The sequence below is a fragment of the Anabrus simplex genome, chromosome 7, assembly GCF_040414725.1.
Source record: "Anabrus simplex isolate iqAnaSimp1 chromosome 7, ASM4041472v1, whole genome shotgun sequence".
Taxonomy (NCBI): Eukaryota; Metazoa; Arthropoda; class Insecta; order Orthoptera; family Tettigoniidae; genus Anabrus; species Anabrus simplex.
The window spans coordinates 337,496,161-337,767,979 of NC_090271.1; the positions used below are offsets into that span (position 1 = coordinate 337,496,161).

At 39.4% G+C, this 271,819-nt stretch overlaps 1 protein-coding gene and 1 non-coding gene across 2 annotated transcripts; both read left to right on the forward strand.

Annotated features, from left to right (window-relative positions):
• The first annotated feature begins 45,276 nt into the window (after positions 1 to 45,276).
• eys (eyes shut) lies at positions 45,277 to 226,909 on the forward strand. Its single transcript, XM_068228757.1, has 23 exons — positions 45,277 to 45,407; positions 58,267 to 58,415; positions 67,533 to 67,646; positions 68,799 to 68,915; positions 82,288 to 82,401; positions 89,461 to 89,629; positions 93,015 to 94,317; positions 95,560 to 95,873; positions 103,853 to 104,069; positions 109,372 to 109,523; positions 120,816 to 120,952; positions 125,401 to 125,646; positions 127,127 to 127,303; positions 137,821 to 138,049; positions 150,838 to 151,001; positions 163,182 to 163,391; positions 169,306 to 169,310; positions 175,265 to 175,448; positions 178,115 to 178,356; positions 185,870 to 186,011; positions 203,694 to 203,866; positions 216,835 to 217,084; positions 226,743 to 226,909. Exons 1-23 carry the CDS (start codon positions 45,277 to 45,279, stop codon positions 226,907 to 226,909), a joined length of 5,106 nt encoding a protein of 1,701 aa, XP_068084858.1.
• On the forward strand, positions 102,157 to 102,229 carry TRNAL-CAA (transfer RNA leucine (anticodon CAA)). The gene has a single exon. It is a non-coding gene; the product is annotated as a tRNA-Leu (tRNA).
• Positions 226,910 to 271,819: the final 44,910 nt, after the last annotated feature.

Genomic DNA, 271,819 nt, shown 5'->3' on the forward strand with positions numbered 1-271,819 from the left:
TTAATTAATCAATCAATTAATTTCAATTAATTTCAACGAGCCTGTGGGCACTAAATAATTTAATAATTATAATAATGATGATGGCGTGTGTCCTGGTGCAGGTTTTTCAAGTTGACGCCTTATAGGCGGCTTGTATAGGAGTATTAATGCGTGGTTGAGCACATAAACACATAGGCCTACTACCTGTTAAGTTTTAAAAACATTCACGCTCTTTAGGCCTTTTCAATGGTGAAATTACCAGCGTTTCGCCCCAGTGTAGCAGTGGGCTCATCAGCTCTACAGGACAAATTGGGAGCAAATATTCGTTTATAGGAAGGGCAGTGAGGGATTGGAATAACTCACCAAGGGAGCTGTTCAATGATTTCCCAATTTCTTTGAAATCATTTAAGAAAATGCTAGGAAACAACAGATAGGGAATATGCCAACTGGGCGACTGCCCTATATGCAGATCAGTAGTGATTGATTGATTGATTGATTGATTGATTGATTGATTGATTGATTGATTGATTGATTGATTGATTGATTGATTGATTGATTGATTGATTGATTGATTGATTGATTGATTGATTGATTGAAGGCAGAACTGTGCTTGGGTGAGACAACGGCCCTGAGAGTGGTAAACACAGCGTGGCCGTAAGTGGTGCACTGTTCTGGCACTTCAAAAATACTTCATTAATTACGTTACAACAAAAGATCAACACTAATTAGAGTTTAGTATGTGTATTCGTAGCACTTCAGCATATCTTTCCGTCGACCCACTTAATTTTTATTCATCTTTCCAGTGGATGACAAAGACAGAAATAGGAGAAGAGCAACTCCGGACGAATACACTGCCTGACGTGAAAGCACCCAGAATAAATGGTTGGATGTCAATGTAACTTCGTACACGTACGCACCATCGGCACCATGACACCAGAGTGCATTAGTATTGTTTAGTGCTGGTAGGGTATAGCGTCAGATGTTGAGTATTAACTCGTGTGAGACAGTGTTATCAGCACCTGACGAAGTTTGAAAGGAGCTTCATTGCGGGTCTCCGTTTGGCCAGCTGCTGGAATCGTGCAATGTCCAGATTTGCGGGGCATTCGGGTGTGACAGTGGCCCGATGTTGGACTGCATGGGAACGGGAGGGCAGGCATACTCGTCGTCAAGGCTCCGGTTGACCACGTCTGACCTCCCAAGGGATGATCGCCGTATTCTGCACCAAGTACAACACATAGGCTCCTGCCATCGAGAACAAGTAACGGACTCCCTGCAACATTCTGTGTCATCCCGCACTGGCAGCAGCCGGACTTTGGGAATTACCGTCCCATGCGTAGCCTGCCGTTGCTTGCTTGCTCAAATGTGGGCGGGCCACCTAGAGGGTTACGCCCTCTCTCTGGCCAAGAGATGCGAGCGGGTCGGGTAGAGGTGATGGAAGAAGGAGGTGGGTAATTCGAAGTAAGGAATTATGAGGTGTGTGCGTGGATATTATTATTGAAGGGGATGTGTTCAAGACTTGAAAATTCAGAGGAGAGAACGAGAGGGTGGGTGGGTATTGAAAAGGTGAAGTGCAAAGTTGTGATGGGAGGACGAGAAGTTTAGAAGGGATGTGAGCAGCAGGCGAAGAATGTCTGATGAGGGCGTAAGTGGAGAAAAGGAATACATACATACATACATACATACATACATACATACATACATACATACATACATACATACATACATACATCATCATTATAGACTGTTATGCCTTTCAGCGTTCAGTCTGGAAGCCTCTGTGAATTTGCTAAACGTCACCACAATCCTCGATTTTCAACTAGTGTTATGGCCTCATTTAGTTCTATACCTCTTATCTTTAAATCGTTAGAAACCGAGTCTAACCATCGTCGGCTTTGTCTACCTCTGCTTCTCTTACCCTCCATAGCAGAGTCCATTATTCTCCTAGGTAACCTATCCTCCTCCATTCGCCTCACATGACCCCACCACCGAAGCCGGTTTATGCGTACAGCTTCATCCATCGAGTTCATTCCTAAATTAGCCTTTATCTCCTCATTCCGAGTACCATCCTGCCATTGTTCCCACCTGTTTGTACCAGCAATCATTCTCGCTACTTTCATGTCTGTTACTTCTAACTTATGAATAAGATATCCTGAGTCCACCCAGGTTTCGTTCCCGTAAAGCAAAGTTGGTCTGAAAACAGACCGATGTAAAGATAGTTTCGTCTGGGAGCTGACTTCCTTCTTACAGAATACTGTTGATCCTAACTGCGAGCTCACTGCATTAGCTTTACGACACCTTGATTCAATCTCACTTACTATATTACCATCCTGGGAGAACACACAACCTAAATACTTGAAATTATCGACCTGTTCTAGCTTTGTATCACCAATCTGACATTCAATTCTGTTGAATTTCTTACCTATGGACATCAATTTAGTCTTCGAGAGGCTAATTTTCATACCATACTCATTGCACCTATTTTCAAGCTCCAAGATATTACACTGCAGCCTTTCGGCACAATCTGCCATTAAGACCAAGTCGTCAGCATAGGCCAGGCTGCTTATTACATTTCCACCTAACTGAATCCCTCCCTGCCATTTTATACCTTTCAGCATATGATCCATGTAAACTACGAACAGCAAAGGTGAAAGATTACAGCCTTGTCTAACCCCTGTAAGTACCCTGAACCAAGAACTCATTCTACCATCAATTCTCACTGAAGCCCAATTGTCAACATAAATACCTTAGATTGATTTTAATAATCTACGTTTAATTCCATAGTCCCCCAGTATAGCGAACATCTTCTCTCTCGATAGCCTGTCGTATGCTTTCTCTAGATCTACGAAACATAAACACAACTGCCTATTCCTCTCATAACATTTTTCAATTACCTGGCGCATACTGAAAATCTGATCCTGACAGCCTCTCTGTGGTCTGAAACCACACTGAGTTTCATCCGACTTCCTCTCAACGACTGATCGCACCCTCCGTTCCAAGATGCCAGTGAATACTTTGCCTGGTATACTAATCAATGAGATACCTCGATAGTTGTTGCAATCCTTCCTGTTCCCGTGCTTATAGATAGGTGCAATTACTGCTTTTGTCCAATCTGAAGGTACCTTACCAACACTCCATGCTAATTTTACTACTCTATGAAGCCATTTCATCCCTGCTTTCTCACTATACTTCACCATTTCAGGTCTAATTTCATATATTCGTGCTTCTTTATGACAGTGGAGTTTATTGACCATCATTTCACCAACATCATTTTCCTCCTCCTCATGAGCTTGGATGTTCGCAACACCACAAGGATGATTTCCTTCTACATTGAGAAGATGTTCAAAATATTCCCTCCACCTCTCCAGAGATTCCCTGGGATCTATTATGAGTTCACCTGAATTACTCAAAACATTGTTCATTTCCGTTTTCCCTCCCTTCCTAAGATTCTTTATTACTGTCCAGAAAGGTTTCCCTGCTGCTTGACCTAGCCTTTCCAGGTTGTTACCAAAATCTTTCCATGGCTTCTTTTTGGATGCAACAACTATTTGTTTCGCTTTGTTTCTTTCATCTACGTTCAAATCCCTGTCTGCTTCGGCCCTTGTTTGGAGCCACTTCTGATAAGCCTTCTTTTTACGTTTACAAGCTGCTCTCACTTCATCATTCCACCAAGATGTTCGCCTTTTCCCATGTTTACACACAGTTGTTCCTAGGCATTCCCTTGCTGTTTCTACTACAGCATCCATTCACTTTCTATATCCTGAACCTCCTTACTGTCTACTGTTTGAAACTTCTCACTAATCATATCCATGTACTTCTGTCTAATTTCCTCGTCCTGGAGATTTTCTACCCTTATTCGTTTGCAGACAGATTTCACTTTCTCTACCCTAGGCCTAGAGATACATAGTTCACTACAGATCAGGTAGTGGTCTGTATCATCGAAAAATCCCCGGAAAACTCGTACATTCCTAACAGATTTCCTGAATTCGAAGTCTGTTAAGATATAGTCTATTATGGATCTGGTACCCCTAGCCTCCCATCTGTAGCGGTGAATAGCCTTATGCTTGAAGAATGTATTCGTAACAGCTAAACCCATACTAGCACAGAAGTCCAGCAAACGCTTCCCATTCCCATTAGCTTCCTTATCTTCCCCACATTTACCAATCACCCTTTCGTATTCTTCAGTTCTATTCCCAACTCTCGCATTGAAATCGCCCATTAGCACTATTCTATCCTTGCTGTTGACCCTGACCACAATGTCACTCAATGCTTCATAAAACTTGTCCACTTCATCCTCATCTGCACCCTCACATGGTGAATACACGGACACAATTCTAGTCCTAATTCCTGCAACTGACAAATCTACCCACATCATTCGCTCATTTACGTGCCTAACAGAAACTATGTTGCGTGCAATGGTATTCCTAATAAGGAGCCCTACCCCAGTACCCCAGACTCTGCCCTTCCCTTTCTAACACCCGTCAAGTACACTTTATAATCTTCTATCTCTTCCTTGTTATCTCCCCTTACCTGAATATCACTTACTCCTAGCACATCCAAATGCATCCTCTTTGCTGACTCAGCCGCTTCATGAATTTACCGAGCTCAGAACACTTTAAGCAAGCCTCGGACCTATGGGAGTATCGGAGTCCCACTCCCATTTGACAGGCGAGGGACTCCTTGGAAACAACTTGGGCTCAAAAGCGTCGTCAAAATATGATGGGCCACGTTCCACACGATGGGTAGAGAGGTCGAGGTACACACCGTCTTGGAGCAGTTGTTGTACGGCGTCTTCTGTTGGAACTTGAACGAGGATCCGACGAGTGGGAAGACAATTGTCCTGTACTCGAGATACGTTGGTGGTCGGGTAGCAGTTCTTGCGGAAGTAGTGGAGAAGTTCTTCATCCGAGTAGGTGAGCTCGACATCGTGAAGGATGCAGTTGGGCATGGTGGTGATGGAAAGGCCGACTTCCTACTTGGCGTCAGCCGATATGCTTTTTTGTCGCGGCTGGCTGCGTAAGTAAAGATGCACCGTCACCCGGCCGAAAAAAAAAGAAGTGGTGTTGGGTACGGAGTAATCCACCTTAGCGACGTGTGGTGCGATCAACGATCGTTGCGAGAAGTTTGATGTGGTCTGCCGTTAAACGGCTGCGTTTGGAGTGGTGCCGTGACGGGGAAGCACGGACTGCTGATGAATGATCGCCAATCTACTCCAGTGATGGCAGCACGAGCATTTGGCATTTGTTGGTTGTTGAAGTCTTTCGTGCGGCTGGTATACGGAATGAACAGCCACATCCATCAAGAAGGCGGTACAATGTGGAAAACTGTAAGTTGTCGTGTGTGATCGGGATTTGTTTGCTATTTCGTGAAATACTGAAGTTCTTGTGTGCAAGTGGTTCTTTTCTTATGCTATAAATGATGATACATGACAAATGTTTGTTGTAGTAATATAAATGTTTCACTTTCGTGTGCTGGTAGTGTAAATATCAAACAAAGACAATGCGGGAATGATTCGATGTTTAAATGACATCACACCTATCTGAGAGTAATTCAGCAGGCATAGATGTAAGAGCGCCAATGTTACGCGCTTCTACCGCGCAACCCGAATTGAATTCTAATTCTATCCATTGTGTAATCGAACGATTATTAAGAGAACCATTTAGTACACACACTTTCTTTTACGGAGAAGAGCTGAATTATAAAATTAGGACAACCGCGTCCAACTGTGAAAGTAACTACACTACTTAAGTCGTGTGTTCGTCATTTCACAGAAATATTTATGATAATAATGTTATTTGCTTTACGTCCCTCTAACTACTTTTACTGTTTCCGGAGACGCTGAAGTGCCGGAATTTAGTCCCGCAGGAGTTCTTTTACGTACCATTAAATCTACTGACACGAGACTGACGTATTTGAGCACTTTAAAATACCACCTATATGAGCCAGGGTCGAACCTGGCAAGTTGGGTTCAGAAGGCCAGCGTCTCAACCGTCTGAGCCACTCAGCCCGGCAAGAAATATTAATGAAACATACCATTGGATTAGTGGATGTGAGATCTTAAATGAACTTTCAATGGTATATCACAGTGTGATAGACCTCTACCAATATATTACCCTACGTCATTGAAGTTGTTGTTTTTGATTTTCTCACAGACAGCAACATTGATCTAGTTAGTTTCAACTCTTCCTGCCACAAGTGCCTCTGCAGAAAAATAATTTTCATGCATGAAGAGAATAAAAAAATATTCGTAACTAACAAGGTCAGGATAGACCTTCTGCTCTTGCGTTGATGAACACTGAGAATGGTCTCCTAGAAAGAATGCGATCAAGCCACACACTCTCTCAGGAGCAGGTGATAGAACTGTTTGTCAGGATAACTAAAATAATTGATCTGCAATTCAATAAATAATTTATTTTAAGAAAGAAAGAAAGAAAGAAAGAAAGAAAGAAAGAAAGAAAGATAATATAAGCTTTTGAACGCTGTTACAGAAGAATGCTGCAGGTGAGATGGATAGATCGAATCACGAATGAAGAGGTACTGATTCGAATTGGTGAGAGGGGATCGATTTGGCTAAATTTGATGAAAAGAAGAGACAGAATCATAGAACACGTCTTAAGACACCCAGAACTTATTCAATTGGTTTTTGAAGGAAGTGTAGGTGGTAATAATGGTAGGGGTAGACCAAAGTATGAATATGACACGCAGATTAGAGCAGATGTAGGGTGCAATAGTTACGTAGAAATGAAAAGGTCAGCACAGGATAGGGTGGCATGGAGGGCTGAATCAAACCAGTCTATGGACGGTGGTGGTGGTGGTGATTATTGTTTTAAGAGGAAGTACAACTAGGCAACCATCCTCTATATAACACTAATCAGAGGGAAAATTGGAAGGGGTCCAACACTTCGAAAAATGAAGATATCGGCCAAAGTAAGACAAGGGCCACGAAGGGCGTGAAAATGAAAGACTCCCTAGCCCTCGCAAACCTAATAGCGTCGGGGTCGGAAAAGAACAAGAGTTGATCAAGAAAGGTCGGATAGGATAGATGAAAGTGAGGAGCCTGGCACAAGTAAGTGGAAGCAATGCCAAAACTCAGCTGAGGGCCCCGTGGTCGCCAACCCACGCTCCAAAGTTCAGAGCCCCTGAGGCCCCTTTTAGTCGCCTCGTACGACAGGCAGGGGATACCGTGGGTGTTATTCTACCGCCCCCACCCACAGGGGGAGTCTATGGACGGATGACTCAAACAACAACAATAAAACTGAATATGATTTTGTAAATATAAGTTCATTTTCAATATTTGAATTCATAACTGTCTACATTATAAATCGTTATAAGGTGTTTAGTTCTATAATCGGTCTGTTTGCGTTGATGTTTCCAATTTTTTTTTCGGTTACATCCCCTAAAGCAGAAGTCAGGAGTCGCCACTGGTTTCTGCACTATCCCGGATGACCATGGCGGCGATTTGGGGAGAGCTCCCATTCTTCCAATGTTTTGCAGAGGCACAGCGGTGTTACTCCTGGCGTCATGGTGTAGGGAGCCATCGAGTATGACTTCAGGGCATGACTGGTAGTGGTTGAGGGAACTCTGACGGCAGAACGGTACGTCACACATATCCTGCGTTCTCATGCGACAGTATTTTTCAACAGGACAATGCTCGTCCACACACTGTATGCGAGATAATGAGGTACTCCCGTGGCCAGCAAGATCCCCGGTGGAACACGTGTAGGACCAACTCGGACGTCAACTCCGGTCCCAGAGACAGTATCCAGGATATCAAAGACAATTTACAACACTTGTGGGCCAGCTTACCTCAGGAGAGGATACAAGAGCCTTCCCAACCGAATCAGTGCATTCATCTAGGCCAGAGCCGTGCATAAACCAGAAGGGCCATGGCCTACCAAGTGACAGCTGCTCAGCCCAAAGGCCTGCAGATTACGAGGTGTCGTGTGGTCAGCACGAAGAATCCTCTCGGTCGTTATTCTTGGCTTTCTAAACCGGGGCCGCTATCTCACCGTCAGATAGCTCCTCAATTGTAATCACGTAAGCTGAGTGGACCTCGAACCAGCCCTCAGATGCAGGTAAAAGTTCCTGAGCTGGCCGGGAAGCGAACCAACGGCCTCCGGGCAAGAGGCAGGCACGCTACACCTACACCGTAAATAACGTACTTCTGTTCCACATCTACCACTCATTATAATATAATCTACAGTAGCCACGTAGCTTCTTTTAACAGTGAGTGTGTAGTGAAGTACACAACACACTGAACGTGCTTTAACTACACTTTATTTTACACCACAATTATCACTACACAAATGTACAAAAACAGCTCACTCCATCTTTACTTTTTTCTGCCGATTTTCTCTCGGCAAAGACGAGTTATCTACGGTTTTTAGTTCACTCAAAGTCCACTAGGGGCGGCCTACACCGCTCCCCCTCCAGTAACCAAGTTACGATACAAAGACAATATAAACATAAACAAAATATACCATAATCACAAGAATATTAAATATATACAACATCATCTAAATAGCGAGTGGGGAACCTGACAGTCCTTCCACTACGTGATTTTGTTACCACTTTCTCCTTGCTGGGTTTGTCCGGGGAATCCGCGGTTGATCCATCAGGGGGGCAGAGTCCTTGCAAGACACCTGGTCGTTCTTCATGACGAGCTGTAGAAGTTTCATCATTTGCTGCTATGAAGTAGGCTGGTTTCAGGCGATCAATGGAGACATTCACAGATTTATTTTTTATGGTAACCGTGAAATATTTATCAGTTTTGGCAGTTACCAGGAAAGGACCTTCATATGGGAGTTGCAAAGGTTTTTTCACTCTATCGATTCTCAGAAATACATGAGTACATTTACTCAAGTCTTTATGGATGAACACAGTTCGGGAAGTTTTGTGCTTAACTTCCACAGGCCTGAGTTGTTGCATGTGCTGCTGAAGTTTGGAGACAAAAGTTTCTGGTTCGGTATGAGATGGAGGGTTATCAAAGAATTCACCTGGGAGCCTAATATGCGTACCATACACCATTTATGCAACTGAACTGTTCGAGTCCTCCCGGAGTGATGCGCGTAGACCTAGCAACACAGTCGGAAGGGTGTCTGTCCACTTTATAGAGTTGTGGGCTTTGATAGCAGTTTTTATTGTTCGATGCAGACGTTCAACTTTACCATTGCTCTGCGGATGATAGGGTGTCGTACGTTTAAGCTTCACACCACACAATTCGGAAAGATTCTTAAAGAGCTGACTTTCAAACTGTCGGCCTTGGTCAGTAACTAGATTTGCTGGGACTCCAAACCGCGTCACCCAATGATCATAAAATGATTTTGCTACCGTCTCTGCTGTTATATTTTGCAATGGTATTGCTTCCATCCAGTTGGTGAAGCGATCTATACATGTGAGGCAGTAGATATAGCCATCAGAAGGTGAAAGGAGGCCAACAATGTCTATGTGAACAGTGCTGAACCTCTCATCAGGTTCTTGAAAATGGCTGACTGGCGATTTGGTATGTCTTGTTATTTTGCTTTTTTGACATCCCATGCAAGCTTGCGTCCATTTTCTGACATCATTCTTGATACCAGGCCAGATAAACTTGGAAGTCATCAGCCTAACAGTAGTCTTTTCCCCGGATGCGCCATGTTGTGTATCTGAAGAAAGAATTGTTTGCGAAATTCTTTTGGAATGTATGGCCTTATGTTGTTTGTGGAGGTATCACACCACAGTAACTTTCCAGAAGGCAGTGGGTAGCTCTTGAACACGAGTGACTGACTTTCCTCTTGAAGTCGTTTAAGTTCACTGTCTTGACGTTGGCTTTCAGCGACTGTGTCGTAATCGATGACAGTCATAGATTCAATCCGTGACAGGTTATCTGCAACGATATTGTCCTTGCCACTAATGTGTTGGATGTTTGTTGTAAACTGGGAGATATACTGAAGATGTCGCAGCTGCCGTGGAGATGCCTTTTCATTTTTCTGATTAAATGCAAAAGTGAGTGGTTTGTGGTCCGTATATATTATGAAGTCTCTTCCTTCAAGAAAATGTTTGAACTGCTTGACAGAGAGGTAGATTCCTAACAGTTCACGGTCATAGGTGCTATACGCTCTCTGTGTATCGCTTAACTTCTTCGAAAAGAATCCGATAGGTTTCCATCCTTTCTCTTCATACTGTTGCAGGACACTTCCTACTGCAAAGTCACTTGCATCTACTGCCAGGGCCAGCTGGTATGTTGGGTCTGGAAATGTAAGCAGTGCTGCATTTGCCAAGTCCTGCTTACATTTTTCAAATTTTGTGATAGCTTCTGGTGTCCAGTTAATTTGTCGCTTATCTTTCTTTTTAGCACCTTTGAGATAAGCATGCAAAAGAGACTGCGTTTATGCTGCATCCTTGAGGTAACGTATGTAGAAATTAACGGTACCTAAGAATACACGAAGGTCATGAACTGTCTGTGGTAGTTTGTAGTCAACAATCGCTTTCACTTTATCTGGTAAGGGTCTGGAGCCTTCCGTGGTGATTAAGTGTCCCGAGAATTCCACTTGCTCTACACCAAGTACAGACTTTGAGACATTGATTCGGAGGCCAAATGCATGTAGCTTCTCAAACACAATCTTAAGATGCTCACGATGTTCCTCTACTGATTCTGAAGCAATTGGGCAGTCATCAAGATATGGAAAAATAAAGTCTAGGCCTCTAAATACCTCATTAATGAAACGTTGGAAGGTGCTTGGTGCATTACGGAGTCCAAACGGCATCACATTAAATTCATATAAGCCAAATGGAGTGATAATAGCGGTTTTAGGTTTGTCTTCCTCTGCTACAGGGATTTGGAAATATGCCTTGAAGAGGTCGAGCTTGCTAAATATTTTCTTACGCCTCAAAATATGTTGAAAATCTTCAGTCCGAGGAATTGGATATCGGTCTGGGATAGTTTGTGCGTTCAGTCGTCTGTAATCATCGCATGGTCGAAAAGTTCCATCCTTTTTGAGGACCAGTTGGAGAGGACTAGCCCATTGCGACTTTGATGGTCGAATAATTCCACTGTTTTGCATATACTGGAATTCCTGTTTAGCAATGTGTAGCTTCCGAGGATCCAGCTGTCTGGGCTTGCAATAAACTGGTTGGCCTTCAGTTGGGATGAAGTGTTGAATGTCGTGTTTAATTTGAGTAGGTAGTAAATTAGGTTTCGTTAAATCTGGGTAACTGGATAAGAGATCGGCAAACTTTTGTGCATTTGACATTGTGCTAACAACATTATCAGCTGTGATGGCTGTTACTTCACCCATGACAGAGAGTTTAGTCTCGCCATCAATTAACTGCTTTTTATTTAGGTCAATTAGTAAGTTGAACTTCTTCAGAAAATCAGCACCTAATATGCCCTTGCCAATTTTAGCTACTATGAAAGGCCATTGGAATTGTCGACGGAGTCCCAAATCAATATTCAGTGTTCTAAGTCTATAAGTTGGGATTTCTGTGCCATTAGCTGCAAACAATTTAAAATCTGGGTCACAGTTTCTGTTACTGGAAGTGACAGGGATTATTGAAACATCGGCTCCACTATCCACTAGGAAGTGCAAACCCGTGTTTTTGTCACGTACAAATAAACGGGGTTTACAGCAATCCTTAATACTTTCAGTAGTGGAGCTTGCTGCCAACTCTACTACTATTTTGTGTTTTCCGAATTTTTCCACGAGCATGGAGGCTTGCATTTGTCAGGGAAGCACTTATTACCAAATCTGAAGTGGTAGTAACAGTACTTTCCGTTTGGATCGTACTTCTTTTTGCTTCGGTTTCGGCTCGAACTTCGACTGCGGGGCCTAAAAGTGCGCATTGAAGCTATCTGTTTCTCTAGGGCGGCTATCTGTGCAGAGAGTTTTGTGATAGCGTCGTTACTTACGGACGCATCAGTACCGCTATTTTCCACACTGTAAAGTTTACTGCAGGGATTCATTTCAATGATTTTGTCGGCCATAATTGCGATTTTTTCCAAATTTTCGTCCGATACGATTAGAACATGTTTGATAGAGTCCGGTAATTTCTCAAGCCACAAGGTACGAAGTACTTTTTCGGAAACATTCACGCCTGCTAAGGACTGGATTTTCCTTAAAAGCTGACTAGGTTTCAGATCGCCTAATTCTAGACCTGTTACCAACCGTTTTATTTGTTTATCTTCGCTTTCCTTGAAGATATTTAGAAGGCGTTCTTTAGCCGCGGAATATTTATTCAGTTCCGAACTTTTGATAATGTCCCAAATGTTTTCGAGATATTTAGGTTCGAGCTGAGACACGAGGTAGTTAAATTTAGTGTCCTCTTGGGTAATTCTTGAGATAGAAAACTGAGCTTCCACTTGAAAGAACCATATTTCAGGTTTTTCTATCCAGAAAGGAGGGATCTTGATGCTTACCTTGTTAGCTTCACCCACCATGTGTCCTGAATGAGATTCGTTTGCCGTTGGCGTACCCGTAGTGTTGTTTTCATCCATTGTTCTTCACGCTTACACTACCCTTATGCACTTCGCGATGTTTATTGCGCACTTCCGTCACTGAATCACGTTGGGGTCACCAATTATGTAGTGAAGTACACAACACACTGAACGTGCTTTAACTACACTTTATTTTACACCACAATTATCACTACACAAATGTACAAAAACAGCTCACTCCATCTTTACTTTTTTCTCTCGGCAAAGACGAGTTATCTACGGTTTTTAGTTCACTCAAAGTCCATTAGGGGCGGCCTACAAGTGTATTTCCACTGTTGCGTCAACAGACAGAACCTCATTGGGATATATTTTTCAATCAATCAATCAATCAATCAATCAATCAATCAATCAATCAATCAATTTTGGTCTCCATTTAGGGCAGTCGCCCAAGTGGCAGATTCCCTATCTATTGTTTTCCTAGCCTTTTCTTGAATGATTTCAAAGAAATTGGAAATTTATCGAACATTTCCCTTGGTAAATTATTCCAGTCCCTAACTCCCCTTCCTTTAAACGAATATTTGCCCCAATTTGTCCCTCTGAATTCCAGCTTAATCTTCATATTGTGATCTTTCCTACTTTTAAAGACACCGCTCCTACGTATTCGTCTACTAACGTCATTCCACGCAATCTCTCCGCTGACAGCTCGGAACATACCACTCAGTCGAGCAGCTCGTCTTCTTTCTCCGAAGTCTTCCCAGCCCAAACTTTGCAACATTTTTGTAACGATACTGTTTATTCGGAAATCACCCAGAACAAATCGAGCTGCTTTTCATTGTTTTTTTTTCTCAGTTCTTGAATCAGATAATCCTGGTGAAGGTCCCATACACTGGAACCATACTCTATTTTAGGTCTTACCAGAGACTCGTATGCTCTCTCCTTTACTTTCTTACTACAACCCCGAAACACCCTCATAACCATATGCACATATCTGTACCCTTTATTTACAATCCCATGTATGTGATTACCCCAGTAAAGATTTTTCCTTATATTAACACCTGGGTACTTATAGTGAACCCCATAAGTAGAGGCATGATTTTTTCGCACTAATTTTTGACCGATTTCGCGAGAAGGATACTAATTTTCGCGTTATTTCGCGAAATAGATATTGCCGTATCGCCTTCATTTCGCTTTAATGAAATTCAAAAATTAATCATTAAAGGTTTCATTGATATCACTGATCGTTGATTGTGGAGGTTTATTTGATAGACTGTACATACATGGTACATACTTTTGAAGCCATTTCCGGACGGCAAGGTCGTCTAACTTCTCCAGCGGGATGTTGGCTTTGAGTAGCATCGCTGTTGTTTCGTGAATAAATTCTATTTTTCCACTCTCAGCTTTCTCTTGCATATCTAATGAGAGTTCTATTGTTGCCTGCCGTTTCACTGTTGGAGTGCAAAATTTACGTTTTGAATGTTCCTTATTTTTAAAACAGTGTTTTGAAACACTACGGTATCTTTTTTTTCTCCCACTCGACACGAACATTACAAAATATTGCTTTCCGAAACGTATAAACCTTCACTCGCAAACTGTTTAGTTCTGCTGTGCACCGTAACACTTGTCGAGCGACCCATCTTCGCTATTGTCTGTGATCACTTTTTTAATTTTACCTGACCACGAAGCCGAAATACACCAGTCAATTGTGCTGCTTGTAGACGCCATTAGGGATTCCAGGATTGCACAATGCCGTGAGGAGACAGGCTGGGGTGGGATTACCAGCCCCCACAAGAACAACATTTCAAACATTTCGTTTGGCAAGAAGCCTGGAACAACCCCTTTTCTTAGAGAGATTTTCCAGAACATTAATGATAACATATTTCTTTCCTGTTGATGAATCTTTGTTGGCTCTTCCTTTTCTTTTCATACATAATCTTGGAACAAAATGTCAAGTTCGTTATTCACTACAGATTTCGCTGTAATATCGCGCTTATCGCGAAATAATTGAATTTTGCTTTAAAATGGCCTCATCGCTTTAATTTATTCGCGAACATAATATCCATATTTTCTTAACTAGAAACATATGATTCGTAAAGATATCGCAAAATCGCTTCAATCGCTTCGCGTTTATCGCTGATGCGAAAAAATCATGCCTCTACCCATAGTGAACTTTCCCCCCATCAACGCAGTAATTAAAGCTGAGAGGCCTTTTCCTATTTGTGAAACTCACAACCTGAGTTTTAACCCTGTTTATGTCCGACTCGTTGGCTGAATAGTCAGCGTACTGGCCTTCGGTTCAGAGGGTCCCGGGTTCGATTCCCGTCCGGGTCGGGGATTTTAACTTAATTGGTTAATTCCAATGGCTCGGGGGCGGTGTGTGTGTGGCGTATCCAACATTAGAAATCATCCTAGGTACGGCCCTCATCTTCACAGACATGCAGGTCGCCTAATAGGCCATCTACTAGAAAAAGACCTGCTCCAGGCCTCTCCGGAGGCCATACGCTATTATTATTACCCTGTTTATCACCATACCATTGCCTGCTGTCCATCTCACATTCCATTTTTATTTGCTACGAGTAGGTACTCGGTAAATGTTTATTATCTTTGCCAGCTGACTTCGTTAATCGACTTCATCAATACTTATCTGAAACGGCGTAGTGTGGATGTGCCTTTAGAAATATTCTTGCGTGAAACGGATTGACACTGTTAAAGTGCTTGCTTGAAGAGGAGATGGTACACATTCTATGACAAATTCTGAAATTTCTAGCATTATGACCTTGGTTTGTTAAGTAAGAGAAAAAGAGAATGTTCCTGATCCTCCATTTTCCGTCATATCAAAACTAGCTATATAAACCCGATGAAGACTGCAGCCTTAAAATAGTCTATTGAAAGGGGAACTCGTGGCATATGACTGTTTCTGTTAAATTGTAGGCCTGTCTAGTTCTTTATCGACCTACCTTACGAGTATTGATTGGGACTGGGTGGGCTACTAGGGGAAGGGTGGACCTTTAACATGCATCTTAGACCATAAAGTAAGTACACAAGTGGAAGGTAGTTGCGAACCTACTGTACACGAGTAAAGTAAAATATGATCATGGCATCAGCAAAATTGTCCGCCTCTGTGGTGTAGAGGCCAGGGTTCGATTCCCGGCTCTGCCACGGAATTTGAAAAGTTTTACGAGGTATGGAACGGGGTCCACTCAGCTTCAGGAGGTCAACTGAGTAGAGGGGGGCTTGATTCCCACCTCAGCCATTTTAGAAGTGTTTTTTCCGTGGTTTCCCACTTCTCCAGGCAAATGCCGGGATGGCACCTAACTTAACGCCACGACCGCTTCCTTCCCTGTTCCTTGTATATTGTTCCAATCTTCCCATCCCCTCACAAGGCCCCTGTTCAATATAGCAGGTGAGGGCTCCTGGGCGAGGTGCTGGTCCTCCTGTCCAGTTGTATCCCCCGACCTAAAGTCTCGCGCTCCAGGACACTGCTCTTAAGGCGGTAGAGTTGGGATCCCTCGCTAAGTCCGAGGGAAAAAGCAACCCTGGAAAGTAAACGGATTAAGAAAGAAAGAAAGAAAGAAAGAAAGAAAGAAAGAAAGAAAGAAAGAAAGAAAGGTTCTTCAGTCTCCCGAATCTAAAAGAATTCAGGTGGCTAAAATAGAATAAAAATGTATTTTTTTTCTCATCCAAACCCGAATCGCCAACACTGTCATAGAGATAATGAAGATGGCCATCGAAATGAGAATGAGCACGTGAAGAATAATATGTGATATTATTATTATTATTATTATTATTATTAATTTTTTGGTTAGTTGCTTTAAAACGCACAGACAGAGATAGTTCTTATATCGACGATGGGAAAGGAAAGGCCTAGGAATGGGAAGGAAGCGGCCATGGCGTTAATTAAGGTAGAGCCCCAGCTTTTGCATGGTGGAAAGTGGGAAACCACGGAAAACCATCTTCAGGACTACCGACAGTGGGGTTCGAACCCACTACCTCCCGGATGAGAGCTCACAGCTGTGCGCTCCTAACCGCACGGCCAACTCGTCTGGTGTATAATAAGTGAAAATGGAATCATGAAAAGAGAGGGCAATGTTAAAGACTGCACTAACGTCGGATGCTCTGACATAATGCTCTACTTCAACCCACCACACTGAAACGCAGAGCAGGCAGTTGGTGAGTTGAAACAAGGCAGCACTCTATAAGTTCCAAATTTCAAATTCATGCGTGTTTGGGCAGAAATAAACTTAAATATTTGCAATTTTGAATGTGACTTGGTAAAATCTAATGAAGTTCTTTTAAGAAGAAAACATGTCATTCGTTGTTTATTAGTGTGTATTTTTATGCCTTGTTTAATAATGTGTTTTTTTACAGGTATGTTGTAGTATAATATTTATATTTAACCCTTGTGTTCGACAGAGTGAAGGGCTATTATGTTACATTTAACTCAGTCGATAGTGGAAAGTGTGACTTCCTTCTTAACAAACGTGTGTGTGTGTGTGTGTTGAAAGACTAGTCCTTGAATGCCACATCAACACCATCAAAAGCAAAATGCTTTTTAGTGGCTTTTAGAGCCTGATGCAGCCCGCAGAGCCTCCAAAGAAGATGGGCGGCATCTTCCTTTCAGTATGGTGGGCCGTGAGTTACAGAATTGTTTTGGACAGTCCACGGGCCAAGATAATTAATCACTTAAGATTAAAATCTCTCAGTCCGGCCGAGAATCGAACCCGCGGCCCCGAGCACTGAAGGCCAAGGCGCTGACCACTCAGCCATGGAGACGGACGACAAAATGTGATGGCCTACAATGTACAAAGAACATTGCACTTATTGTTGTTAGTTGAGGATTGAATCCTCCGTCTCTTCTGGTACCGTACTTATCTCCTAAAAAGAAGCTATCTCTTCAACGTCGGGTGCGGAACAGCTAGTTTTTCAAATTTTTCTACTTCAGAACACACAATAAACACAGGTATTACCATTTAATGCCGGGCAATTAAAACGAAATGTGAATTGTCCTTCAAATGCCGCATCGATAGTAACTCTAGTCCTCATCTCTCTCTCTCTCTCTCTCTCTCTCTTGATTGGCTTTCTGTTTCTTTCATGATACATAGGTGTTAAGCACTATGCTATTAATGAGAAGAAAATGACGATAAACGAACAGGCACTTGAGTGTTAGATAGAGTGTGGCAGTTTAATTAACAAAGTTACAAATACCTGGTTTAATCTCTTCCTTCCATCTCCCATTCGGATCACAGCAGTACCAGGAAGTGAACTTCACTGTCAAAACTTTAGTTTCTGTAATTAAAATGATATAAGCGTTGATGAATCATTCAACAGAGCCGACCACTGTTTACTCCAACGTGTCCGCGAGTGAAGGAACTCTCTTCATTCAAAGCTATTGCGTGAAAGTTTCCCCTCACTGGGAGAGTTACTCCCTCGTCAGTGAGAACAATCATTTAGTATGAATAGGAAGGAAACTTTCCAACAACACCATTGTGTGGAATAATCAGTCCGTTATTGAGTACCACCTTCTCGTCTGCCCGTACGTCCGACAGGAATGTCAGTTTCTTTATAATTGTCTTAATTATCCGGCATTAAATGCAAGGCCGTACCCACGAATTCTCCGGGGGGGGGGGAGGGGCTTACAAAACAAAAGGTATAGGAGTAAATAAAAAAACCTATGAATAGGGGTGGTAGAATTCACGCGTGGTGCGCCCTATCTTCTGCCTGTCGTAAGAGACGACTATAAGGGGCACATGGAGCTCTCAGTGTAGGAGCGTGAGTTGGCAACCACGGTTCCTATAGCTGAGTATGGCATTCCACATACTTGTGTCAGTCTTCTCACTTTCATCTTTCCCATCCGATCACGCTTGGTCAACCCTTGTTCTCTTCCGACCCCAGCGTTATTAGATTGTGAGTCCTAGAGAATCATTCATTTTCACCCTTTCGTGGCCCTCCTTTGCGTGATGCATTCATTCTTCGAAGATCGGACATCGTCCGCATTCGGTTTGATTAGTACTAATATAGGGTGGTTTTCTAATAATAATAATAATAATAATAATAATAATAATAATAATAATAATAATAATAATAATAATAATCCCCGCCTCGTGGTGCAGTAGTTAGTATGATTAGCTGCCATACCCGAAGGCCCGGGTTCGATTCCCAGCTCTGCCACGAAATTTGAAAAGTTGTACAAGGGCTGTAACGGAGTCCACTTAGCTTCGGGAGGTCAACTGAGTAGAGGGGGGGGGGGTTTCGATTCTCACCTCAGTCATCCTCGAAGTGGTGTTCCGTGTCTTCCCACTTGTCCTCCAGGCAAATGCCGGGATGGTACGTAAAATTGAGGCCGCGGCCGCTTCCTTCCCTCTTCCTTTTTTTTTTGCTAGGGGCTTTACTTCCCATCTCCGTACAAGGCACCTGTTCAGCATAGCAGGGGAGGCCGCCTGGACGAGGTACTGGTCCTCCTCCCCAGTTGATCCCCGGACCCAAAGTCTAACGCTCCAAAACTCGGTCCTTTAGGCAGTAGAGGTGGGATCCCTGGCTGAGTCCCAGGAAAAAACCAACCTGGATTAAGGAATAATAATAATAATAAATAATAATCGTATGGCCTCAGTTACCGTGTGCAAGCATTTTAATTTGACGCCTCTGGCTGCTTGCTCGTCAATTTCGACGTTCCGTTTTACTCCAGGCCGACTGGATGGCATAGTATCTTCCTTGGGCGTCTGTAGCTGTGGCTCCGGGCAGCTGCAAATGAGCGAGATATTGAACAGCTCGTGGGAAAGGCTATCTCGATTAACAGTCTCATGATAAACATGCTTTTGAACATCAAGTGAACTTGATTGACATTTAAAAAGTAAACAAAAATTAAATATTTTGAACGTTTAAAGAAGGGTGATTCATTGTTCGTAAAAGAAAAACAAATTTCTTTGTCTCCCGAAACAAACACGAAATTTCGACAATTCCGATTTGAACACATTTATAATCAAAGGTAATTATTCTATCAATAAAGGTAAATTATATTTAAACCCACTGAATCAAAAGTAACATTTCAATATCTTCGAATTTAACATAATTTTAAATGAAAGATTATTTTAAAGTATAAAAGTTGATTATTCTTATCTCACAAAATAATTAAAAACCTCTTTTAGAATATTTAACAAGAGAAATTAAAGATATATATACATAAACGGAAATTTTACAAATTCAAAAGAAATTCGATGTTTGAAGTTTAACACAAACAAGTGTTTGGATTAGTTTCTCCGTCTCATAAAATCCAACCAAAATTTGAGTCCTTTTGAATTTAACACACTTTTCGTCATCTCATTGAAGTAGAAACTTAGCATCTGCTGGATGCTACCAGTTATGTTGGGATAAATGTTTTGCGCTGATTGGATGCCTGACAAAAACCTTGAAGCACCCATGAGGGGAGGAGACGAAATGAGAGGGTACCGGTATGTGATATTATTTGAGCGATTACAAAATGGAGTCAGATTTACAACTAACTTTACAGTACAAGCCCTTGTATCAGTATGACATTGTCCGACTCGTCAACTGCACCCTGCTAGAAATAGCCACACGTATGACATTGCACGCTCCTCTGGCCTGGATGGAAGGGTGTTATAAAGCCTGATGCAAGTGTTGTAACTGATACTGGCATTGAGACGGAGTGAACGTTCTAGCAGGTACTTGCTGGCCACGGGAGTACCTCAACATCACGCAGACACGTGCAGTGTGTAAACAAGCATTCTCCTGTTGGAAAATGGCACCACGATAATGTCGCATAAGAAGTAACACGTGAGGACGCAGGATGTTCGTGAAGTACCGTTGTGCCGTCAGAGTTCCTCACACAGGTCGTCGCAATACTCGCAGACGATGGTCATCCAGGATGGTGCAGAAACGCGATTCGTCGCTGAACAAGATGCGACGTCATTCATCAGCAATCCGTGCTTCCCCGTCACTGCACCACTCCAAACGCAGCCGTTTAACGGGAGGCTACGCATGGCTGCTGCTAGTGCGAGATGAGACAGAGTCCATTACTTGTTCTCAGATGGCAGGCGCAAATGTGATGTGCTTGGCGCAGAATACAGCGATCATCCCTTGCGAGGTCAGACGTGGTCGACCGGAACCTTAACGGCAAGTGTGCCTGCCCTCATGTTCCCATGCAGTCCAGCATCTGCTCACTGACATATCCGAATGCCCCACAAATCTGGATATTGCACGATTCGAGCAGCTGGCCAAATGGAGACCCACAATGAGGCCCCTTCCAATCTCTGTCAGGTGCTGATAACACTGTCTCACACGATTGATTACTCAACATCCAATAGCGACGATTAGGTGGGGGGGGGGGGGGGCAGTTGCCCCCCACTTTGTGGAGAAAAATACCGTATACATTTTCATTCCATTTTAGCCGCCTGAAACTAAGAATTATATTTTAAAAATATACACTGTTGCAGCCTCCGTGGCTCAGGCGGCAGCGTTCCGGCCTCTCACCGCTGGGTTCCGTGGTTCAAATCCCGGTCACTCCATGTGAGATTTGTGCTGGACAAAGCGGAGGCGGGACAGGTTTCTCTCCGGTTACTCTGGTTTTCCCTGTCATCTTTCATTCCAGCAACACTCTCCAATATCATTTCATTTCATCTGTCGCTCATTAATCATTGCCACAGAGGAGTGCGACAAGCTTCGGCAGCCGGCACATTTCCCATCCTCGCCGCTAGATGGGGCTTCACCCATTCCATTCGTGACGGGGTCGAATGACTGGAAACAGGCTGTGGATTTTCACAAACCCTGTTGTCTTTTCAGCTAATTCTTTAATTTCTTTAATTATTAAGACAAATTCGAAGCGGAAATACGCACAAAATGTCGTTCGTCGCGCCAGAGCGGCACGGCAATTAGTCGAGACCCACGGAGCAATGTGTACAATTTGTCGAGATTTTCTTCTGATGACGCAGAGCACAGTTCTCTGCGAAACGTAAAGAATTCCACCGTATTTTCTTGACACGGCATAAGCCCAAAAGCCTATACAGTGGGTGATATGAATAAAAATGAGATGTAACTCGGAGACAAGTCTCGACGGAGGATTGAGACGGAAGTCACTTGCGAGACAGAACTCGTCATGTATATGAATAAAGTTTGTTTCTCGCTAACGAGACTTGTCTCCTTCCGCTTGAGACGAGTCTTGTACACTGGCTCTGGTATCTGTCAGCTGACGAGTGAATTACTACAAAAATTGGTTTTGTTGGAACAGATGGAAGTGTTAGATTTACAAGCGAAAAAGATTGAAAAGCGACAGTGTGTTCTCGAAAAAACAGAAGAACTCATATCAGTGCAAAAACAGATTTTGCAACTGCAAATGGAAAATCTTTTACGTGAAAGGGAGAAACGAGCAGAACAAACAAGTACAACCGAAGTGGAACACCCACCGATATTTTTTTCATTTAGAATAGTTCTTGACAGACTTTTCTTCTTCTTCAGTTGTGTTTCACTTGGGAGCCTATTCTGCAAACTATAGGCTACCTTTCGTATTAATCAATATTCAATAATCACTAGTTCTTATTTCAATTCTTTCCAGGCTTACATAAACGTAGTGGCTCGTACACTTGGTATACTTGAACCCCAGCTTGTTAGCGACTGATTTAAGGTTTCTTTTCTTGTAAGTTTCCTTCAAGATATTGTGTAAGAAGTTATATTGTATTTATCATCACATTCAAGATCCACATACAAATGCATAATTTTCTGCGGTCATTGAAAATTACTCAAACACTTTTTAGCACACGCTTCGTACTTCATTCTTCACGAATATGAAGAGTTTATTGACCATACCTGTGCATAGCTAGGGGTGTTTCTGCATATAATGTACTTTTTCTACAATTTGTTTTACGTCGCACCGACACAGATAGGTCATATGGCGACGATGGGATAGGCTTAGGAGTGGGATGGAAGCGGCCGTGGTCTTAAGGTACAGTCCCAGCATTTGCCTGGTGTGAAAATGGGAACCACGGAAAACGATATTCAGGGCTGTCGACAGTGGGGCTTCAACCCACTACCTCCCGGATGCAAGCTCAGCCTCACGTCCCTAACCGCACGGCCAACTCACCCGGTATATAATATACTACCAATACCTATATACTGTTGCATAAACTGTCTAAATTGCAAACTTAGAAACAATACAAAATGCTATCCATATTGATAAACGAACGGAGTTGTTTGATTTGGACCGGACAAATTGCAATGAAACTTAGTAACATGATGAGCTAAGACATCCGGAACTCAATGGTGAGAACCGTTCTGCCGTGAAATAATATTTTCGTACCGGTATTTATTGGCAGTAAATTTTTGCTCCAGTTTTAAATGGAACGTGATGTGTAGATGGCAGCGATTTCAATGAAACATGGTAGGATGGTCAATTAAGACATCAGAACATCGCTGCATAACGTTGTTATATAGGTTACCCGCAGTGTGACAAAATTAATCACTTTCAACAAGAATCCGAAAGTTTAAGGCTATTTGTAGCATGCAAGTTTATATACAAACAGTGGCGGCCGGTCAGTACGTGCTACCGGGCTCCAGCACGTAGCTTGGAACTGTAAGGAATATTATTTATGTACAGTACAATTATCCTGGTGCCTTTCGTTGTTTTGAGTACGATATGAATTTGTGTTTTGTGCAAATCAGGACGAGATCTGTCGAACACCTAGCGCCGTTCTCCCGGGGAACAAGGCTCGTGCTCATGTGAAGTGAGCCCTTGCCTGTAGCCTGAAGGAAGCAATACGCAGGCGCAGCCAAGCTTGCAACACTCCCCCTAGCCGGCGGAGTATACCGTAAACCGGGATCAACTTTCACTGATCCCGTTTATATTTACTTCCTCTCCCGCAAGGGGGTGGAATTACTCGATGTCTCCTGCTACCCGGAGCGCAGCGAGGGATCCAGTCGGCCGTGCTTATGTTGAACGTGGTAAGCGAATCTGCCACTAGAGAGTAGCATCGTCTGGGTTCGAAAGTAAAGAGTAAGTGGAGGCAATCTATCTCACGCATGCTTATTAAAATATCCATCTTCCTTTTGTGTCAAAAATAAGGAATCCGTAGGTGAGTCAAAGAATCTTTGACTGACCCTAAATGTTATCCCGCATTACAATGTAATTTACTCTGGTGAAATGAAATAGCGTATGGCTTTTAGTGCCGGAAGTATCCGAGGACATGTTCGACGCGCTAGATGCAGATCTTTTGATTTGACGCCCATAGGCGACCTGCGAGTCGTGATGAGGATGAAATGATGATGACGACAACACGTACACCCAATGATGGTTAAAATTCCAGACCCTGCCGGGAATCGAACCCGGGATCCCTGTGACCAAAGGCCACCGCGCTAACCATTTAGCCATGGAGCCGGACATTTACTCTGATAATAGGGGAGGTCTCAATGAATCAGTTGGCAGCTCTTTCAGTTGCTTTGTGCGGTTTTTAATCTCGCGGTTATATTACTGGTGCGTGTTTTTTCTGTCATTGTGTTAGTGCTAAAGTTTATACGAAGATTTATCAAATTATTTATCCACTGCAGTGTATATAAAGTGAAATTAAATTAGTGTTCTTGGTGGGGATCTATATTCCCACGATTCTATTTGCACTGATGTAAGTTGTGCCATTAGGTTAGTAAAAACAATGTTTCTCCAATGAATTATTTATCTCGTAGACAGTTGTCGAAGAATTCATCTGCTTCCAAATTAATGTTGTTTTTGTTTGTTCTGAGTTATAAATTGTGAGAAAAGTTGTATTATTATTATTATTATTATTATTATTATTATTATTATTATTATTATTATTATTATTATTATTAGTAGTAGTAGTAGTAGTAGTAGTAGTAGTAGTAGTAGTAGTAGTAGTAGTAGTAGTAGTAGTAGTATTGCCAAGTTTGAAGTATGCGTTGTTCATCATGGCAATATGCAGATTTAAAACAGCGTATTTAGCTTGTTTTTTGTAGCACGTAGGACGATTTTTTCACGAGCCGCCACTGTATACAAATGACGATGATTTCATATTACATATTTTAGCCTCAATTGTAAACGACAAAGAAGTATTAAAAGCCTAATATTTTGAAATATTCATATACTGTGCATGTTAGTAAAATGGATTTGACGAGCAAAATCTAATTTTCACTCTATAGCGCACTGTTTAATGTAACTTTAAAATAGAACTATCAGTGTATTTCTACAGTGCATACACGGGGTCAATACAGCTGCAAACCACCCAGCTGTTCTTTAGCAATTAATTATAACAATGTCGTTGATTTTATGACGAAGTGAATATCAGCAATAAATTTAAGACAGGTAGATTGACAATTCATGGAAGTTTCATCGAAATCTGTCTGATCCAAACCAAATGCTTCCCTCGTAGTATTCGGCGCAAGTGAGATTTTGGTACGATGGTTGAGAAAGAGCAGCACTCATAGAGGCAGCAAATCATTGGCTGAATAACGTCATTATGCGAATTTGTTAAATGTTGTGAAGCCAGTTACAGCATATTTTTCTCAAGGGCACGAGCCGCCGGTTGAAACTTTTAAATAAACTTAGAAACAGTGCAATCGAAAATGGCATGGGCAGGGAATTTTACGGCACTTAAACATAAATGGGATAGCTTACACCAGGACCAAGGATACTCGCACATTCGTTCAATACCATTTGGCCAACATGTGATAGAGAGCGATAATTTTCAGACTTGAAAAAATATCCTTCCAGATATCAAAATGTGAATAATAATAATAATAATAATAATAATAATAATAATAATAATAATAATAATAATAGGTAATAATAATAATAATAATAGGTAATAATAATAATAATAATAATAATAATAGGTAATAATTTCGTGTGGCTATTTCTAGCCCGGTACAGCCCTTGTAAGGCAGACCCTCCGACGAGGATGGGTGTCATCTGCCGTGTTATTCTAGTGGAGGATAGTGTTGTGTGCGAGTTGCAGGAATGTTGAGGATTTAACGTTAAAATCTCTGACGCGACAGCGAATCGAATCCGGAGGCCTCCTGAACCGAAAAGTACCACGCTGACCATTCAGCTAAGGAGCAGGACAAAGTGAATAATGAAAACCTTGAATAATTGTAAGTCATATCTTAAACATAGCTATGTTTCGTTTCGGCCTTTTCCGACATTGTGAATTAATTTTATTTATAAAATGTTAGTCGTGTTGTGAATAGAAAAAATGTCAACGTACATAAAAAATCACAAATGTAGAATAGATTAAGAATAATTAAAGTAATGTAATAATTACTAAGAAAATTATTAGAAGTGTATGTTGTACGGTTTTGCATATTTCTGGTTTGATTTTGAACATTTTAGACTTTATGATGCATGTAAATCCTATCGCAAATGGCTATCATCGTCATCATCTTTATCATTATTATTATATGAATGTCTCGTGTATTCGCTCCAGAAAATGTGCTAAGCATTCCACATTTTCTTTCCGGTAACGGTAGAGATCTTTATAATCATGTTCGAGAGAATTTCTTCGTGGTTTATAAATTTTTCTTCTCCGTTGAAAAACCATCATAAACTCCGCCATCACGTTTTCAGCCTGATTCTATCGGCTTGAGTCACCTTCTGGGCTGTCTCAAGAAATTCTGAGACCAGTCTCCATTCAGAGAGACTAAACTCCAGTTTATTCATATATATTTGGAGTTGTGTCTCCGAGAGAATCCGCTAACGAGCTGTGTCTCAAGGAGCAAAGGTCACTGCTGAGACATCGCTTTTTTATTCATATACATTTGAGACATGTCTTAATATTTATGAGACAAGAGACACGTCTCCGGTTTATTCATATCACCCACAGTATCATGTCTATACGTACGGGCCGTGAAGTCATCAATGGCAGCAAAATGTGTAGAATGTTCTGCGACGAAGGGCAGCAGAGTATATTTTTGTCAAGGTCACTCGCTTGCCGCGCGCATTCGTCAGTCTGGCAGTCTCACTCAGGTCAATGTCTCTTTAGTTATATCTGGTGTCAGTTATTTTGCAGTGGCGGCTGGTGATATCTGAAGCTGGGTGTTGCATCAAAATTTTCAATGTTACATTTTTCAATGAGAAGCTTACAGAAATCCTTCAGTAATGAACTGCATTCCTATTAAGAAGTATATCCAGCGATTAAAACACAGGGTATAAGAGCCTAATCATACAATATAACTACAGCTATTGTTACCTCACTTGAATTGAAAATTTGCCCTCCTGTTTTTCATTGATGCAAACTTGTCAGTCACCCCTTGATCGAAGTCTACGATTTTCATCATGAGACCTCTTTCTATAGACAGCGTTGCCAAGGTCGACAATCTTTCCTGGGTCATAGAGTTCCTTAAGAAAGTTTTTATTCTCTTCAAAGTAGAAAAAAACATCTTTCTGCTTCGACAAACGTCATAGGGATTGTAATATTTAATTTCAGCAGTTTGAAGCACTTAGTGAACGTCCTCTCTAGGTTGTTGGTTATTATAAACTCTGCTAGACTAACAGCACCCGTCAATGATCTGAATCTGGAAGATAGTTCATGGCGTAGTTTCAGTTTGTCCAAAAACGTATACACTGAAAACACTGTCTGTAAGGTACCTTCAGGGAACTTAGAACAGTACAAGGGGAACTTCTGTGGATGAAACAATGATGAAGCTACAAGATGACCTGAGAAGCTAAAACGAAATTACAACATCGCACACTTTCTTTGCTTCTCTTTTCCATTCAATTTTTCTTCAATGAGCAATCGGTAGGTTAATTACTGCTCGTGAGGACAATTTCTTCTCGGATCTTGGAGATGTTTATTTCAAGTGCTGAAACGGCCTTATGTGCAGAACCCGAATCAGTGTCTCCGTGTTGTAGCTGACCGAAGAAAACTTCGACTAGTGGCATAACTTTACGGAAGAATTCCAGCCAATAATTGAAACTACACCTGGCAAGACATTTTTTATGACCAAGAGCTTGATAAATTGTAGTTTCACTCATTACAGAGTCACCTTCCAACATCTGGTTCATACACTCAATAATGTCTTTCTTGCACTCATAAACTGTGTTTACGCATCGTGATTGAAAATTCCAAGCCCGTGACAAACGTTTCCTCACTACCTCTTCAAGTATCGCGGTCCGCTGTGAGCTGTTGGAAAAGAATGTACAAATTCCTTGCAGACTGGAAAAAATATTTTCACATTGCGGTTGATTGAGGCCGCCTTGCTCATTACAAGATTAACGTGATGGACATAGCAATGCACATATTCTGCGTTCAGATAAGATTTTTTTACAATAGCTTGTACCCCACCAGAGGAACCCTCAATAACGGATGCCCCGTCATATCTCTGTGCGATTAACTGTTGGGAGTCCGGCTCCATGGCTAAATGGTTAGCGTGCTGGCGTTTGGTCACAGGGGTCCCGGGTTCGATTGCCGGCAGGGTCGGAAATTTTAACCTTAATTGATTAATTTCGCTGGCACGGGGGCTGGATGTATGTGTCGTCTTCGTCTTCATTTCATCCTCATCACGACGCGCAGGTCGCCTACGAGAGTCAATTCAAAAGACCTGCATCTGGCGAGCCGAACTTGTCCTCGGACATTCCCGGCACTAAAAGCCATACGCCATTTCATTTCACTGTTGGGGAGTTTCATTTACTTTGTGCTTCTTTAATTCTTCCCATAAATACGCACCTAACGTCATGTTTTGTAAGAGACAGGAAACTCCAGAAACTTCCTCTTGGTTTGCCTCTTTCTACGTAACGATACACAACAGCCGCCTGGAATATATTCGAAATGTCACTGGTTTCATCTGCTGAAATACCTAAAAATTCTGATACCCTTATTTGTTTTGATATTTCCATACCTCTAACATAATTCACACTCACTATATTCCAAAATATAGTTATTACACTCAAAAAAATTACTCCCGCTACAAGTAAAAACACGCGCACCCGGTATAAACAATGCCATCTGTTCACCCAAAACGATCGTTGCGCTGCAGTGGCAAATCTCCGCAGTGTAGCCACTAGTTTCTCCATCGCTGTAACGGAAAGCGAGTCCAAGTGCTCTCACTTCCTCTTTCTTTTCGCTATGCATTAGCTTTGCTTTACCTTGATTCATTCTCACTTACTATAGGCCTACTACCATACTGGGGTCCGACTCGTTGGCTGAACGGTCAGCGTACTGGCCTTCGGTTCAGAGGGTCCCGGGTTCGAGTCCCGGCCGTGTCGGGGATTTTAACCTTAATTGGTTAATTCCAATGGCACGGGGCTGGGTGTATGTGTTGTCTTCATCATCATTTCATCCTCATCACGACGCGCAGGTCGCCTATGGGCGCCAAATAGAAAGACCTGCGCCAGGCGAGCCGAATTTCTTCCCATTTCACCATACTGGGAAAATACACATCCTAAATACATGGAATGTGCCGGTCCCGTGGTGTAGGGGTAGCGTGCCTGCCTCTTACCAGGAGGCCCCGGGTTCGATTCCCGGTCAGGTCAGGGATTTTTACCTGGACCTGAGGGCTGGTTCGAGGTTCACTCAGCCTACGTGATTAGAATTGAGGAGCTATGTGACGGTGAGATAGCGGCCCCGGTCTAGAAAGCCAAGAATAACGGCCGAGAGGATTCGTCGTGCTGACCACACGGCACCTCGTAATCTGCAGGCGTTTGGGCTGAGCAGCGGTCGCTTGGTAGGCCAAGGCCCTTCAAGGGCTGTAGTGCCATGGGGTTTGGTTTGGTTTTGGTAAATACATGAAATGACATTCTCTTGGGTTTCTTACCGCCTGACATCACTTTAGTCTTGGTAAAGTTAATTTTCGTATCATACTCATTGCGCCTATTTTCAAGTTCCAAGTTCAAGTCGTCGGCATAGGCCAGACTGCTTAGGCCTACTACATATCCACGTAACTGAATCCCCCTCCCCCCCGCCACATTTATACCTTTCAGTAGATGATCCATGTAAACTATGAACAAGATTACAGCCTTGTCTCACTCCTGTAAGTACCCTGAACCAAGAGCTTATTCTACCATCAATTCTCGCTGCAGCCCAAATGTCAATATAAATTCCTTTCATTGATTTTAATAATCTGCCCTTAATTCCATAATCCCCCAGTATGGCGAACATCTTTTCCCTTGGCACTCTGCCATATGCTTTATGTAGGTCTATGAAACATTAAACGTAACTGACTATTCTTCTCGTAGCACTTTTCAGTTACCTGGCGCATACTGAAAATCTAATGCTGACAGCCCCTCTGTAGCCTGAGGCTACATTGGTTTTCATCCAACCTACTCTCAACTACTGATCGCACCCTCCGTTCCAAAATGCCCGTGAACGCCTTGCCTGGTGTACTGATCAATGAAATACCTCGATAGTTATTGCAGTCCTTCCTGTTCCCTTACTTATAGATAGATGCAATTACTACTTTCGTCCGGGAGATAGTAGGCTCGACCCCCCACTGTCGGCAGTCCTGAATATGGTTTACCGTGGTTCCCCATTTTCACACCAGGCAAATGCTGGGGCTGTACTTTAATCAAGGCCACGACCGCTTCCTTCCAACTCCTAGGCCTTTCCTGTCTTATCGTCATCGTAAGACCTGTGTCGGTGCGACGTAAAGCAAATTGTAAAAACAAAAAACAACCTAATTTCGTCCAATCAGAAGGTACCTTACTAACATACCATGTTAATCTTATTACTCTGTCAAGACCTTGCATCCGGGAGATAGTGGGTTCGAATCTCACTGTCGACAGCCCTGAAGATGGTTTTCCGTGGTTTCCCATTTTCACACCAGGCAAATGATGGGGCTTACCTTAATTAAGGCAACGGCCGCTTCCTTCCAACTCCCAGGCCTTTCCTGCCGTAAGAGCTATTTGTGTCGGTGCGACGTAAAGGCACTAGGAAAAAAGAAAATACCTTTCATCCCTGCCTACCCACTATATTTCACCATTTCAGATCTAATTTCGTCTATTTCTGCTGCTTTATGACAATGGAGTGTATTTACCCGTGTAAATACGGGATGGGCTGAAAAAATCTGCTTACCTTGTCATCATCATCATCATCATCATCATCGGTTTTTCCCTCGGACTTAGCGAGGGATCCCACCTCTACCGCCTCAAGGGCAGTGTCCTGGCTTCAGACTCTTGGTCGGGGGATACAACTGGGGAGTATGACCAGTACCTCGCCCAGGCGGCCTCACCTGCTATGCTGAACAGGGGCCTTGTAGAGGGATGGGAAGATTGGAAGGGATAAGCAAGGAAGAGGGAAGGAAGCGGCCGTGGCCTTAAGTTAAGTACCATCCCGGCATTCGCCTGGAGGAGAAGTGGGAAACCACGGAAAACCACTTCCAGGATGGCTGAGGTGGGAATCGAACCCACCTCTACCCAGTTGACCTCCCCAGGCTGAGTGGACCCCGTTCCAGCCCTCGTGGCAGAGCCGGGAATCGAACCCGGACCTCCGGGGGTGGCGGCTAATCACGCTAACCACTGCACCACAGACGCGGACTGCTTACCTTGTAATTTGTTTATATATCAAGAGCGTGCTCACAGGTAAGCTACGTGCATTACTCTCAACTACAGTGTCTGTTCCCAGCTGGTCTGCTTAACCGTGATAGTGCTGCAGCATTAGAGATAAATAGTGAACGTGCTCAGCTCGATATTATATTGCAAACGATAAACAAATCAAAATATTTTATAAACTGATACTGCAGATACTCATGGAATCCAAAAGTATTTACCGTATAGCGTGTCTTGTCCCGGCGCGTTCGACCCGTCAGTTTTTCAGTTTTTCAGGAAAACTTACAGACCCATGCAAAAATGTTTCTGACAAAAAAATTAATTCTGGCAGACCTAACATAAACATTATAGTACATTACTGCAGTTTTGACTCACAGACTCGTTGGCTGAATGGCCAGCGTACTGTCCTTCTGTTCAGAGGCTCCCGGGTTCGATTCCCGGCTGGGTCGGGGATTTTAATCGCTTCTGATTAATTCTTCTGGCTCGGGAACCGGCTGTTTGTGTGTGTGCCAACACTTCCCTCTTCATATTCAGACAACACACCACACTACCAACCAGCGCAGTAATGCGCGATAGTGGTCACATCCTGCCATATAGGGTTGGCGTCAGGAAGGGCATCCGGCCGTAAAACAGAGCCGAATCCACATGTGCTTGCTTCTCCGCACGTGTGGAAGTTCATTTTGTGGTCACTTGTTATACAGATGAACACTGAACACACAGTACCGGTAATAGTAGACTAATAATAATAATATTGTAATTATAAGGAAAATGTAAATAAGTATAATGTAATTAGTCCACCTCTATGGTGTAGTGGTTAGTGTGATTAGCTGCCACCCGCGGAGGCCCGGGTTCGATTCCCACCTCAGCCATCCTGGAAGTGGTTTTCCGTGGTTTCCCACTTCTCCTCCAGGCAAATGCCGGGATGGTACCTATCTTAAGGCCACGGCCGCTTCCTTCCCTCTTCCTTGCTTATCCCTTCCAATCTTCCCATCTTCCCATTCCCCACACAGTCCCTGTTCAGCATAGCAGGTACTGGTCATTCTCCCCAGTTGTATCCCCCGACCCAATGTCTCAAGCTCCAGGACACTGCCCTTGAGGCGGTAGAAGCGGGGTCCCTCGCTGAGGGTAAGCAAATTAAGAAATAACGAATTATAAGGAAAATATAAGTAAGTATAATGTAATTAGGTAATTACGTTTTGGAGTGCACGCCAGTGTCCTTGGGAAAGTAGATGACTTGATGACTCAGTGCTGGAGAAGCCAGTGTTACTTTCATTTCCGTAGGTATGTTGTGGTTGGTGGCGCCAATGGTGATACAGATGACATTCTGAGATGATATGCTTGACAGTGAGAGAACAGTTACATTTACTGCATGTGGGAGGTTGTTTCTTTTCTAGGAGATAGTTGTGGGTGACCTTGGTGTGTCCTATCTTTTTTTTTTTAATGCTATTTGTTCGTGGCGTCGACCTCTAAGATCTTTTGCTACAACTTGTACCATATGTTATGAACCTGCGTGTAATTGTAATTGCGGAAGTGTAAAGTGTTGAACGACACAAACACCCAGTCCCCAGGCCATACTAATTTAATTATTTACAATAAAAAAACCCTGACCCGGCCGCGAATCAAACTCGGGGCCGCCGAGTGTCCTATCCTTTAAGTCGGGAGATGAAGACCTGCTCATGTCTGCCTATGTGGATCAGTGGTAGAGTGTCGGCCTCCGGATACCACGATAGCGGGTTCAAACCCGGCAGAGGTAGTGGGATTTTTTAAGGGCGGACAAAAGTCCATTCGATCCTCCATGTCGTGCGACGTAAAAGATCTCTGGTAACACATTGACTATCTGATCGCAACCGTAAGCTGCAATGCGGTGTACAGTATTTTTAATTCTGTATGATATTCTTTTAGCTGTATTTCACTTCCAGCTTCGCTCCTCGCTGAATAACCTCACCTTAAACGAAGATTTTCTTTATTTCGTACCTTTACCAATTCCTTGAGATTGTTGTATAAACCTTCAACAAACACCTCAGGCACAATGACTGGAATTGTTCGCTTTGATACTGGAGACAATTACATACTCAGTGAAATGTCCCAAGTCACCACTTGCTAGGAATCTTACTATATATATAATAGCCTGTCTTTAGTGGAGCCGGCTATCCGATAATCTGTATCATTTCTTACAATTTCAGGCCCAAGTACTCCCAACAAAAACTGAAAGTCATGCTGGGGTATTCTCAAGAAAATTTTGAAAGCCTGCTGCATTATAAAAGTTCTGACATAAAGTGTTCTCTCCAAACTTAATTCTAAAAGCCTTTCCAATATTTTTCTTTGCCATACTTCTGGGTAGGGGTGGTAGGATAACACCCACGGTATCCCCTGCTTGTCGTAAGAGGCGACTAAAAGAGGCCCCATGGGCTCTGGACTTTGGAGCGTGGGTTGGCGACCTGATTCCTGGGATTGCTTCCACTTGTGCCAGGCTCCTCACTTTCATCTATCCTATCTGATCCTCCTTGGCCAACTCTTGTTCTTTTCCGACCCCGACGCTGTTCAGTTTCCGAGGGCTAGGGAGTCTTTAATTTTTACGCACTTCGTGTCCCTTGTCTTCCTTTAGCTGATATCATTTTTCGAAGTGTCGGATCCCTTCCATTCTTTCTCTCTGATTAGTGTTATATAGAGGACGGTTGCCTAGTTGTACTTCCTCTTAAAACAATAATCACCACCACCACCTAGTCAAGTGATATTAGCCTAATGGTGAATGTTGTAGGTCTACTTAGGAGTTCGTTGGTGAAAGGAAAGAGTCAGCATTTTCATATTACAGAATATGGTAACCCTATTCTTATACGAATACCAATTTGTTCAAATATTATTGTGTGTGACCTTTAAGGCCGTCACTGACTGCACGTGAAGGTTTAGTTTAAATACGATATCGTCCACTTGGTCTCCCTCTGTTTTTCGTATCCCATGGGGCCATGTGTACAATTTGTGGGTTCGATCCTGACTCAGTTCGATAGTATTTGAAGGTGCTCAAATATGCCAGTCTCGTGTCAGTCTCAGAACACCTTACTATAGTGTCGATAGATTTACGGACATAAAAAAGAACTCCTGTGGGATAATATAACAGCACCTCGCGGTCTCCGAAAACCGCAAAAGTAGTTCGTGGGACGAATAGACTAGCTTTATAATTTTTATCGTTGCCGGTACTGACATTCCGAAAGATTTAGTAGGATGCCGTTGCGATAAACGCTAATCCATAAACCGTGAAAGCTGACGTGCGAGATTTATTTCCTTAAGATATTACGAGGGGGGAAACAGAAGAAGATAAAAAATCACCATGTGGCTGCATGTGCTTGTCTGCGATATCTCGCGACCTCTGCGGTTACACACTCGCCCAGGTGCATGGAAGCAGCGACTGTGTTGGAAAATATTATCGATAACTCGCGGTTGTAGAAGCCATCATTGGCGTACACTTTTTATAATTCTCCGTCGCTTGCACGGGATATTTTAAAGCTATATCGGTAGCCCATATTATAATCTGACCATCCGTGGCATATTGACGAACTCGCGGCGTAAAACTTAATAGGTACCGATACGCATACGAATAATTAAAAATATTATCGTATCACATATCTCTTCTCTACAACAACAACAACATCAACAACAACAACAACAACAACAACAACAACAACAACAACAACAAAGCCGTAATAATAATAATAATAATAATAATAATAATAATAATAATAATAATAATAATAATAATAATAATAATAATAATAATAATAATCTGTTTCTTCCTCTTAGAGGAAGGTGCAGGCTCCCCACAATCCGAAGGCCTGCATACCCGGCCAATGGCCGATGTAGATTGGTTGCTTTTCTCCTTAAAGAGAGGGAAACTAAAACATAGAAGTGGACAGGAAAGGAAAGCAACCCACAGTGCAAAGATGAAGAAAACTCACCAGAGTTAGAATCACGTGGTCCGAGGGGCCTCGACGAAACAAGAATAATAATCTTTCTTTCTTAGTCTGCTTACCCTCCACGGTTGGTTTTCCCTCGGACTAAGCAAGGGATCCCACCTCTACAGCCTTAAGGGCAGCGTCCTGGGAGCGTGAGACTTTGGGTCGGAGGGATACAACTGGGGAAAGGACCAGTACCTCGCCAAGGCTGCCTCACCTGCTATGTTGAACAGGAGCCTTGTTGAGGGATAGGAAGACTGGAAGGGAAAGACAAGGAAGAGGGAAGGAAGCGACTGTGCCCTTAAGTGAGGAGAAGTGGGAAACCACAGAAAACCACTTTGAGGATGGCTGAGGTGGAAATCGAACTCCCCTCTACTCAGTTGATCTCCAAAGGCTGCGTGGACCCCATTCCAGCCCTCGTGGCAGAGCCAGGAACCATACCTAGGCCTCCAGGGGTGGCAGCTAATCACACTAACCACAGGCAGGCAATAATAATAATAATAATAATAATAATAATAATAATAATAATAATAATAATAATAATAATAATAATAATAATAATAATAATAATAATAATAATAATAATATGACCTCAGCTACTGTGGTGCAAACCTTCTGAAGTTGTGTCATCTAGCTGGCCTGCCTACCATTTTCGACATTCCGACTGTGATGCTGTCTATAAACTAGAACAGATTTCTGGAATGTATACTATAGCTGAGTAACTTTCATTTTGTTGAGTGACACTGACTGTAGGTTTAATGTCTATTATACAACTTGTGGTGTTGAAAATGTGTGAATGTTCCCTTGTTGCCCATGTTGTCCTACTGCTGGTAGTGCTGTTGTATAATAGACATCAAACATCGCAAGCTTACTGGTTCTCTGTGCATAACGTTACAATAACAAGCAGTAATCACCTCAAAGGATGTTCCCTTCCAAAACACCAATATATTGCTAATATTAGACAGAACTTCATAAACAAGGCCCAGAACCCTCGACAGTTTGCTATTACATGATATTTTATTATAACATTTTATCTGTATGTATGTATTTGTATAATGGTTCTTGATTTTAATATTTGAGCTGAAGATGACTTCATGATGAATTGAAACTGGTCCTTTAGTGTAAGAAAACTAGTTCAGTACATAACAAATTGTTGAGTTGGTGGAACATCTTTTTAAGGTAGTTTTGAAGTAAGATAACATCAACATGGTGAAGTGAACACATTTTCTTTTCTATACGCTATGCTAAGAGTTTTATTTCTGTCTTAAATACATATGCGACCATAGTTTGCTAGGGATGAGCATACTATTGGACTTGTCCTAGCAGTGGCCAGTGGACTGGCAACACAGCTCATGCCGTTTACCTCAGCGACCGTACCAGTACAGTGCTTTATTTACAGTTGGCTTTATGTTGCACCGACACAGATCGGTTTTATGGCAACAACAGAATAGGAAAGGGCTAGGAGTGGGAAGGAAGCAGCCATGGCCTTACTTAAGGTACAGCCCCAGCATTTGCCTGGTGTGAAAATGAGAAACTACGGAAAACCATCTTCAGGGCTGCCGACAATGGGGTTCGAACCCACTATCTCCTGTATGCTGTGTGACGAGGAGCTTGCGGATTGCACTGCATTAACACTTCCCAAGTAGAACTTGGAATATTAGCTGAAAGTTTACAACTTTCTATGTGATGAGTAACAAACGTAATTTCCTAGTGTTTCAATTTTATCCCCCTTTTTTTTTTAGAGAAAGCCAAAAAATGAAGTAGAAGATAAAACACATGAAAATTCTGCAGATAAGGCTTTTTCTAGTGGCATTGGCATCCTTTCTACTGAAAACGAGAAAGGATCTGCAAATGACGAAATAAGGACAAGTCCTCCTAGTATTTCATCTCACATGATGTTGAGATTATCTCAGGAAAACTGGTAAGCAAAATTACACAGAGACTATGTTTATGACATTATTATTATTATTATTATTATTATTATTATTATTATTATTATTATTATTATTACTATAGTGGAGGTTATGTTACGAAACCAAGAATCTTGGGATCAGGTAGCAGTATATGTAGAAAGCATCCTGGGTCAGTAAAAGATGGATTTGAAAGTCCATGAACGGCAGTAAAGGAGAAATAAAGGAAGAAGAAACCTGAGAAATTACAAGCACGACACCGCCCTGAAGTTACGCAAGAGTTGTTCCAGGGCGGAGGTATTCATCGTGGGAAAAGGGTGTGGGTTTTAGTGAGTAGGAATCTCACATGCTTGTGGACTGCGGACCCTCACAAGTGTCTTATGAAAGATTTCCCCCACTCTGACGTTAAGAGATATTATTATTATTTCTCGAAGGGAGGATGACAGATGGACTAAGCTAGTGTTAGAATGGAGTCCAAGAGATCATCATAGGTCTAGAGGAAGACTGCCAGACAGTTGGGACAAAGACGTCAAGAGAATAGCTGATATAGATGTTGATTCCCATAGGGAACCTGAAATATTTGTCCCGAATGAGTACATTTATAATACCAATATAAATGGCCCATTATTGGACATCAGAAATTTTCCAGCTAACTCATTCCTGGATGCCAGCGTTTCGTCCCTGTGTGCTAAGTTGGGCTCATCAGTTGGTACATATATTGGTAAGAGAATAGCTGGTGCTACCTTGCAGAGAACTGCTCAAGACCATTCCACCTGGAGAGTTCTGCTAAAGACTTACCTGAGTTCATGACTTAAAGAGGCCACATCATGTAATGATAGAATTGATTGATGATGATGATGATTATTTATGTATGAAAATGTTTAATATTCAATGCTTAGTGGATTGTTAATAGTCATATAACTAGAGACGGGAATTATAGGCACGAATAGGTTAGGATGAAAACGTATTTAACCAAGGTGCAGGTGCATGTTACCCGCATGACGGTTCTGCGGTGAGATTTGCATATATATTATCGGTCTGGACAAACAGAAACCCAAAAATTTATGGAATTCCCCGACATAACTGTAGAGCGGCTGGATTACACTTGCGCCTTCTTCAAATACGTTTGCATTCTAACCTGTTCATGCCTATAATTCCCGTCTCTACATATAACAATGAGAACTCTAAACACTTTAATATTCATGAAAAGATATGGAACTATAAAAGTTTAGTTACCGAGCTCGATAGCTGCAGTCGCTTAAGTGCGGCCAGTATCTAGTAATCGGCAGATAGTGGGTTCGAGCCCCACTGTCGGCAGCCCTGAAGATGGTTTTCCGTGGTTTCCCATTTTCACACCGGGCAAATGCCGGGGCTGTACCTTAAGTAAGGCCACGGCCGCTTCCTTCCACTTTCTAGGCCTTTCCTATCCCATCATCGCCATAAGACCTATCTGTGTCGGTGCGACGTAAAGCAAATAGCAAAAAAAAAGTTTAGTTTGGTTTGTTGAAGGGGATTATGTAGTCTCTTAGTACAGTTCTTACTTCTCACTTTCCTACAAAATTAAAACTTGTTTTTTATTTTTGAATTATGGTATGGTACGTTTCAAAAATATAAGTTAATCCTCCCTTCAGGGAATCATGGGTCCACCTCTGATTTACAGACATGCTAAGGTGATGGAATTTTGTCCCATACAAGTTCTTTTACATAACAGTAAATCTTCCAACACAAGCCTGGCATGTTTGAGCAAGGGATTTGAGCTCAGAAGACCAGCGCTCTATTGCCTGAGCTACTCAGCCCAGGACTTGTGTAATGAATATGGTCATCAAGCAGAAAGTTATCAGAAAAATTATTTGAAGTTCATGACAACCAAAACCATTAATATATTAACTCACTTGAAAGCATCTTGTATTTAACTACTATCTTGATATTACCTACTTGGGGTGATGACCTATATGTTAGGCCCCTTTAAACAACAGACACAGGATATTACTGAATATTTCATTCCAGCATGATTTGACTCCTATATAAGCTACCACTGATTACGTTTCATCAACTTGTTTTAAAAAAACTGTATTCTTATCGTTAGAATTCACGTACCATAACTTAGGTAGCCACTTGCCAAACAATTTAGAACCAGAGGTACATATTTATGTATCTAGGGTCTAAAGTCATATAATGATATTTAAAAAAAAAAGTCAGTGCACAGAGCATTGTAACTGAACAATATACATTATGTAGTGGAAGAAGACAAAAATACCTGGATGGTTAATGTAATTTCAGCTCTCAATGGTCCACAATTGCACTAACATGCAGTTGGATTTGCCACCATATTCATTTGCTAGCTCTCTCCAGCATTTTTGGGATGATCATTACCGATATGAGAAATCTCTTCTTTCATATCCTTAAAAGAGTTAATATGAATGTTGTTGAAGATATTGTCACAAAATTACAAGAAGCTTTGGATTCAGATCAATTAGCATCGGGCATATTTATAGATATCAAAAAAGCTTTTGATACAGTTGATTGTAGTATTTTAATCAATAAACTGGAAGCAGCTGGTATAAGGGGTGTTGTGCTAGACTGGTTTATAGACTATCTCACAGACAGGGAACAATTTGTGAATTGTATGAATACCAACAGTAATTACCTAACTATCTCAGTTGGTGTCCCAAAGGGCTCAGTGTTAGGGCCGTTACTTTTTCTTATTTTTATTAACAATATTGGTAACTTACATCTTAGGGCTAGGTTATCACTTTTTGCAGATGACACCAATAAATTCTATACTGGTGATAACATTAAAAAACTTGAACAAAATATGCAGCATGATGCAAATTTAATTCAAGTACGGTTCTGTAAAAATCGATTTACAATACATCTGACAAAAACCAATTATATTTCATCTCATAAATCTAAAAATAATTATTTTTTAGATTTACATTTGATGTTTTTTGGGCAATCAGTACCTAGAGTAAAGGCTGCTAAATTTCTTGGCCTGATTATTGACGAATCACTAACGTGGAATAACCATGTCGAATCTATTTGTGGCAAAGTGATCCCAGCTATCAGTATTCTAAATAGACTGAAATACAAAGTTTCCCATGATTTATTGAAAAGTGTTTTCCAAGCACTAATTGAGAGCCATATTACTTATATGATCCATATATGGGCATGTTCTACTAAAGAATTATTCACTAGAGTTGTTATACTGCATAAAAGAGCACTGAAAATACTTTTTAAATTGCCTCTGTTAACTCCTACTGAACAATTGTATGGACTATCTCTCACTTGATAGCCTACGACAGAAATCTTCATTGGTTATGATATATAAAATTATTTGTAATTTGTCACACTCAAATGCATCATGTAAAACATATTCAGTAATTCACAATTATAATACAAGAAATGCTAATAATATCCACTGCATTGTTATCCACTCAAATAAATATGGAAGTAATTCCATGTAGCATGATTCTGTTTGTCTCTACGATAAACTGCCGGAAGATATAAAGAACGCCTCTTCAATACAAACATTCAAAAAGAAGTTAAAGAATTATCTTAAGTAGAAAAAAATTGTAGAATTAATAAATTTTGAAACTGACTTAATGTAAAGAAATAAATGAATACTGGATTAAAGCCTATATATATATTTATTTAATGAAGCCGAACTTTCAGCCAAATTGCATTGGCTTTCAATCAATCAATCAATCAATCAATCAATCAATCAATCAATCAATCAATCAATCAATCAATCAATCAATCAATCAATCAATCAATCAATCAATCAATCAATCAATCAAATCAATCAAATCAATCAATCAATCAATCAATCAATCAATCAATCAATCAATCAATACTGATCTGCATTTAGGGCAGTCGCCCAGGTGGCAGATTCCCTATCTGTTGCTTTCCTAGCCTTTTCCGAAATGATTTCAAAGAAATTGGAAATTTATTGAACATCTCCCTTGGTAAGTTATTCCAATCCCTCACTCACCTTCCTATAAACGAATATTTGCCCCAGTTTGTCCTCTTGAATTCCAACTTTATCTTCATATTGTGATCTTTCCTACTTTTATAAACGCCATTCAAACTTATTCGGCTACTAATGTCATTCCACGCCATCTCTCCGCTGACAGCTCGGAACATACCACTTATGATGTAGATGTTGATTCCCATAGGGAACCTGAAATATTTGTCCCGAATGAGTAAATTTATAATACCAATATAATGGTCCGTTATTGGACATTATAAATTTTCCTGCTAACTCATTCTTGGTTGTCTGCATTTCGCCCTCGTGTGCTAAGTTAGGCTCGTCAGTTGGGACCTAGCACACCACCCAAGACGCAAGGCTAGTGCATACCGTGGAGGCCACTGCATAGGCTATTTGAAGCCACCAGCAGTGCCAATGCACTATGAGAGCTATGTCTCATTTCCAAAAACAGATGCCTGCCTGGCCATCAAATGATGTAGATGTTGATTCCCATAGGGAACCTGAAATATTTGTCCCAAATGAGTAAATTTATAATACCAATATAATGGTCCGTTATTGGACATTATAAATTTTCCTGCTAACTCATTCTTGGTTGTCTGCGTTTTTGGAAATGAGACATAGCTCTCATAGTGCATTGGCACTGCTGGTGGCTTCAAATAGCCTATGCAGTGGCCTCCATGGTATGCACTAGCCTTGCGTCTTGGGTGGTGTGCTAGGTCCCAACTGACGAGCCTAACTTAGCACACGAGGGCGAAACGCAGACAACCAAGAATGAGTTTAGCAGGAAAATTTATAATGTCCAATAACGGACCATTATATTGGTATTACATACCACTTAGTCGAGCAGCTCTTCTTCTTTCTCTCAATTCTTCCCAACCCAAACATTGCAACATTTTTGTAACGCTACTCTTTTGTCGGAAATCACTCAGAACAAATCGAGCTGCTTTTCTTTGCTTTTTTTCCATTCTTGAATCAGGTAATCCTGGTGAGGGTCCCATACACTGGAACCATACTCTAGTTGGGGTCTTACCAGAGACTTATATGCCCTCTCCTTTACATCCTTAATACAACCCCTAAACACCCTCATAACCATGTGCAGAGATCAGTACCCTTTATTTACAATCCCATTTATGTGAGTACCCCAATGAAGATCTTTCCTTATATTAACACCTAGATACTTACAATGATCCCCAAAAGGAACTTCCACCCCATCAACGCAGTAATTAAAACTGAGAGGACTTTTCCTATTTGTGAAACTCACAACCTGACTTTTAACCCCGTTTATCAACATACCATTGCCTGCTGTCCATCTCACAACATTTTCGAGGTCACGTTGCAGTTGCTCACAATCTTGTAACTTATTTATCACTCTATAGAGAATAACATCATCCGCAAAAAGCCTTACCTCCGATTCCACTCCTTTACTCATATCATTTATATGTGTAAGAAAACATAAAGGTCCAATAACACTGCCCTGAGGAACTCCCCTCTCAACTATTACAGGGTCAGACAAAACTTCACCTACTCTAACTCTCTGAGATCTATTTTCTAGAAATATAGCAACCCATTCAGTCACTCTTTTGTCTAGTCCAATTGCACTCATTTTTGCCAGTAGTCTCCCATGATCCACCCTATCAAATGCTTTAGACAGGTCAATCACGATACAGTCCATTTGACCTCCAGTATCCAAGATATCTGCTATATCTTGCTGGAATCCTACAAGTTGAGCTTCAGTGGAATAATCTTTCCTAAAACCGAATTGCCTTCTATCGAACCAGTTATTAATTTCACAAACATGTCTAATATAATCAGAAAGAATGCCTTCCCAAAGCTTACATACAATGCATGTCAAACTTACTGGCCTGTAATTTTCAGCTTTATGTCTATCACCCTTTCCTTTATACACAGGGGCTACTATAGCAACTCTCCATTCATCTGGTATAGCTCCTCCGACCAAACAATAATCAAATTAGTACTTCAGATATGGTACTATATCCCAACCCATTGTCTTTAGTATATCCCCAGAAATCTGATCAATTCCAGCCGCTTTTCTAGTTTTCAACTTTTGTATCTTATTGTAAATGTCATTGTTATCATATGTAAATTTTATTACTTCTTTGGCCTTAGTCTCCTCCTCTATCTCGACATTATCCTTGAAACCAACAATCTTTACATACTGCTGACTGAATACTTCTGCTTTTTGAAGATCTTCACATACAGACTCCCCTTGTTCATTAATTATTCCTGGAATGTCCTTCTTGGAACCTGTTTCTGTCTTAAAATACCTATACATACGCTTCCATTTTTCACTAAAATTTGTATGACTGCCAATTATGCTTTGCTTGCCATCATGTTATCCTTAGCTGCCTTCTTTGCTAGATTCAATTTTCTATTAAGTTCCTTCAATTTCTCCTTACTTCCACAGCCATTTCTAATTCTATTTCTTTCCAGTCTGCACCTCCTTCTTAGTCTCTTTATTTCTCTATTATAATAAGGTGGGTCTTTACCATTCCTTACCACCCTTAAAGGTACAAACCTCTTTTCGCATTCCTCAACAATTTCTTTAAACCCATCCCAGAGTCTGTTTACATTTTTATTTACCGTTTTCCACCGATCATGGTTACTTTTTAGAAACTGCCTCATGCCTGCTTTATCAGCCATATGGTACTGCCTAACAGTCCTACTTTTAAGACCTTCCTTTCTATCACATTTATTTTTAACTACCACAAAAACAGCTTCATGATCACTAATACCATCTATTACTTCAGTTTCCCTATAGAGCTCATCTGGTTTTATCAGCACCGCATCCAGGATATTTTTCCCTCTGGTTGGTTCCATCACTTTCTGAATCAGCTGTCCTTCCCATATTAACTTATTTGCCATTTGTTGGTCATGCTTCCTGTCGTTTGCATTTCCTTCCCAATTTACATCTGGCGAATTCAGATGTCCTGCTACAATCACACTTCTTTCCATGTCGTTTCCCACATAGCTGACTATCCTATCAAATAATTCCGAATCCACGTCAGTGCTACCCTTTCCCGATCTGTACACTCCAAATATATCAAGTTGCCTATTATCTTTAGAAATGAGCCTTACACCTAGAATTTCATGTGTCTCATCTTTAACTTTTTCGTAGAGAAAATTTCTGCATCCATTATATCATTTCTCAGCCATGATTCAACTTCTATTACAATACCTGGTAAATATATATCTATTAAATTACTTAATTTCATCAGGACATGTGAAGTTCTGCCTCCGACAATGAGCAAAGAAATTTGAAGGAATGTGGAAGTCATGACCGTATTATCCATGACCTACCCCATTAATTGGACTCCAGGATCGTCGCGCTGTGATTCACTGCCCTCTGTCAACAGTTTCTTGAGTGCGTCCCACTGTGCCATGGTGGTGTTATGCATGTATTTCTGCAGTATAGGTCTCCATGTATTTGATAACTTGAAGCCGTCTTCTCTGTTGATGTTATTTGGGTGCAGCTCTCTGTGGTTTCCCTTACCAGTCGAGCATAGAAGGGAAGACGGCTTCAAGTTATCAAATACATGGAGACCTGTACTGCAGAAATAAATGCATAACACCACCATGGCACAGCGGGACGCACTCAAGAAACTGTCGACAGAGGGCGGTGAATCAGTAACTTCCCTCCCAACCACCACAGCACAGCGCTATGATCCTTGAGTCCAATTAATGGGGTATGCCATGGATAGTACGGTCATGACTTCCACGTTCCTTCGAATTTCTTTGCTCACTATCGGAGGCAGCACTTCACATGCCCTGATGAAGGCCAGTGCAATTTGGCTGAAAGCTCAGCTTCATTAAATAAATATATATAGCGGCTTTAATCCAGTTATACATTTATTTCTTTATGTTAAGACAATGAGCCACAAAAACCTACGTTCATTACTTTGAAACTGACTGTTACATTTTCCTTCTTGTATATTTAGTAGTTTGTTTGTCTGCTTGTTTACTCTTACAGTGTATCTTTATGAAATAATTCAATTATATAAAACAAAACATATACATATGATTATATTTCTATGAAATGTTAATATTTTGTGATACTAACGTAACTTATGTGTGATATGTAGTACTTAGTTATTCGTGTAAGCAAAATTATTGTTAACTGATTAGATGTAACAAACTTATATTACTGGAGTGTATTAATTTACTTTATAAACACTTTGTAGCCATGATAATATTAGAATGTACTGCACCACAATGAGCTTTAGCTCAAGTGCCTCAGTAAAAAATAAATTTCGTTAATATTTCCCTTTACCAAAGAACTCATCAATACATCGCTCTCGACCTATGACAACATTTCAGGTCAATGTCACTTGGCAAAAATATATTATTTCATCAAAAAAGAAGTATATGATCGTGACTCTTGGTACACTTACTAAAAATAAAACCCTGGTGATACAACGCTGATGGGTCTTGATCCACCCGGCATGTTTATTTGTAACTGTGAAATAAATGTGAGAATATTAAAAATAAATTCTGAAGTGTCATATTTTTCAGAGGATTGTGCGAGGAAGTCAAGATGACCGATGTGGCCCTGTGCTAAACTGTTGCTGGTGGCCCTGTGTGCCACCTGGGTGTTCTTCAAGTGTGCCTTAGCTGGCTTTGCCTGTCTAAGCAATCCCTGTTTCTTTGGTATCTGCATGGATGACCTTAACAGGTAATTCATTCAATGATTTCAATAAATATGGGCAATAGCCATTTAATTTAGTTTTAAAATATAACTTTTATAACATACAGTAGCTGTGCAACTTAGCCGACTGTATTTCCATCCTCTAACTTCAGTTCTTCCTCAATTTTATCACATTTGCTGTATGTTGCCTCTCGCCATACATATATCTTATTCTGAAGCAGTTTTTCCTAGCCTCTAGATCAGTTAGCGTTGCAAGTACCTGGTTCATTCTGGTGTTTAAGCAGTTTTGTGGATTTGAGTTCTTGTTGGTTTTAGAACAAGTAATGATGTGCCAGCACTGCGATATTCATGTTTATAGTTTTGATAATTCTTGGAAGATCATTAATATACATAGTAATAATCATCATCATGATCTGAAGGTTACACCTTGTCAATACAACAATTCCTGTCTGTCATAAGCTATCTTCTTATTCTTCTTCTTTGTAAAGCAGTCAGGCAGGATTTCAGAGGCATGCTTTCCCTTCTTCCCCTAGCACCTTGTCCTCTGTGATATTCTAATCATGGTGTGGTCACATGATATAATCATGATGATGTCATCATCATCATCATCATCTGCAGTTTCCAGCTGTTGGCCAGCGGGATTCTGGTGAAGTCACGACAGGCCTAGCAAGTTGGTGATGGATATCAACTCGGTTTCAAAGATGAGGTATTATACTACTACTACTACTACGGACTCATAACAAAAGGCAACAAAATTAGATACTAAAAGATAGAAAATGCATATTGACTAATCCAAAATATCTACAACAAGAAATGTGTCTCCAAGCACACAAAACTCAGACATTACAATACAGTCATTGAACCAGAATATCTTCATGGATCAGAAACACTAATTTTGAATAGCAAAGCAGACATAGAAAATGCTGAGAAAAAGGAACGCGAAAACTTACAGAAAATTCTAGGCCCAAAATTTGCAGACGAGCAACACCAAACTCAGAGGCAAACAAGAAATGAAACATTTCACAAATAAAATTTTGTCAGTTTATGTCCTGCTTCTAGGTGGATTCAAGACCTCAAGCTGGTCCACTTTCCTTGACATAACATATTCATATAAATTGAATTTTTCATCAGTCAGTTATGCAAATTTTTCCTCACTTCAGGATATTTCATGAAGTGTTTCATGGGTTTATTTTTATACTTTATCTCCAGTCTCAAAACACAGGTTGGTTTAATTCTGTTTTATATCCTCAGTATCCCTTCAGCTTCCTGTATCATTTGATTCGTTCTGATGCATTAAAGAGTCATATCATTCATAACATACACCGTCAATGGATCACGTAAGTGGACAGCCGCAATCTGTCAGCGCCGAGAGTGAGCCCCGAAGGACGAAGATAGCGAGTGAGTCAAAAAGGGATGGAGAGGGATGAGGTGTATGGAAGAAATACAATACAATACAATGCAATACAATCAATACTGATCTGCATTTAGGACAGTCGCCCAGGTGGCAGATTCCCTATCTGTTGCTTTCCTAGCCTTTTCCTAAATGATTTCAAAGAAATTGGAAATTTATTGAACATCTCCCTTGGTAAGTTATTCCAGTCCCTAACTCCCCTTCCTATAAATGAATATTTGCCCCAGTTTGTCCTCTTGAATTCCAACTTTATCTTCATATTGTGATCTTTCCTACTTTTATAAACGCCATTCAAACTTATTCGTCTACTAATGTTATTCCACGCCAACTCTCCGCTGACAGCTCGGAACATACCACTTAGTCGAGCAGCTCTTCTTCTTTCTCTCAATTCTTCCCAACCCAAACATTGCAACATTTTTGTAATGCTACTCTTTTGTCGAAAATCACTCAGAACAAATCGAGCTGCTTTTCTTTGGATTTTTTCCAGTTCTTGAATCAGGTAATCCTGGTGAGAGTCCCATACACTGGAACCATACTCTAGTTGGGGTCTTACCAGAGACTTACATGCCCTCTCCTTTACATCCTTACAACAACCCCTAAACACCCTCATAACCATGTGCAGAGATCTGTACCCTTTATTTACAATCCCATTTATGTGATTACCCCAATGAAGATCTTTCCTTATATTAACACCTAGATACTTACAATGATCCCCAAAAGGAACTTTCACCCCATCAACGCAGTAATTAAAACTGAGAGGACTTTTCCTATTTGTGAAACTCGCAACCTGACTTTTAACCCCGTTTATCAACATACCATTGCCTGCTGTCCATCTCACAACATTTTCGAGGTCACGTTGCAGTTGCTCACAATCTTGTAACATTTTTATGAGACATAGGAACAATTCATGAATTACAAAAACCTTTGGATCTGTGTGATGATGATGCTTGTTGTTTTGAGGGGCCTAACATCGAAGGTCATCGGCCCAGTCTTTGGATCTGTATTGACTTAATTATATGCTGTATAATTGGAGTTCTTAAACAAAGAATTTACTTATTTAAGGTGTTCAATACAATCAGATATCCATCACTTAAAATAAATAGTCTGTACAATAAAGGACATGTTCTGACCTTGTGAAGGTCATCTTCAGCTTATAATGTAGGGAATAAGACATTACATAAACATACTGTAGATAGAGAGAAGGGAATAAGAAAGGACCACAATGGCAGGTCAGTGAGGAAAGAGGGAGCAACATACAGTAAATAGGAGATGAAAACACAAAATGACAAGGACAATGTGACTGCCATCAACAAATAGACTGGATCTCATCTCATCAGTCACATCCGTCTCTTCTCAGCATCAACACTCCTCAAGGGGCCATCTTGACAGATCTTCAGTCTTGATGCAGGAAATGTAGGATAAGTACAGAAAAAGGGAATTAAAAATAAAAATGGAACAAAATGTGACCATCAATCATCCAGTCAAATTATCACCAAGCTAAACACAATAAGACTGTAAAACAATGCGTGATGTTTAACCTGAACATTCTCTTGTCATTATTTTGTCTATATGTATGTAACGTTAAGAATATGAATGTCTTATTCCCTCCATTGTAAGCTGAAGATGACCTTCACAAGGTCAAAATATGTCCTTTAAACATTATGTTTGCAAAAATTATTTAGTTTAAGTGGTGCATATCTGATTGTATTGAATAAGTGGACCTAAATAAGTAAATACTTTTCAAGAATTACAATTGTACATTACAAAAACCAGCCTTAGAAAGTAATAACTGTCTTTACTTTCTGCATTTAGGATGACACCTGACATTTCTTTGTTTCCACCAACTTAGTGATGTCACAGAAAATTGCTTGAGCAGAATGAATGTGTAACTCTATTATCAATGCAACATGGACCTAATATAATCACATTTTATTCTTATTGAGATTCATGACTGCGAATGTGTTTGCAAAGGTAGTATGTAGAGCTAGACATAGTAACTAATTTGCATACCAATATATGGATATCTGGAAACTCTTTATGTTCCAAGTTCTTACAAAATGCAAGGGGGCTGCCTGGAATATTGCAATACCTATCCCTAAAATATTATTCAAGTTTTATCATTTCTTCTTAAAATTTGACTGGAGCCTGCTCAAAATTTACAGAAAAGGGTGTCATGAAAATTCAGGCAACATTTCTTTACTATTTCTAAACCATTGTTGAATTATTTAAAGGCTTCGCTGTTACTGTCAGATTGATAGACAGTTTTTTAAAGAATTGTAAAATAATTGTGTTATTTTTATGACTGCTCAATTTTTATGAGTTTTTCCAAGATTTTTAATGCACGTCACCATAGTAACATGCATACGTGTACAATATTTACCAGCTGAAGAAGGTCTACATTATAAACTGAAATATGTACCATTTTTTGTATTTAAATTTTGATTATAATTGAAATTATGTTGTATTGAATAGGTGGAACAAGATACTATTTCCCAATAAAGGAATTTTGTTGTTGTTGTGAATTCTAATAAGTCAATATGGAACAAAAATATGAAATCCATACATTGTAATTTGTAACTGTCGCTGTTGCAGTCAGATAAGTCACATGGTTTTAAAGACAGGAATTCTTCAAAATCTTTCACCTGTAATTGTATTTTTTGAACAGTGGAAATTCTATCTTAAAAGTACAAATTCTGTCGTACACAGGACCTATCAACATATTGTTACCTTGCAAAGCAACATTTAAATCACTCAAATTGCTTGTAATGTAAGCAAGTTCAGCAACCCAAAATCACCACCGTTGCAGCTAGAGAGACTACTGAAAGTGAGCGCTGGGCAGCGTCAGGGTTCTCTAGCCCTCAAACACTGATGTAAGTCCAAAACTGCACAGAATGTGGATTAGCTGCATAATGACACTACAGCTAACAAAGTGGTCAAAACGGCAACAATATCAGCTGGGAGTTTATGATTGTGTAATAGTATTTTAATTTGCTTGCTTGCTTGATGATGATGCTTGTTGTTTAAAGGAGCCTAACATCTATGTCATCGGCCGAGTATTTTAATTTAACATTTCATATGTGTAAGATTAATTCCAACAATGATATCTCGTCCTGCCCTGTATGGGAGGAGAGTAATTCAATTTTACAGTGAAACTTTGAAACAGCAGTAGGCTACCATTAACAGCACCAGTCTGCACAATTCATTACGTATTAGAAATGTTAATTTGAGTGGCCATTAATTCCGTCTTGTATGATGTGTACTCCATTTATGACTTATGAACTATTTGCAAGCAGCATTCATGTGTGAATAATTTTGTCTGATCAGGCATCCAGCTACAGTGATGGAGTAGGCCAGGGATGGCTTGCCACCACACAACATACTAATATATTTTAATGTTTTTACATGTAATAAATGCTAGCAACATATAGCATACTTTAAGCTTTAATAAAAAAGTATGTTACAATTAATTCTATGGCCATATTTTTTACAAGTTCTATTCGGTTAAAGCAAAAAGTATATCTTATTTTTAAAAATACCTGCTTTTAAAAATGTAATTTTCAGTGATGTTTGCAAAATAAAGTTATGAAACATTCAATCGAACAGATTTATATGTTATGCAATCTAAATGAAGTCAAATGAGGGGGTTTCATGATGATTTTAAGGAAAATAATTCATGGCACACTAGGCAGTACACACTAGCCGGAAAAGGTTTGCCATCCCTGTACAGCGAGTATTAGGTGGTGGATGAGGTTCTTTAGCCCCCTCAGTGGAGGAAATGCCACTGAATTCCATCAGCTGTAGTGTCTGGCCTCTAGGGGACCGGCTACAAAACGTACTAGGGCGTACCCTGCTTTAATCAACGCACATCATCTTCGTCCAAATGGTGTGACAGGTTGACGCAAGTGTGATAACAGGTAAAACTTGAAAACAGTATTCTCTCACCCATGGGTAACGAATACAAGTATCAATCTTGAATTATTATTATTATTATTATTATTATTATTATTATTATTATTATTATTATTATTATTATTATTATTATTATTATTATTATTATTTTACAATTATAGTTAATATTATTAATTGTATGTATAACTGTGAAGTGTTACATCCATTTAGTATTACTATTATTTACGTACGGTAGTCGAATGATCACATTATGTGTGAGGTTATGTCATGGAACATATGTTGTACATAGACATTGATATCGGTTCCGTTAATATAAATACCTGTAAATAACATTATGTAATTTATTCTTACCTGTATATATAAATTTTAATCCATAATTGTGAAACACACTGTAACTTCCATTATGGTATAGGCATGAGAACAATGGAGAATATTCTGTACATTGTATTCTGTGTATTCATGCACTCTTATAATTTTCATGAAGATATTTTGTGTAACGTAGCTTCTAGAAGTCTGGCCAGACACATATAGGGTTCTTGTTTAGTAGCATATGGCTGACATGCCGAATTAGGTGGTCTCCATGTCGAATTGATCGATAGTCAACTGTTTTTCAACTGTTTTTCAACTGTTTTTCAAAGTGTAACCACAGTGGTATTCGGTGTCGGATGTCAACTGCTTAAAGATGGCGGCTTTATTGATATTCTACAAGTGAAGTGTTTTTGTTTTGTGATACAGTGATTAAGGTTATGTGTGTATTAATTTGTATATATATGTGAATAAAATTCATTGTACCAACTGACAGCATCTTGTGTGTGGATACGTTAAGGTGCATGTGGGCTACCTGCTCAAGGATAGAGTGGGCTAATGAAGCGAGTCCAATAAATTCAACACCAGTACTCTCAGGAGCAGCAGCCACGCATTGACATTGGCTGTGTCCAAGAAACAAAATGGGCACGTGCCAAAGTAAAGTAAACTGGGAAGGATATAACCGGAATGGAGTTGTCGTTATCGTAAACTTCAAGTATCAAAATAACATTATTAAAGTCACCTGCATATCTGAACACCTTATGTCCGTCAACCACCCTGAGAATAATCGCCTGTTATGCTTCACAATAGGCTGCACTGACGATGAAAAGGATGAGTTCTTGGACAGCTGCATTCTCTAGATGAAGAAGAGATCATATTTGTTGACTGGAGACTGACTATTGCCTGGTACGGAGGTGTGATCCTAAATCGGTAACCGACACCAAGGTTATCCCATTTAATAATATTGTCGCCAATGCCCTCCACTTCTCCTTAACTTCAAGACTGATCCAGGTTCTGGAAGCTGAACTCGCTTGGAAGTATTCACAGGTGATTTAAGCTGCACAGAACGTCACCAAGACCTGGAATAGTGCAACAGCTATACTCGGACAACATTTCATTCATCATCATTCACAAGAACGCCAGGCTCAAGTGAAGACCATGAACACTACTGTCAGTTAAAATCAACGGGAAAACCAGGAAGAGGCAAAAATGAAACAAGCACAGTATAAGACACTGTATGACAGACTGGACAGTTCAGGGGGCACTACATACACTATATATCAACAGGCAAAAAATAATCACTTATCAACTTAAGATATTGACTTCATCATGCGCATCAAGGAAACCAGCAACGACTGCACAGTCCAGCAGATGTTCTTAACCATTTAATGAGACATCTGCAATGAGGAATTCCCTCGTACAGCAGAACCAGTGTATGGCCCAGCGTCCCTACCGTTGAAATGATTGTTGCCATCAAGACTAGATGACATCCCAGCTGATGTGTGAACCAGAAGGTGCACAATTTCTAACAGAGCTCTTCAACAAGCTCCTTGAGAAAAATGTACTTCTAGCTAGTTGTCTATATAATATTACTTTGGAAAAGTAAAGGCAATATCTGTGATTGTTCCATTTTTGATCAATCCTCCTGCTCTGTTACACAAAGAAGGTTTTGAGGGTGTACTGGATGCAGATCTCCAGGACATTGTTCAGATTCCATCAAACCACTGTGGCTGTGTAAAGGGAAAAGGTACAACCAATGCTATACTTGCTACACATCTCCTAACGGAATGTCACCATGAGAAGACGAAGACAATCCTCGTGGTGTCCCTAGATATAGACAAAGCATTTGACTGAGTACTGCATAATCTCATCTGGCACATGCTCAGGTTATGTGGTGTAACCAAATTTACATTATTTGGGTCCAGCTCCTGTACAGAAACATCACTAGCTCTGTCTGATGCACTGCAGGTATAACAGAACTATTTGGTATCAACACTGGTGTCAATGAAGGCTCAGCCTTGTCTCCATTACTGTTTATTCTTTCCCTCGACACCATTGCTGAAGAGCTGCAGGCACCACGTTCTTGGATACTGAGTTTTGCTGAAGATATCATAGTTGCTAGTGAGTCTCACCAAGGTGCAATGCTGAGAAAAACAATTGAATGACTATGGGCTGCGATTTAATGTAGAGAGATCAGAGTGCCGTACTTGGACTGCGGTGAAGGGTCAATTAGCACAGAACTCAACAGAACAAGTTAAATATCTGGAATCGCTTGTCTCTTCAGTTGTAGTACACTGTCTGACACACGACTCAGAGCGACCGTAGCTTGTAATGGGAATTTTCGTTGATCGAAAGATACCATTCTATGTAAAATCCAAGATCTATAAAACGATGGTTCTTCCAGTGGCGTAGTGCATGATGGAGTGCTGGCCAGGCTCAAGGAAACATGAACATCTTACTCAGCAGTTTGGATCATATCCCTACTCAGGACATTTGGGGTAGTGCTGATCGCCGATAAAATGCTTGGACCGCATGGACAGCTACGCGAATAATTTATTGTTGAACAGTATCCTCCTTATGCCATACCTTATGGTTAATGTGAATTTTAAAAAACTTTAATTTCACATTCATCACAACTATGCATGTTTTGATCCTAATTGGATCATCTTCAGTAGACTGCTAAAATTGACATTACATATTGTAGTTAAAAACATTTAAAACTGAAGTAAGAATGTTGTTGTGAATGTTAAGATGTTCTCATTGGACTACAGACACTACAGTTGATCGGGGTTTCAGTTGCATTTCCTCCAATGAGGGAGCATTTCCCTCCACCCTTAGCCGTTGGTCCTTATAGTGGGTCAGGCTATTAACCGCCGCACACCACTCAGCGTGGATACAGAGACTGCGTAGAGGACAGCCTGGAATGAGATGGAGGAACTCTGTTGTGGACTGTATTGCAAATACAGGAGTCCATAGCAATAAAGTACGAGAAGAGGAATGGTGGAGGGCTTTGGTATACTACTCTAACCAGAGAGAATCTGGGAAAGGGAATCGATGAAGAAGACAAGATTATGTTATTTGGTTTGCTGCCAATAAGTATTATCATAATTGCATAAGTGTCGGTGGTATGATTGCCTTCTTTGTCCAGTTGAACGATATGTTTTGTGCACAGTAACCCGGTTTATCACCACATTATTTTTTTTGCTAGTAGCGTTACGTCGCACGACACAGATAGGTCTTATGGCGATGATGGGACAGGAAAGGCCTAGGAATGGGAAGGAAGCGGCCGTGGCCTTAAGGTACAGCCCCAGCATTTGCCTGGTGTGAAAATGGGAAACCACGGAAAACCATCTTCAGGGCTGTCGACAGTGGGGTTCGAACCCATTATCTCCCGAATAGTGGACACTGGCCGCAATTAAGCGACTGCAGCTATCGACCTCGGTATCACCACATTAACCATAAAGTATTGAATAAGGAGGATACTGTTCAACAATAAATAATTGTTATAGTGATTTAAAGAATATTAGTTAAAATGCTTGAAGTTGTGAAGACGGCACTTGATCTGAGCTTTCCGGGACGCCAACTACAAGGAAGACACGAGAAGCGATGGCTTGACACACTGCAAGAAGACAGGAAAACCATAAATGACCCACTCACTCGTGCGAAGTGGAGATCTAAATGCAAGAAGTAAAGAATATGATGATGGTACATGATATGATCATATTCATCTTGTGGAATTCAAAGTAAGAGGTAGGTTATGAAGCATGCTGGGTTTGTGATTTTGAGGGGCTTTGGTTATGCATTCATTGCTTGCACAAGCTGGTGTACAACTAGTTGTGAGGAATAACTTTGAGTAGTGGTAGAAGCCCTAGTAATATTTTCATAGAATGCATGTACTTCAGTAAATGGTTAAATCAGTTTTTCTTGGGTGAAAGTATTGAAAGGAGAGCTCCTCTGATGAAGTACAAATGATACCTGTCATTATGGAGGTATTGTTGACATTTGCTGTGTATGATGTTAACACTAGTATCAACTCTGCTCTCATAGAACTGAAGGCTGATATCCAGGATATAAAAACAAGCAGATTTTCTCTATAATTTGAAATGAAAATGAAAGGAAAATAAAGTTAACGAACTTAATACAGGGAGTCCCTAAAGTTTGGTCATACTTTTATTAATTTATTACACAAAAACTACAAATATTAGCTTTTATATTAAAGAGGAACTCAGATTGTTTTGTTTTCACAATGACTCAATATGGGTAGCACATATAACTCAGCATATGTCTATACACCAATCTAACTCTTGCTCCGCCCGGGTGGAACTTGAAGTTGTCGGAACAACCTTTGCTCTATGAACTGAATGCCTCTCTCGCACGGCTTACAGTCTCTCACTCACTGCAGAATGGCCACATCTTTTCTTAGGACACAAGCAACCAATACTCACAAATTTGGCATGTCAGGAGTAAATAGGCTTCTAGCTTGATGCTTCTTTACTGTACTTACGGCCAGTTTCATCAACACCTGTTAAATACATACTAACAAGTATTATTCGTGCACCTTTTAGTGATAGATGGACACCCTAGTGCTGAATCGGTAGACCTCGGCAATCTTCAAGGTTCGTATTGACAACCTTTGACACACAAACTATGAATCGCCATGAGACATCTGGCGTACACTTTACGTTGTAGTACTGTTGTTGTTTACACAGCAAAGCCAAACTATAGAACTCATGCTAGCAACAAGATTCGCATCAAGAAATGTTTGTATAATATTATATAATGTGTGTGTGATACAGTTGTTGGCTCAAGATAATAAAGGTTTAGAAAATTCATATCGATCAATCATATTATTGATTCAATTCGGATTTCATTTCCATTAACTTGGCAGTATTACTGGAACCGGGAGAGTCCCTCCTTACTCCTCACCCCCGGACAAAAATCTATCACTAAAAGGTGCATGAGTAGTAGCTAGTTAATACTCAGTTAAAAATTTAATAATGTGTTAGGTTTCTTGCGTTTCTTCAAACTTTTCCTGTTAAATGTTAACTAATCGACAGTTAACTTCCCTAACATTGTGAACTGGTGTGAATCAAGGAGGCAGTGGTACAAAACATGCTGTTTACAGCACGCTGCATTGCACTTTTGTTTGAGTACAGCTGTTAAATATGGCGCGTGAAGTAAAACAGAGTCGTAGTTCTAATTTGTCCTCCTTCAAAAAGGAATTGCTAATTGAATTGGTTCGTAAATATAAAGAAATAATAGATTGCAACACAGCTGTCACCACAATAATGGTCAAGGCTCTCTGGCATTTGATCCGTATCCCAAGTAAGAACAGGAAATCATCTTTTCCAGACACCTATCATCCTTTCCACGCAGTTCCGTGTCCTGATAGGCACTAGATTGTAGCGGTTTTGAGGTCTTCCTTCAGGATGTATGTATGGGGTTAAAAGATACTTTCTTAGTGAGTATCCACTATCACCTACCAAAATCCCTTCGTTAATTGTGCCCACTTCAAACTGAGCTCTGATATGGGAGTTAATAAATATTGTACTGTCGAGTACAGAACGAGGCCACGTAGCAACTGTATCGCTGATTCGGAGATTAGGATCACTAATCACCTAACATAACAGAGAAGTATCCCTTCTGATTATGATATATTTTGGCCCTATTGCCTCCATGTGATTGGATTCTTACATGTGTGCAATCTATTGCACCTAGAACACCAGGAAAATGGCTTATTATATAGAAGTCTTGGATAATTTGCTGACGTTCTTCTACTGAAGGAAATGTTACATACCTCTTTCTCATGGATGCTATTGCTGCAGAAACTCGACAAAGAACTCTAGTAACAGTGGCTTTAGAAATTCCAGCATTATTTCCAACCATTACATGAAAAGCACCAGTAGCAAAAAATCTTAATGTTAGCAGTACCTGCAACATTGGAGAAAGGTAAGTTTCTCTTCGTAGGATATTCCAACCTCACTCGAATTTCCTCAACAACCTTAGCAATGACTATTTTCAATAACCTGTATCTTTGAAGAAATTCTGCAACCTTCAAATTTTCAAAGTCATTACATCACAAAACTCTTGTTCGATCAGGATTATTGTATAAAAGATGTAAGTAGAGCAATTCCGCACTAAAGGGCGATTCACAGCAGCCCTCTTGGAACAGGTTGCTAAATGCTAATGTTAGCCATGGGAAATGGTTGATGTTAACTTTAACACGAAGTTTAACATATGTTAACGTTAACAGTTGTTGATGAAATGCACATTTTGTTAAATTGTATGTTAAATTGATTTAACAGCTTGTTATGTACTAACATGTGTTGATGAAACCGGCCCTTAGTCCTGAACTACCATTGTACATCTGTAGCACTCTTATTTTTGAAAAATTCCAACACACAGAAAGCACGGTCCTTGCCGGAAGTCGCCATCTTTACAAAATGCCAACTGCAGTGAATGGGGGAACTATGAGCACTGGCTGTAACATTCAAACAAAACCATTTGAGTTCCTCTTTAATATGATATATGTACAAAAGCTGTATCATTTGTAGTTTTAGTGTAATAAATTAATAAACGTGTTACTGGACTTTAGGGACACCCTTATGTTGTGTATCATTTGCACTTTGTTTTAAAAATACCTTCTCAAACTTCCTGTTATCCACCATGTCAATGTACTGTTAGTTAAACAAGCAATCACAACTAGTACACCTGTTGTTGCTTCAGAACTCAATAGCCAGGAAATCTAAATAAGTACTCAGTAAGATTTCAATTATTGACAGGCAAGGAGAAGAATATTACTGTAGCCTTACACTTGCATAATTTTTATTGCATCCCAGTGAGAAATGCAAAACTGAGAGTTCATCACTTTCATTTTTGTAATCATCATCATCATTCCGTGTCTGGTCAGCATTTCCAAAATGTAGCAACTCCAATGGCCTTGTTGTTCGCCTCGATCAGGTCCTGTAATGAGTGACTTTTGATGATTTTAGAAAGGGAGGAGAATCATTTTAAGATCATCTATAAACTATATAATATCTTCACTTGGCTCTGTTTCTTTACTAATGCCATTTTCTCTTTATGTAGCACTGAAGTGAAATCAAGAAAGGAACTAATTAATGGACATTCATTTCAAAAGTCAGGATGATTTGCTATTCTTCGACTCTCTAATTGATAGAGTTTCCTGTCTTTATGTTTGTTTGATAATTCTACAGTGGTATTGAACTGAATTTGATAAAGCTCTTGACCATTTCTCAACAGCTCGTACACATGTTACTGCATCGATGGCTACACAGGAATCCAGTGCCAGACTAACTGGGATGAGTGCTGGTCATCTCCGTGCAAGAATGGTGGCACCTGTGTGGATGGTGTGGCTTCTTTCAACTGCACCTGCCCTGAGGGATTCATGGGTGACATATCGAATGCTAATATAAGATTTTGCTTTTAGAGCAGGTGGAAGGAATGTGAGTTCAAATCTTCTTCAGGTACAGTAAGGAGCAGCCTGCTGTGCACTTTCCCATCCCACTCTTCCTGCATACTAGTTCAGTGTAAAACATTTGCCATGCTAAGCGGCACTGGACTGTGTCCGGGGGCCTCCAGCCATGCATGTCAGTGTTATCAGACAGGCACGCGTTCGACATGGTCCCTGCACCGCTCATCACCCCTCTCCCACTGCTGTGCTCCCAAGACCAAGTGCACAACTAACTGCCAGAATCTGAACAAAGAACAGAATCATCTTGATTTTTGCACTTTTAATTTAAGAAGAGATGATTGCACCAGAGTATTCCATTTGATGGCTGAGTGCTTGTTAAGACCTTCATATTTTATTGGTGGTTCATGCTACAGCATTTTCTGTCCACTTTGTGATTCCCTTTCTCTCTTTTACTAGGATACAATAATATATGAAACTAAAGCGACATTCATACTGATTACTTTTTTGCTAGCATTCTTATTTGCCTTTGCCGATAATGTCATGATTTGAGGAGAAGCAAAAGACCAGGTGTAGGTGAGACTCGACACATGGGGGTAAAGTCTGTCACTTGTCTAATTTATTTCTGACGTCACACATATTGCACCCAACAGGGGCATGATCGAAGGCCCTTTGGTCAAGACTGGTCATCTAAATTGCAGACGAAGCGCTATTTTGAGAAGAGAAATTTTAAAATCAATAGTTACCAACATCATTGCAAGAGATAAAACAACTCTTTAAAATTTTATTCTAAAATCATTCCTTATTTACAATATGTTGTGCAACCTTTTCTTTGTCTGGCGGCATGCTAAACAGGAGAATGAAGCTTGTGACGTCACGGGTGGGGCCAAGCCGGTGAACCACCAGGATGAAAGTTAGGAGAAGTCATCCCCACCACAGGTTCAAGCTAAACGAGAGAGGTAAACTTTTTCGAATCGAAATATGGCAGCCATCTTTAAATCAGCATGGCCAACTTGATTGTCTTCGCCGAGAGAATGAATAAGATTCATATTCCGGCGTTGCTTTTTGATCCAGAAAAGCGGGTGCAATGTATACATCTGGCTCTGATTTATTTTAAATGTCTGACATTTCTACTGGGAAACAAAGTAACCCACAATGCAGTAAAGAAAATTCTTTACTTAATTTAGTTGTAATTGCAGTATACCCTAATATTATTGTATGAAATTCATGGAAATTATGAGAATCAAGTCAAACTTGAATTTTATAATCTATACAAAGTTAACCAGTTCATGTGAAAGAGTGATCAGTATGAAAATAACACTTCCGGCAACAGGAAAATTGTTGAGGGCGATCCTTCTTCTTTACTACTCTAATAATGGCATCTTTGGATGTAAAATAACTGTTGGAAATGTAATATATACTTGCATATTACCGTACTTGTTTTATTTTTCAAGAAATATTCTCACATTTCTTCCACTTTGTACTTTAAGAGTAATGTGTTTAGTTTTAAACATTTAGTTATGATATCGATTATACAGAATTATCTGACTTCACTATTTTTGATGGTAAATGAATTACCTTGTTTTGTACTATGAACTCATAAGAAAAGGGCCCAATATGTTATCACTCAAATTAGATATCCATATAGTGAATTTGGATAGCGGATTATTTTGGGAAGGGTAACCAATAATATGATATACAGTATATTACATTCATTAAAAGTTCATTAAAATATAATGTGATGATTTTAAAAAATCCACTTGTGAGTCTTGATGTTAAATACACACTTAACATCTCTTAAACATATACTAAATGTACATAACATGACCTAATAGGTTGAAAGTCGGTTTCAGTTACAATGTGGTCATGAAAATTCAATATTCATTGACTTGGCCCTCTATGGGTGACTTAAACGCACTCTACAGTGTGATGGCAGTAGTGCTAGACGTTTAGCTTAGATCCTTTCCAACAGAACAAAGATGGCCTAGGCTAGCATAGCTCAATTGGTAGAGCAACCGATGCGAAATCGGGAGGTTGTGGGTTCGGATCCCACTGGTGTCTGGTTGGCCATTTTTGTTCTGTACTTAACATCTCTTTAACGCGTACTAAATGTGCGTAACATGACCTAATAGGTTGAAAGTCGGTTTTGATTCTAACACACTGTGTTGTTACATAAGGAAAAATTTTTTTTTTTTTGCTATTTGCTTTACGTCGCACCGACACAGATATGTCTTATGGCGACAATGGGATGGGAAAGGCCTAGGAATGGGATGGAAGCGGCCGTGGCCTTAATTAAGGTACAGCCCCAGCATTTGCCTGGTGTGAAAATGGGAAACCACGGAAAACCATCTTCAGGGCTGCTGACAGTGGGGTTCGAACCCACTATCTCCCGATTACTGGATACTGGCCGCACTTAAGCGACTGCAGCTATCGAGCTCGGTCATAAGGAAAAATGAAGTCATCTTGTTACATTCTTATTATCATGTTAAAAGAAATGTTGTTCTGTTGGTGAAAAGGACCGCTATGTGAGTTAATAATGGGAACTCCTCTAGTTTCATTTAGCAGTCTAGTGTCAACATGTCATGATAATGCTTGTAGGATGGAGCCTGAAGGATGGAGAACTCCTACATAAAATAAAAATGAGTTAATCTGAATGAGTGACTTCTCCATATTAGACAGTCCTGTGTTAAATAAGAGTCCACCCCAGATGAAACACTGTGTATTTAATATGAAGACTCACAACAAGTGGACTTTTTATTTTTATTTGCTTTACGTTACACCATCACAGATAGATCTTATGGCGATGATGGGATAGGAAAGGGTTAGGAGCGGAAAGGAAGCGGCCGTGGCCTTAATTAAAGTACATCCCTGACATTTGCCTGGTGTGAAAATGGGAAACCTAGGAAAACCATCTTCAGGGCTGTTGACAGTGGGGTGCGACAGCTGCGCGGCCCTAACCGCATGGCCAACTCGCTCGGTACATGGACTTTTTAAAATCGTTGCGTTATACAAGGGTTGAGGCATAAGTCATTGCAACTATGTTTTCTCCACAGGAAAATCGGGATCTACCAGACAAACAGAAATATACAGATGGGAGTGGGGAGAGTAAGTGCTGTGGAGCGTATGAACATTCGGAGTAGGTTTGCCAGGCGTGGGATATGAAGCGACAAAACTGTCAGCTTGTGCTACATTCTCAGAGAGTACAGTAACCTTAGAGTAATCCCCAGGATCGTGATGCGGAGACCTCGGATACCAGTCATGTCAGCATTGAGAGTGTCCTCTTGTGTCCCAAACCACATCTCATGCTCCCTTTAGGGATGAGATCAAAATTGCACAGAGACAAGTCTGGTAAGCATGGAGGGTGTTCCACTTCCCACTTCTGCTTGAAGCCTGATCCATCGCCCTGGTCTATGTACTATGAGTGTGGTAGCAGCGTGAAAATGTGAGGAACGAAAAAGATAGCACCAACCCTCATATTTTAATGAACTTTTAATTCTTTACAACACACCATCTCTTTTATGTATCATATTTTTCTAGTAATTGTAACCGTTACTTCAGCGGCTACACCAAACACAGTAAAGGGAGGAAAGTACTGTAAGTGCAATTACACAGTACCTAAGACACTACACACACAATAAAACATCTGATGAACTACGCGAACTCTGCTGATAACAACACTGGTAAATATCAGTTATTCTTCGGTTTCTCATATAGGGATTGTTCTGGGAGGTTTAATAACATTAAGAGTACCAAATGCTTCCTTTTTCCCTCTTTCTTGACTAATAATATGAGAGACCATACCAAATCCTGGAAGAATTAAAATATAGACTTCAGGGTGACCAAAAAATCAGTAAAGATCAGACTTCTCTATCTACTTGATGAATCAATAGACCCTCTTATTACAGTAAAAACTGTAGGCCATCAATGATATTGAAGTTATGAATATACAGTACCTGCACCGCTTTCCACTAAACTACTTCTAAGTAATAGGACAAGTGAAGGAGGAAGTAATCAGAAACTTATATTGTTTATTCGAGGGAAGGCTATATCAGGGGCCCCAAGTATAAGAGGAACTAATCAATTTCCAAATCCTCCAATTATGATGGGCATTACTATGAAGAAAATTGCATCAGCAAAAGGCTGCGGCAACTTGACGATAATAAACCAGGAACGTGGAAAGGAGCTGGGAACCTACCAAGGGCATGGAGATGGCTTAGGTTGCAGTTTCCAGAAAATCAACCGTGATCCTTGATTTTAAAATATATTATTTACAAATGGACTTTACAAATGAATTCCGAACAAATTCAGCCATGCGGAAGGTACCGATACACAGTTTGAAAAATACCAATTACATGTTCTTTGAGACACACAAATTAGACATTCCTTGACAATAGCTTCCTATAAGTTCAAAGAGTCAAACAAATACCATAAACCTAATTACAAACCAAGTCTTACAATACAATTTGGAAGGTAAGAAGAAACGTAAAATGCTATTACAATTTAGAGTGAAGTTAAACGTACCTTTCAAAATATCTGAACAACATAATTGAAACAGGGTAAAATCAGAAATATCTAAACTTGGCGCAGAGGCCAGTTCAAATTGGTCCCAGACCAAAAACACTTCTGATGCGGAGGCAGTGGGAAAACTAGCATGCATCAAGTGACACGGAACTATTAGAGGCAAAACCTCAAGGGAAATACATAAAACAACAAATTACATGTTTAGCGAAACAAGCAAAGGGCAATGCCTCAAAAGGAAAGCCCAGCTGAAAAGCTAAGGCATCTGAAATAATTAAGTGGTGAGTCTGGGTGTGGTTAGAGCAAACTCCTAAATGAAAAGCAAGTGAACTTTAAATGTAATTTAAGGTGGAACAGAAACTTCGGACAGTCAAGAGATGGAAGACAGACCGCGAAATGCTGCCTTGCTCTCTTTAACAAGGGAACCCTGGCCTTGGAGTAGCCAATCAGAACACAGGAGCCTGCCTATCATCACCCAGATTCACCAATCACAGCTCTTACTTCAGTCGCGATGTTTAAATAACTTTCTCGGATACCCACGATCGCGAATCTTCCATTTCCAGAATAGTAAGAACATATTTCTAGAATGCATAACTAACAAAGCCCAACACACCCTGTTCTAAGATTGATGTGACAACTGTCTGGACAGTTCCAGTAAATATAGAAATGAAACCTACTAGTTACACATACAATATGTTACCAAAATATTTACAGTGAACAGATTAGGTAGTTACATGGAATACAAATAAAACATTATATCGCCACACTTCAGACCATACAGTAAGTACTTTTTTTGCTAGGGGCTTTACGTCGCACCGACACAGATAGGTCTTATGGCGACGAACAGTAAGTACTACTTAACAAGGTTTACAAATAAAAACTTCTATAAACACTTTCCACTTCCAATATATTCTACACCTGTGTCAGTAATGTTTCAGAATATCTCTTGTTGAGTTATTTGTTAGCCACCTGATGATGGCCCAGTGGGTCCAAAACATGTTCTGGTGTCATAATTGATGATTTTCTTAATTCCCATCTTGATTTCCCAGTTTCAGTGCTTTAATTTTAATTTAGGACACTTCCATCTAATCAACACTTTTAAAATTTATGTAGAATTTTATTCTATCTCATGTTTATAGTGCTACCAGTTTTGGTCTGTTACTAAGACCATCCTCAGCTACAGTGAATAACCTTAAAAAGTATGCATCACTGCAAATGATATAAATGATAAACATTCTGTATTATAAATTTACATTCCTAACTTTTAGGTTTCGTCTTCCTGAATTAGGAATATAATTTAAATATCCATTTTTTACACTATAAAAACTTTTATATTTTGTTGTACACTTTTATGAAAAACACATTGAACATTTCTTTCACTAATGTTAATTTCTTGCATCAGCTTTTCCAGAAACTATTTGGTTTTAATGTTCTTAAGTTGGCAACCCTACTAATGGAACTAACAGTGAACTTCACAGATGGTACCAGGTGACCAGGAAGTATGCCATGTGCACAGTAAGATATTTTTATGTGGTGCTTATGTCCGGGTTAATGCTTACATAAAGGTGTCAACGCTACCTTTCTGTTAAAGGCAAGCGCCCTTCCTCCACACATCCTGCTCCCTCATGCCCTTCACACAGCACTGTCAAGCTTGGAGAAATGCTTATCACCTGGTCTGAATACGAAAGAAAATGAAACCTGTTAGGACTTCAAGTGATAAATATGTACATACTTCAGTGCAGTGACTACTACTACATGCTCACAAGGTAGTATGCTGACTCTTTAAATACAATAGCAAATGATGTGCACTACTACCAGTAAACACAGTAACATGAATGCAATGAAATTAACTTCCTTCTCTAACACAAAAGGCTGACGCTTGGTAGGCCAAGGTCTTTTGGGGCTGTTGCGCCATGAGGTTTGGTTTTTCTAACAGAAAAGCAACCAGAAATATTTTGTAGATATACCTGGGGTTCGTTTCAAAAGTCATGGCAATTGCAACATATTGTCCAATAATACTGTAGTATGAGAAATCCATTAGAAGGCCAAGATAATGTTAACATCAATGAGATGGGGAAGCCAGTGAATACAAAGTCACTGTTTCACTGTTGGTTGCGTCAGTGTGAACCACGTGTCAGCGATGTCGTGTTATGATGGCAAATTGCATCCCATGTAATGGCTTCTTCTGTTTCAGAATGAGATCAAAGTCACATAGAATGAGATCTGTGAATAACTTCCCACTCACACCACTGCACAGCTGCAGTGCGGGCTGTAGTGTTATCAGTGCACGCCATTTCTACAAAAACCGTTCCATGGTCACGTTGTAAGGGGTCTTCAGTTTTCAATTGACTGCCCTTACAGTTTTTATTTCTACTTCTGGATCCCATTCTTGTGCCAGCCAGCATCCTGTAATAGAATATAAGACACACTTTCAATGGCTTTCCCTCTGGGATGATAACAGCACTGGAGATTTTCGGCTTGCTGATTATGATGATTTTTGTATTTGAGTGTTTATTGCAAGGCTAAACTCCTTGCTTACTTTGTTGATACTATTCAAAAGAAATTGAAGGTCACCTAAATTGTCAGCCATCACAGTGTCATCTGCATAATGGATGGTGTTCATTTGCTTCCCATTCTACTTTGGTACTTCATCAAGGGAAATTTAAAAAGAAAAATGACTTCAGAGTGTAAATTAAAACTATTAGGAGAGTGTGTACAACCATGTCTTATTCCTTTTTCTATTGTGATCTCTTCAGGAATGTGATCTATATTTTTGACGTGAGCCATTTGGTTCCAATACAGCTTCTTGACAATGTTGACATATTTACTGTCAAGCCAAATATGTTCCGCTAATGTACGACGGTATCTGTTGTCAAGAGCTGTTTTCATTATCAATGAAGCAAGCAAAGACAGCCTATTGTTAGTGAAGACATTTTTGAACAAAAGCTTGTATAACACCAAGACCATTTTTAAATCTGAACATACCAGTAATACCACTCAAATGTATTACAGGACCTGTGCTTACCAATTTCTTACAAGACGCAGGACATATATATGCAGACATCAACACAAGAGTAAAATTCCTGTACATTAGCCATAAGAGACAACACTTGCTGCACTTAATGTGAACATACACACAGACCATACCTGAAAGCACTAATGTTCTCAATGAATAGACATGGATAATCCAATCATATGCACTGTATGGCCACCTCATACAAAACTATTTTCCTAATTGAAATTTTGGTATCAGACACAAAATTCAATGAAACGCATCTACAAACCTAACTGATGGTGATTTATCAATAGTGATTTCTGTAAAATTTCTAGTGCTGCTACTCTTTTGCAATTTATAATCCAAAATAATTTTCAGAGTACTTTTTGGAAAGAGTTCAATTGTTAAACATCTTGTAACTATCCCAGTGACTATCTGTGAAGCTGAAGCAAGTGAAGATATTCCTAAGCAGCACCTTGGGAGATTAACTGCTTTGGCCATGTTTCCATCAAAAGTACAAGTTTGTTAGTGAGTAGACAATAATACTAGACAACTTGTCTATTATGTCAAGGACTGAGCTAGTCATGTTTTTGTGCCTAAAAATGAAGTAAAATTACCAGATTTTTACTATAAGTTTGGTTTTGTGAATCTGACTTTGCATTTTTTAAATTTGATTTTTTTCCTCAAATTTAGTGTACACCTTCATACTTCAAAATGGATGAGTAAATTGTGCCTCCCCTTTGGTGCTTAAGCCCTGATGTTTCTTTGCCTACCAAGTAACTGCTACCCAGCCCAATGGCCTGCAGATTATGAGGTGATGCTGAGACAAATCCTCTCAGCTGTTGTTTGTGGCTTTCTATACCTGAGTTTGTTTGTCATGCAGTTGATACAGAGGTTGTTTCAAGGTTTAATGAAGCTAAACTATATCAGTAAGATGCTATTTATTGATAGTGATATTGATATACTGTATACATATCTGTTTCTTAAAATGCTATCAATTGTACCATCATCATCATCATCATCAATGTCCCACTCCAGTCACCTGAGTGTGGTTAACAAGCCTCCTCCACTCCTTTCTGTCCTTCCACTTTTCATGCTCCAATACTTCCACCTCATCAAACCCAGCTTCTCTAATGTCGTTCCAGACCTGATCCATCCATCTTCTTCTTGGTCTTCCAACTGGTCTCTTTCCCTTAACTTCTCTTTCCAATTCCCTTCTTGTCCTTTTAATCAATGTTCTTAAAAATTTCATTTCTACTGCTTGGATCTTACTATCTTGTCTCTTATTAGTTAGCAGCATTTCTAGTCAGTATGGTACAATTAATAAGAAATACTGTTTATATAATGTTAATTTTGTTCTCTTGGGTACTTTGTCATCCCATAAAAGCTCTTTGACTTGATGATAAAATGTTGTACCTTTACTTAGTCTGTTATTAATTTCAGGGTTGATTTCATTACTTCCATTAATAATGCTACCCAGATATGTAAACTGTTCTCCATCTATGTTCTCTTTTCTACAGTGCATGACTACAGTTTTCTTTTTACTACCAAACATTTGCCAATAATCATTTCCTTTATCCACAGGAGATGAATGTGAAGAGAATTTGGATGAGTGCAGTTCCAATCCCTGCCTCAACAATGCCACATGTGTGGATGATGTTAACGGTTATTCTTGCTTATGTCCGCCAGGATATTCAGGTAGAAAGATATTTCACTTCATCATTCTGCAGGATCTCTCACATAAACCCGGACTGTACTCTGGGCTACGGCAGCTGCAGTATGGGAGGTACTCAAGCATCAGTCGCCAGTCTGAATCTCAGCTATTACAGCGGTGAGACAGTTATTATTGCAACACCGTATTTTCGTATGTAAAGCTTCTGGTTTCTTCTTCATGGTCGTGCAAACAGTCATAACTCTCGCTATTGGTGTGCAGAATGCTGTTTGCAAAGTCCCTCATTATAATAGGAAGATTGGTGCTTGGCGTGCTGTTAGTGCAAGACAAATAATTGCGCCTATTTTTCTTTTTGAGACGACAGTAAATACAGAAAGGTACCAAGATGACATTTTGATGCCGTTCTTCCATCATTTAAGGGAAGAAGAAAAATTGCATGGGTGGTTTTGACAAGATTCATCCCCTGGTCATACAGCAGAAGATTCCCTTCGTACAATCTCAGAAGTGTTTGCAGAGAGAATGATCAATGCTGGTTTATTTCCCCCCTCCTTCTCCATGTCTAACAGTGAGTGATTTTTACTTGTGGGGTAAACAGAGAGAAAAAGTGTATTGAACAAATCCTCACACATTGGAGGAGCTGAAATAAAACATTACACTGGCAGAACTCACTCGCGTCAGCCAGAACGTGGCTCGTATAACCCAGGAAGGACGACACTTCCAGCATCTCTTATAAGGTAACATTTCGTATCCACACTTGAAGCAGGACGGCCAGCTGCCGTGGTGCAGAGTACAAACACCCTGTATTCTATAACTCATCATTTATCTGAAAGATTCATTGCATAATGACTTGCACAAGTAAAATGCAACATAGAGGAGAAGATATCATCAACATTTTCTCAAATGAAGATGATCTTGACCTTGGTGTCAGCTATTTCATTTTAATGAGATCTAAAAGAATATGCAATAACCTATGTAATTAAATTCAGGTGGTGAAGTGTTAATAAAGACATTTTGTTGTAAGCAGAGAAAACTTTATACACCCAGTTCTTGATCACGTTGGTTAAACAAACTTAAAAAATTCATACTAACTTCTCTGTTCTTTCCTTACAAGATTCTGTGTTGCTTATTGGTGTAGTTAATAGGTCCTTTTTCTGTTTGGATGGTGGTGATGGATGTAGGCCTGCATTGTGAGATAGACGAGGCAGTGTGCAATGCCACAGGTGAAGCACGCTGCCTGCATGGAGGCACATGTAAGGAAGGACCTGGGATATCATTCAACTGCCTCTGTCTTCCTGGTAAGTGAGTTTGTTACACTTCTTTTCCACATTTGTTTTTATATTTTAGGAGAAGTGTTTCTTTTGGACTTACTCAGTAAGAGTCAAATCACGAGCATAGGTCAGACTGTATGAATGGTTTGTGTATTTCATCTTTCCATTTATAAAATCACAATTTCTTTAAAACATTTGTTACTACACAAAGTGGAGTGTAAACATACTTTCCTCATTCTAATTGTGTGTTGGGATATGACCATTATACAAGTGTACTTTCCAACATCGAACAGTAATGAAGATGAGGTTGAAGAGCTGTATGAGTGTCTTGATGAGCTACTAAAACTAATTGATGACAAGGAAAATCTGGTGATTATGGGAGATTTCAGTGCTGTGGTTGGCTCAAAACCAGACAGAATGGGGATAGGGAAATTTGGACTGGGAAAGAGAAACAGCCGAGGTGAAAGGCTACTAGATTTTTGCGAACAGTATGATATGGTACTAACTAACACCATGTTTGAAGTGCCTTTGAGAAGACGATATACCTGGAAAAGTCCCGGAGAAATGCAAAGATACCAAATTGATTTCATATTAGTTAAAGCTAGGTATAGGAATAAAATCAAATCAAGCCACAGCTATCCTGGCGCTGAAGTGGACAGTGATCACACACTTGTGATGGCAAAATGCAATTTCAGACTTAAAAAGATAATCAGAAGGAAGAAAGTCAGATGGGATTTAAACAGATTGCAAAACAAACAAATTAAACAGAAATATGCAGAGGATACAAATGCACTCATGGAATATAATAATTGTGAGTTAGACTAGGAAATGATGAAACAAGGAATCTCTGAGATAGCACATAGAACTTTGGGTAATAGAAGACTAGAGCCAAGAAAACCATGGATTACTCAAGAGATATTAGACCTTATTCAGAAACGAAACCAGTATAGGAAGATAAATACAGCATTAAGCCAAGATCAGTACAGAAAAACAAAGAATCTCATTGTGACAAAATGTAGGGAGGCAAAAGAAGTATGGATGAAGGAAATTACGCAGACTATAAAGAATGATATAATAGGAGGAAGAACAGATAGAGCATATGGCATGATCAAATCACTTCAATATAAACCCAAAACAAGAAGTTCAGTTATAAAGGATAAGAATGGGCAAGTACTTATCGACAGTGAAGATATCGCAGAACGCTGGAAGGAGTATCTTGAAGACCTGTACTGGGATGAAGAAGTAATGGCAATTCCAGACTATCTTGAACCTGAACAGATGGTGGAAGAAGACAATATAGGCCCAATAATCACATGGGAAGAATTTGACCTAGCACTAAAACAATTAAAGGACAAGAAAGCAACCGGACCGGACGACATACCAGCAGAATTTCTCAAGGGAATAGGAGAAAGAATGAAACAACAACTGTATAACATCACTGCAAAATGCTATTACAATGGTGAAATCCCTGGAGACTTTACTAAAAGTAGGACAGTTACCTTACCAAAGATAGGAAATGCTACTGACTGTTCCAACTATAGAACACTAACACTGCTATTGCACGCATCCAAAATACTGCTTAATGTAATTAAGAATAGGATTAAAAAGAAAATTGAACAATATACATCGCAAGATCAGTTTGGTTTTACAACAGGGAAGGCAGCAAGAGAAGCTCTTCTAGCATAAAGAACTATTCTAGAAAGAAGACTAAGTGTTAACAGGCAAACATACATTGCGTTTGTGGATATAGAGCAAGCCTTTGAAAAAGTAAACTGGAAACAACTCTTTAGGAACATGAAGAATATAGGACTTGACTGGAGGGACAGAAGACTCATTTTACTCCTGTACAAAAATCAAAGCACAACAATAGCAATCAATGGGAATGTTAAGACAGCATCCATTAGAAGGGGAGTGAGACAAGGTTGTGCGCTATCTTCATTTTTGTTCAACATGTTCATTGAGGAGGCCATATCGAAACTTAGGCAGAAAACCAAAGGAATCAAAATTAACGGACAACAAATCCACTGTATAAGGTTTGCCGATGGCATTGCATTAATTGCAGGTTCAGAGAGGGAAATAAGTAAAATGCTACGAGTTTTAACATCAACACTACAAGAATCAAAATTGAAACTGAACACCTCGAAAACAAAAGTATTAGTTGTCAAGAAATCAACTGAGGAAATACCAATAAACATTAAGGTATGAGATGAAAAAGTACAACAAGTAAGTCAATTTTGCTACCTGGGAAGCATTATCACTCAGGACAACAGGTGCACCACAGAAATCAGGAGAAGGATTGCTCTAGCTAAACAAGCCTTCAGTAACAAGAAACGGCTTTTGACAAGCAGGAACATTAACATTAAAATTAGGAAAGAATTTGCCAAAATGTTTGTGTGGAGTGTTTTGTTGTGTGGTTGCGAAACATGGGTCTTAGCAAAACAGGATATAAAACACCTGGAAGCAATGGAAATGTGGATATCGAGGAGGATGCTGAAAATTAGTTGGACAGAGAAAAAGTCAAACAATAGGGTCCTAAAGGAAATAAACGAAACAAGGGAATTGATCAACACTGTAGAAAAGAGGAAAACCGAATTCCTTGGCCACACACTTCGACAAAACACATTCCTCACAACTCTGATGGAAGGAAAAGTTCTGGGTAAGAAGGGAAGAGGAAGACCGAGGAAGAAGTATCTGGATTCCGTGATGGACAGGCGGAGACGCTCAGCAGAGGAGAGACGAATGTGGTTACAGCGAGAAGGCCTTGCCTTTAGGATATGAATGAATGAATGAATGAATGAATGAATGAATGAATGATTGGCCATATTCTCAGTCTGTTGTAATGGTCCAAAAATAAGTCACACTAGCATACGATGTGCACCTTTACAAACTGAGACAGGGAAATAAAGGGAGAGAAAGAAGTAGGAACTGAGGAGAGACAAACTAACAGTTTTATTTTACGATATTTGTAGAACACTACAGAATTACCATTCAACATATTTACCTTCACTCATTTATTACTGAGCTGCATTTAGGGCAGTCACCCAGGTGGCAGATTCACTATATCTTGTTTTCCTAGCCTTTTCTTAAATGATTGCAAAGAAATTGGAAATTTATTGAACATCTCCCTTGGTAAGTTATTCTAATCCCTAACTCCCCTTCCCATAAACAAAAATTTGCCCCAATTTGTCCTCTTAAATTCCAATTTTATCTTCATATTGTGATCTTTCCTACTTTTAAAGACACCACTCAAACTTATTCGTCTACTGATGTTGTTCGACACCACCTCTCCCTTGACAGCTCAGAACATACCATTTAGTCGAACAGTTTGTCTCCTTTCTTCCAATTCTTCCCAGCCCAAACTTAAGAATATTTTTGTAACGCTACTCTTTTGTCGCAAATCACCCAGAACAAATCGAGCTACTTTTCTTTAGATATTTTTCCAGTTCTTGAATCAAGCAATACTGGTGAGGCTCCCATACACTGGAACCATACTCTAGTTGGGGTCTTACCAGAGACTTATAAGCCCTCTCCTTTACATCCTTACTACAACCCATAAATACCCTCATAACCATGTGCAGACATCTGTTCTGTACCCTTTATTTACATTTATGTGATTACCCCAATGAAGATCTTTCCTTCCATTAACACCTAGATACTTACAATGATCCCCAAAAGGAACTTTAGCCGGGCTGAGTGGCTCAGACGGTTGAGGCGCTGGCCTTCTAACCCCAACTTGGCAGGTTCGATCCTGGCTCAGTCCGGTGGTATTTGAAGGTGCTCATATACGGCAGCCTTGTGTCGGTAGATTTACTGGCATGTAAAAGAACTCCTGCAGGACTAAATTCTGGCACCTCAGCATCTCCGAAGACCGTAAAAGTAGTTAGTGGGACGTAAAGCAAATAACATTATTATTATTATTATTATTATTATTATTATTAAAAGGAACTTTCATCCCATCAACGCAGTAATTAAAACTGAGAGGACTTTTCCTATTTGTGAAACTCACAACCTGACTTTTAACCCTGTTTGTCATCATACCATTGCCTGCTGTACATCTCACAACATTATTGAGGTCATTTTGCAGTTGCTCACAATCTTGTAACTTATTTATCACTCTGTACAGAATAACATCATCTGCGAAAATCCTTATCTCTGATTCCACTTCTTTACTTATATCATTCATATATATGAGAAAACATAAAGGTCCGATAATAGTGCCTTGAGGAATTCCCCTCTTAATGATTACAGGATCAGATGAAGCTTTGCCTACTATAATTCTCTGAGATCTGTATTCTAGAAATACAACAACCCATTCAGTCACTCTTTTGTCAAGTCCTATTGCACTCATTTTTGCCGGTAGTCTCCCATGATCCACCCTATCAAATGCTTTAGACCGGTCAATCGCGATACAGTCCATTTGACCTCCTGAATCCAAGATATCTGCTATATCTTGCTGGAATCCTACAAGTTGAGCTTCAGTGGAATAAGCTTTTCCAAACTTTTTTTTTTGGTATATGATCATAAAATAGGTACAGTAGCAGAGCACCGAATATACCAGTATAATTAGTAATCATTTATATAGAACTTACCAAGTTTTGTTCTGATGCAACCCAACATTCCACTTTAGATTCTTCTAACCTGCCTTTCTTTCTGTGACAGTAAAACTGTAATTATCCATCATCACATTGTTTAAGCCTCCTTCCCACACTCAGGGATGTAGCTTGGACTTCAGTTATTATTTATGAGCAGTGTGGTGAGTGCATCTGTAGTAAAAACCTCTGTTTTTAGCGTCATGTTTCCACCCTAACTGTTACTTTTTGCACGTGCTGTCCTCATTTTGACTTGAACTGCTAAAATGCCTGAGAAACTTATGAGTAGTCTTGATATTTAAAAAGAAAGGCAATTATTAAACGTTTAAGGAAGGTTCAAAGTACGTATTTATGGTATGAGACAAACGACAATCAGTGATATCAGATGTTATGTGGACAAAATTGAAAGCCATGTTTAGAAAATACAAATTATGGATGGTAACTTGAAAGCTTGCAAGATGATGAAACTAGCAAAAACGATTAGTTGGACACTGTAATATATCAGTGGTTTGTTCAAGCCTGCAACTAAGGTATTTCTCTTTTGGGACCAATAATAATTGCTAACACTATTGATATGGACAACAAGCTTGGTGGAGGACTGTCTTTCAAAGCAAGGATAGAGCATAGGCAGGTAAGGTAAATTTAAGTTTCATGATGCTATTCGACAGTTGTGAGAATCGTACACTTTGGTGCCATACAGTTACTGTGTTTGAAGGCTAAACAACAAGCATGGAGCCCCACCCTCCCCCAGTCATTCCATGTGATTTTTGTGGACAAATATTTCATGGCAAGATTAGGCTACTAAGTCATGTGAAACATATTCACAAAGCATTGTGAGTGTGAAAATGTAAACTGCTGAAGAATATGCTTAGTCGGACGATGACGATAACATGCAAAAACTAAGTGTGGATAGTGCAGTGATTATTTTATCATCTTATTCCATTATTTATCTTTTTTGATATCCATCATGGTCTGGTCCTGAACTCTGGTGGGTAACAGAGTTTCTAAGATGCTTCTGTTGTTCACATACATTATAACGAGGGTGTCCAGATTTGGTCTGGACAATTTACTTTTCACATGATGCATCCACGTGTCCAGCAGACATACAATTCATCTGCAAAATAGTCTGGATTAAACATATTGCTATCAACAAAATAGTCTGGATTAAACATATTGCTATCAACAAAACAGTCTGGATTAAACATATTACTATCAACAAAATAGTCTGGATTAAACATATTGCTATCAACAAAATAGTCTGGATTAAACATATTGCTATCAACAAAACAGTCTGGATTAAACATATTACTATCAACAAAATAGTCTGGATGAAACATATTACTATCAACAAAATAGTCTGGATTAAACATATTGCTATCAACAAAATAGTCTGGATTAAACATATTGCTATCAACAAAACAGTCTGGATTAAACATATTGCTATCAACAAAATAGTCTGGATTAAACATTACTATCAACAAAACAGTCTGGATTAAACATATTGCTATCAACAAAATAGTCTGGATTAAACATATTGCTATCAACAAAACAGTCTGGATTAAACATATTGCTATCAACAAAATAGTCTGGATTAAACATATTGCTATCAACAAAACAGTCTGGATTAAACATATTACTATCAACAAAACAGTCTGGATTAAACATATTGCTATCAACAAAATAGTCTGGATTAAACATATTACTATGAACAAAACAGTCTGGATTAAACATATTACTATCAACAAAACAGTCTGGATTAAACATATTACTATGAACAAAATAGTCTGAATTAAACATATTACTATTAACAAAACAGTCTGGATTAAACATATTGCTATCAACAAAATACTTTTCCATATTTTAAAATGCAAATTATGAAAAATAATTATTACTATTCCATTTTTATAATAGTTTATTATTAATATTATTACTGTTATTTTCCTCTGCATTTGAATATAAGTACATACTTTGTTGAATTGTATGTTAGGTTTCACTAAACCAATTCCATGAATCACTTGAAAAATGAGTCTTTCTCATTGTTGATGCATGGAGTGATTGACATAATGGTAAACAAATCTTCGTTCCTGTCCCGCTCTTTATGGGAAATAATGTGATGCTAACAACAATGAAACTTTGGACAAACATTACCAAAACATTATAATTAGGGAGAAGATTTTTATGTGTTAAAAATGCAAAGATATTCATTTATGTGCTAAAAACCTAAAAAATATGTGATAAAGACTTTAAAAATAATCTGCTTTAAATATCACAAGAGATGAATAAGATAAGTATAAAGTATTGTATTAAAATATGGTGCTAGCAAACGTGCTGCTTAAAACTGGCCTAGGAGGTAGAGACGTAATTGGAAACAGCTGGCGAAAGTTTGGAATTCTAATCAATGAACTTTATGTTGTTGACAACGATGTACAGGTGTGTCAGGTGGACTGATTAGGGGTAAAGAACGTTTAATGCAGCAATGTGAAGCAGCATCACTCAGCAATAATAAAACATTGTCATATTGTACCGTTTTTGGCCACAAGAAAGCTAACAAGTCATAGAAACATTTTGCAGCAGTGGAATGATTTATGTTGTTAAGTATTTGTAGTTTAAGAAGAAATGATATGCTACCTGCTTTCATTGCACCAATTACAGAATCCCGCTCAAGTTGTACGATTCCAGCAAGATATCGCAGATATTTTAGATTCAGGAGGTCAAATGGACTGTGTCGCTATTGACCTATCCAAAGCTTTTGATAGGGTAGATCTTGGGAGATTACTGACGAAAATGAGTGCAATTGGACTTGACAAAAGAGTGGTTTAATGGGTGACTACATTTCTAGAAAACAGAACTCAGAGAATTAGAGTAGGCAAAGTGTTATCTGATCCTGTAATGATTAAGAGGTGGTGAGGGGGGACCTTGGACCTTTATGTTTTCTTATATATTATATAAGTGATATGACTAAAGATCTGGAATCACAGATGATGATGTTATACTGTATAGAGTGGTAAATGAGTTGCAGGATTGTGAGCGACTGCAGGGGGACTTAAACAATGAGATGGGCAGCAGGCAATGGGTATAAGTCCCTGTAAGACCGCAGTTAGAGTACGGGACCCTCACCAGGACTACTTGATATGAGAACTGGAAAAAATTCAAAGGAAAGCAGCATGATTTGTTCTGGGCGACTTCTGTCAAATGAGTAGTGTTATTAAAGTGTTGCAAACTTTGGGCTGGGAAGACTTGGGAGTAAGGAGATGAGCTGCTCAACTATGTGCTATGTTCCAAGTGATTAATCTCATTATTTGAGCCATATTGAATTTCAGTATATTAAAATTTTACAATTGATTTATTGATATCCACATATTCAGTACTTTACAATCCTTGTGACTACGATATAATTATACTACTTAGGTTGTTGTGGTACATGTTTCGCATCGTCAGCCACTCAATTCTCTAAACTAGTCAGAGCTCTGAACCAAGACTGTCCCATAAGAACTAATTGTTATTTGATACATTTTGTTTGATCACAGTTTATTAACAGTAGATGGTTGAATTGGTTGATTATAATCTAAGATTTTAGAGGGTTGTATATTATTATCTTGCCATGTAATGGAGATAAAATGTAAGTATAACATCACAAACACACCAGTATTGAAGTTAAGTTAACAATCAAGACAAATAGGAGCCTTAATATTTACAAATTTTTCCAATATATACAAGAGTTCCTTTACATTCAACAAACTAAAAGGAGAGTGGATTAAAAACTTTGCATATATTAAAACTTTTCAATCATAAAAATAAGAGTCTGTTTGATAGTATACACAAATACTGTAGTTAAAAACAAAAACATTTAACACACACACACTAAAACGTTTCTTTTATAACGCTCATCTAAATTGCATTAATAGCTGTTAAGTTTGTCTTTAATGTTGAGGAAGCGCTTTAAAAGTTCATATTAAAAACCACCGTTAACCTCTGAAAGTAACAAATTGAAACAATTAACATACCGTTTGTGGTCTTGCTTGCTGTTAAAAAATTCTGCTAAGAAGATGTTATCCTCCACAAAGTGATGGGATTTGTACCCCATAAGACATATTTAGAATGAGCTGGCCCATGACACACAGCTGCATTCGAATGATATTTTTTTTCTCTCCACAATTAATTTTAATACATAAATAACATCAGAAAATATCCACAACAATGCAAAAAAGGCAAAATTATAATTAGTGCTACCATTCCCAAACGTACGGAAACATGTTTGTCTCTATGTGAGACTTCGATATATCCACTCAGATAATAAAAGGCAATTTGCCTAAATCCTGGGCTCTAGCCATAATAAATCTCTCTCAAAAAGAAAATTCTTTGCATAAACCACTACAATGTTTGCTTTAATGGTTTTAAACCATGCTTTCTCTTCTTTCACCATTTTTTTCAGATATGGTTCTCTTTTTTTGGTATTGTACGAGGATATTGCAAGTGTGAAGAATGTAAGTTAATGGTGTGTAAGCAGCAAACAGTGGCAATGAAAATGAGTCGAACATCCTCACACTTGAGGGAGAGAGAATAGAATGTGTGAAAAGCATATCTTGGAAATGTTATATCCAGTTATGGGAGTGCTAAACTAGAAGTACAAAATAGTGCTCAAAGTATCTAACTTCTTCCACCAAGTGTCCAATCTAGTCTGGGACAAGGCTGAGCAATTCAAACAATCTTTTCCCAATCATAACCTACAGCTTGGAGACACAGTAAATTAAAGTATGTGAAATGAAATTTCTAAAATTCAGCTATGCATCAGATGGGAAGAGAAGAATCATGAATATTTACATAAGCAGAGAAATGCAAATGTAGAGAAGACTGCAGAGCTGAATTTGTTTGGCCTTGCAGGAAACACAGATTCCCGGGCTTTTGTTAGAGAGGATGGTGCCTGGAAAAAAAGACCAGCGAGACTTTCCAGGAGGAGGTCATTGAACCAAATTAAACGAGACTTAGCATAAAATGGAAAGATATTGGAGGCATATCATTCACACAAGTCCTACCTAGCCTCCAGGAATGATCAACAGATGATGATGATGACAATAATGATGACGATGATGATTGCATATGGAATATCAGCCTGTATAAACATTCATGATTGGCATTTTTGTCATTACCAGTAATGAGATGTAAATTTCAAGTCATTTGAAGCTGAATGGGAATGGGATGAATGAGAAAGGAATGGGTAGCAAGGAGGGAATTGTAAAGGGAAGGAGACCATTGGAAGACCGAGAAGAAGGTGGATGGATCAGATTTCAAAGGGCATTAGAGAAGCTGGATTGGATTTGGCGGAAGTAATGGAACAGGAAAAGTGGAAGGACAGAAAGGAGTGGAGGAGGCTTGTTAACTGCACCCGGGCAACTGGAGTGGGACATTGATGATGATGATGATGATTGAAGCTGAAATACTTGCCCTGAATTTTTAAAACTATCTGCAGATTATTAATTCACCAACAACACTTCACTGATGCTTTTGCATGTTCTTGCTGTGTAAGAATAGTAGCATTACAAGTTCACCGGACAGAATAAATTAGCCCCCCTACGTGAGCGATCAGTAGACATTGATGTACGTCAACATGGGTAGATGTAAGGATGTGACAGAGGTTAACAGGGGCAATTCTCTTTGGCCATACGGTACGTGAAGTTGCTGGATTTGTTGGTGTTTTACAGCAGACTGTTCAGCGTGTCTACAACCTGTGATGTACTACACGTCGGTAAGAAACACGACATCAGAATTGTGGTCGTAAAGAAAAAGACCCTGACTGAGAGGGATGGGAGGCGCGTTTCAAAATTGCTTCCACAGCCGACAGGAACTGCTGCAGCCTGTTAGCGACGGGAACTGCACGCAGAGTCAGTCACCTTGCAAGAGGCCATTGCTCACTCGGACACATAAAGTTGTGCGCCTTCAATGGGCTAGGAATTATCGAACCTGGACAGTAGCTGACTGGTGGAACGTAATGTGATCTGACAAATCACATTTTTGCCTGTATTCCAATGACACACATTGTTGACTGCATCGAAGGACAAATGAATCATTTCATCCCGGATGTGTGCAAAGTCAGGTTCAAGCCCGAGGTGGGTTTGTGATGTTTAGGGGATGATTTCGTATCATGGATTGGGCCCGCTCTCTGAGGTGACTAACATGAACCAGCATGTATATTTAAACATTCTGGATGATGAGTACGCTAGTGATACCCCGATTTTTCAAGATGACAACATCAAAATTCATTGGGCTCGACACATATATGACTGGTTTTATGAACACTCCTCCACCCCATTACATCTCGACTGGCCTGCAAAATCACCTGACTTGAACCTCATCTTGGAACAGCGGGTAAAACACCAACATCAGCATCCCCACATTTTGGTGGATTTGCTCAGCGAGCAGTTTAACCTGGATGCGACGGACCTGCACAACCTTGTCCAGGCGGTGATCAGGTGCAGAGGCGGAGGTACACCGTATGAAGTGATGCTTGTTATGATTTCTCTAGGAGTGACACATTTTTTGCCCACTGAGCTTATGCTATAAATGCAGTATTTGTTCCCTATCTGCTTATTGTATGTAGTGAAAAGGGAGCAAACAAACAAACAAACAGCAAATACTGACAGTAATATTTATCATGCCTGGAACAGAATGCTGGAATGAAAGTGAATACTGAAGAAGATATTTGACACTGTAACACATTACTGATGCATAGAGTGCTTGATTCAATATTTTGTTGCTAGTCATCGCTGAAGAATGTGCCATCGCTGCCTTACAGCATTAATCTGTTCTCAATACAGTGTTCGATTAGTAACTAAGTGATTCATAACTGTTCCGGGGTTACCCGTGGAACGCAGAGGTGAAAGAAGGTGCCGGGGTGAATGGGTCTAACTACAATAACAAGAAAAGAATTTAAAAATTTAACTGAAGGTTATATTTTTGAAAAACAACAAATTTAACAACTTTTCACTTAGTGAGATAACAATGATATAGCAATTTAGAAACAAGACTTAGGAAAATCCATCCAAGATTTCAGAACTTTAACTCTCTTGGGCTACAAGCACCTAGTTTTACAATTTTTGAGTTCCCAGCACAAATTTACAAAGAGCACAAATTTCTTCAAAGGGCAGAAATCCCCTAATGCATGGAGCACTTGCCCCAACAATGACAATCTCAGGCCTCCCAGAGGCACTTTTACAGCACTTGAAAAAGGGCCTTCGTGTAAAAAGAAACAACAGTTAAATAAATGGCCCGAACACAAAATGAAAGGAGGCGAAAACTTGCACTCCTAGATGTGAATTCTTAAAACCTAAGGGGCACTAGGCCAATGAAACAGGGGCTATTCCCAAACTATGAAGGTGACTCGTATAAGAATAAATTAAGACTTTACGGAAAGGAGAAAAAACAGTTACAAAACGTAGTCACCTCAAACCAATATGAAGGGCAGCTCGAGAGGGTACATCATTCTCTATCCCTGATTTACAGTTAAAGATTTTATGAAGTTATTACATAAGCCGGCAGAAGTTACATTTTCAGAAAAGTAGGTTACATAGTTAAAGTTTTGGACCTCTCCCTCGGGTTAAACTGCAGAGCTAGCAAGAAATAAAGATGTTAAGTGGCCATTACCTTGTCGGTGTACCGCTGCCTGATGAACAAGGCACCTCCCGCCTTCTGCTTGACACACACACTAGTTCAGATAACGATCAATTGGCCAGGAGACGAGAAAATCCACAGTTTATAAACCCTCGGGGAAAGTTCGAGATCTTTCACGAATAAACAAGACTCACCCACAGAATTTTATTGGTTAAATTCAAAAGTGACACTCAGAATTGAGGAAGAAGCCTGTGATAGGCGGAAAATTAATTACAGAAATTTGGGATTGGCTAGATTCAAAACTGGTGGAAAGAAAAGATCAATATTGCCAACCCAAAAATAAATGAACATCATTTAGTAAAAAAACTTATGAATACAAAACTTCTTCAAAACAAAGGTTCTTTCACTTCGCACCAGGGTGCATGATCATAGTTTTTCAGCAGTGACATCTATGGAAGAATGTCCAGACTTCTTGATGAAGGGCAAACAAAGCAAGTAGAAATTCACACAGTACAGGAAACTTCAAAATAACAAAATTTCATCAGATTTCTATAGTGACATCTTCTGAGTAAAGGTTTAAGTAGGTCTAGTTTCAAGTTCACGGTTCCTCCAGTAGAGGAGTTCTTTTAAGCGCAAGATTTAAATGTGCAGCGTAGAGGTGTACCTTCCGGTACATAACATTTACCACTTTCATACCAGGCAGATGTTGGGGCCATGGTTGCTTCCTTCCCAGTCTTTATAACGTCATTAGTGTAAGACTTCACTTAGTCTCTGTGATGTAAAACCAATAGCAAATTAATAATCATAATATGACTTCAGATACCATCTGAAGGGGCATCATCTAAGTGTCCTGTTTACCAGTTTTGCCTAGTAATTAAAGCAAAATTATGCTGGACATTTCCTATGGCTGCTGACTCCGAGGAATGCACCACCTGAGGTCTTCAACATGCCAACAACAATGACCTGGAGACCATCCCTTGACTTCGGTCAAGAACTTGGGAACCTGCATCCACTGAGCCAGCTGCTTTGCACTTGTTACAATATATTTTGGTTTCCAAAGAGTATGAATGTATTCAGAACATTCAAACACTCACCAGTTTGCCCGCTGCAATCATTCCACTCTATTCTATGTTGGTGATTTATTCAGATCAAACTTAATGAACTCATAATTCATCCTAAAGCTATGATGTATTAATGTGTTCCAGGCTGGTCTGGGAAGCTGTGTGAGGTGCCGGTAGACGAGTGCTCTTCCTCTCCCTGTCAGAACGGAGCTGTCTGTGTTGACAGAGATGCAGACTATGCTTGCGCTTGCCTTTTTGGTAAACACTTGTGATACTTCTTTTTCTAGATGTAATTTACATATACTGAGAGAGCTGCTTTGGCACGGTGAACATTCTTGATAGTAGAACATTGTTACACTGTTGCAACTTCACATCAGTATTATTTAATACAACAAAATCATAGATATGTTGGTCCATTGTTTTGAACATTCAGAAAAAAAAGCCTATCTGACGGTTGTAATTCACGTTCCCGGAAACTACGTTTTTCCGCATTATCCGTTCAAATTACGTGGTCCCGCGAGCATCCTAATTAAATCATGTTGTAAAAATCCCGCATTATCCGTTCCTCGAATAAACGATTTCCCGTATCAACCGCTTAGAAATTTCAGTCCCATCAACGCTAAATCCTCGATCATGCATTTTTCAAGAAACTGTATCTCACGAAAGGACGTCTACGGCATATTTGCGGATCTTGGTGTTAACGTCCAGTCAGAGTGGTAATTTGAGGAAGCGGAAAAGCGATCGCCGGTGAACTTGCATAAGGGACCATCTTAGCATCGCATTCGGGTGGTAGGCCTATTGTTTAGAGAATCGAAATCATAAAGCAGAGAGTGTCCACAACAATTCGAAGGAGACAGAGCACATTTTGATAGCTCTGCTTGAAGACGGAACAAGTTTCGTCAAATGTTCGTACTTGCAAAGCGTCTACATTATATCCAGGGTTAGATGTTTACTTTCTTTCTTTCTTTTTTTTCCTTTTTTTTTTTTCCCTCTAGGGACGTATCGCCGAACACATTTTTGACACTTCCCTCGGGGCACTGTATAGTCACTGAGCTTTCAGGCAGCTCCTTCTTAAGTACCGTAACACAAATTTCGTATTTTAATATTATCGTATACGCTTAGACCAGAATAGATGTTGCACCTTACATACATAAAGCCATGGGAGGTTTTGGGATTGCCTATTACTGTTTTGGTCCTAATGTTAAGACTAGGAATTTCACGTTGTGTTAAAATGCTAAAACCGCAGTCGTTTATTTGCGCACGTTACATGTAAAAACCTTTGCATCATTTCGCATTCGTACCGACTTGGACAGCGAGCGCGTTTTCCAGCTGAGCTCAAGGTCGCGAATAACAGTAAATTTGGAAGTTTTGATGATATTTTTTCTCTTTCCAATTTAATCGTGATTAGTGATGGACATAATTGAATATAATGCATTCGAAAACTTGAAAATCAATATTTATATTCAAAACAATATTCTCGAGTTCAACATAACCTCTAAGAGTCGATGTAGGCCGTAGGCCTAATTTGCGCGGTACAAGATTTCCACAAACTGATTACGAACAGTATACCGGTGACCAAATTACAATGGAAGATTTAAAGAAAAAGGGATTTTGCCATCATGTTGGGCGCTTTGGTATCTAATGTGCTTTATTTTATTAGATTAGAGAATTAAAAAATACTTGTGGTTGATTGTTTGGCTTGATGTTATTAGGTTTTTCGAACAGTTTGACCGATCAAAGTTGCTGAACTGAAGATTGTTTTCAGAGGAAACCGACAAAGTTTCCCCGGTAGAACTGAATGTAAAGTTTCGAGACTTTTAAGTCGCGTACCGGTAATTAATGTTTGAAGCTGGCCCCACGGTCAAACTTGCCTGCCTCTCACTCGGACGACCCAGGTTCGATTCCCGGCCAGGTCAGGCATTTTTACCTGGATATGAGGGCTGGCTCCAGGTTCACTCATTCTACGATTACCTTTAATTGAGGGGCTATCTAATGGTGAGATGGCGACCCCGATCTAGGGAGCCAGGAATAACGGCCGAGAGGGTTCGTCACACTGACCATGCGCCACCTCGTAATCTGCAGGCATTCGGACCGAGTAGCGGTCGCTTGGTAGGCGGAAGGCCCATTGGGGCTGTAGTTTGGTTTGGTTTAGGGCTGTTTGTAAGATTTTAATTTTTTTTTTTTTTTTGGTGATGTTTAGCCAAATTGTTCATGGTTCATTAATTCCCAGATTATCCGTTTTCCCGTGTTGTACGTTTTTTTTCGGTGGTCCCTCCAAAAACAGAGAATCAAGGTTCCACTGTATTTAATGAATTAAATTATTATGTTTTTGTTTTTTATTTACTATTTTGCTTTACGTCGCAGCGACACACATAGGTCTTATGGTAACGATGGGACCGGAAAGGGCTAGGAGTGGGAAGGAAGTGGCCATGGACTTATTTAAGGTACAGCCCCAGCATTTGCCTGGTGTGAAAATGGGAAACCATCTTCAACACTACCGGCAGTACGGTTTGAACACACTATCTCCCGAATACTGGATACTGGCCGCACTTAAGCGACTGCAGCTATTGAGCTCAGTTATTATCTTTGTGAGGCGCCCAGAAATCCAACAGTAACCAGTTCAGTGGACCAGTGTGGGGTAAAAATGTCAACTCCAGAACTATACGGAAACGGTCTTTTTAATTGTTCCAGATTTCGACCATTGCACAATTAAATTAGGGGCTTTAAACATACCCTACTTGGTGCCTTTGATTCCTGCAGCACAATAAATAGACAGGGAAGGAGATGTCGTATGCATGATACAATTGGCATAATTGTGAATGAATGTGTCTGTGCACTTTGTGATTGTGTAACACCACATCTTCTTACCACGGCGGGCAAGTGTTTTCCCGGAATGCGTTTCTTTATTGATGCCAGAGTGATCTGCATTACACACAATGCCAGCACCATACTTCTGTATAAGCAGCATTGTCTCTTCTCTCCATGAATGCAGTATGTTGTTAGGAGTTTAATCTTCTTCTTCTTTTTGTATGACAAACTGCATAATTTTTCATGATCCTATGTGAAAATGTTGCTTGAAATTCCATACCCATGTTGCACTTGCTGATAGAGATAAATCAAGTGACTTGGCTTCTTAACGGGCCCATTTTTGCTAGTTCATATCATGTACTAACAGGTTGTTTGCACGAACTTTCATAAATTTCTTAAACACCAACTCGTACAAATGCTTATATTTATCTGTGACTGTTAAACCAGAAGATGGCTTGCCTATGGAATCTGCTTTTGCAATATCTTCCTTAAAACAGTACAACTGCGTCTCATGCTTCAATCGAGGATATCTGTTTTTCATAGAGTTCCATGATAAGTGAGGAAATGTTTGCTTTGGCTTCCACTTCTTTGCACCCAACCATGTGTTTATAACCTTTCCTTTTTCTTCCAATAACCATTCTACTCTGTTTTTCCTTGTTCTGTGGACCTTCTGATGTTGATTCCTGTGTTGATGAAGGTGAAGTAGATTCTTCTGATGGAGATTCGTATTCGTCGGGCACTAACACTGTTTCAGATACTGGTTCGCATTCATTAATATCTGTAGTCTGCGTATATATTATTTCTCTATCAGACTCTGAATATCTACTAAATGCTGAACTTTGTCTCATTTTCTTTAGTTAAAACGGAGAGCTGGAAATTCTTTTCTTTAAAGTGATTGTATAATGCATTCACTAGATTAAGAAGGTAGAAGCTTACTTCGGAAAGACCCATACACAACTCACGGTGCCAGGTTCTCTCTCACCCCCTTCCCCTTGCATTGCACCAGAAGTTCAAACAAACTTCACTCCAACGACCCTCATCCGCACATCTTTACCACCCTGTAACTAGTAGATATATGCACGATAGGATGTAATGTTTAAGGGTTTTAAATATCTCTGTGTGCTCTTTCGGATAGTATATAAATTGGTTTAGGGTATTCTTAACATTGAGTGATGGTCCCTTATAAGTGTTTTGCAGATATAACGCCCATTAGTGGCCCATCTGTGGCCTTTATTACATCTCGCATTCTGCTGAGTAGACTGTCCCTTGGGGTATCGTTCTCTATATGCGATTTTTTATTTTGCAAAATAAAAATATGACACGAGAACACGTTTACTAATTTCTAAACAACTTTATTGTCACTACAAAACTTATCCTAGTCTCGTCAATCTCTTGTTTTTAAACACCACTGGCTTAAGATTATTATTTCTGCCAGATAAAAACAATCGCTCCTCTAAAACAATCTACAAAGAATATATACATGTTTCACACCAGAGACCTAATGGTGATGTTACTTGATGCCATACTGGAAGTCTTTGCGTCTAGTACGTCCGTTGCTATGTTAAGCCAGATAAGCATATGGATGTTATACATCCAGGGACACGAAACATTAATATATGAACATAATACTTTCGACTCATTGTAAAACTTCAAACTACGATTATTGAAGGTTTTATCATAATTACGATATCTGTCCTACGACAGGGGACTGCACTATTGCGAGTGTGATGTAATAATATTCTCATTGGCTTTGCATCCCACCAGCTACTTTTATGGTTTTTGGAGATGCCAAGGTTTTTTTAATTTCATGTGGCTATTTCTAGCCAAGTGCAGCACTTGTAAGGCAGACCCTCCGATGAGGATGGGCAGCATCTGCCATGTGTAGGTAACTGCGTGTTATTGTGGTGGAGGATAGTGTTGTGTGGTGTGTGAGTTGCAGGGATGTTGGGGATAGCAAAAACACCCAGTCCCCAGGCCATTGGAATTAACCAACGATGGTTAAAATCCCCGACCCGGCCGGGAATCGAACCCGGGACCCTCTGAACCAAAGGCCAGTACGCTGACCATTCAGCCAACGAGTCAACGAGATGCCAAGGTAACAGAACTTTGTTGTGCCAGTCAATCTACCAACATGAGACTGACATAGTCCAGCACCTTCAAATATCAACAGACCCGCCAACTTGATCTCAGAAGGGCAGCGCTCTCTGCTGAGCAAAACATGATGTGGTTGTTGGAGTCACCATTGTAGCTCACCCCAGAGGTATTTGAAAAGACTGAGGTCGGGGCTCTGGGTTGGCCAGTCCTTTTCCAGAATCTTATTGTCCACAAATCCCGGCATATGATAGCTGACTGGCGTACCTAGTGGCTTCTCACCAAGGCGGCCACGATTTCAATCCTCACCAATGCATGTGGAATTTTGGAAATTATTTATACCGACCAACTGACAGACCGACCGACCGACCTAATTGCATTTAGGGCAGTCGCCCAGGTGGCAGATTCCCTGCCTGTTTTTACCTAGTCTTTTCTTAAATAATTGCAAAGAAATTGATTGAACATCTCCCCTGGCAAATTATTCCAATCCCTAACTCCCCTTCCTATACACAAATATTTGCCCCAGTTTGTCCTCTTGAATTCCAACTTTATCTTCATATTGTCTCTGTGGTTCAGATTCCATACGTATTGAATTAGGAGTGTGGCCGTGTGTTGGTTAGAAGGAGTCCAGGTGAATGCCATTATGACCAGCATTCCCGGGGGTGTTTTCCAACAGGATAATGCACACCCCCATGCCGCTGTTGTAACCCAATGTGCTCTATAGAGTGTCAACACGTTGCCTTGAACTGTTCGATCCCCGATCTGTCCTCAGTCGAGCACATATGGGACATGATTGGACGACAACTCCAGCGTCATGCACAACCGGCATTAACCATCTCTATATTGACTGACCAAGTGCAACAGGCATGGAACTCCATACCACAAGCTGACACCTGGCACCTCTACGACACAATGCATGCACGTTTCCATGCCTGCATTCAACTGTTAAGCGATTACACTGGTTATTAATGGACCAGCATGCCATATTTGCAATGGCTTTTCTCATGCGGATATTAACCTGTATTCTTGTACGTTTAATCAATTAAATATGTTTCCTCAAGAAATATATAGCCAAAATTTCCGTATTCTACATTCCTTATTTCATGGTGTTTGGATATTTTTTCTGCCAATGTATTATATAAGGTGCAATGAAGAAATTGGTATGTAATAACAAATTAAATTAGGCCTATTAATACAGTATAACTTTTATATTTGGTTTATGTAAGTCAAATAAGCCAAGTTTACTGAATGTTATGGTCTTGACACATGTTTTCTGGCATTTTTCATAAGTACAGAATGTCGACATTCAAAAATATCAATATTTAACTTGTTGATACTTCCCATCATTCTTTGTATTGGACTATGGAAGGTTCTATGCCAGTTGCTTTCAGAAGTCTGATTGAGTCTTGTGGGTCCAGGAGGAACATGGATGTTGACTATCTTCAGTAATTCAGAGCTTTTTATTTTTGAGTTGTCTATGAGTGAAGATAATACGGTGAAACTTCATTAATACGTTTTCTTGCTTAGCACATCGTAAATTCGAAGTCCTGATTCTCATCATATTAAATCTATATAAAAATAGCTTGCTTATCGTGTCATGAATTTTTGCTATTACCGCTTAGTAGATCACATTTTTCCTAGCATTGAAAATGTTATTTGCCATCCCTTGTAAAACAAACGTGGTTTCCAGCTCACATAAGAGCTGTCACCACAATTCTGTGATTACTTAAAAGGGCCTTAAAAACCAGAACTTCAGAGGATAAGTTGCACCTTCGGGGAGCTAGCCGTTAGCCTCAGGAATGTTTTAGCAGCGAAATTGCTGAATAACACAGCGAGCCTATTTGTGCTTGTATTTTGCATTCCATTCAGAAGTTAGAAATTTATTTTGTGTTGAGTGGTACAGTGAAGTGATTTGTCATGTGATACAATAGCGTATATGTGAATTAGGAACATGATCTTGTGAAATTGACTAGCGTGGTGCATATTTTTCTTGTGATAGCCTAGTTATGTATATGGAAAAAGTCATGAAATTCCTTACTAATGAAGACAAAATTAAAATCTGTCAGAAAGTGGACTGGCGTCCGCATCTCAAAGCGTGCAGAGTTCGCAAATGTTGAACTCGCACCTTTGAGTTTCGACCCGATAACTCAAGTTGGTCGAAGTTTATTAAAAATGGCAGCCAAAGTTAGTCCTCCCGGTCACACATAGTCGAGTGTAACCTCCAATTCATTGTCTAAGAGTGTGACAGAAAATACCTAATGTTTAAGAATTCACTGCTCCAAAATTTGTTGTAGAAAGAGTGTGATCTGCAACAATACTTTGATATTTTAATCAGCTGCTGTGCAAATGTTTTCATATTTGTTATCTCATGTTTTTTACACCTTATAATACTTTGCTCTTATCTAAAACTTGTTTCAGGCTTTACAGGTAGGAACTGTGAAGTGAAGTTGCATCAGTGTGAGCCAAGTCCTTGCGAGAACGATGCGCTTTGTCTTGTGGAGGCTGGGACCACCGTGTGTTATTGTGTTCCAGACTTCCACGGCAATCGTTGTCAGTTTCAGTATGATGAGTGCCAGCTAGGTCCAAGGTATAGTAAATACAAGTATTTTAAAATTGTAAAATTGTGGACGTCATTAGATGGCTGTTTACTGTCAAACAAGTAGTATAGAATGCCGTTCAGTTTATATCTGACCAAATTTCAAGGGAACTCAACTTGCCACCGCCATTGGCCGTGTTCTGTTGGACCCCCAGGACTGTAGACTATTGCCTGTCATTGAATTTTGCAGTGAAACAAACTTTGGTGGAGCATAGACATGGAAATTCTGCCCTTTTTCTGCCTGCAAGCTTTCCATAGACCATCCAGGATGTACGGATTGCTGTGTTGGTCGAACAGTTCAACAGTTCAAGTGTGCATAAATCCATCTGACTGGCATTGGGGCTCTTCAAAGAAATGTCTTGATATGGAATTACATGAATTCCTAATTCCTTTACCATTTCCTGATAGAAATGCAGATATGTTCTGGCAGTATGACCTGAGGCCTTGTCCATATGGATCTGCACCTGGTTTGCGTGCCTTCCATACAATTCTGGGATGTGTATCTGATCAATAGGTGTCATAATGGATTCCTGGAAGTATCTTGCATTCACTTTCATGTTTTCTTCAACCTTGCATGTTGCTTCTACATAACCGAGTCCTTTGACAACCATAAACTTGCTGCACCCCTTGGCACCAAGGTCACCCGAATGCAACTACTACCATTAAGATGGACGTATGGTTCATCCACTGTGACACTGCCAGATGCTTTTCATACAGTTTCTGCAGTTCTAGATCACATGAACCTGACACACCAGCGAAACACATATTGTGACCGCAGTAAACCCGATACTTGCTATAAGCTGCACAGTGTGCCGTGCAAAACCGTAGCTTACTTGGTAAAGGCATGGCGGAGAGGGCTTATGTGTGAGGTGGCAGTTCGAGTCTGGGGCAAAGATTCTATATTTTTGAAATATTTGTTTAATACGTGCTGCTCGTGATGTAAGTTCAATAACCGTTTTCATGCAAATTGTGTGTGAATGTGTTTGTGGCCCTAAGATTGGCCGATTAGTAAGCAGACTGTTGCAGACACATACAGACCAGAAATAATAGGAACACAACTGCCCTGACAATGTTTTATCGCAGCAAATGCTTGATGTGATGACCGTTTTGGTTTATGAACATTCGGGCCCAGTGTCCAATAGATCGTCTTGTGCGCTGAAGCATTCCAGGTACAATTGCTCGGCTGGCGTCCATGATCGGTTGCCGGAGCTGGTGGGGTTTTCCGGTGCTGGATTGTAAACGACGTTCCCTAAATGTCCCTACAAGAAGAAGTCTAACGGTGTTAAAACCGGTGATCTATCGGACCAAGAAACAGGGCCTCCTTGTCCTATCCATTTCCCTGGCAGTTCCTCGTTCAGATGGTTACGAATGGGTAAAGTTGAATGTGGCGAAGTTCCATCCTGTTGCAACCACATCGTCAAACGATCGTGCAAGGGCACATCCTCCAGCAGCAGTGCGAGTTCCTGTTGCAGAAAGTGCAGGTAGCGAGGGCCCGTCCAATGGCCCTCAAAGAAATGAGTTCCAATCAGGCGATCCCCCAAGATTCCGCAACAAACATTTGCTCCCCATCGTACTTGATGGGTCGCCTGTCACAACCAGTGAGGATTGTTCGGATTGTCCTTGCTCAAATACACGAGCTTTGTGTCGGTAGATTTACTGGCACACAAAAGAACTCCTGTGGGACAAAATTCTGACAGCTGGGCATCTCGGAAAACCATCAAAGAAGTAGTTACTGGGACATAAAAGGAATAACATTATTATTGTTATATCTTTAAGATTAAGAAAATGACAAGCAGTGATTAGGGTAAACACAATGACAAGTCACATTGGAAAGAGGAGAAACAGAAAGACAAGGACAGTCTCCGTATCTTCTTACGCTGTCTTCGAATAAGTCGTCGTTCATGTCATTTCTTCTTAGCCATGGATGAGCTCGTTTCTGCTTTCAATCTTCTCGACACAAGCAGTAAGTGTGGGATGAGAAGAAAGTCAGATAAACCCATGAAAGGGAAAGATGCAAAGAGATGAGGATGAATACGTGGGGTTGAGGAGAACACAGCAGTGTATGGAGATGCTTGTCTTTCTATTCCTCTCTGTTCTCACACTGACCTTTCTGTATCTTATTAAGTGTTCCTTTCAATGTATTTGTCTTTCTATGAATGGCTTTTACTGGTGAAGTGTAGATAAACCTCTGATTATTAACTTTGCAAGAAATCTATGAAGGGGTGTCAGAAAATAACCAGAATGAATTTTTTGTGTTTCAATAATTCCACCCTAGGGTTTGCAGGTGGTAGTACTTGAGTGATACACTTGTCTCAGGGGGGAGCTGTGGAAGGGGGCCGTGTTCGCTGCACCCAACATGGATTTCTAATAGCAGCAAACTTACAGAGAGGACACAATTTTCTGAGTGGTACAAACGCTTTAAGGAGGGTAAAGCTGCTCCATGCCCCGGAATATCCTCATCTTCGAAAACTGACATCAGTGTGAACACAACCGATGTCATGTTGCAGAAAGACTACCGTTTAATCATCGAACAGATTGCTGGAATGATCTCCTACACTTCAGCCAAAGACATCATACGCAATGTTTTTGGACAGCGTCATCACATGTGACGAGTCCTGGCTCCATCATTATGACCTGGAGACAAAACAGCAAAGTCCCCAATGGAAACATCCTTCCAGTCCAAGACCTAAAAAGGTCAAAGTTCAGGCGATTGCAGGGAAGGTCATGCACCTTGTCTTTTTTGTTGATAAGCAGGGTATTGTGTACGATCATGTAGTGAAAAAGCAATGCACTGTGAAGTGTTAAAGGGGCCACTGAAAAAGAAAAACTGCAGAAAAAAGAACAAACTTTGCTCATTACAAGATATTAGAATCATTCTGTGTTGACGGTTTTCACTTTACAAAGGTAAAATTTGCTCAAAGAGGACAACGTACCTGCGCATTGGACAATCAAGACACAAGACATTGAGGTGATGCCACATCCACCACACCCAGCACCATGAGACTTCTATCTATTTCCTGCAGTGAAAAAGGAACTTCAGGGTCGTCATTTTCAAATTGATCAAGAAGTAAACAGTGCAGTTCGGAGTGTAGGGCTTCGGGGAATGCTCTGAACAGTGTCTGAGAGAGAATACTTTGAAGATCTGTGGGTGAATTTAAATAAAGGTAGCCAGTGTTTTCATGTAATAAAATCATTGTGGTTATTTTTTGACCCCCCCTCGTATGATAATATGTTTCTTTCTTTTGGCCATGCTTATATTCAGGGACTTTAATATGTTTTGTGTCAGGAAGTGCACTTTTAAATAAATGAAATCAGGATACAGTATTACTATGTATTTCAAGAAATGTATTACATCTTTCTCTTTCTGCTCATACAGATGTATGAATGGAGGTACCTGCTTGGATGGAGTGGACAATTTCACGTGCTCATGCCCGCCTAACCTGACGGGTCCAATCTGTGAATGTCTGATTGTGGGCCCAGGACAGTTCAATTGCTCCTACACAATTATAGAGATTCCGTCAACAACCAAGCTGCCACCATTGTCTGTGCCTTCATTACCGTCCACGGATGTACCGAGTACCTCTTCCCAAGTGCCTTTACCAGAAACTACTGTCACAGAATTTCCATACTTTTATACAAGTACTCAGATGTTTACTGGAATCACTTCTACTCTCTCAAGTGAAGTCCTTGAACCAAGGGAAGAAACAAGTGTTTTCACGTTTCCAGATACTTCATCAATTTTAAGTGAGCCAGTGTCTTCCACTAGTTCTGTTGCTGGGGCTGGTACTACAGAAACCTTGGAGGAAACTTCGTATCGAACTGAACTTCCATTTTCTACCGAGACAGTGTCTACAGCGGTCACTAAATTTGTGGTTCCTGATGAACAGACTTCATTATTTGAATATTCCTCCCCTACGTCTAGTGAAGGATATGAAACAACTGAGAAACAAGATGTTTACTCTGAAACACCATTTTCAGAAGAAACATTAGGAACAACATTTTCATTCATGCAAACTCCTGGTTCATCACCCACTGTGTTCCCATTTACATTTTTTACATTTTTTCCTGAAGAAATTACGACCATGCAGACCACGAAGGAAGTCACGACAGTGTACAGTTCTGAAACAGAAACTTCTGAGAGACCCACTTCTCTTCACACAAGCACTGTTGTTACAAAAGAAGAAACCACCTCAGAGCCATCGTGGGTCATTACTGAAGAAAGTACTTCTTCTCTTCTACCTCCCTCTACAACAACTGTTGTTCCTGTGGGAATAACAACAGAAGAAGAAATAGTAACAACTCCAGAAATCACTACCTTAATGACAACTGAAGAACAACCTGACAGGCCAACAATCATTCCAGAAGAGACAACTGTATTTGAAGTAACCTTACCAGAGGTCTCTAGTGTTGTGACTTCTGAAACAAGCAAAGAGATTCCAAAAGCTACGGAAGAATCATCCGAAGTGAGTGAAGTGACGACAGTGAGTGAAGTGACGGTTTCACCAACAGTTTTGAGTACGGTAGTGGAAACTGTAAGCACTCTAACAACAGAGACCAGTACTTCCTTTGAGTTTACCACAACATCAGAGCCTCCTACTCCAACCACTGAGATACCAGACTGCAGTTTGTTCCCTTGCCTTAATGGAGGAACATGCATCTATACACTTCAAGGACCGAGGGTGAGTTAATTTCATGCTATGTTCCGAACTGCTAAAAAGGGGCATTCTCCTTTTTCTCTAATATTTTGGTATACATTATTCATGTACAGTATTACGAATATGAGCCTAGAACGTTTGTTCTTTCCTTCTGCTTTTTTTGTACCCCAATTATCTGGAGTCAGGACTAACGTGGCTAGATCCCTTCCTGATGCAATGAAAATATCAGAATATCAAGTATTAAGTATCAAGACCTAAATGTCCTAGCCTGATTGAGCTCGTTGGCTGAGTGGGCAGCACCCTGGTTTCAGTTCAAGCAGTGTTTGGCTAATTTCTCCAGCTTGGGGCTCAATACCCACATCACACTACCAATAAACACAGAAATATTCACTGAGTGGTCAAAATTCATGCCAAAGGATGTCCCATTAGATCATATATGCTGGTGATCACCCCACGTTCAAAGTCGGTTAACTCGCAATGTGTTGCCATCTTCACGATGCTGGTGTCTTTGACAGACTGCTCAGATTTACCGCAGCTAGCTCAGGGGTCGTACACGACATATTTTCTTCCAATCCCATTCAGTGAAAAATCATTTATGATTTGTATGTCTGAGGGGCAGATTTGCTGTCTAAATATCTTCATCCGATGGATCCTGAAAATGAAATAAATTGAGGGATTCAGGGTGAAGTCCTGCATTCTTTGTATTACCAAGAAAATAGGAACAGCATTAGGTCAAGCAATTCAGACTAACTTTAACAGAAAGCAATTTAACATTAATTTGCACCATGTTGGATGCTTCTTCATGTATCATTGCGAACTGGTGGGGTTCCTGCATCTAATTAGGTGATCTCATTGTATCAACTTAGAATAAGTATAGTGTATTTTCAATTGTTGCAAAATTTGAAACTGATAACTTCAGTAGTTTTCAGAATAAATTATTTAGTGAAGGTACTCCACAACTATACCTGACAAGCAAATTATTATTACTCTAGGTTTCATCAGACAGTGAGTCAAAGATAGTCCGTGGGAAAGGATTAATTAATGCCACAGCCGCCTCCTTCCCATTCCTAGCACTCTCCTATCCCATCATCGCCGTAAGACCTATCTGTGTCGGTGCAATGTAAAGCAAATTGCAAAAAAAAAAAAACCTTTTGATCAGGTAGTATAGAGTGCATGATTGTTGAGGTCTGATATTGTAATGCTCTGAGCTTGTGCCTAGTTTCATTCTTCAGTTTGCTAGTGTGTGTATTATGTTCCATGTTACAGTGCTTATGCAAGTTCCACTGGAGTGGACCTCGCTGCGAGGAACATACAGGCATCAACGTAGCTGCATTTACCGGCCATTCCTACTTGACCCACCGTCTCATGAACGTGTCGGGGGCCCACGTAGAAGTGACAGCACGCACCCTGGCTCCCACTGGTATTCTTCTATACGCGCAGCTCAGTTCCAATCGCTATATGTGTCTCTATTTAGAAGAAGGGTTGCTCAACTTCCAGTTCTCCTGCGGTGTGCAGACCATGCTCTTCACCGAGGTCCAGCTGCGAGTCAACAATGGATATGACCTCACCATCCAAACTACGTGAGCACTTAATATTACAGACTATGAATCTCATGTTAAATCTGTATTGACGGTTGAACTTCTTACAAAACTGTACAAAACTATTTTAATCCTACTATCAATACTGTAATATTTTTACATCCAATTAAGATGAAACTTCACACATAAATAGACATGTTTTGACCCGGCATTGGGTCATCAGTAATACATGTATATTGAATTAAAAAACATCAGAACACACAAAATGAAATGTTAGTTAAAAAGTTTTAAAAAGCGTGATCAAAGTTAAAAAAACTGTGACATTTTGATTGTTAAAATAGTCTTGAGCTGAAGGTCTTTCTGTTTGAATGTATTTGTTGTCCCTTGGTGTGGTTCAACTAGTATCTATTGGCTTAGTTGTTGTGTTCCAACATGGGCTGTTATACATAAGCATTATTGAAGTTGAACTGTCTAATTCTTAGTGTGTAAAATGGATAATACAAATCGAATTAAAGTTGGAAAATGGTGACTAACAGGAACAACAATTTAGATTAAATTGTGAAGAACGAAATTAACTTACGTTACGTGGTCCGCTTGGATCACCCGTGTTCTCTGACTATGGATTCCAGTCTCTCGACTGACTTGCTCCCGCAGTCGAGACACAAGACGTGTTGCTACAAGGAAGTGAAGTGAGGAAATGGGGCGGGGCTTGCGGGAGAGTGGTGGTGGTGACTGAAACCGAGTGAGTTCTTATGTTCCTGTTTTTTTACTACAAATGATCAGAATAAAAGTTTCTCATATTACATTCTTTTTTTCATTTACCTCATTTAAATTGAGGGCTGGGTTCTTATATTGATCCATACTGATGTAAAAATTCTCTAAAATGTTGAGTAGTGGACCTTTTTGTTCACGGTGTAGAATTTTTATATCTTGATCTATTGTAGTATAATTGTGAAAACCTACAACCTGTTTTTCCAGTCAATGACCGGGTCAGGAGTGAGGATATGAATTGTGCCGGCTGCCGAGGCCTGTCGCACTCCTCTGGGGCAATGATTAATGACTGACAGATGAAATGAAATGATTGTAGAGAGTGTTGCTGGAATGAAAGATGTCAGGGAAAACCGGAGTACCCGGAGAAAAACCTGTCCCGCCTCCGCTTTGTCCAGCGCAAATCTCACATAGAGTGACCGGGGTATGAACCACGGTATCCAGCGGTGAGAGGCCGGCACGCTGCCACCTGAGCCACGGAGGCTCGTAGTATAATTGTGATTATACTATTCACTATGTAAATGAAGAACAATAACTCGTCTAATTATTTAGACATAACACTATCACGTCATAAGAATAATCACCTGCCATTTAACCTTTACTGGAAACCAACTTACACTGCTAACACGCGAAGGCAAATTGCTCACGCTTAATATTTGAATGAGCTGCTATTTTCCTTTTTCAGTGAATGCTCTTATTTTAATTTTATTTTACTCATGTCAGAAGCATACTTAATCATACAGTTAGAAATAAAGTAATAAACTATTTACAAAAATTAACAGACAAAGGAAATTGACCAAATTTACTGTACATGTAGATGGTGTTTTTCCAAAACTGACCCACACCTAGGGCGTTGTCATCAGCGAGCATTAAATCTTGCTCTGAGCATGAAAATGGGTAGAGAGGACATTGATACATATGGTTCACTGTTTGTTCTTCACCGCAGTCACACTTGCTGTCCTCTGATGTGAATCCCCATAACTTAATTGAGGATTTAGCCCTGCCGACACCAGTTCTTAATCGGATAAGGGACCTCCAAACACTCCAGTCTTCACTGTAGCCAGCCGCAAGTTGTTCACGCGCCTCCACCCATTCTTGTTGCTTAGATTTCCACAAGGAAAGTCTTGCCTTATCTGGTGGTCCTTTCAAGGGCTTTGATGTCCGGAGGAAACTTTCCCTGGATTTCAGCCTAGATTGAGATTGTTGATGACCAAACAGCGGGTGAGCTTCAACGTTCTCAACCTTTAGTCGTTCTTGATCAGCAGCGATTTCTCGACGAATACTTGGAGATGCAATGCCAGCAAGACAGTGTAACTTCTCAACAGAGGTAGGTTTCAGGCATCCTGTGATTAATCTACAAGCTTCATTTAGGGCAGGGTCCACAGTCTTGGTGTGGGATGATCTATACCACACAGGGGATGCGTATTCTTCAGCAGAGTAACACAGAGCCAATGCAGTGGTTCTAAGAACTTGTGCCTTTGCACCCCAGTTTGTACCTCTCAGCTTCCTCAGGATGTTGTTTCTGGCACTGACTTTGTGTTTGATGTTGGAACAGTGTTTTCTGAAAGTGAGGGAGCGGTCCAGCGTTACTCCTAGGTACTTTGGGTGAAAGAATGTTCCAAGAGGGTTCCATTCCAGGAGACATGTAATTTCCTTGATGCCTCTCTGTTTTTGAGGTGGAAAGCACAAAGCAGAGATTTCGATGGATTCGGCTTTAGGTGGTTAGCCTTGTAATATGTGCCTAATTCCTTCAGAGTGCTGTCAAGAGTGAGTTCTACCTCTTCAACTGTTGCACCCTGGCAGGCTAGTGAAAGGTCGCCTGCATATCTGAACCATCTTGTTTTGTTAGGGAGTGGTTGGTAATTGAAATAAATATTAAATAGCAATGGAGTTAGTACACTTTCCTTGCAGCAATCCATTTTTCTGTGATTTCCACCTGCCTCTTTGTCCTTGAAAGTCAACAAAAACCTGCGGTTCTGGCAACAAGGTTGACATCAATCTGGTAAGGTTTGAATCTTTCGTGAGTGTAAAGATCTTCTGAAACAGTATACGGAGGTTCACTGTATCATATGCAGCACTGAGGTCAATGAAAGCTACCCCTGTAATTTGTTGATTTTCAAAACCATCCTCAATGTACTGCGTGAGGTTGAGAACTTGTGCAACAGCATTCTTGCCTGGTCTAAAGCCTGCCTGTTGTGGAATGAGGTTTTCGTTGATAGTCTGGATGTGTCTGTTGAGAATCATCCTTTCTAAAATCTTACATAGGTGGCACAAGAGAGATACTGGTCTGTAGTTCCTGGGGTCTCTGCTGTTCTTTCCAGGCTTCAGAACAGCAATTACACGTACTTTGCTCCACAATTTTGAAATCTTGGACATCTGTAGGCAGTTATTAGAAACCTGTAGCAACCATTCTTTCGTGTTTCTGCCAAAGTTATTTATTTGCTCAAGTCGCACATCATCCAAACCCGCAGCTTCACCTGATTTGCACTTGATTATTGCATTTTCCAACTCAGTGAAATTGAAATGTTGCATGAGCTCAGATGTTTGTTCATCCCTGCCTGCAGGTACTTTCAGCATTGTTCTCCAGGTTTTGGCTTCTTGTTTTATTTTGCCATTCATGAGCAGTTAGTGAGCAATCTGATTGGTTGTAACAGAAGAATGTGTGTTACTCATGGTTGGATCTCTGCTCAGCTTCTTTAGGAGTCTCCAGGCCTTTTGGCTGCTCTGAGTCATATCCAATTCTTCCATTAATTTTGACCAGCTCTCTCTTTTTGATGAGGCTATTAGAGAAGTTAGGGTGTGTGCTGCTTTAATAGTTTCCTCGCCCATTGGGTTCTGTTCGAACAGCTTGTAGTAGTCCTCTAGTTGTGAGACTGCATCCAGATTAAGACCTTCCATGTAACTGGTGTGACATCCACAGGGAATAGATTTACGAGAACTTTTCTTAACAGCCTCAGTGAACTGTTCATATGCTTCAGGAATTGGTTGTCCGACTCGTTGGCTGAATGGTCAGCGTACTGGCCTTCGGTTCAGAGGGTCCCGGGTTCGATTCCCGGCCGGGTCGGGGATTTTAACCTTCATTGGTTAATTCTAATGGCCCGGGGGCTGGGTGTTTGTGCTGTCCCCAACATCCCTGCAACACACACCACACATAACACTATCCTTCACCACAATAACACGCAGTTACCTCCAAATGGCAGATGCCGCCCACCCTCATCGGAGGGTCTGCCTTACAAGGGCTGCACTCGGCTAGAAATAGCCACACGAAATTATTTTATTAGGAACTGGTTTGATGTTTTGGACCATATCATCCAGTACAGCTCTGATAAAAATATAAATATGTACCCTGTTTAACTGCCTTTCAACTAGTACTAACGTAATTACCCAGTAAAAATATTTTCTCAGTATAAAAGAATTAATGAATTTTTTTGCGATATCTGGTAAAATTATGTGAGTTTTTAAAGAGCGCGGGAGGTCATGCATGAACAAATTGCCTCAATGTTTGCATTTTTACATTTCAATGAATAATTTGGTCACAATTCAAGATAAAACTACAGCACCACACTTCACTGAAAGCCACCATAAACTTCGTGAACTTTACTTAAGAAACTTTCTTGGAAATGCAGTCATGTAAGAATGCACTACGCGAGGGGTCGCACGAAGGCAATTTGCTGCGGCAGATGCGAGAGTGAAAGAAAACTTAAACTACTCCGGAACGCAGCAGGCAATACACTGACGATAATCAACGTCAGGTGGAAGAGAGGGAATGGGGGGATGAAATGAGCGCCCTAAGCCCTACAGTGGCTAGCAACATTATTATTAGCAAATATTTAAAAAGTGCGGCAAACTGCCGCGGGTGCGACCTCTCGCATGTTAAACAAAATTCAATAATCCTGAAGTTCACAAAAAAGCTACCTACAATAGCATGTTAGAAAGAGCTTTAAAAATCCCACTCTCAAAGAAAAAATTGAAAAAAGAAATCAAGGCCATCTGTGAAATAGCTTTGAACATCGGATTCAGCACAAAATTTATAAATAAGGTAATCAACAAATATACTAACAAGCCCACAACTACTTTAATGAAAGAGTAAAAACTAAAGAAAAATATGCCACATTCACATTTAGCAATAATAATATACACATAATCACCAACGTCCTAAAAAAACAGAACCTAAAAATTGCTTTCAAAACCAGCAACACTAATGAAGAAATATTATTTAACTCTCACACAGTAAATACACAAATTCTGGGACACATAAATTGGAATATCAGGGATGCGGGTCAAGTTATGTCGGACAAACTGGTAGGAACTTCCTTATAAGATACACAGAACATCGCAATGCTTTAAAATATAATCGCTTCTCTGCCATGAGTAACCATCACAAAGACTATAATCGGATCATAAACAATTTTTTAACTTTCATCATTCTTTTTAAAAACACTTTAACTACCGTAACATTTCATTTTGTGTGTTCCAATGTTTTTTAATTCATTATATATGTCTTACTGAGGATGACCCAATGCCAGGTCGAAACATGTCTATTTATGTGTGAAGTTTTGTCTTAATTGGACGTAAAAATATTAGAGTATTGGATAGGAGGATTAAATTAGTTTTGTACAATTTTGTAAGAAGCACTTAATATGGTCATTTTGTCTGTAAACTTAAAATTTTTGCCTCATACTTAATTTTTATCTCAGGTTAGGTATACACAAGTTGAAAGTAGGTGGAGTTCAAATCGTGTCTCTGTTGTTGTCTGTTTGTTAGTTTGTTTGTTACAACATCATGGGGAAAAAAATGAGCAGACTTTGTTGAATCTTGGCATTTAAGTTTGTGGATAGCCGAGTTGTGCACTGGTGCCGTGCATGGACAGCTGATGAATTGCAGTTCTGCACTACCCTGGATGATCATCTGGGGTGAGGTCCCGTTCTCCAATGTTTTGGAGAGGCACTGCGGTGCATCGCGGTGTGGAGAGCCATCGGGTCATGGCTTGTTGTGATTGAGGGCACAACGGTACATCCTCATGTGTATGGATAGTTGCAATAGAGGCCAGGGTGATAAACATTTCTGTTCTGTACTTAACATCTCTTCAACATGTACTTTGTATGTATAACACAACCTAATAGGTTGAAATAAGAACAAACCATGGCAGATGTGCAGATCTTCTCTACAAGTGGGGACATATATCTCCGCCAGAATGCAGTTATGGTGCTCCCAGACAGACCATATGGCACATAGTGAATGACTGCCCGACACATTACTACAGTGACAACTTCAGTGACTTTGTGGAAGCAGGTCCAGCGGTAATAGACTTTATTAACAACTTGAAAGTCAAAATGTAAATCGTGTAAATACATAATGTTGATATGTACAGCCAACGCTAAATAAATAATAATATGTTGAAAGTCGATTTTGATTACAATGTGGTCGTAAAAATTCAATATTCACTGACTTGGGAAACAACGGGCGACTTGCACACACTCTACGAGGTGATGGCAGTAATACCAGGCCTGTAGCTTAGAAGCGTAGATACTTTCCAATAGAACAAATATGGACCTAGGGCACCATAGCTCAACTGGTAGAGCAACTGATGCAAAATCAGGAGGTTGTGGGTTCAGATCCCACTGGTGTCTGGCTGGCCATTTTTGTTCTGTACTTAACATCTCTTCAACACAAACTATGTACGTATAACACGACCTAATAGGAAGGTCAATTTTGATAATAAAGCAGATAATTAAAGGCCAGTCAGCTTGATATATGATATTCAGGTTACTGTTGGGGTTTGTTCATTGGTCTACGTCAATGAAAATATTTTTGTAAATATTGAGTAAGACACCTTTATTAGCTGTTTGGAGGATGGAAAGATCTTGCTCTATTGAAATGTGATATACAGTAGTTAGAATTCAAGAGGACAAACTGAGGCTAATATTTGTTTATACAAAGAGGAATTACCAATTTACCAATGGAGACATTTGAGAAATTCCCATCTTTTTTAAAACCATTTAAGAAAATAGTAGGTAAACAGTTGATACGAAACTTGCCATCATTGGTGACTGATTGATTCATAACATTCCATCAGCCATCACATAATACTTAGTCCTACATTCATTCAAGGCTCATTCTGACTTTGAAAGCAAGGACTACTGACCCGCTAGGGCTAACATAAAACAAAAAGTCAGAAACTTAAGGTTCTTTGACATAATAGTCCTTCAATTTCCTACTTTAAAAAAAAAGTATAACTAATTTGCTTTAAAGACTTTTAATTTGAATAAGTTCTCATTATTTTTGTTTTTGAGCTACAGTATGTCAGTGTACTCCACATGTCGTGTTAACGTTGCTCCAAAGAATCTAATTATCACACTGAAGGAGCGCTTAAAACGTGGATGAATAAGTACTTTGAATAATTAATATTGATTGGCTGATTGAATGTTAAATTTAATGTATGTTTGTACATCACTGTCACTATGCATGACACTGATATATTAAAAGAGTTTACTAAAAACTGCTTTGGCAAATCCGTTCGTCCATTCTACTGGACCGATTTGCTTCATTTCTGTTTTATTCTGTCCCGAATTACCTGCCGGTGAATCATGAGACATTGATAGGTTTCTGAGTTCAGTCAACTTTGAATAATCATAAAATCAAATCATTAAATGATCACTCCAATAATTGCAGCAGGTTGTTAAGTGACTAAAACATTTGTTAATATTCTGATATAGAGCCTACGTGATTTAGTAATGTCATTGCATGTCAAGCCAAAGAGTATACACTTCCTCTGATCATGGGAGAATACAATTCTCTGACCTTTCCCAGCTTCTGAAGAGACGCAACAGATGGCAGAACGTTCCTAATAACTTACATGTTGCTAAGAGAAAACAATCTACGTACGCACAGATACCAAGTCGAGCAGCCTTCTGTATGACCATTAATACAGCGCAGGGACAAGCTCTTGAAAAAGTGTGTGTCTACTTACCCAAACCAGTATTCAGCCACGGCCAATTGTATGTTGCAGTACCTTGAAAATGTTAAGCTCCAGACATGGCCGAATGGTTAAAGCACAGAGGATATTGTATGGATAGAAGTGTCAGAACTCCATTACAAACCAATGAGTTATTATGCACCAGTATTAAATGTTCATAAAAGTATGAAAAAGGGCAGGCAAAACAATATGACTGCAACAGGCTGCTGTGGAGCAGACGAGTGTACTTTTGCTTGTTTATCTTCACCGACAACAAATATTTGTCTTCACTTTGCAGGCTGGAGCTGATGCCTTATAATGGATCTCGACTGCAGTGTTCTGCGTCTCTACGTATAAATAACACCCTTGCGATGAGCGGGGAGCAGGTGGTTGCCTCGCCACATGTTGGTCGACCTACCTCTTGGCTGCATCTTGGAGGGGTTCCTCCTCACCTCGCACTTCACAGCGATGCTCCAGTCATGATTGGCTTCACTGGATGTATGCACAGCCTTAAGGTATGCAGCAGTTAATAAACTGTAGTAGAATTTGAACTCCAGTAGGGTGAAATTAAAAATGATTTTAGGTGTATTTAACCCAGTGATGTCAAATCTAAATAATGTCTGACCTGACTTAGAAATCATAGAGGTTAGAAGCATACTAACATAAAGAAATCATACAAAATTGACCAATAATGACACTTTTCTGTGTATATTAGTATGAACATGAACTCGCCAGTACTGTTGCCTCAATATGATTACTTACTTTGGTAGACCTCAAAACAATACCTTTAAATGATGATCCACACTCCAAGACCTTTCTCTTCTTTTCCCTCTTCTGTAGCTTTTGATGACTTTCTGTATATTTTCTATTGGGGGAATATGAACGTCTTCTACTTTTTCCATCAGGATTGTTCAGTTATTTTTGTCACATATGTTTTGGTATGCAGTATGACAAACAAAAGATTCATGTATAAAATATTGGCTTCAATCACTGTCATGCAAACGCCGGCAGAGTGTCGCTCTTTACATCACTTTCCACCCTCTCAGTTTCATCACCACTAAAGTCACTCTTCAGAGCCACTTTCTTCATGCGACTACAAGTTCTCAGTGCCGTAATAGCAACTGAGGTCATGAAAAACCACAAATAAACTACTGTTATCAACCAAGACACTTGGGATGTGAGTTAGGTTGGGGAGAGAGTCGTGCTATGTAAATCACCAATATAAGCTGCAACTATGCCACAAAAAAGTGTTGAAATATGCACTTATTTTCATGCTATTAAACACTTGTATGAAATGCAAACATACGATTCCTTTACTAGACTCATGCAATTCACCCACACCAAAACATAAAATCATGATCATGAATAAACACACTCTACCTACAGCTGCGGCTGTTCCACTAATACATAGTTTGTGAGACAGATCAGTGTTCACCGTCAAAACATACGCACGCATCTCCTAGATAAGGCACAGTGTGTTAATCAATACTCATGATAAAACACAAATAGAAAGGTTGTACAAAAACTGTGTAAAAGTCACAAAAATGTGAAGAAACATAGATAAATACACATTCTTCTTTCACTGCACACCTACTTTTCCTGTTCATAATTTGCTTTGCAGTACACTACAACAATCTTCTCCAAGTTTTCTGGTCAAAATCTGTGGTGTTTGTCTGTTAAAATGAGCTTGAATGATCTCTCTACATCTACGGATGTGACACACTCTTTGATGCTCTAACCTTCCCTAGTTTCTGAATAGATGCAACAGATGGCAGAACGTTCCTAATAACTTACATACTGCTAAGGGAAAACACGTAGAGACGGGAAGGTATCGAGTCGACCAGCCTTCTGTATGACCATTAATAAAGCGCAGCTGGTAGTGTACTTACCGAAACCAGTAGTCAGCCACGGCCAACTGTATGTTGTACCTTGGGCAAGATCGTTTGAAAATGTTAAGATCCAGATACGGCCAAATGGTCAAAGCACAGAGAATATTGTATGGAAAGAAGTGTCAGAACTACATTACGAATCAATGTGAAAACACGATACTTGAATTCGAGAGCGAGTGTAGGCGTTAAACATTCTGTCAGTACCTACGATGATGTCATTTGAAGACATCATGATATTTTGTTTGCAGACGGAGTCCAAGGTTTCCTGGGATACCATCCACAGAGCTATACTGCTCTTGAGTGAATCATAGTCTTCAGCGAATCACTATGATGCAACACACTTGTTTCTAACTTCTTGATTTTTCCTTGAAATCTTACCACAGCTGTAAAGTTCATTTAGAAGAAGGCCACTCATTCCAAAAGAGTTCACAGCATTAATTACTTTATATCTTCTTGAAGATTGCTTGTAAAAAATGTTAAAATATGCGTATATATGAACTATTAAACTTAATAATTCCTCCAATTTCAACTTTAAGCGCACTTCCTTGTTGGTCTACATTTTCGGCAAACAAAATATGCATTTCTATATAAATCCGATGTTTAGTCATAAGTCTGTAGTCCATTTCAGAATGTGTACAAGGGACAGATAGACCAAGCCTGGTGGCCGTGACACCGAGGTTAGCCGGTTCGAGTCCCGTTGGTCGAAAAATTTCACCATCAGAATGTTGGCCGGCAGGGTAGGGGAGGTGGTGGTATACAATTTCTAATCACTAGATTGCGTGCCAAAAGCCTGGATTAAATTCCAAACCTCTCCGCAGTGCTCATATGGAGTGAGGGCACATGATGCTGTTGATGGTGATTCGTCTGTCGGATGGGGACGTTAAGGCTTGAGCAGACCCCTTGGTGCTATTTGACAGGACTAGGCTATGTGCTGGCACCGTGTTTCACCCTCTCCCTTCCTACTATCATATATCACGTCATTCATTTCAACCCATTAGCTCCTCCGTTGAGGTTGATGTCAGGAAGGGCATCCGGTCATAAAAACCCGCCAAGACAGATTCAAGTCACCTCATACTGGACCCCGTAGATAAACGGGACAAACAAACAAACAAATAGTATAGCTCTGTGAGCTGTGCTTGTCAAATGCAGTAACGACTAGGTGGAATGATGCAATTGCGTTAAATGTTTTACAATACTAGATAACTACTGCCCTTATAGAAAGGAACAAAAGCAAGTGACATATCAAGACCAGCAGTACGCTCAAGTTAGATTGACTCTGAAGATAGTATTGAGAGAGAAGAAAGTGCCCTTCAGAACACATTTGTATGACAAAGCAAAAGAAATAGAATGACTGGAACTGCACAGAATTAGACAAAGACCCTGTTCTTTCCCTCGTCAGCCTCTGCAATTCCCGTAGCCAGGGTCCAGAATGCTCAACTTTTGAGGCTTGCTCTTTTATTAAACTACTTACACCCCAGATAAGCTAGGATAATAATAATCTGAAAGAAACAGGCTTTTCTTTTGCTGAAAAATTACTGGAACCAAGCAAGTAGCTGTACAGTTTGGGTCATGTAGCTGTGAGCTGGTGGGTTCGAACCCTGGTGTCGGCAGCCCTTAAGATGGTTTTCCATTTTTACAGCGGGAAAATAATCAAGGCTATGGTCATTTCCTTCCCAGTCCTAGCCCTTTCCCGTCCCATCGTTACCATATGACGTAAAGCAAATTGTAAGAATTCCTGAAGTCGAGTGAGTTGTTCACAAGACTAGCCTTCACTTTCTCTTTATAATATTAGGATAAACAAAGTGTCTTCCTGTTGCTCCTTCTTCCCACATTGACCTGTGAGAGTAATCAGCGTCTTTTTGCTTTCTCATTTTATAGTACAAGGTGGATTGTGTTTTCAGCATTCACCCTCATCACCTTGATTCATGCCCTTTGTGGTTCACTTTCAATGTTTTCATCTTCTTACTTACTGAATGGGACAATAGATATGTGTAATACCATGAAGCCTATGTCTTCCAGACATTCAGTCAGGCCCCACTTTCCCTTCAACATTCTCATGACCTGATCTAGTGTCAGTCCAGACACTGTTTGAAATGGATCTGAAAGGTTTTGATCTGTTTTACATGACATGTATAACCTCTGTACAAGATCTGTACCATGTTAGTTACCATCCAGATTGTTTGATGCTAAATCCTATTACAGCATTTTAAAACAACAACTTGTATTAGTTGATTAAAATGATATATAATAAAAAGAACAAAAGAAAATTGAGCAAACCATTTTTGTAGCAGGAAATTTGAAATGTAAATCAAATTGTTTTCTCTCTTAAACTCTTGCTCAGATCAGAAAATCTCTCTATACTTTCTAAAGAGAGTAATGTTTCCGATGTTCTGCTGAAAGTTTGAAACTTATTTAAAATTTTCCCTATATATCAATTTATATTTTTAAACTGAGTAGACTTAAGTTCATTCAAAATACAGTGATGCAACAGAATACCCTCCATTCTATTTAACATTTCTCTTTTGACACATCCTGTGTTTACAAAATAGCAAGAAAAGGGAAAGCTGTTGATTGATTCCCCCATGAGGAGCCTGCCACAAGAACAGAGTATTTTGTCTTCTGAGTTATTAGTGAGTTGCATAGATAAGTACACACCACATGTTAAATTTAAAATTATGCAGCATAAATCTGCAACTGTACATTTGAATCAAAACTCAGCTAAAGAATACAAGACTTTCACTCCAGTGCTGTCTAAAATACAGACATGATATTTTTATTTCCTTGAAGAGAATAATATTCCTCTGTATATAAAATATTTCCGTTCACCATATTGATTCTTTAGTCCTACTTTCAATCAATCATCACTGATCTGCATCTAGGGCTGTTGCCAAGGTGGTTGCTCTCTATTAATTGTTTACTTAGAATTTTCTTAAATTATTTCAAAGACCTTGGGAATTTATTGAACATTTCCCTTGATAAATTATTCAAGTCCCTAATTGCTCTTCCTATAAATGAATATTTGGTCCAATTTGTCCTGTTGATTTGCATCTTTATCTTCATATTGCAATTATTCTTACCTCTAAAACTGCCAACTTATTTGTGTACCAATGTTATTCCGTGTCATCTCTCCACTGACAATTCACAACATACCACTTAGAATAAATTAATTTTGACCATTCTTTCTCCAGAACAGTCCATACTGACTATGATGCAACTATATAACTCAAAAGGCTCTTGCTATCAATACATTATTACATACCACATTGCCGAGCATGTCATCTCCTTACTGCCAAGTCTTCCCAGCTCAAAATTTGCAGCATTTTAGTAGCACTACTCCTTTGTCAGAAATCACTCAGAACAAATAGTATTGCTTTCCTTTGGGACTTTTCCAGTTCTAATTCCTGTTGGGGGCCCTATACAGCGGATCCATATTCTAGTTGAGGTCTTAATGTACACTATCATTTACATCCTTCTATAACCCCTAAATACCCTCACAACTACATGAAGAGATCTGTAACCTTTCTTAACAACCTCATTAATGTGATTACTCCAATGAAGATGTTTCCTTATATTAACACCTAGGTACTTACAGTGATTCCCATGTAGTAATTCAAGCTGAGAGGACTTTTCTCCTCAGTGAAACTTACAACTTGACTTTTCACCCCATTTACCGCTTGTCTAGGTCCCCTCCAGTTGCTCACAATCCTGTAACTTATTTCTTGCTCTATACATTACCATATCATCTGCTAAAAATCATCCAATTATCTCTCTCTATACAACTTGATTTGACATTTGTTTGATTCTTTTAATAATCTTCTACAACTTAAATTATGTCTACCTTTAAAGAGAATAATCTAAATAAGCCAACTATTTGGAATTTCCCTCTGAGTGAGCTGCCATAAGAGGAGCATTGAACTGTGTGTTTCAGATTGACAACATAACCCGCAACATCTACGCTGATGCTCTGGCTGGTGATGATGTTACGGAATGTTCCTCTCTTGCCTGTCTGTCCAGTCCATGTTACGGAAGTGCTACTTGTGTTGAATACAAAGATCACTGGAATTGTCTCTGTCCATCTGGGTGAGTGTTTCATAAATATGCAGTACTCAAACATGTATGAATTAGAAATACAGTAGATTCTTGAATATATTTCATACCACAGTACTCAACAGGTGTCATTATCAAATGATACTACTGTACATGAGCTCAATACTTTTCCAATACTTCATTAATGCAGCCATTTTTAATTAAGTGTGTGTGTTTTCTAATGTTCAGACACTTGGATATGAGTCCATTGGTTCTAATGATGGTCAGATTGCAATCTTCCTTTATTTATGTATACTGTCTTTGCTTTAAGGAGTAGTTGCTCCTTGTCTCAGATGCAAAGATCATTACACAAGTGTATGTGTTTCTGTGTCCAATGTGGTGACTGCATATTATGTGTATTGTATGATGATGATGTAGGGAGAAAGTGAAATACGGTGTTGGCACGCAACCTACTGCTGTTGACTAACACCAAGGAATCTATTCAAGCCTTAACATCTCCATCCAATAAACAAATCACAATCTATAGCAGGGCCTATCAGGGTGCATTGCACCACGCAAGGTGCAAAACACGACTTTGCTAGGTTGATCGGAGTGCAGATCCCCCACTCCTCGATTTTAAGCAATACATCTGTCTCTCTTTTTCCCTCTGCCTCCCTCCCCCTTCCTCCCTCGCTCTGCAGCGCTCCACCATCGGAGCAGACTTCAGCCAAGCTTAGCCGAGTCGCCCAGAGACGAAACACTCATCCGAACCGAGACGGACCAACGCACCGCGCACGGAATCTCTGCGCCTCGGTTTGCACGTGCGATATTTTGGGTGTTTGAGAGGCCCTGATCCACACTGTCATATTTCCTCACTCTGTTTGAGCACTGTGGAGAGGTTTATAGTTGAACCCAGGCTAGTAATTAGGAATTTTGTACCACCACATCTCTTAACATGCCAGTCAATGTTCTGCTGGTGAAAGTTTAATATTGTCAATTTGTCAGAAGTGGCAGATTTTACAGTAGTCACAAGGAACACATGTCATTGTAAATATCAGGAAGCAAAACAGTCTCCATTCCTTATATTTATGTAGATGAATTGGCACCAGCGTAGCACAACTACAACATGAACCAGCGGAACTGCAACTTGAAGAACTTATTTTCGTACATGATAATGCGCTAATTTCTAGAATTATTTTGTTTCACTTTGATAATTATATAGCACAATATATTTTAATTTGATCTATAATTCTACAGAAATAGTGATGCATGAACATTAATAATCCAATATGTTAATACATTATACTGTATACTGTAACGCGTGAAATGTTTCATAATAAAAAGTAAGGACATTCACATCTGTTTGATATATTCCTATTTTATTTGGTAACAAGTATGAAAGTATTGAGTATCTAGACTAAAAATATATATTGGTATCAAAGAAAGAAAAAATTGGTATTGAGCCATCTCTAGAAATAATCCATGAGAAATAGGAGAGAGAGAGAGAGAGAGAGAGAGAGAGAGAGACGCGCGCGCGTGCGCGCGCACACACACACACACACACACACATTTTCATTATAGACCATTATGCCTTTTAGTGTTCAGTCTGTAAGCCTCTGTGAATTTACTAAACGCCACCTATTTGTACCAGCAATCATTCTCACTGCTTTCATGTCTGTTACTTCTAATTTATGAATAAAATATCCTGAGTCCACCCAGCTTTCTCTCCCATAAATTTGCTATGCCAGAAGAGAGAAAATTAAAAAATAAAATCTTTCCTGTTGCATTTCTTACACTCTAGAGCGATCACAGATATGAACTGTGTCGAACATGTTGACTTAACTCTGTTTTACAGCCAGATGCCCTTCCTAATGCAAAAGAGCATTGTGTGTATGCTCTTAATTGTTCTTAAGTCACTATAGGCCTAAAAGTGTTAATGCAACATTTAACTGCTAGCAGAAAAGAATAGATCTCGTGTATATATCATCATCATCATCATCAACATAATCATTTGGAATTTCATGATGTCACTTCTTCATTTCTTTGTTCTCTTACTATCGCATCCCTTACAAGATATCACTATCCACAGCGGTCTTCAGGTGGTGATCTTCTTTACTTGATCCAACTGTCTATATGCTGCTCATCCTAGAGGTCTTCTGCCACTCTTCTTACTTTGCCTCGCAAAATAATCTTTCCTAAATTTTTCCATTCCCTCCTCGAACCAGAGTAGCTTCTTTCAGTCACACAGGAAGAGTGATACTGTACTGCATTTGTTCTTCTCTCCAGCTTTCACTCCCATAAATTTGCTGTGCTGCTACTTGCAGCATCCTCTGCCAACACCGCATCTCAAAGGCATTAGTTCGACTCTTGTAATTAGCCTTAATGGTCCAGGTCTGACAACTGTTTCTCAAAGAGAGAGAACACCACAGATGTACCTTTGTACTTTTTTCACATTGCCTGCTCTACCTAGGACAGTACATGTTTTAATGTCCTTTTTGCAGTTTCCCATGTCACTAATGACTGAACCCAGCTATACAAAATCACTGACTGCCTCCAAGTCCTTTAAGCATCCTGAAAGTTAGGTTTGAACTCTTTGATCCATTACCATTAGTTTGGTCTTTTTCATATTGTTCACTAGACCATAATTTAGGCTAACATTTATTACTCTTGTCAGCAAAGCATACGTTGCTGATTTTCCTGCCGCCAAATGAGATTCCATCAAACGCCTTTGTTCAAGTGTTCTTCTAATGATGTAATCTGTGTAAATGTGATGCATTTTTTTTTTTTTGCTAGGGGCTTTACGTCGCACCGACACAGATAGGTGTTATGGCGACGATGGGATAGGAAAGGCCTAGGAGTTGGAAGGAAGCGGCCGTGGCCTTAATTAAGGTACAGCCCCAGCATTTGCCTGGTGTGAAAATGGGAAACCACGGAAAACCATTTTCAGGGCTGCCGATAGTGGGATTCGAACCTACTATCTCCCGGATGCAAGCTCACAGCCGCGTGCCTCTACGCGCACGGCCAACTCGCCCGGTAAATGTTATGCATTAAAGTTGTTATATAACCTTAACGTATGCCTTTTGATACACTGAAAAAGTCTGAGAGATCACTGTCCACGTTAATGGTTGCATCATAGCTGTCATTAAAAATTTCCTGCTAGGTTAATAAATGAGATGGATTTCCGTATAGAGTGTAATTATGTATACTTTTATTTTCTTGGTTGAATTGCATCTCGTACATTTAGAAAAGTGGGAAATAATGGAAATCATCTTTCAGTCTTCATTATCTGTGAAGAGAGTAGTGTTTCCTCCCGTGTAGCCAATAACATAAAGCTAGAAGTAATAATGGCAGTGTGTCACAAATATGCTTCATTACTGTGTATTTTCTCCATGCATTCATGATAGGGAGAAAAGGGGAAATATTAATTTTTATTTTTGGGAACTACTGGGCTGAGTGGCTCAGATGGTTGAAAGGTTCAGTTGCGGCTCAGTCTAGTGGTATTGAAGGTTGTCAGATACTTTGGCCTCATGACAGAAGGTTTACTGCCACATAAAAGAACCCCTACAGGAAATAATTCTTAAAAAGTTGTGGGATGTAAAATCAATCACATTATCATAATTTCATGGAAGTTAAGAATTTTTCTTTGTGTTAAAACTCTAAAAGTAAGGGAAAGTATTTGCTATCTTCATCAATAACTATACTAGTACTTGTCTAGGTGAATTTTGATTTAATTTCCTTTATTTGTAGTAGGGTTCTTATCTGTTACTTGGAGTCACTGGACTTGGTTGTGGCCTCACCCAGAGATTTTAATCCTGGTTTGATGATTGGAACAGACTTCACTTAGTCTTATCATCTAAGACATTCTAATAATGGCGCTGAGATCTAGACGCGTGTAAGTAAGCTCCGCAACTCACCTGCCTAAATCGCAAGACAGCTAGCAAGTCGTAATCGCAAGTGAGTGTAATTCGAAAGTTTAGGATACCATCTCATCGTGTGTGCAACTATGACCCTCAAAGAAGTGAAGGAAAGAATTACAGGCTTCGAAAAGCAAATGGCTCAATTCCAAGCCCGCCTGGAGGAAGCCATGTCTGCTCCCACTGGCAGTGCTACCAACCCCAGCGATGTTCTGACTGTGCTTCAAGCGGACTTCCGAACTTTTAGAAATTCCATCTGTGCTGAACTCTCTGTTCTGAAAGACAATGTCGAAGATATCGAGAAACGACTGGAAATTCAGGAGGCTCGGAGTGACGAAGCGGAACAGTACAGTAGGCGTAATTGTCTCCTTCTGCATGGAGTGAGTGAAACGCCTAATGAGGAGATCTATGGAAAGGTCATTGAAACTCTCCGTGATAACCTGAAAATCGAACTGTCCATGGACTCCATCGATCGCTGTCATCGACTGGGACGCCAACGTAGATCGACTGCGGACGTAGTGACCGAGGGTAATCGACCTATCATAATAAAATTCCTCCGCTACCACCAGCGGGATCAAGTTTGGCGCGCTAAGCGACAGCTGAAAGGCTCCAAACTATTTATAACTGAATCCCTCACTAGGCTGAGAAAGGACATCTTGAATAAGGCACGAGACACTTTTGGACTGCGCAACACATACACCCAAGATGGAAGGATAATCATTCACGTATCCGGCAAGAAATTCGAAGTGAACTCACTCGCGGAATTACAATCGCTAATCAGGCAATATGGTGAAAGCGACATATGAACAATGTGCATCCTGTGTAGTTTATTTATTTTTAATTTAGTGCATAATTGTGAATGTGTGTGTGTGTGTGTGTTTGTGTGAATCAGCTGGCCACTGTATGTACGAGGAAATTAAGGTAAGCCGCATGTTTCTCATTCCGTTAGCATGCTTGAGTTGAGAAGGGCTATTAAAAGTCCCCCTCCTTGCTCCCTCCCTCACCCCCCAGCATTCCTCTGTAGGACAGACCCCCAACACTCTCCCTCCACAGCCCTTTCACCGGAACATACGTCTGGAAGGACACGACCTGCCACTGACCGTTCCTCAACACTTTCTACTTCCTATTCTACCCATACCATATTAGAGAAGGAACTGATGTCATTTAATCGCGCCCTGTTGTGTGCGTATGTCAACAGCCAATCCATCGTTGCTCACCTCGACGAACTGAAGATGATATTTGAAGACAGTCCAATTCATATCGCTGCTGTAATCGAGAGTTGGCTCCGTAGTTCGATTCCCGCAAGCATGGTTGACATATCGGGCTATGATATTCACAGGCATGATCGGACGAACAGACGGGGTGGTGGGGTCGCCCTATATTGTAAATCAATGCTCAAGAGTAAAGTTGTTCACACGTCTACTCCTGCTGTAAAAACGGCTCCTGAATATATGTTCGTAGAGGTGCTTGTCAATTCTGTAAAAGTACTTGTAGGAGTAGTATATAGGCCTCCTGACGCAGTGCGAGACTTCCATGACTTAGAAGACAGCTTACTGAGACTGCTACCATCATACGAGCACGTGATACTTTTTGGTGACTTTAACATCAATTTATTAACTCTGAACAACGACGCCTCACGACTACAAAATATTTTTAAATCGTGTGACATGACTATATTACCCCTTAAACCCACCCACCATGTCCATACTTCCACTATTTCTGCTGATACATTCATAGACCTAGTAATAACATATAACCCTCAAAAAATCCTTCACCATGGTCAAGTATCTGTTCCTGACATATCTAAATATGACCTCATATATTTAGCATACTCTCTTCGCGTGCCGAAGTACCGACCGAAATATGTAACGTTTAGAGACTTTAAAAGGATGAATTTAATATAACTAAGACAAGATGCACAACTCTGCCCCTGGAATGACATAATGATGAAGAGTGACATTGACGAGAAAGTGGAAATATTTAATTCCCATTTACATGAATTGTACAACAAACATGCACCAAAGCGTTCTGTGAAAGTAACACGTCCACCCTGCCCTTGGCTGACTGCGGATGTTAAGACTATGATGAAAGAACGAGACGCACTACACCGACGCTATAAGCAGACTCAACTAGCTGACGTACATGAGCAGTACCGTGTTCTTCGAAACCGAATTAAGCTTGTAATTCGTAATAAGAAATTTAATTGTTTCCAGCATTTAAACAAAAACATTAACACTGGTTCCACATGGCGACAACTTCGGTCACTGGGTATTGGCAAACCACTTGCGAAGCATACTGATCCCGAGGTGTCCCTTGATGAGCTAAATACATATTTCTCCACGGAACGTCTAACTCCTGACACAACGACAGTACAAAACACCATTGACAATATATTAAGGCAACAATCCCCAGTCCGTCCTGCATTCGAATTTGATATCGTTACAGAACATGAAGTAAGAAGGGAAGTTAATTCAATAAAATCTCACGCAACAGGAGCTGATGAAATTCCCATTTCATTTGTGACTTACATAATCGACATAATACTGCCCATTTTTACGCATTTACTTAATACCTGTCTTACTTCAGGCAAAATCCCAATTAAATGGAAAGATGCACTCATTGTGCCTGTCACAAAAATCTCTCCTGCAAGCAATACATCTGACTACCGACCTGTCTGCATCCTCACAGCACTTTCTAAGGTTCTGGAGAAGATAATGCATAAACAAATTGTTAAATACTTGGAAAAACATTCTGTACTTGACCCCTTACAGTCTGGTTTTAAGAAAGGACACAGTACTGCAACTACACTAATCAAAATCACGGATGACATTAGACGGGCTATGGACGAACGAAAACTGACTATACTTATCCTTCTAGACTTAAGCAGTGCATTTGACTCTGTAAATATAGACATACTGTTAGCTAAGTTACAAAAACTTCACATGGCTCATTCTGCTATTCAGCTCTTGGGCTCATACCTCAAAAACAGACGACAGCAAGTTGTATCAAACATGAAGACTACAGAATGGAGGACTAAGCTATCTGGCGTTCCCCAAGGGTCTATTCTTGGACCTCTTTTATTCTTAATCTATATTAATGACATTTCTTCTCATCTGAACAACTGCAACTATCATCTTTATGCCGACGATCTTCAGATATACTCACACTTTAAGGTCCCTGACATTGACAAAGCAATCCACCATATGAACTCGACTTTAAATTCAATTAGCTCGTATGCTAAAGATAACAGCCTATTAATTAACCCGAAGAAAACGCAAGCAATCATAATAGGACAATCTAGACTTTTAAATATGCTAAACATCATACAGCAGCCTAACCTCATGCTCTGTGGTGAAGCTATACCTTTTCAGAAGTCTGTAAAAAACCTAGGCGTTGTCATGAATGACACATTAAACTGGAATGACCATATAACAAGTGTCTGCAGAAAAGTATATGCATCTCTTCACCCCCTAAAAATGAAACAATCCATTCTTCCACACAGCATGAAAATAAAACTTATTCAAACCCTCATTTTTCCAATAATTTATTACTGTGATGTCGTATTAACCGATGCAACTGCAGAACAAACTATGAAACTTCAAAGGGCAATGAACTCTTGCATACGATTTATAACTTTAGGACACATATTTCCCCTTATTATGAGAAGCTATCCTGGCTGAAAATTGATCAACTAAGGAATTTACATACTGCGACACTAATTTTTCGACTTCTGAACGAATCTACACCTGAATACCTATCCTCACATTTCAACTTCCTCTCATCTTTCCATGGACACAATACCAGATCGACTTCTACCCTTATGATACCTGTTAATCATTCATCTGTACACAGCCACTCTTTCCAAGTGTCTGGGGCAAGGCTATGGAACACACTCCCTGTCAGTATACGTAATAGCACTTCAACAGTCTCATTTAAACGGTCTTGTCGAGATTTCCTCTTAAATACGTGACCAGCTTGTATGAATGTTAGTGTGTATGAGTGCAATTATGATTTAGAACTATTGTTAGGTAATATAGATGTAGATAGGCTAGATAATATTAATCATTAAAAATAACAATTATAATCTGTTATAATATTACTCCATAAATTTAAGTAGCTCCTAGGGTCTGCTAATGTTATTTTACTAAAGTATGTGATTATGTAATAATATTACTCCATAAATTTAAGTAGCTCCTAGGGTCTGCTAATGTTATTTTACTAAAGTATGTGATTATGTACTGTGCGTAGTGGTTAAGTGTAAGAGAGGGCCGTGAGCCCTAACTTCGCCACATACAAAGGCATAAAATAAATAAATAAATAAATAAGATATATTAGACATGTAGGAACATTAGTTAACAGGATAAACACAATGATAGGTTAGAGGACAATCTCCATACCTTATGTGAGGACTGTTTCTTTATTAGTCGCTGCTCTTAATTACAACCGATACAAAAGAAATCCACTGCAACCTCAATTAAACATGGTCCAAACAACCATGGATTGCTTTATTGTAATCCAAAATGTCTTTTGATACATGCATAGTGCAACATTTACAGCTAAACTTCAATCTAATTTTTAAATCGTAGTTTGTTTTTTATTTCAAGTTTATTTGTTTTGTCCTATAGCTCATTCCCTGATAAGAAAACAGTATTGCTCTTATGGACCTACAAGGAGTGAACAGACCCCACTCGTAGACACCCAAAATTCCTCGTGATTAACGGATATTATACTGAATTTTGTAATGTATTAAGAAAGATAGATAAAAAGGATGAGGCATTTTTGCTTGTGAGTTATTAAAATAACTGCATAACATTTTCTTTTTCATAAATATGTAGATTTGTAGGGAGGAAGCATTCCTTCATTGCCCTTCTTCTGTCTTGCTGCGGTACAAGCATCACCGCCGGCAGCTCACCTCTGTAGTGAAGTCATCTGCAGTATTTTTTTGTTGTGACTGTTTTCTGGCCTTTATTGCCTGGAGAAATTTATTAAAAGCAATTAAATACATCCCTCACACTTTGAGCCCATAAAAATTATTTTTCTATTTTGTCCCTCAATTTGCCTTACACTTCAGTGTTGAGGTTTTTTATGTGCCATAGCTTACCTCTGATTCTGTACAAACCAAAAATAGCCCACGTAAACCCTCCATCCCCTTTAGTTCCTAGAAATAATTTGTAGCTTAGTTTCTTCTGCTTTTTATCTTGAACTTAAATAGTGAATTTCACAAACGTATGTGCAGCTGTTTTCCCGTGATGCGTTGAGCAGAGCCGTTCGATATGGCAACCCTGTTGTCATAAGAGCAATACTTAAGATGGAATGGGCTATAGACGTTAACAAAGTCATACCCTGTGTAAGTTGTATTAGTACTTAATTGTGTCATCATAGTGTTATCCTACATAGCTTTTGGATGACTGAGTGCCGATATGAATTGATGAGTCCTCTGTCCCAGTCACAGAAGTGAGTATTCTCAACTGAATGCAGTACAAAGTATGTCTTTGAAAAAATCATCAGTAAAATATTATTGTTTTTTTAATGTAGCAACGAACTGTATAGAGGGATTCTGCATTACAGTCTATAACTGGTACTGACTCCGTGCTAAACAGAACTTCAAGGGATGACAGGATGGTGTTTTAGTAAGTGCTTGCTTGTCTATTCACAGAAATAATGGGACATGAACAATTGGCCAAGCTTTTCTGTACACACGGGAGAATCCCCCTCAACAACTTCAACTTGTTTACCTGCACCCGCACTTACAAAAGAAGCGACCATGTTGGTTGTTAACTTTTGCTAGACAATCTCCTAGTTAAGTCTTGAGTTTGGTGCAGGTGTTGTGAAAAGCTTACTCTGTGAATGATAAATTATGTGAAGAATAGATGTTGAATGTGTGTATTTTAGGTACAATGACTTTCATAAAATTGTGTCCTCCTGAGCTTATTCTGTCAGCCTATAGGTTAAGCTGTAACATGTCTCCTCACAACCGTGTTGATAGGAGCTTCTACTGTACCTCTATCGAACATCACTGTGCAGTGCTCTGTCGCCTGCAAAACAGCCGTTCCTTCATCTTCGCTATCAAGTCAAAATCATAAACCTAGGAAGTATGGGGCAGGGGGGTGAACCTGTTGGATACTAACTGTTCGACTGGTCTCTTCTGCTATTCTTTGCAGTGGACGAGTCCACAAACTGTGAGGTGGGTTCGGTACCACCCAATCGTGTGGATGCGAGAAACTCTGGTTTCATTTCCTGGTGAACATAGAACAGTCTTGCCACTGATGAAGAAACAGCCCTGTTGTGCTGCAATGAGGAACTGCAATGTCAGAGTGGTTATCATAGCCAAAGTGAAATTTAAGTTTATACCAATACTCGATAGTGGATCAGTGGCAGTGTGTGGGAGTTCACTGCTGTCGAAAATAACATGTTCAGATATATTGTTATGGTACTTGATATTTACATAAATGTAAAATAGTGACATTGCTTGATTAGCGACCAGCCAGATAAGTGAGTTTACTATAAATAATATTAACAACATAACAGCTGAAAATATAACATTTATAAAATAAATATAAAATTTCCTTTGGAGACATGTGGCTACAGCTCGAAGAAGTTACCAAAACAATGAAGCATGAAAGAAAGAATATGAGCTGCAATTTAAACTGATCCAATTTCCTCTGATTTTGAAGACGTTGTTTGCGTAGGAATAACTGCTTCAAGAACGCGTTAGCCAAACTACTGTTATATATGTGTTGATGTATTTTCCTGTTTACTTTTTATAAAACACATATTACTAATGAAAAGTTTCATTAATTATATAAACTTAGGCTACGTATGCTTATTGATGCTGTACAAATTGTAGTTACCAAAATATTCTGGCTCATTGTGGTTAATTACATCAGAATCTCAAGATTGAGAAATTAAAATCCCTTCAAAAACCTACCGCACATGGCAAATTTTAACGGTGGGCTCTGACAGTGCTTCGGTTGATTTTGGGACTGTTCGATGTAACTCGTGCCTATTGCTGGTTCACTTGTCAGCTATTCCTGGGCATGTTTTCCCTGCTCCTCTTAGCCCCTCACCATGCGCACCCTTCTCACGTCTCACAGCCCCGTGCCCACAGTCCTGAAATTGAACCCTTTCGCTGGTTCCAGAGAGCAGCTGAGTATTGCTACGTGCGTGAATGTACGGAGATAATTTTATTTATTAAGATTTGCTTTACGTCGCACCAACACATATAGGTCTTATGGCGACGAACAGAGATAATTAAAGGAATAGGCACTTGATAAACCATTTTACTAAGACATCTATTTTTAGGCAGTTCGCTGAACCACTGAACATATAGAATGCACCGCCACTGCATGAGATAAATATAGATCTGTTGGTTTCAAAAATAATATTGAAATATATTACAGAATGAAGTAAGAATCACTCTTTTCTGATCTAGGTTTGTGGGAGTTACCTGTGAGCAGTCAGTCTGTGAGAATAACCCATGCCAATTTGGAGCAACATGCGTGCCATTTCCTGGCAGTGGATTTCTCTGTCTATGTCCACTGGGCAAACATGGCCTCTTCTGTGAATACGGTAAGTAAAATGTTGACCAACAAGAATAGAATTTTATGTCATCATAGTCGCTACCACTTGTTTAGTCCTCAGTCCGAAGATGGGTTCACCCTCAACAGCTCTGCCATCAGCTGTCATAGATAGCTTAGGTGTATTAGGAAAATGAGGAATGAGGTAGTTTCCTGTTTCTTTCCTCACTGAGCTGGAAGTTGCTGTTACGTATCAGTCTGAAAATCCCACTGAAATGCATACACCAACCGACCCTATGAGCAACATTTTCACACCAATCATAACAGGGACTGGCTGCATAAGGAATGGTATTACTAGCATCGCTCATACCTCAGTCACTTTCATGTTATCAAAGCCAAAGATAAGACAGAGACAGGTCAGTGTTATAGTCCACATCAGCCGACACAGTGCACTGTGTAACATTTTGGAAAAATTGAAAATACTAAATGGATAAATGGTCACTAGGATAAAGTATAAATAACGAAATTGGGCGTCACCTGCAAAAAATTTGCAGGAATAATTTACTCTGTAGAACAAGAAGGAACTCCCTCTCCCAAGGCGACGATCATCAGGCTGACGAGGCTCCAGACTTTCTTTATAACCTTACCTGTTACTGTTTACCCCTGAAATTAAATTTGGGTAGCATGCCAGGTTCATCCTTACTCCACCGATAAAAGATTTACTACAAGTTTCACTCCTTGAATTTACTCCCAAAATAAAATAAAATATGACAAAACCAACAATAATCATCACTTAATGAGACAACTTGATTTGTCTTGTCTCTTTAACATGGTAGTTTCGAAGCTATACGTGACAATGGGTGTATAGTAGGATTTATATAATGTCATATCAGCTTCCAATGGTACTTATTATCCCATAGCAGTTGCCTTACTTGGTGGTAAAATTGAGTTGCCTTACTAATTTGACTGTCCACCTCGTACTTTGCAAGTTTGTCTTTTGATACTGTACTACCCAAGTACTTAAATATTGGAACACTGTCCAGTTTGGGGCAAATATTCATTTATAGGAAGGGGAGTGAGGAATTGGAATAACTTACCAAAGGAGATGTTCAATAAATCTCCAATTTCTTTGCAAACATTTAAGAAAAGGCTAGGAAAACAACAGATAGGGAATCTGCCACCTGGGCAATTGCCCAAAATGCAGATTAGTATTGATTGATTGATCTGATTTGATTTGTGGTTTGTCATCTCCCCTCTGTAACTCACCATCTTAGCCTTGTTGATATTTAAATCATATCTCTTAAACTCGTGATTCCATTTCTGCAGCTTTCACCCTCTTTCACCCCAGATCACCACGTCGCCTGTAAAGATGAAAGCTTGCAAGTCTTGTATTTGATACAGGAGACTGGAAAAAGGTTTTTTAAATCATTTTTGTTATGTAACTACACTTTTTAGGTAGCATGAACATTTCTAGAGATATTTCAAAGTTTGCAAAAAGTATAATAATCACAAATATCTCTGCTAGTTTGCCTCACACGGTAAAAGATCAGTGACCATATTTTACAATGTTTATTATAGACAACAACCTTAACAAAAAGCAAACATGGCATGATAGAAAAACAAATTAACCAGAGCTCAATATGTCACAAAGAACACATACAACAAAAAAGACCTCTCAATAGCCACAAAATTAAAGCATTATAAAACAGTCATACAAACAGAAATAACATACGCTCTGGGGGACCTTCAAAACAACTAATACTGCAGCAATAGACAGAATACTCAAGATAGAAAGAAGAAGATCAGAACAACCATAAACAGAAAATACCAAGAAAATGGACACTGGAGACTAGTTTCTAACAAAACAAAGAAATAGAACCTGTAATGAGCACTATCAGAAAAGAACAAATCTCATTCTTTGGTCACCTAATTAGAACGCCCAAAAATAGAATCAGCAGGATAATAATAGAAAAACTGTGGAGCAGTAAGAGTAATATTAAGTGGATTACAGAAATCAAAGAAGATGTGAAGGAACTACAAATTACAGTAGAGGATTTAAAAAACAAGACCCACAGAATCAAAACACTCAAAAACATAGACACCAAACTACAGACCAAGATCAACAGACAAACCATGGGAAGAGTGATTTCAGATGAGGAGAGAAAATCGAGATCCGAGGGAATGAAGAAGTACTGCACTGAGAGAAAATAAAAAAATCCATTGTATCATTGACTAAAGTGGTCCCAAGAAAGGCATAAAATGTAAAATAAATAGACAGTTTTTTGATTCAGGTAATATTAATGGAGAAATTTAATATTTCCCGTTGTGGACCCTTAATATTGCTCCACCTAGTGCACAAACTGGCTGTCCTTGAACTTCAACACAGAGTGTTCAGAAATTCCGTTAACTCATTTTCCTATGATCTTGGCACAAACAAACAATTTGTTTCGACAAATGGACGTACAGACAGACTAAATTACTGTACCTAATTTGAGATAAAAGTGAAGTACGAGTCAAAAATTTGGAGTGTACGGATGTTTTGCATCGTGGAAAAAGAGCACAACACTCTTTGCTTTATTACAACGAATCAATTAGATCAGGGCCTCTCAGGGTGCACGGTGCAAAAGACGACTTGGCTTGGTTGACCAGAGTGCAGACCCCCCACTCTTCGATTTGGAGCAATAGCTCTTACTTTCTCTTTCCTCACGCCTGTCTCCCTCTGCCCCACTTGCGCTGTAGTGCTCCAAATCCGCGCTGAGTTGAACCGAATATAGCCGAGTAGAGCCGAGCTTAGCCGAGTAGCCCAGAGACGAAGCGTTGATCCGAGTCATGCCGAGCGACACCGATCCACAGTGCATGGAGGGCTTGCGCCTCGATCTGCACGCGTGAGATTTTGGGCGTTTGAGAGGCCCTGAATTAGATCATAGTGTTGTATACATATTATTATTCTTTTGGTGGTAACTTGAAATTTGTATAAATAAAAATTATAATTTTGTCTGTACCCTTCAAATTGTTGACTTGTACTTTGCTTTTATCTCGAATTAGGTATACAAAAGTCAAAATTCATTCAGTCATACATTTATACAATATACATTATATATATAATATTTATTCTGAGACCAGCTGCTATCCGCCAATATTCAGGCAGGCCGTTTTACTCGAGACGCAGCAGTAACACCATCTATCGGAGATGAGTGGCAGCACACATCACAACAATGGTCGATATAATGTTGATCACGCTGTTTTATACCTTAAGACAATCATGACAAAAACCGTCGCCAGTTAACACGACTAAACAATATTTCCATGTTAACAATGCTTGGCGTTGATATGGACTAAAGAACAAAAGCCTGACTTAATTATTCTCTTATGATAATCGGTACGGTAAAACTGTATAAGACATAAATGATTGGAACATGTATTCTCTGTAACGTTTGTTACGGTATGTAGTACTTTTCAATACGACCAATAACATAGGTGTTGAAAAAATTAAATTTTAGGCACTTTCCCCTAAACTACCATTTCATCCAGTGTGAATAAATATTATTTATAACATAGGCCGTAGCACTTAATTCCCATAACTTCTTCTTCTTCTTCTTGCGTTCCGGCCTTCTAAGGACCACGTTACAATTTCAATTGTTCCTCCTTAGTTGTTCTTTCCTTTTCTTCCAGTATTCTTTCATTGTTTCACTGTGCTTCTTTTTCCTGTCTTCAGTCCACTTTGTGCCTGTTTTCTTTTCCTTCCTCCCTTGAAATCCTTCCATTTGTAAGACTTTCTTCCTAAAAATCTTTCTTTCCAATAATTCTTCTTCTCATATGTTGTTCCTTTCCAGGTCTTTCTTGACTTCTTGAATCCAGGTGGTGGTTGATTTCTTTTCCTAAAGGTACTTTATTCCCATAACTTTATATATAAATTTTTGTTAACGTCTATTCACCCATCTTCTCGTGGTTTGGCCTTGATATGGACTTACCAACAAAAACCGAAATTCCTGAATGTCTCTGTTATCATAGCCAGTATGTTAAAAATTATTGGAAATTTAATTCTGTATAACTTTAGTTATGTAGTATTCATCGATAGGACCATTAATATTTTAAAAATTAAATTTTAGGCCTTCCTCTAGACTACCATTTCACTCAACGTGAATAAAATGATTTATGGCCTAGATTGTGTAGTGTATCATTCCTGCCTTTACATACCGATTTTCATTAAGTTATCTTCAGCCATTTTCTCGTGATGCCCATACAGACAGACAGACAGACGGACGGACGGGCAGACAGACAGACAGACAGTTAAAAAGCTCATTTCCTTATTACTGTGGACACAACTGATTCAGAAATACCGTTATTTTTAAATTCCGAGCAATGTGCAGGTTGTGAGGTCACCAGTCGCCTGATTACTTGGAGAGAACTCAACTAAATGAAATTTATTTTAATGTTAAGCATTCTTTTGTTTTTAAACCTATGTATGTGATGTGCTACATCCCTTACTTTTCTGTGTAGATCTCGAAATTGGACAGCCATCGTTTTCATCTTCGGTTGCCGGTTTATCTTCGTACGTTGCCTATCCGCTTCCTGGAGCCATTCACCATAGCATGGAACTCAAATTTCGATTCAAGCCTGCTACCATGGATCAAATTTCACTGATGGTATTTGTGGGTCAGGACGGGCCTCATGACTCACGATCTGACCATCTAGCTGTCAGTTTCATCAAGGGCTATGTTGTTCTTACTTGGAACCTTGGATCAGGTGAGCACAAAGTTTTATCAGAAAACATTGATCCCTTCTACCTTTATATATACAAGGCCTGTTCAAAACATAATTCAACTTTGTAAATGCCACACACTGAGTGACCAGGTTGTGTGTTTGGACCATGCAGCTATTAGCTTACATTCAAGGGATGGTGGACTCAAGCCGCACTGTCGTCAGCCTTGAAGATGGTTTTCCATTGTTTCCCATCGTCAGACAAGGCTATGGCCAATTCCTTCCGAATCCTAGATCTGTCCTTTCCCATCATCATCATCGTCATAAGTCAGTGTGATATGAAAATCCAAAGCAAAATATTACGACCTCACAAATTCAAAGTTTTAACAGTTTCCGGTAAGTTTCACTGTGTAGTGGTATCTTTCCTAACTAACAAGTCATTTGGTCTGAAACAGTTATATGTCAAGACGGAGTGATGATTCATGAAGACTGAAGAAAGCATGGCGGGTGAAAGTGTTATTCACATCAACTGTTTTGTGCACCATGAATTCCTGTCTGAGAGTGAACTGCTGGTATTATCTCAAAGTTTTGTGACGTTTGAGAGAAAACATTGTGAGGTGGGGGCAGGAGAAGCTGCAGAAACATGTCCATGATGGGTCCCTTGCGCAGTCTGTAGATTTCTCCTCTCCGTACAGTCATCATCACCACCAGCAAGCCGGGTGTGGGTATTTACAAGCCTCCTCCGCTTCGTCCCATCTATCCACAGCTAATGTTCTACGTTTTGTTGTCAGTTTACATCACGTGCTTCTCCCATCCATCTAGGCTGAACTGAAGTGCATCAAACACATTTGGGACCTAATTGTCAGATGTCTCCAGAACCAGCAATAGTACACTGAACAGAGAACCGTACCCCTGGACACCATGTGCATGTCACAGCAGCTGTCATCTGTGCAACTCATGTTACTGAAAAGCAGTCAGCAATTGTTTTCAGTGGATAGAGGTTATGTGACATTTTTCTATCACTATAAGTTCTCTCTTTTCTTACAATGTGCTTTACATTGCACCAACACAAATAGGTCTTATAGCGATGATAGGATAGGAAAGGGCTATGAGTGTGAAGCAAGTGGCCGTGGCCTCAATTAAGGTGCCTGGTGTGAAAATAGGAAACCAATGAAAACCATCTTCAGAGCTGCTGACAGTAGGGTTTGAATCCACTATTTCCCAAATTCAACCCCTAACCGCACGGTCGACCTGATCACTATAAGTTTAGATGAAGGAGGAGGATAATAATATTCAAAAGGCCAACCTCATGGCTGATTAGTGAGGGCAGAGGGAACAACAGAAAGGACAAACTTCTTATCTTCACATAAATGAACTCTCATCTCTTGAAGACAGCAGTATGTGAGGTTGTCTGCCCCATTGCTGCCCTCTGTGCTCACACTAACTTGTCCTTCTAGCTGTATTTATATCTGTATAAGAAGACTTAGTAATGCTACATTCTCCACTACTGTCTGAAATATTGCAGGTCCACGACGCATCTTCACACCTCGTCCAGTGACGCAGCGAGCCAACCGACCACATACGGTCCGCTTAGGGCACACTGGACAGAATGCGTGGTTACTAGTGGATAACCTCGGAAACGTGAGCGGGAAATCTCCAGGCCGATTATCGCAGCTTAACACTCGTTCTGTTCTCTACCTTGGTGAGTAACATTCATGGAAAAGAGAGTTTGATGAACTTCACTAGCGATGGAAATCTCTGTGCAGATAGCTATATTTCATTAGCCCTCTGAAGTCAAAGGAAAATAGTCTTGTACTCTCTGCATGCTGTAAATGTTTCTCTCTCAAGCTATTCTAGATGATTACATGACACGTGTGCAATATCATCTTGCCTTCAGAGTATCATGTATTGCATCTTGTTTGTTATTATTAACAGAACTGCTTGTTTGCAAAAAGAGATAATATATAACAAAACTCCATTTAAGGACTTTTGAAAACAAATGAAATATTATTTGCAATTTAATAAAAACTAAGCATTGTTATTCCTTCGAATGATGCTTTTTCGTGGTTTTTAATAAAAACTTTATGTATAACTGTAAAATTTTAACTACAAAATTTAAAAAAAGAAAGAAACGAAGAAGAATAAAACATGGCTTGAGCTACAAGCACAGCATGCAAAGTAGAAGAGGAACTGCCTAATACACTTGGAAGAAATAATATCACATTGCACTTTCTGGGACTTCTGTAAAAAAAAAAAAAAAAAAACTCCCAGGCTCATGATTTTCTTTTTGTAGCCATCGGTGACTGTAAAATAAATTCTGAACAATAAGACACAGATCTTTCCCAAGGCTCCTGGGAAGTGACAGACTAGGGTAAATCTGATCTGCCATCTTTCTTCCTTGCTTGCTCAGGTACTCTGGATGGAAGAACAAACCACCTCCTGACTTGTACGGTTGACCGAGAGTGTTATCGCTGTCAGAAGCGCACTTGCTCTTCTTGACAATCTCCTGAACAAGACATCAAGAAGTTCTCATACTCACAGGTTTCCCATTCCTAAATTTAACTGCTCATGTTCTTGGATTTTAAATTTGTATCTAGTACAGTGCAAAGGTGATAAGATTCTCACAATAGGGTAGAAATATGTTTAATGCTCTTGATATCTAGACTTTGATGATGGACATATCAGGGTCAACCAAAGCTTTATTTGGACCACGTACACAGCCGGCCAAAAGTTTTTGGACAAGCATTGAACTGTTAAAGAATGGACTGAGATTAAATGCAAACAACATACCTATGCAAGGAATTGACAAATATATATTCTAAAGCTAATATTTTACAATAAAAATATGGTTTTATATTACATCTGAGCAAAAAATAGACAGTATGTACACAGATCACCAGAACACATCAAACTCTCTTCTCATCAAAGAAATCCCGCTTTGCTGCAAGTATACTCGGCATTCTCTGAACAAGATGTTCTTACACTGATGCAGGCATTCTGCAGGATGGCCCACAGGACACTCTTTCCGGACTTGCCAATCCAACTCCTCCCACAGCAGCTCAATTGGATTTAAGGGGATTGTGCGGAGGGCATTCAATTAAAAATGATTCCCCAGAGTTTTGCTTGCTTTGAAGATAATTCATGCAATAGCAAGACGTGTGTCTGGGGTCATTGTCTTGTTAGAGGACAGACAGAAGAGTGTAATGAGATAGGATGGAATGGTGGCCGTTTTTGTCAAGCGTTCCTGAGTTTGGTGCAGTTTACCAACTCCACTGAATGTGAAATAACCCCAAACCATCACAGAGGCCCTTGTTTCACTGTAGATGTTATACGGTAGGATGCATTTTTTCCGATGCTGAACATCGAATATAAACTCGTCGCCGTTGCTCGAAAACCTTCGAAACTTTGTTAAAGTTATATAATCTGTCATTAAACATATTCATGCGGGTACTTTTAGCTGGCAGTGTATGTGTGTACAGGCAGAACATCAGTTAACTGTTGTTGCCAATTACTACACCAGTAAAGTTATATTTTAACACTTTCCACACTGTTCAGAATCCTGGAGTTTCTTGGCTGTATTCAGGTTTTTACTGAAAAAGTTTGAAATGAATTGGTACCATGTGCTTCTATCTACGTGCTGCAACCTAGTGTACTTTTTTGCAAGTACTTGAAACCTTACGCCACACAATGAATGAACGGTGTTTGTTTAAACTAAAAACCTGCTGTAATACAGACAATTAAATATGAAAATGAATGGTGCTCAGACTTGGTATGCTCGGGAGTGTTAACTGACCTGAGCACTGTTTAGGCGTAGAGGGGAAGGTGTTAAAGGTATAAGAGTTGTTCAATTGAATCATGGACTTATGTCTGGAAATTTACATTTACATTATTGTAATACAGTAATACGAGTGGTAGAGGAAATACTCCTGAAGCCCAGCAGGCAGCCTCGTTGAAAGTTAGGGTGTGGCAAGCCCATCGTAATAATGACATATGGAACATCAAAATGGATCAGAACAAAGACGTAAGCAGTACTCGAGAAACAACACGCATCTTATGTCTCCAGGGAGGTACTCATAGCATCACAAGCCACTTGATCGGTGGTGAAACACATTCTTTATGGACCAAAGATGTGATAGTGACAAGAAGAAGATCTAGGCGGTTGACCCTAGTGAACCCATTGCTGCATTGGCAGCACGAGCACACCTTATGACAGTCTGCACAGGAATGGGATTATGCCATGTTGTATTCGTTTGGACGTAACCATTAAACACTTTTTTTCCCTCAACTTTTTCTTCTACTTAATAAGACCTTCTGAACTGTTACTACAAACGCCAAACTTCTCAGTATTGCCTGCTCTGTCCACGTTTCAGTTAAACAACCCTCATATTTTAATCACTAGTAATAGTACGTAATTCAAGCAAGCTTGGAGTTCTACGTGACTGTTGATATGATCGTAGCCACAGGATTTCTGGTATTACATGGAATCTGAACCAGAGGTACGTAAGTTTCCATTTCAAAACTCCCACATGCATTGCCCGAGATCAAACCATATCTCCGCCATTTCACCGTCTCACCCCACTGGTATGTATTGCTAAGATAAACCTGGATGTTAGAACTTAGTTCTCCTTAATATGCCAGGAAGTCTGCTGACTGTTGGTTGCATGGGACAAGTGCCTAATGAACTACACTTTTCTCTCAAACTGAAGATATCCTACTATTTCAAGGCCTGTTACCTATGAGGCTTACTTGTAGCCTAGTTAGCTTTGTCTTCTTCACCTCTCTTCTATTAACACAATGCTTACAACGCCATTACAACTTATGGAAGCAATCCTGGCAAGCAATATATTGGGGATCGTGCACAGTTCCGCCTGATTCAGTTTAATCTCTTTAGTGGACAAATCGTCATCCTCACAACTTCACTGTTGGGCCCTCGGGTGCGTAATGCCATTCATGTCGAAATAGACTGCCACACCACTGTGTGACTCCAGTTTAAAGAAAAAGCAGATGTTAATGTGCTGCTCGTAATCGCAAACTGACAACTGCTGAGCGATAACTAATGGCTACTTACTCCTATACAGTGCCACTTACTGGAAATCACCAAGGTTTTGCACTTGTACGGTATTTACAAAGTTCAGTGCCTCAATTTTGTTTATTACACTGCCTGACAAAAAAAAAGTTAGGCACCCAGAAGGAGGGGTCCAATCTTATCTGATTTCAGTATACATGCATACCACTGATGTGTGAGAGGACCTGTAACGTGTAGAACACCCACCAGAGTGCACCGGCCTGTTGTTACCAGTCAACTGCTGTGAGTCCGACTACGCACAGTACGAAGCACCCGCGATGCCTCGCAGATGCGTTTGACAGCCTATCCACCAACTGACAGCATCGTGAGACTACATGAGGCTGGTTGGTCGTATCGTGTAATTGGAAGTCATGTGGGCCATTCAGATGTCACAGTGGACCAATGTTGGACTCATTGAGTATATGAGGGCACCCAATCACGTCGTGCAGGTTTGGGTCAACCAAGAAACACCACCCCGAGGGAAGACCGTTGTATGGTGCGCCAAGCATTGCAGGATCCCATAACTTCGGCACCCGCCATCCGCGAACGTGTGCTGAAGACTCTACAACATCCTGACATTTCCCGCACAGTGTCGACGAATTGCATCCGCCGGATTGGGGTCCTACTGCACCATGCATTGGTTGCTATTGGCATCAGAAACAAACCCCTGTGTTTGGAGTGGTGCCTTGACCAGGAGGCATGGACAGAGGATGACTTGCATCTCATCATGTTCAGTTATAAGCCCTGCTTCTCCATAACCTCTGATGACCATCGTGTTCGGGTTTGTGGGCGTGGAGGGCAGAGGGCAGATCCTGCCCATATTGAGGAATGATACACGGGTGTAATCCCTGGCATCATGGTATGGGGAGCCATGGGATATGCATTCAAGTCACCTCTAATAGTGCTACGGCAGACTTTGACGGCACAGTGATACGTCCTACCCCTTATGGCACAGCACCCTGCGGCAGTGTTCCAACAAGATAATGGACGTCCACATACAGCACATGTGACTAAGGACTGTCTAGAGCATGTTGAGGTCCTCCCATGGCCAGCAAGATCCCTGGACCTCTCCGTATGGGATGACATTGGAGAGGGACTCCGTCCCAGTACCAACCCGCGGGACCTGTAGGAACAGCTGCAACAATTGTGGATGAACTTGCCTCGGGAGAGAATCCAAAGGCTGTTTGACACCATTCCAAACCGCATAAGGGCATGCATTGCGACCGGGGGCGGGGGGCTGATCTCTTTCATCCCATATTGTAATCAGTTCAGTAAAGGCATGTTCATTCACTTTCAACCACTCCTTCTGCGTGCAGTGTACTTACGTCATCGTGTACATCAGCATTTAGCCTTCCGAGAGGCAGAGTGTGCTATGTGTCGACATGATTCCAAAGTCATACATCTTTGGCAATCCATCATACTCTTCTGAGAATAGCAGGTGAATTGTCCTGAGCAGCCTCTTTAACCATTATCCATCTTTCAGTTAACAGGTAGTAGTGTTATTTTTTCATATAAACTCTCAGCTTATTAAATTTGTCAAAACATATTGTACATACCAAATGGATGTTAAGTATAGAACAAAACTGGCACTATTGCAAGGTTGTGGATTCAGTTCCTATTAACATGTCTTCAATATGTACTCAACATGACTTAACCCGCGGTTACTCGCTAGGTGAGCGCGGTGCTCACCTACGTAGTATATTGCTTGTTGTTGGAGTGATACACGACCTTTTCTTTTGAAACTCCCTATGCCTTTCAAACAGTCTGTTAGGAAGTGAAGGTGCCAGTTATTTCAGTTATATATGTAAACAAAGACCCTCAGCCCATTATTAGATGCGACAGTGCATGTCTGGTGAGCGGAGCGCTCAGTAGCGAGTAACAGTGTTACTCAAATTTTTTGCATTGTAGTAAGTCGAGTTTTGTCTTAAGCTTGTGTTAGTGTGAAATATTTATACTGTAACTGTTGTTGGTGAATTTATACAAGCTATAATGGCGTCCACTGATCAGATACTTTCGTGGTTGAGTGAAACTGAGGAGGAAGTGGACTTGAACAATGAAAGTGATGGTAATGAAACAGATGATGTTTACGAAAGTGATCATAACTCTGAAACAGAAGTGTCTGCATGTTCTGAGGAAGATGAAGCAGTTTCGTTGATTGAAGGCCACATTCCATTCATTCTCGGAAGGGATGGAATTACCAAGTGGGGCCTCCATGCACCCCCTACAAATATTCGAACACGGAGACATAATTTGGTGTCACATTTACCTGGAGTGAAAAGGAAAGCGCAATGTGTCAAAACACCTATTGAATCGTGGCAATTGTTTTTTCCTACGGAAACTCTGCAGAATATTGTCACATATACGAATGCATATTTAGCTAAAATGAGGGTAAATTATGCTAGACCTAGGGATGTTCCGGATACAAATATTGACGAAATTAGGGCTTTGATAGGATTACTGTATATGGCTGGCGTGTTGAAATCGTCACATGTCAATCTGAACGATCTCTGGGTAAATGATTCAACTGCTCCATTATTCTTTCACACTGTGATGTCCAAGAACCGGTTTTGCACACTGCTTCGTGCTCTGCGATTCGACAGTATCTATGATAGAGAAGAAAGAAAAAGAACTGACAAACTTGCTCCCATCTGGAAGTTGTTTGATGATTTTGTCTTCCGCTGTTCAGATGTGTACCAAGCTGGTGAATATTGCGCTGTAGATGAAATGTTGGAGGGCTTTCGAGGGCGATGTAGCTTCCGGCAATTTATGCCTAGAAAACCTAATAAATATGGAATTAAGATGTTTGCTTTGGTGGATTCCAGGGTATTCTATACCCTGAAACTGGAAATTTATGCAGGACAGCAACCTGATGGCCCATATAAAATAGATAATAGCGCAAGGAGCATGGTGAAACGACTAGTTGAGCCAATTGCCAGCACAGGGCGTAATATTACAACAGACAATTGGTTTACCTCTGTGCCGTTAGCCATTGATCTTTTGGAAAATCACTGTACGACGATTGTCGGCACACTCAGGAAGAATAAACGTGAGATTCCCCCTTCGTTTATTGATGTCAGAGGGAGACCAGTTTATAGCAGCATGTTTGGGTATGGAGAAAAGTGTCTCTTGGTGTCGTATGTTTCAAAAAGAAACAAAAATATTCTCATGCTTTCTACCATGCACGATAGTGACAAAATTGATCCAGATACTGAAGATATGGAGAAATCGGAGGTGATAACTTTTTACAACCTTACTAAAGGCGCAGTTGATGTTGTCGATGAAATGAAGAGTCTATATTCAGTAGCTCGAGTAAGTTGTAGGTGGCCCCTCACTATTTTCTTTTCACTGTTGAATATTGCTGCTATAAATAGCCAAATCATTTATTGCAGCAACACAGGTCATACCGAGTCACGGCGCGAGTATCTGAAATGTTTGAGCAGAAAGCTGGTAAAATCACACTTGGTTACACGATCATCAGTTGTAAATCTGGATTCAATTTTGAAAATGCAGATAAGAAGAGAAGCTGGTTTGCCTGAAGTGGAACAGCAGCAACAGCAGGGTCCTCATGGGGTAGAACGTCAAAAGTGCATGTATTGTCCACGCAAGAAGAACAGAAAAATGACCGCTCAATGTGTGCAGTGTGCTGCGGCCATTTGCAAAGAACATACTGTAATAATGTGCAAACAGTGTTCCAAAAATGGTGCTGAGATCAACGAAAGTGATGAGTGAGTGTAGTTCGAATGTAAAATGTGAAATGATGACTAAGTGTGTAAAATATTTGTTTCCTGTTATGTTGATTTATATGTTTGAATAATTTATTTTGTACTAGTATAATCCTCCTACGTCAAATTTGTTTAATTTAATTATTAGGGTTTCTAAATAAATAACTGTTTGTTCAAATTTAAGTATTCGTGTTCCTAGCGCTGTGCTCAGACGGTTCAGGAACTGGCGCTCCGACCCCAACTTGGCAGGTTCGATCATTATTATTATTATTATTATTAGACAGAGGAGAAATGGTTTTGAGAAGTGAGGTTGGACTCAATTTGATGTATTAAAAATACCTCCATCTTTATATGGGCAAATTTTGGCCTTTTAAAATGAAGGTGAGCGCTGCGCTCACTAGCGAGTAACGGCGCTCGTAGAGACCTAGCGAGTAATGCCGGGTTAATAAGCTGAAAGTTTATTTCAGGTCCAGTACAATCATGAAAGTTAAATATGTGACCCATTGCAGAGAAAGGGACTTAAAGTCAGATTTCTCATTTTTGAGATTTTTTTGTGCTTCTAAAGTTGGCATAAGATACTGAGCATTTTATAACATAGCTTATGCTTCTAGGTGCAATACTTCGGATGTTAATCATTGACTGTTGCTAATAAGAAGACAGTATTTTGAGAAAAATGCAATTACAGCTTTTATTACTTTTCTTTCCAACTGTAGAAAGTTTCCATACATCAAGTGGCGAAGACTTGAACTGCTGCATACCTTAGTTTGTTAAGAAGACTTGTAGGTAGTGGAACAGGTGAAAACCTAGAAATGCAATTTGTACACTGGTACAGAAGACAAAAAGGGACAGGATAAGGAATGAAAGAATAAGGGAGCAAGCTGGTGTGTACCCATCCCTGAATGAAAAAGTGACAAGGGCCCGTTTGAAATGGTTTGGCCATGTCAAACGAATGGACGATGGAAGGACAGCAAAACAATGGCTACACACAGTCGTGGCCGGAAAACGACCGGTAGGAAGACCTAGGAAGAGGTGGCTGGACCAAGTGAAAGAGGACATAGGAACAAGAGGAATCAGCTGGGATGTCGTCTTGAGAGAAGAGTGGTACATGGACAGACAGAAGTGGAGAGTGCTCGTAAACCACACCCGGGCAACTGGAGTGGAAAACTGATGATGATGATGATGACACTGGGGACACTTTTATTCAGCTCGTAAAATTTCCATTGCCGACTTTGGGTCCCTGTCTGTGGAACGGGTCACATACATGATGTCTGTCGTCAGAGAGCTAGAGAAGACAAGAGGAACATGACAGATACGGGAACGGCAGAGCGACAGATGGTCGAGAGTTTCTTACCTCTGAACACGAATCGGCAGCGCTGATTGTGCAGTGCTGTCTAGTCGAAGCTGATATACTCCGAGTCCACATAGTCTTTAAACTTCTCTTTTCTCTATTACACCATCCAATATATAGTATTCAAATATTTAAATTTATGTTGTAAACCATAAACAAATATTTTAATACGATTGATACAGATCAATATGTAATCCGAAAGTACTGCACTGGCACGCGACTCGAATGACCTAAGCTAGCGACATGCACATGGCTACTTTCCACGCCATTTTCCAGGAAATCTATAGGACCCATGGAAACATGTTTCAGATAAAATATTCAAGTCAGATGATTTTCTACATTTTTTAGCTAAAGAAACAAGAAGTTGGCTGCTTATTGAAACGTTCAATACATGATTTTACATATTTAAATGCACTTGTTCAGGTTTTTATTCTTAATAAGTATTTAAATTGGTTTACTCCTGAAATCAGCAGACTTTCCTGAAGCTTGTTTTGCAACATTCTAGGAGTTACAGAAAAGGATAAAAGTTTCCACCTGTTCAATACAATAAAATAGTAAAATTATTAAAATATCACATTTTTATTATCTTGTCATTTTGGGACTGGTTTCGGCACCTTCCTGTGCCATCATCAGCCTAGGAAATTGTTGCAAGGCTTTTTTAAATAGCTACCTGAAATACTTGTACCAGTGTAAGAACATGAACAGAGTATTCTATGCTAAGTTGTAAATTTTACAATTACGTTCTGTCATTAAAATACAGAGACTAGATTAATCCTTGTGGGATAATAGGCACGTCATAAAACATTTACATACATTTTTAAAGCTCTTTATGTTATCAATTTGTTGTAACTATTATAAAACTAATTGTAACACTCAGTTTTTGATAAAATCTTTCTTGTAGGGTGAAACTCATAGAGCTATAAAGTATGAATGACTAGCCTTAAAGAGTAATAAGAGCATTCCTTTAAAAATTTATGTCATTAGGCACTTTCTAAAATGCTAGACTAACAGCTAGAATAGTATTTTCTTTACGTGGGTAAATCAACTTATCCTAGTCCATTTTGTAACATGAAATAGTTCCTCATAATATGTAATCTAAGAACCATCTATAATGTACAGATTTTCTTCCATTAGAACAAAAAATCTAATGTCACAGTCATTGTACAGTTGCTCTAAAACAGCTTAATTTGATGAAGTGCTATACTGTAAGTATTAGCTCTGTATTTCAATGTTGATCCAATATTAATGTAGGGCTGAGGCTGTGTGTTGATTGACGAGATATCTTGAAAATGTCAATTTTCAGGTGGATTTGAATGAGTTTTTTTTTTCGTTGCTATTTTCCTTTAAGTCGCACCGACACAGATAGGTCTTATGGCGACGATGGGACAGGAAAGGCCTAGGAATGGGAAGGAAGCGGCCGTGGCCTTAATTAAGATACCACGGAAAACCATCTTCAGGGCTGCCGACAGTGGGGTTCGAACCCACTATCTCCCGGATGCAAGCTCACAGCTGTGCGCTCCTAACCGCACGGCCAACATGATTGAGTTTAGAACGATCTTGAACCAACACGGACCTGAAAATGAAATGAAGATCATAATCTACGATAGTCTCTGTATTTTAATGACATAGAATTTAAGTCACATACGTAATTGTAAAATTTACAACTTAGCATTACTCTGTTCATGTTCTTACACTGGTAGAAGTATTTCATGTAGCTATTTAAAAAATCCTTGCAACAATTTCCTAGGCTGATGATGGCACAGGAAGGTGCCGAAACCAGTCCCAAAATGACAGATAATAAATATGTGATATTTTAATAATTTCACTATTTTATTGTATTGAACAGGTGGAAACTATTATCCTTTTCTGTAACTATAAATTTTGATCCAATACGGACCAAAAAATGAAATTTTGACATTAAACATTCTAGGAGGTAATATTAGGAGCTTGCAAGAGAACAATGATGTGTTCGCCATTAGCTGATTAACCTTGGCAACAGCACCTAATTTGGTGCCCGAGACAATAGTGTGAGCAAGGAGACCTCGAGGTCTATTAGCCCAGTCACGTGTAATCAAATGTTTCAGGAGGTCACGAGTCTGCTAACTTCTCCATACTTCCCCACGATCTTCCTCTACATTCTGGATTTTCTGGCTGTTTGTTTGACGTTGAGTTACGAGCAGGCAGAGTCTCTGTTGCACTTCAGAGAACACGACCGGTTACAGGAAGGGGAGTGGGTCAGTGCGACACTACAGAGTGTCACGAGCACACCTGTCAACATGGCGGAGCGTGTCTGCATCACGGAGCCACCTTCACGTACGTACCATCTTGTCTTCAATGTGCACCCATTCTGGAATGACAATATTTTGGAATTTTGAGCACATCCTGTAACAGTTCTGTATTGTCGCTCTTGACATCACGTTTAACCCATTTGCATCCAGCTTGCCTTTGGTCCAGGGGGTCCTCGGTTCGATTCCCAACCAAGTCGGGGATTTTAACCTTAATTGGTTAATTCCCATGGTTCGTGGCTGGGGTGTGTGTTCAGTCTTCATCATTAGAATTCCTCATTGGAAGGGCCCCATTCTCATAGACACGCAGGTCACCTATACAGCATCAACTTGAAAGACCTGCACCATTATTATTATTATTATTATTATTATTATTATTATTATTATTATTATTATTATTATTATTATTATTATTATTCGTTGGGGCCATCTAGGACCACATTAAGTCTTATTACATTTGGCAAATTGCTTCGCTTTCTTTTGAGCCCAGAATTCCCTCATTCTCTTGACGCAAGTGTGATAAACTGATATAACTAGAAAACAATATTTTTTAACCCATGGGTAAATAATGCAACTATCGAGCTCAAATGGTTATTATTATTATTATTATATATATATTGCGAATGAGCCCATTAGGACTACGCAAAGTACTTAGAGACGGGCATTTACCTTTCTTTGTGCCCACACTTCCTTCATTCGTTTGCTGTGCGCTTCTTTTCTCTCTTGAGACCATGTTGTTCCGGTCTTCTTCTTTGGTTTTTCCTCTTGGTCAACTTGCCACTTATGAACTTTGGTTCTGAAGATAACCCGGCTTTGGATGTCTTCAGGTGTAATTCCTGCCAGTTTGAGATCTGTTTTAATTTCGCCAATCCATTTTATTGTGTCCGTTTTAGCTTTACTTCGGTTTTCATAAAATTCAACTATTTGCTTGGTAAGTCTATCTGGGTTCATCCTTTTTATATGTCCAAATAATCTTAATCTGCGTTTTCTGATGTCGCTGTGAATGTTAGAAAATTGTTTGATTTCCTGTTTCCCTCTAAGGCGGTACTGTTCATCTACGAGTTTTGGGCCTAAAATTTTTCTAATGATCTTGCGTTCCTTTTTCTGAATATTTTCTAGATCAGTTTTCCTGTTCAAAATTAGTGTCTCTGATCCATAGAGGCATTCTGGTTTTATAACTGTATTATAGTGTCTTAGTTTAGCATGCTTGGAGAGACACTTTTTGTTATAGATATTTTGGGTGAGTCTATACGCAGTTTCCATTTTTTGGCATCTAACTTCATTCGCTTTTGTTTCCATTCCATTCTCCTGAATTATTTCACCGAGATATTTGAATTGCTGGACCCGTTTTATTTTGCCATATTTTGTCTCCATGAATTTATTATTATTATTATTATTATTATTATTATTATTATTATTATTATTATTATTATTATTATTATTATTATTATTATTATTACTACTGTACCGCGAGGTACACCTGCCCTGTTCATTCAAATGAAGCACCTTGAAGAATGCCATCTGATATATGAGGGTCGCAACAACCTGTGCAAGGAATTTGATCTTTTGTCAACAGATGTCTCTACTAAAAAACTTATGTTATGCCCTCTAGTGTGAAGAAGGACTATTAAGATTGTAAAGCAATTTTTTATTTTAACGTTTCCTAAACTGAGTTGAATATTTCTTGTTTTTGGGCTATCACAGTTTGCTACACTTCTAACTCTTCCCGCCAACTTGAGATGTTGGCCAATAGAAAATTTTGTGTGTTTTCAACCAATAATCATTTTCTTGTATCTATTTAATTGTCCAATAAAATTTGGAGGTATGTCTGGCCTTAGCCCAGAGCTCTCTAGAACCTTCCTCTCAGGTATAAGAGCTGGCACTTTTTTGAGCCACTTTGTCTTATTGATTGTCCAGTCTACTGAGTGTGTGTTAATAGAGGAGGCAGGGGCGTATCGCCCATCATCGAGTATTCCAGCAGATTAAGGTAATGGCAGCCATTTTTTAACTATGTGATAGCCTCTGAAAGCTAGTTTGAGGGGAAGGTTTCCAATCCTTAATAATGTAACCTTCAATTACCGAAAATGTACATTTCTACTTCTAATGTAAATTTCAAACAAGTCAATAGAACTTAGCTTAAATTCAGGAATAGGGAGTGTGTTACCCTCTCACATTCCCTATCAACTTGATTTTGAGGTGAATATGGTTTTGTAACCTGTTTGAGTTTGAAGTTGTTGCAATTTAAATTTTCTCTCTATCTAGTCACCTCGGTAGTTTAGGCTTAGCCTCTGTAACTTCGGGCCAAAATAGGGTTTTAATCTTTAATTGCAAATTTCAAGGAGTGCAAGTGTCTGCCTCTGTCTCATTTTGATTTTTGGGCCAGTAACTTTAGCCTGTAGTTTTTCCACAAAGGCCCGGTAGAATGGTACTCGATACCCCTGTATCATTTCTTTTGTGTAAATAAGCAGACTGTTGAGCCTTGAAGAGAGCTAATACGGTCTTGTTAAATGTAGGCTGGGCCTAGAGAGGCCCTGAAAGTGTAAATTTTATTGACGAAAAATATAAATGTAAAAGTAGAAGGCTGCCTTGAGAAGGCTGTAAGAGTATAAGGTGTCTATTTTGGAAGGCGGTAATGTTGTGGTCTCCTAGATAATTTTGTGGAGCAAAAGGTGCTCTTGGAAGATTGTACATTGTGAATACTCTGTAAATGAAATTGGGAGATGTGTCTCCTTGACTATCCCTTTCGTGACTAAATTTTTTCCGTCAATATTTTTAGTGAAATTTGCTGCTGAACACCAATAAATGGAACAGTATAATGGACCAGGACATTGTCTATATATTTTCTATTAGTCATTTCTGAAAAAAATTAGTGGGAAGTATACGTCCCAGTGGTCTATTCTGTGCTATAATGCTGTGATCACATTGGCATTTACAGTTGATAATTATGGTAAGGAGATACTCAGAAATAAACAATAACAACACAGTAATATATGTACATGTATTCTTAAACATAAAACCTATACATTTTGTAAAAAAAGGGGGGTAACAACTTTACACACTGATTGTAACCAATTTTCAACCACCACTGCAATGTTTATAGTGCTACATACTGATAGTCCGAATGTTTTGGTTTAGTAGGTAGTTTACTGCCATGAAATTGAGCAAAACAAGGAACTGCACAAAGTGGTATTCGACACGCTGAACAGATAAACTTGGAGCGTTTCTTCTCATTTCTTGTGCTACACCGGCCTTTGCCCTGCGCTGACATATGAATACCTACTTGCTACAGACGAATGGTATCAGGTAATCCAAAAATACCTCGCTTTTGTGCCTTGAATGTCACTCTACCACTCCGCTTTCTTGAATGCAGCCATCAATTAGCTGTCGAACTAATCCTTTCCTAAATGTCAGCTGATTAGTGACTCCCAAGTTTGTTGAGTCTCCCTTTCATCATCAGCTGTGGACTCATCAGTGGATTCCTCAAGTATCATCAAGTTGGATTCAGACAGATTAGCCATCTCTGCCAATGCACCTTCATCTTGTTCCGCCTTAGAGTCGTCAACATCAGGAAGAGAATACAAAGTCTCCAGTAATTGTAGATGTGACAACCCTTTTCGAACCATCTGAAAAAGATTACACATTTGTCGTGCAAAAGTTTTGAAAAAGGAAAATATCTTAGGATAATAATAAATGACCCTCATAGTTTGATACTTGAGAGATAAATATCTGATCGTTTATAGAAATATATGCATGTAATAAAACTCGGGTAACACGTGCTCATGGCATATGGGCAGACTAAAGGTAATATATTTCCTACTAAGTAAATGGGCTATAATTCTATAGATATTCATTATTTATGACCTAATATGATGGTATCACATTTAAAGATAAACTAACAACACATAAAAATGGAATAAAACATACCTGCACTTGAATTTCAGAAGTAAGGACGAAAAATCTCAGATTTTGCGCACTTTCAGCTCTGTTTATATCATTTCACAGCCTTCTTAGTCAGACATCCATGTTTTACAGACAAATGGGTCAAAGAAGTTCAATGCTATATTATTTTCGCGTTTCCTGGACTCTTCGCTGGATGGCAGCTCATACTGTTTGTGGGAATTATACATCCCAGTGGCTTTAACCTCACGATAATATTAGTGGGAAGTAGGTATCCCACAGAGCTATTGAGTGGATGGAGCTAGTTCTGTACCTGAAATCTTCTTCTGTCTCTGAGCAACTTGTTTTGTTAAAATTCAGCATCTGAACAAAAAACAAAAAAACAGCAGAAAAGAAATATAGCTCTGATTTTAATGTATTAAATTAATCTTCTGATTGCCTCATATAGACATATTCATGCCCGCACCTTCTTTCACCTCTGTATCCCCGTAACAATTATTCTTTCTTGCGAACCAGCCAAATTTAGGACCACGCCAATACCATCTCACTTCCTTCTTATCATCCCTTCTTCCTTCCTCTTTCTCCACAGTGGTTCCATTCTTTCAGAATGTTACACTCTTCTCTCTTCAGTCCATCTTCCCCCTCTGCGCTCTTTCTTTTCTTCCACAAGAACTTTTATGTTGGAAAGTCTTTTCCTGAATTGGTCACTATCACGACATTCTTCATCTGCAATTCCTAACCTCTTGAGTTCTTCCTTCATCTGCTCGGCATATTCTCCCTGGCTCTTCAAGTAGTATATTTTATTAAATATTTGTTTATTTATTTGTTTATTTATTTGTTTATTTATTTAGGCCGACATGCTAATGTAAGCAGTCAGCTGTCAACTGTTTCAAGGTTCCAATATCTATGTGGTTCATGATAGGCAGTTGTTAAAGATGGTCGTTTGTTGATGTGTGTGTTTTATTTGTGACGGCAGTTGATTAGGTTATGTGTGATTAATAGGTAAATAATTAATTGTAGATAAAAGTCAGTTTATGCAAGTTGACAGCATTTTGTGTGCGTCTTTGTGGCTACATCACTCTCTGAGTGGGCCGGCTTACGTTCTTCTGTCCAGGTGGTATCTTGTCTCAGTTTATCCCATTTGTCAGTATCTTTTTGCGGAAGAGATCTCTATTGAAGGCGTCTTCAAGTTTTATATGCAGTATATGGAGGACTTCCTTGGTGTTCACAAACCACGCCATTGTGGTTTTGGGTTTGGAGTCAAAAAGTGAAAGATCTGTTTAGTCAACCTGTTTCCGTCCATTCGTTTGAGATGACCATAATATCGTGCCCATTTCTTACGGACTGTTTCTGTAATTTTCTCTATTTTACTGTACAATTCTTTGTTGGACTTTTTATAATGGGTTCCATTTTTGTAATTGGATCCAATGATACTTCTGATGATTTTGCACTCTTTTTTTTCTCTAGTTCATGTTTGTGGGTTACTGTAGTCACGTCCTAGTTCGTGAACCATGGGCAATGGCTGAGTGGCCTAGTAAGTGGTCCTGAGAGTCCGGATACCAGTTGCTATTGAATGGGAATGGGCATCTCGGACATATTCTGAGTCCTGGCCCTCCTTGTGCTCAGACGGCTAGGACTATACAATTCACCGGTGGTCCATAACCCGTTAGAGGAGAGATCCTCACTTGAATTATGTGCAAGTAGGGTAGCATCCTGCTTCATGAATTTACCGAACTCAAAACATTTTAAGCAAGCCTCGGACCTATGGGAGTAATGGAGTCCCACTCCCATTTGACAGGCGAGGGACTCCTTGGAAACAACTTGGCAAACGAAATGGAATTCGATGGGGAGCTATCAATATTAATGGGGCTTATGGAAGAAAGAAACTAGAACTGGCTGAGGCAGCAAAGAGGATGCATCTGGATGTGCTAGGAGTAAGTGATATTCGGGTAAGGGGAGATAATGAGGAAGAGATAGGAGATTATAAAGTGTACCTGACTGGTGTTAGAAAGGGAAGGGCAGAGTCTGGGGTAGGGCTCTTTATCAGGAATACCATTGCACGCAACATAGTTTCCGTTAGGCACGTAAATGAGCAAATGATGTGGGTAGATTTGTCAGTGGGAGGAATTAGGACAAGAATTGTGCCCGTGTATTCACCATGTGAGGGTGCAGATGAGGATGAAGTTGACAAGTTTTATGAAGCATTGAGTGACATTGTGGTCAGGGTCAACAGCAAGGATAGAATAGTGCTAATGGGCGATTTCAATGCAAGAGTTGGGAATAGAACTGAAGGATACGAAAGGGTGATTGGTAAATGTGGGGAAGATGTGGAAGCTAATGGGAATGGGAAGCGTTTGCTGGACTTCTGTGCTAGTATGGGTTTAGCTGTTATGAATACATTCTTCAAGCATAAGGCTATTCACTGCTGCACATGGGAGGCTAGGGGTACCAGATCCATAATAGACTATATCTTAACAGACTTTGAATTCAGGAAATCTGTTAGGAATGTACGAGTTTTTTGCGGATTTTTCGATGATACAGACCACTATCTGATCTGTAGTGAACTAAGTATCTCTAGGCCTAGGGTAGAGAAAGTGAAATCTGTCTGCAAACGAATAAGGGTAGAAAATCTCCAGGACGAGGAAATTGGACAGAAGTACATGGATATGATTAGTGAGAAGTTTTGAACAGTAGACAGTAAGCAGGTTCAGGATATAGAAAGTGAATGGGTGGCATATAGGGATGCTGTAGTAGAAACAGCAAGGGAATGCCTAGGAACAACTGTGTGTAAAGATGGGAAAAGGCAAACATCTTGGTGGAATGATGAAGTGAGAGCAGCCTGTAAACGTAAAAAGAAGGCTTATCAGAAGTGGCTCCAAACAAGGGCCGAGGCAGACAGGGATTTGTACGTAGATGAAAGAAACAGTGCGAAACAAATAGTTGTTGAATCCAAAAAGAAGTCATGGGAAGATTTTGGTAACAACCTGGAAAGGCTAGGTCAAGCAGCAGGGAAATCTTTCTGGACAGTAATAAAGAATCTTAGGAAGGGAGGGAAAAAGGAAATGAACAGTGTTTTGAGTAATTCAGGTGAACTCATAATAGATCCCAGGGAATCACTGGAGAGGTGGAGGGAATATTTTTAACATCTTCTCAATGTAAAAGGAATCATCATGGTGGTGTTGCAAACAGCTAAGCTCATGGGAAGGAGGAAAATGATGTTGGTGAAATTATGCTTGAGGAAGTGGAAAGGATGGTAAATAAACTCCATTGTCATAAAGCAGCAGGAATAGATGAAATTAGACCTGAAATGGTGAAGTATAGTAGGAAGGCAGGGATGAAATGGCATCATACAGTAGTAAAATTAGCGTGGAGTGTTGGTAAGGTACCTTCAGGTTGGACAAAAGCAGTAATTGCACCTATCTATAAACAAGGGAACAGGAAGGATTACAACAACTATCGAGGTATCTCATTGATTAGCATACCAGGCAAAGTATTCACTGGCATCTTGGAAGGAAGGGTGCGATCAGTCGTTGAGAAGAAGTTGGATGAAAACCAGTGTGGTTTCAGATCACAGAGAGGCTGTCAGGATCAGATTTTCAGTATGCGCCAGGTAAATGAGAAATGCTGCGAGAGGAATAGGCAGTTGTGTTTATGTTTTGTAGATCTAGAGAAAGCATATGACAGGGTACCAAGGGAAAAGGTGTTCGTATACTGGGGGACTATGGAATTAAATGTAGATTATAAAATTCAATCAAAGGCATTTATGTTGACAATTGGGCTTCAGTGAGAATTGATGGTAGAATGAGTTCTTGGTTCAGGGTACTTACAGGAGTTAGACGAGGCTGTAATCTTTCACCTTTGCTGTTCATAATTTACATGGATCATCTGCTGAAAGGTATAAAATGGCCAGGAGGGATTCAGTTAGGTGGAAATGTAGTAAGCAGTTTGGCCTATGTTGACGACTTGGTCTTAATGGCAGACTGTGCCGAAAACCTGCAGTCTAATATCTTGGAACTTGAAAATAGGTGCAATGAGTATGGTATGAAAATTAGCCTCTCGAAGACTAAATTAATGTCAGTAGGTAAGAAATTCAACAGAATTGAATGTCAGATTGGTGATACAAAGCTAGAACAGGTCGATAATTTCAAGTATTTAGGTTGTGTGTTCTCCCAAGATGGTAATATAGTAAGTGAGATTGAATCAAGGTGTCGTAAAGCTAATGCAGTGAGCTCGCAGTTGCGATCAGCAGTATTCTGTAAGAAGGAAGTCAGCTCCCAGACGAAACTATCTTTACATCGGTCTGTTTTCAGATCAACTTTGCTTTACGGGAGCGAAAGCTGGGTGGTCTCAGGATATCTTATTCATAAGATAGAAGTAACAGACATGAAAGTAGCAAGAATGATTGCTGGTACAAACAGGTGGGAGCAATGGCAGAAGGGTATTTGGAATGAGAAAGGCTAATTTAGGTATGCACTCGATGGATGAAGCCTGTATGCATAAACCGGCTTCGGTGGTGGGGTCATGTGAGGCGTATGGAGGAGGATAGGTTACCTAGGAGAATAATGGACTCTGCTATGGAGGGTAAGAGAAGTAGAGGGAGACCAAGATGACAATGGTTAGACTCGGTTTCTAACGATTTAAAGATAAGAGGTATAGAACTAAATGAGACCACAACACTAGTTGCAAATCGGGGATTGTGGCGTCGTTTAGTAAATTCTCAGAGGCTTGCAGACTGAACGCTGAAAGGCATAACAGTCTATAATTATAATGTATGTATGTATGTATGTATGTATGTATGTATGTATGTATGTATGTATGTATGTAGTTCTTCGAGGGGTCCTTTATTAGCATTTAGGGACTGGGTTTCAGCTGCATACATAACTACTGGCTTCAGAACAATTTCATAATGATGTAGTTTAGTATTTTGGGACAGGCATTTTTTGTTGTAGATTGAGCCAACATTTGATAGGGCTATTTCAAGTTTGTGTACTTGTTCCTTAAGTACGTCTTGTCCAGTCCATTTTTCATTATGATCTCACCCAGATACTAACATTTTTCTACTCGGTTGATCTTTCCGTATTATGTCTGGAGTTTTGTTGGGGCATCTTTGATGTTAGTCATTACTTCAGTTTTTCAAAAGATATCTGCAAGTCAGTTTGTTCAGCAAATTCTTTTAGAAGGTCGATTTGCATCCTAGCAGTTTCTACATCATTTGACAGAATGGTGATATCATCAGCAAGTGCAAGACAGTCGATCATGATCTGCTTGGATTTTGTTCCCATTCTCAGAGGACTATAATCAGCTTCTAATAATTTTATTCACCAGGTCCTAATGATCTTTTCGAGCACACAGTTGAAAAGCATCAGAGAGAGCCCATCACTTTGTCTGACTCCTGTTTTGACCTCCAAGGAATCCGATAGGCATCCTAGGAACTTTACTTTGGATTTTGTGACAGTCAGGGTGGCTCTAATTAATGCCAGCAGTTTCAGGTCAACCTCGAATTCGTTGAGGATGTTTAGCAGAACCTTGTGGTCTATCGAATCGTAGGCCTTCTTAAAGTCTACAAAGACTGACACGTACAATTTGACCAGAGATTACAATGCCTGATGATTGTTTTGAGGTTCTGGATCTGTTCAGCAGTTGAACGATCCTTCCTGCAGCTCCCGTGGTATTCACCTATTTGATGCTCGTCTTGGGATTCTAAATGCTCCAGGATAGCAAGTAAGAGAATTTTGTATATTACCAGTAGCAGGGATATTCCTCTGTAGTTGTTGACGTTTTTCATGTTGCCTTTTTTGTATAACAGATGGATCAACACCGTTTTCCAGTCTTCGGGTAGGACTTCATCTTTCCAAATTTGTTCTGTTTGTTTCTGTAAGATTTCAACTGCTTCTTCAGGGGCATATTTCCAAAGTTCTGCATTGACAGTCTTCTCCAGGTGCTTTGTTGTTTTTGAGACGGGCAATGTGATGCTTGATTTCGTCTTTGTCGGTTGGTCTCGATTCTGGGTATCTGAGTATGGGTTCTTCGGTCTTGATGGGATTTGTGGGTTGATCGCTATTTAGTACGTTCTTAAAGTAGTCGGAGAGGATTGTACAGTTTTCTTCGTTTGAAGTCGCCAACGTACCATCCTTTTGCTGAAAGCATCGCGATGGAAGTTTATAGCCCGAAAGTTTCCTTTTGAATGTTCTATAGTACTCTCTGGTTTCATTTCTCTTAAAGTTCTGGTCGATCTTCTCAATAAGTGACTTTTCATATTTACATTTCTCAGCTTGGATCACTTTAGCTGTCTGGGCCCGTTGGGCTTAGTAGGTTTCCCAGTCAGTTTGCGATTTTGTTGAATAATATTGTTTCCATGCATCGAGCATTTCCTTGAGAACTGAAACACAGGTATAATTCCACCAGGCATGTTTCTTGCTTCTTTTGATTTCAGCAACTTCTTTTGCAGCCTCAATCAGGCAGTTTTTGATGTTGTTAAAGTCACAGTCGATCGGTTGAGCCTTTTCCTGGAACTCCGTGACTTTTTGTCGGAGTTTATCATTATCAAATCGAATAATATTTTGGGGGGTCTTGTTGGAGTTTGCAGGGACTGGTTTAAATTTAATTATAGACATGTAGTGGTCTGAGACCATGTTTACACCCTTTTTAACCTTAACATTCATAATCTCAGGACTGTTTTTCCGAGAGATTGCAAGGTGATATATTTGGAACTCTCCGATGGTTGGGATAGGAGATCAGCATGTTGTCTGCTTTCTGGCAACATGGCGAAAGTGGGTTAACATGATCTGCAAGTTATGGTTTTCACAAATGGAGACCAGTCTCTTGCCGTTTTGATTGGGTCGGTTGTGGGCAGGATAGTTTCCAATGATTCTCTTGTACTTTTTTCTCAGCCAAGTTGGGCATTGAAATCTCCCATTTCCTCTGTATCAGATCTGTTCTTGTAATTTGCGGAGGCATGTGCGTTAACTAGGCTGTATGTCTTGTTGGTGCATTTGATTGTTAATACAGATAATCTGTCATTTACTGGTTCGAAATTTGCAACCAATTTAAGGATTTTGGTTCTTACAGCAAACGCGGTTCCAAGCATCATAGATCCATTGAGGACTCTTTTTTGAGCTCTGCTCTTGTAGAAATGGTAACCTCCAGATTCAAAAGTCTTTTCATCTGTGTAACGTTTTTCTTGTAGGGCAATTATGAACATCTGATTTTCATGTATGGCTTTGATGAAAGTTTTCACTTTGCCAATTTGTGTAAGGGAGTTTGTGTTGAATGTTGCTAGAAAGGTTTTCGATTTGGTTCTGAGTTTCTGACTGGTTGGGATACATGTTACAAATTTCATATTTGGTCCGTATTGAAATGTACATCAGTTTAAGATATTATCAAAATTTATTAGGATCAACCTATTCAATACAATTCGATTTCCAAAGTTAGGATTTACATCCTATTAAACTAAAATTTGAAGGGACATGTTTTGCCCTTTAAAAGGGCATCATCAGCCTTTTTACACTTATACTCAAAGATAAAAATCAGGATCCTGATTGTCACGCTCTGACGCATCTCTTGCATGATGTCAAGTCTCTCCTAGAATCCGAATGAGACTTATGTGCCGCAGTTTTCACGACGAGGGACTTATCCGAAGACTTACCCCCTGGGGTAGCATTCTTGAATTGTTTTGCCATCATGCTTACTTGACTTGAATTTGTTTTAGATGCATACACATCCATCTTGCAACTGAGGTTGTTAGCCCTAGAGGTTGCTTCAACATGTTTTCTGGCTTCTCTTTACTGCCAAGTTTATGAGCCTTGGAGTCCCCAGCACTGATCGGCTCGTTGACCCAATCTCCCGCTGGGCTTGGTTACCCAACCTTCCACTAGGTTGCTCGACTTAACAGGGGCACCTCTTGTAGGTTATATGCTGGAGTTGGAGTGAAAGAGCTAGTTGGATTCTCTTGCTGAAGTAAATATATTAATGTTGCAGATGTTGGCAATGATGCATTTCACTCCCATTTGCCAGAGCCACAATGACTCCTCCCAGGTTAATTCCTGGGACCCTAATTATTATTATTATTATTATTATTATTATTATTATTATTATTATTATGACTTCTGAGGTACAGCTATGAAGTGTTTACATCAATTTATTAGTATTAATATTATTATTATTTACGGATGATCGTATTATTTGTGAGGTTATGTCATGAAACATGTGCTGTATATATATTAATATGAGATTATTTAATGTAAGAACACATAATTAATAGTATATCATTTATTATTACCTGTATATATGATGTATAATCCACTAAAATACTGTGCAACACACTGTAATATCCAGAATAACATATCTCTGGCACTAGATAATTGTAGAAAGTTCTTCACATTATAACTAGGCTATTGGGCACTCTAGAATGTACAAGAAAATATGTTATGTAATATTTTCTACTAGCCTGGCCAGGCAACATATATAAAGAGAGAGTCTTGTGGGTGAGAGTAGAGTTGCTTCCGTGAACTCTTGTGATTCTGTCGACATGTTCCTGTACCAGTCAACTGTTTCAAGATGGCAGTTCATTAGTGCGTCTGTAAATAGAATTTGTGTAATAATTTGTAAATAAACAAGTGTTTATTATTATTATTATTATTATTATTATTATTATTATTATTATTATTATTAATCATATACAGTCATATCAGCAAACACTTCCTTTTAAAACATAACCAGTTTTCGGACACTAAGGTCCATCATCAGTGTTAGAATTTAAATTTAATTCCACATGAGTGTGTCGTCAAAATTAGTTAAAATGACATTAACATAGGAAGGGCTAACTTTTCCTCGTGCTCAAGTACTAATAAACTAGTGTGTGCAACTGAGAGTATTTCGTGAACACATCACACTGAGATGATTATTTTGTTGCTGTTACAGCTGCTTATGTCCTGAAAACTGGTTTGGACCCTTGTGCGCCCAACGTTACAATCCTTGCGACTCGACGAGACACAACTGCAGTTCAGGATCTACTTGTGTGCCTCTTCCAACTGGCTACGAGTGTGACTGTCCACTTGGGAAGGGAGGACTACACTGTGATAAAGGTGACTCACTCATTAGTTTCAAATCATGTAGAAAAAGAGAGGAACATGAAGAGGAAGAAAGAGAAAGAGGAGACAAGGATGAAAGAACTTGAACAATCTTTACTTCTTCTCTCCTCATCAGTCCCAAATTCTGTACATCTGACAAGCTTGTTTCTACTTCCGAGCTTCAGCACTTGTTGAAGGGACATTTTGACAGATCGTCAGTCTCGATGTGGAAAGTCCGGGATAAGGAGAAAGCCAGATAAATACAGAAAAAGAGAAGAGACTATTCATGTTCCTTTCTATATATAACTTGATTTGACATTTGTTTGTTCAATTCAATTACTTATAATGAACATTTGGGTCCTTCCCTCCTTTTATGTTTGTGTTGTGTTTCTAGTGCCGGCCCCGTGGTGTAGGGGTAGCGTGCCTGCCTCTTACCTGGAGGCCCCGTGTTTGATTCCCGGCCAGGTCAGGGATTTTTACCCGGATCTGAGGGCTGGCTCGAGGTCCACTCAGCCTACGTGATTAGAATTGAGGAGCTATCCGACAATGAGATAGCGGCCCCAGTCTAGAAAGCCAAGAATAACGGCCAACAGGATTTGTCCTGCTGACCATATGACACCTCGTAATCTGCAGGCCTTCGGGCTGAGCAGCGGTCGCTTGGGAGGCCAAGGCCCTTCAGGGCTGTAGTGCGGTGGGATTAGTTGAGGTTAAGTGGAATTACTAATGTGTTTGATAGAAGGCAGTTCATGTTTACAAAAAGTTATAAATGTGAGGCTCAACTCGTAGGATTTCAGTAAGATATGGCAAATATTTTAGATTCAGGAGCTCAAATGGACTTGCACTGCTGTATTACTGTTGACCTATCCAGGGTACATCATGGAAGATTATTGAGGAAAATGAGGGCTCTTGGAATAAACAAAAAAGTGAATGAATGGGTGACTAAATTTCTCACCAATAGAACAGAGAGAATTAAAGTAGGAGAAGTATCATCTGATCTGCTAACAATTAAGAGGAGGGTCCCGCAAGGCAGTGTTATTGGACCACTCTGTTTCCTTATATATGAATGATACAAGTAAGGAACTGAAATCCCAGATAAGGCTTTTTGCGGATGATGTTTTACTGTATGGAGTAATAAATAATAAAGTTTATAAGCAGCTGCGAAAAGACCTCGACAAAATTGTGAGATGGATAGCAGACAGTGGTATGATGATTAACAAGGTGAAAACTTTCACAAAGATGAGAAGTCCCCTCAGTTTTAGTTACTGTGCTGATGGGATCGGTCGGTCGGTCCTGTCTGTTAACATTAGGATGATGAAAGGTTTTTCCGGCAATGGACACGTAAAAACATAATCACATATCACCACATATTTTTGATATGGGAATGAGTGATGCAAAATGGAAGGGGAAACATCAAAAAGAATTGAAGAAAAGGTATAGATTATAAGGAGTGGAGGTAAGATGGCAACAAATGGTGTTGACGTTATATTGAGAGCAGACCTAGCGCAATTTATGGACAAAATTGACCAGATCAGCGACAGGATAATTAAAGTTAGACTTGGGCTTGAGAGTGGAATCAAGGATTTTATACAGGTTTATGCACCTCAATCGGGGAATGCAGATGAGTGTTTAGAAGAGTTTCTGAAAGATCTGGAAAGTTGTATTGAAGACAAAGAGGTTATAATAATGGGAAACATGAATGCACATGTTGGAACAGACAGACAGGGAAAAGAAGAGATAATTCGCCCCTATAGTTATGGAAACCAAGAGAAAGAAGGAGATTTGGTAATTGATTTTTGTAGAAGAAATGGATTAATTGTTGGCAATACGCAGTTTAGAAAATAGAACTAAAAAAAAAAAAAAAAAACTAGGTATGGGTGGGGAGATAGAAAGACAAAGACAATGATTGATCTTATTCTGGTGAAGAGGGAGAAACGTAGACAACTGGAAGATGTGACAGCAATGTCAAGAGCAGATTTCGAAGGAGACCATAAAGTGGTGGTAGCCAAATTAACACTTGGTAAAATAACGAAGTTAATAGAAAAATGGAAAGAAAAATAAAGGAATGGAAGTCAAAAGAGAAAGAAATAAGGGAAAAGTTTCAAGAGGATCTGAAGAAAGAAATTCCCAAAGATGACGTGAACAGTGTGGAAGAGGAATGCACAGGAATAGTATAAAGAATTGGCAAAATATAAAGAAGCCAAAAAGGTATGTAAGAAAATAGTAAAACAAGAGAAACTTTACAGGAGGATATAAAGGGAATTAAAAAGTTTTTAAAAAGTTTTTTTTATGGTTTGGTGAAGAATAGTTTATGAAACAGGGAAGATACAAAATTTGTAAAAACTGAAACAGGGCAGATATTGATGCAAAGAGATTACATACTAAAAAGATGGGAAGAATACTTCTCAGAATTGCTAAATATTAAATACAGTGAACAGGTAGATGAGAAGGAGGAAGAAGAAACAATGGGGAAAGAAGTAGAAGAAGAAGATATATCGATGTTAGAAATAGAGGAAGACATACAAAAGATGAAGAGCGGTAAAGCAGCAGGAGCAATAGAGCTACAGTGGCTGTATAGATTACAGTAGAAGTCCACTACAGCGAGTGCAGCATATAACAAGAGCCCCGTTATAACAACATGTTTTGTCTGTCCCTTCAAAAGTCCTCTGGTTACAGCGAGACCCCTATCACTGACGCATCCATTATTACGAGCGATTAAGCGCGCGATCTTTCCGTTACCGATATTTATGCACCCCAGCTATTATGTTGCGTACGATCGATCACCTTCGGTATTGTTTCCTCGCTATGTCCACTAGCGAGCTCTCTCATCTACATTGGAAGGCAGTGTTGGAGTTGATTAGTAATCCCCGTCGACTGCTGTTCCGTAAAGAAAATTCGAAATGAAAGAGAACATGTTCTCTTAATAAGTGCTTAAATAATGTGCCCGATAACAGTTGTTAACTCGTTAAAAATAAAGGCTGAATAAACGATCATTTAATTTTAATGGTAAATACTGCAATTAAGTAAGAATGGGATACACCTCAAGGTATGGCAGAGTGCATCATTGATTTCAAAGGTTAGTTTTCTCACGTCTGGTTAAATTACGGAAAGGCTATTATCATGTCAATTTATAGCGAGAATGTTATCATTTCTCTATTAGCGCTGGAAGTATGTTTTCATCATACGTATAGTATGGTAAAGTTAGGATAGGTGACGCTATTTGAATAAGAAAACTGAAACGTTTGCCACAAAATGCGATCGACCATCTTCGGTACGGTATAGTTTTCTCACTATGTGCATTTGCGAGCTCTCTCGTTGCCATTCGAAGGCGATGATGGAGTCTATTAGTAATACCTGTCGACTGCCGTTCTCTACAGAAAATTTCAAATGAAAGAGGATAACACGTTTTTCATAATAAATGTTTAAATAACATGGCCGATAGCAGTTGTTAACTCATTAAAAATAAAACAAAAACAAGTAGATGTATGGAATCAAGAGAAAAGTAAAACAATAGTGATGACAAGGGGAAGGAAGGAAGGAAGGAAGGAAGGAAGGAAGGAAGGAAGGAAGGAAGGAAGGAAGGAAGGAAGGAAGAGAAAAGATAAAACTGAATGGTAAAATTCTGGAAGTGGTTAAAAGTTTCAAGTACTTGGAAAGTGTGATCACAGAAGGTGGAAAGATAACCGAGGAAACTGGGAAAAGAAAACAAGCAAACAGCTTCTACCAGAGTGTAAGGGGTATTTTGTGGAACCAAGATGTCCCAAAGAAATGTAACAGAGTATTATATTCTACCTATTATGAACCCGTACTAACCCATGCAGCTGGATCGTGGACTACAAGAAAACAAGAGGAGAGTAGAATACAGGCAGCGGAGATGAAATTCCTAAGAGGTATCCAGGGCAAGACCAGAAAGGATAGAATTAGAAATAAAGAGATAAGGAAAAGGACAGGAATCTTGAAACTTCAAGACAGGATAGAAACAACAAAGCTAAAGTGGAAGACCCCGAAAGAGGTGGACAGATTCAGGGTGAGAGTGCATAGAGAAGAGGGGAGAAAAACCACAAGATGTACTTAAAAAAGGAGAAGAGTGGTGGAGAGACAGGCAGCGATGGAGGTCCTTGATTCACAACACGACCCGGGAAACTGGAAACAGGAAATTAAGATAATGATGATGATGACTACATATTTTTTAATCCTTTAATTAAGGTCCCAAACACAGACTTTTATTAGTATTCATATAGTTTGGGCAGTACCATATGGCTGATAAAACAGGCACGAGGGAGTTTTTAATAAGCAACTATGATTGGTGGAAAACGGTAAATAAAAATGTAAACAGACTCTGGGATGGATTTAAAGCAATTGTTGAGGAATGTGAAAACAGGTTTGTACCTTTAAAGGTGCTAAGGAATGGTAAAGATCCACTATATTATAACAGAGAAGTAAAGAGACTAAGAAGGAGGTGCAGGTTGGAAAGAAATAGAGTTAGAAATGGCTGTGGAAGTAAGGAGATATTGAAGGAACTTACTAGAAAATTGAATCTAGCAAAGAAGTCAGCTAAGGACAACATGATGGCAAGCATAATGGGCAGTCATAAAAATTTTAGTGAAAAATGGAAGAGTATGTATAGGTACTTTAAGGCAGAAACAGGTTCCAAGAAGGACATTCCAGGAATAATTAATGAACAAGGGGAGTGTGTATGTGAGGATCTTCAAAAGGCAGAAGTATTCGGTCAGCAGTATGTAAAGATTGTTGGTTACAAGGACAATGTCCAGATAGAGGAGGAGACTAATACTAAAGAAGTATTAAAATTTACGTATGATAACAATGACATTTACAGTAAGATACAAAGGGTTGAAAACTAGAAGAGCGGCTGGAATTGATAAGATTTCTGAGGATATACTAAAGACAATGGGCTGGGATATAGTACCATATCTGAAGTACTTATTTGATTATTGTTTGCATGAAGGAGCTATACCAAATGAAAGTAGAGTTATTATAGTAGCTCCTGTGTGTAGAGGATAGGATAATATACATAAAGCTGAAAATTACAGACCAGTCAGTTTGCAATACATTGCATGTAAGCTTTGGGAAGGCATTCTTTCTGATTATATTAGACATGTTTGCGAAATTAATAACTGGTTCGATAGAAGGCAGTTCGATTTTAGGAAGGGTTATTCCACTGAGGCTCAACTTGTAGGATTCCAGCAAGATACAGGAGATGTCCTGGATTCAGGAGGTCAATTGGACTGTATCACGATTGACCTGTCTAAAGCATTTGATAGGGTGGGTCAAGGGAGACTACTGGCAAAAATGAGTGCAATTGGACTAGAAAAAAGACTGACTGAATGGGTGGCTATATTTCTAGGAAATAGAACTCAGAGAATTAGAGTAGGCGAAGCTTTATCTGTCCCTGTAAAAATTAAGAGGGGAATTCCTCAAGGCAGTATTATTGGAACTTTATGATTTCTTATATATATAAATGATATGAGTAAAGGAGTGGAATCAGGGATAAGGCTTTTTGCAGATGATGTTATTTTGTACAGAGTAATAAATAAATTAAAAGATTGCGAGCAACTGCAAAATGACCTCGATAATGTTGTGAGATGGACAGCAGGCAATGGTATGATGATAAACAGGGTTAAAAGTCAGGTTGTATATTTCACAAATAGGAAAAATACTCTCAGTTTTAATTACTGCATTGATGGTGTTTAATCCTTTTAGCGATGATTCTAAGTACCTAGGTGTTAATATAAGGATTATCTTCATTGGGGTAATCATATAAATGGAAGTGTAAATAAAGGGTACAGATGTCTGCACGTGGTTATGAGGGTGTTTAGGGGTTGTATTAAGGATGTAAAGGAGAGGGCATATAAGTCTCTGGTAAGACCCCAACTAGAGTATGGTTCCAGTGTATGGGACCCTCACCAGGATTACTTGATTCAAGAACTGGAAAAAATCCGAAGAAAAGCAGCTCAATTTATACTTGGTGATTTTCGACAAAAGAGTAGCATTACAAAAATGTTGCCAAGTTTGGGCTGGGAAGACTTGGGAGAAAGGAGACAAGCTGCTCGAGGAAGTGGTATGTTCCGAGCTGTCAGTGGAGAGATGGCGTGAAATGACATCAGTAGATGAATAAGTTTGAGTGGTGTGTTTAAAAGTAGGAAACATCACAACATGAAGATAAAGCTGGAATTCAAGAGGACAAATTGGGGCAAATATTTGTTTATAGGAAGGGGAGTTAGGGATTGGAATAGCTTACCAAGGGAGATGTTCAATAAATTTCCAATTTCTTTGCAATCATTTAAGAAAAGGCTAGGAAAACAACAGATAGAGAATCTGCCACCTGGGCGACTAAATGTAGATCCGTAGCGATTGATGATGATGACTTGTTCATGATATCATCCATTCATAATCATTGACTATGTTACACAATGTACACAATATTGTACATACAGTGTTTTAAAAAAATACACGGCAACATTTTAGAGTGGGATTCCTCATATGTAGTGAAAGTGAAAATGGATAGGTTAAATTATCATGGGTCCAATATTTTGTAATTTCTGAGATATGAGACTATTTTTCAAAGACTTGTTACTAACACGCAGTCAAGGGATGCTCCTGAAAATTTTTTACTTTGTGCCTGTGAGCACCTTAATCCACATCATCCTGATCTCTGGATAGGTGATAATGGACCAATTGTATGGCCTCCATGCCCACCTGATCTAACCCTTTGGTTCTTTTTTATGTAGGGGTACTTGAAGTTATTGGTGGAAGAATTGTGCATGTTTGTCAAATGTTGCATAGAACACAGCACTTTTGAGTGGTCAGAACGCAATGAGACGATGAGCAAAATTCGCAGTATGGCAGGGGGTGGGCATTTTTTCACACTTCTTGTAAAGTATCATTTGGAAATTTGAACAAATTTCTAGCAAATAAAATTCCTTCTTACCACACTTGAGAGCATGATATCTGTGTATGTATGAATTTCCAGGCCCATATTTGTACAGCGGTTTTGCTGTGTACGTTTGAAAGTCCGCTATGATGGGATTTATAGTGAATCAGAATGTCGAACCAATAGCTGAAGTTGAGTATGTAAATGAAAGAATCATAATAATGCATATACATGTCAACGAGGAACTACTGAAGATAGTGCAGGTGTAATCTCCACAGACAGGATGTAGCATGGAATGAAAAAGAAGAGTTCCTCAATGAACTGGAAACACATATTGTTGGAGATGGGATCATGATAATGGGAGATCTGAATGCTCATGTGGGAACTGATAGAATATGAGAATGTTCTGGGCACACATGGCTATGGGGAGAGAAATGAAGATGGACAGAAACTGTTGGACTTTTGTATCAGAAATAACCTGATAATAAAGAACACATGGTTTGTGAAGAGGAATAGCCATAAGATGAGCCGATATAGTTGGGATGGACAGTATGGAACACTCATCGATTTTATAATAACAGACCGAGAATGGGGAAGATAAATCATGAATAAAGATAATCCCCAGTAAATATATGGAAGGTGATCATTGTGGAATTAAAACAAGTAAAAATCCCAAACATTGTATTGAAGAAGAAACCAAATATCAGGATTTGGGAATTGGAGGAGGAGGATAAAAGAATGGCATTCTGAGATTGTATAAAAACGAAGTTGCCTAACACGGAAATATGAAGTGGAGAAGAAGAGTGGGACAATTTAAGACAGACATTTGTGGAAGCAGCAATTGAGGTATGCGGGAAAACAAAAGCAAAGGTTAAGGGAAAGGAGACACGGTGGTGAACAGACAAAATAAAAAAGGAAATAAAAGAAACGAACAAGGTGAAGAAAGAAATGGATAAGGGAAAGCAAAAAACCTATCAGAGGGATGAGAAAGGTTACATGTGGAATACAAAAGATTGAAACTACAAGTAAAGACGAGTATCAAGGAAGAAAAGGAGAAATGTTGGAGAGCGTTTACCAACGAAATTGAGCAAGATAGTCAAGGAAATCAGAAACTATTATACAGAGTAATAAAATCAAAAAGAATAAATCAAGAAAAAATCAAGGCATTAGAGAGAGAAGATGGATCCATAGTACATGACGAAAAGGGTCTTCAGAAGGTGATGGCAAAGTATTTTGAAAAACTTTATAACCAGGATGACTGCTCGGAGGAAGGAGGAGATAAGAAAATGGAAATAATAGACGGAGAAAAAGAAGAGAACCCGATAACATGGTTGGAACTTGAAAGGGCAGTGAAAGCAATGGCCAAAGGTAAAGCAAGTGGAAAAGACGAATTCAGTGCTGATATGATTAAGGCAGCAGGAAGCATTGGACTGCAGTGGCTATACCGAACCCTCACTGCCATATGGGAGGATGAAAGGATACCGTACCTGAAGATTGGCAACAAGGAAGCATTATACCACTGTTCAAAAAAGGAAATAGGAAGAAGTGTGAAAATTATAGTGGGTTCGAACCCCACTGTCGGCAGCTCTGAAGATGATTTTCCGTGGTTTCCCATGTTCACACCAGGTAAATGCTGGGGCTGTACCTTAATTAAGGCCACAGCCACTCTCCACTCCTAGGCCTTTCCTATCCCATTGTTGCCATAAGACCTATCTGTGTCAGTGCGACATAATGCAACTCGAAAAAGAAATGGAAAACGATGTTGGAGTCTATCAGTAATACTCGTCAACTGCTGTTCCGTAAAGAAGATCAGAAATGAAAGACGAGAACACCTCAAGATATGGCAGAGTACATCACTGATTTCAGAGGATAGTTTCAATTTTCTCACGTCTAGTAAAATTTCAGAAATGCTGTTCCCATGTAAATTTGTAGCAAGGGGGTTGTCATTTCTCTATGTGCGCTTGAAATATGTTTTCTTGATACATATACGGTTAGGTTAGATGATGCTGTCTGAAGAAGAAACCTGGAACGTATGCCACAGAGGCCTCTGGAGTGATATAATTTTTTCAGAATGAAATCAGATTTCGAAAAATAACAAACGAGTAAGCCATAGTGTGGATATCATCCACATAAATGCAGGTTTTTGAACAAACTGATTGCTGTTTCATACCAATTTTAATGTGCATGGGATTTTCCCCAAATTTTACGAAAAATTGGATAGAACGACAATCCGTTATAGCAAGTAAAATTTTCGCCGTTATGAATTCTCACTGTAATGGATTTCTACTGTATTCGCATGTTTGAAAATGTTTTGATAGAATCTGAGGATGTTCTTTTAGTATGAAATAGCTCATTCTGTTATTAATATGTTCTGTTACTGGTGTGTTGTAATATAGTGTTGTGTTGCCATTGTATTGTATTTTGTGGTTTGACAGGCTGAAAAATCTTAAAGATTATATTAACTCAGTCAACATAGAAAAGAAAGGCTTCTTCCTTAACAAATGTGCAGACCCAGTTCAGATCAGGAATCAGCTGCTGAGAAATTCAAACATTCCAATGAGGAAATTCATTTACCATTATAGCATTGATAAAACAGAACTCTTTATCTTAGTAAATACACTATCTAGACACCTACTTGAAGCTGTCATCTCGATATACCACCCAGTAGGGGACATAGCTTCATTGCAGCTGGAACTCTGCAGGAGGAAACTGTCTACCAGAAGGCGGATTCAGAACTTGTCCGGGTGAATGGTTGCTCTTATAGAAAGTGTAGTTAGTAGTGTGGGTCGTTGGGGTTTCAACCGGAGTCATCGTTCTAGATTATCTCGGAGGTGTTAGATATGCTCTGGGCTGGCCACTGCATTTCTGGAAAGTTATTGCCCATAAATTGCTCGTGAATAGACCTTGCTTTATGGCTGGAGCATTAACACATTGAAACATTTGGTGATCATTTTCAGACAGTTTTTCTACTGTAGAGAACATCCTTGTATCCTTCTGGCTTTTTGATGTGCTCTATATCATTATGAAAGGACCAAGACCATTCCATAAATAGTACCCACACTTTTTCATCCCACCTCTGACAAATTTCATGTTAGCCACTGTACAGGCTGACATTTGACACAAAAAGAGCTCTTCCACAAACCAGTCGCGGTGCTCTTTATGCTTAACGTTCACTACCAAAATGTGTGGTTTGTGTATGAACTTGAACCCAAGTCCTCCTTTCTCCCGGCACATTGTATGGTGCTAGTTGCACAAGGAGGGCGACTGACATTATGTAACGTGATTTTCTCATACCGTCCTCTTCAATGCTCGACGGTCTGTTCGTCAACACCTGTCCTATTCAGCCGTTATTTATTTTTTGTATTTCCCATTTTCTTACCATTTCCATGACAACTAAGGTTAAGTTATGAGTAGGTTCCCACCTTCCAATACTTACCAATTTCTGTATAATAGGTTTATTAATTACATAATATAAACCATCTTAATCTCTAGTACATGTTTCGGTCCGATTATGGAACATCTTCAGCTAAAATTTGACAAAATGGCAAGACAATTCAAACACATTGATGTTATTATGATACAAAAGCTAAAAGATATGACAGAATGGCACGAAGATTAAAACATATGATTATGACGATGAAATGAAAGTTCATTCATGTTGGTTAAAAATTCAACAAGTCAGTGTTCAAGTGACGAAGTGAAATCGGCGATAAGGTTCTTCTTTATGTTGGAGACGTGTACATTTTGTTAATCTTGAAGATAAATTGGAGAAATACAAGATTTTCTTAACGTATGTTTATCGGGGGAACTCTTGATAAAACAACCGTAGTTGAAGTTGAGTTGTGGTTTATCAAGAGTTCCCCCGATAAACATACGTTAAGAAAATCTTGTATTTCTCCAATTTATCTTCAAGATTAACAAAATGTACACGTCTCCAACATAAAGAAGAACCTTATCGCCGATTTCACTTCGTCACTTGAACACTGACTTGTTGAATTTTTAACCAACATGAATGAACTTTCATTTCATCATCATAATCATATGTTTTAATCTTCGTGCCATTCTGTCATATCTTTTAGCTTTTGTATCATAATAACATCAATGTGTTTTAATTGTCTTGCCATTTTGTCAAATTTTAGCTGAAGATGTTCCATAATTGGAACGAAACATGTACTAGAGATTAAGATGGTTTATATTATGTAATTAATAAACCTATTATACAGAAATTGGTAAGTATTGGAAGGTGGGAACCTACTCATAACTTAACCTTAGTTGTGTTGAGCCAATACGGGATAAACATGAGATTTATAAGCTGTATTTCCATGACAGTCGACTGGGGCTCGATGTGTAACCAATGTCCCCCTCCTTGCTCCAACCACTCTGCAGGTATCTTGTAGCAGTGAACATCTTTCGTCGAGCCCGCGGAGTTCTTTTACCGTGACGTCTAGGATCTAGTTTACATGTACAGATGGGTGTCTGGATACTGTAGATCAAAGACGTTAGTAATTTGTATGAAAGATGTAATAAAATCACTATCTCTTTATCAAATTCACAATTTTGTAAGCTCAGATTTGTATCCTGAAGAAAACTGAAATGTAAATGCCTCTCGACTAATACTAATAGACCCATCAAAACACTTTCCTTCACTCACTCTCTCACTTTATCCTGAGATGTCTTTAAGGAGAAACCTTACCGAGTGATCAGTTCTACATAAATAGTTGAAGAAAATAATCTCAGAAAAGTAAAGAAGAAAACTTGATATGCATCTAATTCTAGGGGAGGGACTTAAAGCCCAAGAAGATAAAATGAGAGTAATTAAAAATCATTCTCATAATTGACTTGGAATTGCTTGTTGTCTGCATGTTTATTATTATTATTGTGCTTTTATGGCCGCATTGGACCACTGTAGTCAAGTTTTGTCTGGTCTTCTGTGATGTTTTATGGTTTTCTTCCTTTCTGTTCCTCCAGTATTTCTTCATTCTATCTGATCTTCGTTTTCATTCTTCTTCTGAAAATACCTTTTTAGTTGTTTCTCTTTTATCAATTTTTGGTAGGAATCTACAATTTATTTACTTTGTTTGATTTATTCTTTAAATACTCCAGTGTTATGTCTAATTCTTTCATGTCTTCTTTTATTTCTTTTATCCAAACAGGTTGTTGATTTTGTTTTCAAATCTTCTCCAAAATTCTGCATATTAACCTGTCTTGAGGTGTTCTTTATTAGATAGTAAATCTCTATATTTTCCTCCTTTGATATTTCTTACCTAATTCTGAGTGATAATACAATAAAAGTGTTTTGTTTATAGATGAGTCACTGTCAGACATAAGGTTCTCAGGGCAACGCTCATTTCTGATGCTGCCCAGCATTGACCTTCACTACCACCAGACCTGTATAGACCTAGAGGTTCGACCACTCAGCGATAGAGGTCTTCTCCTGTACGCGGGTCAACGAGACGGGCGCAGTTTCTTCTCCCTCTCGCTGCAAGGAGGCGTCCTGGAACTTCGGGTTGCGACAGGTAATAACATTTATCCTGAACATGAGTAGTGACCCTTTGTAGTGACTTCAATACCATTTATCATTAACTTATATACGTACAGTAGAACCTCGATAATTCAAAATGCTGCCTCTGTCGTTCCTGGAAACACGAGGTACGGTTTTGCATGTTATTGGTAATTTGAAGAACAATGTCGGTCCCAGTATTGAAATTCACTCTTTTAATTTGAAAATGTCCTTTATTTTGTTAAAAATAATATTTTACGGCGTAATTTGAATGCAAAATTCTCTGCGTCATGATAGAACGTCTTCTGGAACATGCAGGGGTATTTTCCCGAACTTTGACTTTGATGTGCCTACAGCATACTTCAGAGTTGCCAAGTTCTAGTGAAATCGTTCTTTTGAATTCTTGTAGTTACTAATTTTACTTTAAGTTTGAGTGTGCATTTATAAACTTCGAAGTTATTGTATTTTATTAACACTGTGTTTTAGTTTATTGTTACAGTATTTTAGTTTTGGGCACGTGTATTTCTTTTTTGTTGCCAGATGGCTAAGCGTCAGTACTCTTCTAAGACACTGAGCGAGAAAATGAAAATTTTAAGGGAGGTCGACAACGGACAAAAATCGAAAACTGAAACAGCTAAAGACTTTGGAATTCTGGTGTCCACGCTTTCAACATTGAAAAAAAATCGTGAGAGCATAGAAGCTCAAAAAATGCAGGGTGTAAATATAGCAAAGTGAATGCGCATTCAAGGAGCTAAACACTCTGATTTGGAAGTGGAAGTGATCAAGTGGTTTCAGCATGTTTGAGCGAACAATATCCCTGTTGATGGCGAGATTATTAAAGGGAAGGCGAATTAACTGGTGCTAAAGATGGGGCTTGAGATTCAGTGTTCAAACGGGTGGCTTCAAAGTTTTGAGGAATGGCACAATATCACGTGGCAGGCAGAATGCGGAGAAGCAGAATCAACACTAACGATTCAAACAGTTTCCCAAGAAATCGTGGCTCACATAATCAATTTGTATGCACTGAACAATATCTTCAACGCCGATGAGACTGCATTGTTTTTTAATGCCGAGCGCAAATGGACTTATGGTTTTAAAGGAGAGAAGTGCCATGGCGGGAAATCTTACAAGGATAGGGTCACAGTTCTTCTGTGTTGCAATGCGGACGGAAGCAAGAGATTTGCTCCCCTCGTCATAGGCAAGTTCCAGAAACATGATGTTTTAAGGGCATCAGGCACTTTCCGTGCAAATACAAGTCGTCTAAAAATTCCTGGATGACAGGCAAAATTTTTGAGGAGTGTTTGGTATGCATTGAGCGCAAAATAGAATGCCAGGACAGAAAAATACTTCTGTTGTTGGATCAGTGCTCTGCACACAAACATAACTTCATTTTAAGACATGTGCGTCTTTTTTTTCTGCTGGCCAACACTACGAGCTACTTGCAGCCCCTAGATCAAGGTATAATTTCATCTCTGAAATATGCCTACAGAAAGCGACTGGTGCTTTACTTTCTCCGTGAAGCTGCTAGACATATTCCGGCGGGAGAAATACGCAAGTGGAATGTGATTGATGCAATGCAGAGTGTGACAGTTGCCTAGGACGCTATTCCTTCATCGACAATCAAGAACTGCTTTGTCAAGTGTGGTTTTGGTTCGTTAAATGAAGTAGAAGAAGGAGAAGAAGAATACGACAATGAAGATGAATGGGAGGAGTTACGGCAAAAGTCTGATGTCGGTATAAATTTCTCCGAATACATCGCCATAGACCGTGCGAAGAATACTCCAGAAGAGCGGGACCCCGGCATGATGATCGGCTGTGATCATGTGACACCAGAGGGAGATGCAGTTACAGCTGATATGGCGCAGGCAGCAACTATTCCATCAAAAAATTATGTACTTGCCGCTCTAGCCTGGTTGGATTCTGTGATAAGTGCAAGTGATGCTGACGACGCTAAGCAGTTCGTAGCCAGTGTTTATAAAAAAACATGAAGGAACCTCTCATACATTCTTTCTTTAAAGGCAATAAGTCTAATGTGTGACCAAAAAAAACCCTACTGGTCCATGAAACATTTGGGAACTTATCAGGTACTGTACAAAATTATTTATTATTCTTCATATTTGTGTTAAATATATGTCTGGATTTTTAAAGTTTGTTTTGTTGGTGTCATGTGTTTCCAGTTTGGCTTCCCTGTGCAAGTGTTTTATACTGTACTTTAATCAAATACGTTATGCGTCATGCATATGCAGTAGATTACTCTTTGTCTTTGAATCGTGTTTTATTTTTTCTGGGTGTCAGGTTACGTTTGACAGTGTATGGTGTTATCCTAGAGCATTATTTCAATAAATGCACCTTGTTGGATACATTTCAGAATTTTTTTTTGTTTTTCCCCAGGGCATTTGAAAGGTTTAACTGTGAATCACGGTGATTGCATGCATTAAAGGATCTTCGAATATTTTGTGATGCAGCAAGGGTTGGCATTTCTGAATTTCAAGTTGGTGGCGGTTAATTCAAAATCATGTAATTCAAAGTCCAATTTTAGCGTCCCAACGACTTAGAATTAACTGTATATACAGAGAGATTGGAGGACGTCTCCTGCGAACCATGTGACCTTTGCCGCGGTGGGGAGGCTTGCGTGTCCCAATAAAGCAGATAGCCGAGCCGCAGGTGCAACCATATCGGATGGGTATCTGTTGAGAGACCACACTAACGAATGGTTCATCGAAAGTGGGGTAGCAGCCTTTTGGAAGTTGCAAGGGTGGCAGTCTGGATGATTGACTGATACGGCCTTGTATTAATACTCAACATGGCTTGGCTGTGTTGATACTGCTACACGGCTGTAAGCAACGGTAAACTACAGCCATAACTAACTCACGAGGATATGCAGCTCTCTCTGTATGGATGATGTACTGATGACGGCTTCCTCCCGGGTAAAATATTCCGGAGGTAAAATAATCCCCCATTTGGAAATCCGGGTCGGGACTACACGAGAGGGGGTGATCATCAGAAAGATGGATACTGACATTCTGCGAGTCGGAGTGTGGAATGTTAGAAGTTTGAATCGTTGTGGTAGGTTAGAGAATCTGAAAAGGGAGATGGATAGACTAAAATTAGATTTAGTTGGTATAAGTGAAGTACATCAGCAGGAGGAACAGGATTTTTGGTCAGGCGACTACCGAATTATCAACACAAAATCAAACAGTGGAAGTGCAGGAGTTGGTGTAATAATGAATAAGAAAATAGGGCAGCAGGTAAGCTACTACGACGTGCATAGTGAAAGGATTATTGTTGTCAAGATAGACACCAAACCAATGACCACCAAAATAGTGGAGGTCTATATGCCCACGAGTTCAGCGGATGATGAGGAAATCGAAAGAATATATGAAGAGGTAGAAGATTTAATACAATATGTAAAAGGTGAAACAGTAGGAAAATTCGGATTGGGACAAAGGAATGAAAGAGGAAATCAGCTGCTTGAATCTGCACTGATCATAATTTAGTCCTTGCCAATACCTGGTTCAAACACCACAAACGATGGCTGTATACGTGGACGAGACCTGGAGACACCAGAAGGTATCAATTGGACTTCATTATGATTAGGCGGAGATTCAGAAACCAGGTGTTGGACTGCAAAACTTTCCGAGGAGCAGATGTGGACTCGGTCTACCACTTGTTGGTCATGAAATGTTATCTGAAGTTGAAGAAATTAGAGAAAGGAAGGAATACAAGGAGATGGGATCTAGATAAGTTGAAAGAAAAGAGTGTGAGGGATTGTTTCAAGGAACATGTTGCACAAGGACTGAATGAAAAGGCTGAAGGAAATGAAATAGAGGAAGACAGTCATGAGGAATGAGGTCTCTAGGGCTTCTGAAGAAATGTTAGGAAGAAAGAAAAGATCAACTAAGAATCAGTGAATAACTCAGGAGATACTAGACCTGAGTATTGAACGACGAAAGTATAAGAACACAAAAGAATGAAGAGGGCAGAAAGGAAGACAGGCAATTAAAAAATGAAGTGGATAGGAAGTGCAGGACAGCTAAGAAAGAATGGATGAAGGAGAAATGCAAGGATGTTGAAGCTTGTATGGCCCCAGGAAAGGTAGATGCTTACAAGAAATCAAGGAAACCTTTGGAGAATTAAAAACTAGGTGTATGAATATTAAGAGCTCAGATGGAAAGCCACTTCTAGGGAAAGAAGACAAAGCAGAAAGATGGTAGGAACATATCCAACAGTTATATCGGGGTAAAGATGTACATGATTTGGTTCTGGAACAAGAAGAGGCTGTTGATGCTGATGAAATGGAAGACACAATTTTGAGGTCAGAATTTGGCACAGCTTTGAGAGACCTAAGTAGGAACAAGGCACCTGGAATTGATGACATTCCCTTTGAATTACTGAGTGCCTTACGAGAAACCAGCATGGGGAGGTAATTCCATTTAGCGTGTAAGATGTGTAAGGAAAAGTTCCATCCAATTTTTGGCAAAATGTTGTTATACCTATTCCCAAGAAAGCTGGTGCTGACAAGTGTGAAAACTACTGCACCATTAGATGTATTTTTTACAGAAGAATGGAAAAACAAGTTGAAGCTGAGTTGGGAGAAGATCAGTTTGGCTTCAAAAGAAATGTAGGGACACGTGAAGCAATCCTGACTTTACGTCTGATCTTAGAGGATCGAATTTAGAAGGACAAGCCAACGTACATGGCGTTCATAGATCTTGAAAAGGCATTCGATAATGTTGATTGGACCAAGCTATTTAGGATTCTGAAGACAATTGAGATGAGATACCAAGAACTAAGAATTATCTACAATCTGTATAAAAGTCAGTCTGCAGTGATAAGAGTCGAGGGCTTTGAAAAAGAAGCAAAAATCCAGAAAGGAGTGAGGCAAGGTTGCAGTTTGTCCCCCTCCTTTTCAATGTTTACATAGAACAGGCAGTAAAGAAAAACAAAGAAGAATTTGGAAAGGGAATCACAATCCAAGGAGAGGAAATCAAAACCCTGAAATTTGCTGATCTTATTGTCCTTTTTTCTGCTCCTGCCAGAAACCTAGAGAAATTGCTGAATGGTATGGACAGAGTCCTGGGAAAGGACTTCAAGATGAAAATGAATAAGTCCAAAACAAAAGTAATGGAGTGCAGTCGAACGAAGGCAGGTATGCAGGAAATATTAGATTAGGAAATGAAGTCTTAAAGGAAGTAGATGGATATTGTTACTTGGGTAGAAAAATAAGTAACGATGGCAGAAGTAAGGAGGACATAAAATGCAGACTTGCACAAGCAAGGAAGAGCTTTCTTAAGAAAAGAAATTTGTTCACCTCGAACAACGATATAGGAATTAGAAAGATGTTCCTGAAGACTTTCATCTGGAACATGGCATTGTATGGAAGTGAAAAATGGATGATAACTAGCTCAGAAAGAAAGAGAATAGAAGCTTTCGAAATGTGGTGTTACCAAAGAATGCTGAAGGTGGATAGATCAAATCACGAATGAAGAAATACTGAATCGAATTGGGGAGAGGAGATCGATTTGGCAAATGTGACGAGAAGAAGAGATAGAATGATAGGACACATCTTAAGACACCCAGGGCTTGTGCAGTTGGTTTTTGAGGGAAGTGTAGGTGGTGAGAACGGTAGAGGTAGACGAACGTATGAATATGACAAGCAGATTACAGCAGATGTAGGATGCAATAGGTATGTAGAAATGAAAAGATTAACACAGGGTAGGGTGCATGGAGAGCTGCATCAATCCAAACAACAAGAAAAGGAGTGCAAAATAGGAGAAACATAAAAGCTGGAGTCAGTGTATGAAGAAGGAGCAATAGAAAGACAAACATGAGAAGACAAAATTACAAGGACAGCCGCCTCATCAATCACAGTTGTTCTCAGCCCTCGGCGAGCTCAGTACTGGAGGGCAGGCATCATGTGCAAAGTGTAGGACAAGTACAGGAAAAGGGAAGAAACATAAATAGAGGTGGAAAAAGATTAGGAAGACAGGACAAAGACAAAGGGAGAAAAGGATCCCAATGGTTGGAAAGGATGAAGCTGGGAGATGGATGTAGAAGAACTGGGATTGTTGAGGAGAGAACCCATGTCCTTATCTCCACTTCGCACACTGACCTGCTTTTAGCTTTGTCCTGTTTCTTGTTCCTAACTGACTAACTTGGTAAAAGAAAAATGAAGTTTAAACTCACCTCTGTGAAATTCTCTATGTATGAAGGGACATTCAATAAGAATTGTACAACATTTTAAGCACTGTTCCCCTCTACTGGCAGTACACTGTTCCCATAATTTCTTCCATTTTTGGAATGCCTCCTGGAACACATTTTCTATTTCCCTATTACTTCTCCATAGGAATGAATACTCACCCCAGTTTGTTCTCTTAAATTCCAATTTTATCTCCATGTTATGATCTAAAAGATCAATCAATCAATCAATCAATCAATCAATCAATCAATCAATCAATCAATCAATCAATCAATCAATCAATCAATCAATCAATCAATCAATCAACCAATCAATCAATCAATCAACCAATCAATCAATCACTATTGATCTGCATTTAGGGCAGTCACCCAGGTGGCAGATTCCCTATCTGTTGTTTTCCTAGCCTTTCCTTATATGATTGCAAAGAAATTGGAAATTTATTGAACATCTCCCTTGGTAAGTTATTCCAATCCCTAAATCCCCTTCCTATAAACGAATATTTGCCCCAATTTGTCCTCTTGAATTCCAACTTTATCTTCATATTGTGATCTTTCCTACTTTTAAAGACACCACACAAACTTATTCGTCTACTGATGTCCTCCCACACCATCACTCCACTGACAGCTCGGAACATACCACTTACTATATACTACATACCACTTAGTCGAGCAGCTCGTCTCCTTTCTACCAAGTCTTCCCAGCCCAAACTTTGCAACATTTTTGTAACGCTACTCTTTTGTCGGAAATCACTCAGAACAATCAAGCTGCTTTTCTTTGGATATTTTCCAGTTCCTGAATCAAGTAATCCTGGTAAGGCTCCCATACACTGGAACCATACTCAAGTTGAGGTCTCACCAGAGACAAATATGCTCTCTCCTTTACATCCTTACTACAACCCCTAAACACCCTCAAAACCATGTGCAGAGATCGGTACCCTTTATTTACAATCATATTTATGTGATTACCCCAAGGAAGATCTTTCCTTATATTTATACCTAGGTATTCACAATGATCCCCAAAGGGAACTTTCACTCCATCAACGCAGTAATTAAAACTGAGAGGACTTTTCCTATTTGTGAAACTCACACCCTGACTTTTATCCCCGTTTATCATCATACCATTGCTTACTGTCCATCTCACAACATTATCGAGGTCATTTTGCAGTTGCTCACAATCTTGTAACTTATTTATTACTCTGTACAGAATAACATCATCTGCAAAAAGCCTTATCTCTGATTCCACTTCTTTACACATATCATTGATATATATATAAGAAAACATAAAGGTCCAATAATACTGCCATGAGGAATTCCCCTCTTAATTTTTACAGGGACAGATAAAGCTTCACCTACTCTAATTCTCTGAGATCTGTTTTCTAGAAATATAGCAATCCATTCGGTCACTCTTTTGTCTAGTCCAATTGCACTCATTTTGGCCAGTAGTTTCCCATGATCTACCCTATCAAATGCCTTAGATAAGTCAATCGCAATACAGTCCAATTGACCTCCTGAATCTAGGATATCTGCTATATCTTGCTGGAATCCTACAAGTTGGGCTTCAGTGGAATAACCTTTCCTAAACCCAAACTGCCTTCTGACAAACCAATTATTAATTTTGCAAACATGTCTTATATAATCAGAAAGAATGCCTTCCCAAAGCTTACATACAATGCATGTCAAACTGAATGGCCTGTAATTTTCAGCTTTATGCCTATCACCCTTTCCTTTATATACAGGGGCTACTATAGCAACTCTCCATTCATTTGGTAAAGTTCCTTCATGCAAACAAAAATCAAACAAGTACTTCAGATATGGTACTATATCCCAACCCAATGTCTTTAGTATATCCCCCGAAACCTTATCAATTCCAGCAGCTTTTCTAGTTTTCAACTTTTGTATCTTACAGTAAATGTCATTGCTGTCATAGGTAAAATTTAATACTTCTTTAGTATTAGTCACCTCCTTTATCTGGACATTATCCTTGTAATCAACAATCTTTACATACTGCTGACTGAATACTTTTGCCTTTTGAAGATCCTCGCATACACACTCCCCCTGTTCATTAATTATTCCTGGAATGTCCTTCTTGGAACATGTTTCTGCCTTAAAGTACCTATACATACTCTTCCATTTTTCACTAAAATTAGTGTGGCCACCAATTATGCTTGCCATCATGTTATCCTTAGCTGACTTCTTTGCTAGATTCAATTTCCTAGTAAGTTCTTTCAAATTCTCCATACTTCCACAGCCATTTCTAACTCTGTTTCTTTCCAACCTGCACCTCCTTCTTAGTCTCTTTAATTCCCTGTTATAATAGAGTGGATCTTTACCATTCCTTACCACCTTTAAAGGTACAAACCTATTTTCTCATTCCTCAACAATTGCTTTAAACCCATCCCAGAGTCTGTTTACATTTTTATTTACCGTTTTCCACCGATCATAGTTGTTTATTAAAAACTCCCTCATGCCTGTTTTATCAGCCATATGGTACTGTCTAACAGTCCTAATTTTAATCTCTTTCTTTCTTTCACATTTATTTTTAATTACCACAAAAACAGCTTTGTGATTACTAATACCATCTATTACTTCAGTTTCTCTATAGAGCTCATCTGGTTTTACCAGCACCCCAACCAGAATCTTCTTCCCTCTAGTTGGTTCCATCACTTTCTGAATCAGGTGCCCTTCCCATATTAACTTATTTGCCATTTGTTGTTCATGCTTCCTGTCGTTCGCATTTCCTTCCAAATTGACATTTGGTAAATTGAGATCACCCGCTACGATCACGTTCCTTTCCTTATCGTTTCCCACATAGCTGATTATCTTATCAAATAATTCTGAATCAGCATCCGCGCTACCCTTTCCTGGTCTGTACACTCCAAAGACATCTAGTTGCCTATTATCTTTAGAAATGAGCCTTACCCCTAGAATTTCGTGCTTGTCATCTATAACTTTTTCGTAGCTTACAAGTTCTTCTTTCACGAGAATGAATACTCCCCCTCCTACCATTCCTATCCTATCTCTACAATACACCCTCCAGCTCCGTGAGAAAATTTCTGCATCCATTATATCATTTCTCAGCCATGATTCAACTCCTATTACAATATCTGGTAAGTATATATCTATTAAATTTCTTAATTCTATTCCTTTCTTTACAATACTTCTACAGTTGAGCACTAACAGTTTTATGTCATCCCTACTTGATTTCCAGTTCCCTGTTCCCTTATCACCGCTCCCTAGGCCACCCTGTTTCCCTGAATGTATCTCCCTATAACCCTTCTATACAAATTTCCTATCTTATATGTACCACTGCGGTTTAAGTGAAGGCCATCTGAGTGCAGATCCCTATCTCCTACCCACCCATTAGGATCTAGAAATTTCACTCCCAGTTTCCCACATACCCACTCCATAGTCTCATTTAAATCCCCAATCACCCTCCAGTCAGTATCCCTCCTACACAGTATTCCACTGATAACAATCTCCGCTTCCTTAAACTTTATTCGTGCTGCATTTACCAGAGCCCACACATCTCCAACTATGTTGGTACTTATACCTGCTTGTCTTACGTAGTTAGTACCAACGTGAAACACTACCACTTTCTCCTTTCCCTCCTCCTTCTCTTCTACTTTCTTCAACATCTGTCTTAACCTAATTCCTGGATAACACTCTACCCTGGTACCCTTTCTTCCACACACTTTCCCGACATGTCTAACGATAGAATCCTCCATGACCAGAGCCTCAACCCTACCCACCTCATTTGATACCCTCCCCTCCTGGTCAGTCCTATCTTTCCTGACAGCTGCAGAAGCTACTTCCTCCTCCCTTTTCTCCATCCCATGACCCTGTTCCACCTGTCTTTTCCTATCCACTACTCCACATTTCCCTTTCCTACCTCTTCCCTTTCTCCTACTTCCAAACTTCTCAGAAACAGTTTCCTGTTCCTCATCTTCCCTCGGTTGTTCTACCTGCAGTGACTCGTACCGATTTCTCACCAACACCTGTCCTGAATTTTGATCCTGAATGGAGCCCTTAGCCTGCAATCTCCTTCCCCTTAAAACATTAGACCACCTGTCTTCCACAATTCCCCCATTTCCTTCCAATCCCTCTATTTCACCTACTGTATCCTGTACATTGTTTGGAGGCCTACTTTCCTTCCTGTCCTCTGAGAGTATCCTAATTATCTCCTAATTATCTACTGACAGCTCATCTTCTTACACTCGAGTCTTCCCAGCCCAAAGTTTATAACACTGCTCTCTTGTCAGAAATCATCCAGAATAAGCCATGCTGCTTTCCTTCGGATCTTTTTCGGTTCTCATGACAAGTAATCCTGGTCATCATCTGGACCAGTTTCCAACCAGAGCACTTCTCTTCTCTCACTGTCTTCCAGTTCCTGTACACTGGAACTATACTTTAATTCAGGCCCTCTCTTTTACATCCTTACTGCAACCCCTAAATACTTTCATAACCAAATGAGCAGATCTGTACCCTTTATGTACTGTCTTGGTTCTTTCCAATCATACTATCACGTGAGGATCCTTTTCTCCCTTTGTCTTTGTCCTGTGTTTCTAATCTTTTCCCATCTGTATTTATCTTTGTTTATGTTTTTTCCCTTCATGCCTTACTTTAACACTTAGACCCTTATAAGGTACTTTCACCCGATCAATACAGTAATGGACTTTTCCTTCTAGTGAAACTTACAACCTGGCTTTTCATCATACCATAATATGATACTTATTGTTGAGGACTTTTTGCACTTTTCTCAAATCCTGTAATCATCCTCAGAAAGTTTTATCTCTGATTCCAGTTTATTTGTCCTTTGTTTCTATTCTTTTGACATGCTCATACAATCTGCCTTGTAAGGGTTCCTCGTTTAGTAATTCCCTCACCTTCTTATTTCTTACTGGATCTCTTTCTGTAACTCCTATTCTATTTCTCAAAAATATTCATTTCACTTATTTGCACTCTTTTAACATCACTTTTATTACCCAAGTAACACCCTTAGGTTAGTACTGAAACATGGTCCACTTACGTAGTGTAACACTTTGCACAATTACCTGCCACCATCGTCGGGGCCCAGGTTTGATTCTCAGTACTGCCAGAAGTTTAGGATTGGCAGAAGAGCAGGAATGTGGTTATATAGGCACATGCATCTCGCCTCCATTGGCGGTGTGCCTGTAAAGAGCTACACGAGGACACGAGTTCACTCACTCACTCACTCACTCACCAGCAAGAATTTCAAATTAATTAGCCAGGAGATTGCAGACATGAATTGTTATGTATGTTATATCTACTAAGATTCCTTGAATCTTCACCCTCTTACAAAGTTCACTATTACTCACAGAAGTGGGGCCATTCATTTCAGAGATCTGTTCATCTCATTTCTGTCAAAAATCAGGTTACTGACTTTTTTTCACACGTGATGGACTGCATGATCATCTTAAACATTTGAGTCACTCAATATGAAGTGCATCCATTGTGAAATGGTATGTTTCACTGTGTAAGGGATGATGGGAGGCGCGTGCAAAATTTGAAACACGTCAGATTTCAAAAGATATTGGAAACAGTCCTTACTTATAAATCCCTTGTATAGCATGTATGTTCAGCCTTACTTGCTTCAAAGCAAGGATATAGTAAAAATGATCTGTTTAATTTGTATTATAAGTGAAACTCTTTCCAGATATATTTCAGTACAAGCCTCGCCGGAACGGAGAAGCTGTAGTAGTTCGCAGTGGTCGGATGCTTGCGATTGGTGAGTGGCACCGAGTACTGGCTGGTCGTTATGGACGAAGGTTGTTCCTGAGGGTGGATGGAACCGTCAACACAGGAGTCATGATGCCTGGAGAAGAGCTGCCTCCCAGTGGTTTGCTTTTATATCTAGGTAATTCCTGAATACTGTCTGTTACAATGTGCTGGGGAATGATTTCTGTTTGATGCTCGAGCCTATGCAGCTAGGTTTTTTTTATGAAATGGAAAACAAAGTACTACAGTGAAACCTGTACACAACAAAATTGTATGGTGTCACAACTTTCTTTGTTGAGAACAGGTACAGTATATTGCACTCACCTATTGTCTACTGGAGTCCCTTAAATTAGTGTCCGGCTCCATGGCTAAATGGTTAGGGTGCTGGCCTTTGGTCACAGGGGTCCGGGTTCGATTCCCAGCAGGGTCGGGAATTTTAACCATCATTGGTTAATTTCACTGACACGGGGCCTGGGTGCATTGTGTCGTCTTCATCCTCATTCCATCCTCATCATGACGCGCAGGTCGCCTACGGGAGTCAAATCAAAGGACCTGCACCTGGTGAGCTGAACATGTCCTCAGACACTCCCAACACTAAAAGCCATACGCCATTTGATTTTCCTTAAATTAGTTAAATATGTTATCTTGTTTCTTTGCTGCACTGCGGGCCTTTTCTGAGATAAAATAGACTTTGTTGTACATACTGTAACACGTTGTGTTTGTGTTTGCGGAGGACCTTGGCAATTCGATCTGTGATGTTGTGAATGTAAGGCAAGTAGGCAGTTCCCTTTACTTCTTCCTTCTGTGAGCTTTGCTTGGTTGTTTCTCTGGGATGCAGGGCTCTATGAATCTGCAAATCACACAATATAAAAACCGTGTTTGGCACCACCACTAAAATTGCTCACAGTCTGAGTAAAACCAAGGACAAATTGTCCCCACTTTTACATCCTGGGGTATACAAAATTCCCTGTACTTGTGGTAAGGTATACATCGGCGAAACATGCCGGTCCGTTGGTACCCGCATCAAAGAACATGAACGTAATATTTGTCTCAACCAGCCAGACAAATTGGCCATAGCTGAGCATGCTCTATCGTCGGGTCATGATGTCATGTTCCAAGATGCTCGAGCTCTTACCCACACTAGACACTACAAGTCCAGGATTATACGGGAAGCTGTGGAAAGACGTAGAAATCCTAACAATTTCAACAGGGACACTGGCTATCAATTAAGTAACACCTGGTTGCCAGCCATTAAGAATTTACGTAGGTAGTTCCCTTCCCTGTCCCTTCACTATTGTTATTTCGTCTCGGTGTTTTCCAAATTCGTACGTTCCTCGTTGCCAGATGTTTCATTCCAGGCTTGTGTCTATGCCATACACCTGCCAATATCATGTGGTATGCAAACACGTTATGTGAACCGCTTAGACTGATTGTGATGGTTCGGTCAGCTTCAGCTTCGAACGCTAGCGTTGCCACGTCCTGGGGGCCACCTGGTGTCGAATGAACGTACTATTTTCCACTTCTATTATAACGTTCCAAATTTAAAGTGTCATTGTTTAAGAAGCCTTTCTTGTGGACAGTCAAGATTTCTTCTGAGGACGCAGGGCACATTTCCCTGCTAAACGTTAAGAATTTCACCTTATTTTCTTGACACGGCATAAGCCCAAAAGCCTATACGGTATCATGTCTTTAAGTACGGGCCGTGAAAGCATTAATGACAAAATTATTTCATAGATTGAGATCTTAGGATAAGTTTCATTAGATGTAAGTTATGCATTTTCTTGTCACTCTTGTCAGTTATTTGGTACGTAGGATGGAGACGCCCATCAGATGGAATGAAATTCAGTAACTCTGTATTCATCGTACCGTAGCCCATCTGAACTCACATAAAACTACACCACCATCACATTTCAACCCTGGGATCATGCTAGCTGGAGAATTTATATACCGGTTTACTGGACGCGGTAAGGGGTATAGTACTGTAGTTCTTTTCACTGTTTTTCATGTTCTGGAGCAACTTAAATTATTCACAAAATTTACCAGAATTATTTTTTAAATAGCGAAGCCTCTGTGGCTCAGGTGACAGCGTGCCACCCTCTCACCGCTGGGTTCCATGGCTCAAATCCTGGTCACTCAATGTGAGATTTGTGCTGTACAAAGCAGAGGCGGGACAGGATTTTCTCCGGGTACTCCAGTTTTCCCTGTCATCTTTCATTTCAGCAACACTCTCCAATATCATTTCATTAATCATTCATTAATCATTGCCCCAGAGGAGTGTGACAGGCCTCGGCAGCCGGCACAATTCCTATCCTCGCCACTAGAAGGGGGCTTCATTCATTCCATTCCTGACCTGGTCAAATGACTGGAAACAGGCTGTGGACTTTCATTTCATTTTTTAAATAATCAGGAATTGATTTCTGGACATGAGTATGTGATAATGGTGGATCGTGCTGGTTGTAAAAAGCATATCAGCCACAATGTACTTGTCTTCATTTTCTGCAATATTCTTGTTTTTCTTAACATATCAAGGAAATTGAGATCATCTCAACCTAGTGAAATGTATTAAGCTGTAAAATCAAAAGCATGCAACAGAATATGTGTTTTATTAGAGTAAAATTTACATCCTGGAATTCTTATAAAAGCCTTCATTCCATGGCCACCAATATACTGTACTGAGGAGCCGCTAGGCATTAAGAAACACTGCTTTATAACATGTCTGTGCATAAGATTATATTGAAACTCTAGAGAGAATGGCTTTTAATATATTTACTAACTGAATAACATTTTTGTTTGTTTCCAATCCAGGTGGCATTCCTGATCTCTCAGAGCTTCCTAGTGCCTCCGTGTCAGGGTTACCAGTCTCCTTCAGTGGTTGTGTCCGTCGGCTATCAGTTAACTGGGAACGTGTGTCTCTAGACAAGGACAGTATCTTGGCTGCACGAAATATAGCCGATTGTGACGGTACTCCGTGTGGTGGGGATGTATGCGATAATGCTGGAACCTGCTGGTTGGACAAAGCACATCAGCCACATTGTACTTGTACAAAGGTAATCATCATCATCAAGCTTCTGGGATATCAGGCCATGTTGAACATATGACAGCTACTCTATGGTAGCCTTTGTCAAGTCAAAATGACACAATCTGGTGGTTGCTCATAAACTTATGGCATCTAAAAGGCTAGTTGGTGGTACGAGCATCACCTTGCCCCTCACCCACATTGGTATTCCTAGGACATGCGCTTTGTGACCGAGTGCATTAGTTCTTCTGTCGTCTAGTGGTGAATAGGGGTCGTGACAATACAAGGTTAGCTTAGGTTGATAACGATAACTTAGACTTAGCCTTTGTGTATTCATATTGACTTACGGCATATGTACATGTAATAAGTAAAACTCTTTCATGATTAAAATTATTGTGTCCACCTTTTCAATACAAACATACATTTTTAGTGATTAAATTCTACATGAATTAAAAACACCAGTTAGGGACATGTTTTGCCCTAGTTATGGGTATCTTCAGCCTAATACTAATCTTAAGGTCAAGAATTAAAACTATAAACATCGGAACTTAATAGTAAACTAACTTAATACCAAATACAATGGTCTTATGTTTTTAACATAGTTTACAATATGTACAGTATGTACAATATGTACATTAACTTTGCTAGAATTTATGAACAATGAATTAATTTGTTTTATAATGACTAGACATCCAAATTGTAGATTGGATTGATCATAGCATGAATGGGGTTTCTCAAATTGTATTGACTAGAGATTTATCACAGCGTGAGTTAGGGTTTCTTCAACTGTTACGCTCGTCTGAGTCGTAAGAATTGTTACAAAACCGGAATCTTGGTTAAAGTTGTTCATGTTAGGGTTTGAATCAGTTTGAATATTCCTTTAGAAAGAAGCATGGTTATGTTTTAAGGTTGAAGCATGTATGTTGGAAACATATTGTTGATATCATTCATTAGTGCTCATTGGATAAAAATTTGGAATATTACGTCATTCTTGTTGATTAACTTCCCATTGGTGCATTGTTCAACCTTGGGAGGAATATGAGTTGTCTGTAATTGTCTTGTCGACATTAGCTGGGACCAATTGGGAACATGCATCATTTTCAAAAATATTTTTTTTGAAAAGTACACCAATGAAATAGTACGTAAACGTATTACATTGTGGTATGTTGCCTTGTTTTCTACCATTAAAAAAATATTTAATAGTGCCTTTCCGCAAGGCGAGTGAAACGGCCTCTGACGTAAGCGGCGCGCTGTGACGTCACGATCCAGTACCGCATGGAGCTCTATCAGCCGTTGTGCATCAGCCGTTGCTAAAAGCCGATTGTATATTATTCACGATCGCGAATAACTTCGAAATGACAGAAGAAAGGTTCAAAACAGCACAGTCAGACAATCTACCATGTGTAGATGTCATCATTCTTGAAAAATGTGACTTTTGTGGCCGCAGAAATTCGCGGATAACAAGCAAGTTTGTAAGTGGCGTCTTTTATATACGTGCAATGTACTGTAACCCATAGTATTAGGATAACAACGAACCTGGATAGATATCACATCACTTTCAACATTTCCTTCTAGACTGATTCCCCTATTAAAGAAGAACATTACATTTTCGGGCTTTCAGCATTAGTAAAGTAAGAAATCGGATTTCAGCACTAACATAAACATATAGGTAGCATTATAGTACTAGTCCGCTTCTGTGGTGTAGTGGTTAATGTGTGCCACTTCCGGAGGCCCGGTTTCGATTCCCGGCTCTGCCATGAAAGTTGAAAACAAATAGTACGAGGACTGGAACGGGGTCTACTCAGCCTCGGGAGGTCAACTGAGTAGAAGGGTTTCGAATCCCACCTCAGCCATCCTCGAAGTGGTTTTTCGTATTTTCCTACTTCTCCTCCAGGCACCTAAGGCCACGGCCGTTTCCTTCCCTCTTCCTTGTCTATCCCTTCCGATCCTCCCATCCTCCAACAAGGCCCCGGTTGAGCATAACAGGTGAGGCCGCCTGGGCGAGGTAATGGCCCTCCTCACCAGTTTCATCCCATACTCAAAGTCTCACGTTCCAGGACACTACCCTTGAAGTGGTAGAGGTGAAATCCCTAGCTGAGTCCGAGAGAAAACCAACCCTGAAGGATACACTGATTAAGAAAGAAAGAAAGAAAGAAAGAAAGAAAGAAAGAAAGAAGGAAAGAAAGAAAGGTCATAGTACTATAGGGCTATAATCTATCATTCCCCAAAAAATATATATTTATGGTTGGAACAACTGGCCTACCCACTTCCAGGGCCCATGAAAGAGAATTAAATATCTTTGTGGAGGGAAAAAGTTAAACATGATAAAGATAAATATGACTTCATCTAGTTTTCACAAGTCGGGCTGAGTAGTTCAGACTGTTGAGGTGCTGGCCTTCTGACCCCAACTTGGCAGGTTCGATCCTGGTTCAGTCCGGTGGTAGTTGAAGGTGCTCAAATACGTCAGCCTCGTGTCGGTAGATTTACTGGCACGTAAAAGAACTCCTGCAGGACTAAATTCCTGCACATTGGCGTCTCCGAAAATCGTAGAAGTAGTTGGCGGGGCGTGAAGCCAATAACATTAATTACATTTGGCTTTTAACAAGCTGAGCATATCAGGAAAGAAAAGTGTCCCGGTGACATTTTAGTCGCTCAATACAAGAATGTCTTTGGGTGCTGTGACTTTTACTTTTTTTTCTTAACGTCACACCGTCACATATAGGTCTTATGGCGACGATGGGACAGGAAAGGCCTAGGAATGGGAACAAAGCGGCCGTGGCCTTAGGTACAGCCTCAGCACTTGCCTGGTGTGAAAATGGGAAACCACGGAAAACCATCTTCAGGGTTGCCGGCAGTGGGGTTCAAAACCCACTATCTCCCGGATGCGAGCTCACAGCTGCGCGCTCCTAACCGCACGGCCAACTCGCGCGGTATTTTTACCCTTCGGTTTATTGACTTGGCTTGTATAACCTAAAACTTAGGCTAAGTTGGATAATATTTTAAACACCTACATCACTATTTTCACCTGTGTGCAATTATGTTATTTATTTCATTAATATTATGATAATTATTATAATTGAGCATTGTTAACTTATAAGACCCCAACAGACAAGCATTGGTTTTGTGTAGAGTTATACATTTGTTAAATTCACGTTGTTTCCTTTCATGATGTACACGCCTATTCTTTGTTACATTATAGAGTATTTAGATATAACCTAAATTTCTTTACCAATTAAGCTCTTCAATAAAGACATACATAACTGTCCCATGCCAAGATATATTGGTAGAATTAGAGCTGTCAAAATGGTTCATAACCCCTTTGATTTATTATCTTGACATGGATCACCCAAAACATAGGTTAGGTTTGGAGAATACTTTAATAATCAGCATTATTTAATGCACTGTTTTTTACTTTCATATTCCAAGATGTAATTGAAGCATTTAAATAAAGCATCATACTTTAAAATTTAAAGTTTTACCACTAGAACAGCTGACATGGAAAAGTGATTTGAAAATTCAAACAAATTCATCTTACGTTAAAATCTTCAAAAAAAAAATAAACTGTAGACTTTTCCGATATATCACCAGCATTTCTCCGGCTCGCCAAAATCCATTTCTCCCTAGTTTTAGCGTCTTTGGAACATTTATAAACAATTTGTTTGGTATGGTATGCGATGTGCTATTGCACATCGGAACTCTACACCATTTATAAGTTTTCTGCCTCACTGTCTGCGCAGGATTCATTTTAAGTCTAAAATATACCACTCAGGTTATTATCCAATGTATAGACCTCGAATTTAACCATACTAGACACTAACGTAAATAGAAATACGCGAGGTGTATCCTGCTTCTCACAGCACACTATGTGTTACTTCGTCTGCTAATTCAGTCAACCTGTACGATGACGTCAGACCAATGAGATCGCGTGCTTGCGTGACGTGACATTTTCGTAGATTTTTATCACGTTTGGAGTTATTATTTGTACATTCTGATCACATTTTTGAATTCTGCATGAAATTTTGAATCAGATTAGCATATTTTTAATTAAAACCCCGGATCATGCATGTTCCCTATTGTTTCGGTTGTGTCTGAACGACTAAGCTTGCTACTACTAGTGTAGTATTGATGCTGTTTGTGTGGTTTCACTTCAGTCCCACAAATAGTAGCAAATTTCAAGAAGGAAGCTGGTCATAGTAATACGTACAGAAATATATAACATTAAATTGAGTGTTCCTCATTGATCTTGAAAACCAACATAATTATTAATATCTTATAGACATGATATAGGCTTGTGCCATGTCAAGAAAATAAGGTGAAATTCTTTACATTTCGCAGAGTACTTTGCAGACGCAGAACAAAGAAAATAAGGTGAAATTCTTGACACGGCATAAGCCCAAAAGCCTACATCATGTCTATAAGTACTGACCGAGAAAGCATCACTGATGACATTATGAATATCTTGATTGATCATTTTCTTGGGTAAGGGAACCTCCGTTATTGAGGTTAGTGTGTTGATGGCTATGTCTTGTGATTTCAATATGTAACTAGTCAAGTTGGCAGCAGTGATGAGAGCGGTGATATTTGCTTTATAGCGTATAACATTAACTGCCGAGTACTAACTCCTCTCAACCCATAGCAACTTTTCAGATCCGTGTCACAGACTCGTTATCGTCTTGTACTATCACTTGCGATTGACGCACTCAAGACTGATTGGTGTGCACAAGTTACACTCTTTATAAAGGCCCGTAAAAGATTCCAGCACTTTCCACTTCCAGATCATTCTGGGCAAATTCTCGCTATGTTGACCATCACACTCGACAAACAGTTGGTTTTGTCACCATATGCATTTGTTAAGCCTCTCCACAGTTTTGGAAGTGATCAGCTTCCAGGTTTTTTGGAGCTTCCTTATTGTAAGCCTCAACAATTTACTCGTGCTATTGTTTTCCTCAGTGTTGCTGCTCTGCCACAATATAAATATTACTTTTGGTCTTCTTGTAGATGTAGAGGTCCAATTTCAGCCCATGAGAAGTTCAGTGAAGACATGAACTAAATTTCTCATACTCTTAACTAATATCACAGTATCTTCAGCTGAGCATTATAAATTACTTTGAAAGATTTGTTCTCGAATATTCTGCTTGTAACAAAGGTCCTCCAAACTTATTTCTAAGACTGGTTTCCATAACATATATTTCTTATATTCCTTATTCTGCATTCTTATAATGTAATGAACTGAAGTAAAAGAATTTCTTATATAATAATGGCCAGGTGCAGGTCTTTTGAGTTGACGCCGTGCAGGCGACCTGCGCTTCTGTGAGGATGGGGCTGTACCTATGGTGAATTCTAATGCTGAAGACGTTCCCAAGCCATAGGAATTAACTAATGAAAGTAAAAATCCCCTACCGGGAATTGAACCTGGAACCCCTTGATCTGTTCTGTATCCATCTTTAACAAGTTCATTTTTGTAATTGCAGCAGAAATGCCATCTAGCAGCGATGAATGACAGCAGTAGTTAGCTAAATGTTATTGCTGTTAAGTTTTAGAGGTTTAGCTCATTTTGTTTTCTTCCAGCATGATGATATTAGAGCATCTCCATTCTTTTCATGACTGTTTCTTCCCTCATTCTTTGAGTGACTGTTCCTCTGAGTATTTCCTCTCCTTTCGGCAGTCATCTTCGTGATCAATAGAGGCTAATGACCATCTATTTTTTGCATCTTACAAACACAGTCATGACAACAATCAGTACTCTCATCTGTTAATTTGTTTTGATGACAACAGCATGATTCTTCAACATCAGCATTGATAGACCGGGCAATATAAATCTAAATTCATGAATATTGTCATTATAGCTCTAATGGTAAAAATGTATCGGATGAAAAAATTGAAAATTTTGTATGTACACGCTTAAATTAAGCTAATATTTCCAGAGAGATTTAGAAATGATAAATATAGTGTGGCGAGTTATCATGGTCTTTAAAGCTAAAATCAATAATTGCAATATAATTGGTCTGTTATTGCACATTGTAATTTTACAGCTTACTCATTCTTGGTTGCCAGCATTTTTCTGTCAATTTACTCTCATAAGTTGGTAACTAGCATACATGGCTAGTGCGTATAGTGGAGGCCACATGGAGTCTCTGGCAGTGCCAATGCAATATGAGAGATTTGGTCTCTTTTACCAAAAATTGATGCCTGCCAGGCCATCAGATGATATAGATTTTACCCATTCAGGACAAATATTTCACTCTTTACAGTTATCAGTATATACAAGTTTGCTTGCATTTGAGTCTTCCACTGAACACAGTTTTCATGATCATGGTTGAACACAAACCGGCCCCGAGGTGTAGGGGTAGCGTGTCCGCCTCTTACCCGGAAGCCCCGGGTTCGATTCCTGGCCAGGTCAGGGATTTTTACCTGGACCTGAGGGTTGGTTCGAGGTCCACTCAGCCTACGTGATTAGAATTGAGGAGCTATCTGACGGTGAGATAACGGCCCCCGTCTAGAAAGCCAAGAATAACGGCCGAGAGGATTCGTCGTGCTGACCACACGATACCTCGCAATCTGCAGGCCTTTGGGCTGAGCAGCGATCACTTGGTAGGCCAAGGCCCTTCAAGGGCTTTAGTGCCATGGGGTTTGGTTTGGTTGGACACACTGTTCTCCACATGACTTCTCGTAGCACAGTGTTGTTCCAGAACAGTTCACAAATAGCAAGCCTCCTTGAACTCCAAGCAGCCAACCGATGGACTCACTCTTGATAAAAACTCACGACTGTGTGTTTACTTCCATTCACTTGCAGTTGACGCAAGACCGACTCTGCACTCTGATACATGACTGTGGAAGATTCTCACAGTTGCTACTTCTGGCCACTTCGCCGCAATTATCATCTCTTGCTGGCATTATTGCCAGTCACCCTGTAGTCAGCCTTCGTTATGACATCTCCATTGTTCTTCATATGGTGAAAACATATAAAACAAAGTTATATTTTCCACAGCTTTTGTTATATTCAGTATTTTGGTATAGGTAATATTAACAGAAACATTTAACATTTCCTGTTTTGTAACCCGTAACGTTACTATGCCGCTGTTTACTAATCAAATAACATATATGCTTAGAGCACAATCCAGCATAAACACAGAGTTTTAGAAAATACGTTTTAGCCATTTTCTCTCATGTCATAACAAAAAAACTGAACCTACTTTTGATTTCTACATACCTAATTTGAGATGAAAATGAGGTATGAGGCAAAAAAATCTGGTCTAGAAAGTAGAAAAAGTATTGGAATAATTTTTCATGCTGACCACATGTCACCTCATAATCTGGAGGCTAAGACCCATTAGGGGCTGTGGTACCTTAGCTATTCTTATGGGACAAAAATGTGAATTTCTTAGACAAAATTTAATTTTGAATTGTGAATATTTACATTAGATACAGGCACTGATTCTCTTCTCTCCATTTTAACTGTTTATAATGATTTATTAATTCAATACATCAAGCTATATCTAGGGCAGTAGCACTTTCAGGTAACGTTGTATTATATCATGTTTCAGCAATACACTGGTGCTCGTTGTCAAATCCAGCAGTCCTGCTTAGATATTGGTTGCCACAATCATGGTCGTTGCGTCAAAGAGAGTGGCGTAGCATCACGGTGTCACTGCCCACTCGGCTGGGGCGGAGCGTTCTGTGAAGAAGGTATTTCTCACCAGTGTAGCCATTTGCTATTTATATTTCTACACTAAAGTGTACTGCAGGGTTTCTTCCCATGACCAAAGAAAGGGAAGCTGTTTACTTGGGACCTTGCTCCAAAGTTTTAAGTCAAGTAATTTATAGGTTAATGATTACATGATTTGAAAGTATCAGTTTGGAGCTCTGCTAACCTTAATTTAGCCACACAGACGCACATGAGATGCTGTCAGTTGGTACACTATTTTTATTTACATATATTCACAAAATAATACTCACATAACCTTAATCACCGCACCACAAAACAAAAATACTTCACTTGTAGGATATCAACAAAGCCGCCATCTTTAAACATTTGATAACTGACACTGAATACCACAGAGGTTACACTTTGAAACACAGTTGATAACAGATGACTACCGATCAACTCAACATGGAGACTGCCTGGCTCGGCACTGAACAATAACTTCCAAACCATACTAACTAAAAACTAAGTTTCAACAACTCACTTGACTGTCAAGATCGCCTCTTTATATATATGTGCCTGGCTTCCAAAAAGATACGTTACAAACAAAAAAAAAAAAAAAAAAAACAGGAAATACATAAATTATAATGTATAGAATATTCTCAATTGTTCTCATGTGTCAACCTCATCAGAGGAGTTAATGTGATGAAATGAATGACGTGATATATGATAGTAGGAAGCAGAGGGTGAAACCCGGTGCCAGCACATAGCCTACTCCTGTTGAATAGCACCAAGCGGTCTGCTCAAGGCTTAATGTCTCCATCCAATGAATGAATCGCCATCAACAGTGCCATATGCCCTCACTCCATATGAGCACTGCGGAGAGGTTTGGAATTTAATCCAGGCTTTAGGCACGCAATCTAGTGATTAGAAATTGTATACCACCACTTCCACCACCCTGCTGGCCAACATTCTGATGGTGAACATTTTTTCGAGCAACAAGACTCAAACCGACTAACCATGGTGTCAACGCCTTAACGATAATGGCCACCAGGCGGGCTATACTACAGATCACTACACAAATATTTCACAGTAATAGAATAAGCACACTAATTTGTAATAAGATATAATGCACTACAATCATTTTTAAACTATATTCAGACGTATCCTAATTACAATATGTTATTACTAAGCACAAACCAAAATGAAAATTGCAAGTTTAAAATTCGCAAGAACTACTCAAAGATTATCGACAAAGCTACATGCGTAGACAGATTATTATTACACATGAATATAGCAGGCAAGATATATACTGTATTTACACTAGAATTCTCAACTGAAATATGGTTATATGATTTTTACAGCTACTAGGAAGGACGAAGAATAATTGCTCAAAACTATGCTAGGGACCTGAATTGTAATATTATTGGGATGATTATAACTTTTACTCGATGAATAAACGAAGGTGCAATGTACAAAGTGTGCCGGGGACTTAGAAATACAAATTATTGGAATACAGTAATCAGCTGATTCTTGTATTTATTTACTCAACTACAATATGTACTCTTTGATCTCGTCGGAATGCAACAAACAGTCCAAAGACTATTGAGTAATTCTCCGTGTATTCTCTTTAACTTCAACGTTTACAGGTGTATCGTTTATTTAATTGAATAAATTATTACCTTTCTGATAGTTTGAACAGATATCTATATGAAATACCGGCTCTATTGTCAGCTCGAATGTGAAAGCTACAGAAGTTACAACTCCTTTTGATAATCTTCCTTTGTAAGTATTATACCAACAAACCTACAGATATTTAAAATAGTTAATACTATTACATAAATTATTTCCTAAACCTAAATTTGAAACAAAGTACACCTAGCCAGCCTACTTAATCTAGAAAATGTAATCTACTGAAAACCAAATGGACTACTTGATATAAACTTCAAATAAATATCACTACTCCCAATTGCCCTAGGTTGTGCCAAAGATCTGGCAGAACCAGGCATTATCCAAAACAGTGGAAATACGATTGGTGGAATCACTAGTGTTTTCTGTTTTCCTCTACAGTAGTGAGACCTGGACTGTGGAGGCTAGTTAGATGTGGTATGTATACCATGGAGACAAAGAAGAACAAATGCCTCCATCACAAATGTTTATCTTCCCGCGTTAGTGAGAGTTACCTCCAGTTCCTGGGGCACATTTTGAGGAGAGAAGGAGACAATTTAGAAAAGACCATTCTGCGAGGCAAAATTGAAAGTACCAGACCGAGAGGCAGAACAAGTAGATGGTTAGACCAAGCCATGAAGATCACCGGTCTACGTCTTCACAATATCTTAAGAAGAGCTGAAGACCGCTCAGGATGTAAAAATCTTGTTAATGATGCGGTTACTAATGAAGTGAATAAATGAGGTCACGACGTTCAGCAATGAGTAAACCGACTGATGATGATGATGACTCCCAATTTCTATCAACAAGCCTAAACACCAATATATAAATAGCACACACAAAATTAAACAATTTCAGTAGGTTTCAACTGCTTTATCACTACAATAATGCAAGAGCACTCTCAACAGCTGATCATTCACAAATTCAGAAAGAGTTTGAAAGCATGGTAAGAAATCTGTTGTAGGTAAAATTTCAAAGTCATGCTGGAACTGAGTTAACTGGAAAGTGAATATATAAACATCAGTGTGTGTAGGAAGTGGGATATCAGAGTGTTGAGTGTAAAACACCTGGGGACGGAACCCATCTCTCATCTCACACCCTCACTGACCACAAAACTTGGTCTCAATTTTTTGTCTCTCTAAGAAATCTGCTGCATTTCAAATTATTCTCACCGGGCGAGTTGGCCGTAAAGTTAGGAGCGCGCAGCTGTGAGCTTGCATTCAAGAGATAGAGGGTTCGAATCCCACTGTCGGGAGCCCTGAAGATGGTTTTTCATGGTTTCCCATTTCCTCACCAGGCAAATGCTGGGGCTGTACCTTAATTAAGGCCACGGCCACTTCCTTCCCATTCCTTGGCCTTTCCCGTCCCATCGTCGCCATAAGACCTGTCTGTGTCAGTGCGATGTAAAGCACAATAGCAAAAGAAAAAATTCCCGATACTCCACAGTTGCTTTTGGTATGAAGACAGTTATTCATAACCAAGTGATATCAATCAGAATGTTAACTTAGCACTTACATCAAACTGCATGGATCAAGTAAGGGTCTATCGAAATCGTCTATCAGTCTCCTCATTCCAATCCAGCCCTGTATCCCCAAGTTCCACATTCTTTCCACGATATATAAGGCCAACAATCCAGGATGCCTCATTGTTTCCATATAAATTAACAAGAGACAGTTTTTTTATTTTTTTATTTAGCGTATGGCCCATACAATCAAACTGAGTTTAGATATAAATTATATACATATTTACATAACAAGAAAACAGTGAACAAGAAAAGGATCCCTACAACTGAATGTCAAGATCACTGATCCACTGTATTGCTTCTGGAGCTGCCATCAGGAAATCCACTTTGCTGCCTGTGTATGCCCGCGTTTCACACTCTCTGACAATATGATGTATGGTTTGTCGTGCAGCTCCACAGTCACACGCGGGTGTCGGCAACTTGTTCCATTTAAACAGCATGTCTCTGCATCTGCCATGGCCTGTTCTTATTCTGTTCAGAGCAGACCATGTTTTACATGGTAGTTGGAATCCACTTGGAAGTTTGGCATTCAAGAACATACTGTGCAGGTGCGTCTCCGTTGCTGCTTCCCACCGTCTTTTCCACTCTGCAGTTGGGTTGTAGCTTCTAGCAACCATGTCTGAGGCGTTACGTAAAGTTGGATGGCGTGAACGTAATCTGTTTTGGTTGATAGTTCATAGATCTTCGTGTACAGGTAGATCGGGGTTCCTTAAGATTTTATTGAATTCCTTGATAAGAGCGGTGGATCTGCGTAAATCAGATGGCATTATTCCAGATAGAAGCGGGAGCCAATGAGTTGGTGTAGATCGAATTGTGCCATTTATTATGCGCATAGTGGAATTCAATTCAGTATCAATGAGTTTTGTGTGATGACTGTTCATCCATACTGGAGCACAGTACTCAGCACTTGAATATACCAAGCCTAAAGCTGAAGACCGTAAAACGCTTGCCGAAGAACCCCAGGTAGTTCCACAAAGCTTATGAATGATGTTGTTACGTATTTTCAGTTTCTGTGCATAGCCCAGCAGATGTTGCTTGTAGGATAGTGTTCGATCCAAGATTACTCCAAGATATTTTGGGTTCCAGTTGTGGTGAAGTATCCTGCCACAGAAACTTACATTCAATTTAGTATTTGCTAAGTGACAAGAGACAGTATATTTACTTGATACAATATATTTACTTGATATACAGTACTGAACAGAACTGAAATTTATAGCTTATAATCATCGTTTCCAGTCAAGGTTCTTTCACAGAATCCATTTGAGCACCAGTTGACCAACATCATCAACCCTTTGTACATTACCTTGTCCCGGTCACTCTTCTCATCCCCATCTCATCAGGCTGCCTTCTAGTTTCTATTGATGTCACGACAACCTAATGTCCTGCCCCATACTTCCTTCCTCATCTATACCACAACTTAGATTCACAGCACCGCTATGGGCACCAGGATGGCCAATACTGTGCCAACCTCTTCGTGGGAAAATGCGAGAAGGATTTCCTTGCTACTGAACCTCTCCAACCTATAGTCTGCTGGAGTTCATTAGTGATATCTTTCTTCTGTGCACCATGGAGTAAGTCTCCTTGACTCATTCCTGCACTGCCTCAACTCTAATTACAATGCCCATTTCACTTGGCAGATCTTCCCCACTTCTCTTGCTTTCCTTGATGTTGACTTCCACCTTCACAATGGCAGAATCGACAACTCTGTACATGTTACAATTAAAAAATGTCATTATATTGGTCCGTATTGATACAATTTAATTAAGAACATTAATTTAGTTTACTAATCCACCTAATCCGTATTGACTGTACATGTCGAACCCACCAAACATCAGCAGTCTCCATTATAACAGTTACCTATATCACATAAAACAATCTCTACCAATCAGCCTTGCCATCTGGGGCAAACAGATTTTTTCAACCCCTAAAGCATACAACCAGGGAAAAGTCTTTACCACTAGTGGTTACCCCTCCCAACTGGCTGACCGTCAGATCTCCTGGAGAATGAACTCTGTCCCCAGACTCCATGAGCAACCTAACCCCGTACCCTTCATAACCGCATCTCGTCTTGGCCTAGTCCGGCTCCATGGCTAAATGGTTAGCCTGCTGGCCTTTGGTCACAGGGGTCCTGGGTTCGATTCCTGGTAGGGTCAGGAATTTTAACCACTATTGGTTAATTTCTCTGGCACAGAGGCTAGATGTATATGTCATCTTCATCATTTCATCCTCATCATGACGCACAAGTCGCCTACAGGCGTCAACTCAAAAGACCTGCACCTGGCGAGCCGAACATGTCCTCGGTCACTCCTGGCACTAAAAGCCATACACCATTTCATTTATCCTGGCCTACCTAACATCGATCACATTTTGCAACAAGCATTCAATCTTCCCTCATCCTTGCCCTACACCCATATTTTTTTTCCAAAGAATCCTACAGTCACATACAGGAACCCACCTAACCTCTCTCTCTCTATGAAACTCACCAATCTTCACCCTTTCTGGCTCTTTCCCCTATGAAGGTAGCAACTGTAACACCTGCCATTTACATACACTTTCACCAGCAGCATCATTAACAAGTCTTACCCGCATACAATGTTGTCATGACAACATTATCTACCAGCTTCAATGCAGACTCTGCCCTCTGCCCAGCTTTCTACATCTAGCAGCAATCTAGCCAAAGGAATATACACCCACCACAGTATGTGTGAAACACCTAACATGGATCTTCTTATTCCAATTCACACCTGGTACCATCAAATCACATTTGATGATTGTTTCACAGTCAAAGTCCTCAAACAATTACCTGCCAAGTAATCACCCTTTCACCCTTAGAGATTCTGATGTTGGACATAAACTGGTGCTCAAGTCTAGGGAAGCACCTGGCCTTAACATTAGATAACTGCTCCCTTTTTCCATTCTCTTGTATATCTGTCCCCCCACTTCCTTTAATCGTGCAGTGGTCACACACAATTCTACATCATAGAAGGTGGTGTGGCGTCTGAGAGACGCCATTTTGTTTCTGAGGCAATTATGCTTTCCCAAGTTTCAAATAATGATTCAATTAATTTTAGGACATTTTGAAAGATGAATAAACATACTGAATCTATGATATAAAATCAACTAAAGATGTATATATAGGAACTTTAAACGTCTCTCTGGCATAACCAAGCGGCACATTTGTGTGGTTACATTTTTCCTTGCAACACATAAGTACAGTACAGTAGGTATACCAATTGGGGCCTTTATTTGACATACGTCTGTAGATCGAGATTTCTTTCCTGCTGTAGTTCCCCTGATTGATGATTGATGTTTGTTGTTTAAAGGGGCCTAACATCTACGTCTTCGGCCCCTAATGGTAAGAAATGAGACGAAATGATCTGACAAATTAAAAACCCAAAATCCTCCACTGACCACAATTCAAAGCGTGAGGATGAAGAATGAATGGATATGAATTTAAAACGATCACTGGAACCGACCCACAGTCCCTCACATGCACAGAAGCTGGCGTAAAACAATAGTATTACTGACCAAGGGACTGCCTCTATGGCACAATACTGAATCGATGATGCTTGTAGTCGAAAGGATTCCAAAATCCAAGTCATCGGCCCCTCATAATTGCTAGAAAAGTAGGACCATGGTATTTGTCATGTTGTGGTACTAATAAAGAGTAGCGTAGACCTGCGGTATTCCACATATTATGGTACTACTCACAGGTAATGAAATTCGCACATGTATTACAGACGTGCTGTGTTTCGCACATTGTGGAGCCATTGACAGGTAACGCAAACCTATGGTGTTAAATCACCTAAGTGTTCTAACCACAGGGACTCGTACTATCCCGTGGTGTTCCTCATATAGTGGGTACTAATCATAGGCAAGCCGGAACCATGGGTTCCCTCATCCCATGGTGTCATTCATATAGTGCTACCAATCACAGGTACTGTAAAAGCCATCGCGCTCTCATTTGCAACTAATCACAAACCTATTTGGTACTACATAGTGGTACTACGCACAAGGAAAAGCGACCCATGGTGTTCCCTGTGTGGTGGTACTAATCACAAGGAGTTTCATGGTTCTAATATAATCATCCCTTGGTCGCCCCTTTTAGTCGCCTCTTACGACAGGCAGGGGCTACCATGGGTGAATTGTTCGTCTGCGTCTCCCACCCATAGGGAGTTGTGTGTTTGGTCCCTGAGAGGTATTTAAATTTCCTCAAGTCCACCGGCAAGTCGGTTAGGAACGTCCTATCTGCCACCCGGGACGCGCCACGTGGGAGTATCACCTCTCCCCCCTGCTACGCCTGCGTAGTAGGTTCGTGGGTAGTTCCCCTGATCCTGTTCCAATTTTCTAGTTTGTGCACTCATCTATAGTAGATACCATTGTGTCATCAAAGCATAGTTCCGAGTATTCTTTAGGTGTTTTAGCAAGCTTTGCAACCTCTTTCACACAAAGTAAATGCATGACGATATTTTGTAACCAGGTTTGTATATTTCTGGGGGGATGACTTTACGTCGCTTAGAAACTCCATTTTGCCCCAGGAAATTTGTACTGTAATTTTCTCCTGCTTCATCATAACTGTCTGCATCCTGTTCAGTGTCTATATCCCTTCTGGTTTTTAGAACATCTTCCTCCTCATCACTATACAGTTCAACTTTTTCATGATAATCATCACCTTCAAGCAAACTCTGAACAATCCTTCTGTCTTCAAGGCGATCAAGGTTATATCTTCTCTTCTTTCCACTCATTCTCAGTGCTTTTAATTTTAATTTCGTGTGGCTATTTCTAGCCGAGTGCAGCCCTTGTAAGGCAGACCCTCCGATTAGGGTGGGCGGCATCTGCCACGTGTAGGTAACTGCGTGTTATTGTGGTGGAGGATAGTGTTATGTGTGGTGTGTGAGTTGCAGGGATGTTGGGGATAGCACAAACACCCAGCTCCCGAGCCATTGGAATTAACCAATGAAGGTTAAAATCCCCGACCCGGCCGGGAATTGAACCCGGGACCCTCTGAACCAAAGGCCAGTACGCTGACCATTCAGCCAACGAGTTGGACATTCTCAGTGCTAAAAATATGAAACATTTATGTTTTAGCAAGAAACCATCCAATCTGAGACATTCTGATGAATAATTGCTGCATTCATATCTATATATTTAAAAAATTTATGAAAACTAAAGTCAGTCAGTCCGGCCATTCCATCCGGTCAATTTCCTTCATTCTTTTTTTAACCGAAAGGTATTCATGCACAGATTTGTCATCAGGTACTATAAATCACTTAACTTCTGCCTTCCTCAAATTATTTGATTTTTCAATTTTTTGTCTCTTTGAAGCAGTCATATCTTTGGTTCTAATTGAGCTACGGAGTTTGTTTTGACCTAAGAACACTCAGTGGATGAAGCTCTTCCATTTCAGCTCTTAAATATTCAAATTGGTTGATTCTGTGGAAAGTTATGAATGCACATTCAATTTGACGTCTCATTTCTTCAACATTCTTTCTCATTGAAGTAATCATATCTTTCGTTCTAATTGAGGTACACAGTTTGTTTTGGTCTAAAAACACTCGATGGATCAAGTGCTTTCTTTTGAGGTAATAACTACTTAAATTGGTAGATTCTGAGAAAAGTTATGAGTGCATTTGTCTCCATGACAAAGATCTTTGAATCACTTTTTAACAGTTCGGCGCGTAGTGTTGTTCCAAGGAATGTTTAATTCAATTTCTTTGTGTGATGTATTTTCAAGTGTTTTGTTGACATAATATTACATTCTATTACCCCAGCAGATCATGTGCTTTATTTCATTAACTCAAAACTTTGCAAATACATCCATGAGGATAGTAACGAACAACACCATACTCTGTACATTGCGGGCGGAGCCAGCGGGAAACTGTTAGTTGAAGATAATACTTCAAAACAGGAACTTACCTTCTAGCAGTGAAGTTCACGTGGCATCTATGAGACACCATTGATAATTGTGTAACCATGGCGAATATAAGAACAAGTATGAGAAATCCTCGAGTTCAAGCGTGCCCCACCAGGCAGCGCTAGATTGGGCAAGCTCCACAGTACCAATCAGCTGATCTTAGGAATGATGCCAGAGGAAACGTATTACTCCATAACTGATAAGTATATACACTGTCTTTCAAAACACAATGGGAGATTACAATTAAAATACCACGGCAGGGTACAATGGCAAAACTCATACATGGAAATAAGAGCTATAGCCTTCATCATATGTTGCGGAAATCACAGGTAACTCGCAACATATTAAATCAAACACCCATGAAATATTTAAAGGTAATCCTCTACTTATCAACTCAATTTGACAGTTACTGGACTTTCGAAAGCTTGCGTGAAGATTTGGTGGAAGTTCAAGATTGTAAATCTCGCCGGACTTCCTTCGTTCTGAAGAAAAATTGGCACTTCAGGTAATGATAAACAAGTCTGGAGATTATATCCATAACATGTTGAAGACAACAGCCAGCTCCTGAAGGATCAACTGAAATTTTTTCTGTGGAATCGATACAATAAAAAAAAGTATTTCGCCCCACATTGATTTTGAGTTCAGTTTTCCATTAATTACTTTCTCGGCTGGAAAAAAATGTCACATACACTTTCTGAAGGGCGGATTATAAACACTTCATTGTTGCTTGAACCGTCATCTTTTATTTTGGTGAGAACTGAAAATTTACTTTGATTATTCTCAAGTAGAGAATGGACACAAGGCGAACACTTAATAAATTTAGAAGAGGGATTAACAACGTATCCAGCGAAATGGTACAGTAAACACTTCTCAATCGAAGAGTTGCGAACTGCGCTATCAAATTCAGCTACAGAGCTTTCCCAGTCTTCGATATTTACTGTATCTTGATCCACAATTTTTTGCTTAATGGAAGTTTCCACGATTGTTTCACTGTCTTGTTATGCATTTCCACATTCCGAACTAACATACGCACCTGATTACCATGAGCGATAATATTGTCTTTTCGGCATCAGAAAGTACACTAGAATGACCCAAATTTTGATCAACATCAGACTGACCTCTTAATTCCCCATTCGCTACTGCACTCCCGTCTTTTCCTGATGGTGTCTAGGTTCTTTTCACGGGACTTCATCTCACTTGAAATGTATTTCAACAAATTGGGGAAAATGTGAGGCACTGCTCCTGGGCGTAATTTCCACCTCACCATTTGCTATAAAATCATCTGATTTTACTATGAAATCATCAGACAAAAAATGGACAAATTTTGCTATTACCCGTTAACTCAATATCCTTCCGTGTAATAGCTCTGGCCCATTTCTTAAACTGATTTCTATCCTTCGGTGGTGAAAAAAATCGCACATCATCAACTACTCTACCATAGCCTGACTTACAGCCAGTCACACAACAGTACGACATGATGAACTATTAAATTAATCAGGCCACATAAGATAGCCTACATGCTTGAAGAACACAACACACAATGAACTGAGTTTAGGAACTGAAAGCAAAGAAAATTCCACTTATTCGCTGAAATATCTCGCACATTCCGAAGTCTCCCGCACTTTTCTATACCTGGCTTGCCGGAACTATGGAGCACATGTTGGATATAATCACTTGCAGTGCTTGCAGTGGCGGGACCACAAACTACCATGCTATAATGGCTGAGTCCTCACACTTTGTCTTATATTCGTCATGGTGTAACTATAACTCACCACCATACGAGTCAGACTAACAGAGGCATACAGATGCTGTATTATGTTGATTGTGAATAATTACTTCAAAGGTAGATCGAATTTCCAGTCAGTGGCCTTGATAGTTTGCTTGCAATGACAGTGTGGTGTCTGGCGTGACCAATCCAGGGTTAACTCACACAGCGTCTACTTGTCAACAATGACCACTACCATTATTATCCTTATTCCTTCTTTTCTTATTACTATTGTTATTTTTATAAATTGTTGTTATCTTCATTTATATTGTCACGTTGTACATTCTGTAATTATTTATATTATTATTTTTATGTTTGGTATTAGTGCTTCTAAGGGGTTGCCTGGCCAAGGCGGTAAAGGTGTGCTTGGTAAGGATGCGGGTTCGAATCCCCATTAGGAAGTCGTAAAATTTAACAAACGAGATTTCCACTTTCGGAGGTGCGTATGGCCCTGAGGTTCACTCAGCCTACACCAAAACTGAGTACCAGGTTAATTCCTGGGGGCAAAGGTGGCCGGGTGTAGAGCTAACCACTCTACCCCGGCAAATGCCGAGGTTACTGATAGCGGAAGCCTATATCTTCCACCCCTCCAAGCGCCTTCATGGCCTGTATGGAGATGACTTTGCTTTGCTTTATTAATACTTCTGTATTATTTAATTTTTAATGGTTTGTTATAACTGAAATGTTGTGGTTAAGTATAAGAGAGGGTCTTGAGCGCTAACATTGCCACAAATAAAGACAAATTACTTATTTCCAAAGGCTGCAGCCAAAAATGTTTGGACCCATGGTTTAAAAAAATTTGTTTTCTGTCCACGCATTCTTATAAGGTAAGTCACTGCTCTGTGTGTGTTCCTAGCTTTCTTACCAGGGTACTGATGAGACTGCCGAGCTGACCGAGGATGAGATTGATTTCACTGTGTGAAGGGCCTTGTTTTATCGCTTGTGTCAGAGAGTTCACCTCGTAGCTCGGAAAGTGAAGACGACCCACTTGCAGACTGTTATGCATATGGGTCCAATATTGAAACTGCTCCGAGTTCCAAATTTCTTGGAGAGTTTCATATAAAATAGCTGTTGCTGGTGGTGATTATTGCTTTAAGAGGAAGTACCACTGGGCAACCAATCCTCTATTAACACTAATCAGAAATGAAAATGGGAAAGGTCTGGCAAAAGAGAGAGTAGGGCCTCGCAACATAATACCGTCGGAGTTAGAAGAGTTGACCGAGGGAGGCCAGACCGGAGGACCCTGGCGCCAGTAAGTGGAAGCAATGCCAGATTCAGCCCGGTAAACCCATGCTCCCAAGTTGAGATCCCCTGATCTCCCTTTAACAACAGGCGGGGATGTATTTTATCAGCCCCATCTTCAGGAATTGAACATTATTACAGAGGTCTGTGTTTTCCAGTGCAGATATTACATGGATTGGGCATTATTCTGCATAAATACAGTACAAATTTCATTGTGATCTGTAATATTGATTAACGTCAGCGTAATCAGTACTTGTATTACTCGTGATGAGTTGCAATTGGTCAGTACGTGTTTCGGCTTGTGCATTTTCCTGTGGTTTGAAACTGAAGAATGTGTGTTGTTCATAACATGCTAAAACAATTGTAACTCATCACGAGTAATAAAAGTATTCTGCATACTATGAGGGCTATTTTCTAAGTAAGGATCATTTTGCAATAGAATAAAAACTACTAGATATATGTGGGCAATTTATGTCTCATCCAATTTTCCACAAATTCACCTACTTTTCCACATTTTTGTTGAAATATTTGTCATATCATGACATAAGTTCTTGTAAATCCTTGTCTGAACTGTTGTCAGTGTGGAAATGCTTCCTGGCGACGAAGGAAGAGATGGTAGTCCTTAGGCACAAGGTCAGAGCTATAGGGAGGGTGATCAAATTGCTGCCAGACAAACAATTCAGTGTGAGCTTGTGTTCGAGGTGCATGAAGTGACCACACTTTGGCAGAAAGAAAGTCGCAGCATTTATTCTGTATTGTGTGGAGAAGTTTCGTCAAGGTCACACAATATGCAACTGCATTGATTGTTGTCCCTCGTGGCATTAAGTTCACTAACAGAACGCCATGTCTGTCACAAAACACGGTTGCCAAAATCTTCGGACTTGAGAAAGTCTGCTTCAATTTTGCGTTTGTCAGAGATGATGTGCGTTGCCACTGGCACGTCTCTCATTTTTGTGTTCCTCAATCACCATCTTCAGAACCCTCTGATTGCACAACTTTCTGCAATCCACCTTTTCTGACACAATTTTGTAGAAAATTGATTTTGAAATATGTGGAAAGTGAAGTGACAGAAAGGATATTTCAAAACATCAGTTTGCACAAATGGTGGTACACATTATCATCACAAGGGTCACATTTCTATGACCTAAAATGTATGAAATATGCATGCGTTTATGACCTAAAAACATAAAAATATGACCTATGAAAATTGAAAATATGATTTAATGAATAGCATCTACATTTCATACAGAGTAATGTCACACCATCCGTACTGAATATGTTTTCATTAAACTCGTGAAGAAAACTTAGCAACTTCTCATTAAGTGAGACTTTTGTTTTAGGCATGTTGAAAGCAACTGAATGACTGAATCTCAGTCAGTCAATAACCAAGGTGACTCAGTATGTTGAAGGAGGAAAAGGGAAGGGCAAAGGAGAGAGATAAGAACAATGGCAAACAACTGCAGAATTATGCCTGCCTCCGTCAATAGCCACGTTTCCAGGAATTGACCCAACCAGGAAACCTGCTAGAAACATTCCATACACTACTTTTCAATGGTTCTTCAGCAGAAGTATATTCCACTCGATCATAAAAAAATGTCTAGAGCTTACTTTGTTTTTTATAAAATGAAATTCAAATGAAAATTACCAAAATATGTTGTTATAATCATATTTTGTTAATAAATAATAATAATAATAATAATAATAATAATAATAATAATAATCGTATGGCCTCAGCTACCGTGTGCAGACATTTCGATTTGACGCCATCTGGCTGTCTGCTCGTCAATTTCGACGTTCCGTTTTACTCTAGGTCCGCTAGATGGCAGACAGAGTAAACCGGATCTCTCTTGGGCGTCTATGGCTGAGATTTAATTAATTTTGTCGGGTAAATACCAAATGTATCACCAGAGATCTTTTACATGCCGACATCGTACGACATGGAGTGTCGAATGGACTTTTTTCCGCCCTTCAAAAATCCGACTACCTCTGCCGGGTTTGAACCCGCTATCTTGGGATTTGGAGGCCGACACTCTACCACGGATCCACAGAGGCAGCTAATATTTTGTTCAAAATATGCCACAAAACTTAAAAAAAAAAGGCCAAATATGCATTTATTTGACCAATAAAAACTGTTTAATTTTTATTGTCAGGCTTGTGACTACATGGCTACATGATATAATGTTTCTTGTCTTAGAAATCTGTTCCCTAATCATCACTGATCAGAGATGGTGAACAGAGTGTGAGTCGTAATGAACATTAACCCAACCTTCCTTGAATAACGTTACCAACTTACAGACTTTTCCATCACACATTGCATTAAGGCCATATACTTTACAGATCTGGTAATGAATATCTGTCAGTGGCACATTCCTTCCTGTTTAGAACCAGATAACTCATCATATCATACAAGCGGTAGGCTGTTTCATCATCTTAATGAGTTCAATTGCACACTAACAAAGGACCCTCACGAGTAAGGGGCTTTTGAAAGTGATGTAGTAATGACTGAGGCAGGAACCGGTATTAGTGCTAAGGATGCACCGTGTGCACAGGAGGGCGACGGCAAATGAGTGTCCGGGCTGGGCAGAGATCCACCTTCTCCGAAATGCATGTGTTACACTTCATCGACGTTCACGAAATGTTCAAAACAAACCTTTAGCTTGCACCAAGAAGATCAAAGGCGAACGCCTTCTGAAATATAAATCATTCAGGGCGATCAGCTAGGTACCCTCTCTTACAGAATGCATAGATAATCATATTGATATAATGTGGTGACAAGTAGTAATGGCAAGTGAATGCGAACCTATCTGTCATGCAGTTTATTGTGAAACTCACTATCCTTTATGGTATAGCTGCAGATGATGCAAAAGTATGTTTTGTAGGCAGGAAAAAAACAGACACCCAGAGTTTGAATTTGTCCTGCGGTTCCAGGTGTTATGAACTGCAATGTCACACATTTTCCAGGTGAGATTACTTCCTGTAAACTCAGTATGTTTTTATAGTCTAGCAACTGTAAGTTTTTTTCTCCAGCTATGGACCAAAAGCAGTGTTCATACCATAACTGTAGTTCTGGTAAGCGTATTTTCCCACTCTTGCTTGCTGTGACTTAAACTTTCCGTACTGTCCCTGCTAGGTCCCTGACACGCAACAGAATTATTGGAGGCAGACAACCTCCAAATTCTCGCAGCACAATAAATAACTTCCCAGCCAATTTGCCATTCAGACTAACAGTAGGCATAACTGTATATGAATCTGTTAGGGTATTGATGTTTTGTTGCTTATGCTATAACTCGTATGGTACCTCCAACTGCCAAGATGCCTTTTGTACCCATTTCCTCATCAAATCCCGACTGGTTGGTGTTGAAAACAAATTCCGCACTGAACAATGGGATAACATTTTTTACATTGTCTACAAATGCTCAAGCCGATTCTGTGGTGTGCTGTGCAAGTTGCCCCTTGTTTGGAATCTCGTTATTTCGCATTGTCAAATGCTGTAGCTCTATTTGAAGTTATGCAACCATCCACCACACCCCTTGAAGTCACTAGTTTGATGCCATACGTAGTTGGTCACTATCACACACATCGAGTAACTTGTCTCAAACATCCTTGAGTTTCTAAAACAACAATCTTTTTAACAGGTTCGCCTTGTCTTCCCTTGAAGTACCATGGTTTTTCTTATGTACCATACGGTCATATTGCTGTGGACTTAGTAACAGTTTTTTTACTATGTTGTGGATGGTCATTCTTACTGGACAATGATTGTTCTTTACTATGTTTCACTGGACGATGAACTACAAGCCTAGATATCACTTTCATCCACATTGTCATCAGTGCAATCCGCACGTGCATTGCCCACACATTCCACTGACTCATTTTGCAAAAACGCTAATATGTCATCCGTCATTTCCTTCTCACTCTGCAAAATACCTTGCATTCATTTCTGGCAGAAAGTCAATGTCAGTCTTCAAGAATTAAATATTAATATTTTTATTACAATAATTGCTCAGAAATAGATTAAGTTATTAACTGTTAACAGTAGTGGCTGGTAGGTACTGAAGCATGTGCACACCCAGATTTTGAACTGCTCATAAGTTTCTTCTCTTTTTTTCTCCTCCTTTCTTTCAGATCACACGAGACTCTTAAATTAAGCATTTCTTCAAGCTCAGCTGCACTCTGTACTCCTAGATTCCTATCTTCTTGTGCTTGTATGCGTGAACAGCATTAGGATGAGGATGACCAAAGTGTTTGGTGGGAGAGTCCTTGCTGTGATGATGATGATGATGATGATGATGCTTTTTATTTAAAGGGGCCTAACATCTAGGTCATCGGCCCCTAATGGTATGAAATGCAATGACAATTTAAAAGTGCAAAATTCATCCACTGACCAGAATTCAAAACACGATGATGAAGAATGAATTGATGAATATGAATTTAAAACAATCAGTGGATCTGACCCGCAATGCCTCACCTTCCAAGAAAGAATATTACTGACTAAGGGACTGCTTCCAAAGCACAATCCTTAATCGATGATGCTTGTTGTCTAAAGGGGTTCAATATCCAGGTCAACGGTCCCTCATAATGACACTTATCGCTAGTAAAGTAGAACCATGGTATTTCTCAAGTTGTGGTAATAATCAAAGGTAGCGTAAAATCACGGTGTTCCAAACATTATGGTACTACGCACAAGTATTGTACGTCGTACAGGTAACGCAGACCAACGGTGCCACTCATATAGTGGTACTAACCACAGGCACTGGAAACCCACAGTGAACCACTCTCGGCTGCTACTGATCACAAACCTATTGTGTACCTAACATAGTGGTACTACTCGCAAGTAAAGTCGACCCATGGCTTTCCCCATGCGATGGTAGTAATCACAAGTAGTTTCATCGTTCTAATTCAATCATCCCTTGGTTGCCCCTTTTAGTCGCCTCTTACGACAGGCAGGGGATACCATGGGTGTATTCTTTGTCTGCGTGCCCTATCGACCGGGGGTAGTCCTTGCCTTAAGGGAGGGGCAGCACACATGACAGTGATCCTCCCACATGAAAATCTGTTTCATGCATAAGCACCACCTACAACTGTTCTTGTACTGTGCAAGTGGCATGATTCCCTGTTGCCTGGTTCACTGTAAATTACTTACTTACTTACTGTTAGGTCTGATTGTAGGGTTTGCTACCCTAAGAAAACTGTTCAGTTTCCAGCAAAGGTGATGGAAAAATAAGTTACTCTTTCAAATTGTCTTGAAGCTGTCAAACTGCAATTATTTGGATGAAGTACGTTACCAGCCCTGGTCAATGAATAAATTTAAAATCACAGGGGAAATACCTGAAAGGTTTCTGCAATTCCAGTTGATATTTTGTAAAAGTACTTTGTCCGTGAATGATTCCTGCTTTGATTATTATCTAAATCTCAAATTAGAATTGCCTGCAAAGTAAAAGACTAAACACTGTTAGAGTTGGATTCACTCTTTTAATTACTCTATCCCCTCCAAAAATAGGAATAAACAAAATTTTATTGTACCAGATTTCAAGTAAGTCCAGCCAGCTGAAATCACCACCAGCTGCCACTGGCTGTAAGTAAGTGCTCTCACTAACAGTACGCATTTCTGCTTGCAGCAATTATTCTGGGTTCCCCTCGATTTGGAGGAGATGGTTATCTGCTAGTGAAGAAACCCCCAAGAGTTGTCAGGCAACACGAGCTCAGCATGCGCTCTAAAGTGGATATCAACTTCCTGTACCTCAACTTCTCTACTGCTGAACCTGATGGAATGATCCTGTGGAGTGGTTTGGTAAAGTCCTGTTATCTGCACCATCACTTTGCACTACTGCTCCCTTTGCACTCGTAAGTGTGCTGTTTTACTGTTATTCATTTAGTTCGACACATCTCCTAGATTCCCTTAGTGTTGCACGCTATACTGCGAGTCAATCAATCAATCAATACTGATCTGCATTTAGGGCAGTCGCCCAGGTGGCAGATTCCCTATCTCTTGTTTTCCTGGCCTTTTCTTACATGATTGCAAAGAAATTGGAAATTTATTGAACATCTCTCTTCCAATCCCTAACTCCCCTTCCTATAAACGAATATTTTCCCCAATTTTTCCTCTTGGAATTCCAACTTTATCTTCATATTCTGATCTTTCATACTTTTATAAACACCACTCAAAACTTATTCATCTACTCATGTCATTCTACGCCATCTCTCCACTGACAGCTCAGAACATACCACTTAGTCGAGCAGCTCGTCTTCTTCCTCCAAAGTCTTCCCACCCCAAATTTTGCAACATTTTTTTAACGCTTCTCTTTTGTCGGAAATCTCCCAGAACAAATCAAGCTGCTTATCTTTGAACTTTTTCCAGTTCTTGAATCAGGTTATCCTGGTGAGGGTCCCATACACTGGAACCATACTCTAGTTGGGCTCTTACCAGAGACTTATATGCACTCTCCTTTACATCCTTACTACAACCCCTAAACACCCTCATAACCATGTGCAGAGATCTGTAACCTTTATTTACAATCCCATTTATGTGATTACCCCAATGACGACCTTTCCTTATATTAACACCTAGGTATTTACAATGATCCCCAAAGGGAACTTTCACCCCATCAACGCAGTAATTAAAACTGAGAGGACTTTTCCTATTTGTGAAACTCACAACCTGACTTTTAACCCCGTTTATCAACATACCATTGCGCACTGTCCATCTCACAACATTATCGAGGTCACGTTGCAGTTGCTCACAATCTTGTAACTTATTTGTTACTCTATAAAGAATAACATCATTTGCAAAAAGCCTTATCTCTGATTCCACTTCTTTACTCATATCATTTATATATATATAAGAAAACATAAAGGTCCAATAATACTGCCTTGAGGAATTCCACTCTTAATTATTACAGGGTCAGATAAAGCTTCGCCTACTCTAATTCTCTGAGATTTATTTTCTAGAAATATAGCCACCCATTCAGTCACTCTTTTTGTCAAGTCCAATTGCAGTCATTTTTGCCAGTAGTCTCCCATGATCAACCTTATCAAATGCCTTAGATAAGTAGATCAAGAACAGAGAATAATATCCTTGTGCAGTGGTGCTGTATGGCTATTGCATGGTTACACACAATCAATCAATCAATCAATCAATCAATCAATCAATCAATCAATCAATCAATCAATCAATCAATCAATACTGATCTGCATTTAGGGCAGTCGCCCAGGTGGCAGATTCCCTATTTGTTGTTTTCCTAGCCTTTTCCTAAATGATTTCAAAGAAATTGGAAATTTATTGAACATCTCTCTTGGTAAGTTATTCCAATCCCTAACTCCCCTTCCTATAAATGAATATTTGCCCCAGTTTGTCCTCTTGAATTCCAACTTTATCTTCATATTGTGATCTTTCCTACTTTTATAAACGCCATTCAAACTTATTCGTTTACTAATGTCATTCCACGCCATCTCTCCGCTGACAGCCCGGAACATACCACTTATGATGTAGATGTTGATTCCCATAGGGAACCTAGAATATTTGTCCTGAATGAGTAAATTTATAATACCAATATAATGGTCCGTTATTGGACATTATAAATTTTCCAGCTAACTCATTCTTGGTTGCCTGCGTTTCGCCCTCGTGTGCTAAGTTAGGCTCGTCAGTTGGGACTTAGCACACCACCCAAGACGCAAGGCTAGTGCATACTGTGGAGGCCAAGGACCAAGGGGGAAGTTTTCCAGCTGGTGGCTTCAAATAGCCTATGCAGTGGCCTCCACAGTATGCACTAGCGTTGCGTCTTGGATGGTGTGCTAAGTCCCAACTGACGAGCCTAACTTAGCACACGAGGGCGAAACACAGGCAACCAAGAATGAGTTAGCTGGAAAATTTATAATGTCCAATAACGGACCATTATATTGGTATTATAAATTTACTCATTCAGGACAAATATTCTAGGTTCCCTATGGGAATCAACATCTACATCATTTGATGGCCAGGCAGGCATCTATTTTTGGAAATGAGACATAGCTCTCATAGTGCATTGGCACTGCTGGTGGCTTCAAATAGCCTATGCAGTGGCCTCCACAGCGATCAAGCTTCTCTCCAGGATCTCAAATCTGGGTAAACCTCAAGTGAACTCCACAACTCGTCGCAGAAGACACTCCTGTTATTTTTGATCGGCCGGGTGGCTACACATCTTTACTTTCCACTCGCGCCGAGCCAACAAAGCATATAGGCCGACTCCTCGTTGGATGTCAGCCTCCCTACCACCAACCACCATGACGACCACCACCACGACCATCACCACTACCTTTGCGACCGCTGCTCACACCTTTTCCTCGCTTTCCATCACAACTGTTACGTCGTCCCATTCATCGCCGCTTCTATCCACCTCTCTCCCCGCGCTACCTCCTGTTGATCCACCTCGACTATTACGTATTCCTCCCCGCTACTTCACCCGCCCTTCTACGCTGTCTACATCTGCCTTGCCGACCACGACATCACCACCACCACTGTCCGTCGAAACAGCAGCAGCCGCTCATCAACTTCCAACACCGTCCGACACATCTGCCACAAACGAAGTCTTCAGTTGCGTCGTCCGCGGCGTAAGCCCACTCATCCCGGCAACCGACATTCAAGAACAACTTCGCCTTCAAGCCATACCCGTCAAGAGGGCGTTCCGTATCTACAACTCCACCGGTCCGACGTATTTAATCAGACTTCAGCTTCGCAGCGCAGCAGCCGTCGCCCACCTGATCTCCAGCGGAGCACTTCTCTACGGCCGTCGTCATCCCGTCGAACCCTCTCGCTCACCTCCCCGCCCTAGATATCACCACTCCACATCTTGTCGCAATACCCGGCCTGATCATCCTCCCTTCCAACGCTCTATCTATGTCCGTCCAACTCCTTCTTCTGCTAATATCTCCATCCCACCACCACCGACACTTGAACATCTCCGACACCTCACAACTGTCCTCTATCACATCGCTTCAACACTTCACCACCTTACACTCCCACGAACCTTCCTTCTCGACACTCCTGTATAGCCATTCATCTAAATTTTCACACCGTTTTTCCCTCTTCTTCATTTGACACCTCTCACTGTTCTCTCCACATCTCCCGACCCGAGAGATCGCGACACGATCTAGGGGGCCCGCCCCGTCCTTCGGGCGGGGAATGAAAGCTCTGCAGCAGCAGCAGCAGCCTCCACAGTACGCACTAGCCTTGCGTCTTGGGTGGTGTGCTAAGTCCCAACTGACGAGCCTAACTTAGCACACGAGGACAAAACGCAGGCAACCAAGAATGAGTTAGCTGGAAAATTTTTAATGTCCAATAACGGACCATTATATTGGTATTACATACCACTTAGTCAAGCAGCTCTTCTTCTTTCTCTCAATTCTTCCCAACCCAAACATTGCAACATTTTTGTAACGCTACTCTTTTGTCGGAAATCGCCCAGAACAAATCGAGCTGCTTTTCTTTGAATTTTTTCCAGTTCTTGAATCAGGTAATCCTGGTGAGGGTCCCATACACTGGAACCATACTCTAGTTGGGGTCTTACCAGAGACTTATATGCCCTCTCGTTTACATCCTTACTACAACCCCTAAACACCCTCATAACCATGTGCAGAGATCTGTACCCTTTATTTACAATCCCATTTATGTCATTACCCCAATGAAGATCTTTCCTTATATTTACACCTAGATACTTACAATGATCCCTAAAAGGAACTTTCACCCCATCAACGCAGTAATTAAAACTGAGAGGACTTTTCCTACTTGTAAAACTCACAACCTGACTTTTAACCCCGTTTATCAACATACCATTGCCTGCTGTCCATCTCACAACATTTTTGAGGTCACGTTGCAGTTGCTCACAATCTTGTAACTTATTTGTCACTCTATAGAGAATAACATCATCCGCAAAAAGCCTTACCTCCGATTTCACTCCTTTACTCACATCATTGATATATATAAGAAAACATAAAGATCCGATAATACTGCCTTGAGGAATTCCCCTCTTAATTACTACAGGGTCAGATAAAGCTTCACCTACTCTAATTCTCTGAGATCTATTTTCTAGAAATATAGCCACCCATTCAGTCACTCTTTTGTCTAGTCCAATTGCACTCATTTTTGCCAGTAGTCTCCCATGATCCACCCTATCAAATGCTTTAGACAGGTCAATCGCGATACAGTCCATTTGACCTCCAGAATCCAAGATATCTGCTATATCTTGCTGGAATCCTACAAGTTGAGCTTCAGTGGAATAACCTTTCCTAAAACTGAATTGCCTTCTATCGAACCAGTTATTAATTTCACAAACATGTCTAATATAATCAGAAAGAATGCCTTCCCAAAGCTTACATACTATGCATATCAAACTTACTGGCCTGTAATTTTCAGCTTTATGTCTATCACCCTTTCCTTTATACACAGGGGCAACTATAGCAACTCTCCATTCATCTGGTATAGCTCCTCCGACCAAACAATAATCAAATAAGTACTTCAGATATGGTACTATATCCCAACCCATTGTCTTTAGTATATCCCCAGAAATCTGATCAATTCCAGTCGCTTTTCTAGTTTTTAACTTTTGTATATTATTGTAAATGTCATTGTTATCATATGTAAATTTTATTACTTCTTTGGCCTTAGTCTCCTCCTCTATGTGGACATTATCCTTGTAACCAACAATCTTTACATACTGCTGACTGAATACTTCTGCCTTTTGAAGATCCTCACATACACACTCCCCTTGTTCATTAATTATTCCGGAATGTCCTTCTTGGAACCTGTTTCTGCCTTAAAATACCTATACATACCCTTCCATTTTTCACTAAAATTCGTATGACTGCCAATTATGCCTGCCATCATATTATCCTTAGCTGCCTTCTTTGCTAGATTCAATTTTGTAGTAAGTTCCTTCAATTTCTCCTTACTTCCACAGCCATTTCTATCTCTATTTCTTTCCAGTCTGCACCTCCTTCTTAGTCTCTTTATTTCTCTATTATAATAAGGTGGGTCTTTACGATTCCTTACCACCCTGACAGACTGTTATTGCTTGCTGTTTGCTTACTACTGTGCCTCCTGCCACACTTTCAATCCTCTTTGTTCTGCATTCCGTCTAGATGGTATATTACACGGATCAAATGGATCACATGCATATGCACTAATACCAGCCAGCAAACCTGCACTTGGACATTATGAAGCATGTGGCGAGGCAAAATAGCTAACATCAGTGCACTAACGCATCTGAAAAAAAACACAGCTTTCACTATATACTATTCATTTGAATCAAAGTGCGGTATATAAATTAGCTTCATGTACGTAGAGTGTAGAGTAAGTATTCAGTATGTACCAGACACTTCATTCCTTCAAGAAAAGTGATGTTTGACATTCACTCACAAAAGTAATATTATTGGTTTTACAATCCCAGAGACATCAAGGTACCGGAATTTTGTTTCACAGGAGTTCTTTTACGTGCCAGTAAATTTACCAACATAATGCTGACATACACTGGCGGAAAATGAAATCCCAACACCATGTAGGAGTTGTGCTAGATCAACGAAATTCAGGAGGCGTGTTTGCACATCTGATAGATGACACCTATTCATGGTTGATGAAGAGTGGTGCTAATAGCGCCACTAATATTTTGCAAAATAAGTTTGCTTTATATATGCGTTGTGAGGAGATGTGAGTCAAGCAGGGCTTTAAGGAGACGAAGAAGGCTGTATTAGCAGGTTACCGAGTTTGATAGATAAGTAAAATTTAAAATCCATCTTTTCAATACTAATATTAAACGAAATAAGTTATAACATTTACTTGGTCCTGACGCTGGTGAGCGTCATCTTCAGCCAAATACGAGAACAGGCAATCACAAATATAATATCATCATTAAATCAATGCACATATAAACACTCTTAATATGGGATTTATGATGCCCCTAAAGTATCTGGAGAGTAAAACTTCAAATAATCACAATTTCACAATCTTGAAGTCACAATTAGAATGACACTTAACACAATATCATTCTTTTCACTCAAGTTAGAACTTTGAAAGTATTGAGTTTGACTTAGAACTGTAAGATTTTCAAATACATAAAAAAAAAAAAAAAGCATGATTTACATAAAAAATACATAAAAAGTCATCATAAATGAAATGTTATACAAAGGTCGAACCACATATAGAGTTTCTCTGTAAATATGACAGTCATAATTAGAACGACACTTAATTATTTTACTCAAGATGGAATCTTGAAGTCCTGAGTTCTACTTAGAGTAGGAAGATTCTCAATTTAAATAAAAGGCCTTGTCACAATTGATCAGAAGCAGAAATGATGAAACATGTATAAAGTTTCTTTATAAACATTAAAATTATTCTTGAAAAACAAACTGTGAACAGTCGTCTGCTTTAAATGTTGTAAATTGTTTCTATGGAAACTGTTCAACAGCTGCGGATAGTTTCCTTTAACTTGAATATTGAAATCTATTTAAAAAGGTGGAAGTTGTAACATTAATAAGAACTTCAAGGACATTTTTCTCATTTCAATGCAGGGTCAATGGGGTAAAAAGAAGAATAAAGAAAAGTAAATTATGCAGAAATAAACAAGGGGAAGTAAAAGCTGAAAATTAAATTAAATTGACAGGTTGAAAAGGAAAGGGAAGAAGGTAGGGGGACAAGAGGAGGTGAGACAGGTAAGAGAGAGAAGGGAATTAAGGAGGGTATAGCGAAGGATATGCGTAAAGTAAGAAAGTGTTATGCATAATATGAAAGACAGAGATGTAGTTTGGGGTTTTATTATTTGTAAGAAGTAAAATAAGAAAATCAAACAAAATTTTTAGTTTTTCGGAGATGTCATTTAAATTTAGGCCTGCATTGAAATATTGGTCCAAGTGAATGAAACAATTTTCTGTAGCATCAAGCAAGGGACCTTTGTTTAGGACCTCCAATATCTCAATATCTTGATCGAATTCAGTAAAGATATGTTTAGAATCCTTCATATTTTGGCCTACTGCAGAAAACTTGTTATATTTAATTGCATTAACATGTTCTGCGTACCTGATTTTGAAGCAACGACCTGTTTGACCTACATATGAGCAAGAACAGTCATTACAGCAAAACGTACAGACTCCTGACTTTGAAAAAGAGTTGCCCTTATTAAGAGAGCAAGGGTTGTGCAAAATATACAAATTTCTGTTGTTAGTACGAAAAGAAATCTTAACATTGTGTTTTATGAAAATATTTGTGATTTTATATACATCTTTGTTAAAAGTAAATGTTGAAAACTTAACAGGATTTGGTTTGTCTCTTGGTAAGGTGGTTTTAGGACGATACCTAAATTTGTTGATGATTCTTTCAATAAAAGCCTCCGCCATTGTCCGGTCCCAAGTCCGGAATGAGAAAGGAGGAGGGTTTGCTGGTCTGGCACCCAGCTGTAAAATTGCCAACGCCGAGTGTTGGGCGGCGGGAAATAACCTGACTCCCTAAGGGGGCCAACGGCTTCGGGCGAATGAGCCCCTTTGGGTGGGGTGATGGTCCCCACAGTGGAGGAAATGCCACTGGAATCCATTATGCAGCGTCTGTTCTCCAGGTTAGGGGTGGCTGCACAAGGCGTCTGTACTCCAGAGGAGCGGCCTCATTATCACCTCACTGGATCACATCCAGAGTTGTAATTCGGGACCTAGTCCCACACAGGTGACACCTTGACAGTCAACCATGGAAGGTCTTTTAAGGAATACTCCACCGGCTGAACCAAGAGTTCAGAGAAGGCAGCATTCGGATACGGTGGGCTGCCACCTGAAAGATACCGTGAAGTCGGAGGCACGGAAATACCCCAGTACTACATACACGAATGAGACAAAATCAAGAATCAAACCAAAGCAGATAACATTCTTCTCTACACACAACATAAACTCACTCATGCAAACCGGTAAACTAAAAGTGATCACCGACATAATGGACCAACACAAAATTCTTATCATGGGATTACAGGAAATTAGAAACACTGACCAGGATGCCTTGGAATCTCAAGGGTACAGACTTTATAAAGGTATACCCGGGAAGAGAGTGATGAAGAATGTCCCAAATTTGGAACAGGATTTTTGGTCAGCCTTAAAATAATAAACTCAGTTCAAGAATTCAGATCGCAGTCTCCACGACTCTCAACGCTCACCTTAAAGGCATCTAATAAAATCTATACTATAATAAATGCCCATGCTCCCACTAATGATAAAAACAACTCCTCAAAAGACCAGGAGGAAACAGGAGAATTTTGGGACCTATTGGACCAGACCATAGATAACATCCCCAAACACCATATAAAATTATTAATAGGCGACTTCAACGCTCAACTAGGCAGAGAAAGAAAATACCGTGACATCATCGGAAAATGGCCAGCACACAAGAAAACAAATAAAAATGGAGAGAGACTAGTTGACCTGTGTAGAAACCATAATTTAATCTCAAAATCTACATGTTTTAAGAGGAAACCTCAAAAACTCAAAACATGGAAACACCCTGACTACACTAAAGGAGAATGGCAACTGGACCACGTCTGCATGGACAAATACCACCACAAAGAGATCTATAACGTCAAAGTCCTCCGAGGAATAGACACAGGTTCAGATCACTACGTAGTTAAAATTAAAATTAAACTCACTCCCCAGAGGAGACAACAAAAGCAAGCCCTTAAAACTAAAAGAAAAATAGATCCTACCCAGCTAATCAACAACAAAAATTACCAGAAAGCAACTGAAAAAATAAAAATCACAGACAAACTTGAAGACTTAGTACACAACCTTAAACAAATTGCAGAAGACCTAGCTCCAATTAAACCACGTAAAAAACACCAATGGTGGAACAGTGAATGTGATGAAACAGTGGAGAAAAGACATCAGGCATGGCTATTACATCAGTCCCAAAAAACAGAAATATCCTATCAAAAGCTAGTAAAACAGAGAAAAGAAACTACCCAAGTCTTAAGAAGAATAAAAAGACAACATCATAAGGACACCCTGCAGTTAATTGAAGAACAGTTCAGTAAAACTAAATCAAGGGACTACTACAAAACCTTCAGAAAGCAGCTCCAAAAATATGAACCCCCGACCCTACTGATGAAGGATGAAGATGGTAAGCTGGCCCATAGCAATAAAGACAATGCAGAAATTCTGGCTAAACATTTCAACAAGCTTTTAAATTGTGAGGAACCTACAGAACTTCTTCATTTGGACACCAACACCCCGATAAAAACATCACCAGAAAACATCAATCCCCCCACAATAAAGGAAGTCTACCAAGCTCTGAATAAATTAAAAAACTACAAAGCGCCAGGAGAAGATCAGACCTTTGCGGAAATCTGGAAATATGCAGGAACCTCAGCAAAAGTTGCCCTCCATCAACAACTTGTCTCTATCTGGATTAAAGAAGAACTACCAGAACACTGGACAACAGCCCTCATTCATCCTCTGCACAAAAAAGGGGACAAAACCGACCCTAATAACTACAGGGGAATCTCTCTCCTAGACATAACATACAAAATATTTTCAATAATCATCCTTAATAGGATAAGTTTACAACTTGAGAAAGAACTAGGAGAATATCAAGGAGGTTTCAGACCCTGGAGGAGCTGTCCTGATCAGATCATGAGTCTTAAGTTGATAATGGACTATAACAGGAGAAGAAACAGAGATATGGTGATAACATTTGTAGATTTCAAGAAAGCTTATGATTGCATCCATAGAGAATCTCTGTTTAAAATTTTAAGACACCTTGGACTACACCCCAAATTAATAAACATGATAAAATTGACTCTCACCAATACCAAGTCAAAAGTGAAGTTTAGGGGTGAAACATCAGAGACATTTGAAATTAAAACTGGACTACGGCAGGGAGATGGGCTCTCACCACTATTATTTAACTGTACTCTAGAAATGGTAATGAGGGAATGGTTTAGAAAATGTCCCCCCAAAATAAAGATTGGCCGAAAAATCAAAACAAATTGCCTGGGTTTTGCTGACGATTTAGCATTACTAGCAGTGGACATAAAAGAAGCAAAAACCCAGATATCAGAACTTCAAAACATTGCAAATAATATTGGCCTCAAAATATCATTTGAAAAAACAGAAATTATGCCCCAAAAACCAACACAGCTAAAAGAAGTCACCATAAATGGTAATAAAATCAAAATAGTAACTCAGTTTAAATATCTTGGAGAAGTAATAACACATAACTTAAATGAAAAAATCTCAATCCAAGTAAGAACAAATAGATTAGCTAAAGCACAAAAATTAACATGGGATATCTACAAAAAGAAATGTCTATCAATAAATACAAAAATAAAACACTACAACACAGTTATAAAACCGGAAGCTACATATGCAGCAGAAACACTCTTTTACCTGAATAAACAATCAAAGACTGACAGACTTCAGAAAATTGAAAGGAGGATTGGAAGAACCTGTATCAACAAAAAATATCAGAAAGATGGACAGTGGCGGTTAATACCTAACAAAGTCGTGTACAAAGAGCTAGAACCCATTACAGATACTATGCGTAAGAGGAGACTGGGATTCTTTGGACATATCATGAGGATGCAGGACTCGAGACTTCTGAAACAACTAGTACAACACAATCTCGTCTCAAAAAATACCACAACAGGATGTAAATGGATCAGAGAAGTAAGAGAGGATCTGAAGGAAATAGGCCTTACAACAGAAGACACCAAAAATAAGATAAAATTGAATACAAAACTCAAGAATACAAACCTCCGCTTTACCCTTACACAAAACAAACCAACAACACGCACATTTTCAACTGAGGAAAGGGCACGAAGATCGGAGCGTCTGAAGAAGTACTGGGAGGACCGCAAAGCCCGAACAATCCCTTCAAAGAGACCTGAATGACGGACTGACTAAAGTGATCCTATGTGGTCATAAAAGAAGAAGAAGAAGAAGAAAAGCCTCTTTGAAGCCATTAGCTTTAGCTATAAAACGGATGATTTTTAATTCCCTATTCAAATATGTGATGCTCTTGTGCGTTTGAGGGTGACATACGTCATATCTAATGGTAGTAGCCGTTTGAGTTTGTTTTCTGTAAATACTATAAGTAAAAGAGGAGGGATGTCTTTTAATACTTAAATCTAGAAAGTTGATTGATCTATTCATTTCTGATTCCAGGGTGAATTTGATGTGCTGATCTATGCTATTAAGGTTTTTTAGGGTAGAATGTGCATCAATGGAATGTTCATCAAGGATTACAAACGTGTCATCCACATACCTGGCCCAGAACTGAATATTAGCAAATTTAACATCTTTATCAATTACGGAATGCTGTAGATAATCGAGGTAAACCTCAGTTAAAATTCCCGAGGCCGGTGACCTCATCGCCAGACCATCTTATTTGTAAATAACATTGTCGAATGTGAAGTAATTATTATTAATTAAAAATCTTAAGATGGTCATAAAGTCTGGAATTTCTAGTTTGCTAAGCTGACTGTTGGCAAGTAAATTTCTTTTTGATAATTGGAAAAAGTAAGCTAGTATTAATATTCGGGTACATGTTAACAATGTCGAAGGAATGCATAGAATGAAATGACCAAGAGACATTGGATTTATACGTCAGGCTGGTGATTAAACTGGTTGTGCTGCCATTATCCCCAGCCAGAAAACAAACCAGGGCCCTCTAAAGCCAAGAAGTTGGACACTGTTTATTCTCAGCCCATGACAAGCTTATTTGTGCTTCTGAGCTTCAGTTTAAGGACAGACGTCCCTTATTGAGGAGCAAATTGCCTTGCAGTGGCTGAGGTACCTGCTGTATTGTTGGCATGTTCAAGATCTCTGGTCGAACATGTAGACTGTTTATAAAGGTCTGCAATCCAGGAGCTGAGTTCGCCATTATTATTATTATTATTATTATTATTATTATTATTATTATTATTATTATTATTATTATTATTATTATTATTATTAAATTATTTGAGCTCTTTTGGCTTTTCAATTGTGGAAGCTGACTGTGACTGACTGTGCAGATTGTCTACTCAAGAAGTTCAATGGACATCTATGAGGCGACTGAAGAAGCTGTAAAATGGTTAAGCATGTTGGACATTCAACTCCGACACTACTCCATCATGTGATCTGAGTCTCATTCTGTATGTTTCTAAGACTGCTCAAATATGGGGGTATATAGTTGTAAATAATTTTTAAAATCATTGTTTGTAAACTTGTATCCTTCTGCCATATGAAATAAATAAAAACTGTAAGTTACTAGTGTTTTGCCACTGTGTGGCAGCAATCTTATCAATTGGATTGTCATCCCTATGCAAGATACTAGTGGCACCACTGCTAGCAATGTCAGAGGGTACACTAAGGGTGATATGTACCTCCACTTTCAACTTTTATAATAAAACTTAAGTTCCTAGAAGGAACCAGTAATTTACTTTTATCAATTGCAAATATTCAAGTAGTCAAGCTCCATAGTCCTTTGCAGCCATGAAATTACCAGCATTTCTCACGAGTGTGGCAGCAGGCTGATCACTTGGAGGCTAGTGAGCTATTGAGACACCACTGCAGGGCAGTGTTGTGATGGTGCATGTAACACTGGTACTGCTTGAAGAGTTTGAATACTTCAATATTAGCAATCAATGAAATTAAATTGTTGTTCCCTTCTGGAAACTTCACTTTTGATATCATAAAGGAACCCAGTGATGCTCTCCTCTTTCTAGATTCCAATCTGTGATGACATAACCAACACCTCCTGAGTACACACTTTTCTCTTTGCAGGAAGATGAGTTTGTGGGTGTAGGTGTGGAGAATGGCCTACTGAAGTTAGTATGGGCTTGGCATGGATCAGGCAGCAATGTCGCTCTGGTGTCTGCAGGATCTGTGACAGATGGCGCCTGGCACGATGTAGTCCTTAGTCTCAATCCATTCAACGTCACACTCTGGCTGGATGGAAAACTCGCTCACGCTCAGACCGAAACCGAGGATATATCTGGTCAGCCACTCATCACTGATGGACTCTTTTACCTTGGTAAGTCCATCTTCAGAGATTATATTAATAGTTAGTATTTTTAACAGAATGAATGCATGAAAACACAGAAGTCTGTCTGAAGTTCCAAAATTATGACCGGTACAGTCAGAGAAATGTTCTTCTCCTCTAAAAATACTGTAAATAATTGCCAGGAAATTTCAGATTTGGAAGGAAGAAAGTTCTCTTTTAGTATACTGATGTCTATAATAGTTCTTTCTTTTCTTTCCAGTCATCATGAATTACTTCCAGCAAGCCGGGTAGGATGTTTAAGAACGATGTGTCTCCTGGCATGCTTCTTCTCCTTTCTCCAAGTCTTGTCTTATCTGGTCTAACCACCTTTTCCTAGGGCATCCAATAGGTCTTCGTCCCGGAACAATCTTCTCGAAATACTGACTTAGAGTTCGACTTGCATGCATCTGCTTAATATGTTCTAGCCACTTCAGCCTTTCTTCCAGGGTCAGGTTGACCTGCAGGTCTCTTTGTATCTGGTCATTCCTGAATCTGTCCTTCCTTCTTTTCTGTACAGCTCATTTCAACAGCTTGCAGTTGACTGACTTCTCTTTTATGTATGACAACTCTCCAGACTATGTCGATGGGCAGGTGATGTCTTAAACAGGGCGTGGGGAACTCCCTTGTCCCATACTATGTTCTGTACTTGATGGAAGAAGCTGGATCCTTTTTGCACCCTGTTCAACACTTCCGTCATTTTATATTGTACTCCCCAGATATTTCAAGGTATTCACACTTTCCGTCTTCTCTCCGTTGAGGGTGCAAGGTGTTTTACCACTCCTGCTCACAGTTAAGTTATATTCTTTAAACTTGGTGTTCCAAAGATCCATCTCTCTCAGTTTCTCCCCAAATGACAACTTCATCAGGAAAAAACAAATGCATTAACATCTTCATTATCTATTCCTTTATAATAGTATCGATGAATGAAATGAAGAGCGAACTCCCTTGTTAGACACCTCTTCTTGTTTCAAACCACTGAGATCTTGCATCTTTCCAGTACCTGCAATAAATCAGGAAATCAGGGAACACAAGTAGCAAAAATATTTGAAAGTACAGTATATTAGATAGCAGAATGGGAAGAAAAGCAGAAAGATGATTAGAAGAAGTATAATATAACATAAGAAATGGAACATCAATACCAGATCCCATCTTACAATATGAATCATGTAAATTGAAAAGCAATGGAATATGAAAGAGTAATGTTGATAACAGAAAAGGCATAGAAAAGCATCGCTAGAGGAAATGTGTGGAGAGCTGTGAGACAGAAAGGATTTGGAAGCAATGAACAATTGTTGCAGCAGTGTTTGGACTGTCACCCTTATTGCTCCTCTGGATCTCATGATTGGACAAATATCAGTGAAATTCCCTATCAAGTAGCTATATTACCCAGGCACTTTATTTACTTCTAGGTATTTTATTGCCTGTTAATTATGTCTGAAGCAAATTTTTGTAGATTTCGTTATTGTGACGTTGACTGATACTTCACCCCCTTTCTGCCTAGAGGGGTGCACAAACATATATCCATAATCAGGGCCATTCAGACTTTTTTCAGCCCTTCTCATCCCCCATGCCGACAGGGGCTGAACTTGGACTTAAACAACATGCGTAGTGTTCACTGTTCATCTCAGCGACCCCGAAACCTATGGATTCAACACTACTTTACTGTAGATTATTTTTATATGCCACCTCCGCTCCTATGGGTGGCTTACCCCCACAGTGCTTTTCTTCCAGACAGTCGTACGTGTAGCAGAATCTCTCCTTGGCCCAGCCTGCTTAAAACACCAGGCCTGTATTCTACTGTAGAATCCTTGAGCTGACATTGCCAGGGTTATGGCTGGTCATTTCTTCATCGATTCCTAGAGCGGGGTAGTGTGATGCCAATATCTCGCTTATAACATGGGTTTTGCAGTCCATAGGGCCATACCGTCTAGTTTTCTTCGCATCATGAGGCTTAAAATGATCTTTGTTTCATCCTTGTATGACAAATTTGATATTTTATCTATATTACCCTACGTTAATATGCTAAAGGGCCTGAATCTAGGGAATCGATAGGCCTGTTAAAATTTCTTGTAGATGGGGTTACCTGCAGGGTCCTAAGATGTAAGTATTCAACAATTGGTTTAGAGTAATAGTATGGTATGGATTTGTATAAGGAACGGAGAGAGAGACGTTCTTCTTTGTGTGGAGAGAGAGAGAGAGGGGGGGGGGGGTAGCTTTTTCTTAAATATTTTCAATGAACTTGGATCAAATGATAACAAGTAAAACATATGTATATGAGAAAAAGACAATGTTGTAGGAATGATTGTAACAACAGAAGTTATGGATGTGACCTTCATGTCATAATATGACGCTGTCTTCAAATTGAATTAGGCAAATCAAAGTGGATCTCAGGCAATAAAGTAAATCTGGAAATGAGAATTAGGAATGAACAAACAAAAAGAAAAGAAAATAAAAAGGAGAAGAATTATCTATGAGACTCGTCCCCAGTGTGAAATATACATCTCATGTCTGATGGTACAGCTGTAGAAAAAAACACTGACATGCTACAGGAAGCAGACAGGCCATGCAAACAAAGGAGTAGATAGAGAGGGAGGGGGGAATATATAGAAGGGAGAAGGAGAGAATGGGGTCTAAAGTGGGACTGATGGATGCAGAAAGAAAGACTGCTGCTGAGAGGAGAATTTAAAAAGGTTATAAAAGAAAAAGTCCTTTTTATCTGAGACATGATTACTAAAGATAGGGATTAAAATGTCAAATAAAATATTTGATTTCTCTAAAATTTCATTAAGATTGAAGTTAGGATTGAAAAACTGTTCCAGATGGAGAAATCAATTTTCCGTAATACTGAGCAGCGGGCTTTTCATGTCTTGGTCGATATTAGTAAACTTATGGTTAGTATCACCCATGTGCTGTCCTATAGCCGAAAATCTGTTATATTTCAGGTACTTCATTGCCTGAGATCTGCTTTGATTTGCCTAATTTAGTTAAAAACAGTTATGACATGAAGGCCACACCCATAATTTTTGTTGTTATATGTATTTTGATGTTAATAATAATAATAATAATAATAATAATAATAATAATAATAATAATAATAATAATAATAATAATAATGTTATTGGCTTTACGTCCCACTGACTACTTTTTTTTGTATTTGGAGATGCTGAGTTGCCAGAATTTTGTCCCACAGGAGTTCTTTTACGTGCCAGTAAATCTACCGACACGGGGCCGATGTATTTGAGCACCTTCAAATACCACCGGACTGGGCCAGGATCAAACCTACCAAGTTGGGGTCAGAAGGCCAGCGCCTCAAGTGACTGAGCCACTCAGCCCGGCTATTTTGATGTTATAATAATTCCTATAACGTTGTCTTTCTCTTATATATATCTGTTTTAGTTGTTATCATATGATCTGTTTAATTTCTATTTTGGCTGATGATGGCCACTAGTGGCTGAAACTAAGACTAATGTAATGTTATTTACTTAACATATTGTATTGAAATTGTCAATTTATTTCTTATAATTGCACTTCAATATGGAACAGAATGAAATTTATAGCTTATATAAATATACCACATAGTCAAGCATCTCATCTCCTTACTCCCAAGTCTTCCCAGCCCAAAGATTACAATATTTTAGTAAGATTACTCCTTTGTCGGAAATCATCCAGAACAAATTGTGCTGCTTTTCTTTGAATTTTTTCCAGTTCTCGTATCAAGTAGTCCTGGTGAGGGTCCTGTACTCTAACTGCGGTCTTACCAGAGACATATATTATATGCCTTCTCCTTTACATCCTTACTACAACCCCTAAATACTCTCATGACCATGTGAAAAACCTCGTTATTATGATTACCCCAGTGAAGATCATTAATACGTAGGTACTTACAGTGATCCCCATCAACACAGGACTTCCCCTCTTGGTGAAGCTTACAACTTGATTTTTCATCCCATTGTCTGTTGTCCATCTCCCCCTGCAGTCGCTCACTACACTATACAGTATAACATCATCATCATCATCATCATCTGCGATTCCAGATCTTTACTGCTGTCATTTATATGTATGAAATGAAATGGCATAGAGCTAGTGTCCGAGGACAAGTTCGGCTCGCCTGATGCAGGTCTTTCGATTTGACTGCCATAGGCGACCTGCGCGTCGTGATGAGGATGAAATGATGATGAAGACGACAGGTACACCCAGTCCCCGTGCCAGCGGAATTAACCAATTATGGTTTAAATTCCTGACCCCGCCAGAAATCGAACCCGGGACCCCTGCGACCAAAGGCCAGCATGCTAACCATTTACCCATGGAGTCGAACATTTATATCTACAGTAGAAGTCCGCTATAGCGAGTACAGCATATAACAAGAACTCCACTATAGTGATGATTTTTTCTGTCCCTTCAAAATTCCTATCTTAAACTGTGTATCATCCTTCGGTTACAGCGAAAGCTCTATTACTGACGCATCCATTATTACGTAAGATTAAGCGCGCATAATTTTTTCCATTACCCATATAATCATTTTCATGCACCCCAGCGAAGATATTGCATGCGATCGATTACCTTCGGCATCGTTTTCTCGCTATGTGCACTAACGAGTTCTCTCGTCGACATTCGAAGGTGATAATACCAATACCTATGGGAATCAACATCTATGTCATTTGAAGGCGATGTCGGAGTCACCAAGCTCGATAGCTGCAGTCGCTTAAGTGCGGTCAGTATCCAGTAATCGGGAGATAGTGGGTTCAAACCCCACTGTCGGCAGCCCTGAAGATGGTTTTCCGTAGTTTCCCATTTTCACACCAGGAAAATGCTGGGGCTGTACCTTAATTAAGGCCATGGCCACTTCCTTCCCATTCCTAGGCCTTTCCCATCCCATCGTCGCTATAAAACCTATCTGTGTCGGTGCGACGTAAAACAAATAGAAAAAAAAAGTCGGAGTCGATTAGTAATACCCGTCGACTGCTGTTCCATAAAGAAAATTCGAAATGAAAGAGAACATATTTTCATAATAAATGCGTAAATAACGTGTGTGATAACGGTTGTTAACTCATTAAAACTTAAGGCTAACTAAATGACCGCTTAATTTTGAGGCTAAATACTACAATTAAGTAAGAATGGGACACGCCTCGAGATATGGCAGAGTGTTTAATTGATTTCAGAGGTTAGTTTATATTTTCTCGCGTCTGGTTAAATTATGGAAAGGCTATTACCGTACCGGTATGAAAAGTTATAGCGGGAAGATTATTATTTCTCTACTGGCGCTTGAAATGTGTTTTCATCATACGTATAGTACGGTTAGGTTAGGAAAGGTAACGCTGTTTGAATAAGAAAACTGAAACGTTTGCAACAAAATGCGATCGATCATCTTTGGTACGGTATAGTTTTCTCACTGTGTGCATTTGCAAGCTCTCTCGTCGACATTAAAAGGCGATGTTGGAGTTGATTAGTAATACCCGTCGACTGCTGTTCTCTAAAGAAAATTCGAAATGAAAGAGGATAACACGTTTTCATAATAAATGCATAAATAATGTGGCCGATAGCAGTTGTTAATAATACCAATATAATGGTCCGTTATTGGACATTATAAATTTTCCAGCCAACACATTCTTGGTTGCCTGCGTTTCGCCCTCGTGTGCTAAGTTAGGCTCGTCAGTTGGGACTTAGCACACCACCCAAGACACAAGGCTAGTGCATACCGTGGAGGCCACTGCATAGGCTACTTGAAGCCACCAGCAGTGCCAATGCACTATGAGAGCTATGTCTCATTTCCAAAAACTGATGCCTGCCTGGCCATCAAATGATAATACCAATATAAATACCAATATACCAATATAAATATTATAAATTTACTCATTCAGGACAAATATTTTATGTTCCCTATGGGAATCAACATCTACATCAGCAGTTGTTAACTCGTTAAAAATACTGAAGTAAACGATATCTTGATTTTAATGTTATATATGGAAATTAAGTAAGAATGTGATACATCTCAAGATATGGCAGAGTACATCACTGATTTCAGAGGATATTTCATAAATAAATAAAAAAATGTGTGTGAATAAATTAATTCCATCCCCTGGTCTAAGGAGTTTGGACAGCCAAAGTAGGGGACTGCCAGTAGGGGTGAAGTACAGTGGGGACTTCGAGGGCCCTGGGACCGCTACGGTAGCTGTGAAGGCCCTTCAGGAACTCTGAAAAGTGGTGGCAAAAGGGGCCTGGTTAAGACTCAGCAGGTCGTTATGCTACTTAGGTTCCAGAACGGGTAAAAAAGAAATTAAATAAGTAAATAAATGCAATGTAAATATTAATCTTATACCAGTTGTATAGTATCATTTGAAGTAATTCCACATACTGTATATCAGTTGACTATATTTGTAAGTAGTACAGGAGATATTATAAGTAGAATTTTGTAAACAATATAAATTTATTAAGTATGAGCTGTGTGTTTAATAGAAAACATTGTTAGCGTAAATTGTATAATACCGGGCGAGTTGGCCGTGCGCATAGAGGCGCGCAGCTGTGAGCTTGCATCCGGGAGATAGTAGGTTCGAATCCCACTATCGGCAGCCCTGAAGATGGTTTTCCGTGGTTTCCCATTTTCACCCCAGGCAAATGCTGGGGTTGTACCTTAATTAAGGCCACGGCCGCTTCCTTCCAACTCCTAGGACTTTCCTATTCCATCGTCGCCATAAGACCTATCTGTGTCGGTGCGACATAAAGCCCCTAGCAAAAAAAAAAAAAAAAATTGTATAATATTGTATTATAGAAAAATTTTCTTCTCTTGTTAATTTAATATTTAGTGCTTGACAATAATGTATTTTAGTGTACCATTTGCCACCGAGATAGACACCTCACTTGCAAATAAAGAGATTTTGATTTGATTTTGATCTTCTTGCGTCCAGTTAAATTTTGGAAAGGCTATTTACATGTAAATTTTTTGCAAGTAGGTTATCATTTCTGTACATGCGTTTCAAATTTGTTTTCATGATACATATACGGTTACATTGGGTGACGCCGTTTGAAGAAGAAAGCTGAAGTATTTGCCACAGAAACCTCTGGAGTGATACCGTATTTCTCCAAATCCAATACTTTTTTTTTCTCAGAATCTCATGCGAAAACTCAAGGGTTGTCTTTCACTCGCGGCCTAACAGTAAGTTAATGGATACCACTGGCAACTACCGCGGTAACTACGCTGCTTCTTTTCACACTCGCACAAAACTCATTGACAATAAACGACGCCTCTTTACTATAGCCTACATCGCTAGCCGCGACAACCGGTCGTACAGTGCCTGTGTGTAACGTCACTGGATCTCAGGAAATAGTGAAGAGAGTATGGCGTTCTATTAGCCTCTACAAAACTGCAGAATGGCATCAAAACATGCGAGCCTTCGAATTCTTAGAAAGGTCATGGCTGCTCAGTGGCAGAGTTATTGTACTTGACGCTTAGTAACATTAAGTTTTATAGACAGTGATGGATAGTTGTATTGTAAAGGTACATGGAAAAGGTATTGCCAGCAAATTTTCAACGGATTCTAGTCGATATTTTGATGCCAATTTTAAGTTAATGGTTATTAAACACTCATAAATGTAGAATAATTGTGCATGATATAGTGTCTCATAGTGCATTGGCACTGCCGGTGGCTACAAGTAGCCTACGCAGTGGCCTCTACGTTATGCACTAGCCAGCGTCTTGGTAGGTGTGCTAGGTACCAACTGATGAGCCCAGCCTAGCACAGGAGGGCGAAACGCTGGCAACCAAGAATGAGTTAGCTGGAAAGTTTATAATGTCCAATAACGGACCATTTATATTGGTATTATAAATTTACTCATTCGGAACAAATATTTCAGATTCCCTATGGGAATCAACATCTATATCAGCTGATGGCCAGGCAGGCATCAATTTTTGATAATGGGACAAAGTGTCTTATAGTGCATTGGCACTGCTAGTGGCTACAATTAGCCTACGCAGTGGCCTCCACGGTATGCACTAGCCAGCGTCTTGGTAGGTGTGCTAGGTACCAACTGATGAGCCCAGCCTAACACACGAGGGCGAAACGCTGGCAACCAGGAATGAGTTAGCTGGAAAATTTATAATGTCCAATAACGGACCATTTATATTGGTATTAGAATAATTGTGCAACCGAAAAAAAAATATACGGCATGACGAAAGTTAATGTTCGGCCTCTAAAAATGCGTAGGCCTACTGTACAACATAGGCATTCATATGATTTTACAAAGTACTTTTTGAGCCTGATTTAAATTTTTTGAAGGAAAAAGTGGGCTTCATCTTGGATTCGGAGAAATACGGTACTTTTTTTTTTTTTTTTTCAGAATGAAATTTAAACATACACTTTCATGCAGTATCGGATTTCGAAAAATAACAAAGAAGTAAACCATAGTGTGGATATCATCTGCAGAAACGCAAGTTTTGAACAAAGTGATTACCGTTTCATACCGATTTTAATGTGCAAAGGGGGTTTTCAGACTTTCATACAAAAATCTGATATAACGACAATCCATTATAGCGAGTAAATTTTTCACTGTTATGAATTTTCGCTATAATAGACTTCTACTGTATAAGTAAACATGATGAGTCCCGCTTCTCCATAACCTCCGATGGCCATCGTGTGCGGGTTTGGCGGCGTCCAGGGCAGATCCTACCCGCATTGTAGAAAGACACACAGGCGTAATCCCTGGCATCGTGGTGTGGGGAGCCATAGGATGTGCATTCAGGTCACCTTTAATACTGCTTCAGCAGACTTTGGTGGCACAGACATTCTGTGTCTGCACGTCCTACAGCACCCTGGGGCAGTGTTCCAACAAGATAATGGACGTCCACACACAGCACGTGTATCTATGGACTGTCTAGAGCATGTTGAGATCCTCCCATGGCCAGCAAGATCCCCGGACCTCTCCATCATTGAACACGTGTGGGATGACCTGCGGGATATGGAGGGATAGCTGCAACAATTGTGGACAAACTTGCCTCTGGAGAGGATTCAAAGGCTGTTTGACACCATTCCAAATGGCAGGGGGTGGCTCAACACCCTACTGACCTGGCGCCAACATTCCACCTGTAACTGCCGACAGCCTTGTCTCTAGTATTTGCCTGTAATAGCTGCCTCCTCTATCAGGACATTATCTTTATATCCAACTACCTTTACATACTGCAGACTAAATACTTCTGCCTTCTGTAAGTCCTTGCATAGACACTCCCCTTGCTCATTAATGATTCCAGGAATGTTCTTCCCAGAAGCTGTTTCTGCCTTAACGTATCTATACACGTCCTTCCATTGCTCCATAAAATTCATGAGGCTCCCAATTATGTTTGCTGTCATGTTATCCTTAGCTGACTTTTTTTTTTTTTTTTTTTTGCTGAATTCAATTTCCTAGCGAGCTCCTTTAGTGTCTCCTTACTCCCACAACCATTCCTAACTCTAACTCTTTCCAGACTGAGCTATCATTGTTTTCATTCTATTGTTCCTTTTCCTCTATATACGATGACTTGATTTGACAGTTGTCCTTTCCAATAAGTTACCTGGAAAATTTAAGCATACCCATCAATCTAAGAACTATTGGGTTTTTATTTTACTGATTTTTTTTTCGTTCTTTGATCACTTTGTTATAATTTGTTCTCTTTTCAATATAGGTGGTTTTCCAGAGCAGTATAATGTTTCAAAGGAGACCAGAGGTATGTTTTTCACAACATTCAGCGGCTGTGTTGGAGAACTGGCATGGAGCGAAGATACTGTTATCACAGACTTCTCTCATTTTCAAGGAGAAAATATTGGCAGCTGTGATCTCTTCCAACCTTAAGGCGTTCAGGACCAAGTATTAAACTTTACAAGCCTTTTAATTGGCCAAACCCACCAAGTTTTCCCACCTTTCTTTCATATTTTCTCTGTCATATACTCATAAGTATGTACAAACTTGCAGATATTTTCTTGAAAATCAAAGTAAGCAGTAACTGGACAGGATGTCCACCTCAAGTATGTTCTCGAGATAGCAAGAAGCATTTTTTCTCCCTAAAATAATAACAATAAGGAATATAGGCAGGCAGCAATACGAATTTCTGTGTCATACCACATTCAGTGACACAGTCTGATATACCAAAAGTTACACATTTACAAATGTGGCACCATCATATGGGGAAGACAAGGACTTACTGATACACAATGCTGACGTCACAGGGGAGACCAATGTTACAAACAGCCTCTACCCTCGCCGTGTCTTCCAGTTTTCAGAATGTTGGTGCCACATTTCAAAACTCGTACTCATCAATACTGCTTTTCGCCAGTACCACATGTCTGACGGTGGAAATGATTGCATCACTGAACGTGGCAGCTTACGACGAGCTATGTTTGTGACAGGAATGCGTAAAGTTCCATTTATAAGAAGCAACTGACCGAGTCCAGTGGGACACATACTGCACGATCTTTCAACTGCCACGCTGTATAGTTAAACTTCATGAATTAGGAATTGACCCTTACCAACTTAAATGAATCATTTTCTGTAATCAGACACACTTTATCTGGCAGTTTCTAACCATCATATTTGGACTGATGCTCAATCTTTGGACCACACTTCCCATGGTCTTACGAAATATCTGCCAACTATCCCTGTTTAGGCGGGAGTTTCTCAGGCCCAGTTTCTCCAATGAATGTTAAGGTGTTAGCACCGCTGTTAAAAAGACTTAACACATAATTTAACAAAACAGTCGTCTCATCAAGAATTGTTAACTCTAACAAATTGTTAATACTTGTGTTAAATTAACATGGCAGCAGCCCTGTGTTAAACCTCTTAACAGCTGCTAAAATTTCAAAATGGAGGCATGTAGAAGACGTAAGTTTGAAGCTTCACTGCTGTATGAAGACTATTTATAAACTGAAGAAGGAAAAGGACCACTTATCAGTTTCTCCAGTGCAGCAGTAGCTTATAATTTTTATAAGGAGAGGTCAGACCCTGCGTCCAATCAATTTCAACAAGCTAATTAATGTACATGTTGGGGGACACTGAACAGTAACTCGTGTATAAGGTTTAGGTCAATATGCTTTCGTTTTTGAAAAATTGAGGAGAAATGTTGAGAGGCAGGATCCGCTTCTGACCAAGTGGAGGTGATAGAACACTAAAAGGTGAACACATTTTACTTAAACATGTCAGATCCGCAACCTAATTATTTCCAAGAAATTTATGAATCCACAGATTCCAATGCAACGCGTACTGGTATATACTTGAAGAGTTACAACACAGTCAAGTGGAGTGGTGGCTGAGTGTTTACCATACTTGTCTACGAACTGCGACGACGTGAATTCGAGTCCCGCTGTAGCTATATTTTCATACACATTAAATTATTATTTGAGGGAACGTGAAGGTAAAAATGCAAATAAAAATATTAGACAAACTCCAGTGAATTTTATTTTCTACATCAAATTAATACACACACACACACACACACACACACACACACACACACACACACACACACACACACACACACACACACACACACACACACACACACACACACACACACACACACACACACACGCACACGCACACACAGAGATCCAGCAGTAACTGTGAGAACATTTAGACCTATATTAATTCTTCTTCTTAATCTGTTTACCCTCCAGGGTTGATTTTTCCCTCGGACTTAGCAAGGGATCCGGCCTCTACCGCCTCAAGGGCAGTGTGTACGATGCAGTGTCCTGGAGCGTGAGATATTGGGTTGGGGATACAACTGGGGAGAATGCCCAGTATCTCTCCCAGGTGGCCTCACCTGTTATGCTGAACAGGGGCCTTGTGGGGGGGGAGGGGGGGGGAAGATTGGAAGGGATAGACAAGGAAGAGGGAAGGAAGCGGCCATGGCCTTAAGTTAGGTACCATCCTGGAATTTGCCTAGAGGAGAAGTGGGAAACCATGGAAAACCACTTCCAGGATGGCTGAGGTTGGAATCGAACCCACCTCTACTCATTTGACCTCCCAAGGCTGAGTGGACCCCGCTGCAGCCCTCGTACCACTTTTCAAATTTTGTGGCAGAGCGGGAATTGAACCCGGGCCTCCGGGGGTGGCAGCTAATCACACTAACCACTACACCACAGAGCCGGACCCTATATTCATTACAGGTAGAAAATTAAGTGTACTGCAATTTGCGTAATATTTCTGTTCCCATTTTTATCTTCACGATCCATCAAATATTAATTTATTTAGTACGAGACTCGAACTCATGTCTACAAGGATCGCAGACAAGTACAGTGACCACTAGGCCACCATTTGGTTTGACTGTGATATTATTCCAAGTATACATACGTTGCATTGGAATTGGGGATTCATCAGTTGCTCAGTAATTATTAGGTTGCGAACCTGACATGTTGAAGTAAAATTTGTTCACCTTTTAGGGTTTTATCACCTACACTTTGTCTGAAGCAGATCTTTTTTTTTTTTAAACAAAAGTGTAAAGTGTATTGACCTAACCCCTTATACATGAGTTGAATGTCCCCCCCAAAAGTACATTGAAGCTCGCTGAAATCGGCTGACCACAGGGTCTGGCCTCTGCTTGTTAGAGAGTATGCTTCAGACACTCTTCATATAATTATAGGTGACTATGGTCACGAGTGCAAGACAAGAGTGTGTAGAATTCTGCAAAGAATTCCTGCTGCCATTGCAGCATTAACAAGGCATTACATCATTTTCCCCGCAGTAAAAGATTGCCCGAAAATCATTCAAAACCTATCAATTATCACATTTACTCGGTGATGTAGGAGCCTTAGAATCCACTGATATAAGAATAATATTAAATGTTGTGATATAGCAGTCCATTCTTTCATTTTTCAAGCACACTCGCATACTTTTAAATTAAAATTTGTAACATAATTTGTCTTGTATTCATCATAATAACAGTTCTGTTGCCTCCTAATATACATGTTTACGTCTTAGCAGTCTCTGCAAACCATAACCTATAATAATGTCAACCCATTTCAACATACTGCTATGAGCGTTTTATGTAAAGAAACAAAAGACGCTCACTGCCAAATGCATTCAGAAATCTCACAGAAATGTGCTAATTTGTCTTTGACAATTGTTTCATAACAAATGTTGGAAATGTGTTCATGAAACAGGGCATTCTTAACCAAAGTGTTAAATTAATAACATTTGTTAAGTAAAATTTAACACAGAATTGGAGAAACTGGGCCTCAGTGTTTTACATTGCATCCTGATCTCTCCGTCAGTTAATTGTTTCTCCCGATTTTAAGTCAAAGAGCCAAGAACTTAAAATATGTTCTGAAACTCGTGCCATTTCAGGACATTGCTTTAATAGCTGAAGGTGTACCTCTTATTAGTAGGGAAAGGATTCTTAGGCACGAATAGGCGCAAGTGTCTTCTAGCCGCCCTACAGTTCAGATCTCACTTCATTTTGCTGATGAAATTACATATACATACATACATACATACATACATACATACATACATTATCATTATAGACTGTTATGCCTTTCAGCGTTCAGTCTGCAAGCCTCTGTGAATTTACTAAACGTCACCAAAATCCTCCATTTGCAACCAGTGCTGTGGCCTCATTTAGTTCTATACCTCTTATCTTTAAATCGTTAGAAACTGAGTCTAACCATCGTCGTCTTGGTCTCCCTCTACTTCTCTTACCCTCCATAACAGAGTCCATTATTCTCCTAGGTAACCTATCCTCCTCCATTCACCTCACATGACCCCACCACCGAAGCCGCTTTATGTGTACACCTTCATCCATCGAGTTCATTCCTAACTTAGCCTTTATCTCCTCATTCCGAGTACCCTCCCGCCATTGTTTCCACCTGTTTGTACCAGCAATCATTCTTGCTACTTTCACCTCTGTTTCTTCTAATGAATAAGATATCCTGAGTCCACCCAGCTTTCGCTCCCGTAAAGCAAAGTTGGTCTGAAAACAGACAGATGTAACGATAGTTTCGTTTGGGAGCTGACTTCCTTCTTACAGAATACTGTTGATCGCAACTGCGAGCTCACTGCATTAGCTTTACTACACCTTGATTCAATCTCACTTACTATATTACCATCCTGGGAGAACACAACCTAAATACACGAAATTATCAACCTGTTCTAGCTTTGTATCACCAATCAGACATTCAGTTCTGTTGAATTTCTTACCTACTGACATCAATTTAGTCTTTGAAAGGCTAATTTTCATACCATACTCCTTGCACCAATTTTCAAGCTCCAAGATATTAGACTGCAGGCTTTCGGCACAATCTGCCATTAAGACCAAGTCGTCAACATAGGCCAGACTGCTTATTACATTTCCACCTAACTGAATCCCTCCCTGTCATTTTATACCTTTCAGCAGATGATCCATGTAAACTACGAACAGCAAAGGTGAAAGATTACAGCCTTGTCTAACTCCTGTAAGTACCCTGAACCAAGAACTCATTCTACCATCAATTCTCACTGCAGCCCAATTGTCAACATAAATGCTTTTGATTGATTTTAATAATCTACCCTTAATCCCATAGTCCCCCAGTATGGCGAACATCTTTTCCCTCGGTACCCTGTCATATGCTTTCTCTAGATCTACGAAACATAAACACAACTGCCTATTCCTCTCGTAGCATTTTTCAATTACCTGGCGCATACTAAAAATCTGGAGAGCCTCCGTGGTTCAGATGGCAGCGCGTAGGCCTCTCACCACTGGATACCATGGTTCAAATCCTGGTCACTCCATGTGAGATTTGTGCTGGACAAAATGGAGGCAGGAATGTTTTTCTCCGGGTACTCCGGTTTTCCCTGTCATCTTTCATATCACCAACACTCTCCATTCTCATTTCATAACATCTATCATACATTAATAAAATCACCTTGGGAGTGGCGACCCCATTGTATTAATAGCCTATATATGGTTCATTCACTACATCCCTGACCCGGTCAAAGACTGAAAAACAGGTTGTAGGTTTTCATTCATACTGAAAATCTGATCCTAACAGCCTCTCTGTGGTCTGAAATCACGCTGGTTTTCATCCAACTTACTTTCAACTACTGATCGCACCTGCCCTTCCAAGATGAATATTTTACCTGGAACACTAATCAATGAGATACCTCGATAGTTGTTGCAATCCTTTCTGTTCCCTTGCCTATAGATAGGTGCAATTACTGCTTTTGTCCAATCTGAAGGTACCAGTACCTTACCAACACTCCATGCTAATTTTACTACTCTATGAAGCCATTTCATCCCTGCCTTCCCACTATACCTCACCATTTCAGGTCTAATTTCATCTATTCCTGCTGCTTTATGACAATGGAGTTTATTTACCATCCTTTCAACTTCCTCAAGCATAATTTCACCAACATCATTTTCCTTCCCCCCATGAGCTTGACTGTTCGCAACACCACCAGGATGATTTCCTTTTACATTGAGAAGATGTTAAAAATATTCCCTCCACCTCTCCAGTGATTCCCTGGGATCTATTATGAGTTCACCTGAATTACTCAAAACACTGTACATTTCCTTTTTCCCTCCCGTCCTAAGTTTATTATTGTCCAGAAAGGTTTCCCTGCTGCTTGACCTAGCCTTTCCAGGTTATTACCAAATTCTTCCCACGACTTCGTTTTGGATTCAACAACTACTTATTTCACTCTGTTTCTTTCATCTACGTACAAATCCCTGTCTGCATTGGTCCTTGTTTGGAGCCACTTCTGATAAGCCTTCTTTTTACGTTCACAGGCTGCTCTCACTTCATCATTCCATCAAGATGTTTGCCTTTTCCCATCTTTACACACAGTTGTTCCTAGGCATTCCCTTGCTGTTTCTACTACAGAATCCCTGTATGCCACCCATTCACTTTCTATATCCTGAACCCGCTTACTGTCTACTGTTCGAATCTTCTCACTAATCATATCCATGTACTTCTGTCTAATTTCCTCGTCCTGGAGATTTTCTACCCTTATTCGTTTGCGGACAGATTTCACTTTCTCTACCCTAGGCCTAGAGATACTTAGTTCACTACAGATCAGATAGTGGTCTGTATCCATACTAGCACAGAAGTCCACCAAACGCTTCCCATTCCCATTAGCTTCCATATCTTTCCCACATTTACCAATCACCCTTTCATATCCTTCAGTTCAGTTCTCTTGCAGTGAAATTGCCCATTAGCACTATCCTATCCTTGCTGTTGACTCTGACCACAATGTCACTCAATGCTTCATAAAACTTGTCAACTTCATCCTCATCTGCACCCTCACATGGTGAATACACGGAGACAATTCTAGTCCTAATTCCTCCACCTGACAAATCTACCCACATCATTCGCTCATTTACGTGCCTAACAGAAACTATGTTGTATTCGTGATAAAGAGCCCTACCCCAGACTCTGTCCTTCCCTTTCTAACACCCGTCAAGTACACTTTATAATCTCCTATCTCTTCCTCGTTATCTCCCCTTACCCGAGTGTCACTTACTCCTAGCACATCCAGATGCATCCTCTCTGCTGACTCAGCCAGTTCTAATTTTTTCTTCCATAAGCCCCATTAATATTGATAGCTCCCCATCGAATTCCATTTCGTTCGCCAAGTTGTTTCCAAGGAGTCCCTCGCCTGTCAAATGGGAGTGGGACTCCGTTACTCCCATAGGTCCGAGGCTTGCTTAAAGTGTTCTGAGCTCGGTAAATTCATGAAGCAGGATGCTGCCCTACTTGCACATAGTCCAAGTGAGGATCTCTCCTCTAACGGGTTATGGACCACCGGCGAATTGTATAGTCCTAGCCGCCTGAGCACAAGGACGGCCATGACTCAGAATATGTCCGAGATGCCCACTCCCATTCCATAGCAACTGGTATCCCGACTCTCAGGACCACTTACTAGGCCACTCAGCCGTTGCCCATGGTTCATGAACTAGGATTGTGACTAGAGTAACCCACACCATGAACGGACAAAAAGATAAACATTTTCCAAAAGAACGACCTGAAAGTAAGTGAAACAAAAACGTGTTGCCATGAAATTCACAGCTATGTGGTCACTTATTTTGTCCAAATTTTGAGAGGTTAACCTACATCGTAAATAAACAAATATGTGTCTGAAGATTTTGTGGCATAGTCTTAGTACCAGTTGGCAATTTCTGTGAGAGTTATCTGTAGCACCAACTTCCATGCAGACATGTTTTCTTTCTCTCTTCTTCTCCCTTTCATTTTTGTCTTTGTTTTGTCCATGGGGACCAGGAAATGTGCAGATTACGTATAAGTTGTATCATAAACTTGTTTACTATAATCCAGTCTTGTCATCTCCGCTGTTATGATTAGAGATGGAGAGAGCACACAATATGAATTGTTTTGAGAATATTTTATTTACAATATTAATTGTATAGTTTTGCCACATTTTCTTGACAATTTCATAAATCAGTTTCATTTGGCATTGAATAAATTATTGAGGATAAACACTAAAATCTAATCTAACGATGTGTGATCTTCAAACAAATACATTTAAGAACACATGGACACAATTAGTGGAATATTATACCACATATTTTGCAACAAAAATTAGTACTTGTCAATGAATATGAGTGTGTTTTCAAGTCAATTAAAGAAAGAGAAAAGAAAAATGAGGTGCTGGCACTTTTTGAACCCGAGAATCCCATATGAAAGACAACGTTGCTACAGATACTTCTTCCCTTGCCATTTTCTCCTTAAATAAGGCACAGTGGTACAGACCCTTGGGCAGATATCTGTTCATTTTTGATGTTGTGGCCTCGTCTGTTTACCACTTACATTGAAATGTGGTAAAATTCAGATACAGTAAAACCTGTGGTGCTGGGTAGTTTGGATAACAGAAAATCCTAATATCAAAGAATGTCATTAAAATACAGCTGAATTCATATATCGATTCAATAAAATTTATTTTGTATGTAATTAGGCCTATAAACTCTGTAATAAAACAAAACAGAGTAGGCTATTTTATTTAAATACTACCCGGACAAGAAAGTAAGAATAATGGCCGAGAGCTTTTGTCGTGCTGATCACACGACACCTCGTAATCTGCAGGCCTTCGGGCTGAGCAGCGGTCACTTGGTAGGCGCTGGTCCTTCACGGCTCTCGTGCCATGGGGTTCGGTTTGATATAAAAGATAAGTGAAATACAAAAATCACAACAAATAAAAACTTACGTTCATATTTCTTTTGCAAGTTATATTGTTATCATAGCCTATTCTCATTCCATTTCCTGAAAAAAATGCAGAGATTGTCTGGCGGTATGAGTTTAGGCGTTGTCCATGTGCATCTGGTTTGAGGTGGGCTGTCTGACAGATAGCTTAATGGTCCACCCAATCAATACACTTCACTTTACAAGTGAAAACTATTTAATATTAAAATATATTAAACATACTTTGGAACATGTTTCTTAATTTAAACTGTATCAATACAGATCTATATGATGAAGTTTGTAAATTATAATAATGATAGATACATGTCATAATGGATTTTGCATTCACTTTCATATTTTTTTCAACCTTGTGTATCATCAACTTGCCCTGTGACAAACAGGTATCCTTGGTATCAATGTGACCACTAACAGTGTGCCGGACGTATACTTCATCCACTGTGACGACTGTGTTCCATTCTGACCCCAGCAGGATGCGTTTCACAACTCAGGTGTACGAGAAAAAAGAAAAGCCTGGAAAAGGGCCATAACATACTCTTCTCAACAACAGTTGATCATTTCATGGCGCTCATACAATTACAAGGTCCGACAGCAGACCTATAGTTCCAACGGTCACTTATGCAATCTATTGGATATAAACCAAACAAACTTCTGTACAATATCTGGAAAGATCTTGGAGTAAAGATACTGTAGTTCATTTCTGTATGCAGGTATGGTGTGGTTTAGGAGGAACTGATCACCTCAAATAGAATCATGGAAGGTTTTCTGGTTATAGGGAAACTGCACAAACTGATAGTGATGTTATAATGAGTTGAATCTGAAACTGCTACTGCTGTGTGACCAGTCTCATAGTCATACCTCAGCAGCTTCCACAGTCACTTTGACTCTGCCAAGAGGCAACAGGCGGATCAATTATGTTCTACTGAAAGTGAAAATGATAAATAAAGTGGCCTAGTAAAGTACTACCAGTCTGTGGTTCGATTAAGAATCAGTGACAATATCTCTTGTTAAGATTTAGATGAGTACCGGTATACGCAGCAATCTCACCTATTAAGTATGACCAGCATCATACAAGTATCACAGGTTTGTACATCCTTAAAAAGAAAATATATATATATACATTTTTGTTACACACAGAAACCAATTAGTTCTGAAAAATGGTAAGACAGTGATAAGAAACCATCCATGTTTGAATTTCATTTAATGTTTATAATATTTTGTGAACTGTAATAGGTTTGTTGGTACAAATCGTTCACTTCATCAATTGTTTACAAACAATGTCATTTTATCTTGAACGTTAAAGTAAGTATGATAAAAATGTTTCTCTTCAAAAAAGATATGTAGAGGCTTACTTTCAACTTGGTAACTTGGCATCAACTGCACATTTTTGATCATCAGACGGAGTGAGACGCATTACGTATCCAATGTCGCACACATTCTGTTCACTTGATTTTAATTGATTAAATTGTTCTTGGTTTGATGCAGAATTTCCAAAGTTTTGATTATTATAATAGTTTTGGTAAAAGTTAAAAAGAAACTTATTAAAGTTAATGTTGACATAGTTATTGACTATATTCAAGAAATCACGATGGTATCTTTAGGAAGTATTACCACCCATTAATAAAAAGATTTAACAGATAAGAAACAAAACATGATTGAATGGTAAATTAAATTTATAACTAACAGGTGAGCGGAATATGAGTTGAGCATGCACTCAGTGGGTGCGTCCAACTGCAACGTCAGCTAAGGCTAAGGTCGACAAGCCAGAAATTCCGAGCTTCTTGGGAACTGTGGGTACATTATTAGTTTGAGCTAAACAACTGCAGAAACTGCACATATATAAATAATAATAATAATAATAAAAATAATAATAATAATAATAATAATAATAATAATAATAATAATAATAATAATAATAATAATAATAATCGTATGGCCTCAGCTACCGTGTGCAGACATTTCAATTTGACACCATCTGGCTGTCTGCTTGTCAATTTTGACGTTCCGTTTTACTCTAGGCCCACTAGATGGCAGACCGAGTAAACCAAAACTCTCTTGGGCGTCTATGGCTGAGATTTAACTAATTTTGTCGGGTAAACACCAAATGTGTCACCAGAGATCTTTTACATGCCGACATTGTACGACATGGAGTGTCGAATGGACTTTTCCCGCCCTTCAAAAATCCGACTACCTCTGCCGGATTTGAACCCGCTATCTTGGGATCCAGAGGCCGACACTCTACCACTGATCCACAGAGGCAGCACATATGTGGTAGTATGTTAAGGAAGCTATGGCTAATAATAGGCCTAAGAATTTAATTTGTTTTTGCTTTGTCTGTACACACATAACAAGCTCATGCTCTTTCCCTGTTGATCAAGCTCCAAGTCAAACAGAAATTCATGAAGTATGTAACAAAATTTGGAAATTGAAGTGTTAAATGACTCACAGTGCTCCCAAAACTTCGTGATGACATCTGGCATCACCTGGAAAATTCCCATAGAAAATTTCTATGGCATTTTCTTAGCAATCAGGAATTTCCTATGGCTCTGAATGAAGGCCCAAGAGATTAAGTAAGTTAAAATCCTACAAATTTGCTACAGTACAAGAATTAACACCTGGTAATCTTCAGTCTAAGATTAGATTCTGTGGATGGATTATTTATAACAACATGATGGAATATTTGAGGTTGTAGTTTGGTAAACCATGGACTCGCGTTGCCATCTGGCTGCGAGTACAGCTTGCAAGGTCCATGCGAAACTTGTAATCTGTTCACTCTGTCTGTGTTACTGATGGATGTCCCTCCACTTTAAACTTTATTTTATACATCCTTTGTTTCATCACGAGTTTCAGTTGTCAATGAATTATTCTTGGGTCATTTTAATATCAGCAAAGGTAGGCAAAGGATGCGATTCTCTTTGCACTTCAATAATTTTGTTTTTGAAGATATCAGTAGTTAGTTTTCATCTGACCAAACTTTATGTTCAAAAAGTGGCTACAGTAATGATACATCTGTTAACATGACCAAGAACTATAACATTAGTTCTCTAGTACAAACGGACTGTTTTGTAAATGCTACACTGCCGCATTAGATGACACATGAGGGAATGTGCAATACATGGAGTTGTCTCCACTTTATTATTTTTATGATAAAGAACTAATAATAGAAGACATTAGTGTATTACATTTACATGCCATTTGCTTACAGAGTAGTACCGATAATTATATAATTTAAAAAACATGTTGTATCATCTATAAATGACAATCTGTCATGCAATTTTACCACATTTTAAGAATTTGTTGTTAAATGAGTGTGAACTCTAAATCTTGTAAAGAAAATCAGTTACAGATGACATTGTGTGTGTTTATATATATAAAATGATGGGACAATGTTTGATGGACAGAAATAATTATGGAAGAAAAATGCAAACAAAATGAAACAGTTCATTTCATAAAAAAATTAACTCTTGGTCAATTTGCAAGGAACAGGTATATAAAAGTGAAAGTTGACATGAAAACTATGAAAACTATACCCAATCTATGTGTTAGCACGTTGCAGTGACTTACAAAGATCATCTCAAGAAATGGCTAAAGTTATTGGGCTTGGAATGATCCTAAATTAAAGGTCCCTTTCTGAATATTGGCTGGATGTCTTAACAAGAAGAAATTTGTCTGGCTATATATTGTTAAATTATTTTCATTCCCCTTTAACATCACGCTGTCAAAGTGTCCACTACGGCAGTGTACTTGGTTTTTTTTTACTTACTCTCTGCATTTTTCTATGCATGTTATTGCAACCAAACTCACTGCAGCACTGAATATTGCATAGCAGTGAAAAGAAGAAGCAATATGCTTCATGAACCGCTGAAGCAGCAAGGCTTGAAGTCTTGTGTGGAATGTTGTATGTTGTACATGGTTTTTTATGGAAGTTTCCAAGAAAATCAGTATTTGTCCCCAGTGACATTGTTCATGTCGATCATAGTATTTCTTTGAATATGGCTTGTCTCAGAACATACCTTCCAAGATCGGACAGAAAAGTGCTTTCTTGAAGCTGCATCGCCTTGCTGCATGAAGTTCTCCACGGCCACTACCGAGCATTACATTTCAGATACGGGAGAATTCATGCTTTGATGTCAAAATACCTAGTCACTAACCAATTAGCTGGCTTTAAAGATTAGCCAATGAGTGTTGAACCATTTCACATACCATAAGGCATGCAGTCTGTCTGGCCAATCCGTACTGCTCTTATCCAAGTGAGCTGTTCCTTTTTATTTGCATATTTCAGTGAGTGTAGAATTTATCTTTCGTTGTACACCAGTGATGAACGTATTTCAGGAATTTACTCTAAAGAATACTGGATAATGGAAAGTGAATAAGTAATACAAAGTTCCACGACAGTCATTGGAGGATGAGCGGTAATGGAGTGTCCGTATGCTCAGTGGTACGTGACTAAGTGCGTAGCCCATTTCATAACAACTTTATGATCAGGAATTAATGGTAATATTGTTTATTTTAGATCCTCCGTGCCTCTCGCTGCTGGGTTCCGCGGTTCAAATCCGAGGCAGGACAGGTTTGTCTCTGGGCATTATGGTTTTCCCTGTCATCATTTATTCCAGCAACGCTCTCCAATATCGTTTCATTCCATCTGTCAGTCACTAATCATTGCCCCAGAGGAGTGCGACAAGCACAGTTCCTATCCTCGCCTCATTACATTCCTGACCCAGTTGAATGACTGGAAACAGCCTGTGGATTACTTAAAATTATTTATTTTGCTAACATTAATACATCAGAGAATTTTGGTGTTGTATTTTTGGGAAAGTTGCAGCTGTGGCACCACCAATTGTCCCGTGTTAAAATGAGAAACCAACAAAAATCATCTTCAAGGCTGCCAATAGTGGGATTTGAACCCACCATCCCCTGAACGCAAGCTTACAGATACGCAACCTGACGTAATGATTATCGTAGGGGGGGTGGGGGTCGGCCCTGTGGTGTAGGGGTTGCGTGCCTGCCTCTTACCCGGAGCCTCTGGGTTTGATTCCTGGCTGAATTTTTACCTGGATCTGAGGGCTGGTTCGAGGTCCAATCAGTCTACGTGATTACAATTGAGGAGCCACGTAACGCTGAGATGCCAGCCCCGGTCTAGAAAGCCAAGAATAATGGCCGAGAGGATTCGTTGTGCTGACCACATGACTGAGCAGAAATCGCTTGGTAGGCTGTAGTGCCGTGGGATTTGGCTTGGTTTGGTTATCATCGGGGTCTGACAACTCAAGTCTCGTAGGACAAGTAAACAATCACAATCAAGAGCTTGGCAATCAGCAGCTAAGGATCCAACAACTCCCACGAGACGATGACTAAAAGACTGCTATATTGGTGACATGGGCATCCAACAATGGGTTGTTACATTTAGGCTGTGCCAATTGTAAGTCTAAATTTCTCAGCAAGCTGACTTGCAGCGGTTAGCAATTTGTTGGGCAAGATGCTAGCAGCCAGTCTCGTGCTAGCACTGACCTTCCGCAAGTTAAAGAATCCGATCCTATTTTTTGCAAGTGGAAGGTGCAAGGTCTTTTCCTTCTTCTTCAAGTTCCTTTAAGTCATAAAGACACAGATAGGTCTTATGGCAACAATGGGACAGAAAAGAGCTAGAAGTGGGAAGGAAGCAGCTGTGGCCTTAATTAATTAAAATACAGCCTCAGCATTTGCCTGGTGTGAAAATGGGAAACTATGGAAAACCATTTTCAGGGCTGCTGACAGTAGAGTTTGAATTGAATAATGCATACTGGCCGCACTTAAGTGCCTGTAGCTATCGAGCCCTGTGAAGGTGCAAGTTGGTAAGTAGATGATAGCATTTCACACATTTTATTTCTCTGTATATTGTAATTTAATTCACAAAACATATTTAAATTCATGCAAGCACCACACACATACCCAATGGTCCAGGAAGGACACTGCTGAATTAATACAGAAAGTCAAGATCTTCCCAGAAATTTGGGACGTTTACAACAGCGAATTCAAAGACAGAATTAAGACACCCGATGCTTTCAGTACCAATGCGAAGGACTTTAACACGCCACTAAAGGAAATGCCAGGAAAATGCACAACGTGAATACACAGTTCTCTCTGGAAGTGAGGAAAGTAGTAAAAATAAATGTTGCTCCTCAGGGATAAAAGCCAAGTCTTGGTGACCGTACTTTCCAGCAATGAAATTCATAGCGAGTAGCATAGCAACAATTTTGGACGAAGTATGTTTGTAACAAAGGGTGAGCTTATTTGATTTGTCTTTTGTGCACTTGTGAGCGAGATTGTTCCCATTACAGAACATGTATTACAGACCTGTACATTGGGTTCTGATTTTATGATATTTTACACCTGTCTTACTTAGGAGATGAGGGCAGGTCCCCAACTACTTTGTTTAAACTATCACATAACGTAGCAGCACTTCTCATCAGCTGCTGGACCAAAGCAGCAGCCGCATTTTTAGACAAGGAAAATTCTGGGTACCGGGGCACTGGAACATTTTAGGCCAGAGTGATACGAAATAAAATGTGCCCACATGCAACGAATGTAAAGTTGCCAAATGGCGGAAAGTTTAAATATTTGTATTAGAAAGTGAAATAATATTTTCCAGCAGTGTTTTTACCAAATGGATTTGTATCTCTTTGTTGTTTACGGTGAGTATGAAGAGGGTGGGCCTGTTTATTGCGAGTTTGACCTCTAGGAGAAAATCATGCAGAAACTTTGTCAGGTAGCATATTTCCACTTCCTTCTAATTAATTTCAATAAACATGCCAGATCGTTTATAGACATTCTACAAAACTTTTGAAAGCTACCGCATTCTTCACTCTCAGTTCTTGCAGCAGATTATTGTAGGCTCCATAACCGTGGTCTTTTGACCTAACCCATACCTTCCCAACTCTCCTCTACTTCCCCTCATTCACATCTGATCTGTCTGTATGTCGCCATTTTGGTTGGCTCGCACTGCAAGCACATGTCTGAAAATTATTGCTGCAAATTACTTGTGAAAAATTTGTGCAAGTAACTTCCTTAGTTTTCTTTTATAAATGTAAACCAGGCACCAATTTTCAGCAATAACTTATGCAAGTTCCTTGCTAGCCTTATTAGAACTCCTTGCCATTGATGTAGAGAGAAGTAGTAAAATGAACTGCCCAGCCGAAGCATTAAATCCGTTCTTGGTTCACCCCAAAGGACAAGGTTTGATTCCCCAGCAGGAAGTAGAAAAGTGTAAGACATTTCCATTTCTGGAGTGGCAAATGGCTGAGAGGTTCACTCAGCCTACATGAAAAATGAGCACGATGTGGGCAAAGGTGACCAGGCATTCCAGTTAGTGCCAAAGTTTTATTTAGCATACGGCTTTTAGAGGTTGGGATGTCCTAAGACACGTTCAGTTCATCTGGTGCAGGTCTTTTTAGTGTAAGATGGTGTTTATAATCAAGCAGGGAGAAGGTGAAACCCAGTGTCGGCACATAGCCTACCCTTGTTGAATAACATCAAGCGGTTGCTCAAAGCTTAACGTTCTGATTGGATGGACAAATCAACAGCGTCATATGCCTTCACTACCACCTGCTGTCCACCATTCTGAGATGAGAATGAAACCAGAGAATTAGTGGCCACCCCTCTCATTGCTTCTAGAGAGATTTTCTTTTCCTTTTTAAATACTGGTATTTAAAAAAAAAGTTTTGCCATTTATGTTTTATGATAGCAGTTCTACAGAATTTTGTGTGATAAGAAGGAAGGAATTTTTTTTAAAATAATTATTTTAATGAACCATCATCTCATAGCACTCAGAGCCTCCATGACTGAGGCGGCAGCGCATCGGCCTCTCACTGCTGGGTTCCGTGGTTCAAATCCCGGTCCTTCCATGTGAGATTTGTGCTGGACAAAGCAGAGACGGGACAGGTTTTCATCCGGGTACTCCAGTTTTCCCAGTCATATTTCATTCCACCAACACACTCCAATATAATTTCATTTCATTTGTCAGTCATTAATCATTGCCCCAGAGGAGTGCGACAGGCACAGTTCCTATCCTTTCACCCGCTCGAATGGCTGCAAAACAGGCCGTGGATTTTCATTTTCTTTTTATAGCACTCAGAGGGAAACAAGTAAAGGAGTTGAGGAATCACGCTGTAAGTTTCACGAAGATTAAAAGTCCTCTCATTTTAAATTACAGGTGTTGATGGGGTGAAATTACCTAGGTGTTATGTACATTAAGACAAAGAATGTTACAAGTGTTTATTAATTTCCACCTATTCAATACAAGTGAGTTCTTGTGATTAAGAATTATATCTTGTCATATTAATTACAGGGACATGTTTCGCCCATTATATGGGCATCATCGGCCTTAGTCTCATACCTGTAGTATAAAAATCAGGATCCTGATTGTTCTTAATCAAAGTTTTGAAGAGAAAAGTACATATCATAAAGTTGAGGATACCTGTTTATCATTTACGTACTAAAATGGGTCTAAAAGATGAAAGAGTAGGATGACTGTTGTTACAACACTCTTACAATCAGTCCTTATTTAAAACTTTTAAGAATGTCCATGTTACTTTGTATTGAAGAGGTGGAAATTAATAAAAACACTTGTGACATTCTTTGTCTTAAGTGGTATGTTTCGAGCCATCAGTGAAGAAAGCATGGAATGATGTTAGTAGACGAATAAGCTTGATGGAAATTTTTAAAAGTAGAAAAGGTCGTAATATGAAGATAAAGTTGGAATTTGAAAGGACAAATTAGGGCAAATATTAATTTACAGGAAGAGGAATTAGGGATTGAAGTAATTTAACATGTGAAATGTTTGAAATAGTTTAAGAAAAGACTAGGCAAACAGTTGACAGTTATATCTGACTTGAAGAAGTAGAAGCTTTCCTTAACACGTTCAATGCGGATCACGCGCTACTTTATAAGCATGTGCGGAGCACGCGCCTAGCACGTCGGGACGGTTGCTAGGAAATGTAAATCACAGGTTTCCCGCATGGTAAGAAAGGCTCTGATTGTCATCCCGCACATCGTGTAAGTCCAGTCTACTAGTAGATTCATCCGTAGCCATATTTGCGCGTGCGTATTCCGTTTCCCGTGTATTTCCTCTCCAGAGTTGTCGTCATACGTCAACATTCATTTATGGGATCTTTGTGCAGAAGACCACTTCAATGCGAGGCAAGACACTGCATTTTCTGTTTATTATTATTATTTCAAGAGAATTACGATTGATTCCGCTTTTGAAATAAATACGGTAAATTCCATTACTGCAATATGTTCAGTAAAAGAACTGAACTTGTAATTGTCATTTATTCTTGCATCATATATGTGTATAACAGGAACGAAACTTCTAATTGTCCTTTATTCCTGCGTCATATTTGTAAGTAACTTGAAATAACGTGCAGTAATCATTTTTGACTGCGTCGTGATGCTTATGTTATCATTTTATTTATATTTTTTTGCAGATGGCCGACAATGTGGTTCCTTCAACGTTACGAGACCCACCCATTTAGCCAAAGTGTTTCATTTTTGTTTGTCAAATTCTGTAATAGAGAAGTGTAAACATGAATATATTTATGAGTGCAACATACTTCATTCATTTGTTTGCTATCCGTGGTAAATAATGCACAGTAATCCACCAACGCGCGTGGCCTGTGATCCGTCTGGTGACCAGTATTACTTCTCGATTTCAACTACCGTGCGGGTCATGCACCAGGCGCGTGAGTGGAATAAGTCCACAAGTTCGATAGAACTCGTCCTACCAACGTACAAAACTTTGATAGTTACAACTTTTAAAGAGTCCCACACAAATATTTTGTTCAGGTTGGCGGGTATGTCACGCTCTACTAATACGCAGTGAACGTGTTAACTGAGGGATCAGAAATACTTTGACTTTAGAAAAATGTTACAGTAGCTCCCTGATTATAACTAAATGCTATTCAATATCTCATCTGGAAGGAAAGAAAAAAAATGTCATTCTGCTGAAGTGAACAAAGAGTAGCCCTGCGCAATACATTGCTGCAGAAAATTCGCAAAGCTGTTCTTTGAAATATAACCACTATCAAATCCAATATTATGCCGTAAGGAGGTAAATTCTATTTTAAAGAGGGAAGGTTAACACAAGGTGTCAATAAAGGATCAAAGAGTACTTTCATCTGATATTCTGCAAGGTTAACACAAGGTGTCAATAAAGGATCAAAGAGTACTTTCATCTGATATATTCTGCATCACAGGTGTACACGATACATGCAAAATTTTATTGTGTGTTTTACATTACAAGACATGATTGTAAATAGATATAATATTTTAGATTCTGTTCACTTGACTACGTAGTTTTCATTTAATGCTGTTCTGTTTATAACTCTAATTATAAAGGTTGTAGTCTGACAGAGTTCTCACAACTTGTCTGTTTAGTCATCAGCCCAGAGGTTGCACCACCCATGTTTTAAATCTGTTTCATCAACAGGGGGTTACATTGGTCTATAGGTTAAACTTGGAGTTAAGTTAAATGGTGTTCCTAACAAAAATAGCCTGTAAGGATGAACATTTTTCAAAATCTAATAATAATATTTGTTTCACATCCCACTAAGTACATTTTCATGGTTTTCGGAGACACCAATCTGCCAAAAAAGAGTTACCCGAGTTCTTCTATGTACCAGTAAATCTACAGACATGAGGCCGACGTATTGGAGCACCTTCAAATACCACCTAACTGAATCAGGATCGAACCTGCCAAGTTGGGCTCAAAAGGTCAGTGGTCTGCTATTATGAGCTACCCAGCCTGGCTTCAAAAATCTGAGAAATAATTTCTAAGGGGGTAAAGACTGTCAAAAACCGTTGCCTTTAAGGTCACGAGAGGTCACGTACCTCTGTTTCTCTTCAATTTCTGCAATCACTGCCACCAGGCCTATCACGAAACAATTGTGTGTACAAAGAAATCATTCTTACAAGGTTAGCTTCTGCTGGTGGTATAATGTGCTGTTGCTGACAGCCATAGAACTAAGAAAGACTAAGGGTCAAGGTTGTGGAAAGTGAAAGCCTTTACCTTAGGGCTTCAAGGTCATCCCTTTGTCTTACTATGAAATTTTATGCATGAAAGGCTAAACCACAAACAGATATTTATATACATTTAGTAGCACGCTCTGTAAAGGTTACATTTGCAAGCGAGTGTTACTCTTCATGTAAATAATATATCTGAGCACAGTGGTGGTTGTTAAACTGGGTAACCATCCTGTCTTAACGCTGATCAAATGAACGAGAGAGGTCCGACCTTTTCAAGAATAAAAGTGTTGGCAAACACAAGAGAAAGACCATGAAGAGCGTGAAAAGTCTTGCAAGCGTTTGGAGTGGGAGGAGAACAAGATTAGACCAAATGAGGTCAGAGAGGAAAGTGAGGAATACTCAGCTAAGGGCCCTGTGGTCACCAAGTTGTCCTGTTGTAGTTGCTTCTTATGACAGGTGGATATACTGTACTGTTAATATAGTCAAATACCAGAGTTCACTAGAATAGTTTACCACAATGAATAACACATAAGAACATGAGGCTGATGAAAATGAAAATCCACAGCCTGTTTCCAGTCATTCGACCGGGTCAGGAATGGAATGAATGAAGCCCCCGTGGCTCAGGTGGAAGCGCACCGGCCTCTCACCGCTGGGTTCCGTGGTTCAAATCCCGGTCACTCCATGCGAGATTTGTGCTGGACAAAGCGGAGGCGGAACAGTTTTTTTTCCGGGTACTCCGGTTTTCCCTTTCATTTTTCACTCTAGCAAAACTCTCTAATATCATTTCATTTCACCTTTCATTCATTAATTATTGCCCCAGAGGAGTGCGATAGGCACAGTTCCTATCCTCGCCGCTAGATGGGATGTGGGTGATCATGGTAGTTAATGTCAAACTACAACTTTTATGAAGTTTACACGCTAACATTTTTCAATGATGCCTTTTCATTGTAACTTCATATTTGAGACATTGTTACTGTACTTCTATATCTTGTTGATTTATTGTATGTTATTTTATCACTGTTAAAGATAATTTATTGCAAATGTATAAGCTTAGTGTTGATGAGTTTTGACAAATGGAGATTAAAAAGAACTTACATTGATGTTCTTTTTGAAAATTGTTCCCACTCTGTAACAATAAAATTACTATATTTAAAAAAACAAGTGAGACTTTGTTAAACTTTTTGTTCTTTCGTAAGAGTTTGCTGTTGATATAAAGACAGAGTAAATAGACTTGTTTCCTTGTGTTGTCCTGTTCTATGAAGTGTGCATTTATTACATCATTATTTACAGATTATTTTCTCCTTTGGAAATGACTTCAATCCTTTAGTGTAATTCTGCCAGACATACTCCTGTCTCTCTCTCTCTCTCATATAAAAAATATTGTAACATGAAAGTTTCTGACTACCAAAAAAGAATGGGCAGAGGCTGTGTTAGAGCTATGCATGTAGTTTTTATTTCTTTTTTACCCATGAAGTTAAAATGCATAATTGATGAACTGAAATTCCTTGCTCATTCCACATTTCATCTGATTTGCAGTTCTGGTGTTCAGAATGTCCGACACTTATAAGGATCTCTCTCTCTCTCAATGTTAATTTTTTAGGTCAGATGTTATTTTTATTAAGTGGATCTGCACTCACAATAGTTATGGTCTGAGTTAATGTCGGCTCCAGGATATGTATTTAGATATTTTACACAAATTTGAAATAGTTTACCTCTCATCTCAAACTGTTGTGTTACCGGGTGAGTTGGCCGTGCGCGTAGAGGCGCGCAGCTGTGACCTCGCATCCGGGAGATAGTGGGCTCGAATGCAACTGTCAGCAGCCCTGAAGATGGTCTTCCGTGGTTTCCCATTTTCACACCAGGCAAATGCTGGGGCTGTACCTTAATTAAGGCCACAGCCGCTTCCTTCCCACTCCTAGCCCTTTTCTATCCCATCGTCACCTTAAGACCTATCTGTGTCCGTGCGATGTAAAGCAAATGGCAAAAAAAAACCTACCATCATCATATTCATTTTTTTTCTTTTCATTGTTGTGCTGCCATATTGGTTCATAGATTTTGGGCTCTGATAAACATGTTAATATTGAAGAGAGAGCATTTTTACTACTCGACACCTTGAATCAGACGAAAATATTCGATATTTGGGAGTCAGCTTTTATGACAAAATTACTTTCAATCAGCAAAAAGTTACAAATGACCTATAATGCAATCTCGACAATTTAGCAAAAAACCAAAAGTTCCTGCCTGTAAATCAGTTCATATGGCCCACTCTTATATAGCCTCTGCAGAATGCTAATACCCCTAAAATTCTGCGGTCCTTCTTAATTCATGTCGACTAGATCGCGAGAAGCACAATTAAAGAAATTCTTCAATTACTTGCAGACATGCCAGACGGCAAGAAAAATGTAGGGGCTTGGGCTGTGGAAAGCAGAATGGGAGGCAACACTTCAACATCTGTTATAATCTATTAGCTTCATTGTCCGTATTGACGATTCAATTATACACGACTCACGACTATAAAGACAAAAACTTTCCACCTAATCAACAGTTTTTATTATTATAAGGTGTCTAAAACATTTCTATATCACAGTAATAACACAGTACCAGTTTAGGTCATCTTCAGCTGCTGAAGAACCTGCTAGTAATAGGTTTGTTCCAACAAGACTCCAAATCGATTCTGTCTGCTCATGCGCAGTAACTCGACAGGCATTCCAACATAAATGAGAATCGGTTCTGAATGGTTCTGAATTCCCAGCGTGCTGTTCCAACATAATTCGGAAGTGGTTCGTAGCGGTTCCGAACCGCTGAAGACGATTCTCGGTCTAGAGCGAGAACTAGACGTTCTGGTCATGCGCACTAAAAGTTTTGTTCCAATAAGAGTTTGGAACGCAATCTGCGCACTTAGATCTGCACTTCCTCTATAACCCTCAGGGCCGAGATAACCCTACATTTCTTGAGATTTTGGAAAGTAAGGAAAATGAGTGATTTAGATGGTGACAGTGACCTTAAAGCTTAAGTGATGAGGATGAGTTAGATATGAATATACTGAGAAAAAAAAGAATGAAAATTATTTAGGTAACTAACAATTCAAGCTTTATAATTAGGTTAGGCCTATAATATTGAAGGCGAGGTTACGAATAGTGGAAGCCTTCACCTTTGTGGCCTGTACAGAGATGACTTTGCTATAATACTGAATATTTTAACTTGATTGCATAACTTTTTTTTTTTCCCCACGAGATTTTAATCCTAATGTAAACATATCAGTATAGGTACCTCCGTCCAGGCAAGTATTGCGATTTGCTGAGCTCCGATAAATATCTTGTTTTTGGCCAGATTACGGTCACGCATCTGTGGATTTGCATTCAGAAGTTAGTGGTTTCGAAGCCCCACTGTCGGCAGCCCTGAAGATGGTTGTCTGTGGTCTCCCATTTTCACACCATGCAAATGTTGTAACTTACTTTCATTAAGGCCACGGCTTGTACCGGTACCTTTAAAAATATAAAGAAATTCTGCCTTCTGTAAATCCTCGCATGTACACTTGCCTTGTCCATTAATGTTCCCTGGAATGTCCTTCCTGGAACCTGTTTATGGAGGTCCCACCAAGATACCATAGTCGCTTACCCAATCAACTATGTCTCAGTGGCGGCTGGTGGTTTAAAAGTTCAGTGGTGCACAAGTTTTACCAATGATATAATATGATTACAGGCTAATTTTCAAATCTAGATACATCAACAATACTTTTTTATTATTAAAAATAAAACAAACATTTTACATTTCTATTTTCAAGAATATTACTATAACGCATTAACATTTTTTCATTTAAAAACTCTTTTACCATATTGAAATGAAACACTTTGAGGTAGCCTAATTCCGGTATTGAAAAAATATCCTTTTGTAATGTATCTGGTTTCGAAATTAAACATCACGTGGGCCTTCCCATTCGTTTCACCTCGGATTGTTCCTCGGCAGTCCCTTGCAGAAACAGCCTAGACATTAAAGACTGCACCGAATTCATGATCTGGCAAAATACCACTAACTGATAAAAACTCACATGCTGACACGAATGTTTACACAATGAAATCAATAAGCTACTTAGCTTGCACGCACATAACAAAGCTCACGACTATACTGAAAGAAATGGCGGTGTTTATTTTCAAATTTAGAGCCATTAGTTATATATCCAGCCAAGGCCGACTTGATGCGTCGCTCTAGCCAGGACGAATAACTCTAGCTACCTCCTTACGGAGCGCAGCGAGGGATCCAATCGGCCGTGATCCAGCAGATGAACTTCCATCCGGTGTCGCTAGATGACACTCCTGTTCTATAACAGAATCTCACATTGAGCAGCAACAGTCTCTAGCGACTTCGCTAGTAGTTGGTTACGTAGGAGCACGGTCAATTTGATGCTTCGCTCTAGGTAGCTCCTTAGCGCAGCGAGGGATCCAGTCGGCCGTGGTAGGAGAAGCTAGGTTGATAAACCTCCATTTAAGCAATTTAAGCCACGCCTATCTTTTCCTCCCCAAGCGCACACCTCTAGCAGCCCTGCGCACCCCTCTAGCAGCCCAAGTTTCATCCTACCTCAGGTTGACTCTCTGCTGCAAACTTTTCGGCTCCTGCAGTGAACATCTAAGAGTACCGGCTTGTAAAGTACCCTGTAGTCAATATTTGCTCTTTCAAGCTCTTGAAAGGTTTGTCTTGTTGAATGAAAATACAGTATTTGAGTAATCCAAATAATGAAACTTTACCTAAAATAAACATAAAAATTTAATGGCGGTAGCGCAAACCTGCAACCTTATGGAGAAACCGCCCCTGTTATGTTTACGCCCACTTTCAAGCACAAGATGCTCTGCTTATGTGGATTGGACCCTGTCTTGAATTTTCTTTTTGAATTGCCCAATTGTGATGCTGAGGGGATGTTTATCCAAAAGGGTATAATATTTATAGGGGGAATAGGGGGATCAGGGGTGCTGGGGTTTTCTTATTAGATATAAATCATTTTGCAAGTCATTAAATATTAAAATGTAATAAAAATGAAATTTTATATATTAGACTTCACATCAACAGCACAAGATTTTCTTGAGAGTAAGCTAGTGAAAGGGGGACAGAGTGGAGAAATATGTACAGCTATATTAAAACACAGAAGGGGGTAAAAAATAAAATTCCAAACCTAAAATGGGAGACAGGAGAGCTTGCAGATAGGGAAAAGGGGAGATGTAAAATTAGGGAATGATTTAAAACAGTATGGAGGCCGAGAAATGTGGTAGAAGTATTATCACTGGTGGTGACCTAAATATGGACATGGTTTGGGAGGGAGATTTAAAATTTTGAGAAACATGACCAACTTTTTAGCAAACAAGTTGATCTGGTAGGGTGGATATACCTAACTGGTCAAGGAAAATACAAGGGGCAATAACTTTCTGGATGTATTCCTGGTCAAATCTGAAGAAATGTTTATAAAAAGAGAGGTACTTAATAGAAAGAATGAGTGATCATAGCGCAGTGATGTTAGAAATTAGCTGGGCTGAGTGGCTCAGACTTCTGCAAGACTAAATTCCAGCACTTTGGCACCTCCGAAATCATAAAATTAGTTAGTGGGATGTAAAGCAATCAGCATTATTATTATTTTTATTATTATTGTTAGAAATTAACACAGAACCAATAGGATCTTACTTTGCAAAAAATTTTAATAAGAGGATAAATGGACGGGAAAATGTTGAATTGCAATGTGGAGGACTCAAAAATGTACTTCTGGAAGGGGAAAGAGTAGAGGTGCTGATTAAAACTGTCGGCAATACAAAGACGCATCATACTACAATAGGGAGTCAAGAGACGAAATAGGGTGACAAGGAATAAAATTTTAAAAGGAGTATGAAATAAGGTGAAACCGTAATTGTTACAAAGGAAATTAAATAAGGTAAAAATGGGAGGCGAAGGATTTCCTTGAGAGTAAGCACAGCGGAGAGCTAGGAGAGTAAGGACAGGGGGAAAAAATATGTATAGCGATATTAAAACACAGAACGGGGTAAAAAATAAAATTCCAGAGAAGTAAAGAGACTAAGAAGGTGGTGCAGGTTGGAAAGAAATAGAGTTAGAAATGGCTGTGGAAGTAAGGAGAAATTGAAGGAACTTACTAGAAAATTGAATCTAGCAAAGAAGTCAGCTAAGGACAACATGATGGCAAGCATAATTGGTGGCCATACAAATTTTAGTGAAAAATTAAAGAGTATGTATAGATACTTTAAGGCAGAAACAGGTTTCAAGAAGGACATTCCAGGAATTCTTAATGAACAAGGGGAGTGATATGTATGCAAGGATCTTCAGTAGGCAGTATGTAAAGATTTTTGGTTACAAGGATAATGTCCAGATAGAGGAGGTGACTAATACTAAAGAAGCATTAAAATTTACCAATGAAAACAATAACATTTACAGTAAGATACAAAAGTTGAAAACTAGAAAAGCAGCTGGAATTGATAAGGTTTCTGGGGATATGTTAAGACAATGGGTTGGGATATAGTACCATATCTGAAGTACTTATTTGATTATTGTTTGCATGAAGGAGCTATACCAAATGAATGGAGAGTTGCTATAGTAGCCCCTGTGTATAAAGGAAAGGGTGACAGACATAAAGCTGAAAATTACAGGCCAGTCAGTTTGACATGCATTGCATGTAAGCTTCGGGAAAGCACTAGTTGATGTACCCGTGCTTCGCTACGGAATTCTACACTGTACGATATTCTAAGCAAGAAGCAATTAACTTTAGATAAAAAACTTGCCCTTTTAAAAGAAAATCAATCACAGTCTCCAAAAAAGTGCGTCAAAACAAGAACACAACTGGCCTAGTATACAAAAAGAAAATGATATTATCATGACCATAGCAGAAACTGAAACCAATATTTCCAAACTCCCTTTGGAATTACATGTTACAAATTTCATATTTGGTCCGTATTGAAATGTACGTCAATTTAAGATATTACTAAAATTTATTAGGATCAACCTATTCAATACAATAGAATTTACAAAATTAGGACTTACATCCTATTAAATTAAAATTTGAAGGGACATGTTTCGCCCTTTAAAAGGGCATCATCAGTCTTTTTACACTCATACTTAAAGATAAAAATCAGGATCCTGATTGTCATGGTAAAAAATATAAAATGAGAATATAAGATTAGAGTGAAATTATACAATGTGAGAAATTGTTATGAGTTCTAAATAATAATTTACAATTAAAACTTAATTTAAAATGTTTGTGACGAAAAAATATTTAAAGTTGGTATGATATTATACCAGTGATTTAAAAAATGATTTTATAAATTAGACAAACTAGGCCTCAACCACATAATAACAAGAAGGTCTACGGCTAAAGTTGCCATATCGAAGTTCGAGTAAAATTCGGCTGGAAGCAACTTGATTTACATGTTGAAGAGAAGGTTAATGGAACTTAGTAGCCGCTTGAGATGACACTGAAATTTTCTTGTTGAAAAGTCGTGATGTTTAACTGTAGTATGGCGCTATGTAGATTATAAAGTTGGACCAACTAATCCATTAGTCTCGTTATTTACGTAGTGGGTTCGCGGTCTCTATAATCTTGTTGAAGGAGTTATAAAGAGTTCATAATTGAATGTTGCTGTATAGATCTTTGTTAACTTGTATACTGATAGTTAAATGGGAACATTCTTACTTGTCGTTGGCTGTAGTTTTGAATATAGACTAACTATTGAAGAATATATGGTGAAGAATCTGTAATGAAAAGAGAATGAAAGATATGAAGATATCAAGTTGCTTCCAGCCGAATTTCACTCGAACTTCGATACGGCAACTTTAGCCATAGACCTTCTTGTTATTATGTGGTTAAGGCCTAGTTTGTCTAATTTATAAAATCATTTTTTAAATCACTGGAATAATATCATACCAACTTTAAATATTTTTTCTTCACAAACATTTTAAATGAAGTTTTAATTGTAAATTATTATTTAAGAACTCATAACAATTTCTCACATTGTATAATTTCACTCTAATCTTATATTCTCATTTTATATTTTTTACCATGACAATCAGGATCCTGATTTTTATCTTTAAGTATGAGTGTAAAAAGGCTGATGATGCCCTTTTAAAGGGCGAAACATGTCCCTTCAAATTTTAATTTAATAGGATGTAAGTTCTAATTTTGTAAATTCTATTGTATTGAATAGGTTGATCCTAATAAATTTTAGTAATATCTTAAATTGACGTACATTTCAATACGGACCAAATATGAAATTTGTAACATGTAATGTTAAAGCCAACCAGGCTTATTACAACTTGAACAAATACCTCAACCTAAAGGTAAAAATCTGTAAAATAGGTAAAGACATAGTTTAATTAAAATAATGTCTAAGACATTAAGATTTTTGAGACATATTCAGAGAAAAGACGTAACCACATCTAATTTAACCGAAACTCAATATAGAACCAATGAAATTTGGCTCAAGCATGAAATCAAAACATCCTAGAGAAAGAAAATGCTTTTAAATCTACAGTTATACAGAACAGAGCTCATTTCAACTACATCTAAATGACATCCTAACTAGAAAACAAAAAACTTGCATACTTAAAGGAAACTCAATTAAAATCATCCAATAGGAACGTAGAAATAATAAAAAGCAATTCACCTTTCAACAACTCACCAGTCATAGTTAACATGACAAAGACAAACTTTTCAGAACAGGAAATCGACCTACTAAGCAAAGGTCTAAAACATAATTGGCCAAGCACGCGAAAAGAAAATGACATGATCAACACTGTAGCAGAGATTGAATCCAACATCACCAAACTCCCTTCAGATTTGCAGAACGATACTAGATACGAAATAATATAGAAACTACCAACAGTCACCAAAGAATTAATTAAAACTTCCGACTTCAATCATACAAACGTAATAAAAAGTTTAAAAACCAAGATCAACGACAACAATATCATAGTAACTAAAGCGGACAAAGGAGGGACTACCGTATTATTAGATAAGAATGAATACATTACAAAAACAGAAAACTTTTTTGCAGACGGGACTTTTTCAATAGTTAATAAAGATCCTACCATCAGAATCCAGCGAAATTTAAAAACACTGATAAAGAATTCAACTTTTTTACTCAATGAACAAGAGAAACAAAAATTATTCACCATGAATCCTAATATTCCCACAGCCAGAGTTTTACCCAAACTACACAAAAGAGATACACCCATGCATCCCATAATTAATTGCAAAAAAAGCCCAACTTACAAGACCTCAAAATACATCCACCATTTCCTTAAAATACACTACACTTTTAACAACAAATCCCCTCTAAAGAACTCTGTTGATTTTTGCGATTTTTTAAAGAAATTTAACTTATTACCTAACCACATTATGTGCTCCTACGATATCACGAACATGTATTCTAACGTACCAACAAAACAAACACTAAACATTATCAAGGACAACCTATCCAAACATAGCAATCTTAGCACCTCTGAAATAGACAAATTCATCAACTTTCTAAACTTCGTACTAAAGAACAACTATTTCACTTTCAATGGCAAAATTTACCACCAAGACAGCCTGGCAATGGGAGATCCCTTATCAGGCATCTTAGCAGATATATACATGGACTCGTTAGAACACCATAAAATAACTTCTAAAATAAAAGGACTCAGCCTGTGGCTCAGATACGTAGATGACACATTTGCAATAATCGACAGTAATCTCAACAATAGCAATGATATTTTAGATTTTTTAAACACCCTTGATCAAAATATCAAGTTCACCAAGGAGGACAAGGTTAACAGATCCGTTAACTTTTTAGACTTAACAATAACACGCGACAAGAACACATTTGATTTCCAAATTTACAGAAAACCCACCCACACTCCAATAACAATCAAAAATTCATCTATTCACACCAACTCCCATAAACAAGCTACTTTTTACAGTTTGATTTACAGAGCTTTAAAAATGCCACTATCACCAAAGAGTCTAAAAACAGAACTTCATTATATTAAAAGCTTAGCAAAATTCACTGGTTTTAAAATAGAAATAATCAACCGAATAATTAATAAAATCAAATATAAACTAGCAACAAACCTCGTCCCTGACAAACCTAAAAAATCTAAATTCACCACTTTTACATACAATAATCCAGGCATCTACCAAGCAACAAACCCTCTAAAAAAACAAAACATTAACATTGCCTTCAAGACGACAAACACCAACTGCAGCTTGTTTCTTAATCACAATACACTTAACATAAAGAATAGTATTTACTCAAACTCAGGCATATACAGGCTCAAATGCATGCAATGTGAAAAATCATATATTGGGCAAACAGGCCGGAGCTTCCTTACTAGATACCAGGAGCACTATAATGCCAATAGACATAATAAATTTTCATCCATGAGCTCTCATATGAAAGATACAGGTCATCATTTCGCAACTATCAAACAGGACCTAACAATCATCAAAATAGTAGGAAAAGGAAAATTAATGAACGAATTAGAAAACATTTACATATATCTGGATCAACATTACAACAAAGACCTAAATCTTAATGATCCCATCGAAATAAGAAATCCCTTATACAAGACTTTACCCAATTTACTACAATCTTTAAATCCAAATTTAAATAAAATCCTTAAAAATCTTAAACTAACTTCCAATAAAGATCCCAACTTCCCCTTAAAGGTAACTCCCTCCGTCCCCGCCCCTGCTAATCTTCCACAGCCAATAGCCCGTAAGCTCAACCCTCCATCCACCTCCTCTTCTCCATCACACCCCTCTTCCTCAATTCCACATCTTCAGCAGCCATTAGCGCACAAGCTCAACGCCCCGTCCATTTCCTTCCCTCCATTACACCCCCCTCCCTCAGTTCCACACAGATACAATACACGACATTCAAATCTTACTCGTTCCAAGACCATACAGACAACCAGTTCATACTGCAAAAATCAAGAATGTAAGTAATTGAATATACATCATTTCGCCTAATTAACCGTTTTTTCTCTAAACTTCATATCTTTCATTCTCTTTTCATTACAGATTCTTCACCATATATTCTTCAATAGTTAGTCTATATTCAAAACTACAGCCAACAACAAGTAAGAATGTTCCCATTTAACTATCAGTATACAAGTTAACAAAGATCTATACAGCAACATTCAATTATGAACTCTTTATAACTCCTTCAACAAGATTATAGAGACCGCGAACCCACTACGTAAATAACGAGACTAATGGATTAGTTGGATCCAACTTTATAATCTACATAGCGCCATACTACAGTTAAACATCACGACTTTTCAACTAGAAAATTTCAAAGTCATCTCAAGCGGCTACTAAGTTCCATTAACCTTCTCTTCAACATGTAAATCAAGTTGCTTCCAGCCGAATTTCACTCGAACTTCGATACGGCAACTTTAGGCATAGACCTTCTTGTTATTATGTGGTTAAGGCCTAGTTTGTCTAATTTATAAAATCATTTTTTAAATCACTGGTATAATATCATACCAACTTTAAATATTTTTTCTTCACAAACATTTTAAATGAAGTTTTAATTGTAAATTATTATTTAGAACTCATAACAATTTCTCACATTGTATAATTTCACTCTAATCTTATATTCTCATTTTATATTTTTTACCATGACAATCAGGATCCTGATTTTTATCTTTAAGTATGAGTGTAAAAAGACTGATGATGCCCTTTTAAAGGGCGAAACATGTCCCTTCAAATTTTAATTTAATAGGATTTAAGTCCTAATTTTGTAAATTCTATTGTATTGAATAGGTTGATCCTAATAAATTTTAGTAATATCTTAAAAAAAAAAACCCTTTGGAATTACAAAATGACAGTAGATACGATGTAGAAAAGAAACTACCAACATTAACAGAAGGATTAAATAAAAATTCTGATTTCAACAACACTAAATTTATTAAAGATACAAAAAACAAAATAAATATTAAGAACATAATAGTAACTAAAGTTGATAAAGGAGGAACTACGGTTTTATTAAATAAAGAAGTCTATATCAAAAAACAAGAGGATTTTTTTACAAATGATAAATACACAATAGTCAAAAGAGACCCCATAATAAGAAACCAGCAAAATTTAAAAACACTATTAAAAAATTTCTACATTTTTACTCAATGAGCAAGAACAACAAAATCTAATCCTTATGAACCCCATTACTCCCACAGCCAGAGCATTACCAAAATTACACAAAAAAGATACTCCCATACGTCAAATAATCAATTGTGGAAACGGCCCAACTTATAAAACATCTAAATATATCCACAACTTTCTCAAAAAACATTACATTTTTAATAACAAATTCCGTTTAAAGAATTCAGTAGACTTTTGTGATATTTAAAAAAATTCTCCTTACAACCCAACCACATTACTAACATGTACTCTAATGTACCAACCAAAGAAACAGTAAACATCATCAAAGACAACCTCAGTAAACATAGTAAACTTAGCAAGCTTGAAATAGAAGATTTCTTAAGAATCCTAAACTTGGTGTTAGAAAATAATTATTTTACTTTTAATGATAAAATTTACGATCAGGATGGTCTGGCTATGGGAGATCCCTTATCTGGCACCTAAGCCGACATATACTTAGTAGAGGTCTGCATTATCTCCGATTTTTACCGGCGAGTACCGCTCGCCTCTCTGGCTCTCGGGAGTATGCGGCCGAGCGTCCTGTGCAGCCGGTTGCGGGCTACCGATCATCAGCGACTGGCCGAGCGCGCCAAACGCTCGGTCGGTCGCCAGTAACCAGCGGGCTCAGTGCTAGCCAGCCAGCGAGCTGCGCTTCGCCGGGCTCGAGATCATAGGCCACTACTTTACATTAATCCTCACCTATTTATTTTACAAATGTAACCTAAATATTACAGTTGTATATGTTACATTTGAAGTGTGTTAATATGTTGCAGACTATTGGATTTTCGTCTTTGAGGTGATAATGTATCTAATAATTGTAACGTTATGAACTGTAATGTCTTCATATAGTATTTTGTTCCGTTCGCTAGATAAACGGGGACACAGTAATAGTGGGTTATGTGTAGCCTATCTCCAGACTCGGCCACATATACACTGTACTAATATCAAATGCAGGGTCAAGAAGAAATGCCGGATTGTTTTTAAACAAATACTCATCAATTTTCTTTTTACAAGCGTTAATTTACAAACAAAGTGAAAGTGGTACTGTAAATGAAGTTATATGTGAATCATAAATATACAATTCGTTTTTCGTCATTGGTGATGCCTGATGCACAGGATTCATTTGTGTTCCTGGAGCTACTACTAGAGCTGGCGGTTTGCACTTCTTCCTGTGAAGTAAATGAAAGTAGAATCAAACATTCATAGCGTTTGAGGAATGTTTCCTTTCTTGTGATTACGTGGTATGTTCAGAATACTTACGAAATTGTCATGGATCAATAAGAGATCATCCACCTTATGATTCCAAGCACGATCTTTTGCTAGACAGCAGGTGACCGGCCTGGCTAAAATTTCTCTCGCTGGAAACACTAGTGGCATGAATGCAGAGAACTCTTCTACTACTACCGACAGCCTTGGAAATAACTCCGCATGCGTTTTCCACCACTTCAAAATGTGGCATTCGGCACAGCTACAGTCAGATTTGGAGAGCGAAAGGTACCTGTCGATCCATTAGTAGTATTTGTGTGTCCATCTTCGTCGTCCTCATCCGAACTTCAGTCCACCTTGGACTTTTTCATGGGAAGAACTTGGTCACTGTTTGCTTGAATGGGCTCAAAAAATGAACAAAACATCCGTAATGCATTCATGTCACCTTTAAATATGTATAAAAGTTAGGATACTGGTTACTAAAAGCTATATTTCCAGTGAATTCCTATATATATCGCAAAAATTACATCAAAACGCATTGTGGAATATTTAGGTTGCGAAACCCTTCCCAAATATTGTATTGCCTTATTTTCTTGACACGGCATAAGCCCAAGAGCCTATACAGAAACATTCGTTTACTACTTTTTTTCAGTGATTCAGTGATTTTTTTTCAGTGATTTACTGGCACATTTACGAGCACAATCGTCGAACTTCAGCATACGCGACCTGCTTTTCTTCTGCTGTGACTTTCTTCAAATGATGTCGTGATGGTCATAGAACCGTGGCTTTGTAACGGATAGCCTCCAATTTGCACTTCTCTGTGTTGAAATATGCTGCTCTCGTTTTTATTTTCGTCATGCATTGAAAATGATAAACAATATATACATAATTATATTCCGATAATTCAGCAGGTTTATAAACGATTGTAACTTATAAAAATATTTCTTACTTCGTTGTCACTCTCTTCTGGTTCACAATGATGTAACAGACGTGTGTACCAAGGCAGCACACGTTTCAGCCTTGTTACACTTTCCAAATCCAAACTCGCTTCTTTAAAGGGGGTTAGAAAAGCGATAACTTCTCGTATGCACTCTTCATGGAAAGTTTCTAAGAGTTTCGATTGCCCACGGGATTCTAATAGATCTAGAATATCGTCAATTAAACTTATGATGGAATTGAGCATTAACAGTATACTGTTCCACCGCGTTACAGCTTCTTGCTTCATAGAGTGCTGCAGACGCCCCGAGTGACTCGATCTCTTCAAATAGCCTACTATAGCTCTTGCTGATAGCAGACACGTCAGTATTTCAGGAGCTTCATCTTCTAAAAACGTCTCTTAACATGTGTGACGAAGCGCAGTCATCAGGCAGTGATCAAAGCAAGGCAGACGGTCGTAAGATTCAAGTGCCTTCTTCATATTAGCTCCTTGGTCGGTGACAAAGTAACATTATGTAAGATCATTCTTGTTAATTGCTAACTCAAGCAACCGCTCTTCGATTTCGTGCCAAATGTTCTCTCCTGTCTTAGGTATGTTCGGAAACTCAGTTGTTAGCAAAACAAGCGTTTCTAGCTGCCACTCATCGTTAACATAATGCGATGTCAGAGTCAAGAAATTTCTCTCCTTGTAGTTATCAGACCACAGATCAGCATCTGAAGCGCACATTTTGTTCTTTATGGCTTGAGCACCATTGTCGCCCGTATTTTTTCGGCCTTTTCTTTAATATGCCATGATACAGTGGTAGGGTGCGGAAGAACATCTTCTATTATTGACTTTGCCATAAGTGGCGCCAACATTGATGAGCTCCTGCGAATAATTCTTGAAGCCAATCTTACTACTAGTATTTAACGGCAGCAAATCTATTCCACTGATATCGACCAACTTATAAACACCAACTTTCTTTATGCTGCTTGATACTGCACGTGTTCGGTGGAATTCTGATCCTCAGTTACTTTTGCAGCGCCAAATCATACCTGTTTTGCTTGACTTGTAAGAAAGTACAGTATCACATGTGGCACACTGCACGAACCCAGAAGAAGCCTGCGTGACAGGATCCACTACAAGTGCAAACGATTTCCAAGCTTCACTCTTCGCCACCTCTTCCGACATATCTTTCTTCTTCAGGACTAACAAGCCGCTCCTAATTCTCTCCAGAATACTTCTCTTCGTTTCTTGAATGCAGCGTTTAAGACTTATACTTGGTTGATCCATAAGCTGTCTGCACTGCTCAAAGCCCAGTCACCAACTGGTTTTACACACGATGTCTAATGCATTCCGCACTGTAGAGCGCGTGGCGGTTTTATAGTCACCGACCGGGATTATGATTACGCTCGAGCGCCCGGCAGTGCTCGACAGTTCCACTGATCACCGAGAGGTGAAGGACGACCGGCCACATGGTGTAGTAGACGGCCACAGCCTTATCGCAGCGTGGGCTTTTCCCAGCCGTCGAGCAGCGGCACGAAGTGGGCAATGCTCGAGCGGTTGTTTTCTTCCAAATGCAGAGCTCTAATACTTAGATTTAAAGATAAAGATTCCTTAGAACATCATAAAATATCAACAAATATAAAAGGCCTCAGCTACGTAGATGACACTTTTGTAATTATTAATAAAGAACTCAATAACAGCGATAATATTTTAAATTTCCTTAACAACCTAGACAAAAATATAAAATTCACCAAGGAAGATGAAATCAATAGATCCTTAAATTTCATAGATGTCACAGTAACACGTAATAATGATAACTTTGACTTACCCACACCGCAACAACAATAAAAAATACTTCATTACATCCAAAATCCCATAAACTAGCTACCTTCCATAGTTTAATTTACAGAGCCTTAAAACTTCCTCTACCACCTAAGGACCTAAAAGATGAACTCAATTACATAAAAGATTTGGCAAAAGTTAATGGCTATAAACCAGGAATGATTAACAATTTAATCAACAAAATAAAACTCAAATTAACAACTAACCTCATCCCTGACAGACCCAAAAAATCTAATTTTATTACTTTCACTTACAACAATCCAGACATTTACCAAATTTCGAACCCACTAAAACACCAAAACACTTGTATAGCCTTTAGAACAAATAACACCAACACAGTCAGTTCAAATAATAACATTTATTCAAGTTCAGGCATTTACAGACTCACTTGCACCCAATGTGGCATCTTGTACATCGCACAAACTGGCTGCAGCTTTCACACTAGATACTTAGAACATTATAATGCCTCCAAACACAACAAATTTTCAGTTATGAGCTCTCATATGAAAGAAGCAGGTCATCATTTCACTTCTATAGATCATGACCTCACTATTATTAAAAAAGTAGGTAAAGGGAAATTAATGAATGAATTAGAAAATATCTATTCATTTTTAGACCAATATTACAACAAAAATTCAAACCTTAACAATATTATTGAAATCAAAAACCCATTATACGAGATTTTACCAAAATTGTTGCAATCTCTAAACTATAAACACAATAACTTATTAAGCAATCTAAAATTATCATCTTCCAAGACCCCTCCCACTTTAGGAAACACAACTCCCTCCCCATCTGCCCCCACAAGCCAACCACATCCAGTAACACATAAACTTAAAGTCTCGCCCCGCCCAACCCACCCCCACCTCCACACCCTCCCCTGCCAATCTCACATCAGTATTAACACCAGAAGCACAAATATCAGTCATTCAAATGCTATCATGGCAATTAATTAACATTACAACTGTTGAAAAGATAAATGAAATCACACACAACATATTTTCTTCAACTCACCTCATACTTAACCAAATTAACATCACAACTGTCGAAAGGGTAAGTAATCTTCACACACATCGTTTTGACTTCGTTCTCTCCTTCTCCTTTAATTTTATTCCGTAACATTTCACTCTCCTCTTATCTCAGACATAACACCACAAGCTCTACTTAACCTCGCACATTTCCCTTTAGACTTTTAATACAAGAAGCTACAAACACATCTACTAGCTAGTTACAAATATAGCTACGTTTCTGACGAGTACTTGTCCTCGCTCCTAAGTGCTTCAAGAAGTTTGTTATCTTATCTTTTCATATAAAATTAACAACTTCAACTTTGGATTTAAATTTAACTACCACTAAGAGTGACTTTTATGCTAAATATAAAGCTATTATAAGCTCCTTACCTCATCCCCAGAATAAGGCACCATATTTACCAGATTTCATTTCAACGCAGCAATTTACGTATTTTTTTGTTTTAACTAAGCACTTGTTACCACATTTAAAAAACAAGACATTCGTAAAGATCTACAATAAGGATTGATTATAAGACTTCATCATAAGAGTACTTATAACTACTGTATCCCCTTTTATATATCTGAGACGTATAACAACAATCAGGCTCCTGATCTACCTTTCTTTCAGGTATGAGATTTTTAGGCTGATGATGCCCTCATTACGGGTGAAACATGTCCCTATATCTAATATGTTAAAACTATTTCTTAAATATAAATAAAAAACTCTTATGTATTGAACAGGTGGAATTTATAATCTAGTATTATTATTTGACTTTAAGTACATTTCAATACGGATCATAACATGAGATTTGTAACATGTAAGTGGTATGTACCGAGCTGTCAGTGAAGAGATAGCGTGGGAGGACATCAGTAGATGAATAAGTTTGAGTAGTGTCTTTACAAGTAGGAAAGATCACAATATGAAGATAAAGTTGGAATTAAAGAGGACAAATTAGGGCAAATATTTGTTTATAGGAAGGAGAGTTAGGGATTGGAATAACCAAGGGAGAGGTTCAATAAATCTCCAATTTCTTTGCAATCATTTAAGAAAAGGCTAAGAAAACAACAGATAGGGAATCTGCATCCCATCCCACGGTGTGCACTAGCCATGCGTCTTGGTAAGTGTGCTATTTACCAACTGATGAGCCCTACTTAGCACACTCAGAAACACTCCGCCATTGTCCGGTCCCAAGTCTGGAATGAGAAAGGAGGAGGGTTTGCTAGTCTGGCACCCAGCTGTAAATATGCCAACGCCGAGTGTTGGGCGGCGGGAAATAACCTGACTCCCTAAGCGGGCCAACGGCTTTGGGCGAATGAGCCCCTTTAGGTGCGGTTATGGTCCCCACAGTGGAGGAAATGCCACTGGAATCCATTATGCAGCGTCTGTTCTCCAGGTTAGGGGCGGCTGCCAAAGGCATCTGTACTCCAGAGGAGCGGCCTCATTATCACCTCACTGGATCACATCCAGAGTTGTAATTCGGGACTTCTTTTATGACCACATAGGATCACTTTAGTCAGTCCGTCGTTCAGGTCTCTTTGAAGGGATTGTTCAGGCTTTGCGGTCCTCCCAGTACTTCTTCAGATGCTCCGATCTTCGTGCCCTTTCCTCGGTTGAAAATGTGCGTGTTGTTGGTTTGTTTCATGTAAGGGTAAAGCAGAGGTTTGTATTCTTGAGTTTTGTATTCAATTTTATCTTATTTATGGTGTTATCTGTTGTAAGGCCTATTTCCTTCAGATCCTCTCTTACTTCTCTGATCCATTTACATCCTGTTGTGGTATTTTTTGAGACGAGATTGTGTTGTACTAGTTGTTTCAGGAGTCTCGAATCCTGCATCCTCCTGAAATGTCCAAAAATTCCCAGTCTTCTCTTACGCATAGAATCTGTAATGGGTTCTAGCTCTTTGTACACGACTTTGTTAGGTATTATTCGCCACTGTCCATCTGTCTGGTATTTTTTTGTTGATGCAGGTTCTTCCAATTCTCCTTTCAATTTTCTGAAGTCTGTCAGTCTTTGATTGTTTATTCAGGTGAAAAAGTGTTTCTGCTGCATATGTAGCTTCCAGTTTTATAACTGTGTTGTAGTGTTTTATTTTTGCATTTATTGACAGACATTTCTTTTTGTAGATATCCCATATTAATTTTTGTGCTTTAGCTAATCTATTTGTTCTTGTTTGGATTGAGATTTAGGTTATGTTTTATTACTTCTCCAAGATATTTAAATTGAGTTAGTAGTTTTATTTTATTACCATTTATGGTAACTTCTTTTAGTTGTGTTGGTTTTTGGGGCATAATTTCTGTTTTTTCAAATGATATTTTGAGGCCAATTTTATTTGCAATGTTTTAAAGTTCTGATATCTGGGTTTTTGCTTCTTTTATGTCCCCTGTTAGTAATGCTAAATCGTCGGCAAAACCCAGGCAATTTGTTTTGATTTTCCGGCCAATCTTTATTTTTGGGGGACATTTCCTAAACCATTCCCTCATTACCATTTCTAGAGCACAATTAAATAATAGCGGCAAGAGCCCATCTCCCTGCCGTAGTCCAGTTTTAATTTCAAATGTCTCTGATGTTTCACCCCTACACTTCACTTTTGATTTGGTGTTCGTGAGAGTCAATTTAATCATGTTTATTAATTTGGGATGTAGTCCAAGGTGTCTTAAAATTCTAAACAGAGATTCTCTATGGATGCAATCATAAGCTTTCTTGAAATCTACAAATGTTATCTCCATATCTTTGTTTCTTCTCCTCTTATAGTCCATTATCAACTTAAGACTCATGATCTGATCAGGACAGATCCTCCAGGGTCTGAAACCTCCTTGATATTCCCCTAGTTCTTTCTCAAGTTGTAAAGTTATCCTATTAAGTGTGATTATTGAAAATATTTTGTATGTTATGTCTAGGAGCAAGATTCCCCTGTAGTTATGAGGGTTGGTTTTGTCTCTTTTTTTGTGTAGTGGGTGAATGAGGGCTATTATCCAGTGTTCTGGTAGTTCTTCTTTAATCCCGATAGAGACAAGTTGTTGATGGAGGGCAACTTTTGCTGATCTTCCTGCATATTTCCAGATTTCCGCAAAGGTCTGATCTTCTCCTGGCGCTTTGTAGTTTTTTAATTTATTCAATGCTTGGTAGACTACTTTTATTGTAGGGGAAATGATGTTCTCTGGTGGTGTTTTTATCAGGGTGGTGGTGTCCAAATGGAGGAGTTCTGTAGGTTCCTCACAATTTAAAAGCTTGTTGAAATATTTAGCCAGAATTTCTGCATTGTCTTTATTGTTATGAGCCAGCTTACCATTTTCATCCTTCATCAGTAGGGTCAGGGGTTTATATTTTTGGAGTTGTTTTCTGAAGGTTTTGTAGTAGTCCCTTAATTGAAGAACAATTAACTACAGCGTGTCCTTATGATATTGTCTTTTATTCTTCTTAAGACTTGGGTAGTTTCTTTTCTCTGTTTTACTAGATTTTGATAGGATATTTCTGTTTTTTGGGACTGATGTAATAGCCATGTCTGATGTCTTTTCTCCACTGTTTCATCACATTCACTGTTCCACCATTGGTGTTTTTTACGTGGTTTAATTGGAGCCAGGTCTTCTGCAATTTGTTTAAGGTTGTGTACTAAGTCTTCAAGTTTATCTGTGTTTTTAATTTTTTCAGTTGCTTTCTGGTAATTTTTGTTGTTGATTAGCTGGGTAGGATCTATTTTTCTTTTAGTTTTAAGAGCTTGCTTTTGTTGTCTCCTTTGAGGAGTGTGTTTAATTTTAACCACGTAGTGATCTGACCCTGTGTCTATTCCTTGGAGGACTTTGACATTATAGATCTCTTCATGGTGGTGTTTGTTCATGCAGATGTGATCTAGTTGCCATTCTCCTCTAGTGTAGTCAGGGTGTTTCCATGTTTTGAATTTTTGAGGTTTCCTCTTAAAACATGTAAATTTTGAGATTGAGTTATGGTCTACACAGGTCAACTAGTCTCTCTCCATTTTTATTTGCTTACTTGTGTGCTGGCTATTTTCCGATGATGTCCCAGTATTTTCTTTCTCTGCCTAGTTGAGTGTTGAAGTCGGCTATTAATAATTTTATATGGTGTTTGGGGATGTTATCTATGGTCTGGTCCAATAGGTTCCAAAATTCTTCTGTTTCCTCGTGGTCTTTTGAGGAGTTATTTTTATCATTATTGGGAGCATGGGCATTTATTATAGTATAGAACTTATTAGATGCCTTTAAGGTGAGCATTGAGAGTTGTGAAGACTGTGGTTTGAATTCTTGAACTGGGTTTGTTATTTTAAGGCTGACCAAAAATCCTTTTCCAAATTGTGGGACATTCTTCATCACTCTTTTCCCAGGTATACCTTTATGAAGTCTGTACCCTTGAGATTCCAAGGCATCCAGGTCAGTGTTTCTAACTTCCTGTAATCTCATGATAAGAATTTTGTGTTGGTGCATTATGTCGGTGATCACTTTTATTTTACCGGTTTGCATGAGTGAGTTTATATTGTTTGTAGAGAAGTATGTTTTCTGCTTTGGTTTGATTCTTGATTTTGTGTTGTTCGTGTATGTGGTACTGGGGTATTTCTGTCCTTCCGACTTCATGATATCTTTTAGGTGGCAGCCCACCATATCCGAATGCTACCTTCTCTGAACTCTTGGTTCAGCCGGTGGAGTATTCTTTAAAAGACCTTCCATGGTTGAGTGTCAAGGTGTCACCTGTGTGGGACTAGGTCCCGAATTACAACTCTGGATGTGATCCAGTGAGGTGATAATGAGGGCGCTCCTCTGGAGTACAGGTGCCATGTGAAGCCGCCCCTAACCTGGAGAACAGACGCTGCATAATGGATTCAAGTGGCATTTCCTCCACTGTGGGGACCATCACCCCACCTAAAGGGGCTCATTCGCCCGAAGCTGTTGGCCCCCTTAGGGATTCAGGTTATTTCCCGCCGCCCAACACTCGGCGTATTAGGCGTATCTATATTAAGACACATGATTTTTACACAAATTGCGTGAATTACATTATTTTTAATTATATTGTTACTTTCGATGCTTAAGATATGGGGTTGGTGGGTGGTGCAAATAATATTTTAAAAAATAAGACCATATTGCATAAAAAGCTATTGTTTTATTATAGAGCTTCCGGATAAACTATATCAGTGTCGTTCCATTTGGAGCTGAGATGTATAGTGTGTTTGCCTTTCCAACTCTTGAACACCCACGTACAGTTGACCATGGCTTTCTGAAGACTGAATTCTACCACTTTAAGCGATTGTCCTTGTGCCTTGTTGATGGACATAGCGAAGCTCAAAGAAACGGGATACTGCAGACATCTAAATTGAAACGGTATATCCAAAGTGATTTGAATGCGGCATGTCCGGTCATGATGGTGTCTTCAGTAATATTCGGCATCACTTTCTTGACTGAGAGCCGTGTTCCATTGCAAAGGGGAGGAGGATTCACATACCTGAGAAGGATACACGAACAACACAAAATCAAGAATCAAACCAAAGCAGAAAACATACTTCTCTACAAACAATATAAACTCACTCATGCAAACCGGTAAAATAAAAGTGATCACCGACATAATGCACCAACACAAAATTCTTATCATGAGATTACAGGAAGTTAGAAACACTGACCTGGATGCCTTGGAATCTCAAGGGTACAGACTTCATAAAGGTATACCTGGGAAGAGAGTGATGAAGAATGTCCCACAATTTGGAAAAGGATTTTTGGTCAGCCTTAAAATAACAAACCCAGTTCATGAATTCAAATCACAGTCTTCACGACTCTCAATGCTCACCTTAAAGGCATCTAATAAGTTCTATACTATAATAAATGCCCATGCTCCCAATAATGATAAAAATAACTCCTCAAAAGACCACGAGGAAACAGAAGAATTTTGGAACCTATTGGACCAGACCATAGATAACATCCCCAAACACCATATAAAATTATTAATAGCCGACTTCAACACTCAACTAGGCAGAGAAAGAAAATACTGGGACATCATCGGAAAATAGCCAGCACACAAGTAAGCAAATAAAAATGGAGAGAGACTAGTTGACCTGTGTAGACCATAACTCAATCTCAAAATTTACATGTTTTAAGAGGAAACCTCAAAAATTCAAAACATGGAAACACCCTGACTACACTAAAGGAAAATGGCAACTAGATCACATCTGCCTGAACAAACACCACCATGAAGAGATCTATAATGTCAAAGTCCTCCAAGGAATAGACACAGGGTCAGATCACTACGTGGTTAAAATTAAACACACTCCTCAAAGGAGACAACAAAAGCAAGCTCTTAAAACTAAAAGAAAAATAGATCCTACCCAGCTAATCAACAACAAAAATTACCAGAAAGCAACTGAAAAAATAATTAATTAATAGAGAAATGTACACTCAAGTTTGAGCATTAAATAAATTTCACATTTTAGTCTTTGCTATAGTCTGTAATTGTCCTGGTTCTTTTCGTGCATGCAATAAACCAGGGTTGGTATTTAACTACGGTACATCCTATTTCCAATGCTTTCCAAATATTCATCTTCAATTTCCTATTATCAGAACATAATGAATTACATAACCCATACTCTAAAGTTACATCATACCTCTATTTTTTATCCCTATCTGTCTGCCTTTTATCACAGAAATATTTTAAAATATAATGGTAAAAGTTTGTTGCCAAGTTGCCATTGAAGAATTAAATATGAACAGAGCATAATTATGCATTGTCTTGATATGGGTATTTGACTGTGGAGTACAAGAGGAATGCCATGTGAGAATTGGAATAATAAATAATTTTTAATTTATATCTTAAATAATCACTCACAAACTTAATGATAATGTGTCTATAAGATGACAGTTTAGAGACTGGCCATTGTAATCTTCCTTTAGTTCTCCTAGTGTACTTAACATTTTAGATCTTGAGATGAACAAAAGAACAATAATCAATCTCTATAGACCATTTTGTTCAACATACAGTAACTATTAGTTACTTGGTAGCAAGACTGTTACTATAATTTGTTATCAAGAGGTAATAGTATGTCTACCTCCATGATTATCTTCTTGCACTGATTGTGATATATTTTGTTAGGAAAGAAAATCATTTTAAAAGGAATTGTATTACATTCACTCCATTGTTGTACATTTTGAGTGAATAGGTTCCTTGATCCGTCAGATGACGCATGTCATTTTAAATCCTGTAGGTTTTTTAATGTGAACTTAAATTAGATTCTTTTATGCTCTTTTTTTTTTGTCATACATTGTTACATTTGGTACTGGTACTTCAAAAGTACATTGATCTGTGAGATATTTTAACATGGCTGATTCAGGTGCCAAAAATTATCAAGTATGTTATTACCAATTGATATTAAATTACATATTGGTTTTCTAAACAAACTGCAGAAGACCTGGCTCCAATTAAACCACGTAAAAAACACCAATGGTGGAACAGTGAATGTGATGAAACAGTGGAGAAAAGACATCAGACATGGCTATTACATCAGTCCCAAAAAACAGAAATATCCTATCAAAATCTAGTAAAACAGAGAAAAGAAACTACCCACGTCTTAAGAAGAATAAAAAGACAATATCATAAGGACACGCTGCAGTTAATTGTTCTTCAATTAAGGGACTACTACAAAACCTTCAGAAAACAACTCCAAAAATATAAACCCCTGACCCTACTGATGAAGGATGAAAATGGTAAGCTGGCTCATAACAATAAAGACAATGCAGAAATTCTGGCTAAATATTTCAACAAGCTTTTAAATTGTGAGGAACCTACAGAACTCCTCCATTTGGACACCATCACCCTGATAAAAACACCACCAGAGAACATCATTTCCCCTACAATAAAGGTAGTCTACCAAGCACTGATTAAATTAAAAAACTACAAAGCGCCAGGAGAAGATCAGACCTTTGCGGAAATCTGGAAATATGCAGGAAGATCAGCAAAAGTTGCCCTCCATCAACAACTTGTCTCTATCGGGATTAAAGAAGAACTACCAGAACACTGGACAATAGCCCTCATTCACCCACTACACAAAAAAAGAGACAAAACCAACCCTCATAACTACAGGGGAATCTTGCTCCTAGACATAACATACAAAATATTTTCAATAATCACACTTAATAGGATAACTTTACAACTTGAGAAAGAACTAGGGGAATATCAAGGAGGTTTCAGACCCTGGAGGATCTGTCCTGATCAGATCATGAGTCTTAAGTTGATAATGGACTATAAGAAGAGAAGAAACAAAGATATGGAGATAACATTTGTAGATTTCAAGAAATCTTATGATTGCATCCATAGAGAATCTCTGTTTAGAATTTTAAGACACCTTGGATTACATCCCAAATTAATAAACATGATTAAATTGACTCTCACTAACACCAAATCAAAAGTGAAGTGTAGGGGTGAAACATCAGAGACGTTTGAAATTAAAACTGGAC

Excerpts from the sequence above, each read along its gene's own strand:
- eys (XM_068228757.1), top strand. The coding sequence starts at position 45,277 with ATGTGGCCCTGTGCTAAACTGTTGCTGGTGGCCCTGTGTGCCACCTGG. Across the intron at positions 175,449-178,114 it reads TGGTTTGCTTTTATATCTAG|GTGGCATTCCTGATCTCTCA; the intron begins GTAATTCCTGAA and ends TTTCCAATCCAG. Across the intron at positions 178,357-185,869 it reads CACATTGTACTTGTACAAAG|CAATACACTGGTGCTCGTTG; the intron begins GTAATCATCATC and ends ATCATGTTTCAG.